This window comes from Neoarius graeffei, chromosome 9 (assembly GCF_027579695.1).
Source record: "Neoarius graeffei isolate fNeoGra1 chromosome 9, fNeoGra1.pri, whole genome shotgun sequence".
NCBI lineage: Eukaryota > Metazoa > Chordata > Actinopteri > Siluriformes > Ariidae > Neoarius > Neoarius graeffei.
The window spans coordinates 22,051,470-22,339,827 of record NC_083577.1 but is presented as its reverse complement, the minus strand read 5'-3'; the positions used below and the strand labels follow the sequence as shown (position 1 = coordinate 22,339,827).

At 41.7% G+C, this 288,358-nt stretch overlaps 1 protein-coding gene across 1 annotated transcript; it reads left to right on the top strand.

Moving 5' to 3' along the window:
* The first annotated feature begins 53,197 nt into the window (after positions 1–53,197).
* Positions 53,198–260,912, top strand: cntnap5a (contactin associated protein family member 5a). Its single transcript, XM_060929196.1, has 22 exons — positions 53,198–53,338; positions 110,501–110,648; positions 130,517–130,720; positions 134,950–135,134; positions 140,132–140,275; positions 146,034–146,307; positions 158,363–158,506; positions 173,866–174,037; positions 198,380–198,486; positions 200,016–200,135; positions 203,395–203,595; positions 220,873–221,029; positions 221,172–221,299; positions 221,440–221,610; positions 226,034–226,252; positions 228,430–228,669; positions 232,957–233,181; positions 250,506–250,639; positions 255,626–255,710; positions 256,284–256,487; positions 258,181–258,255; positions 260,637–260,912. Exons 1-22 carry the CDS (start codon positions 53,213–53,215, stop codon positions 260,831–260,833), a joined length of 3,660 nt encoding a protein of 1,219 aa, XP_060785179.1. The 5' UTR covers positions 53,198–53,212; the 3' UTR covers positions 260,834–260,912.
* Positions 260,913–288,358: the final 27,446 nt, after the last annotated feature.

The window sequence follows — 288,358 nt, the reverse complement described above, 5'->3', positions numbered from 1 at the left end:
CGCCCTTTAAAAGGAGAGGAGAGCAGAGAAAGGGAGCTCTCTCTCCCCAACCAGAACACGTGTGTGTGTGTGTGTGTGTGTGCGCGTGCGCACGGCTGAGAAGTGATAAAAGGCTGAAAAGCTAGCAATAAATAGTTCATTGAGAACTCAGTTCTGGCCTGCCGTGCTTCTGTGCTCCACCCACCTGGTCCAATACTACAAGTGATTACCGCGATATTCAACGAGATGTGTTATATGCATGCGCAGTAGTGAAAAAACCGACAGCCTGACTCGTACACAATATGATTCGGAATTCTTCAATATTTTCCGTTCTGCCGATAAACACATCGATTAACACAGACACGGCACGCGCTTAATATGTGGCGGCTTTAGTTGACGGTGTGTCTGGATCTTCGCTTCATATATATATTTTTTATTTTCAACTAGCCAGCCGGGCTGGCTAGTGACAGGAATTACCCGCCAAATGACAAATTAAGTCGCCTCGGGCGACCGGACCACCGCGAATTTCGAGCCCTGTATATATATAAATTTTCTTTTTTTTGACAGTGTCTTGCAAAAGTATTCATCCCCCTTGCTGTGTGTTTATCCTGTTTTGTCACATTTCAAGCTGGAATTATAATGGATTTTTGGGGGGTTAGCACCATTTGATTTGCACAACATGCCTACCGTTTTAAACAGACAATAATTAAACTGAAAAAACAGAAATCTGGAGTGTGCATAGGTATTCACCCCCCAAAATCAAAACTTTGTAGAGCCAACTTTTGCTGCAATTATAGCTGTAAGTCTCTTGGGGTATGTCTCTATTAGCTTAGCACATCTAGCCACTGGGATTTTTGCCCATTCCTCAAGGCAAAACTGCTCCAACTCCTTCAAGTTAGATGGGTTGCGTTGGTGTACAGCAATCTTCAAGTTAAGCCACAGATTCTCAACTGGATTGAGGTCTGGGCTTTGACTAGGCCATTCCAAGACATTTAAACGTTTCCCTTTAAACCACTCCAGTGTAGCTTTAGCAGTATGTTTAGGGTCATTGTCCTGCTGGGACATGAACCTTTATCCCAGTCTCAAACCTCTGGCCGACTCAAACAGGTTTTTCTCCAGAACTGCCCTGTATTTAGTGCCATCCATCTTTCCTTCAGTCCTGACCAGCTTTCCTGTCCCTGCAGATGAAAAACATCCCCACAGCATGATGCTGCCACCACCATGCTCCACTGTAGGAATGGTGTTCTCAGGGTGTTGGGTTTGTGCCACACATGGCATTTCCCATGCTGGCCAAAAAGATAAATTTTAGTTTCATTTGACCAGAGAATCTTCTTCCATGTGTTTGGGGAGTCTGCCACATGCTGTTGGGCAAACTCCAAATATGTTTTCTTAATCAATGACATTTTTCTGGCCAGTCTTCCATAAAGCCCCACTCTGTGGAGTGTACGGCTTAAAGTGGTCCTATGGACAGATACTCCCATCTCCACTGTGGATCTTTGCAGCTCCCTCTGCATTATCATTGGTGTCTTTGTTACATCTCTGATTAAAGCCCTCCTTGCCCAGTCTGTGAGTTTTGGTGGGTGGCCTTCTCTTGTCAGGTTTGTAGTGGTTCTTCCATATTCTTTCCATTTTGCTATAATGGATTTAGTGGTGCTCTGTGGGATATTCAAACTTTGGGATATGTTATAACCCAACCCTGATCTATAGTTCTCCACAACTTTGTCTCTGACCTGTTTGGAGTGCTCTTTGGTTTTCATGTTGGTTGCTTAGTAGTGTTGCAGAGTCAGGATCCTTCCAGAACAAGTTGATTTATACAGACATCATGTGACAGATCATGTGACACTTTGATTGCACCCAGGTGAATCTTAATCAACTAATTATGTGACTTATGAAGTAAATTGGTTGAACCAGCTCTTATTTAAGGGTTTCGTACGAAAGGGGGTGAATACCTATGCACACTCCAGATTTCTGTTTTTTTTCATCTTAATTATTGTTTGTGTCACAGTAAAACAGCAATTTGCACCTTTAAAGTGGTAGGCATGTTGTGTCAATTAAATGGTGCTAACCCTCCAAAATCCATTTTAATTCCAGCTTGTAATGCGACAAAACAGGACAAACACCAAGGGGGATGAATACTTTTGCAAGACGCTGTATGACAAATTAGACTGAGATGCATTTAAGGCTGATGTGGTGATTAGTAAACAAGGTGCAGGTGAGTGTGATTGGTCAGCTTGTGAAGATGAGTGTTTTGGCTGAGAAATGGGTGTTGTCGTCAGCAGGGGATTGGGGGAGATTGTTAAGGGTGCGTTCCAGATTCGGATCGGCGCTGGCGTGAGAGATTTGTAATCTCCGGCGTGGATGTCTGGAGCGGAGCATGACAGAGATGGAGTTCTTGGAGAATGTGATACAGAATCCATCAAGCAGATGTTCTAGGATCTCTAATGCTGTAAATGAGGGGTCTTCAATCTTATCCACAAAGGGCTGGTGTGGCTACAGGCTTTCATTCCAGCCAAATCGAAGACACACTTGATAGTCAATCGGAGACCAAGATGGCCTGATTAAACAACCAGGTGTGACTCCTGCTTGGTTGGAATGAAAGTCTGCAGCCACACCGGCTTTTTCTGGATAAGATTGATGACCCCTGCTGTAATCTGTGTAAAAAAAATAAAAAATAAAATAAATAGAACATCATAAGCATTGTGTTTTGCTGTAAACACACATTCTTCTTTACAGTCGAGTAAACTTTCTAACATTTAATCATAAATTGTTCTTTAGAACTTTAGTATTCATAGAAAGCTTGTTATTTCAGAAAATCATATCATCCTCGTGCACCTGAGTGTCTGGAAATTCAAGCACAAGGAGACGAACTAATGCAAAACTTGACTTATCAGCTTAAAATCATATCACTTGCATGCATTAATGCATTTTTATATCCAGATTATGCTGTCAAGTTTGCATTTGGATTACATACACAGATTTCATGAACATTTTTTGACGCCCAATCATTTTGCATTCATCACATTTATTAAATAAGTATTATATATATATATATATATATATATATATATATATATATATATATATATATATATATAATATAGCTAAATAAAGCCCAGTCATTTAAACAGGTACTGTAGACTTAAAGCTATACAGCCTTTCGATTTCATAAAATCGGTGAAATTTAGTTCTCTCTGAAATTTGGTCATTGTGATTTCTGTTTATTTCTGCAGTATCCCCCCCCAAAAAAAAAAAACAAAAAAAAAAAAACAGGCCATTCTGTGGCTGGGAAGTTATTTAATTTGAGGGGATTCCTGAGCAAATAATGTGCATGAAATCGCTCGCTTCGCGCAGTCAAGCAGACAGAGGAAGTTTGTGTGCACATGCGCAGGTTTACCACCTTCTTCTTTTGGGTTTTACAGCAGCTGGCATCCACAGTGTTGCATTACTGCCATCTACAGTATGCTCAAGGTAAAACCTTGAGCGTGCACTGACAGTTCCATCATTTTGTCGCTAAACAAACAACTGATCACGCCGAGGTGCTCGCTGACCGCCGATATTTATTAGTTTGGTCCTGTGCTTCCTTTCCTTCATAACATAATGTCTTTTCTTCTCACTTTTCGTTACTGTAGTCGGTCTTTCACGTTTCATTCGCACACTCATGTCCTCCATTTTTCTCTCCTGTTTCAAATTTGTATCCCACAATGCCTTGCACGAATGGGGAAAGCCCACTACGTCATGCATGATGTAGTATCTTGAATTGGGTCATGGTGAAGCAGGAAAAAATAGCGGAGAATTTCAGGCCACATGGCCCTAAATTCATTAATTGTTCTATTTTAAAAAAAATTATAAAAATAAAATTAGAAGTCTGTGATTTGAATTCAGTGGCTTTCAGTCCATTAAACAAAAATAATTGGGTGTTAGGGAAAATTATTTTTATGACCTACACTTGAAAAATCTGAAAGGCAGTCTACCTTTAAATGCGTTTCTGAGCTGCAAACTAAATGACATGACTGTACTTTGATGAAACACATCAGTGCTTGTGTTAATACTGAGAAAATTTGCAAAATTGCATATTTATAAAAATCACCATTTTTTTTTTTAACTATCCTGAACCTTGAAAGGTCGATGCTGATGTCGAGTCAACTGTTTGGCACTTCTCTCCATCATGAACTTCTCATCTCATCATCTCTAGCCGCTTTATCCTGTTCTACAGGGTTGCAGGCAAGCTGGAGCCTATCCCAGCTGACTACGGGCGAAAGGCGGGGTACACCCTGGACAAGTCGCCAGGTCATCACAGGGCTGACACATAGACACAGACAACCATTCACACTCACATTCACACCTACGGTCAATTTAGAGTCACCAGTTAACCTAACCTGCATGTCTTTGGACTGTGGGGGAAACCGGAGCACCCGGAGGAAACCCACACGGACACGGGGAGAACATGCAAACTCCGCACAGAAAGGCCCTCGCCGGCCACGGGGCTCGAACCCGGACCTTCTTGCTGTGAGGCAACAGCGCTAACTACTACACCACCGTGCCGCCTCCATCATGAACTTTGTATTAAAAAAAAAAAAGTTAACGCCCTCTAATCAGAGGTGGGTGACCCACCTCCTTCCCTTCGTCCCCGCCTTTGAGTGGGAGTCTATGAAACCGCTCTCATTTTCAAATATATGCTGATCAAGACTTCTTAGAGCCACCATTAAGTGATCAATAAGTGACCGATCTGATATCTGTGAAGATACTAATGCCACTTTTCCACTACCAACGCGGCTGAGTTGGGCTGAGCCATGCCGTGCTGAGTTGGGCTGAGTCGCATTTCGACTACAACCGCGCTGAACCGTGCTGGCTGGAAGTGGGTGGACACATTGGGTGGAGTTAGCGAAAGTGGGTGGACGTCAGGTGATGTCATTTGGCGGCGCAAACAGTGACATCAGTGAGCTTTTAAGCGGTAGTCTCACAACCCGGAGAGTAAACAATAAACATGGAGGACATGGAGTCGTTAGTGTTGCTGGTCTTGGTGCTGTGGCTTGTTGTCACCGACAACGCCAACAGATACTGGCAAGAGCGTATAGATGAGGCGAGGCGCATAAGGCTTCAGAAATTCTCGTAATTCGTAACTCTCCTTCTTCGGGGTTTACGGTGTTTACAGATCCCAGCGTGCTCGCGGGGCGTGTGTGGGCATGTGAGGACACTCCTCCTCACCAATCAGTGCACAGGGGAGTGTCTGCTCACGCCCCCAGCCTCACTCAGCTCGGTTTGGCTCGCTTCAGCCCCACTCCAAAACCGTGCGAGTTTTGGGGGCGAAGCAGGGCTGAAGCGAGCTGAGTCGTGCTGTTTTTGGATAGTCGAAACGCGAGCCGTGTCGGGCTGAATCATTAGTCATCCAGGTACATAGTAATCTGTGGTTGGTAGAAGAGAGCAACTGGACTTGCTTGAAAAGTCTTGAAGATGTTTCACTTCTCATCCGAAAGGCATCAGAGGTGGGTGTCTATGACATCTATCAGCCACCTTCAATGCAGCCATCAGCATTCTGATTCGGATTCTATGATGATCCATGAGAGGATAAATACTTGATACTCCCTATTAGACAGACAGAACTGAGGATGCCTTTCGGATGAGAGGCGAAACGTCTTCAAGACTTTTCAAGCAAGTCCAGTTGCTCTCTTCTACCAACCACAGATGACCGATCTGATCTGTCTCAAGCTGCAGTGCACCATATACACCCTAGTAGCTATAGTGCACGCTAACATCGGTCTTCCAGTGCCTTCCTGTTTATCCAGCATTTTGGAGGCACATTAGTTGATTTGGAAATCATCAACCTTGGACATCAACATGTAAAAATGATACATAAAGACTTTTTGAAATGTCTTTCCGCTCATCTGAATTTTATTTCTGCAAATACAAAATCCATATGACACTCAGACACTCATGTTTGCAGCGTTTGATTGATAACCAGAACTCACAGTTAATAAATTTCTCTTAATTTATGCATCTGCATGAATAAAACTCCCTGACTCATGTGTCATACATTATACATTATACAGTTGATAGGGTCTAACAGGGTTAATGAATTCATTATTATCACAGTTCTCCACTCAGAAGAGGTTTGAAAAATCCTTCACCTTGGCAGAACTAAGTTAAATTAAGTAAGTCGTCACCAAATGAAGGTTTCAGGTGCCATCTTTATTCATCTCAGTTTGTTTATCCATGGACAGGAAAAGTACATTAACATGCATTTGAATGGAAATTGCTTTAATAGAATGCGTCAATAGTAGGCTGGCTGTAAATATTGACATTCGTTTATCTCAGCGTGTCTTTTTCCTCAGTGTCAGGGCCACTGTTTTCAGTGAGATGTGATTCTCTTGCTGTAGAGACAGAGGAGACTGTGCAGGTAAACACGTCTGCAGTACTGCAGTACATGGGTACTTTACCTCCTTTCATGCCAAGTCTCGAGGGATTCTAATGAGATTTCGTATGAACAGTCAGAGGAAAAAGTGTAGCCATTACCCCTACCCTTGACCAGGGCTCGGTTTAAAATGTGGAAGTGAGGGAAGATGATCCCATTATATATCCCATTGTGCAATAGTGTTATTATCAATTTAATTTCATCCACATTTGACACTGAGCTCAATCTTCTGAGGACAAATTGGGATATTTTTATGTTACATAAATGAAGTTAGGATTGATCTAAAGCACCTGCAGAAATAATCCAGCTTGTTAGGCCCAGGTCAGACGGCAGAAAGACGCATGCTGCGACCTGCGATCGGTCAGGAGGCGACCGATCGCAGGTGGATCCAGGCGTTTTTGTGTCAAATCCTTTGTTGTGGTCTGACTCATTGCAAGACGCAGAATTTTTAAGCTGTGACGACAGGACGCAACCAGTCGGAAGCAGACGCAGCTAGACACAGGTTGACGCAGCGCACAGAAAACCTTTAAAAAATAAAAGACCATAAGATTGCTCGCAGGTTGTTGTAAACTATTTGCAGGTGCAGTCTGCGTCTACCTGCAATGCATCACAGCCATCTCTAAAGACTTGTCTTCCCCTGCATCAGCCTGCGTCTAGCTGCCACCACCTGCTTCAACCTGCGATTGGTTGCTCAAGCGTTGCACGACCGCCTGCCTCTACAGTCGTCAACCTGCTATTCGCACCGACTGGAAGCGAATCGCAGCTGAAATGCGAACAGATCGTGATCCACCTGCGTCAACCTGCCTCTGCTAAAGACCCTCTGAGACACTCTGCCTTTATCTGCATCGTTGTGCGTCGATGCAAGACCAGTTTTGCGTCTACCTGCGATTTTATTATCGCAGGTAGACGCAAGTAGTTGAAAACTACAACCCCGATTCCAAAAAAGTTGGGACAAAGTACAAATTGTAAATAAAAACGGAATGCAATGATGTGGAAGTTTCAAAATTCCATATTTTATTCAGAATAGAACATAGATGACATATCAAATGTTTAAACTGAGAAAATGTATCATTTAAAGAGAAACATTAGGTGATTTTTAAATTTCATGACAACAACACATCTCAAAAAAGTTGGGACAAGGCCATGTTTACCACTGTGAGACATCCCCTTTTCTCTTTACAACAGTCTGTAAACATCTGGGGACTGAGGAGACAAGTTGCTCAAGTTTAGGGATAGGAATGTTAACCCATTCTTGTCTAATGTAGGATTCTAGTTGCTCAACTGTCTTAGGTCTTTTTTGTTGTATCTTCCGTTTTATGATGCGCCAAATGTTTTCTATGGGTGAAAGATCTGGACTGCAGACTGGCCAGTTCAGTACCCGGACCCTTCTTCTACGCAGCCATGATGCTGTAATTGATGCAGTATGTGGTTTGGCATTGTCATGTTGGAAAATGCAAGGTCTTCCCTGAAAGAGACGTCGTCTGGATGGGAGCGTACGTTGCTCTAGAACCTGGATATACCTTTCAGCATTGATGGTGTCTTTCCAGATGTGTAAGCTGCCCATGCCACATGCACTAATGCAACCCCATACCATCAGAGATGCAGGCTTCTGAACTGAGCGCTGATAACAACTTGGGTCGTCCTTCCCCTCTTTAGTCCGAATGACACGGCGTCCCTGATTTCCATAAAGAACTTCAAATTTTGATTCGTCTGACCACAGAACAGTTTTCCACTTTGCCACAGTCCATTTTAAATGAGCCTTGGCCCAGAGAAGACTTCTGCGCTTCTGGATCATGTTTAGATACGGCTTCTTTTTTGAACTATAGAGTTTTAGCTGGCAACGGCGGATGGCACGGTGAATTGTGTTCACAGATAATGTTCTCTGGAAATATTCCTGAGCCCATTTTGTGATTTCCAATACAGAAGCATGCCTGTATGTGATGCAGTGCCGTTTAAGGGCCCGAAGATCACGGGCACCCAGCATGGTTTTCCGGCCTTGACCCTTACGCACAGAGATTCTTCCAGATTCTCTGAATCTTTTTGATGATATTATGCACTGTAGATGATGATATGTTCAAACTCTTTGCAATTTTACACTGTCGAACTCCTTTCTGATATTGCTCCACTATTTGTCAGCGCAGAATTAGGGGGATTGGTGATCCTCTTCCCATTTTTACTTCTGAGAGCCGCTGCCACTCCAAGATGCTCTTTTTATACCCAGTCATGTTAATGACCTATTGCCAATTGACCTAATGAGTTGCAATTTGGTCCTCCAGCTGTTCCTTTTTTGTACCTTTAACTTTTCCAGCCTCTTATTGCCCCTGTCCCAACTTTTTTGAGATGTGTTGCTGTCATGAAATTTCAAATGAGCCAATATTTGGCATGAAATTTCAAAATGTCTCACTTTCGACATTTGATATGTTGTCTATGTTCTATTGTGAATACAATATCAGTTTTTGAGATTTGTAAATTATTGCATTCCATTTTTATTTACAATTTGTACTTTGTCCCAACTTTTTTGGAATCGGGGTTGTAGTTGTAGCCTGCCGTCTGACCTTGGCATTAGGATAGGTTGCATTGATTGTTTGTGATCAAGTAAAAACCATTTACTAGTTGATTTCAACCTCTAGCCAAATTCGAAACTGGTTCTATTTCTACCAGGGCTGAGGTTCTACCAGATTGTGTCTCATGTGTTGGAATTGTTTAGCATCTTGTATGTAGTATCCTTGTAGAGAGCATGCTCCTTCCATCCATCCATCCATCCATCCATCCATCCATCCATCCATTATCTGTAGCCACTTATCCTGTACAGGGTTGCAGGCAAGCCTATCCCAGCTGACTATGGGCAAGAGGCAGGGTACACCCTGGACAAGTTGTCAGATCATGACAGGGCTGACACATCGAGACGAGACAAACTACCGTACCATTCACACTCACATTCACACGTATGATCAATTTCAAGCCACCAATTAACCTAACCTTCATGTATTTGGACTGTGGGGAAAACCAGAGCACCCGGAGGAAACCCACGCAGACATGGGGAGAACATGCAAACTCCACACAGAAAGGCCCCCATTGGCTACTGGGCTTAAACCCAGAACCTTCTTGCTATGAGGCAACAGTGCTCTACACCACCATGCTGCCCTATCCATTATCTGTACCTCTTATGGGTCTTGGGAGCCAATTCCAGGGTGACTCTGGGGTTCACCCTGGGTAGGTCGCTAATCTATCACAGGGCTAACACAGAGACGAACATTGAACACTGCCCCAACCCTAACCTTAAAAGATACTTTTCATATGATATAGCTTTTCAGAGACCATTCAGTAGTCATAATTTGCCCTAAAAGGGCAAAAATGTCTGTCCTGCAGCTGGCAAGCATGCTCACATACCAGTGGTGTCTCGTCCATCGGAGCAGTTGAGGCAGAGCACTACCGTATGAATCAGCTGTTCAATACGTTTTTGAAGAACCAACAAATGGGAGGGTGTTATTTGACAGATAAGCAGATACTCCATTGAATTGCTCACCCTTCTAGATGTTGTACAACCATGGGGCAGCATGCTCCCTGCCCCACTAAGATTCATAGAGTTATTAATACACCTGTGTGTACGCCATTTCAACCAACAGGGAATGGGTTCCATTTTTGTTCGTGTACCAAATTTTGAACCATTCAGAGCATTTGGAGCAAAAATTGGTCCAAATTGGTTCAGACCTTGAAAACTTGGTTCCCAGCTGGAATAGCTTTGGTTATCTGGGGGAAACCGTGATAACATCAGTGGGTGTGTCATTAGTTTGGAAAGGAAGTAGAACGCAGCAATGGAGAATGCAGCGCAAAAGGATACAACTTCATAAAAAATGGACTGAAAACAAATATCTGCTATAACAGAACAAAAGTTCACAAGTAATCAATGCACTCTGCCATCTTGTGACTACGGTTTACTCCCATTGGGAATTGTGCAATGCCCTCTATTCATGATGCCTCCTTGATTCCAATGGTTCTGTTCTAAACTGGTGAAAATGTGGGCCGGTTCGCTAGCTGGCACCAAGGTTCAAAGAATCCTGAATGGAACCGGTTCAAGAACCCATTCCTTTTTAGTCAAAATGGGGTTTCTGTGGTCAAAAATGGGAACACAACTACCTTGTTGTACTGCACAGACACTTGTGGTCAGAAGTTTACATACAGTGACATGAATGTCATCTTGGATATGAATGTCATGGTAATATTTGGGCTTTCAGTAATTTCTTTGAATTGTTCTTTTTCTGTGGCAGAATGATTGTACAGCATACATCTTTAATAAAAAAATACTAGAATTTGATGCACAAGTTTTAATTTTCTTTGGGTTTTCTGAAATCAACACAGGGTCAAACTTATACGTACAGGGTCAAAAATTTACATATTCTCACTTAGATTATTAATTGGCGGCACGGTGGTGTAGTGGTTAGCACTGTCGCCTCACAGCAAGAAGGTCCGGGTTCGGGCCCCGTGGCTGGCGAGGGCCTTTCTGTGCGGCGTTTGCATGTTCTCCCCGTGTCCGCGTGGGTTTCCTCCGGGTGCTCCGGTTTCCCCCACAGTCCAAAGACATGCAGGTTAGGTTAACTGGTGACTCTAAATTGACCGTAGGTGTGAATGTGAGTGTGAATGGTTGTCTGTGTCTATGTGTCAGCCCTGTGATGACCTGGCGACTTGTCCAGGGTGTACCCTAGTCTGGCTAACGCAACTTCAAAGCTCTGCGAGCATTGGTCTGGCAAAGATATTAAGCCCAACCGTTTCCCAAAGCGCGTGGTTGACCCGCCTCCCTGAAATGCCTCAGTTTGCTACTGGTCGAAGCCAGAAAAGGCTGTGACGAAGCTTAAACCAATCACATCACTCTTTCCTCTGACGTATGTGACGCGATGGAAACTGCTTGAGTAACAGGAAGAAGATAAATACCTCCAGGGCTGCTCTTTGCTCCGTTTTCAATGAGAACTTCCCGTTGAATGCTTTCAATACAGCATCTACCGCTGTGTCAAAGGCTTGCCGCTGCTCCATGTTCGTAATGTTTCTAGTGAATGAAGCGCTTCCGGCATAGATTCTATAAACAATCTATGGCTTCCGGTCGCAGTTCTACTACGCCACTGCCTTGAACACGCCTCTACCCAGGGCCGTTGGAGATGCTCAAAGTTGATTGGCTCCCGATTTTTCGGGAGCTTGGAAGAGCTGGAGATAGCTTGCCTTGCCAGACTAAGTTCGCAACAGGCCCCCGTGTTGTGTCACACTTAGGATTGGTGGGCCCAGGCTAGGTGTACCCCGCCTTTCGCCCGTAGTCAGCTGGGATAGGCTCCAGCTTGCCTGCGACCCTGTAGAACAGGATAAAGTGGCTAGAGATAATGAGATGAGATTATTAATTCAGAGGTACTGAAACTTCCAAAATGTCTCTTATCTTGCCAAGGCCGAGATCTCTTAACTTCCTGTTAGGGATCATGATTGACTACAGCTGGTAGCTTCTTTGTGCCTTCATAAAAAGGGTTTGCTTACAGCACTCATTGGATTGACCGACACACAATAAAACGGGAAAGTCCAAGGAGCTCAGTGCAGATCTGAGAAAGAGGATCGCAGATATACACAACTCCGGAATGTCTCTTGGATCCATTTCTAAACAACTGCAAATTCCAAGATCAGCTCAAACAATTGTATGCAAGTTATTGTGAGGTGTAATCACTTTGCCAAGCCACTTTGCTTCAAGAAAACCCAAACTGTCACCCTCAGCTGAAAGGAAATTGGTTCGAATGGTCAGGAACAACCTGGGAACCACCATGGCACAGCCCTGCCATGAACTGGAAGCTGATGGTTCACTGTCTACGGTTCAGATCACCATGGACTAAGAGGCTGCGTCAGTGTTGTTGTTGTTTTTTTTATTATTAAAGATGTATGCTGTACATTCTGCCACAGAAAAAGAACAGTTCAAAGAAATTACTGAAAGCCCAAATATTGCCATGACATTATCCAAAATGACATTCATGTCACTGTATGTAAACTTCTGACCACAACTGTAATTGTCGCAAAATCTAATACATTTCCAGAAAAATAAAGCCAAAAATATTATATTAGCTCTTCTTGGTGTGCTTCACACCATGAGAACAGTGATGGGAAACACATCTGTTGTATTGAACACAGTTGTTCGAGCTAAAGCCACTCAAAACACGCTGCTAGTCTGTATGCTCATGTTGTATGACTTTATTCTGATGTGGTTGACCTTTAACTAAATATTATGGGATTACTCTAAAAATTCATTTGATACTGGCCTGTAGCACAAGTCAAGTCTTATAGGGTTTCGACTTAATTTTGTTTGAGGCAGTGACATTTCTAATGTCATCCTGCTCCACCAATATCTATGGTCCTGAGCCACACACACATTGATGTCCACATGCTCATGCTTGTCTTCCTGTCCTTGTGAGGACCTTCCATTGACATCACTATTAATACAGATATGCAGTCCATCTAAATCCACATCCACAGTATCTGAACTCTCAAATATATATTTTTTTATCCTTGTATGGACATACAGTACGTTCCCTGCCAAAATATTAAAACACACACGAGAACGAGACATTTGAGTCAGAACAGGTGTGAGCCTTGATAATGCAGTGTTAGTGCCGAGGGTGGAAGCGAGACAGGAGTGAGGAAAACAGGACACAAACCGGATACTTCTGACAACAATGACGACACCGTCTGCTTTTTAACCCTAATTACTCCCCTGACTAAAGCACGCAGGCACACTTCCCATCATTTCTGCACCAGTATCCTTCTACATCCTTTTAGATAGCCTCTAGTGACCCAAAAACCCAATTTTGTGTACCGTGTCTGTCAGGATTTCTGTGAAGAAGAATGTTTTTGTTTCCTTCACACGATTTTTGATGTCTTAAGGTTAACCACCAGTCAAAGTGTTAGACATTTACTTTCAATTCATGTATAAATAAGTAGAAAATTGGAAGCAGTATTGCAATGACTTGCTTTTCCCTTTACAGATTTTTACTACTTTATTGGTTTATTGGCAGCACAAATAAAAGAGAAGTTATAAATTGAGCCATTAGTGTGAAGTTTTCTTGAATACTAATTATTCCATAATTCTACGGTTTTTAGTAAGACATTTATATTGGATGCTGGTTGAGTCTTCAATTCCATCCATTATCCATAACCGCTTATCCTGTGTCCCAACAGCCAGCCGCTGTGTCCGGGGATCAGGTCGTCGAGGCCCCTGCCTTCGACTGCCACCCAATCCACATTGCACCAAACCCCTACTGCTACCTCTGTGGGTGGTGAACCCACAGGAGGTCGGGCCCACGTCACCTCTTCGGGCTGAGCCCGGCCGGGCCCCATGGGCAAAGGCCCGGCCACCAAGCGCTCGCATACGAGCCCCAACCCCGGGCCTGGCTCCAGGGTGGGGCCCCGGCTGCGTCCTACTGGGCGACGTCACGGTCCTGGATTTTTTCTCCATAGGGGGTTTTTGGTGAACTGCTCTTGGTCTGGCCTGTCACCTAGGACCTGTCTGCCTTGGGAAACCCTACCAGGGGCATAATGCCCCCGACAACATAGCTCCTAGGATCATTCAAGCACACAAACCCCTCCACCACAATAAGGTGGCAGTTCTAGGAGGGGACATCTTGTTCACGAGTGAGGGAAGGATGGAGCGTGAGATCGACAGGCGGATCGGTGCAGCCTCCGCAGTGATGCGGTCGCTTTACCGGTCCGTCGTGGTGAAGAAGGAGCTGAGCCAAAAGGCGAAGCTCTCAATTTACCGGTCGATCTACGTTCCGACTCTCACCTATGGTCATGAGCTTTGGGTAATGACAGAAAGAACAAGATCGCGGATACAAGCGGCTGAAATGAGTTTCCTTCGCAGGGTGGCTGGGCGCTCCCTTAGAGATAGGGTGAGAAGCACAGTCACTCGGGAGGAGCTCGGAGTAGAGCCGCTGCTCCTCCACATCGAGAGGAACCAGCTGAGGTGGCTCGGGCATCTTTTTCGGATGCCTCCTGGACGCCTCCCTGGGGAGGTGTTCCAGGCATGTCCCCCCGGGAGGAGGCCCCGGGGAAGACCCAGGACACGCTGGAGGGACTATGTCTCTCGGCTGGCCTGGGAACGCCTCGGTGTTCTTCCCGAGGAGCTGGCCGAGGTGTCTGGGGAAAGGGAAGTTTGGGCTTCCATGCTTAGACTGCTGCCTCCGCGACCCGGTCCCGGATAAGCGGAAGAAGACGAGACGAGGCTTATCCTGTGCAGGGTCGCAGGCAAGCTGGAGCCTATCCCAGCTGACTATGGGCGAGAGGTGGAGTACACCCCGGACAAGTCGCCAGATCATCACAGGGCTGATACATAGAGACAAATAACCATTCACACTCAGTCAATTTAGAGCCACCAATTAGCCTAACCTGCATGTCTCTGAGGGAAACTGGAGCACCCAGAGGAAACCCACACAGACACGGGGAGAACATGCAGACTCCACATAGAAAGGCCCCTGTTGGCCACGGGGCTTGAACCCAGAACCTTCTTGCTGTGAGGTGACAGTGCTAACCACTACACCGCCATGCCGCCGTCTTCAATTCCTATACATAGGGAAACCTTTTATAGCATTTTATCCTCTTATTCACTGATCCAGAGAGAGAGAGAGAGAGAGAGAGAGAGAGAGAGGATTTGACAACAAAGGCAATTCTGACTTTGCTTAGCTTGGTATTAGTTGCTGCTGAAGTCATCAATCCTCAGTTATTCAGTTTGTCAGGGTTTATTTATTTATTTTATTTTATTTCATTTCATTTTTTTTAGACCTGCAGTACATCTTGAACAGTATCTGCTTTGAAAGGGTTGAGTCACTGCATAAACAAAGTTCTTCTGATGGATCACCTTCTCAGATAGCACACCTACATCAGCCCAACTATCAGAGGTCCATCAGGCAGGCCTTAGTCAGGCCGACGTTGGCAAGCCGATAAAGGGGGAAAAAAACCCAAGATCTCGTTACTCTCACGTGTCCTGCCACCTGCAAGCTGCTGGTGGTCCGATAACAGACCACCAGATGTGTTTGCCCCTCACTGTCGCTAGTGGGCTGCTGGATTCTGAAAATATTCTGCAGATTCTGAAAATAAAAAGTTACAATACTACCCTGCTGTTGTTATAATCGAATTATCTTTAGAATAATAAAAAAAAAATATATATATATATATATATATATATATATATATATATATATATATGAGAACAGCTGAAGTGAATATCTGCATCTTTTTTTTCCTTTATCGGCTTGCCGACATTGGCCCGACGAAGGCCTGCTGGTCATACCTCTGATGGACCTTCAGCACAGCCGACGGTGGACCAACATAGGTGTGCTATCTGGGTTTATCCGATGATAAAACTTTTCTACCCTGATGGCAGTGAGCTCTTCCTGGAATTACTCCACCCCCATCCCCAGGTCACGATACCTCAATGAAATGTTTCAAAAGTATGAAAAGAATGTAGATCATCATATGCTGTGGCCTTCACAGTCATCAGACTACCCCAGGCCAACTCATCACTTGTGGGAGATCACCATTGGAAGGCAAATCGCTGGTTAATGCACTTGCTGTAATATGTTATCATTGCTATAGTAACAGCTCATACACTGGGGCTCCAGATAACCTAAACCTAATAATAATTTTTAAAAAAATGGATTTGAAATCATTGTTTTTGAACAAAGAAGACTATAATGATTGATATGGTGAAGCTTTCTCTAAGCAGACATTAATTTACTGTCTTCAGGGTGGATATAGTCTTTGCTCACCGTTTCAGTCCAGTAAGTTTTAAAAGTTTATTGTCCCAATGAAAACCAGTGCGCAGATCTGTGGAAGTGCAGAGAGCCAATCAGATTGCAGTGTTCAAGATTCTAAAGCTTGTGACCTGAAATGTGTACAAAATACATCAGACCTTCTGTGGCCCATGAGCCTGAACTAACTCAAATTTGACCAAAATACTGTACTTTCTGACCTTGAGCTGGCCTAGTGGTTAGCGTGTCCGCCTCCCAACCGGGAGATCACAAGTTCTACTTGCGGTCAGGTTATACCAAAGACCATAAAAACGATACCTACTGCCATCTGGTGAGGCGCCTCAATACAGATGTGAGTAGGGACTCAAACTCTTTCGGTTATCAGAGGACCAGCCCCCCACTGTAACCCCAGCTATGTAATAGGCGTGAGGCTGAGTGCTAGGGAAATGGAGATCGGTGCTGCCCAATGTGCTAAGTGCCTGATTAGAGTGCCTGGGACAGGAGACTGAATGGGAAGATCAGGTCCTGGCATGGGACTACACTTTGCTATTTTACTGGACACCTGACCATCACCCTGGATTTGTGCTTTTTGAATATCCCCTTTTGCTTTTATAAAAACCTCCAGTCTTCCATAAAGACTTTCCATTCAATTTTGGAGCTAAAATGCATCCTGTGCTTTCGGGAAAGCCCAAATATGCATGTGATGGTTCAGCATGTACAAACTTTTGTCTTGATATGTATTATCAAGATCTGCAGAAGCACTTTGCTTGCACAGCAAAAAGAAGAGAAAGAGGTTTGTCTGGAACATCCTATTAATCTGGAAATATTTTTTTTGTCTCTGTGTCTAGCTGTACATATATTTATGGCATAAGATAAGAAGTGAGCTGAGGTCAGATCTCAGACAGACGCTCTAATCAGATGCTTATCCAATCTTCTCTATTAAAGGCAGATAGAGATCAAAACCAGTTTATAAAAGAAGCATAACTAGGAACTGGAAGCCACAGACCAACAAAGGTTATATTGACACACGGGATAATGAGATGTGCTGAGACAATTATTTAGGGATAAGTATGAATAATAAACAGTGCCAGTGACATAAATGATTACTGGAGTAGTACATAATCAGTGTGTCTGAAACAGCAAATGCCACAGTTTATTCAGAATAACAAAGGAAGAGCGGAACTAAAGCATCCAGCCATATCTGAATTGAATGTTCTGACAACACCATAGGCTTGCAGTGTGGGGACAAATAAAGTTAGGAAATGGGAATAATGTTGGGCGGCGTGGCGGTGCAGTGGTTAGCACTGTCATGTAATGGAGGGATGGATGGAACAAATATTCCTGTCTTCTGTTTGAAACATTCCTGAAGTTCCCATGTGCATTGATACACACCGATCAGCCATAACATCATGACAACTTACAGGTGTAGTGAAGAGCATTGATTATCTCATTACAATAGCACCTGTCGGGGTAGGATATATTAGGCAGCAAGAGACCAGTCAGTTCTTGAAGTTGATGTGTTGGAAGCAGGACAAATGGGCAAGCGTAAGGATCTGAGCAACTTTGACAAGGGCCAAATTGTGATGGCTAGATGACTGGGTCTGAGCATCTCCAAAATGGCACATCTTGTGGGGTGTTTGTGGTGTGCAGTGATTAGTACCTACCAAAAGTTGTCCAAGGATCCAAAGGACAATCAGTGACAGGGTCATGGGTGTCGAAGGCTCACTGATTCGCATCCAATCCCACAGAAGAGCTACTGTAGCACAAACTGCTGAAAAAGTGAATGCTGGCTAAAACAGAAAGGTGTCACCATTAACTTTTTTCAGCAGTTTGTGTGATGGTAGCTCTTCTGTGGGATTGGACCATATGGGCTAGCTTTCGTGCCCCATGCAAATGAATGAGCCTTCAACACCCATGACCCTGTCACCGGTTCACCGGTTGTCCTTTGAATCCTTGGACCACTTTTGGTAGGTACTAACCACTGCATACTGGGAACACCCCACATTATGTGCCATTTTGGAGATGCTCAGACCCAGCCATCTAGCCATCACAATTTGGCCCTTGTCAAAGGCACTCAGATCCTTGCCCATTTTTCCTGCTTCCAACACATCAACTTCAAGAACTGACTGGTCTCTTGCTACCTAATATATCCCACCTCTTGACAGGTGCCATTGTATTGAGATACTCAATGTTATTCACTTCACCTCTCAGTGGTCATTAATAACCAAGCTCTCAACAGTCCTAATGAATCCATAGTATTTAAGAGGAGGTGAAAAATTCAGACTGGAGATTTATCCAGTTGGGGCGGGATGGTGGTGTAGTGGTTAGCACTGTTGCCTCACAGCAAGAAGGTCCTGGGTTCGAGCCCAGTGGCTGATGAGGGCCTTTCTGTGTGGAGTTTGCATGTTCTCCCTGTGTCTGCATGGGTTTCCTCTGGGTGCCCGGGTTTCCCCCACAGTCCAAAGACATGCAGGTTAGGTTAATTGGTGGCTCTAAATTGACTGTAGGTGCAAATGGTTGTTTGTCTCTGTTTGCTTGATGGTCAGCCCTTTGATGACCTGGCGACTTGTCCAGGGTGTACCCTGCCTCTTGCCCATAGTCAGCTGGGATAGGCTCCAGCTTGTCTGTGACCCTGTACAGGATAAGCAGCTACAGATGATGGATGGATGGACTTATCCCGTTCTTATAGTCGTATTCCAGTGTTGCCAAATGCCACATCAATCATATAAATATAACAGTAATATCATAAAGATAATGTATTATAAATCTCATATCTTCACTTTGCAGACGTCACTCATTAATCATCTACGTTCATTGTACAGTGTTGTCTTTTTCCGAAGCAAGATATTGAGCTGGTAAACAAGTACTCCATCAATCTCTGGATCTGTCCGCATGATTTGCTAAATGTTAATTGGCACAACTCTCCCATATCTCCGTTGTTGTGTCAAGTAAATCAATAACTCAAGTAAGATGTTGAGGAAAGTGTGGAGCTGGAAGGAAACTCACTATTTATTCATTAGACACTTGAGATATTTCCTATAGCAGCCGTTTTGTAAACTAGATTATGCCATGGTGCTGTACAATTCCCAAATCTGATTGGTCAGAAGGTAACAGTAGTTCAGGCTGTAATACAAATGATTTAGGTTTTATGTCAGGTCATATCACATCATGCTACCTTGACGTGGATTATTTTTCTTTCACAGCACACGCTGCTGCGGTTTGTTCTTTAGTGACTGTATAGTAAATGCAACCATCTATCTGTTTTATATTGGAAGCTTTTTGGTTTCTCCAACAGTGATGGGTGACAAAGAAGTTTCACATGTGCCAGCCCCAGATATTTATATCACAAAGAAACCAGACAGTCAATCATGTTTCTGGAGATGGATAGAAATAATATCGAGTACTCGATCAAGTTTACGTTGAGTTATGATCAAAATGTCATGCCATTTTTGGATGTTTTGGTGAAAAAGGTTGACAATGTCTTGCATACTGAAATATATCGTAAAGATACTGATCGCAACACCTTTTTACATTATCAGAGTTACCATCCACCTTCTCTTAAACGTAGTTTACCTTATAGTCAACTGTTGAGAGTGCGCAGGATTTGTAACAACGAGGCAGTATTTGAGCAACAAGCAGGGGAACTGTGCGAAAGATTCCGCGACAGGGGATATGCGGGCCACTTGTTGGACAATTGCTTAGAGCGTGTGCGCAATATTCAGCGCTCAGATCTACTTACTAATAGCGCTAGACATAACAGTTCTAACATTATTCCTCCTGTCACTCTAGTATCCACGTATGGTCACATCTCAAATGATTTGAAAACTATTGTACAACGGCATTGGCATATTCTGCAGAGTGACCCAAATATTGGTAATTCTTTTCAGGATCTACCACGCAGTTGTTACAAAAGAGCGCCAAGTCTGCGTGATAAACTAGTGCGGTCGCACTTCCCTGCATTCACTCAACCGTTTTTATCTTTTCCTCCACGTGTTTCACAAGGTAATTTCAAATGTTTTAACTGTGCAGCATGTAACTTTATGCTTACAGAAAAAGAATTCACGCACTCCAAAACAGGAAAAACGTACAAAGTCAAGGGAAGAATTACTTGTTTGTCTACCTTTGTCGTTTATCTTTTGACTTGTCCTTGTGGAATACTTTATGTGGGTAAAACGAAGAGACAGTTAAAAACAAGAATTTTTTAACATAAATGCTCAATAAGAAAAAACAATGAAAAATCATCTGTGGCAAGGCATTTCCAGTCTGCTGGCCATGACGCTAGTATGTTGAAATTTATGGGATTAGAGATGGTTTATAGGTCTCCACGAGGGGGAAATAGAGAGAACCATCTCTTACAGCGAGAGGCGTGGTATATTTTTAATTTGAATACGTGTATACCGAATGGGATGAATGAAGAGCTATCCCTGACTTGTTTTTTATGAAGGTAATAATGTACTGATGGCTATACTGCATTGCATAATTGTAAATATGCACATAATGTCTGTAATGTTTTGTGAATGCATTTTTCCAATCGAAGGATTATTTTGACACATGGTCTAAATACTTCATTGTCATTGGTTTGTTGTAATGGGGTGTGGTAATGGGTGTGGGTATTTAAAAGTGTTTTTGTGGTTACATTGTTGCACACTGAGGAAGGCACACGCCGAAACGCGTTTGTGCAATAAAAGGTCATTATATGCAAGGTGCGGCCTTTTTCTTTGGAAATTGAGTTGCACATTTGGGTCAGCACCCTTACATTAGGAATTATTTAAGAGTGAAGCCTGCTCCAAGTAGAAAAAATACTTTGACAAAGAAGTTTCACATGTGCCAGCCCCAGATATTTATATCACAAAGAAACCAGACAGTCAATCATGTTTCTGGAGATGGATAGAAATAATATCGAGTACTCGCCAAAAGTTTGCACGCCCCTACTCATTCATAGGTTTTTCTGTATTTTGATTCTGTATTTCCTACATTATAGAATAAAACTGAAGACATCAAAACTCTGAAGCAACATATGGAGCATATATGGAATTATGTGGTAAACAAAAAAGTATTAAAACCCCCCCCCCCCCAAAAAAAAAAAAATGTTTCATATCTTAGATTTTTCAAAGTATCCATAATTTCCCTTGATGACACTTTGCACACTATTGGCATTATCTTAACCAGCTTCATGAGGTAGTCACCTGGAATGCTTTTCAATTAACAGGTGTGCCTCGTCAAAAGTTCATTAGTGGATTAATTTCCTGCTTTCTTAATGTGTTTAAGATCAAACAGTAAATTGTAAGCAATAAAAATAAAGTAAATAGCCCCATTGCTGCCAAACTGTTGTTATCCATGCTTATTATGTCAAGAACCGCTCAACTAAGTAAAGAGAAACGACATCTATCATTACTTTAAGACGTGAAGTGACTCCTAATTAATAAATATAAAGAGAATCCACTGAATTAGAAGGAGTGTCCAAACTTTTGATCAGTACTATATATACTATTTGGTTGTCAATACAGTCACAAGTAGTTTCTCCAGGGCTTTGAGTGTAAAATTCAGGCTTGTAGTACTCAAGTCTGACTCGTGCCCTAATTTTAAAGAGCATATTCTGGACCAATTTCGTTTTTTTTAATATGAAAGTGTCCCTTTGCACACTCATCCAGAAGGGTAATTTTGCACAAGGCCATCTGTCTACAGCAAAAAAAAATAAAATAACAAAACGCGTCTGGAAAAATCCCAAGGGAGTCTGGAGCCAGAATCGTGTCGTTACCTGCGGAAGCGCCAGCAGGCTGCGAGAGCTTTGCACGGTTTCAGTGCACAGCCTGTGTAGACCAAGTGCTCCCATTTCTCTCTCATTGTCTTTTGGGAAACGATGAGTACTAATCCCATCAAGATTGGTGTTGCTACACCCTCTTACGATACATCTGTTAACCATTTTAATAATTACGTGATAACGTTGAAGAAATTTGCAGAAAACCACCAGGTCGTTTTCTCATAAACAAACCAGCGCTGACGTAGGATTCAGAGGGAGGCGTCCCGCAGATGACGTCACGAAAATCAATGTTTGCCGGGAAATCCAAATGCCAAGTTTTTTCAGAGGCGGACCAATTCGCCTCAAATGGCTTGATTTCAACTGAATTTTTCTGGTATTGCACAAGGTAAAAAAAATTGCACAAAATGCAGAATGTTACAGATATTTGACCAAAGTTTAATATAAAATAGGAGAATTACATTGATCTTGCTCCTGAATTTACCCGTGATATGCCCTTTAAGGACTCGTGACTTGACTTGGACTTGAGCACTGATGACTCGGACTCGTGCGTTAACTGCATTCGGACTCGTAAATTGGAGATGAGGACTCGGATTTTTTCTTTATTTTTTTGAAACATGCCATAATAATTTGGCATAAGATATTTATATCTACATTAATTTTTATACTAATTTTGTGCAAGAGAATGCACATTAACCTGTTCATACATCATGTTCAGGAACAAACTAACGTTAATGGCGCTAAAATGCCTGGAGAGAACGCTCCAGGATTGTCCGCTTTGCTTATACAGACTTCTCGTGCAGTGGGGAAAAAAAAAAAAAACACACTGCTACCGTATGTGTTCCATATGTAGAAGAACTATCGAGGAGACGACGGGGACGACCTCGAACTTCAGTCGTCATTTGGAAAGACTCCACCCAGAGAAGGAAGTGACAAGCTATGTTCATAGCTGTGCTGATAGCGGGGCTTGCTTGCTGACCAATGAACTAGCTAGTGTTAACCCTCTCTCGTTATTTGCCCTGTTGATAGTGGGTGGGGCTTGCTGAGTGATGAACATGCTTTTTATCTGTAGCCTGTTAACTAAAATGAGGCAGTTGAGCAGGAACATTAGTCCGACACAGTTAGCAGAGACGGTTTCACATAAAGGCAGCAACAGCCACCGTCAAATGGTGCGGTTGGAGTCTTGTTCTCGGACTCGACTCGAAATTTTCTTTAATGACTTGGACTTGACTCGGACTTGAAACACTGGGGACTCGAGACTGGACTCGGACTCGAGGTTTAATGACTCGACTACAACACTGGTAAAATTTGAATTGATTGTGCGTAATCTTATACAATACAATAGAGAATTTTTCTTGAACAATGGACTGATTACTCCAAGTCTGGGTTTTATTGCAGCTCTGCTGAAATATCAGTACATAAGAATATTCAGTCCAAAAGTTGAAGTCAGAATATAATATGACATGCAGAGAGGCAGGTATGAACCGAAACAGTCAGCGTGGGCGAACTGAGCAATTCCCTTTGATGCAAGACCTCCCTGAATATCACTGCACCTCCATTACGAATCTGCTTCAATTTCGCATCAAAGGCTGAACAAACAGGAAGGTCCTGGATTGAGAGATATGTTATATAATGATATACAGTGTTTTCCTCCGAGCTCCTGATTTGGAAGCAATGATTTATCTGGTCACGTGAACCGGAGAACGAGAACTCAAGTGCTGCTTCAAGAAAATCCAGTTAAAGAGAAAGATGGAGCGAGTGTGAGAGAAATCCAAAGCGAGGAGTGAGAAGTGAACTGAGAGATCGATCTGGATCCCGAACAACACAAGCATGTCAGATAGACACACTGCTCGCTCATGCTGGAAATGATGCTCCGGACTCAGCTTTCACTGTTTGTTCTTGTTCTACCTTTGTCTATTTTCTCCTGAAGCCAAGTACTCACTGGGATGTTAATCGCAGAAAAACTGTCACAATTAATGAGAGGTAGCATTTCAACTCCATAGAACCTTGGCACCAGCAATGAAGGACATGAAAGAGAGGCTCGTTTTCCTCCAGATTTGACCCGATGACTTCATACCCTTCATTGTTGGGCATCTGGAGGTTTCTGGTGTTATTTTGTGTGTTTTCAAATCCAGGCTTTTCTTGTGAGGCCTTGATTTTCTCCCTGAAACAAATCTCACCACTCAGGTGATACATAGGGTACCAGTCAAAAGTTCAGACACCGCTTCTAATTCAATATTTTTTCTTTATTTTTATTAATTAAAAGGCATGTCATGTCTTAAAGTAATCTCATTATCTCTAGCCACTTTATCCTGTTCTACAGGGTCGCAGGCAAGCTGGAGCCTATCCCAGCTGACTACGGGCGAAAGGCGGGGTACACCCTGGACAAGTCGCCAGGTCATCACAGGGCTGACACATAGACACAGACAACCATTCACACTCACATTCACACCTACGGTCAATTTAGAGTCACCAGTTAACCTAACCTGCATGTCTTTGGACTGTGGGGGAAACCGGAGCACCCGGAGGAAACCCACGCGGACACGGGGAGAACATGCAAACTCCACACAGAAAGGCCCTCACCGGCCACGGGGCTCGAACCCAGACCTTCTTACTGTGAGGCGACAGCGCTAACCACTACACCACCGTGCCACCCTCCAGTAGAGCTGTTTATTTTTATTATTTACTATTCACAGTTTGAGCTCAAACATTAAGAAGGCAAGAAATTAATCCACTAATTAACTTTTGATGAGGCACATCTGTTAATTGAAAAGCATTCCAGGTGACTACCTCATGAAGCTGGTTAAGATAATGCCAATAGTGTGCAAAGTGTCATCAAGGGAGACACTGGATACTTTGAAGAATCTAATGGCCCTTTTCCACTACCCTTTTTCAGCTCACTTCAGCTCGCTTCAGCTCACTTCAGCCCGACACGGCTCGCGTTTCGACTACCAAAAAACAGCACGACTCAGCTCGCTTCAGCCCTGCTTAGCCCCTAAAACTCGCACCGTTTTGGAGTGGGGCTGAAGCGAGCCAAACCGTGCCGAGTGAGGCTGGGGGCGTGAGCAGACACTCCCCTGTGCACTGATTGGTGAGGAGGAGTGTCCTCACATGCCCACACACGCCCCGCGAGCACGCTGGGATCTGTAAACACCGTAAACCCGGAAGGAGAAGAATTACGAGAATTATGAAGCCTTATGCGCCTCGCCTCATCTATACGCTCTTGCCAGTATCTGTTGGCGTTGTCGGTGACAACAAGCCACAGCACCAAGACCAGCAACACTAACGACTCCATGTCCTCCATGTTTATTGTTTACTATTCGGGTCATGAGACTACCGCTTAAAAGCTCACTGATGTCACTGTTTGCGCTGCTTAACGACATCACGTGACGTCCACCCACTTTCGCTAACTCCACCCAATGTGTCCACCCACTTCCAGCCAGCACAGTTCAGCGCGCTTGTAGTCGAAATGCAACTCCAACAGCCCCGCTCAGCTCGACTCAGCACGGCACGGCTCAGCCCGACTCAGCCGCGTTTGTAGTGGAAAAGCGACATAAAATGTTCGGGCTGGTTTAGTCTCTATCCCCTTGGCAATGTTCTACTGGAGTAAGTTTGTCAACAATATAGACTGGAAAAAAATCTGGTCCTTACCCCAAAAGTTCTTTCTAAGAAATAAAACGAAAGAGGTCTCGTTCAAGTGCTCCATAGATTTTACCCCACAAAAAAAAGTGTTTTTTACATCGTTTTAAGTGTGACATTGATGTGAATGGTTCTTTTTGTGAACTACACCCTGAAACTGTCGCTCATTTATTTTGGCCTTGTGAATTTACGCATAAACTTTGGAAAAAGACTTAACACTGTTCCCTCTGACTTTATTCTTTACTATAGGAATGTTACGGTATATTTGGTTGTCATGATCACAGTAATAAGGACTAGAATACATTTTTCCTCATCAATCTGATCTTGCTTTTTGCCAAATTTCACATTCATAAATGCAAATTCCCAAACAGGAAGCTTCATTTCTTGGTGCTCTAGACAGAAATGGAGCAGTACATTGCAACAATTTCCCCTGTACAAAACAAAAACAGCTAAAACAATTAATATATGCGCTATGTTTGATGTCGTTACTTGATTTTTTTATCCTGTAACCTTGCGTTTTTTTGTATTATTAGCATATCCATCCATCCATCCATTATCTGTAGCCGCTTTATCCTGTACAGGGTCGCAGGCAAGCTGGAGCCTATCCCAGCTGACTACGGGCGAGAGGTGGGGTACACCCTGGACAAGTCACCAGGTCATCACAGGGTCGACACATAGTGTCACAATGCAGGTACTTACGGACGTATGCGCAGAAAAGGAGCGTCGAGCAAACAGTGAACGAGCCAAAACATGAGACGAGAATCAGAGTCGAGGGACGAGCAATGGTTGGGCGAACGGCAAACAGGGCAAGACAAAAGAGTAAACGTGAAAGAGGAACTCAAAGGTCAGAAAAATGAGACTCAGTCAGAAGAACCAAGGCTTGTTATGAACTGAGGATAGCAGAACGATACTTTGCAATGAAGTGGTGTGAGAGTGAGATTTAAATAGGCAGAGGGACTAATTAGAGCGATGAGTGACAGCTGTGGTTAATTGAGGTTTTTCACCTGACGTCACAGGATCACGTGACGCCCCGGTGTCCACCATTTTGGAGGTCAAGCTACATACTAACGCTGCAGACAGAGAGGGAGAACCAGCTTGGAAAAAAATGTGTTACAGACACCCAGAATAGATTAATTTGTCAGTAAGCACTCTATAAATAACCATGGTGTTTGCTTGTTGTGCTGTGGGCTGCCACAACAGACAGGGACAGCGTGCAGGACGCTCCTTTTACCGGTTTCCTGCTGACCCAGACAAGAGGGCCAAATGGATTTTTTATGACGAATGAGCCCCCTAAAATAAATCATTTAATTTTTCCTGTTTTCTCTGTTTACCCTGTTCGAACTATGCCGATATTTTCGGGGGGTCCCTTTTTTTTCCCTTGGGGGCAGGGGGTGCTTGCGCTTGTCTCGGAGCGCGGATCTCCAAACACATGAGAAGCCAATCTTACGCACATACCACGCGGACTCCACACCTCCACACACGCATCGCGTCTGAAGTCATAACTCATCAGGGGAAATCGTGTCCGCATTGGCATGTTCAAAAAACAACCTCGCGTCAACAATGATACCACACGCAAGAAAAAAAAAAAAAAAACAGTCAGGCTACTCAACAACCAACCTGGCAGCAGCAGTCGTTGTCATGTAAACACAACACTTCGGATATGCAAATGCTTCCCGTTACACACGATTGCTATGTCAATAAACATAATTTTGCCAATATTTTAGAGACCCCGCAACATTTCCCAAATCATGTTTTCAAGGGATCTCATGTCTGTATCAGGGGATCTCGGATCCCCCGAGTAACAAGACAGTGTTGTGAACATAGCCTACCTTGTACCGTTTCAAACTGCTGGGGTCATCCTTCATCAAATTGTTGACTTCTGTCGACAACCTTGGCTCCATACCAAGGCTGGGTACAGTGTTTGTGATAAAAGACAGATCCAATTTAACACGAATCACAGCTTACTTTCTTGTTAAAATGTGCAAAGGTCTCCACCATCTCATACCGCCTTGCACTGAAGGACTTAAGCGTGCCGTCCAAAATGGCTGCATCACATGTAGACCCTTCCCGCATGACGTCACCGCGCCGCAAGATTTCGGTAGTCGCCATATTGGAAGACCAAGTACACATCTATGCAAGTACATACATACATAAAACAAACTACACCTGAAATGTAGCCAGGGCCGGTTCTGCCCTAATCTGGACCCGGGTGCAACATCGCGCAACACCCCCCCCCAAAAAAAACCCCAAAAAACACCAGTCTAAATCAGGACAACCAGTGTTCGGACTACGGGGGTACTTGGGGGATCCGAGATCCCCTGAAACAGACATGAGATCCCTTGAAAACATGATTTGGGAAATGTTGGGGGGTCTCTAAAATATTGGCAAAATGATGTTTATTGACATAGCAATCGTGTGTAACGGGAAGCATTTGCATATCCGAAGTGTTGTGTTTACATCAAAGATAAAATAAACCGATATGACAACGACTGCTGCTGCCAGGTTGGTTGTTGAGTAGCCTGACTGTTTTTTTTTTTTTTCTTGCGTGTGGTATCATTGTTGACGCGAGGTTGTTTTTTGAACATGCCAATGCGGACACGATTTCCCCTGATGAGTTATGACTTCAGACGCGATGCGTGTGTGGAGGTGTGGAGTCCGCGTGATATGTGCGTAAGATAGGCTTCTCATGTGTTTGGAGATCCGCGCTCCGAGACAAGCGCAAGCACCCCCCAGGGAAAAAAAGGGACCCCCCGAAAATATCGGCATAGTTCGAACACTGAGGACAACCATCATATAACTATAAACATTTTATAATAAATAAGCCTGCAGGCAGCCGCGGCGGGCTGCCTCAGAAAAGTAACCATTTGTCCTACCTTAAAACTCGTTTTGCATTTTCTGCCTCCTTTTTTGTATTTTCGACCCTGCGTTTATTTTCTTTCCTTTTCTGAAAACCCGATTTGTGTCCAGACATTTTGTTCTGCTACCAGCGAACTAACTCGTCAGGTCTCGTCTCTCGAGTCCGCGATGAAGGGCAACAATTGATACATTTTTACAAACAGCCAATAAACAGCCAATAGGGAGGTTGCAACGTTCAGGCTCTCCTTTGCTCACAGACACTCAGTAATGCACTTATTCTCTGTCTCCTGGCAGAAAGCTCCTTAGTTTGCTCCCCTTGTGTCTCAATCACAGCTGGTATTCTGAAGAACGACTTCTTTTCACCTTTCCCATCAGCTTTGTTGGAACACCCTAACACAGCACAAAAGTTTACCATTGTAGGTTTATGATGAATCAAGTGCCTCGTGGGTTTAAATTCCGCGCGCTGCCGTTATTTCCCCCGATCACGAGTTTGTTGGTCTTCCAATATGGCGCAGGGTTTGTTTACTTCCGGGCACTGTGAGTTCTGGGAAGTGTAGTTCATAGAGTCCATGTTTGTAGTTTGGACAATATCAGCAGGTTTACTGACACATAGAGACAAACAACCATTCACACTCACACTCATGGTCAATTTAGAGCCACCAGTTAACCTAACCTGCATGTCTTTGGACTGTGGGGGAAACCGGAGCACCCGGAGGAAACCCACACGGACACGGGGAGAACATACAAACTCCTCCGCACAGAAAGGCCCTCGCCGGCCACGGGGCTCGAACCCGGACCTTCTTGCTGTGAGGCGACAGTGCTAACCACTGCACCACCCATTATTAGCATATGTGTTTATATATTTATTTTTATTATTATTATCTGTTTATTTATTTGATCTTTTTCTTCTTTTTCTTTAGTTCATTTAATCTGTCCATTTTGTCTCTTGTAAATGGTCACTGACTGTTTGAAATAAACAGTTTGTTTGGAGATCAAGCAGAATATATCTGTATGAGTAAAACACTTCTTTTTTTTTTTTTCATCTTGTGCCCTCAGACAGTTCTCATGTTCACTTGATAACACGCTGCTTTTGATTCCTGCCTGGCTGGTTGTTTGAACATTTCTTCCTTCTCATTCACAGATAGCTGCGATGGATCACTAGCATCCGGATTGCCCGCAGGTTCTTTCCAGAGTTCTTCACATTTCTCGGAAAGTCGGGCTGCTAATTTTGCCAAGCTGAACAGACGGGATGGTTAGTATGTTTAATTCACTGTTCTGTTCAAATCATGTTATTACTTGTTACTTAATCTCACTCACTCAAGACCCTCTCACTGGAAAAACAACAACAACAACAAAAAAAATAGAATATATAGTTGGTCAGATTTAAGAGAACATGTTATATCGAGTTTATGTAAAAATATTAAGTTTCTTAGCAAAGCGTCATTCCATTGCTTACGCTAAAGTTAATTTTAAGACATTTCTAATGACGAGATTGAGTTATGTACAGTCAGGGTGATCACTGAGTGAACTTGACAGAAACTCTAATTATAGTAATAAATGATCACAATTAAAACGTGTGGTGTGGTAGAGTAGTGCAGTAGTAATGTGGCTTATGTGGAACAGCAGTGACTTGGGTTCGATCCTGATTGATCAGTTTGGTTGAGAGTGTGGAGTTTGATTTTATTCCTGGCTTTGAAAATACATGATCAGATCATGTTGACTGGACAAAAACAAACTGTGTTCATATAACTTACAGTGGTGCTTGAAAGTTTGTGAACCCTTTATAATTTTCTATATTTCTGCATAAATATGACCTAAAACATCATCAGAGTTTCACACAAGCCCTAAAAGTAGATAAAGAGAACCCAGTTAAACAAATGAGACAAAAATATTATACTTGGTCATTTATTTATTGAGGAAAATGATCCAATATTACATATCTGTGAGTGGCAAAAGTATGTGAACCTTTGCTTTCAGTATCTGGTGTGACCCCCTTGTGCAGCAATAACTGCAACTAAACACTTCCGGTAACTGTTGATCAGTCCTGCACACCGGCTTGGAGGAATTTTAGCCCATTCCTCTGTACAGAACAACTTCAACTCTGGGATGTTGGTGGGTTTCCTCAGATGAACTGCTCACTTCAGGTCCTTCCACAACATTTCGATTGGATTAAGGTCAGGGCTTTGACTTGGCCATTCCAAAACATTAACTTTATTCTTCTTTAACCATTCTTTGGTAGAACGACTTGTGTGCTTAGGGTCATTGTCTTGCTGCATGACCCACTTTCTCTTGAGATTCAGTTCATGGACAGATGTCCTGACATTTTCCTTTAGAATTTGCTGGTATAATTCAGAATTCATTGTTCCATCAATGATGGCAAGCCATCCTGGCCCAGATGCAACAAAACAGGCCCAACCATGATACTACCACCACCATGTTTCACAGATGGGATAAGGTTCTTATGCTGGAATGCAGTGTTTTCCTTTCTCCAAACATAACACTTCTCATTTAAACCAAAAAGTTCTATTTTGGTCTCATCTGTCCACAAAACATTTTTCCAATACCCTTCTGGCTTGTCCATGTGATCTTTAGCAAACTGCAGATGATCAGCAATGTTCTTTTTGGAGAGCAGTGGCTTTCTCCTTGCAGCCCTGCCATGCACATCATTGTTGTTCAGTGTTTTCCTGATGGTGGACTCATGAACATTAACATTAGCCAATGTGCGAGAGGCCTTCAGTTGCTTAGAAGTTACGCTGGGGTCCTTTGTGACCTCGCCGACTATTGCACGCCTTGCTCTTGGAGTGATCTTTATTGATCGACCACTCCTGGGGAGGGTAACAATGGTCTCGAATTTCCTCCATTTGTACACAGTCTGTCTGACTGTGGATTGGTGGAGTCCAAACTCTTTAGAGATGGTTTTGTAACCTTTTCCAGCCTGATGAGCATCAACAACGCTTTTTCTGAGGTCCTCAGAAATCTCCTTTGTTCGTGCCATGATACACTTCCACAAACATGTGTTGTGAAGATCAGACTTTGATAGATCCCTGTTCTTTAAATAAAACAGGGGGCCCACTCACACCTAAATGCCATCCTGTTGATTGAAAACACCTGACACTAATTTCACCTTCAAATTAACTGCTAAACCTAGAGGTCCACGTACTTTTGCCACTCACAGATATGTAATATTGGATCATTTTCCTCAATACATAAATGACCAAGTGTAATATTTTTGTCTCATTTGTTTAACTGGGTTCTCTTTATCTACTTTTAGGACTTGTGTGAAAATCTGATGATGTTTTAGGTCATATTTATGCAGAAATATAGAAAATTCTAAAGGGTTCACAAACTTTCAAGCACCACTATAGGTCAGTCACATGGTCAAGCACCAATGTACAAATTTTAATGAAGTAAATTCAATGAGGTTTTTTTTTCCTTTTTTTTTTCCCCCAGTGTACGGTGCATGCCATTTTATACTAGGCTTTTCTTTCATTCCTGACTTGCATATGAAAGAAAAAAAAATGATGGAATCCTCAAGTAGTCGTAGAAAATATTACAGGGTGCACGGATATCACATGTGATGAATGTGTGATAATTCAAGACTCTTAACTCAATTAAAGGCTCTAAAATGACTAAACGCTAGAGATGGCACAATATCATATTCTCTTTTCTAATACAGATGCTGAAAGCCTGAGTATCAGCTGATAGCTAAACCGATCTGATATATTTTTTTTTTCTTTAAAGACTACTAAGCTTTATTTTTAATGAATTTTCCTTTTTTTTAAATACATAGCTAAAACCATGACTTAAACAAAATACAAAACAAAATTATTCAGTGAAATTCGTTCACACAAAAAGTATTTATTTTGAAAGTACAATAAATAGTGAAAAAAATTCCAAATCCAAAATGTTGGATATCCTGTCCACTATTTTTTGCTGGTTTCAGCTCGATACATTTCCTGTGTTTTGGATCGTTACCATCTCTACTAAACATCTACTGCTTGGACTGATACCTTGTCATGGTGTAGTAGCTTGTGTGCCTCCTATGACCCCAAGGGCTCATACTGGCGGGGGCCTTGCCATGGCGAAAACTTTCTACCCGCTACAGACTCTTCAACAACATCATACAGTCTGCGTCGGTCTGACGGGAAGCGACATCGCAAGCATGATGGATCAAGGGCAAAGCCTTTGGGACCCCCTGACCTGATTTTCCCAGAAGCCACCACAAATACATCTCCCAGATCAAGATTGCTTCATGGAATGTCCGAACCATGTCCGACACACCTACCAACAAGCGCCAAGCACCGCAACGTGGCTCTGCTGTAGTAGCATCTAAGCTCAAGAGGCTGAACATTGACATCGCCTGTCTCAGCGAGTGCCATATCCCTGGTGACGGAGAATTCTCAGATGGTGATTATATCTTTCTTCATTCAGGAAGACCCAGTGACAATCACTGGAAGGTGATTGCCATGAAGTCAAGCCTCAGACCACAAGTGCAGAAATGGAAGGGCATTAACTCACGAATCATGACCATGTGCATCAAACTTAACAGCAAGTGTCATACAACTATCATCAGCATGTACGCTCCTACCTTTAAGAGACCGCAGGAGGAGAAGCAGCTCTTCTATGACCAGCTTACATCAGTTCTTATAGAGGTACCACCTGGTGATAGACTATTCCTCCTTGGCAATTTTAATGCAAGAGTTGGTACTAACATCGAAGCTTGGCCCAATGTCATCGGGCCAAATGGACTAGGAGAGGAAAATGCTCAGGGAGTGATACTCTTAGACCTCTGCACCAGGTTTGGTCTGCTAATCTCCAATACAGTGTTTACACACCAAGACATCCACAAGGGGACCTGGAAAATCTCCATCCTTGCTCAGAGATGACAGGGACCATAAGAAGAAGAAACAGGCACATTAATACAATAATAATCAGTATACTGGATTGTCTTCTTTCTAGTTCTAAAATAATTGCGTACACTGCTTGAAAGTACTACTGTTATGTTTTCACCTCCATTCCTTTGCCTTTTTCAAACGTAACTCAGAAAGGAGTGGACAAATTTGGATGAAATTTGGTGAAAATGTGAGCCATGGGCCAAGGAACCATTGATTAGATTTTGATGCAAATGTGAATATGTTTTTGGATCCAGGACCCAGATATGTATCCGGATCCAGGATTTTTGGGCTGTTCCCAACGTAGCTCAAAAAGTAGTGAACAGATGTGGATGAAATTTGGTGGAAAGGTGAGCCATGGGCCAACTAACCATGGATTAGATTTTGATGCAACTGTAAATATGTATGCAGATCCAGGACCCAGATATGCATCCAGATCCAAGAGTGTTTTGCTGTTCCCAATGTAACTCAAAAAGTAGTGAACAGATTTGGATGAAATTTGGTGGAAAGGTGAGCCATGGGCCAACTAACCATGGATTCGATTTTGATGCAAATGTAAATATGTATGTAGATCCAGGACCCAGATATGTATCTGGATCAAGGATTTTTTGGCTATTCCCAACGTAACTCAAAAAGTAGTGAACAGATTTGGATGAAATTTGGAGGAAAGGTGAGCCATTGGCCAACGAACAATTGATTAGATTTTGATGCAAATTCAAATATGTGGCTTGGCAGAGGTATGCACTCAAACGAGTGCCCTTCTAGTTGTAATTATTATAATCATTGCAATTTGATGGACACGGCTCGCTTGTAAATTCACTTTGATAAAATTTTTGACATAAACCTCACAAAACAAGTCACATTTTTTTATATCCAGTAAAATCTGAAATATTTCAGATCACAATTTCTCAAATATCAGATCAATACATGCACTTGATTTTTTTTTTACTTGATCCATTTATTACTTAGTAGTTTGATTGCAAAGAACAAAGAGTAATAGCACTTCCACCACCAGCAGCAGCAGATTCAGCTCTGTGATTAAAATGTCTCCAACATGTTGGAGTACAGAATTTTCTCTGTCACTTGTCAGTAGTGACACAACAACAGAACAGATAAACAGCCTGTCCATGTTGCTCTACACTTGACATTCAACTTAAAATAATCAGGACAACTGTTTGGCTTGGCAAACATGATTCATCACCTAGAGCACTGGCTTGCTGGCTAACACTGTAAAGACTTCACACCCTTTCTCCAGAGACACACAGGTCGCGGACAATAGCTGAACCACAACATGTTGAAAAAGAAATACGGATCTCTGATCAAACATTTAGTAATTGAGGTAGTGATTTCTACTCGTTAATAGACAGAGATGGAGAACATGACAGAGAAAATGCTGTACTCCATGACGTGCCCTCCACAATTATAGAGATCTTGCAGTCATGTGACCGAAAAGTACACAGCCGCCATCTTGTCGGTAAAAAACACCGCTGAATACTGCTGCACTCGTGTACAAAATGGATAAATTTCAACCGGCGGACTACACGGCTCATTTTTCTAATGAACAGATAACTAGATATATGTCTAAAATAAACGACCTACAGATTAGTGACCCTTATGGCTTACCGGACGTAGTTTTCATGACCGTGTCAGTGGATATTCAACTGCCAGAGGTGGAATACCCAGACATGTATAATTACCTCATTAACTTTCCCTCGCTGTTCAGTGGTGAAGCACTGCGTGCTTATAAATCTCTGGACAGTTATCTTTACAGAAATTCAGGATTTGTCAGCCGCCCTCAGATGTGGCATCTTGTAAACAAGAAAATAACAATCCTCATTGGACGGGTAAGTCACTTAAGTATTACTAGTACTGATACTAGATATATCAGTAGTATCTAGTATAGCACTGACCAGCCGATTATAGAATAGAATAAGGTAATTCCAGCTGTAATTCCAAATCGTCTGTCTTGTTTACATGGATCTGGCGTTGGAGAGGTAGAGGCTTGGCAGTGGAGATTTAAGTGGCTGTTTTCTGAGCTTAGTCAACAGGCCGGCTCTGCAGCCTCGCTTTTGCTTCCTCTCCCGACGCCGCCTCCTTCGCCTGCCAGACCCGATAACAATCCACGGAGACCCCGCTGGTCTCGCTATCTCATCCGGAATGTTGTGCATGCGATGGAAATCGCTACAAACCGTAATTTTCTGCTGGAAACCAATGTCCAGTAAGTCCATACGGTTGTAGTGGATATTGAAGTCCGGTACAGACGAACAACACGCAAAAATACACACAAAAAAACATAAAAACCGTGCACAGGTAGGGAGAGCTTGTAGCCGCAGCCGTTGTAGTAGAATTGTATATAGTAGGGTTTTCCAGAAGAAAAGGTAGAAGTAGAACCAGAAGTAGAAGTAGAAGGCGGAAATATGGTGTTTGACTGACAAGATGGCGTCTGTTACAATCTGGATCGGCTGTGACGTCACATGCAAGATCTCTATTGGCCCCTCTTGTACAGATTAGTAAAAATGGTGAGAAAAAAAATCCACCTTTTGGTGAAGCTGCTTCATCTCACGCTGAAAAAATGAGAAAAATCCAACCTTTAATTAAAATAAATTTATGCCAAGAAAAAACAAGTCCCTTATCAAGAAATAATTATTTTCAACAAAAACACATTTTACTATTATTGGCACCCCTGGAAATGATAGTGAACACAATGTAACTGAAGCATGTTTCCCATTTAAATTGTACAGCATTTTTGAGTTGATTGGAGTGTGTAGGAACTTTCAAACTGTAATCCATGACTTCCTGATTAACTGGGGAACAAATATGAGGTGACACAGAGGCCGAATTCCCTCAACATCAACATGGGCAAAATAAGAGCGTACACAAGCCAAATGAGGGGGAAATGTGTTGACCTTCATAAGTCAGAGAATGGTTATAAAAGAAAAAAATAGCTACTTGCCTGAAAATGTCCATTTCTACTCTTCTACTGTTTTTACTTCACCGAAATGTGGATTTTTTAACCCCTTTTACTAATCTTTGGGAGATCGTGAGTTCTACTTGTGTCAGCTCATACCAAAACCATCATAAAAATGGTACCTACTTCCATCCAGTGAGGTATGCAGCAATACTGATGTGAGTAGGGAGTCAAATGCCCCCTCCACACTGTAACCCTAGCTATGTAATAGGCGAGAGGCTGAGGACTTCATCTTTGTCGGCTGTCTATCGCTAACGATGATGACTGCATCATTAGGATGCACAGAAACGCAGGTGGGCTGCAAGGCTTGCACCAGAGCGACAGAGTCACCCGCACGGGCGGCACAAATGGTCTGGCCAAGCCACCACGCAATGTCTGGCCTTGTGAGCTCTCATACACTATTCTCCTCTCCTCCCGAAGTGCCTTGCACAGCAAGGTGAGACAAATGATGTCATGTCCCCATCGTGTTGTCTCTCTGGACCTTCAGACCTGATGCCAAGCGGTGCACAAAAGTGCCACAGACCTGACGGGTATGGAAGTTGCCCCACAGTGACAACTGACTTGCCGGGTGATGCCATCTGTTGGCCATTTGAGTGGGTCTTCCGCATGCCATCTGGTGATGCACCATTGACCCTATTGGGTTCATCTGCCACATTGCACCGAAAAGCGCCCTGCTGCCAGCACCTTATTGGTGATGTACTATTTAATCCATAGCTGGAACCCAGGCAGGTGCTACCACTCTGTGTCAGAGCAGACCTGGGAGCAATGGTGATTAAGGAGTAATTCCATTTTCCCCAATACTCAAGTCCTCCCGGACCTGAGACTCACCACTGGTTGCAGTTTAAAGTCATACCCAGGACTAACTAGGGCTAGAGAAATGGAGGGCTAGAGAAGCTGAGATTGGTGCCACCTGGTGCACCTAAGGGCCTGGTTAGTACTAGGACAGGGGATTGCCTGGGAAGACCAGATCCTGGCATGGGAGCAGTGGCGGATTTAGCAAATTGGGGGCCCCAGGCGAAGGTATGTATGGGCCCCCCCCATCCGATCCGAAACAAAAACAAAACAAAACAATGTACCGACTGCATGGTGGATAGGCAGGTAAAGCTAATCTATAGGGAAGTAAAGGTTGGAGAGGAGAAAAAAACATTCCCCTTTAAACCCTGCATACACTTCTTTACTCCAAAATGAAGATGGAAAGCAGAGAACACACAAAGTGTAGCACTACACAAACTAATAGTCATGATGGAACCCAACAGAGAACAAGATTTCAGATAACATCTGTCTTTGCCAAAATGCCAGGAAAACCAGCACTGTTTTTTTTTTTTTTTAAGATCAGAACATTTCAAACATTCTATAAATAAAACTATGTACATGATTGTGTGTGTTTGTGTGTGAGTGTGAGTGAGTGAGTCAGTGAGTGTGTGTGTGTGTGTGTGTGTGTGAGTGAGTGAGGGGAGGTAAGAAGTGTGGACTGAGGAGAGATGAGGTGGCATTTGGCTCTAAGCAACTCCATATCCATGTGAGTGTATGTGTCAGTGAGTGAGTGAGAGAGAATGAGACGACAGTGTGAGAGAGAGAGAGTGTTGTGTGTGTGAGACAGAGAGGGTGAATGAGAGAGTCTATGAGAGAGAAAAGAGAGATTGTTCTCCACATCACAGAGTCCTACTTGTTGATGTCTTCTCACAGGTCTTCACACGTACATGATGCACAGCCAGATGTAGGAAAATGTAAAATAATAATAATAGGGGCGGCACGGTGGTGTAGTGGTTAGCGCTGTCGCCTCACAGCAAGAAGGTCCTGGGTTCGAGCCCCGGGGCCGACGAGGGCCTTTCTGTGTGGAGTTTGCATGTTCTCCCCGTGTCCGCGTGGGTTTCCTCCGGGTGCTCCGGTTTCCCCCACAGTCCAAAGACATGCAGGTTAGGTTAACTGGTGACTCTAAATTGACCATAGGTGTGAATGTGAGTGTGAATGGTTGTCTGTGTCTATGTGCCCTGTGATGACCTGGCGACTTGTCCAGGGTGTACCCCGCCTTTCGCCCGTAGTCAGCTGGGATAGGCTCCAGCTTGCCTGCGACCCTGTAGAACAGGATAAAGCGGCTAGAGATAATGAGATGAGATGAGATAATAACAAAAAAACATTGTCACCAACTAACAATATGGTCATCATCATCGGTGTCAAAATGACCATCACTGGATAACTCCTCCACCTCATTTGTGTCAACGTTGACACTGTCGGTGATGGAAGGTGGCAACAACGTGTCTTGCTTGATGTTATCCTCCTCAGCTAGTGCCACTTCACAGCAGCGAGCTGCCGCTGCTGCTCTACCGGCATCATGTTCAGCATTTTGAATGACGTTGACGTTGTTGTCGCGGTCTCTATTGCTAACAGTAATTGTAAAAAAGTTTCCCAACTTAGGCAGCATTGTCACATATTTCTCAGCGTCTTTTCGCTTTTTTTTGGATCCGCTTGGGTAACTCCTTTTCATTTTCACGTTGTTCAGACTCCAGTCACTATGTGTTTATCTTTCGCGCTGCGCTGCGCAGCGTTATGGACTAGTCCATTTCATTGTGAAAGTATGGGGTGTATGTGTAGGGACAGATAACCATGAACTGGACATTTTAACTACTACTTCAACGTATTTCTTAGGAATATTAGTAAAATGTACCACACTTTTGAAGTGTTCATGAATCATGATAAGGGGCTTTTTCTTTTTTTTTTTTTTGAGGTTGGTTGGGGGCCCCCCTACTACGACCGCTGGTGGGGGGCCCCAAGCAGCCGCCTACCTATGCCTCTATGGTAAGACCGCCCCTGCATGGGAGGGACTGCTTTTTTTTTTTCCTTTGTTTTTCAACTGATCTTTATAAGGGGTGCCAATAATTGTGGAGGGCACTGTACTTTTCTAAACATAATAGCCTGTGAGAGTCATGAAAATTGTTTTCTGTTGTGCGACCTCAAATAAGGCGACATTAGCAGCAAGATGCTTCATTTACAGCTGCAACACTTATAGCCACAGCTGTCATTGTCACCACAACACAGACACCCAGGATCCCTTCATCACGTGTTATCACAGCAGCTCTTATTCATCAAAGTTGTGAAATTCACACGTTCTGTATACCATGACAGTCACAACCATGCTGTTTCTGTCTCATTCTTCTCACTGTTATTCTCCGCCTACTGTATCTGTCACCTATTGGGCTATATTCCACACTATACTTACCGTACATCCCCTCCCCACACACACACTGTTTTATGCTTTCCTCTTTCAGCCTTATTTTTTCCCTGACAGGTTTTACCCATCACAGGCTTCTTTGTCATCAGTTCCTTTCATACTTTCATCATGTAGCTTTGCCCAGAGGTGGAAAAAGTACTGAAAAATTGTAATTAAGTAAAAGTATCTTTACTTTGCTTAAATTCTACTCAAGTAAAAGTACCCATCTAAAAATCTACTCGAGTAAAAGTAAAAAAAGTACTCAATTTAAAATGTACTTTGAGTAAAAGTTACTTAGGCTACGTTCACACTGCAGGCTGAAGTGACTCAAATCCGATCTTTTCGCCCATATGTGACCTGTAGCCGATCTTTTATTGACAATATGAACGACACAGATCCGATTTTTTCAAATCCGACCCAGGCCGTTTGGATATGTGGTCCTAATTCCGATTCCTATCCGCTCTTTTCATATGTGACTTCAGTCTGAACCGCCAGGTCGCATTCATCCGACTTACACGTCATCAACAAGCCACAAACGTCACTATTCTGCGCTGAAGTAGGCGGCGGGTCTCTCAAAAAAAGTTACAACAACATGGCGCATAATCACGGGCGCAGATGGGACTCGTCCCACCCAGATTTAAATTCACCTCGTTCGGTCCCCCCCACTTATAGGGAGGAAAAAACGTCTATGCTGTCTTTCTTTGTATAAGGCAAACCTCATGGAAAAATCAAAAGACTAATTACCATTCGGTTTATTGAGGTGCACAGCAGTGTATACATAGTTGCAATAATTCACATAAAACAAAACAAAGACTGATATTCGGTTGGTTGAGCTGCGCAGACTGCACAGGTTGCGAGCTCGAGCTTGGTTGCTATGGTAACCCACAACAAGTTTGACAGGCATATCGGGGTTGGGGTTGGTTTGCTGGCAGCTTTGTCCCCCCCAGTTTTTTGTCCCCCCCAGTTCAAAAAACGTATCTGCGCCCCTGCGCATGACATCAATGCGAGGGACGCTTCGGGCTGTGAAGGTTCTGAATCTTCTCAATGGAAGGACGCAGAGGTTAGGGAGCTGATTTCCATTTGGGGGGATACAGCTATTCAAGCTAGATTGGATGGGTCATACCGCAACCAGGCGGTTTTACTTCCGTAAACACTGGCCATGCTCACTGCGTGTGACATCGTCGTATCCTGCAATGCGCATGCGGAACACTTTTAGGTCGCTTTTCGTTCATACTGTGGATCACATACAAGTCGCATATATTTGTTAATGTGAACGACCTCACAAAAAAATCGGATTTCACAAAAAAATTGGAATTGAGCATTAAGCCTTGCAGTGTGAACGTAGCATTAGTTACTTTCAATTATTTGATGTAAAAAAAGAAAGGACAAGTCATAAATCAAATTGTTTTTAATGAACTAGTAGTCCACATAATAACCTTTCAGGCAGTATAATGTATAAAGCTTTGTTTGGACTACCCCATAAAACATTTTCAAGTACAAGTGGCATAACTTGTAAATTCTATCATCCATTTTTTTCTTTACTGACAAACGCCTGCTATTTTTATGCATATTTATATTCAGGGTACGATTTGTCAAAAAACCAGAAGGGGGGATTTTTTTTTTTTAATCATGAAACGTCACAAAATTAAGGTAACAATAGGCTAACAGCTCAATAACATCCTATGATATCAAATGAATAACACTAAATGAAAACGAACACTAAACCAGAGATAGTAAATTCATCTTCCTATCTCTCTGACTAAATACACGAACACTAACACACAACAAAGTTCGCATTGCTTGTCGCGTTGCTGTGATGTTTCTCTCCCTCTGGATTAAATGGACAGTGACTCGAAAATCACTAAAATACATGAATACTAAATGAACAGTTTGCTCTGATGGCGCAGTTCACATTGTGCGCAGCTTTCCGATTTAAACTGTTTTTTTTCTCATCCTTATACTTCCTGTTTCATGGACTGTAACGGATTTGCTTATTTAGTAATTTTAATACAGAATTTACTTTGAAATTATAATCAGACACTCCAACGCCCCCCCTAAAAAAAAAAAATCGGCTGTGAAAAAGGCGGCATCCGCCAAAAGACGCGCTGTTTGCATCCCTGCATAGAACGCAAAGATATTGTTATTATCTACAATGTATCTATTTGCTGGGGACGTTTGTGAACATCAAAGCTGCCACTTCAGGTCATTTTGAAAGTGAGTGCAATGTAGACCATAGAAAACTGTGTCACAACATGCCTGTCATGTCAACTTTTTTTTGGCTTGTTTGTTTTATTGACGAGGATTTTTTTTCAGCAGAGATAAAAACCAGAGGGGGGGATGATCCCCACCATCCCCCCCAGCAAATCGCACCCAGCTTATATTTATATTTATATATGAGTGATTCCACGCTTATGGGTACTGAAATGGGGACATGAACTTATTCACCTAAAACCATTTCTTTTTTTACCATCAGGTCACAAAACATGTAATCTTTAATGAATGATATGTTAAAAGATAACTTTAATTTTCTGAGATGTAATAAAAACATATTTATATGCCAAAGTCAAGCCTATGAGTTCCAAAATGATGTCTGTTCCATTACTTCTGTTACGATTGTCCATCTCGCGTCTGTTACAAATTAATTACAATCTAGCTATATACCATGTTAATCTTATTGAAAGAATGTGTATGTTTATTCTACTACACATGTTTATTAATTATATTTGCTAAAACATCACCTTCCTATGTTTCAAAAAGTAATTCTACATTGTTAAAATTGAGAATATATATGTCCACAACACTTCTGTTACGTTCTGACTTTGGCATATAAATATGTTTTTATTACATCTCAGGAAATTAAAGTTATCTTTTAACATATCATTCATTAAAGATTACATGTTTTGTGACCTGATGGTAAAAAAAGAAATGGTTTTAGGTGAATTTTTAAAAATAAGTTCATGTCCCCATTTCAGTACCCTTAAGCGTGGAATCACTTTTATATATATATATATATATATATATATATATATATATATAAATATTATTTATGTATATATGTGTGTATATATACACAGAGTCTACATGTAATGTGCAATTTTTCCGAGCCTCTCAATAAGGCAATTTTTCTATACTTTTTCACGGTAGATAATGCAAATAGCGCTCTGTATTTAATCCTTCGTTTGTCTAATTTTTATTTCAGTTTTATTTGTTATCTGTTTGACATTTTTTTGCTACTGTAACACGTGAATTTCCCCGATGTGGGATGAATAAAGTGAATCTAATCTAATCTAATCTAATCTAATCTAATCTAATCTAATCTAATCTAATCTAATCTAATCTAATCTAAAGACACTAAAGCAGACTTACTAAATGACACATATGAAACGTAAACCAACCAAACTCAAAGTGTCCAGGACTCTCACGATTTAAAGACAGCTAAGCGATTCCGTAACACTGTGCTCTTCATTATATAGAACATATAACTGACAAATTAACTGCATAATGTTTACAACCTGTCGAGAGGTAATGTGCAAACTATTTTGAGACCACCCCATAAAACATTTTTAAGCAAAGTGCCAAATTCTGAATTGTATGGTCCAACTCAAACACCACAATAAAAAAAGAAAATAAAACCAAAATCAAACAAAGTATCCACGACAGTAAAAATGTTTTGATGGCCTATCAGTGACCTCCCAAAGCGCTAGTCTAGGCTACAGCTAACAACCCAGGAGCTAGTCTATACATGAATTAGGATTTTTTCATAAGAGACGAATTGCAACTAAAACCATGCACTCGTATTATTTCTGACTGTCGTTCTGATAAAACAAATTTGTAAACGTGAGGTGATTCATTTCATTTAGGCTACTTCACTTGAAATGTTAGTGATCGGTATGGATGCTAGGCGGCCAAAAGAATTGATAATGAAGGCACATTTTACTCAACAGTGGAAGGTTTTAACCAAACAATAAATATAATGTTTGGGATACACAGGTAAATGCACATACTGTATCTACTTACCACCACATGCCTCCGCAGATTTGATGTGGAAGTTTTGTAGACTGATAGCTCTGTATGGCGGGGCAGGCACATTTTGCATTGCATTATTATGTTATTGCCTCGTTTGCGTTTGAATGCAAAGTACTGGCTGAGATAAAGCCAAGGATTTCCCTCGCTGTCCGGCGCATCTGTTCCACGGGAATTCTCTTCTTGGCAATCCTCAACCTCCTCCATGACCTCCTCTATCTCTTGCTCGGCTACCTCGGCACCAGCCATCATCCAACAATACATGTAGGCTAATATGGATATTCCGCGCGTGCGCCTGCACCAGTTTCCTTTCAGTTCAGGCCAATTTTTTTTTCCCCGCATTTAATTTTTTTACTCAGTAACGGGTGGTTTTCAAATGTAGCGAAGTAAAATACTTGGTTCAAAATGTACTTGAGTAAAAGTAAAATTACCCATTTCAAAAACTACTTAGGGGTGGCACGGTGGTGTAGTGGTTAGCGCTGTCGCCTCACAGCAAGAAGGTCCTGGGTTCAAGCCCCGGGGCCGGCGAGGGCCTTTTTGTGTGGAGTTTGCATGTTCTCCCCGTGTCCGCGTGGGTTTCCTCTGGGTGCTCCGGTTTCCCCCACAGTCCAAAGACATGCAGGTTAGGTTAACTGGTGACTCTAAATTGACTGTAGGTGTGAATGTGAGTGTGAATGGTTGTCTGTGTCTATGTGTCAGCCCTGTGATGACCTGGCAACTTGTCCAGGGTGTACCCTGCCTTTCGCCCGTAGTCAGCTGGGATAGGCTCCAGCTTGCCTGCGACCCTGTAGAAGGATAAAGTGGCTAGAGATAATGAGAATGAGATGAAAAACTACTTAAAAAATTACAAATTACACAAAAAATCTACTTAATTACAGTAACGTGAGTAAATATAATTTGTTACTTTCCACCTCTGGCTTTGCCTGATTTTTTTTCCCATATGTTCAGATTTTGGCCTTCCGAACCCATCTTGCTAGATATTGAGCCCGACTTGAGAAAAAAGGAAAATGCTTAATAATGTTCAGCATACACATTTGCATCCTTCTTCAAACCAGTGATCATTTTTGCAGCCATGATACCAGCCATCCATTATCTGTAGCCGCTTATCTTGTACAGGGTTGCAGGCAAGCTGGAGCCTCTCCCAGCTGACTGTGGGCGAAAGGCGGGGTACACCCTGGACAAGTCGCCAGGTCATCAGAGCATCCATGATACCATTACAGATATAGATATATATTTTTAAAGATATTTTTGGGCTTTTTTCACCTTTATTGGATAGGACAGTGTAGAGACAGGAAATGAGCAGGAGAGAGAGACGGGGAGGGATTGGGAAATGACTTCGGGCCGGAATTGAACCCGGGTCCCCGGATTTATGGTATGGCGCCTTATCCACCTGAGCCACGACACCCCCATTATGGATATATTAATCCATTTCTCTGTCATGGTAGAGCCAAAGCCTATTCCTGGGAATACTGGATATAAGGTGGGAATACACCCTGGATAGGATGCCAGTTTATCACTGGGCATCATGAACACACACACACATACACACATTCATACACTAATTTATACCTTGGGACAATTTAACATTAGGAGCCAGTTCACTAACTGGGATGTTATGGGAGGTGGGAGGAAACCAGAGAACTTGGAGGAAGCTCATGAGGACATGCAGAGAACATACTAAACTCCACATAGATGGTAACCCAAGCTCTGGATCAGATCTGGACCTCTGGAGTTGTGAAGCCACTGTAATACAGATCTATAATATAACATAGTATACCATGATTGTCTTAATAGACTTTGTTACCTCCGCCAACTTTGTTGGAGGAGGTGATGTTTTTGCCTCAGTTTGTTTGTTTGCCTATTTCCAATGTAACTCAAAAAGTAGTGAATGAATTTTGATTAACTTTGGTGGAAAGGTGGACCATGGGCCAAGGAACAATTGATTCGATTTTGATGCAAATCCAGATCCAGGATTGTTTTTTTTTTTGTCTTTTTCCAAAGTAACTCAAAAAGTAGTCAACGGATTTGGATAAAATTTGGTGGACAGCTTGAGTATCATCCTAGGTTCAAGTGATTTTGATTTTGATGGTGATAATAAGTGGCTTGGTTGAGGTTTGCACTCAACTGAGTTCCCTAGTTCTTTGTGTACAGTGTCTTGCAAAAGTATTCTTCCCCCTTGGTGTTTGTCCTGTTTTGTTGCATTACAAGCTGGAAGTAAAGTGGATTTTTGGAGGGTTAGCACCATTTGATTTACACAACATGCCTACCACTTTAAAGGTGCAAATTGTTTTTTATTGTGACACAAACAATAATTAAGATGAAAAAAAGAAAAAAACAGAAATCTGGAGTGTGCATAGGTATTCACCCCCTTTTGTATGATGGATAAATTATGGTCTTTTTCATGTTTTCATGTATGTAGTATTGACCCTTCCCACTCACGTGACCTTCGTAAACGCGACCGCCATTTTGGACATGAAGAAATAACAGTTTATGGCACAGACCTTTCGGTTCTCGCTCATCTAGCTGCTACAATGACTGCTTAGACTGCAACAATAATACCTAACGCACATTTAAGTATCCGTCGTAAAGACATGAAACTCGTCGAGTGACGAGTTTGTTCATTGATAAGCTAACACAATCTAAAAGTAGACATACCATCACACTGCCCTAGCGCTGTGTACAGTTTACCTTCTATGGTTTGTGCACTCACTATTTGCCATTACTTTCTCCAACCCAGTGTTCGAACTATGCCGATATTTTCGGGGGGTCCCTTTTTTTCCCTTGGGGGGGGGGGGGGGGGGGGGGTGCTTGCACTTGCGCTTGTCTCGGAGTGCGGATCTCCAAACACATGAGAAGCCTATCTTACGCACATATTACGCGGACTCCACACCTCCACACACGCATCGCGTCTGAAGTCATAACTCATCAGGGGAAATCGTGTCCGCATTGGCATGTTCAAAAAACAACCTCGCGTCAACAATGATACCACACGCAAGAAAAAAAAAAACAGTCAGGCTACTCAACACATCTGATCCACAGCAGCACCAAAGCATCACTGCAAATCATGTCAACAACCAATCTTCCATTTCAACACGCGTCAACAAACAAATGGCACCACAAACATGAACGAATCGGTCAGGCTACCGATTCCAAACCCACAGCAGACGAATAATTAAATGCATCTTACCTTAAAGCAGAATCGACCACAAAGGAAGTGTGTTGGCACTGTTGGCACACTTCCTTTCTACTAGTTTGTGTCCCCAACCTGGCAGCAGCAGTCGTTGTCATATCGGTTTATTTTATCTTTGATGTAAACACAACACTTCGGATATGCAAATGCTTCCCGTTACACACGATTGCTATGGCAATAAACATCATTTTGCCAATATTTTAGAGACCATCCATCTTCTCCGTCGGTCAGCATCTGTCGGGATCCGATAAAATGATAAATCTTGCCTTGTGTGTTGATGGTTACTACATCCAGGTGCACAGCAATATAATGGCATGATGGAAGTCTTGCTGAAAGTAAAAACTTTCTTTGATGGCTATATTCCTTTCGATGCTTCGCCATCGTTCCTCGTTGTTGGCTGTGGTAGACATGGTAGTTCATGTCCAAAATGGCAGCTGCATTTGTCGTGACGTCACATGGGATGGGTCAATAAGGACAGGTGGGTGTGCTCCTAATTCCACACTGCTGAAGCCGATTCATCCCTTGCACTTGAATCAATACTAATTTCATCTAACTGTTTTATTATTCATATGTAAAACAGAGCACAAGCCATTCCCGGTGTTCAAATCTTCACCCGTTTCATTGCACAACTTTAATGAATACTGCACAGATGTATAACGAGACCTTTGCAATGTTAAAAGACCATAAAAAGTTACATGGCTTGCCAACCCATCTGTCTCTCTTATAACAATCTGGCCTGTTTGACAACAATATTAAAATGAGCAAAGAAAAATGAATCAATGTAGTGTGCAAACCAAAAGAAGAAGTTTATTTTTATTATTATTATTATTATTATTATTAGTAATAGTAGTAGTAGTCATCGTAGTAGTAGTATTGGGGGTTTTATGCCCCTTTTTCTACCCAAGAAATTGATTAATAACAAGCCTTTCACCCACACCAGATAAAATAGATAAGAAGAAAAAAAAAGCAGCCCTGAAAATCACACCTTCTTTTTTCCCTGGTCCTCAACTGAGTAATTACTCTGGCTTCAGTGTCCAAGCTATTTTCAGCCTTCACCAGCCTCCGCTGTGTGTGAGCGCGTTGCAAACAGAACACTTTCCCTCCCCGAGGGAGGCGAGGAGGCTGTGTAAATGTTACTCCCTGCGTGCCGGAGATCTCCGGCGTGATATTCATCTCTCATCTCCTCCTATAGTATTGACTCTCCGCCTGCAGCAGCTAAGTAATGAACCATTCTGATATGTTCCTTCACACTCGAGAGGGCATGAGGGCATCGTTTTAGAAGATGTACGAACTGAACTTGGCACAGAGCGTATTGTGCACGATGGTGTCACAATGCCTATGTTTAAGCATTTAACCTAATTAAAGGATCTAAGCAGTGTTATTTATTTATTTATTTATCTAGTGAAATCCACGGACGTTTAGCCCAAAACTCAGAGAAAGAAACAGGAAGTGGAGGTGTACTGTACTGTTCGTTCATAGTGACTGTGTTTTTTTAAACACCTGTTCCTCATTTATGATGACTAATCTCCTCCAACAGTAACGTCTGTCCTGACTGTCCCCTGATGACGTAGTGCTATTCTCGGATAAACTGTGGAGGCCTGACCAATCAGCAGTCCCTGAGCGTCTCCTCCAAGAGTCCCTGACAACTTTCTGGTTACTGCAGTTCCTACTTTATTGCCACTATTGTTAAATCTCAGCAGTTCCCATCCACACAGTATTGAAAATATATATTTAAAAAAATAATACTGCCTACACAGGATGTATTTGGAGGCAGGAATTGCATGGTTGAATGTTTGAAGGCAGAAAACAACGGTGGTGGGAAAGCATGGCACAGTGGGAAGGAGAGAGCGCAGTTAGTGCATAAATAGAAATTATTACCTCTGGCAACTTTGCCGGAGGAGGTTATGTTTCCTTCTCTGTTTATTTGTTTGTTCCCCATTCAAAAAGTAGTGAATGGATTTGGATGAAATTTGGTGGAAAGGTGAACCATGGGCCAAGGAACAATTGATCAGATTTTGATGCAAATATGAATATGTTGGGGCGGCACGGTGGTGTAGTGGTTAGCACTGTCGCCTCACAGCAAGAAGGTCCGGGTTCGAGCCCCGTGGCCGGCGAGGGCCTTTCTGTGCGGAGCTTGCATGTTCTCCCCGTGTCCGCGTGGGTTTCCTCCAGGTGCTCCGGTTTCCCCCACAGTCCAAAGACATGCAGGTTAGGTTAACTGGTGACTCTAAATTGACCGTAGGTGTGAATGTGAGTGTGAATGGTTGTCTGTGTCTATGTGTCAGCCCTGTGATGACCTGGCGACTTGTCCAGGGTGTACCCGCCTTTCGCCCGTAGTCAGCTGGGATAGGCTCCAGCTTGCCTGCGACCCTGTAGGACAGGATAAAGTAGCTAGAGATAATGAGATGAGATGAGATGAATATGTGGCTTGGTCGAGGTATGCACTCTACTGACTGTCCTTCTAGTTTGTAATTGTTTTGAGTCAATAATTAACTTTCTTGCAAGAAACAGTGATGATTATTCATTATGTTAGCTTGATATAGACTATCAAGCACGGGCGATTGCTCTAAGACAACGAGGGAGGCTCAGCCTCCTCTAAAAATGACGAACATTGTGTAGGATGAATTGCGCTAGGCTTATGTTATAGCCGACCTTATAACATTGCTATTTCAGATCCAGAATCATAGAAATATATGTGCTCAACCCACTACAGTGCGAAATCATTCCGTTATAACTTTAATGTGTGCGTGAGTTTTTCCCCCTCATGACAGTGCGATGCAGCCCAGCCTCAGTGGACTTCAATGGCATTTGGGAGCTCTGCGCTTTTCAATCTCAAAATGCAAGACGGTTATTGGACAAATACTGCGAAAATGCCCACCTACGGACTCCGAGCCTCACATGGGAGGGACATGGCAGTTTCCGCGAGGAGACTGGTGATTGGTGAAAGCGGCCTGATATTTTCTTTGATTGACAGCTCATTTCAACTATAGACAGGCAGCGGTGAATCTCAGTTCAGTCCCATGCAGATTCGCAAGTGCTGTGGTGTATTGTAAGAGCTCAGCTTACATTTCGATTTCATTCATTACATACGGTTTCTACCAGCTTTTTTAGTTTGTATATATTTTCATTGTAAATAAAGTGTAAATATAGTGTTGTCAAGTTTGCTATCTTAGTTCCAGAAATGTCGTTTATTTGAGTGACTGAACTTGAACTTGAGGGGGCTAGTCAGCTAGCAAGAAAGCTGCGCACGGATGCCAAGCATCTCATCATCTCTAGCCGCTTTATCCTGTTCTACAGGGTCGCAGGCAAGCTGGAGCCTATCCCAGCTGACTACGGGCGAAAGGCAGGGTACACCCTGGACAAGTCGCCGGGTCATCACAGGGCTGACACATAGACACAGACAACCATTCACACTCACATTCACACCTACGGTCAATTTAGAGTCACCAGTTAACCTAACCTGCATGTCTTTGGACTGTGGGGGAAACCGGAGCACCCGGAGGAAACCCACACGGACACGGGGAGAACATGCAAACTCCACACAGAAAGGCCCTCGCCTGCCCCGGGGCTCGAACCCAGGACCTTCTTGCTGTGAGGCGACAGCGCTAACCACTACACCACCGTGCCGCCCCCGGATGCCAAGCATTGTTGATTTAATTTTGGCGAAGCCATTTGCCAGTCTTCCTTTCGAGGAAAAAATTAAAATTAAAGAGCAGGGTAGACCAATGCCTCAAATTGACTTGATGAAAAAGATAGGGAATAATACTCGTTCCTTTCAGCTCTCCTGGTACGAGAAAGTGAATTGGCTAACAGCAAGTGACCCACATCAACAACAGTAAATAGGCTACTTTAGTAATATGTCATGGATGGACCAAAAATATAGAATCTATTTAAAATGTTTATGCTGAGTATATTATATTGGAATATATATTTTTTCTGGATATGAATTAAACACAGCTACAATTTGGAAAACATTTTTAAACAAAAACACAGCTGAGAACATTTCACACTACAGACCTGGATTAAAAGTGAAGGGTTATCAAAATTGTCAATAAAACATTTCTCAGTCAAAATAAGTAAAATATAGGGAAAGTGTCATTGAATGAAATTTGTGGCACCCAGCTCTACTGCTGAGGTTCCTGACAAAGAGCTGCTTTCAATAATGATCAATTTTTAAACAACATGCCACAATTTTCAAATATAAAATGTTAAAATATACCCCCCCAACACCACCATCATGTATATTGGACAGTAGGCTAATGGGCCAAAAGAACCTGTTATTTCACAGTTTGTGACGCTGCCAACAATCAGCCAGATCAGAGGCAAGAGTATGGGCAAAATTGATGTGTTTTTTATTTTAAAATCTGGAAATATCGTAACCGACCAGCCTCCCCAGTTTGAAAGACTACCAGCCGCCACTGCTTTCAAGCTAACATAATGAATATTTCATCACTGTTTCTTGCAAGAAAGTTAATTCTTGAGTCAAAACAGTTACGAACTAGAACAGTTGAAAAGAAAAGTTGTGATGTATTGCTGCTTTAAAAGTCCATCTCAAACTGTTGATTCATAGAAACCTTTGTAGTTATTGGACAATTGCTTCCTTTGACACCGACTCGTGAGATAGTAGAGGCAGCAAGGCATGACCTTAGCTGTTGTCATTTTCAAACAAATCCTGAGTAGATTTGGTTGAAGGTCCTGCAGTGTCATCACTGGAATCACTCCAATAGATTTCCTACTTAAAGGTACAGTACTGGTAGATTACCTTTCAGACTTTTCAAGTGTAGGTCATAAAAATAATTTTCCCTGCCAACCAATTATTTTTGTTTAGTGGACCGAAAGCTACTGAATTCAAATCACAGACTTCCAATTTTATCACTTTTTTTTCCCTAAAAGAACAATTAATGAATTTAGATCCACGTGGCTCTAAATTCTCCGCCATTTTTTTCCTGCTTCACCATGACCCAATTCAAGATACTACGTCATGCATCACGTGGTGGGCTTTCCCTGTTCGCGCAAGGAATTATGGGATACAATTTTGAAACAGGAGAGAACAATGGAGGACGTGAGTGTGCGAATGAAACGTGAAAGACCGACTACAGTAACGGAAAGCGAGAAGAAAAGACTTTATGTTGCGAAGGAAAGGAAACACAGAACCAAACTAATAAATATCGGCGGTCAGCGAGCACCTCGGTGTGATCAGCTGTTGGTTTAACGACAGAATGATGGAACTGTGAGTGCACGCTCAAAGATAAACCTGTAAATGGCAGTAATACAACACTGGATGCCAGCTGCTGTAAAACCTGAAAGATGAAAAAGACAACGACAACTCAGGCAAACCTGCGCATGCGCACACGGACTTCCTCTGTCTGCTTGACTGCGCGAAGCGAGCGATTTTATGCACATTATTTGCTCGGGAATCCCCAAATTAAATAACTTCCCAGCCACAGAATGGCCTATAGCTAAAGTATTTTTCTTCTCATAACACTAAACATTTCTTTCTCTTACAATTTTCATTGGTTGATATGCTATGTATATCGTCAAAAGTTTATGAGCACTGGACCATCACCCTCACTTCTGTTGCTTCCACAAACAATTGTATAGAATGTCTTTGTATGCTGTAACATTACAAGTTCCATTTACTGGAACTAAGAAGGGCGGCACGGTGGTGTAGTGGTTAGCACTGTCGCCTCACAGCAAGAAGGTCCGGGTTCGAGCTCCGTGGCCGGCGAGGGCCTTTCTGTGTGGAGTTTGCATGTTCTCCCCGTGTCTGCGTGGGTTTCCTCTGGGTGCTCCGGTTTCCCCCACAGTCCAAAGACATGCAGGTTAGGCTAATCGGTGGCTCTAAATTGATCATAGGTGTGAATGTGAGTGCGAACTGGTGTTTGTCTCTATGTGTCAGCTCTGTGATGATCTGGTGACTTGTCCAGGGTGTACCCTACCTCTTGCCCATAGTCAGCTGGGATAGGCTCCAGCTTGGCTGTACAGAATAAGTGGTTATGGATGGAACTAAGATGCCCAAACCTGCTCCAGCATGACACGAAGTGAGCTCCATTAAGACATGGTTTGCCATGGTTGGAGTGGAAGGACTCAAGTGTCCTGACTTGCACAGAGCCCTGGAATGCTGACCTCACCCTAGACCTGCCTTTAACCTGATCTCACTAATGCTCTTGTAACTGAATGGACCCAAATCCCCACCAGCCACTCTCCAAAATCTAGTGGAAATCCTTTCCAGAAGAGTGGAAGTCTTTATAACTGCAACAAGGGACTAAATCTTGAATGAAATATTCAACAAGCACATATGGGTGTAATGGTGAGGTGTTCACAAACTTTTGGCTATAGAGTGTATGTGATTATTGTAAAAAATAGAGCAACAATATGACAATCAAGTGCACCCAGCACACACACAGTCACTGCTTCATGAACGTTGTCCGATAAATCTTTCCTATTCATTCTGTTAGGAGGAGGTGGGTGGAGCCCGCAATTGACAGACAGGTCGCCGTGGCTGCAGGTGGACCTCAGGGCGCGCATGGAGGTGACGGCTATAGCCACACAGGGCCGCCATGGCAGTCATGACTGGGTGACCAGCTACACACTTCTCTACAGCGACAGCGGGAGTGTGTGGAAGCAGTACAGGAACGAGGACAGAGTTGCGGTGAGTGTTCCAGAGCTTTCATTACATTAATTCATCGACATCTGGCAGCCAGAAATTTGTGGCCAGGCAGGACTTTGGTGATCCTCGTGGTTTTTGATTGTGAAATTGATCGTAATTAACTTCTCAGATGCTGTTGAAGAGTGAAGTTTTATTGGCCTCCTGACAATGTCATTTTAAAGATCTTCTTTTAGCTTACTCAGCCAATCAATTACACACATCCCATGCCAGAGTGGAAAATGGAGTCAGGCTTTGTTCTGTAATGCAGCTTAATATAGTCATGTATGATTACCGAAAATGAATCCAGTAAAAACAAATGAAGCCAGGAAAGGAGTCGGACTCATGCAAATTTTTCTGCATGATTTAGAGCCTATAGCGACGAACGAATAGTATAATATTCGGATTTCATTTAACTTAGTAATTAGGAAATGGAAAAAGCCACATTCTTTAGATCAAATTTATTCATCTGCTCACTGAATTTTAAAAATGATCCCTTCAAGGATGTAAATGCCCATGAAACCTATAATTAATTCCTGTGAAAATGCAAATGATTGAAAGCTTCATGATATCGCAATAATATTCTCCTGTTAATTCGAGCCATGGAGTGTTTTCTTTTCCAATTTTTCCTTTCTGATTTTCCACTCACACAATATGCTTTTATTTAACTTTTTTTTTTTTAATCACAGACCCTCTGATTACACTTCATGGACATTTTGAAAATTATGGATTAGCAAGACTAATGCTGTGTTCACATATATACCGGTACGAAAGTGGTATAACTGTATCGATACAAAGTATACCGGTACAGTTTAGCGCATCTGTCCACACTAGCGAGAAATGTTTGCGGTTTTCTTTCACGGTAGTTGAAATGCGCGTGCACAAAATGTTTCCGTGGTTACCGAGTAACTTCCTTCCGAGAATATGGCGGATGAAACAACGTGTGTGTGCTTTTTGTTGTCAATGTACAGTCTGTATTTCTGGTGGTCATTTATTCAGTCGAATCGTATAAAACGCACAAGGCAGTTGAGAAAGAAACAAACGAATCTCCGTTCTTCACTATTTTATTCAGCGAAGACATCGATTGAGGTGTGTGATTTTGCGCATGCGCATTATATTTGTATCGATACAGAGCAGCTTCATCTGTCCACACGACAGCGAAGTGCTACAGTACCGATACTGTCCCGGTACGAAACCCATACATTTGTGGGTTTCGTACCGATACAGTTCTACCGCTACAGTACCGGTATAATTGCTAGTGTGGACAGGTGTTGCGGTACAAAAGTAGTATCGTATCGGTACAAAATCCCTAGTGTGGACAGGGTATTAGACACCAAAGGAGTCCACTCCTTCATCCTCTATCTAAACGTCTGTCCAAGGCCCTATCTGCTTGTCGTACCATAATCCAGAAAGTGCCGTGTGAGTACAGGCTTTTGTTCTACTGAGCCACCTGTTTGCAAATTGCAAAAATTAAAAATGCCTGCACTGAATTAAACACTGCGAGTTGGTCTAGTAGTTAGCGTGTCCGCCTCTCAACCAGAAGGTTGTGAGTTCTACTCGTGATCAAGTCATACCAAAGACCATCATAAAAATGGTACCTACTACCAACTGGCAAGGCACGCTGCAATATAGATGCGAGTGGGGAAGTCAAACTGTCATGGTTACCAGAGGACTAGCACTGCACTGCACCCATATGCCTCAAAGAGTTGGTTAGTACTAGGACAGGAGACTGCTTGGGAAGACCAGATTCTGGTGTGAGAAGGACTTTGACACTGAATTAATTTGTAGAACAAGCTAAGAGCTGGGGGCGGTACGGTGGTGTAGTGGTTAGCGCTGTTGCCTCACAGCAAGAAGGTCCGGGTTCGAGCCCCGTGGCCGGCGAGGGCCTTTCTGTGCGGAGTTTGCATGTTCTCCCCGTGTCCGCGTGGGTTTCCTCCGGGTGCTCCGGTTTCCCCCACAGTCCAAAGACATGCAGGTTAGGTTAACTGGTGACTCTAAATTGACCGTAGGTGTGAATGTGAGTGTGAATGGTTGTCTGTGTCTATGTGTCAGCCCTGTGATGACCTGGCGACTTGTCCAGGGTGTACCCCGCCTTTCGCCCGTAGTCAGCTGGGATAGGCTCCAGCTTGCCTGCGACCCTGTAGAACAGGATAAAGCGGTTACAGATAATGAGATGAGAAGCTAAGAGCTAATTCTACTTGTAACTACCAGTTAACCAGCTCTCCAATATTAGCCAACACCACCTGGAAGCCCCGCCCCTTTAGCCTTTAGTCCCTGCTCTTGACTAAACATGCACAGGCACCCTCACGTTCTGTCACAGTAAATGGGCAATGCTTTAAGTTCACTAATCTAATAAGCAGCAAAGTTTGTTTCTTTGTTTGCCTGTTGGTCTTGAGCTAACATCGCCATTTTTCGATGGATTTTCACCAAATTTGGCAAGTAGGTCTGGGGATGACCCGGAATTTTGCAGATATAAACAAAATTCATGTACGGGCCCCATGGAGGTCCCTAGGGGGCACAACATCCACCCACCCCCTTGCTCAGTGCCTTTCACGTTACATTTATCAACACAAACTCTCGACAGATCTTCACTAAACTTCACACGTAGGTACAGGATATAGCCACAATTTGGTAGAACTTAGAAATTCCATATTTGGGCCCCAGGGGGTCCCTGGTGGGCCCCTGGGTGGTGGATGTTTGAATTTTTGTTTGTCTTGGGTTAACAATCACCATTTCTTGACGGATCTTCACCAAATTTGACATGGAAGTCTGGGAGCGACCCAGAATTTTGCAAACCCCAGGCAACACCCGGGTAACCAGCTAGTATGAAATAAAATCTATCAGTGTGTGTTTGACTTAACTAACATCACATTAGTATATATTTGTGGCAGCGGGGGTGTGGTTAAGCATCGGTCTATGAATGCAGGGCGGAGTCAGGGAAGGTAAGTGCACCTGATGTGAATTAACCTGTGTTTGTGTGTCCCCTCCAGTGACCGCGCCCTATAAAAGGAGAGAGAGAGCAGAGAAAGGGAGCTCTCTCCCGACCCAAAATGTGTGTGTGAGAGAGTGAGTGAGCTGAAAAGCTATATCTTTAAAAATAAAAAGTTTGTGAGAACTCAGTTCTGGCCTGCCGTGCTTCTGTGCTCCACCCACCTGCTCTGATTCTACAATATTTAACATCAGTTCACTAAATTTATTTGACAAAAGTTCCTCCCGTGCCAAGTCTTGATCTTCCCCAGGCAGTCTCCTGTCCCAGTACTAACCAGGCACTTAGTGCATTGGGCGGGACTGATCTCCATTTCGATAGCCCATGGCCTCTCACCTACAGTATTACATAGTTGGGGTTAGAGATGTGGGCAGGTCCTCTGGTAACCGTGAGAGTTTGACTCCCTACTCACATCTGTATTGTGGCCTGCCTCACCAGATGGCAGTAGGTAGCGTTTTGATAATGGTCTTTAGTATGACACGATTATACTCATGAACATAACTCATGCGCGTCCAGTTGAGAGGCGGACATGCTAACCACGAGGCCAACTCGCGGTGAAAAAAAATGCATTGGACATGTCATCAAAACATTTTGGCTGTAAATGAAAAAAAAAATCTACTTTTCCACAAGAGGGAAAAAAGGATGAAAATTTTGACCTAAAAATATTAAACAGGTCCACAAAGAGTGTCCAGTGTAACACTTTACAAATAATGTGAAGGTGAGAATGGTGGGGTTTTTTGGTTTATGTTTTTTTTTTCTTCACCTGGACATTAGACATCCAGGTGGCACGGCGGTGTAGTGGTTAGCCCTGTTACCTCACAGCAAGAAGGTTCTGGGTACGAGCCCAGTGGCTGACGGGGGCCTTTCTGTGTGGAGTTTGCATGTTCTCCCTGTGTCTGTGCAGGTTTCCCCCACAGTCCAAAGACATGCAGGTTAGGCTAATTGGTGGCTCTAAATTGACCGTAGGTGTGAATGGTTGTTTGTCTCCATGTGTCAGCCCTGTGATGATCTGGTGACTTGTCAAGGGTGTACCCCACCTCTCGCCCATAGTCGGCTGGGATAGGCTCCAGCTTGCCCATGACCCTGCACAGGATAAGCGGTTACAGATAATGGATGGATGGACATTAGACATCGTTTGCCAAGTTATGTTAAAAAGTATGATTCACTTAAAAACGAATCATCATCCAGCTGAGTTTTATCATACCGTATGCCTCTGCTGGCAAGCAGTTCCCGACTGCACAGCTGATAATACCATTCCATACTCCCCTACTCCAATCAATAGCAGAAATGCTGGTAGAATTTTCATGTCTCTTTTCAGGCTATCGGTTCTGGATTTTTAAACCCTTTATTACAATTTTTAGAAGTGCAAAATAACAAGCAGGGAAAAACCAATACAGCACAAATGGTAAGGCATTTTCAACAACAGTGGACCCAGAACTTCTAGTTAAACATGAGGCTTCTTTGTTATTGCTTCCAGAAGAATAACTTTGTCCTAAACCCAGGCTTTTTTACAAAGAAGTTTTCTGTTTATTTGGCTAGACTGCGTTTAAGCCCAAGACAAATGTTTTACCAGAACATTTAGTTGAATGATCTCGATAAGGATGTATTGACAGTTTAGCAGAAATTTTTGCTAAGACAAAATCAATGATGCTGTTATTTGAAATGCCTGTCAGTTCTCCATACAACAATGACTGAGATTTGTTTCTATATCCAACGCTATTTATTATCATCTTGTGTCCAATGGAAATATATAATTCATGTTAAAGTAGTATTTCTTCACCAGAACCAAACCCAGTCTGAGAGATTTAATTGGCTTGTTCAGTGGATCTACTGTTATTGCTGAGTGCCAGTCTCGTGCTGGGGTATGACTCTGTAGACCTGTAATGGATGGTTGTTTCATTGCATTTGCATGTGATATGACATTCTGACATTCCTCAGCCATTTTCTTCACATCCTTCCTCTTCCTTCCGCTCTGGTCACAGCGATCACTTCACAATCCGATCAGTGATCCTTGGAAGCTGCCTCTCAAGTAGTCAGCCACCACGTCATGTTGTTTCAGATATTGTTTTCAGACTTTGTCTTCCATGGATTTGTTACCATTCCCAGTGGAATGACAAGCTCAAATCTGATCTTCCAGATCTTGGAGCAAGCCGCTTGATCAGATTTTGGTAGCAGGTGTAGCTAAGACTTAGATGTAGATGATGAAACAACATTTCAAGACCTGCCGCTTTCTTGAGCTGAAATCATTTTAAGGAACATTAGCCTTCCAAGTGGAATGCAGTGATGAAATATAAAAGTCTCACTCTGGAGGCTAAGCCTTCATGCTAATGATATACATATTATGATGGAGGAGATTGTCTACCAGGAGATTCATTGTTCCATATTGTTGCAAAGCAATTGTGTTTTAAATTGTGATGCCTCTGTTATATAAAAGGTATAATGTCATTTCAAGATATTACAGTCTAAAAAGAGATCATTAAAATGTGGTGAAATATTGCATGTATTTTATATGTAGAGTTAATTAGTCATTTGGCAGTGCCAGAAGAGAAATCTGCACAAGTTTGTCTTGTCGACACAAGCTTTTTTCTCTGTCTGTTCATTATGATCCAATAAAAACATTAAACACTTATATAAACTTGGCTTGCAAGTTGATCGCAAAATAAAACTTGCGTGAATTACTCGATTAATTTTCATTTGTTTATGAAGGAAAAAAAACGCTGTTAAAAATCTTTTTTAATTAATTAGACAACTTTGGAAGAGATTCTGGGCATGAAGAAACTACGAAATAACAGTAAAGTACTTTATATTCTGACTTTTTGTTATCTTTCCGCAAAGCCTAGCAAATAAAACTTATAAAAGAGCTCCCACGCGTGAAGCACACAGAGCAGAGCTCCATACTTAAGAAATATTGTGATGCATCAACCTGCTTTTTGATGGCGTTTGTGACCATACGACATCTGCACAAATGACATACATACATACATACATACATACACTACCGTTCAAAAGTTTGGGGTCACCCAGACAATTTTGTGTTTTCCATGAAAAGTCACACTTTTATTTACCACCATAAGTTGTAAAATGAATAGAAGATATAGTCAAGACATTTTTCTGGCCATTTTGAGCATTTAGGTGGGGTTTACATTAGACCGTATCAGCGGATCATCAGATTAACGTTTTTAAAACGATTCACGTGCACACAGCAACGCCAATACACGGATACGCTAATCACATGACTAATTAGACGGCATGTCACATGATCCCAGTGCATATCGGGCATGCGCAAGTCACTCACCACTTGCAAGTGGAAGGATGGCAAGCGAACACCTTCTCCAGCAAATAAACACACCTGGCTGTGATGTTCATGTTCTCACTGAGTTTAAGCGCCAGAAGGAGGTAAATAAGTTGAAATGTGTGAATAAAACTCAGTGCGGCTCAGCGCTTCCTCCTGCGCTCCAAATCACTCCGCCCTGAACAGCGAGTGCCCTCTGGAGGGTGCGCACTCCGGCCCTGCGCAGCTCACAGAGTGCACGAGTGAAGCGCACGAGCAGTGATTCGGGACTGAGCCGCTGTGTGTGTGATCCCAACGCCAGTGAATCAGGAAGGTGGATGTCACAGTGACGTTGTCCAATGACGACGTCAGCTAGAGCTCAGCACTGCGTTTCCTCGTTCCTTAATGTTTACACAGCACCGGATCAGATACGAACTGGGTTGAATACGTGGGCCCTGGCGGATTCAAGTTGTTCTGCCTGTGGAGTCGTTTCCCGGCGTTTTAATGTGCACGGACAGTGCATCCGCGACGAAAATGAGACGGATACGGTCTAATGTAAACACCACCTTAATCGACCCCACAAATGTGATGCTTCAGAAACTCAATCTGCTCAAAGGAAGGTCAGTTTTATAGCTTCTCTAAAGAGCTAAACTGTTTTCAGCTGTGCTAACATGATTGTACAAGGGTTTTCTAATCATCCATTAGCCTTCTGAGGCAATGAGCAAACACATTGTACCATTAGAACACTGGAGTGAGAGTTGCTGGAAATGGGCCTCTATACACCTATGGAGATATTGCACCAAAAACCAGACATTTGCAGCTAGAATAGTCATTTACCACATTAGCAATGTATAGAGTGCATTTCTGATTAGTTTAAAGTGATCTTCATTGAAAAGAACAGTGCTTTTCTTTCAAAAATAAGGACATTTCAAAGTGACCCCAAACTTTTGAATGGTAGTGTACATACATACCACCACAGGGAACCTGATCGTACGGTAAGTTCAAGGCAACTTATCTCATGAACACTTGACCACCACTGGACAACAAAATTTGTATTTTTATTTCCATAAGATAGATGGGTTTTTATCCAGCATTTATTTTTAATTTGATTTTTTTTTTTAATATAACGACTCAATGTCTTGTACTAAACCACAGTTCAACCAATGCACCGAACACAAACAAAACACTCCATAAACAGCACACACAAATTTTACATTGTGCATAAATGACATATCAAGATGACAGACAGCAAGCTTTATAACATACCATGTTAAACCTCTGACGGAGGCACATGGGGAATATAAACACAGCAGCGAGCATCTGTAGCATAACAAATACAGCAGTGGTGGCATCGGGGGGGGGAGGGGGGGCAACTGCCCCCCCTCAAATTATGTTGGGGGAGCTGCCCCCCCAAGTTACGATAGGAGTCCTTTGACTATTTACAAGGAACAAAAGGAGAGAGTAGTGTGAATAAACAGCCCACTGCGCGTCTTTGTTTTCCCTTATTAAATCCCGCTGCATCCCTTCATCCTGGCGGCATCCCTTTGTACTGTAGGTTGGTAGCACCCATTTGCACCAAAACCGATGCAAATTAGCCTGGCCCTGATGTCACCGATTGCCTCCGCTTTCCGGGATTTTCCTTATTTGGCTTATGCAGAACTGCAAAACCCATCACTTTTAGTAGACAAGCTGATTTATGAATATTCTGTGGACTAATTAACCCGTTGCTCTGGCAACTGTCTAGACACGTCTGGTCTCCTTGGGTACTCACGCCAAAGCAAGGACCCTGTGACAGCAAGGCTATGACAGTGTCGCTACATTTGTATGTGACCGATAATTCGTGTCCTGTCCGGATGGCTAGATAATGTTCATGAGGCGTACAAGCAGTTTTGGGCGCCCAAAAACTTGATGCTGCTCTAGATCTACATGAATTTGCTTTCTGCCCTGACCACTCACTGAAAATCAGTATGAAGGGCAGTTTCAGACAAATATCCATTGCAGACTTTTTTGGGCTCGATGATAACGAAGTAAGTTTTAAGTATACATTTTTTTTTAGCATCCCAAGTCAAATTTCGCAAACCTATTGCTGCTGCCTTCTTGTCTTTCAATGACGAGAGAATGCGCTACTTTGGTTGCTTCAATTAAGCAAGGTACATTTGAACGTTGTATGTGTATTTGCTCACATGTAAACACGGTAGAAAGTACCAAACCTATGGTAAGAGGGTGTTATCTTCTCAACGAGAAGTGTGTGTATGTATGTGTATATGTATATATGCATATATATATATATATATATATATATATATATATATGTGTGTGTGTGTGTATATATATATATATATATATATATATATATATATATATATATATATATATATATATATGTGTGTGTGTGTGTGTGTATATATGTATGTGTATATGTATGTATGTATGTGTATATATATGTATATGTGTGTGTGTATATATATATATATATATATATATATATATATGTATATATGTGTGTATGTATGTATGTATGTATGTATGTATGCATATGTGTGTATGTAGATACTGTAATTGTAATGCCAATATACTTGAACTGTAATTATAATGTTACACATGGTTGCACACCACTGGATGCTGCTACTATCAGCCACTTTACTTGCCCTTAAGGTTTTATCTACTGTGCTTTGTCTTGGGTGTATTCTCCATGCAGGACCTATGTGTCTGTATATAGTAACTAGTAGTTCAATAGTAGTTTTTGTATTTTGTATATAACTTTTCTTTTTATTCTATGTGTGTGCACTTTATGGAGCAGCTCTGAATCTCATTATACTCTGTGTGATGACAATAAAGGCTTTCTATTCTATTCGATTCTATTCTATTCTAAGTAGGCATAATTACGTTATAATATAATTGGTTCTGTTTCATATAGAAAAAAAATACATGGACAAAATGTACTCTAATAGAGACATTAAACGTAGCTTTAATCCACCAAAATTTCCTCTCAAAATGCGGGAAATAGCGTTTTAGAGGGTTAAAAATTCCAAAATTTCCCAGGGGAGCATGCCCCTGGACCCCCCCGGGATTTGCCATGCCTTCAGCACGTGACATGTCTCACACACACACACACACACACACACACACACACACACACACACACACACACACACACCATCCAAAATTTCCTGCCACAGCCTCTGTACAGCTTCCTGGGCTGACAGCTCCGCTCGGAGCTTGAATAATGAATAATGAGGGACAACTCTGGCCACCATTTACAAACACATTTTACACTCATCGGGAGCTCCACTTTGAGGCAGTGACAAAAATATATATAATGACATGATTTAAAATGACTACATTTATTCAGTCTGTGCATAAGAACATGTTCCTTGTGCATATTGGGGAATATATTGTGTTCAAAGCACATTATTCAAATCCTGTATCATGTATCACCTCCAAACTGTCCATTGTTGACTATCTTTGTGTTAAAAAATGGTTTCTAGCAGGTAATTCATTTTTTTCTCCCTTTCATCATCGTACTCTTATGAAGAGCACAAGCAAAAAGAATTTCCTAAAACGAAAATCCCAAACAATAGGAAGAGAAATTACAGTCCTGATTCCGAGCTACCTGATTCTTCAATCAAAGGCATGACGAAACACATGCGCTCTTTTTCTGTTCATTTTACAAGCAAATGCCAAGCCTGCACATTCTCCCTGAGCCTTTTTTTTTTTTCATAATACGTTCAGGCAGCCATCTCATCTCTAGTTTTTGAGCTCCTGTCTCATCTCTACAGAGAACGAACCCATCTGTGTCATTAATTAATAGCCACAATCCAGTGTTTTCATTATGCTTTGATATTTGTGGGTTTAAATGTGGGCTTATGAGTAGGATGAATAGAAATGAAATGATACAGCTCACCACATCACATCTGCTTATCCATTTCGAATGTAATTACATTTCATGGTTGTTTATTTTCATTTCCTTAATATCATTAGATGCAGCTCGGATTTCAGTTGATGTTATAAAACTTTCTTAAGCAAGTGACTCAATACCAGTATGGTGTAAACAATAGATAATTAACTGTAAGGCAGATCTCTCAACCTTTTTTTCCCCCTCCATGTCATTTGTTCAAGTACATGAGGGTGCGCATATGATTAGAACTACTCTTGACCATGTTTATGCAGAAAGCCCTGGTAGAAAAGTGTTGGTTATGATGAGCTCCCAACCCAATTATTGTCAATTATGTCAACATAATTGACAGACTATTGAGCTGACAAGGTGCAGACAGATGGCATAGTCGAAATGTAAAATAAAATCATACTGTATATTCCCCCCCGGGCGGCACGGTGGTGTAGTGGTTAGCGCTGTCGCCTCACAGCAAGAAGGTCCGGGTTCGAGCCCCGTGGCCGGCGAGGGCCTTTCTGTGTGGAGTTTGCATGTTCTCACCGTGTCCGCGTGGGTTTCCTCCGGGTGCTCCGGTTTCCCCCACAGTCCAAAGACATGCAGGTTAGGTTAACTGGTGACTCTAAATTGACCGTAGGTGTGAATGTGAGTGTGAATGGTTGTCTGTGTCTATGTGTCAGGCCTGTGATGACCTGGCGACTTGTCCAGGGTGTACCCTGCCTTTCGCCCGTAGTCAGCTGGGATAGGCTCCAGCTTGCCTGCGACCCTGTAGAAGAATAAAGCGGCTAGAGATAATGAGATGAGACTTTTTTTTTTTTCAAATGTAATCGAGGCAATGGGGTGCACTCGGCATGAGACGATACACTAATGCTATGATACGATCCATATCCCAAGACAAGCTTCATGAGAAGATATGACATGAGACAATACTGATACACAGAAAATATTACACATTTATGTTATAATGACCACAAAACAAGTCACTGCAATATAATACCTTTCTAATTTTTATAAAGTATACATTATTATTATTCATCCATTATTCGTAACTGCTTTCCCTGTTCAGGGTCGCAGGCAAGCAGGAGTCTATCCCAGCTGACTATGGGTGAGAGGCGGGGTACACCCTGGACAAGTCGCCAGGTCATCACAGGGCTGATACATAGAGACAAACAACCATTCACACACAATTCCCACACCAATTAGCCTAACCTGCACATCTTCAGACTGCGGGGGAAACTGGAGCAACCAGAGGAAACCCATACAGACACAGGGAGAACATGCAAACTCTACACAGAAAGGCCCTTATCAGCCATGGGGTTCAACCCAAGAACCTTCTTGCTGTGAGACAACAGTGCTAACCACTACACCACCATGCCACCAAGTCTAAATAGTGTAAAAAAAAAAAAAATGTTGGGCAGTAGTGTACTCTGGGCCATTTCAGGTTTTTTTTTTCTTTTTTTTTTAACCCTAGGCAGGTCTTGTGTTTGATCCAAGGGCCATTAGCATAACTTTTCGGACTATTAAGTAAGCATGCTTTGAGACTCCATGCTCTGTATGCTACTATCTCCTGTGTGTCACCTAGTGTGTAAGCAAGTACAGCTCATAGTCAATCTCATCTCATCTCATCTCATCTCATCTCATTATCTCTAGCCGCTTTATCCTGTTCTACAGGGTCGCAGGCAAGCTGGAGCCTATCCCAGCTGACTACGGGCGAAAGGCGGGGTACACCCTGGACAAGTCGCCAGGTCATCACAGGGCTAACACATAGACACAGACAACCATTCACACTCACATTCACACCTACGGTCAATTTAGAGTCACCAGTTAACCTAACCTGCATGTCTTTGGACTGTGGGGGAAACCGGAGCACCCGGAGGAAACCCACGCGGACACGGGGAGAACATGCAAACTCCACACAGAAAGGCCCTCGCCGGCCACGGGGCTCGAACCCGGACCTTCTTGCTGTGAGGCAACAGCGCTAACCACTACACCGCCGTGCCGCCCTCTCATAGTCAATATTAAATGGAAATATTGTAAAACATGATATGATAAGCGAATGTGAACTAGAGGAAGCCATGGCCTAACGGTTAGAGAAGCAGCTTTGGGACCCATTGGTTCCATTCCCTGGACCAGCAGGAATAATTGAAGTGCTCTTGAGCAAGGCACTTGCTTCCCAGGTTGCTCAGGGTATGTTGTATGTCGCTCTGGATTAGTCTGCCTGCTAAATGCCATTAATGTAATGTAAATGTGTCTCCATGGTATTTTGTATCAGGATATCCGAAGCAAAGACATTCTGTCTCACTCTGAACCAAAAAAGAATGTAGGAAGAAATGCCATCCTTCACATCAAACTGGGAAAAGTGGTTCCGTTGGCTTTGACTATTACATGGTTGGTGGTGCCAGCTGGGCTGGTTAAATATTTCAGAAGCTGCTGATTTCCTGGTATTTTCATGTACAACAATCTTTAGAGTTTACAGAGAACAGTTCTACTGCCACCTTGTTGATGAGAGAGGTGAAAGGAGAGTGGGCAGACTGGTTCGAGTTGACAGGAAGGCTCCAGTAACTCAAATAACCACTCTTTACAACTGCGGTGGGCAGAAAATCATTTCTGAATGCACAATACATCCAAAATTGTAACTCAAAGCTGAGATCTGAGGTTGCAGTGGTCGCAGGCTGACCTAAACTGGACAGTAGAAGTCGGAAAAACCTTGCATGGTTTGATGAATCTTGATTTCTGCCATGACATGCAGATGGTCAGGTCAGAATTTGTTGACAACAGAATGGAGCCATGGAGCCAACCTGCCTTGTGTCAACAGTCCAGGCTGGTGGGGGTCGTGTAATGGTGTGGGGAATGTTTTCTTTATCTTAAACATGAATGTAACAATGAGTTCAGTGGGCTCACCAGTGACCAGATCTGAATCCAGTAGAACACCTTTGGGATATGGTAGTAAGGGAGATTCATGGAATAAGTGCACAGCCGATAAATTTGCACCAAATATGTAATGCAATGTAATGTCATCCTAACATTGACCAGAATTCCAAAGGATTGTTTCCAACACCGAGTGGAATACATGCTGTGAAGGATTAAAGCTGATCTGAGAACAAAGTTGGATCCTCAACATTATTACGGTACTAGGACGTTTCTAATAAAGTAGCCAGCGAGAATATTGGGTCACTGCAGATTTAATGCACTTTATCTTATGATGAAATGTTCATCTGATTGTTCTCTCTTTCTGTTTAACAGTAAGCCCTACAGGTGGACTGCTGGGACTCTAATTCAAATCCCAGTTGGGCCATATGGTGTCCTTGTTTGGGGTCCACTGAGGTTTAATTGTCCGTTTCTCTTCTTCTGTGCCAAGGATGGCAGGGATCCTCTGTCAGTGGTTATGGTGGAGCAATGACTCAATCCTCAAATCATGTAGATAGCATTTACATCCCACTGCGCTAAGCTACTCCAGTGGGATAAAGAAAAGCCCAAAATTGAGACAGGCAGGTGTAATGATTTCATCTGAAATCGTCCAAGGCAACAAGCTTATATTTCAAAAGCAGAAATAGCTGTTGAGACAAATGGAATGTGTTCAAGTTTTCCCTGCCGCTGGCAGCTGACAGCAACACATTTGACTCGACACATTCATTGGTCTCACATCTTGTATGGCTGTCACCTGAACAGGGATTACCTCGTTGGAAAATTGCTGAATGCAGAGGCTTGGCTAGTTCCTCCTTCAGGTCATTGCTTTCTTCTTACAAGCTGCCAAGGGGTTTTGAACTACATCAAGACATTCGTGTCAGTCACTGTTGATGACTGTGCAAGAGAGAGAGAGAGAGAGAAAAGAGGTATTCAGTGATTTCCAGTACAGTACTTATCCTGAGATTGTGACTAGCTTCAGGGAGCTGAGCAAAGATTTGATGAACTCCAACTGAACTGCTGATTGACCAAGTGTGGTAGATGGTAGAGCATTGGCATTTAAAAGCCAGGAGTAGGCTGTGATTTTTTTTTTTTTTAATAAAGTTGTCTTATCTAAAGATGATTTCATTTTGTACTCTATTTGGGTTGATTTCAAGTCATTTCCCTCCTTTTCTTCAGGAAGAGCGATTGCAAATAGCCAGTATGGTAAATATTCCTTGCAGAAGTATCTAAAACACCACACATTGGCTGTTGTGAAGGGTATCCAGTTATTTAGCACAAGTCTTTTAGCACAAGTTCTAAAGTCTGTGAGCACAACTCTGGATTATGGTCACAATAATTGAAATAAATACTCATCTTGATATAGGAAGGGGTTTATTATGATTGCTTAGGGACTGGAAGCCGGAGTTTCTGCTGCTGCGCATGTTAAGGATCAGTTGTTGATCCCTGAAACGTGGACTGAAAATCTGATTCTTTGGTGTCTTTGGATATTTGTAGTTAAGCCATAAATTCAAACCTTGAATTGTGAGCACCTTCATAGATAACTTCAGTCACTTCTGATCATATCACAAATTAAACTGACTGTCAATAATTAGGTGTTTGCCAAATTAATTAACCGGCGGATTATGTCTCTTGCCCTGCTTGACAACATGTGTTTTGCCGACTAAGAGCGGAATCTATTCCGAAAAACTTACTCAAATTATTGAAAGTCCATTTGATATCACAGATTACTGTTTTCCTACGGTATGTATTTGACTAATAATAGTTTTCCTTTCTTTCGACCTTTTTTCTTTCGTAAAAAATTAAAATAAAGAACAAACAAAAAGCTTTCTTTAAACTCTCATCTTGTAAATTTCGCTTGACTTTTCATTCTTTATCAAATTGGCAAAGTGTAAATAATAAATATGATATAATTTCAGCTTAGCACTTTAATAAAGACAAAGCAAACCTGGAAGTTGGCTGTAGCGGTGTACTGGGTCAGGGTACGTGCTGTGTTAAATAATTTGGAGGGAGGATTGGCGACTAACATACGGGCTACATCAAATATGGCGGTTTCAAGATGGCAGAGTGGGGAAATACAATCGCTCATTTTCGATCGGAATCCTGGCAACTTTCATCAAAAAAATCCATCAAACATCTTTAAACATGATCAGTGAGTATTCATAATAAAGATTAAGTGTTCTTGGATCTTGTGCTAAAGAACTTAGAGTTGTGCTAAGAGACTTTGTATTTGTGCTAAAAGACTTTGGTGCTAAATAACCGTAAAGCTTGTGAACCAATACTTATCTCATTTTCCATGAAGTTGATGTCTTCTTTTCTGTGATTTGCTTCAAATATGGCAAGCCCTGCCAAATACTTTATACAGTTTATACAGTGGTGCTTGAAAGTTTGTGAACCCTTTAGAATTTTCTATATTTCTGAATAAATATGATCTAAAACATCATCAGATTTTCACACAAGGCCTAAAAGTAGATAAAGAGAACCCAGTTAAACAAATGAGACAAAAATATTATACTTGGTCATTTATGTATTGAGGAAAATGATCCAATATTACATATCTGTGAGTGGCAAAAGTATGTGAACCTCTAGGATTAGCAGTTAATTTGAAGGTGAAATTAGAGTCAGGTGTTTTCAATCAATGGGATGACAATCAGGCGTGAGTGGGCACCCTGTTTTATTTAAAAAACCTGATCTTCACAACACATGTTTGTGGAAGTGCATCATGGCACGAACAAAGGAGGTTTCCGAGGACCTCAGAAAAAGCGTTGTTGATGCTCATCAGGCTGGAAAAGGTTACAAAACCATCTCTAAAGAGTTTGGACTCCACCAATCCACAGTCAGACAGATTGTGTACAAATGGAGGAAATTCAAGACCATTGTTACCCTCCCCAGGAGTGGCCGTCCAAAGATCACTCCAAGAGCAAGGCGTGTAATAGTCAGCGAGGTCACAAAGGACCCCAGGGTAAATTCTAAGCAACTGAAGGCCTCTCTCACATTGGCTAATGTTAATGTTCATGAGTCCACCATCAGGAGAACACTGAACAACAATGGTGTGCATGGCAGGGTTGCAAGGAGAAAGCCACTGCTCTCCAAAAAGAACATTGCTGCTCATCTGCAGTTTGCTAAAGATCATGTGGACAAGCCAGAAGGCTATTGGAAAAATGTTTTGTGGACGGATAAGACCAAAATAGAACTTTTTGGTTTAAATGAGATGCGTTATGTTTGGAGAAAGGAACACACTGCATTCCAGCATAAGAACCTTATCCCATCTGTGAAACATGGCAGTGGTAGTATCATGGTTTTGGCCTGTTTTGCTGCATCTGGGCCAGGACGGCTTGCCATCATTGATGGAACAATGAATTCTGAATTATACCAGCGAATTCTAAAGGAAAATGTCAGGACATCTGTCCATGAACTGAATCTCAAGAGAAGGTGGGTCATGCAGCAAGACAACGACCCTAAGCACACAAGTCATTCTACCAAAGAATGGTTAAAGAAGAATAAAGTTAATGTTTTGGAATGGCCAAGTCAAAGCCCTGACCTTAAAGGATATGGGACATGGATTTTTACCTGGGCATAATTATGTATAAAGGACATAAGAAATGCCATCTAAATCACTGCAGGGCGTCAAAAATGTGAAAATCATCATATTATTCAAGTTTTTTTATACATCAGCGTAAAACAAGGATTCGTTAATGAGCTAGGTGGTCACGTGACCCGTGACGTCACAAAAACTTTCCAAGGAGCCAGCGCTTGGGAATCTAATGTAAACAGATTACCGAAATAAATGGACACCATCGACAGTGATATTCCCGATGTTTCACAGAGATGTGAAGTTAGACCCTATCAATTCGAACCGATAGCTGGAAATTCACATGAACATAGATTTTGTCTTTACTCTGATGGGTCAGATGATTCTGAGAGTGAGGGTTCATTCAATCCCCATGAAACTGAAAGCGGTCGGCTGGATAACACTTCCTGGTAAGTTAAAAACAATTCTGCTCAAAGGCTAACGATCTGTTGAAAGAAGTATTATTTTTGTATCATACATTGAAAGTTCATCATAGATCTAGCTAAAGTCCGTTGCAAGCTAGTTTTTTTTTTTTTTGCTGATATTTTTTGAGATTGATTGAGATACAATGCTTCCAGAGTCCGAGATGAAAACATTCAAAATGGCAAAACGAGTCAGAATTATGATAATCAATAATTGATACGCCCAAAATTATAATACTAATCCTTACCTCGGCTTTCAGTCGCTTAGCGCAGAGGTCTTCAACAGGGGGGTCGCGAAATCGCACCGGATCACTCATATCAACAAAAATATTCCTGCCCTGTCCCCTGGCCTCCGTGCAGGGATGCAAACAGCGCGCCCTTCGGCGGATGCCGCCTTTTTCACGGCTGAATCGCGCAGATCCGATTAAAAAAAAAAAAAAAAGCAATGTTGGTTCATGGAGCATGAGGCATGAAGTGTAAGGATGAGAGAGAGGCGGTTTGGGTCGGGAAGCTGCGCGCATTTGTGCAGCCTGGCGCAGGTGTGCGCGGCTTCCCGATTTTAACTGTTTTTTTTTTTTTTCTCATCCTTATGCTTCCTGTTTCATGTTTCATGAATTAATATCGCTCAGTACCTGAGTATTAATGTTGAAAGAATCCTCAGTGAAATGGTCCGAATACAGTTTGTGGGAAACAGTAGGTGCAAAGTTTTTTTTTCAACAGGTGTTCTGTAAAGTTGTCCTACCAAGCCTACTGCGCATGCGCGAAGCCTACTGCGCATGCGCAGGTGAGCCCACACTTTCCTCAGCTTCGGGTCCTTGGGGAATGCAAAAAAACTTACTCCAGGGCATTTCCCATTGGAATTATTGCAACCATAAGCAGCACAATACACCATGATGTCCAATGTATGATGTCCAATGTACTTTAAAGACTATAAAAACAATTTTCTTGTCATCCACTTCTCCATTCATCTACTTGCTTGTGCTGTGCCCGAAAGTTTTTGTGACGTATGATCACGTGACAGCGGCTCTTCCGGTTGCAAAAAATGCATATCGGAAGTCGAACAGAAATGCCATATAATCATCACGAATATAACGATTTTGCTGAATTTAATAAATGAGTTTGTATTTGTTGATGCAATTAATTCATATTTTTAATGGAAAGAAACTGATATAGCGTGCTTTTATGTTTCATGTCCCATATCCTTTAATCCAATGGCAATGTTGTGGAAGGACCTGAAGCGAGCAGTTCACGTGAGGAAACCCACCAACATCCCAGAGTTGAAGCTGTTCTGTACGGAGGAATGGGCTAAAATTCCTCCAAGCTGGTGTGCAGGACTGATCAACAATTACCGCAAACGTTTAGTTGCAGTTATTGCTGCACAAGGGGGTCACACCAGATACTGAAAGCAAAGGTTCACATACTTTTGCCACTAACAGATATGTAATATTGGATCATTTTCCTCAATAAATAAATGAGCAAGTATAATATTTTTGTCTCATTTGTTTAACTGGGTTCTCTTTATCTACTTTTAGGACTTGTGTGAAAATCTGATGATGTTTTAGGTCATATTTATGCAGAAATATAGAAAATTCTAAAGGGTTCACAAACTTTCAAGCACCACTGTAGCCCTCAAGCAAAATAAAAGGAAAATATCACGAAACAAAAGAAAAGTTTTAAATATGCCTGACCTGTTTTCGGACCCTAGACTTTGAACTTCCCCCTTGGATTCATTTGATGCTTCAGGCAACAATTATCTTCCATTTCCTATAGTCCTCTAAATCACCCCCCAACCCAGTCCATCTTTCCTCGATCTCTCTATTCTCTCATTACACAGAGGCTTAAGCAGTGCACAGGTAATCGATATGAAAGACCCATCGTTTTGTTGGATTGCTTTGCTTGAAGCAGGAGCCTGCTGGCCCATTCCACTCCCATCAAGTCTAATGATGCTTGAGACTCATTTGGGCTCAAGAATAAGAAAATTCTTAACCAATATCCCCCAGAATGTGCTTGGCCTGCAACTGAATTTCCTCGAGGTTTCTCTAGTGCTTGGGAAGAAGTTCATGACCCCCTGTGTTTTTATAGACCTAGATATCCAATTCCATTCCACTGCTCTCTGGCCTCTTTGGTGAGCTTGATCATACATCAGGCCACTGGGGGAAATATCGTAGGTTTGCATTCTAAATATATTTTCCTTCAGCCTGGTTGCTGGGAAAAGAATACTACAAAGACAAATGATTGCAGAGAATAAGATTTTTTTTCCCTCTGCTTCATGTTATGATCTGCAGTAATTTTAATGAAGAACATCCTAGAAGAGACACTTAGTCTTAATGTATGACCATTTTCATTTCTTCTGGAGCCATTTTCTTCCTGGTTCTCAATCCTTTGACTAGCGTCAGGTAATTGGGTAGCTTCATTGAGTATCTTTAGCTGATAAACTGACTGAAAGTGATAAAGGATAAAAACCCAACCTGCAGTATGATGGAAATGGCAGCATGGCGCAAAAGCTACAAGAGTGCAAGTTTTGTAAGAATTTGTTCCAGAAACAAATTTGGTTATTTCGGAAAATTTTGTATGTACATAACTTTTCACCCTACATGACCATTCTCTGGAATATTCCATCCATCCATCATCCATAACCGCTTATCCTGTGCAGGCTCGCAGGCAAGCCTATCCCAACTGAGGCCAAGTTTACATTAGACCGTATCTGTCTCGTTTTCTTCACGGATGCACTGTCCGTTTACATTAAAATGCCTGGAAACACCGGGAAACGGGAATCCGCCAGGGTCCACGTATTCAATCCAGATCGTGTCTGGTCCGGTGCTGTGTAAACATTGAGAATACGCGGATACGCTGTGCTGAGCTCTAGCTGGCGTCGTCATTGGACAACGTCACTGTGACATCCACCTTCCTGATTCGCTGGCGTTGGTCATGTGACGCGACTGCTGAAAAACGGCGCGGACTTCCGCCTTGTATCACCTTTCATTAAAGAGTATAAAAGTATGAAAATACTGCAAATACTGATGCAAATACTGCCCATTGTGTAGTTATGATTGTCTTTAGGCTTGCCATCCTTCCACTTGCAAGTGGTAAGTGACGCGCATACCCGACATGCACTGAGATCACACACACAGCGGCTCAGTCCCGAATCACTGCTCGTGCGCTATACTCGCGCGCTCTGTGAGCTGCGCAGGGCCGGAGTGCACACCCTCCAGAGGGCACTCGCTGTTCAGGGCGGAGTGATTTGGAGCGCAGGATGCCTGCGGAGCCGAGCGTATCCGTGTATTGACGTTGCTGTGTGCACGCGAATCGTGTATTGGTGTTGCTGTGTGCACACTAATCGTTTTAAAAACGTTAATCTGATGATCCGCTGATAGGGTCTAATGTAAACCCCACCTGACTCTGGGTGAGAGGCAGGGTACACCCTGGACAAGTCGCCAAATCATCGCAGGGCTGACACATAGAGACAAACAGCCATTCACACTCACACCTATGGTCAATTTAGAGCTGCCAGTTAGCCTAACTAGCATATCTTTGGACTGTGGGGGAAAGCGGAGCACCCAGATGAAAACCCACGCAAACATGGGGAGAACATGAAAACTCCACAGAGAAAGGCCCCTGTCGGTCACTGAGCTTGAACCCAGAACCTTCTTGCTGTGAGGTGACAGTGCTAACCACTACACCACTGTGCCGCCCCTCTCTGGAACATTGTACCATAATAAATCTTTATTTGATGAAGATTGGTTTGGGACGAAAATATGGTCTTATAACTCACTTAATGGTTGCACCTTGTATTCACTGGAATCCAGAACAAAAATGATATCCAATATAAGTTTGATAAAAATTCAATCGATAGACTATAGTCTATCCCAAAATGAAGGAAACACACTGTAAATTTATGAATGACGTTTATCTTTCTAAAGAATTACTTTGATGATGATTGACGTTAACGTTAACCTTTATAATAGTCGATGCTCATTTTTGTGAAAATGATTTTGAAATTTCAGACCATGTATATTTTCTCATGTGGTGTAATACATACATACATACATACATACATACATACATACACTTGTATTCAAAATAATAGCAGTCCAACACGACTAACCAGATCAGTCACTGTTTTTGGTGGAAATTATATTACTACATGGCAAATAATTTACCAGTAGGTGTAGTAGAGTCATAGAAAACCAACAGACCCAACATTCATGATATGCATGCTCCTGAGTCTGTGTAATCGAATAATTAAGTGAAAGGGACGTGTTCAAAATAATAGCAGTGTGGAGTTTAATTAGTGAGGTCATTCATTCTGTGAAAAAACAGATGTCAGTCAGGTGGCCCTAATTTAAGGATGAAGCCAGCACATGTTGTACATCCATTTCTCTCTGAAAACCTGAGAAACATGGGTCGTTCCAGACATTGTTCAGAAGAACAGCGTGCTTTGATTAAAACGTCGATTGGAGAGGTAAAACGTATACTGTAAAGAAGTGCAGAAAATGATGGGCTGCTCAGCTAAAATGATCTCCAGTGCTTTAAAATGGACAGCAAAGCCAGAGAGACGTGGAAGAAAACAGAAGACTACCATTCGAATGGATCGAAGAATAGCCAGAATGGCAAAGACTCAGCCAATGATCAGCTCCAGGGTGATCAAAGACGGTCTGAAGTTACCTGTGAGTACTGTGACAATTAGAAGATGCCTGTGTGAAACTAATCTATCGGCAAGAAGCTCCCGCAAAGTTCCACTGTTAAAAAAAAGACGTGCTGAAGAGGATACAATTTGCCAAAGAACACATTGACTGGCCTAAAGAGAAATGGAAAAACATTTTGTGGACTGATGAAAGTAAAATTGTTCTTTTTGGGTCCAAGAGCCGCAGACAGTTTTTCAGACGACCCCCAAACACTGAATTCAAGCCACAGTACACTCTGAAGACAGTGAAGCATGGTGGTGCAAGCATCATGATATGGGGATGTTTCTCTTACTGTGGTGTTGGGCCCATTTATCGCATACCAGGGATCATGGATCAGTTTGCATATATCAAAATACTTGAGGTCATGTTGCCTTATGCTGAAGAGGAAATGCCCTTGAAATGGGTGTTTCAACAAGACAACGACCCCAAACACACCAATAAGCGAGCAGCATCAGGGTTCAAGACCAACAAAATGAAAGTTATGGAGTGGCCAGCCCAATCCCCGGACCTTAATCCGATAGAAAACTTGTGGGGTGACATCAAAAATGCTGTTTCTGAGGCAAAACCAAGAAATGCAGAGGAATTGTGGAATGTTGTCAAATCATCCTGGGCTGGAATACCTGTTCACAGGTGCCAGAAGTTCTCAGAAACTGTGGTTATACAACTAAATATTAGTTTAGTGATTCACAGGAATACTAAATCCTTAAGATTTTTTTCAGTTTATACAGTAAATATTTGGAATTTGTAATGAAAAATGCAGACACTGCTATTTTTTTGAACAGCCCAATGTTCATTTTTCTTCATTTTCTGTAAAGTAATTAAAATATTCATACATTTTTCTTCATGTTTTGATGTAGAATATAATGTGCAGTGTTCCCAATGCATGGAAATAAAAACTATTATAAGGATTTTGAGCTTTACTCACGTTTTTAAACACACTGCTATTATTTTGAACACAACTGTACATACATACATACATACATACATACATTCATTTTGGCTTAACATTCACAAATCGATAAAACAAAAATTCTCGTCATTTCCAGATTCTATTTCAACAGACAATATAACATTTGGTATGATCTTGCAAAACAAAAACAATGAACACCCTTGTCATGTAATTCGATGTCTGGCTATTTTTTATTTTTTTTTAATACACAAGAACAGAATCCTAAAATCATCCCACAAATTTGTTTCTTTCTTGAATGAATTTAAATTATACTTAAAATCCTTAACATTTGTAAAAGGAGCAAAAGCATCGTATGTAAGATTGTATGATGTTTTAAAACATTTTCCCACTGAATTAGATAATTGAAATAAAACTGTGTTTCATCTTGTATGTATATTTAAAAAAATAGCGATTCAGTGAACAGCCATTTTTGCAACTGTTTTTATCCCGTACTGGCCGAAAGGCCCAAAGGGGGATTATGTCGTGGTGATGTCCGTCTGTCTGTCCGTCCATCTCAGGAAGGGTGCTCACCTTCTGAAATCAACTCCTCTCACAATTTTTGGAGGAATTTCACGAAACTTGCCAGGATTCTTTCTTATATGTCAGTAATATGCATATTGCAATTTCGTTCAATTCGGTCACATTTTACCAGAGTTACAGCCCTTGATTCACAAAATTATACTTTGACGATTTCATGAGAGTGTGTTTTCCTTCTGAAATCAACTCCTCTCACAATTTTTGGAGGAATTTCACCAAAATTGGCAAAAGGTCTTGTTATATGTCATTAGTACGCATATTGTTATTTTGTTCAATTCGGTCACATTTTACCAGAGTTGTGGCCCTTGATTAACAACCTTGTACTTTCACAGTTCCATGAAGGTGCGCTCGCCTTCTGACATCAACTCCTCTCACAATTTTTGGACAAATTTCTCGAAGCTTGGCAAAAGGCCTTGTTATATGATGGTAATACGCATATTGCGATTTAATTTCGTTTGAGAAAATTTTACCAGAGTTTTGACCCTTGATGAAATAACTTGTACTCTGACAATTTCATGAGGGTGTACGTTCTTCTGAAATCAACTCATCTCACAATTTGTGGAGGAATTTCACCAAACTTGGCAAAAGGCTGTGTTATATGACAGTTATACGTATATTGAAATTTCGTTTAATTTGGGCAAATTTTCCCAGAGCTATGCCCTTGATTATTAACAAACTTGTACTTTGGAAATTTCATCAAGGTGCGTGTGCTTTCTGAAATCAGCTTCCTTCACAGTTTTTATTATCCCCCACTGGCCGAAAGGCCCGAAGGGGGATTATGTCTTGGCGATGTCCGTCTGTCCGTCCCGGGAAGAGTACTCACCTTCTGAAATCAACTCCTCTCACAATTTTTGGAGGAATTTCACCAAACTTGACAGGATTCTTTGGTATATGTCGGTAATTTGCACATTGCAATTTCAGTCAGTTGGGTTGCATTTAACCAGAGTTATGGCATAGTTCCCAGCGGGGGCTATTGTGCTCTCAGAGCACTCTTGTCTAACTAATCCAGGTGCAAAATGCTAACTAGCTAGATACTTTCTGCTAGCTTGCCAGCTTTTGCTTATTAACTTGATAATCCTGAAGCAGTGCTCACTATAGTCTAGACTCCTTCCTGTTTACTGGTGTCTTTGGCGTCTTTTGGTGTGTACAACTGGCCGTCCTGAAACGATTTCTCCATTCTGGTGCTTTAAAAATACCTGGCTCAGTTGATAAAACTTTTGCAAGAGGACTGCAAGAGGCTGTGGAATAAATAGAAAGGCACCCATTAGGATTTGGATCGAGAGCCTGCCTCATAACAGGCACAATTTGACATTCTTTAGAAAAACAAAGCAAAACAGTTTTTATATTCTGCACTTGATACCAGAAGTTCTTCTACACCTTCCTCTGTGGAATTGATAAGTATCCTAATAGTCCAGTTCTTTTGCTTCTCCACTATAAAACTTTGCAGTTTGACTGTTATATAGAAGGACATGCGTAGCTCAGGATGTGCGATAAATGTTAGTTATCTGTTTTGAATGGCATCTGTTTTTTTTTTAAACAGGGTGCGTATTTTTGCAGTAGGTATACGATTCAATCCAGTTCCTTTCCTTTCTACTGCCCTTTTAACAATAGACACTGTCACCAAGCAGCTTTACCGCAATCTGGATGTAGATTTATATTTAGATTTCTAATGAGCAAGCCAGAGGCGACAGCAGCAAGGAAACACTCTCCGAGACAACATGAAGAAGAAGCCTCGAGGGGATCCAGACTCAAAAACTGAACCTGCCTTCTTTTGCGTGACACCAGATAGTGCGATTTTAAATCATTAAAAATGATTTCCATTATAAAGCCAAACAGTACGAAGTAACTGAAAGCACACCGAAAACAAGACAACATATAACAATAATGACTTTGCCTCAAACAAAATGAAGTCGAGAACCGATCACACTTGATTCATGCTTTAGGCAACCGTTAAGTGAAAACATTTTTACACTAAGCCTATAATAGGCACTTGAGAATCAACAACATACAATCGAGCAGCTTGTTTTGACTTTTGTGTAAACCAGGGTTGCCAGGTTAAAAATTTTTCCCCCATTTCCTCAGCTTTTGTGTGGGTTACTGTAGTGTCTGTTGTATGGTCTATTATCATCTCCTTAATCCCGCTTCTCTTCTCCCAGGCTTTGCAATATCTCTCATCTCATCTCATTATCTCTAGCCGCTTTATCCTGTTCTACAGGGTCGCAGGCAAGCTGGAGCCTATCCCAGCTGACTACGGGCGAAAGGCGGGGTGCACCCTGGACAAGTCGCCAGGTCATCACAGGGCTGACACATAGACACAGACAACCATTCACACTCACATTCACACCTACGGTCAATTTAGAGTCACCAGTTAGACTAACCTGCATGTCTTTGGACTGTGGGGGAAACCGGAGCACCCGGAGGAAACCCACGCGGACACGGGGAGAACATGCAAACTCCGCACAGAAAGGCCCTCGCCGGCCACGGGGCTCGAACCCGGACCTTCTTGCTGTGAGGCGACAGCGCTAACCACTACACCACCATGCCGCCCTCTTTGCAATATATCGTACAATATAAGAAATGGTTCTGTGTATCAGAGACAGACTGTTGACACTTGTGGAAATGTAGTAGATTTAATTCTGATTATTTGTTGTTATAATAATAATAATAATAACACCACAAGATCATTTGTAAAATATCCCGGTTTGGCATAAAAACATGAAAAATCCCTGTCATTACATATCCAGTCTGCTGCTTATTCATAGAGCATACAGTGGTGCTTGAACGTCTGTGAACCCTTTAGAATTTTCTATATTTCTGCATAAATATGACCGAAAACATCATCAGATTTTCACACAAGTCCTAAAAGTAGATAAAGAGAACCCAGTTAAACAAATGAGACAAAAATATTATACTTGGTCATTTATTTATTGAGGAAAATGATCCAATATTACATATCTGTGAGTGGCAAAAGTATGTGAACCTCTAGGATTAGCAGTTAATTTGAAGGTGAAATTATAGTCAAGTGTTTTCAATCAAAGTCTGACCAAAGTCACGAAATACATCGCAGATCTGAGTGACATACAGTGCCTTGAAAAAGTATTCATACCCCTTGAACTTTTCACATTTTTCCACCTTACAACCACGAACTTAAAAGTTTTTTATTGAGATTTTATGTGATAGACCAACACAGAGTAGCACATAATTGTGAAGTGAAACGAAAATGATAAAATTGGGTCTTCAAAATTTGAAACAAATAAAAATCTGAAAAATGTGGTGTGCATTAGTATTCAGCCCCCCTGCACTCTGATACCTCTAAATACAATCCAGTGTAATCAATTGCCTTCAGAAGTCATCTAATTAGTTAATAGAGTCCTACTGTGTGTAATTTACTCTCAGCATAAATATACTTGTTCTGTGAAGGCCTCAGTGGTTTGTTAGAGAACACTGAAGAACAAACAGCATCATGAAGACCAAAGAACTCACCAGACAGGTCAGGGATAAAGTTCTGGAGAAGTTTAAAGCAGGGTTAGGTTATAAAAAAATATCCCAAGCTCTGAACATCTCAAGAAGCACTGTTCAATCGATCATTCAAATGGAAAAAGTATGGCACAACTGCAAACCTACCAAGACATGGCCGTCCACCTAAATTGACAGAGCGAGCAAGGAGAGCACTGGTCAGAGAAGCAGCCAAGAGGCCCATGATCACTCTGGAGGAGCTGCAGAAATCCACAGCTCAGGTGGGAGAATCTGTGCACAAGGCAACTATAAGTCGTACACTCCACAAATCTGGCCTTTTTGGAAGAGTGGCAAGAAGAAAGACATTGTTGAAAGACAGGCATAAGAAGCCATGTAGGGGACACAGCAAACATGTGGAAGAAGGTGCTTTGGTCAGATGAGACCAAAGTTGAACTTTTTGGCCTAAATGCAAAGCGCTATGTGTGGCGGAAAACTAACACTGCTCATCACCCTGCACACACCATCCCCACTGTGAAACATGGTGGTGGCAGCATCATGCTATGGGGATGCTTTTCTTTAGCAGGGACAGGGAAGCAGGTCAGAGTTGATGGGAAGATGGATGGAGCTAAATACAGGGCGATCCTGGAAGAAAACCTGTTGGAGGCTGCAAAAGACTTGAGACTGGGAAGGAGATTCACCTTCCAGCAAGACAATGACCCTAAACATACAGCCAGAGCTACAATGGAATGGTTTAGATCAAAGAATATTCATGTGTTAGAATGGCCCAGTCAAAGTCCAGACCTAAATCCCACTGAGCATCTGTGGCAAGACTTGAAAATTGCTGTTCACAGACGCTCTCCATCCAATCTGGCTGAGCTTGAGCTATTTTGTAAAGAAGAATGGGCAAAAATTTCAGTGTCTAGATGTGCAAAGCTGGTAGAGACATACCACTAAAGACTTGCAGCTGTAATTGCAGCAAAAGGTGGCTCTACAAAGTATTGACGCAGGGGGGCTGAATACTAATGCACACCACATTTTTCAGATTTTTATTTGTTTAAAATTTTGAAGACCATTTTCGTTTCACTTCACAATTATGTGCTACTCTGTGTTGGTCTATCTATCTGGTTGCATAAGTCTATCACATAAAATCTCAATAAAGTTTGTGGTTGTAAGGTGGAAAAATGTGAAAAAGTTCAAGGGGTATGAATACTTTTGCAAGGCACTGTATTTAAATAATATTGGCTGGTGTTGAGTCGTATATCAGATATATTCCATTCAGCTAGCATGAGACTGAACGACTCGAAGACGAGTTGCGTATTATTTTAACTTGCGTATTATTTTGCGTCTGTGTCCATATAATATAAAGAACATTACACAGTGGCACAAAGATATTAACTTTATCTTTTAGTGTTGAAAAATATTTTCACTCCTTCATTTCACTCAGTTATATAATATGTATGTGCGTGTGTGAGAGAGAGAGAGAGAGAGAGAGTTGGGCTCTGCTCCAGCTGCACCTATGTTCGATCCACCACTGGTTGAGTGGATTTTCAGCATGAGAGCATCATAGTCTTTATGATTATAGCAGCAGTTCTTCAGTACAAATATCCAGTGCCAGGAGATTATCCACTGAAGAGCAGGTGAGACCTGGGCATCAGCAATACTGTACATGCGGGACTATCGAAAGCAGCAGAGAGTGGGAAAAAATATGTGTATGAAATGGCGACAACTCCAAAATCATTGCCTCCCTTTATGAAAATGAGCAAAATATTTAACATACTGGAATTAAAATGAAGTGGAACTAAATATACAGTGGATATAAAAATTGTCCACACCCCGTTAAAATGATAGGTTTTTCTGATGTAAAAAAAATGAGACCACGATAAATAATTTCAATCCTTTTTCCACCTTTAATGTGACCAATAACCTGTACAATTCAATTAAAAAACAAACAAATCTGTTCAGGGGAAAAACATAAAAAATAAAAAAATGTACAATAAGCTGGTTGCATAAGTCAAGTCAAGTCAAGTTTATTTGTATCGCGCTTTTAACAATAACCATTGTCGCAAAGCAGCTTTACAGAATTTGAACGACTTAAAACATGAGCTAATTTTGTCCCTAATCAATCCCCAATGAGCAAGCCTGTGGCGACGGTGGCAAGGAAAAACTCCCTCAGACGACATGAGGAAGAAACCTCGAGAGGAACCAGACTCAAAAGGGAACCCATCCTCATTTGGGCAACAACAGACAGCATGACTATAACATTAACAGTTTTAACATGAAGACAGTTTCGTTGATGTTATAAACTCTTCATTGATGGAAACTTGAGTGCAAAACTGTTCATGACAACTGCAGTCCTAAAGTTAGCAAGTCAACTGTAGTCCTCAGCCATAAAAGCATTACTGTAAGAGTCCAGAGCATCCTCCAGGTGTAACCCTCAACTGTCCTCATGGGGCCGTCCTCCACAGGAGCGATGCGATAAAACTCCGACCAGACACAGGGCACCAGGATGGATCAAGCAAGTCCGAGGGGCAGAAGAGGCCAGCATCTCAATCCCAGGATCAACATGTAACTCAGAGGGACAGATGGGGGGGGGAGAAAGAAAACAGTAGGTATGCCCTAAAAATGACACAAGTATTAAATCTGTGTGGTAGGCTCGCAGAGACGAGTCTCTTGACATCAGGCATAACACACAACAATGGCATGTTAATATGGTTAAAAAAATATCATGACCTGCTCTGGCTGGATGCTTGACTGGGTGATGGGAGCACACTCCTCAGCAATGATGAGATGCAGATGGGACCCTTAGGGCGACAGAATGTCTGACGGCCAATTCCCTGCAGGCTACGAGAGCCAGTCGAGGTCTCCACCCTCTCCACCAAAAGATTTTCTGTTGACTCCATGTAACTCAGAGGGACAGCTTTTCTTTTTTTTGGGGGGGGGGGAGGAAAGAAAAAGCAGGCGGTTAGGTATGCCCAATGTCACCTGAATAAGTAGGAACAGCATACATATTGCACTGAGTACAAGCAGGGACTCCGGCAACTAACTATGACAGCATAACTAAAAGGGGAGAGCCAGAAGGTAACACAGGCATGAGGGAGCCCCGGGACATAAAGCAGCCAGCCACTACACCGTCAACAAACTCGAGTGAGCAAGCGAGTGGGGACTGACAGCATCCATACATCCCAGTTTACCACAACACTATGTCTGAGGACCCTCCAGATCTACACCTTTACCTCATAAACACCATTAACAAAAGGCTTGACTAAACAGATATGTTTTCAGCCTAGACTTAAACGCTGAGACTGTGTCTGATTCCCGAACATTACTTGGAAGGCTGTTCCATAACTGTGGGGCTTTGTAAGAAAAGTGTGCACACCCTTAAACTAATACTTTGTTGAAGCACCTTTTGATTTAATTACAGCATTCAGTCTTTTTGGGTTCACACCTACCATCAATTAAAACGACTCTGATTAACCCCAAATAAAGTTCAGACATTTACTCAGTTGCATCCTCCAGCAAAAGCCAGGGTTCACAGAGAGCTTACAAAGCATCAAAGGGATCTCACTGTTGAAAGGTATCAGTCAGGAGAAGTGTACAAAAACATTTCCACGGCATTAGATATACCATGGAGCACAGTGAAGACAGTCATCAAGAAGTGGAGAAAATATGGGACAACAGTGACATTACCGAGAACTGGACGTCCCTCCAAAATTGATGAAAAGACAAGACGAAAACTGGTCAGGGAGGCTGCTGAGAGGCCGACAGCAACACTGAAGGAGCTGCAGGAATTTCTGGCAAGTCCTGGTTGTGTACTACATGTGCAAACAATCTCCCGTATTCTCCATATGCCTGGACTATGAGGTAGGGCCAAAGAAAAACATCCAGGCCTGGCTAAATTTTGCAAAAAAAATACATCAACTCTCCCAAAAGCCTGTGGGAAAATGTGTTATGGTCTGATGAAACCAAGGTTGAACTTTTTGGCCACAATTCCAAAAGGTATGTTTGGTGCAAGAACAACACTGCGCATCACCAAAAGAACACCACACCCACGGTGAAGCATGGTGGTGGCAGCATCATATTTTGTCGTTGTTTTTCTTCAGCTGGAACAGAGGCTTTAGTCAAGGTGGAGGGAATTATGAACAGTTCTAAATACCAGTCAATTTTGGCCCCAAACCTTCAGGTGTCTGCTAGAAAGCTGAAGATGAAGAGGAATTTCATCTTTCAGCATGACAATGACCCCAAAAAAGTTTTGGAACGGCCCAGCCAGAGCCCAGACCTAAATCCAATTGAAAATCTGTGGGGTGACCTGAAGAGGGCTGTGCACAAGAGACGCCCTCGCAACCTGACAGATTTGGAGCGCTTTTACAAGGAAGAGATGTGGCAGGCTGATAGACTCCGACCCAAAAAGACTGAATGCTGTAATTAAATCAAAAGGTGCTTCAACAAAGTATTAGTTTAAGGGTGTGCACACTTATTTAACCAGCTTATTGTACATTTTTTTTTTATTTTTTATGTTTTCCCCCTAACAGATAGTTTTTCAATTGAATTGTACAGATTATAGGTCACATTAAAGGTGGGGAAAGTTTTGAAATTATTTATCGTGGTCTCATTTTTTTACATCAGAAAAACCTGTCATTTTAATGGGGTGTGTACACTTTTTATACCCACTGTATCAGTGATATTCGGATATTTTTAAACGTACAGGGATGTTGTATAGTTGTTATTTATTTTAACACCGGTGTTCACGTTGACATGAAATGTGTTATGCAGAGCAGTGGTTCAAAATGATCTGAATCTCTTTTAAACACATGGACACAGACACTTCTGTCTTTACAACAGGGCTTATGTTGGATTTGTTGTTGTTGTTACTGTTTTAATATCCAGATTGTCAAGATTTGTCATTTTGCTCGGATTAAACCTGCAGCTGTCAGCCCTGTGATGACCTGGCGACTTGTCCAGGGTGTACCCCGCCTTTCGCCCGTAGTCAGCTGGGATAGGCTCCAGCTTGCCTGCGACCCTGTAGAGCAGGATAAAGCGGCTAGAGATGATGAGATGAGATGAGATGAGATGAGATGAGATGAGATGAGATGAGATGAGAAACCTGCAGCTTCGTAGCTTTCTCTTATAGCCAAATCATTCTGTTAATTATGGGATACATAACAGCCTCACGATACAGGAGACAGTTACAGAGCAGACACATATAGAGCACATACTGAATCTTTCTCCACCATCCTTCAAGGTCAGTGGGCATCTGTCCCTTCGAAAGAGGTTTTATACATAATAAACCTCACATTTATACCTCAGGGAAACCCGGCCAAAGGCAACAGTAGATACTGAATGCTGTTTGAAAAAAAATTACTTTCATCATTTTGTCCATTCTCTTGAAGGGCACCAGTCAGTCAGGGGTAGACTGTATGTTTCACTCTTAGGCCCACTTTACACGGGGACGGTCTGAAACAAAAACGCAAAAGTCCGTTTTCGTTCTCACTTTTTTCCGCGTCTACACGACCGTTTTCAAGGAGGAAATCTGCGTCTATACGCTGACGCATAATTTATGAATTCCAATGAATTTATGCGGCATAAATGTGTGGAATTCAATTGGCTGTGCATGCCAGGCGGCTAGGTGGTGCTGTGAAAGACCTCCGCTATGTCTGCACGCATGCGCAACGTCTTCCGTCTTGTCTGATCTGCACATCTGCGCCGCGAAAACTTTGACTACTCTGGCTATGGTAAGTAAGAAAGTAAGTAAAAAAGTAAGAGCATACTATACCCGCCTCTGTTCATTAACGGTATATGTGCAGATTCGGTATAGATGTTCGAAGGACTCCTGGACGTTTATTAAAGCTGCCAGAGCAGCTTGAAGGTCCGTTGGATCGATGCAATCAGACATGCTCTTACTTTTTTACTTACTTTCTTACTTCCCGGGCTGGCATGTACAGTATATGACATATGTATGACGTAACTGCGTACTCGACGTGAGCAGATCCGAGCAGAGTTTTGCGTATTGGGTAGTTTAGACGGATATGCAGCGGGGGCTGTTTTTAACTTATCCACTCTGGAAGGCGTTTTCAATTTTTTCCGTTTTTCAGCCTCGGAAACGGCGTCCCCGTGTAGACGAAAGGCACTTCCGATAAAATCTCATCTCATCTCATTATCTCTAGCCGCTTTATCCTTCTACAGGGTCGCAGGCAAGCTGGAGCCTATCCCAGCTGACTACGGGCGAAAGGCGGGGTACACCCTGGACAAGTCGCCAGGTCATCACAGGGCTGACACATAGACACAGACAACCATTCACACTCACATTCACACCTACGGTCAATTTAGAGTCACCAGTTAACCTAACCTGCATGTCTTTGGACTTTGGGGGAAACCGGAGCACCCGGAGGAAACCCACGCGGACACGGGGAGAACATGCAAACTCCACACAGAAAGGCCCTCGCCGGCCCCGGGGCTCGAACCCAGACCTTCTTGCTGTGAGGCGACAGCGCTAACCACTACACCACCGTGCTGCCCCACTTCCGATAAAATATTTAGTCGTTTTTACCCGACAGTGTCCTCGTGTAAACGGGCCCTTATTCACTGAAAGGAGTAGCGTGGTTACATATCAGACACACATTAATTAAAGTCAGTATAAGTTGAGTATGTCCCGCTATTAGTCATTAAACCATGTACAGTCTATATGAACAGGATATACTGCAACCTGGAAGCATGATACACAACGAGGTTGCACTGAGGTGCTTTTTTTTCCTGTTACATCTAATCAAGGACCTCATCGTGATGTGTTTTTAAATTTTTCCGGTTGTCAACAAAGGCACAAATATGAAAAATGACAAGCAATTTAATGGAATTGTTTTCGCTCATACGTGTAAAAATAGCTTTGAGTAAAGAAAAATCACCTCGGGCGTTAATTTACCCACAACACCAACATCATGTGATGGAATCATCACCCACATCCCATGAGATATTTTCTCTCTCTCTCTCTCTCTCTCTCTCTCTCTCTCTCTCTCCTTTTTTTTTTTTTTTGTCTAGTCCATTGAGCAGCAGTAAATAAAACATGCCCTCTGATTGTTCTCAGGCTCAGGAGTGTGATGCCTATCAGGAGTGTGAGAAAGAAAAGTGAGGAAAAGAGCAAAGGTAGAGGGAGAAAAAGAGTGAGACAGGAGATAGGCCTGGTCGCATGTGAAATGAGTACACACATGCAGTACGCACGCATGCGCGGACACACACACACACACACACACACACACACACACACACAGACACACACACTAATATGACAACAACTGCTATTTGTTTGTTATTACAAATATATAATATCAGTGCAAATGAAAATTACAGTCAGAGATAGAAAAGGAAAAAATATGGAAAGGGGAGAGAAAGGAGGAGGAAAATAAGCCTGGAGATTGGTAGACTGTAGGAAATACACAGAGAGGGGGAGAGGAGAGAGAGAGAGAGAGAGAGAGAGAGAGGAGGACTTTAATCCCTTTGGGAAAGCTGTCTCAGCTCTGCTGTTAGTTGTGCTCTCTATTTCTGACACACGCTCAAGCCTTTTTCTCCCCAGTGAATAAGAGCAGTGCATTTAACCCCTCTTTTCACAATGCATTTAATTCAGTATATATATATATATATATATATATATATATATATATATATATATATATATATACACACTAGTGCATCTCAAAAAATTAGAATATTGTGAAAAAGTTCAATATTTTCCATCAGTTATTTAAGAAAGTGAAAATGTTATATATTATAGACTCATTACACATAAACTAAAATGTTTCAAGCATTTTTCTATTTTAATTTTAATCAGTATGGCATACAGTACAAAAACATCTCAAAATATTAGAATATTTCATTTCGAGTTTGAGTAAAACAGTATGAACACAGTGTATCTCTCGGTCTAGTTCAGTACACACAACCACAATCATGGGGAAGACGGCTGACTTGACTGTTGTCCAGAAGATGATCACTGATGCCCTCCACAAGGAGGGTAAGCCGCAAAAGGTCATTGCTGAAAAGGGTGGCTGGAAAAGGTGCACAAGCAACAGGGATGGCCGCAGTCTTGAGAGGATTGTCAAGAAAAGTTGATTCAAGAACTTGGGAGAGCTTCACAAGGAGTGGACTGAGGCTGGTGTCAGTGTATCAAGACCCATCACGAACAGACATCTTCAAGAAAGGGGATACAACTTTCGCATTCCTAATATCAAGCTACTCCTGAGCCAGAGACGATGTCAGAAGTGTCTTATCTGGGCTAAGGAGAGAAAGAAATGGACTGCTGCTCAGTGGTCCAAAGTCCTCTTTTCAGATGAAAGTACATTTTGCATTTAATTTGGAAATCACGGTTCTAGAGTCTGGAGGAAGAGTGGAGAGGCACAGAATCCAAGGTGTTTGAAGCCCAGTGTGAAGTTTCCACAGTCTGTGATGATTTGGGGTGCCATGTCATCTGCTGGTGTTGGTCCACTGTATTTTATCAAGTCCAAAGTCAACACAGCCATCTACCAGGAGATTTTAGAGCACTTCATGCTTCCATCTGCTGACGAGATTTTTGGAGATGCTGATTTCCTTTTCCAGCAGGACTTAGCACCTACCCACAGTGACAAAACTACGACCAAATGGTTTGCTGACCATGATATTACTGTGTTTGATTGGCCAGCCAACTTGCCTGACCTGAACCCCGTAGAGAATCTACAGTATGGGGTATTGTCAAGAGGAAGATGAGAAACACCCGACCCAAAAATACAGATATGCTGAAGGCCACTATCAAAGCAACCTGGGCTTCAATAACACCTCAGCAGTGCCACAGACTGATCACCTCCATGCCACACCGCATTGATACAGTAATTCATGGTAAAGGAGCCCCAACCAAGTATTGAGTGTATAAATGAATATACTTTTCAGAAGTTGGACATTTCTGTATTGTAAATCCTTTTTTTGATTGATCTTAGGGAATATTCTAATAATTTGAGATACTGGATTTCTGATTTTCATGAGCTATAAGCCATAATCATCAAAATTAAAACAAAAAAGGCTTTAAATATTTCACTTTACATGTAATGAATATAGAATATATGAAAGTTTACCTTTTTGAATTAATAATGAAAAAAAGGAACTTTTTCATGGTATTCAAATTTTTTGAGATGCACTAGTATAATATATATATATATATATATATATATATATATATACACACACACACACACACACACACACTCACTCACTCACCGGCCGCTGTAATAAGAACTTGTTCTTGATTCTAAGATTCCTGTTCTTGGCTGCAGGACTGGAACCCAGTGTGCTCTTCTGCTGTTGCGTGCTGAGATGCTTTTCTGATCACCATGGTTGTAAAGAGTGATTATATGAGTTACTATATCCTTCCTGGCAGCTCAAACCAATTTGGGGTGGGTTTCCCAAAAGCCTCTTTACGCTAAGAGTGTCTTAACTAGAAGAGAGAGAGACTTCATTGTGATGCTCGCACTACCATTTAACAATGATCTTTGTGCTACGATGCTTTTGGGAGGCCATTTTCCTCTGACCTCTCTTATCAACAAGCCATTTGTTTCCACCCACAGAACTGTCACTCACTCAGTCGGTGTTTTTTTGTTTTTCGCACCATTCTGTGTAAACTCTAGAGACTGTTGTGTGTGAAAACCCCAGGAGATCAGCAGTTTCTGAAATACTCAACCCAGTCCATCTGGATCAAACCAACACCCACGCCACAGTGAAAGGAAGTCACACTTTGAGATCACAATTTTTCCCATTCTGATGTTTGAAGTGAACATTAACTGATACTCTTGATTTTTATCTGGATGATTTGATGCACTGAGCTGCTGTCAAGGGATCGGCTGATATCAGACAGCAGGTGGATGTATGGGTGTTCCTAATAAAGTGGCCAGTGTGTGTGTGTGTGTATATATATATATATATATATATATATATATATATATATATATATATGGAGAGCACTAGACCAACTCAGATTGCAGGGATGAAGGATTTCTCAATGCTTTGTATGAATGTTGCACCAATTTCAAGCTATATTAGTTGCATTTGTTGTTTTGAGAATGCTATTATCTGGTTGAACTCGCAGCTTTTGCTTAAAAACAGTGAGGTAGTAAAGGAAACTATTAGCAAGCCCACAGGACCATATTAAAAAGTGCAGCTCTCCATAAAATCATTTGCATTTTGTTGACTCACCGGCGTCTGGGTTATGAGCACGTCTGTGTATCTTTCTCCCCAAAAATGATTATTAGTGGACTAATATAGAAAGGTCAATAATTTTACCATTTACATTTGCCAGTGAAGTCAAATACAATCGATGAGCTGTTAGAGCTGTAACACGAGTCACGTTCAAGTAAAAAAAAAAAATACAATACGATTGGTTATTTTGAGTTGAGGCTGTTTTTCCACTGTACTCTTCCTAGATTACACTTCCTGATCCTTGACGCAAACATCTTCCATCCCATCGCCCTCCTTCCCAATTACACCAAATTACCTTCATTTATCTTCCTTCTGCCCTCGTGGGGCACATTCACCTCATTCAGGGCTTTCGCAGCACAAGTAGGTTTAACAGTGGCGGCAAAATGACGCATGACCCAGAGGATCAGACGTAAACAGCTGATGAAACCTGTCTAGATGGAAAAGACAGGAAGGAAGATAATGAAGCGTTTAGGGGAAGCTGTTTACATGGGTATAGCATCTGAGCCTGGTCGTCGTCAGCCATTCTCAGGGGGCAAAGGTAAGTGGGAGGATGTATTGTTATGGTTTTATTCCCAGAGGTGGAAGAAGACAGGTAATTCTGGAAAAGGAACATGTTTCATCATACATGGGCATATCACAAAGGAGAGGATCGGAGTACGTGATGGAAGGAGTGACACAAACCGTGTCTCTTAGCAGTTCCCCAGTGTTTAGGAAGAAATATCAACAACATATGTGTGGCTGGTGGCCTGGGAAAGGTCAGATTTGAACATTTTCTACTAGTATAAACATTAAATACAGTGGTGCTTGAAAGTTTGTGAACCCTTTAGAATTTTCTATATTTATGCATAAATATGACCGAAAACATCATCAGATTTTCACACAAGTCCTAAAAGTAGATAAAGAGAACCCAGTTAAACAAATGAGACAAAAATATTATACTTGGTCATTTATTTATTGAGGAAAATGATCCAATATTACATATCTGTGAGTGGCAAAAGTATGTGAACCTCTAGGATTAGCAGTTAATTTGAAGGTGAAATTAGAGTCAGGTGTTTTCAATCAATGGGATGACAATCAGGTGTGACTGGGGACCCTATTTATTTAAAGAACAAGGATCTATCAACGTCTGATCTTCACAACACATGTTTGTGGAAGTGTATCACGGCACGAACAAAGGAGATTTCTCAGGACCTCAGAAAAAGCGTTGTTGATGCTCATCAGGCTGGAAAAGGTTACAAAACCATCTCTAAAGAGTTTGGACTCCACTAATCCACAGTCAGACAGATTGTGTACAAATGGAGGAAATTCAAGACCATTGTTACCCTCCTCAGGAGTGGTCAACAAACAAAGATCACTCCAAGAGCAAGGTGCATAATAGTCGGCGAGGTCACAAAGGACCCCAGGGTAATGTCTAAGCAACTGAAGGCCTCTCTCACATTGGCTAATGTTAATGTTCATGAGTCCACCATCAGGAGAACACTGAACAACAATGGTGTGCATGGCAGGGTTGCAAGGAGAAAGCCACTGCTCTCCAAAAAGAACATTGCTGCTCGTCTGCAGTTTGCTAAAGATCACGTGGACAAGCCAGAAGGCTATTGGAAAAATGTTTTGTAGACGGATGAGACCAAAATAGAACTTTTTGGTTTAAATGAGAAGCGTTATGTTTGGAGAAAGGAAAACACTGCATTCCAGCATAAGAACCTTATCCCGTCTGTGAAACATGGTGGTGGTAGTATCATGGTTTTGGCCTGTTTTGCTGCATCTGGGCCAGGATGGCTTGCCATCATTGATGGAACAATGAATTCTGAATTATACCAGTGAATTCTAAAGGAAAATTTCAGGACATCTGTCCATGAACTGAATCTCAAGAGAAGGTGGGTCATGCAGCAAGACAACGACCCTAAGCACACAAGTCGTTCTCCCAAAGAATGGTTAAAGAAGAATAAAGTTAATGTTTTGGAATGGCCAAGTCACCTTAATCCAATCGAAATGTTGCGGAAGCACCTGAAGTGAGCAGTTCATGTGAGGAAACCCACCAACATCCCAGAGTTGAAGCTGTTCTGTACGGAGGAACGGGCTAAAATTCCTCCAAGCCGGTGTGCAGGACTGATCAACAGTTACCGGAAACGTTTAGTTGCAGTTATTGCTGCACAAGGGGGTTACACCAGATACTGAAAGCAAATGTTCACATACTTTTGCCACTCACAGATATGTAATATTGGATCATTTTCCTCAATAAATAAATGACCAAGTATAATATTTTGTCTCATTTGTTTAACTGGGTTCTCTTTATCTACTTTTAGGACTTGTGTGAAAATCTGATGATGTTTTAGGTCATATTTATACAGAAATCTAGAAAATTCGAAAGGGTTCACAAACTTTCAAGCACCACTGTTTACATTATGAACTGAAAAGTGTTCCTGTTATGCATGTATGTATGTTAACAAGCATAAGTTCAGCATAAAGTCTGTTTAGTCCCAAAAGTATTAATGAGAAAATTGTATCCAATGATTATTTTCCAGTTTTGCTGAAGCTGGGGTGGGTTTCCCAAAAGCCTCTTAATGCTAAGAACATCTTAACTAGGAGAGAGAGTATTCATTATGCTGCTCGCTCTAGCATTTAGTGATCTTTGTACTACGATGCTTTTGGGAAACTCGGCACTGTACTTTTATAACCCCATCATTGAATGGAAAATTCAAAACGTTTCAGTTTTTCAAAATATTGCCAAATTTTTACTCAAGTTTACAACAGGAAATGAGTTCTCATGTTAATGATCAGCATGAGCCACATTAGAACAGCTACTTGCAGCATTTAAACCACCAGCAGACAAACACTTAAAAAATCCTGAGTAGAAATCTATGAGAAAAGTCCATAATGTTAAAGATGGTGGTTGTATGCACATATCCAGCTGCCTACAAAAATAAATAAGTAAATAAATATTTAAAAAAAGCGCCAAACTTAGATAGAACTTTATTGTCGTTGTTTTAGAAACAACGAAACAGTTTAGCAGCTCTCGGTACTTGCAGTGCAAAATGCAGGAAACGGAATAAAATAGACGCATAAGAACAAAATAACACAAAAAGAAACACAATAAATAGACATAAAAGCAATAAATAAGCATTCTCCTTGGGGGAGGGTGTTTGTTGCCCCTCACTGGTGAAGTTGGGGCAGTGGAAGTGGGGTTGCACATCTGATAGCTTGAGGGTAGAAGCTGTTTTTTACACTGCAAAAAATTGAAAACTGAATTTGAGGAGAAAATTACTTAATCCTCGTGAAATTATCTTGCTGCATGGACAGATATTTTTACTTGATAAGACATCTTAGGGGGCAGCACGGTGGTGTAGTGGTTAGCGCTGTCGCCTCACAGCAAGAAGGTCCAAGTTTGAGCCCCGTGGCCGGCGAGGGCCTTTCTGTGCGGAGTTTGCATGTTCTCCCCGTGTCCGCGTGGGTTTCCTCTGGGTGCTCCGGTTTCCCCCACAGTCCAAAGACATGCAGGTTAGGTTAACTGGTGACTCTAAATTGACCGTAGGTGTGAATGTGAGTGTGAATGGTTGTCTATGTCTATGTGTCAGCCCTGTGATGACCTGGCGACTTGTCCAGGGTGTACCCCGCCTCTCGCCCGTAGTCAGCTGGGATAGGCTCCAGCTTGCCTGCGACCCTGTAGAACAGGATAAAGCGGCTAGAGATAATGAGATGAGATGAGACATCATAGAATAAGTTGGTTGCAGTCTAGAACTCGGTTTAATAATCTCAGAATTGGTGTCTTGTATTCTTCTAATAGGAAATGCTAGATCGTTTCAACTATTTTCAAGATATTTTCACTTGCTAAGATAGCATTTTTTTGCAGTGTAGTCTGTTTGATGCAGCTCTGATGAGTCTGTATCTCCTTCCAGAGGGCAGTAGGAAGAACAGATGATGTCCAGGGTGGGTATGGTCCTTTAAAATGCAGCTGGCCTTCTTTTGTAGTTAGTCAGTGTAAATATCTTTGACGGGAGGTCGTGATGTATCAATTATGCGCTCTGCTACCCTCACCACTTGCTGCAGGTCCTTCCTGTCCTCTGTGGTGCAACTGGAAAATCACACCATACAGCAGTAGGTCAGGAGACTCTCTATTGCAGATCGATTAAAGTTGATCAGCAGGTGGCGAGGGAGCCAAGCAAACAGTTGCACCAGGCAAACAGTTGTGCATACGTCATCATCATCATCCTCATTTCTTCCCATGTGGCACGTCATTAGCCTTGGGGCGTGCCACTGGAAAGCAATGTTCTAATAGACACTCAAGGTTCTTGTTGTCCATCATTGTCTTCCACACAGGCGGCACGGTGGTGTAGTGGTTAGCACTGTCACCTCACAGCAAGAAGGTTCTGGGTTCAAGCCCAGTGGCCGATGGGGGCCTTTCTGTGTGGAGTTTGCATGTTCTCCACGTGTCTGTGTGGGTTTCCTCTGGTTTCCCCCACAGTCCAAAGGCATGTAGGTTAGGCTACTTGGTGACTCTAAATTGACCGTAGGTGTGAATGTGAGTGTGAATGGTTGTCTGTGTCTATGTGTCAGCCCTGCGATGATCTGGCGACTTGTCCAGGGTGTACCCCGCCTTTCACCCATAGTCAGCTGGGATAGGCACCAGCTTGCCTGTGACCCTGCACAGGATAAGTGGTTATGGATGATGGATGGATGGATGGATGGATGTCTTACACACCTGCTGCTGATCTACTCCCAATAGGTCTTCCACTTTTCTCTCTGTCTTGTTTGACATGTGTTTATCAAACAATGCTTGTTTCTGTCATGTGTCATTTTCCATTCAGTAAATGTGAGCCAAGTATTTCAGGAAATATAAAGAAATCTTGAATGTGCTGTGAGTTATTGATTTTATACAACTGTTGGTTTAATATCTTAAAAGCCCAGTTTAGCTGGCCTTTGACTTGAATTGCTGGGTTTATTCCTTTCTTCCTATCATTGCTTGGGGGGACATTTTTGCAAGCATAACCTCCAGACGCCATTTTCCTCAGGAAACTGTTGCATACTGTTTCTAATTTTTGCACTTCTTTTGTGGAAAGATCCCATGCCTGGGTACTATAGAGCAACCGAGAGTGGACACATGCATTTAAAATCTTCGTGCATGTGCACAGATGAATCTCACAATCAGTCAGAACTCATTTCAGCTCATTCCATTTCTGGAAGGCAGAAGACACTTGAAGGTGTAAGAATGCAGATGTGTTTTCAGTATTGGTAATTTCATATCCAAGGTATCCAAAGCCCTTGACGTTCTTGATAACATAGTTCTTCACAATTATTAACCCTTTGGTGCTGGACCCTTTAAATATCATTGCTCCAGGAGCGATGGTGTAATGGTTGCTATGACAAAATTAAAATATCTTGAAAACAACAAAAAAAAGATGTCTTACAATACTTATTGTATCATAGCCAATTATATTCTGGTAAGAATGAATCCTTTCTTTTGATTGGTTGCCTTTTACTGTCTTGTAATGCAATGACCTCAGTCAGATTCAAAATGGCATCTTGACCGCATCCATGATTTACAGTGGAACAAGTGGAGGAAATTCTTATGAATGATGGTATTGGTGACGAAAGTAGCATAGATAGTGAAACTGGCAATCTTTCAAGCGGAGAAGAGTTCAATGTGGACCAAGAATTACAAGGAGAAAGTGATGGAGAGTCAGAAGCATAGTGCAGTTGTTTAGCTTATTTATTAAGCTTTAAAAGGGTATACAGCATGATGGGTATCCTGAAGTCCAACCTCAAGCTATTTTTGTTTGAATAGGTATTGGTGAAAATCAGGGAATTTTAGGCCAGCACCAAAGGGTTAAGGACTTCTTGTCCTTAATGGATTTCTTCACAATGAGTGCCATAGTCTCAGTCTTGTAGACCAAATCTTCTGAAAGTATTGTCATATATCTCCAAGATCTGTTTAAGCTCTGTAATACTTTTTGAGAATATTGCCACATCATCAGCGTAGAGAAGCTCATTTACATGAGTTTTGCCATTTCCAGGGGCTCTACTGTAAAGCTCATGTGGTGGTGTAGTGGTCAGCACTGTCGCCTCATAGCAAGAAGGTTCTGGGTTCGAGCCCAGTGGCCGAAGGGGGCCTTTCTGTGTGGAGTTTGCATGTTCTCCCTGTGTCTGTGTGAGTTTCCTCTGGATTCCCCCACAGTCCAGAGATATTCAGTTAGGTTAACATGGGGCAGCCATGGCCTGAAGTGCCCTTGAGCAAGGGCACCTAACCCACAACTGCTCCCTGGGCACCGTAGTATAGCTGCCCACTGCTCTCGGTATGTGTGTGTTCTCATTGCTCACTTGTGTGTGTTCACTGCTTCAGATGGGTTAAATTTCACTTGCACCCTTTATATAAGAGAGTTTTAACTTCCCCACTCGATCTGTATTGCAGCATGCCTTGCCAGATGGTAGTAGGTACCATTTTTATGATGGTCTTTGGTATGAACCAACCGCAAGTGGAACTCGTGATCTCCCCATCAAGAGGCGTACACACTAACCACTAGGCCAACTCGCAGTTAAAAAACTCATGTGGTTACCAGAGGACTAGCCCCCCACTGTAACCCTAGCTGTATAGGCGAGAGGCTGAGGGCTATTAAAATGGAGATTGGCACTGCACCCATACACCTTAAAGAATTGGTTAGTACTGGGACAGGAGACTGCCTGGGAAGACCAGATTTTGGCGTGAGAGGGACTTTTTTTTTTTACCCTTGATATAAGTTTTCATCCCAGTGTAGAGGGCTCTGATGATTGAGATGAGCCTGGGGCAGAATTTCTAGAACACCAAACAACACTTCTTGAGGGATCCAATCATAGGCTGCTTTAAGATCGATGAAGGAGATAAAGAGTGGTTCTTGTTCTTTTTTATTATATGTCTAGTAACAAAGATGGCATCACATGTTGATCTATTGCCTCTAAATCCAAACTGTGTTGACTGCAGGATCTTCTCATATACTGGTCAAACCCTCTCCACTATAGTCATTGATGCAACTTTTGATAATGTTGAAATGATTGAGATACCCCGGTAGTAGAAGTATAGCGACCTTTTAGCAACCCTGTGCATGTGTAGTAGAAATATTACCTGTGGGAAAGCTGTGTAAATCTTATTTTGGGAAAAGTAACCAAATTTTTAAGTGTTTGTATTTTTTTAATCAGATTTGATGAGTGGGTGGCACAGTGGTGTAGTGGTTAGCACTGTTGCCTCACAGCAAGAAGGTTCTGGGTTCAAGCCCAGTGGCTGATGGGGGCCTTTCTATGTAGAGTTTGCATGTTCTCCCTGTGTACGTGTGGGTTTCCTCCGGGTGCTCCGGCTAATTGGTTGCTCTAAATTGACTGTAGGTGTGAGTGGTTGCCTCTCTGTGTTAGCCCTGTGATGATCTGGTGACTTGTCCAGGGTGTACCACCCTGCCTCTCGCCCATAGTCAGCTGGGAAAGGCTTCAGTTTGCCTGTGACCCTGCACAGGATAAGCAGTTATGGATGGATGGATGGATGGATGGATGGATGGATGGATGGATGTAGATTTGACTGGTGATTCTATACATGTAATTTTTATGTATTGAAAGTGCAGTTATGGCTCTCTCCACATTCATTTGCTGTGCAATAACTATGCAGGCACGTGACCAAGATGGCTGCCAAGTGGCAAGACTTGCCTGTAAGGCCTTTGACTTGAGCCTCAATGTCATTTCTTCACATGATAACAATATGTAGGTGCTGAAATACAAACATGTTACTGTATTTGGATTTAACAGATATGTTCTAAACAGATACAATTAGGAGGCACATTGTTAATTAAAAAAGACTGTGCAGGAAGGTTCAAAGGGCTAGAGGCATACACAAAAGGATTAGGGGCACACACACACACAAAACAAAAAGTTATGTAAGGGGGAAGTTTGTACTTTCATGTGGGTCATCATCGTTGGCAGCAGTAGTGCATGTCGGCACATCCAAATCCTCCTTAATTGGGCAATGCGCCTGGAGTGGTAGACAGTAAGTGGCACTTAAGATGACTGTTCTTGTTGTCCCAGATGAGATCAGAAGAGTCGAGTTCAACGTGGGCAAGGAATCCACGCAGGCTGCGGATTCTAAAGGTGCTCCTTCCTTCGTCGCCTCTCTCTTCATTGTTCCATCTTCGGTCTTCCTCCAGCTTATCAACTCTATTAATGATGAGGTCGGGTGGTATGAAACTGAATGTTCCCAGATCTTGTGGTTGATGCCGCAGACAGCCATGGTCTTTTTCAGTTGGTCATGGTAGCGACGTTTTGTTGCTCCTCTAGGCCTTGTTCCATGTTCCAATTCGCTAAGAAGAATGATCCTGGGGAGTTGGGTGTCCTCCATGCAACAGACATGTCCCGCCCATCGCAGTTGATGCTTGGTGACGGTTGCTTCGATGCTGGCGAATCCACTTCTTTGTAACACCTCATCACTGGCAACCCAATCCTCCCACTTGACTTTCAGGATGGTTTGCAGCATTCTTAATTTTTCATGTGGGTGAGCAGGCAGATATGAAGCTCATAGTTCAAAGAAGTCAAAGAAATTATCCTTCGGAAATGCCTGGTCAAGGTTGTGGTGGACTAAGCTAGGATACTAGTTTGTTGATATTTTTTGGAATTGGAACCAACTAAATTTGTTAGAAAATATTGCAGGCATGGCAATTAACAAATAACAAACATTAATAATTGCACAAACAGGCCCACTAGATCTTATTATAAACTTGAATGATGTAGCTGAGGTTGAGGAACTGTCAGAGCCAGAATTTACACACCAGTGTTGTCATTTCTGGCATTTTGGATTTAAGTTCAAATATAGAAGCAAATATGAATACTTGGAGCACTAAACAGATAATGATGGTGTCAGTGCATTGCACCCCAACTGTGCAGAGTGTGTAAGGGCATTACAGACATTTGCAGTGATATCTGATTGCAAACTGAACTGATTAGGATTATGTCCATTGTGCTACTGCAGTTTAATCAAGTGGCATTTATTACTTGAGAAAATTCCACTTTGCTAGAAACGTTTTAGACGTCATTAGGCAGACTGGCTGCATTTACTGTTGTTTGTTAAACTGGCTTTATGCCTTGGTCTCACATAGCCAGAATCACTTCACGGTAGATGCCGGGAGATGATTTTGGGGCTTCCAGGGTCAACCGGTGCACATTCTGGGCCCTTCCATTGGAATACATGAAAGCCAGGGAGCTACCTTGTCAACCACGAGGGTGTGGCTTCCATTCCTGGAAAGTTCCATCATGTTGAAAATTCCTATGGGTCAAGCCCTGGATAAATCCATCCATCACAACCATGAAGGCATCCATGACCATCCTTATGGCATACGTGAGGCTTCCATGGGCTACCGGGGGTTACTGTAGCATTCCTTCACAACCATTGAGGTCAAAATATTCACGAAACAACATTCTGCAGAGAGGGCAACATTCTAGGAGGTGTGGCTTATTTCGTCTTGCCTTGGCGATGCCGTACTGCACTCATGAAAACTGTACACACTGCCGTCATTGCCGTAAGACCATACGTCGCTATATGTCACTGCCGCCATTGGTTTTACCGGCATCTTCCATTGCTACTATCACAGCTACCATGGTTTCATTTGCATACTTACAACCCCGATTCCAAAAAAGTTGGGACAAAGTACAAATTGTAAATAAAAATGGAATGCAATAATTTACAAATCTCAAAAACTGATATTGTATTCACAATAGAACATATACAACATATCGAATGTCGAAAGTGAGACATTTTGAAATGTCATGTCAAATATTGGCTCATTTGAAATTTCATGACAGCAACACATCTCAAAAAAGTTGGGACAGGGGCAATAAGAGGCTGGAAAAGTTAAAGGTACAAAAAAGGAACAGCTGGAGGACCAAATTGCAACTCATTAGGTCAATTGGCAATAGGTCATTAACATGACTGGGTATAAAAAGAGCATCTTGGAGTGGCAGTGGCTCTCAGAAGTAAAGATGGGAAGAGGATCACCAATCCCCCTAATTCTGCGCCGACAAATAGTGGAGCAATATCAGAAAGGAGTTCGACAGTGTAAAATTGCAAAGAGTTTGAACATATCATCATCTACAGTGCATAATATCATCAAAAGATTCAGAGAATCTGGAAGAATCTCTGTGCGTAACGGTCAAGGCCGGAAAACCATACTGGGTGCCTGTGATCTTCGGGCCCTTAGACGGCACTGCATCACATACAGGCATGCTTCTGTATTGGAAATCACAAAATGGGCTCAGGAATATTTCCAGAGAACATTATCTGTGAACACAATTCACCGTGCCATCTGCCGTTGCCAGCTAAAACTCTATAGTTCAAAGAAGAAGCCGTATCTAAACACGATCCAGAAGCGCAGATGTCTTCTCTGGGCCAAGGCTCATTTAAAATGGACTGTGGCAAAGTGGAAAACTGTTCTGTGGTCAGACGAATCAAAATTTGAAGTTCTTTATGGAAGTCAGGGACGCCGTGTCATTCGGACTAAAGAGGAGAAGGACGACCCAAGTTGTTATCAGTGCTCAGTTCAGAAGCCTGCATCTCTGATGGTATGGGGTTGCATTAGTGCGTGTGGCATGGGCAGCTTACACATCTGGAAAGACACCATCAATGCTGAAAGGTATATCCAGGTTCTAGAGCAACATATGCTCCCATCCAGACGACGTCTCTTTCAGGGAAGACCTGGCATTTTCCACCATGACAATGCCAAACCACATACTGCATCAATTACAGCATCATGGCTGCGTAGAAGAACGGTCCGGGTACTGAACTGGCCAGCCTGCAGTCCAGATCTTTCAGCCACAAAATTGGCGCATCACAAAACGGAAGTGTGGCAGCGGGGGCGTGGCCAAGCACCGGTCTGTGACAGGAGGGCAGAGTCAGGGAAGGTAAGTGGCAGAATCACTACACCTGTTGTCAATTAACCTGTGTTTGTGTGTGTCTTCCCAGTGACCCCGCCCTATTTAAAGAGGGAGAGCAGAGAGCAGAGAGCTCATCCTGGAACCAGACGCTGGTTGTGTGTTGGTGTGTGTCTGGGTTCTAATTTGTTCACTGAAAAGTGTGGCAATAAAAATCGTAGTTTCAGACCTGATCTCTGTCCTGCCGTCCTCTGTGCTCCACCCCTTCGTGAGAACTGTTACAGGAAGATATGACAAAAAAGACCTAAGACAGCTGAGCAACTAGAAACCTATATTAGACAAGAATGGGTTAACATTCCTATCCCTAAACTTGAGCAACTTGTCTCCTCAGTCCCCAGACGTTTACAGACTGTTGTAAAGAGAAAAGGGGATGTCTCACAGTGGTAAACATGGCCTTGTCCCAACTTTTTTGAGATGTGTTGTTGTCATGAAATTTAAAATCACCTAATCTTTCTCTTTAAATGATACATTTTCTCAGTTTAAACATTTGATATGTCATCTATGTTCTATTCTGAATAAAATATGGAATTTTGAAACTTCCACATCATTGCATTCCGTTTTTATTTACAATTTGTACTTTGTCCCAACTTTTTTGGAATCGGGGTCGTATTCCACCCAAATTTATGTGACGGATCACCTCCAAAATCTGGCAGAATGGCCAAGGTAGCCCCAGCCATGGTTCTCACATCAGCCGGCTATGGGTCACATTAGCGTTACAGACACATACCAAGGCAGGGTTAGAAAGCAAATAACATCCTTTCCATGAAGTTTTAATGATATATACAGGGTGTCTTAAAAAATTTGATGAGCAAAAGCTAAAAAAACACCAAAAACAAACAAACAAACAAAAAAAAACATGATACATCGACTGAAAAGAAATCGAGTAGCGTGTAAGGGCAAACATGTAGCGTGTATCCGCCTGATGTATTCATGCTTTTTTTTTAAGTTGATGTATTCAATATATAAGTATGTTATTTTTATTTTTTCTTCTGTAATGCAACTTCACCAACATCCATCAGGTTGTCCCATATAGCTTAGAAACTGTCGCTGAAGGCACTTTTCTTAACAAGCTTTGAGTACACATTGTTCATAAAGCATAATGAACATACTGCTATACGGATATAGTAATGATGTAATAATGATAATGAGCTGGGCTATTTTCAATCTCAGAGGAGCAGTAGTCCTTCCTGGACATACACAAATCACATTTTGAATGATTTCTATAGGCGGGTGGACAATTATTACAGAAGAGGCGGTGACCTCAGACAATGAGGGTGGAAGGATTATGTCAGCTTGATTAAAATAATAATAAGTTGTAGAAATTGGAGAGTAAGGTTCTTGTTTTTGGTCTCTAGTGTCTCTGTGGGTTTTTTCTTCCTGTTGTACCATCCATAACCATTTATCCTGTGCAGGGTCACGGGCAAGCTGGAGCCTATCCCAGCTGACTACTGTATGGGTGAGAGGCAGGGTACACTCTGGACAAGTCACTAGGCTGATGCATTGAGACAAACAACCATTAATGGTCAATTTATGGCCCTTTTCCACTACCCTTTTTCAGCTCACTTCAGCTCGCTTCAGCTCACTTCAGCCCGACACGGCTCGCGTTTCGACTACCTCAGAGCAGCACGACTCAGCTCGCTTCAGCCCTGCTTAGCACCCAAAACTCGCACGGTTTTGGAGTGGGGCTGAAGCGAGCCAAACCGAGCCGAGTGGGGCTAGGGGCGTGAGGAGACACTCCCCTGTGCACTGATTGGTGAGGAGGAGTGTCCTAAAACACACCCACACACGCCCCGCGAGCACGCTGGGATCTGTAAACACCGTAAACCCGGAAGAAGAATAATGACGAGAATTTCTGAAGCCTTATGCGCCTCGCCTCATCTATACGCTCTTGCCAGTATCTGTTGGCGTTGTCGGTGACAACAAGCCACAGCAACAAGACCAGCAACACTAACGACTCCATGTCCTCCATGTTTATTGTTTACTATCCGGGTCGTGAGACTACCGCTTAAAAGATCACTGATGTCACTGTTTGTGCCACCTAACGACATCACGTGACGTCCACCCACTTTCGCTAACTCCACCCAATGTGTCCACCCACTTCCAGCCAGCACGGTTCAGCGCGGTTGTAGTCGAAATGCAACCCCAACAGCCCCACTCAGCTCGACTCAGCCCAACTCAGCACGGCACGGCTCAGCCCAACTCAGCCGCGTTGGTAGTGGAAAAGCGACATTAGAGTCACCAGTTAACCTAACCTGCATGTCTTTGAACTGTGGGAGAACCCAGAGGAAACCCACGTAGACTCCACACAGAAAAGCCCCTGTCAGTCACTGGGCTCGAACCCAGAACCTTCTTGCTGTGAGGCAACAGTGCTAACCACAACACCACCGTGCCACTCTTCCCGTTATACAAGAGAATGTTTATTCATTTATTCATTTGAAATACTGGCCTCGGTTAAATTGGCCTTTCTGTCGGAAAAGATCAAAGCCACATTTCACAAACAGAGCACATTTTAGCCTTTGACTGACTACATTAGATTTAAAAATTGTACCTTTTTCATGTCATTTTTTGCTGCTTTCCTTCTCTACCTGTTATCCTTCATTTAAAATGAATGTAAATCGGATATTATGGCATTTCTATTGATAAAACCTGTAAACCTGCGACGCAAATGTAACTGTTAATTTCAAAGCATTATAATTGTTTCCTTTTGTTGTGTTCAGTCTGGTGTCTGCGGCTCATCAGTACCGCTCACTAACGAACCCATTAAATCTTCCTTTATTCTTTGCATATGGTTGCGCAGTGACAAACTCCACAGCTTTTCTCCGACACTCTCTGTCTGACAGTCGCAGACAGGATTATTGTGTGAAAATCTGGCAACTGACAGCGTTAGATATGTATTGTGTGCATGCTCAGCCCACTCCAATATGGCGAGTTTGGCTCTGTGCTCAGTTTCTTCGCGAAATAAAGTGGTCTTCTGTCAACACAAAAAACATGATGTCAGTTATAGTGAACATAAAGCATAATATGCAGCATATACTGTACATAGAATATGTCGAAAGCAGATAAAATTTCATACACCTACAAGTAAACTCATTCAGTCACTAAGGGATGGATTTAGGTCCTTAATTTCTGCAGATTATTTCACCTTTATGTAGTTCATGCTTCATCCTAAGTGTCCTGGTTTATATATTAATTAATAGTGTCAGAGTTACACTCACCGGCCACTTTATTAGGAACACCCCTACGTACATCCACCTGCCGTTTGATGCAGTTCTTTAATCAGTCGATCCCTTGAGAGCAGCACGATGCATCAACTCATGCAGATACAAATCAAGAGCTTCAGTGAATGTTCACACATCAGAATGGGAAAAATTGTGATCTCAAAGTGTGACTTGCTTTCACTGTGGCATGGGTGTTGGTTTGAGCCAGATGGACTGGTTTGAGTGTTTCAGAAACCGCTGATCTCCTGGGGTTTTCACACACAACAGTATCTAGAGTTTACATAGAATGGTGCGAAAAAAAAATTTAGTCGAGGGAGCGACAGTTCTGTTGGTAAGAGAGGTCAGAGGAAATGCACAGATTGAGCAGTTTGATCTGCCAGGAAGGATATAGTAACTCATATAATCACTCTTTACAACCGTGGTGAGCAGAAAAGCATCTCAGCATGCAGCAGCAGAAGAACACATTGGATTCCAGTCCTGCAGCCAAGAACAGGAATCTTAGAGTCAAGAACAAGTTCCTATTAAAGTGTCCGGGAGTGTATGTATTTAATATCGAACTTTAATGGCAGTTTAAATATTTAGCTCTGTAACTACAGCCCAAAACATACATTTCAGTATGACATATTAACTGTCAGACAGTTGGACCACTGGACTTAAAGGGCAGCACTGGTATTTTTTAACCTGGGCCTTATTTTCCCATCTTTTTAGGTCCAGGTTTTTACTAATGGCAAAAACGATCAAAATCAGTCCAGTATAATCCTATGGGGCAATCATCTGCATCAAAGTAAACCACTTACACTACCGTTCAAAAGTTTGGGGTCACCCAGACAATTTTGTGTTTTCCATGAAAAGTCACACTTTTATTTCCCACCATAAGTTGTAGAATGAATAGAAAATATAGTCAAGACATTTTTCTGGCCATTTTGAGCATTTAATCGACCCCACAAATGTGATGCTCCAGAAACTCAATCTGCTCAAAGGAAGGTCAGTTTTATAGCTTCTCTAAAGAGCTCAACTGTTTTCAGCTGTGCTAACATGATTGTACAAGGGTTTTCTAATCATCCACTAGCCTTCTGAGGCAATGAGCAAACACATTGTACCATTAGAACACTGGAGTGATAGTTGCTGGAAATGGGCCTCTATACACCTATGGAGATATTGCACCAAAAACCAGACATTTGCAGCTAGAATAGTCATTTACCACATTAGCAATGTATAGAGTGGATTTCTGATTAGTTTAAAGTGATCTTCATTGAAAAGAACAGTGCTTTTCTTTCAAAAATAAGGACATTTCAAAGTGACCCCAAACTTTTGAACGGTAGTGTATTTTGGCCACTGACAAACTCATAATGTTATTATGAGGGTCTGACAAAGGGAAAAGGATCCCTACAGAGATGCATATGTGTCTTTTTACCTCAATAACTTTAAAGAAACTGTAGAAAACGATTGTTCCTACACTCATCGCTTTACCATTCAGTTCCTGTAGTCGATTATTACACAGGGGCTGTTTTCTGATATTTACAAAATGATAAGACAGGAAGAATTTGTGAAGAAGTCGATTTCCAAAGTAACATGAACATTTAGCTGATTACAGCGATATGGACGAGGCATTTGAATTTGATGGCCGTCAATATTTATTTGAGCCAGATTATACAGACCCTGTGCAATAATCGACTACAGTCATTTTTTACAGTTATTGAGTTAAACAGACACAGGTGTATCTCTGTAGGGATCCTTTCCGTGTTGTTAGACACTTATAATAGCCTTATGAGCCTGTCAGTGGTAGAAGCAAGTAGTTTACATCAGTGTTGTAGTCGAGTCACTAAACCTCAAGTCCAGTCTCAAGTCCCCAGTGTTCAAGTCCAAGACATTAAATAAAATTTCGAGTCGAGTCTGAGTCGAGTCCGAGAATAAGACTCCAACTGCGCCATTTGACGGTGGCTGTTTTAGCGCTTTTAACATTAACATTAGTTTGTTCCTGAACATGACATATGAACAGGTGAATGTGCATTCTCTTTGTCAGGGAGAGCAAAGTATTCTGTCAGAGATGGTTGGGAGATGGATGTAAGTGCAAAAGGTGTGTTTTCAATACAAGTGAAGACAGATAAACGATCCAGAACGACAGGCGAAATCATAAAACGTTGAAACAGGCAATGGGTCAAGCAAGGCACAAACAGGCTGTCGTAGACTCAGCAGGATCAAAGACAAGAAACAGGAAATCAGGGATCAGGAAACCAAACAAGGAAATAAGGCTCGGTAATGTGTCAGCAACACAATTCAATACTTCGCAAAGTAAGTGTGTTTTCACAGTTTTTATATAGGCGCGCTGATTGTGCCTTAATCCTGTGCAGGTGCGAGTCATTTACAGCACGCATGTGAGAATCTGCTTGATGTGCGCACTGTCCAGAGCGCGCCCGAGAGTCTATCTGATGCACGCGCCAAGGCATGCAGGTGTGACACTTTGACATGAGTACAAAAATTAATGTAGCTATAAATATCTTATAGCAATTTATTAAGGCATGTTACAAAAAATAAAGAGAAAAATCTGAGTCCGAGTCTCCATTTTACGAGTCTGAATGCAATTAATGCACAAGTCTGAGTCCAAGTCCGAGTCATCAGTGCTCAAGTCCAAGTCGAGTCACGAGTCCTTAAAATTAGGGCACGAGTCGGACTCGAGCACTACAAGCCTGGTTTACACTGACACAGATGATTGCCCCATAGGATTACATCGTATAGCCATTTTACAGTTGCCAGTTATAGCGTTTTAACTCAATACTGGACCAATTTCAATTTCAATTGTCCTGAGTAAATATTTGGATCCAAAGAGATGGAAAAATAGAGCCCAGGTTAAAACATCCCAGAGTTTCCCTTTAATGCTTATCCTCACATGAGCTGATCTCATCTCATTATCTCTAGACGCTTTATCCTGTTCTACAGGGTCGCACGCAAGCTGGAGCCTATCCCAGCTGACTACGGGTGAAAGGCGGGGTACACCCTGGACAAGTCACCAGGTCATCACAGGGCTGACACATAGACACAGACAACCATTCACACTCACATTCACACCTACGGTCAATTTAGAGCCACCAGTCAACCTAACCTGCATGTCTTTGGACTGTGGGGGAAACCGGAGCACCCGGAGGAAACCCACGCGGACACGGGGAGAACATGCAAACTCCACACAGAAAGGCCCTCGCCGGCCACGGGGCTCGAACCCGGACCTTCTTGCTGTGAGGCGACAGCGCTAACCACTACACCACCGTGCCGCCACATGAGCTGATATAAAGTTAAAAATTAGTGCTTAAATCCATGGTGAGGGTGGCGGATAAGTGAGACACGCCTCTGTTTTAAGCAAACTCGGCCCCTCATACGCACATCCCTGTCCGAGTACCACTTAAGTCTGCATCTAAGGTCTGAATACTGATTTGTGCCATTTCTTTAGTAGCTCCTCTCACTCTATAGCCCTTAGGATTGAGCTTAATTGTAGTTACAGCTTGTTGTAAAACTGACTTCAGCATTCAGAGTACAGCGTACTCGGTTTATAGTTGCTTCCGTATTTAAAACTAATACTGTGTCTGAGTGGGCGGCACGGTGGTGTAGTGGTTAGCGCTGTCGCCTCACAGCAAGAAGGTCCTGGGTTCGAGCCCCGTGGCCGGCGAGGGCCTTTCTGTGCGGAGTTTGCATGTTCTCCCCGTGTCCGCGTGGGTTTCCTCCGGGTGCTCCAGTTTCCCCCACAGTCCAAAGACATGCAGGTTAGGTTAACTGGTGACTCTAAATTGAGCGTAGGTGTGAATGTGAGTGTGAATGGTTGTCTGTGTCTATGTGTCAGCCCTGTGATGACCTGGCGACTTGTCCAGGGTGTACCCCGCCTTTCGCCCGTAGTCAGCTGGGATAGGCTCCAGCTTGCCTGCGACCCTGTAGAAGGATAAAGCGGCTAGAGATAATGAGATGAGATGAGATGAGACTGTGTCTGAGTTTCACTTTGTTTTGTGATCCTGTGTATTTAGTTCGAACACGAACACAAGCAGCTCCTAAAACACAGTGTTCATCGTCCAATATTGACTTGATTAATGTTCTTCACAAAATCTGACTTTTTTTTTTCTTTCATCAGTAGAAAAAAGGAATCTTGAGGAATCTTATCTGAATTAATTGGGAGTCTTCTGAAATGATAAATGTTTTGTCTGTGGAGTGCATACTTCACACTAACGCACAAGAAAAACTGGCTGGTACCAGAACAATGTAGGCGGCACAACAGATTTCTGAGGGAGTGTGCTTCACGATATTGTTCTCCTGTGTTATTACGCATGATTTATTTGTCACACTTTCTCATCGGGATGCATGTGGCATGCTCAGGGGGAAAAAAAAGTTGATATTTTCACAAGTTTTTCACAACACTCATGTGGGTTTCGCTTAATCTGTTCTCGCATTCCTGTAGAGTGAGTCAAGCACGAATCACTGGGCTTTAGAGGGATTAACAGATGAAATTATGTTGATATTTAAATAAACTCTTGAGGCATTTATTTTTAAAATATCTTCATTAAAGCTCATTTCTTTACACAAAGCCCAGTAGTGTTTGTGGCATGTGTTTTACTGTCATTGCATCTTCGGTACCTTTAGATTTCATTTGGTCAATGGTTTTATCCAAAGGCTACAGGTCGCAGTTGAGGGCATTGCTAAAGAAACCAACAGTGGCAGCTTTACACTTTTTGGGTTTGAACTCATAACCTTCTGATCAATCGCTCAGAGCCTTAATCTCTGAGCCGTCATTGCTCATTACCTTTAGTATGTATAAATAAATGAGCCGAGAGGAACACTGGAAAGGTACAAACACCATTCAAAGGTGCCAACCCACTGACACACACTGGTAAATTTAGTAATTTTTTTTGAGTGTATAAATATAACAAATACACCGATCAGCTATAAGATTATGACCACTGACGGGTGAAGAAGTGAATAACGTTGATTATCTCATTACAGTGGCACCTGTCAAGGGGTGGGATATATTAGGCAGCAAGAGAACAGTCAGTTCTTGAAGTTGATGTGTTGGAAGCAGGAAAAATGGGCAAGCGTGTAAGGATCTGAGCAACTTTGACAAGGGCCTAATTGTGATGGCTAGATGACTGGGTCTGAGCATCTCCAAAATGGTACATCTTGTGGGGTGTTCCTAGTATGCAGTGGTTAGTACCTACCAAAAGTGGTCCAAGGAAGGACAACCAGTGAACCGGCAACAGGGTCATGGGTGTCAAAGGCTCATTGTTTTGCATGGGGCACGAAGGTTAGCCCATATGGTCCAATCCCACAGAAGAGCACAAACTGCTGGAAAAGTTAATGCTGACACCTTTCTGTTTTAGCCAACATTAACCTTTTCAGCAGTTTGTGTTACAGTAGCTCTTCTGTGGGATTGGACCATATGGGCTAGCCTTCATGCTCCATGGGAAATCAATGAGCCTTCGACACCCATGACCCTGTCGCCGGTTCACTGGTTGCCCTTCCTTGGTTCTGTTTTCTATTGTCCTTCCAAGAAGTTGTGTTTTCAGTGCGGTTTGTTTGTCTGTAATCATGATTGTGTAAAACGTACCAACCGACCAACCATGAAACTTGGTGGAAGGGTGTAGCATGGTCCAAGAAAGAACCCGTTCCATTTTGGAGTGGATCCGAGTCACCAGGCAGATCCATGAATATAGTGTCACTTTTGCTAACGTTGCACAATACAGTATCTGCACTCAACAATGCCGTCCATCTTAAAATTGACTGGATGGCAGCAAAGTTCAATCATGACAAAACATAGCCAATGTAGAAATATGATGACTCCATATCACAATCCACATTTATGGGTACCAGTAATCCTCTGGGATACACATGTACATACATAATTGTAATAGGTTTGGAAATATATCCAGGCATATATCCACAAGTGCTGGTTGCAGATTGGCCTATCATTGAAGACTATTGTCCTTGATGGGGGTCTGTACTCTCTGAGTGCCCTTCTGGTTTTATATTGGATTTTCTTGGTTCTGTTTCTGAAAATTGAAAGAATGAGTAATTCAAACAAGAGCACAATACAAAAGCACAGTAAATAATGTGGCTTGTACAACCAAACCATATATAATCTGCTTATTTTTCCTTATTCTTTTCTCATTTTTCTTCCCAGAGATTGGTGGGGAACATGAATTCCGACAGTGCAGTCTATCACAAACTCAGTCAACCCATTCGAACCCGATTTCTGAAATTTATTCCTCTTGAATGGAACCCCAGTGGCAGAATTGGGCTCAGGATCGACATCTACGGCTGCGCATACAGTGAGTAACTGATGCAAGATTGCAAGACAGATAAGATTTTGTGCTATATACACCAACAGCACTTGGACTCATACACTTCACATTGGAATAGCTTTCATTTTAATCTGATTAGAGACTTGCCATCCTATCAGGCTTAGAGCAGCCTTGTTATTTAATTTGCAGTGTTTCTCTGTGAGAATGAGGAAGGTTTTGTCTGATGTACAAAGTTATTTGTTGTGAGTTGAATGGTAGTGTAAGAATAGTGGTAGCTCGCACTGCACCTTAAAATGTTATTGGCTGTACACCTACATGTATTATTTCCGCACGGTCACATTAGGAAGTCTGGACTCTAAAGTATTTTTGTATTTGCATGACAAAATGAAGAAGTGAACCAACAAATAAATAAATAAAAATCCACACATGCAAACTCCTCACCTTTCGGCGAAATTTGCCGTTTTGGTCCCAAAATAGGTCACTTGTGTGAATCATGTAGATCCGAAGAGTTTTTTTTTTTTTGGGGGGGGTAGGCAGGCTACAACGCTATTGTTGCCAAACATTTCACTTACAAGGTTACAGCCAATCAAGATAAACAGTTACTAACACGCTTCTTTTCCATTGGAGTTAAAAGAAAGCCTTGCCACCCCTGCTGCTACCCCAGTTGGCAGCGACGAATTCAAAGAAAAATTACGGCCAATTTGACATTTACGTGCGCGAATTTCCAATGTCCAACTGCGGCGAATGCAGCACGAGATAACGCCAGAGATTGGTTGTTTTGGAAAATTGAGAGGCGCGAAGCGAGGGAGCCAGGAGTCGCGAGGAAAGGAGACACGGGAGGAAAGGGGTAAAAGCTGATTAACTATCTATCAAAAAATGAAATTATAATTAATGAACAGTGCTAGTATAGTTGCGATGCTGATTTTGAGAGGATAAAAATCAGGTTGGAGAAGGTTATTTAGCTAACTATACATGTAAGGCAAAAAAAAAAAGTATGTTTCCGGTAACCCGACCGATCGAGAATTTCCGCGTGGAAATTGCCGACCGTAAAGTTTTTATTACAAATTTCCCTCGATATTTTAGTGTAAGCGACGTTAGTTTGTCATAATTTTTTGTTTCAATGCATTCAAGTTGTGAAAGAAACAATAAAAAGTAAAATGTTTTGCCACTTCTATCAGCCCTCCTGGCTGTAATGCAAATGGCTTCCTCTTCAGTATACAAGTGCACTTCCATGGCAGGGAAAAACACTACATTTTGCCGCCTATGTAGTCCCCTATTTATACAAATAGGAGTCATTCAGGATTCAGCCATGTTTTTGCTCCGTGTTTTTGCTCGACCCAAGTTCTACAGTAGGCTAGGCGAGGCCGTCTGCTTTTAATGGAAGTAGCCTAGCCTAGGACGTTAAACCATATTTTCACGTTATTTCTTGATAAGGTGTTTTCACATTATCACATGAAAATATCATGAAATAACGTGATAATTTCGTATCATGAAATTACGTGATATGTTATTACATGATAAATATATTGTAAAAACGTGATAACTTTAACAATATCTTTTCACGTAATTACTTGAGTCTAAGCCATTTTTTTTTTTGAGTGTGGCAGCAATACGCTTCCGTAGATCATAACTCGAACTCTTGCGATATTTTTTTTATTCGTTTAAAGATTTAAAACACTTATTTTATTATGATGTGTGGTATAAAGGATTCTGTGCCAAAATACTATTTTGTAAGATGTTTACTTGTGTTAATTTTTTCGAACAAAATAAAACAAATTAAGAAAAAAAATTTCCTACCTGCCGACCTTATTTTAGTATTTCATGTTACCTGAAACACTTTTTTTTTTTTTTTGGCCTAATGTTAGCTAGGTCTGACATTAGTTTTGTGTAAAGTCGGCCACAAAAGTTAATATTGATTCACCGTCTGTCAAGGAAAACATTGCTATTGGCTGAAGCTTATGATTCAAATATTGAGGATCTTAAACATGAGTTACATCAGACGAGGAGAGTACTAGACAGAAAAAAGGGGGAACAGGAGAGTCCTACCACTCTCATGGAGTTCACTGTTTTTGGACCCATACCAAGATGATGATGTTGTTTTTTTTTTAGTTGTTCAGGTTGTGTAAAATAGCGGTTGTCTTGCCTGTGAGCAGTGCATCCTGTGAACGAAGTTTTTCATCTCTCAGGCTCATAAAGACTTATTTGCGGTTGACTATGACAGAAAAGAGACTATCAAGTTTGGCTGTACTCAGCATTGAATCAAAGCGCACAAAAGCATTAGATCTTGATAAATTTGTGAAGCGTTTTGCTGAGCAACATGGAAATCGCCGCATTCAGCTGTTGTAGGCATGACAAGTTCATGTTATGCTCACTGGTGAGCCTTTACAAAGCATGAGGAAAAAAAACTATAAAATGTGGCACTGGTGTAAATGGTTTAAATCATGCTGAACTTGAAGCAGTGTTGTTATTGTTGTTTTTTAGTGTCTGTTCTTTTGCATATACAGTATAAAACTGTCCAGAAACGGTATAGACCTCATCTGAGAATGTGTGTTCTTCGTGAACAATAAAGGCATGAGATTAAGTTTATCTGTATGAGTTTGTAAATGGCAGCCCGTGCCCTTTTGTAGTGTGTACATACTATTTGTCGTCAAACTGTGACTAAATTCAGTATATATACATGTCTGTAATACGTTGCCACCCCTCAAAAATTCCTGCCCCCCTCTTGCCACCCCATAAATATTTTTCTAGATCCGCCCCTGATTTCACATAGGTGATGTCTTTAAGAAAATTGACAGACAGGGATTGGCCAGGTGTGTCCTCTGGGGTAGGTCTGTTAGATAGCACAGGCAGTAATATATACCTTTTTGTAAATAGCCCACTGTGTTGTACACAGGGGTGAAAATTAACTTCACAAAATATCAAACTTTACCGGCCACTGACAAATAAATGGTACAATTTACCGGCCACTCAACAGTAACTTATTAAGACATGTTTATGGAAAGTTATTTTGTACTGTATTAAATTCAAGATGTCACTGGTTGCAATTTTTTTTGTAACGTAGACTACGAAATGTACTTTTGCGCGCGTGCCCTGTCCCCGTGCATCCTTCTCACCTTTTTCACCCCTGACCAGTTTGCATGCCTGAAAATCCCACAGACTGATCTTCGCATCTCATCTCATTATCTCTAGCCGCTTTATCCTGTTCTACAGGGTTGCAGGCAAGCTGGAGCCTATCCCAGCTGACTACGGGCGAAAGGCGGGGTACACCCTGGACAAGTCGCCAGGTCATCACAAGGCTGACACATAGACACAGACAACCATTCACACCTACGGTCAATTTAGAGTCACCAGTTAACCTAACCTGCATGTCTTTGGACTGTGGGGGAAACCGGAGCACCCGGAGGAAACCCACGCGGACACGGAGAGAACATGCAAACTCCGCACAGAAAGGCCCTCGCCGGCCTCGGGGCTCGAACCCAGGACCTTCTTGCTGTGAGGCGACAGCGCTAACCACTACACCACCGTGCCGCCCCAGACTGATCTTGCCAAGCTTAAATAAATAAATAAACCACAAAAGGAAGTAAAAAAAATTAATTCAAGGGAAAGTAGGATCAGAACTAACATATTAAGTGACTCAGAAGAAAGGAGGTGTTGGCCATCCAGGCTGATGACACATCCAACATAAGCAGGCTCTAAGAAAACGGCATAAAATTCAGATGATAAATAAACGCAAAAGCTAATTAGTTTTCAAAACAGTGCTGATATCTGAAGAAATACACTCACCGGCCACTTTAATAGGAACTTGTTCTTGATTCTAAGATCCCTGTTCTTGGCTGCGGGACTGGAACTCAATGTGTTCTTCTGCTGTTGCATGCTGAGATGCTTTTCTGCTCACCACGGTTGTAAAGAGTGATTATATGAGTTAATATATCTTTCCTGGCAAAAAAAAAAACTTGAACCAGTTTCTCCATTTTCCTCTGACCTCTCTTCTCAACAAGGCATTTGTTTCTACCCACAGAACTGTCGCTCCCTCAACTCAATGTTTTTTTTTTTTTGCACCATTCTCTGTAAACTCTATAGACTGTCGTGTGTAAGAACCCCAGGAGATCAGGAGTTTCTGAAACACTCACACCAGTCCATCTGGCTCAAACCAATACCCACAGTGCCACAGTGAAAGAAAGTCACACTTTGAGATCACAATTTTTCCCATTCTGATGTGTGAACATTAACTCAAGCTCTTGATTTGTATCTGGATGATTTGATGCATCGTGCTGCTCTCAAGGGATCAGCTGATTAGAGAACGGCATCAAACAGACAGCAGGTGGATGTATGGGTGTTCCTAATAAAGTGGCCTGTGAGTGTATATCTATTTACATTTCAGCACACATTAATCCGTTTGAAACATAGATCATACCAGTTTTATGCTTTAATGTATACAGCACCGTTTGTACATTTTATGTTTGTAATAATCATAAACTTTATTTTGCAGCTGAATTACGTTTAAAGTATTGGGTCTGGTTTAATGATGAGCGTTTAAGCGAAGGATTAAAAGACAGAACTGACAGCAAATGTAATATTTAGTATTTATTAGCCTACTTACTAACTCCCTGCTGCCAAGAAAAACATCATAGAACTGCTTTATCATAAGAAGAAGAATAAAATCAGTTCTGTGCCCACACGCCTTTAAAATGAATGTCCATATTGAAGGCTGCAGAAAACAGCTGAAGGTCTGCACTGCTGAAAACAGGCCAAGTTTCAGAAGCACCAGTTCATTCCTATTATTCTGTTCTGTTATCTATGTCGTAAGCTGAATCGATGAAGGACGTACTGTATGGCTTTTTGGTTCGAGAACCATATTTCTCTGGTTTAGTAAATAAAATCCTACTCTATGAATTGAGATTACTGGAGTTTTTAACTTTACAAGTACTTAACGTGGGCGGCACGGTGGTGTAGTGGTTAGCGCTGTCGCCTCACAGCAAGAAGGTCCGGGTTCGAGCCCCGTGGCCGGCGAGGACCTTTCTGTGCGGAGTTTGCATATTCTCCCCGTGTCCGCGTGGGTTTCCTCCGGGTGCTCCGGTTTCCCCCACAGTCCAAAGACATGCAGGTTAGGTTAACTGGTGACTCTAAATTGACCGTAGGTGTGAATGTGAGTGTGAATGGTTGTCTGTGTCTATGTGTCAGCCCTGTGATGACCTGGCGACTTGTCCAGGGTGTACCCCGCCTCTCGCCCGTAGTCAGCTGGGATAGGCTCCAGCTTGCCTGCGACCCTGTAGAACAGGATAAAGCGGCTAGAGATAATGAGATGAGATGGGGAAGTACTTAACGTAAAGTATACAATATCAGTGACTTACTGTACTAATTGCAAAGTTATAGCAGTCAAAAATTACAAATGCGAAATAATAACACTGTAAATGCAACAAGAGGAAGTAAATGCAATAAATTAAGGTATGATGTAGCAAGCAAAGATATCTTCGCTCAATGGTCATAATAGCAATGCTGGCAATAGTGCACAGTTTCTAAAAACACCATATGTACTTCACTGATCCAACTCATTTCGGATGCATTACCACAACCATCTGTTCCACATGAGTCACAAACGAAATGCTAGTTATGCAAGTAGGCGTAGTTCTACAAACCCAGGGATGGCGAGAACCACTCCGAGACAGTACTTCCTTGCGCACGGCCACACAAATGCCGAGATCTTCCAACAGCGTCAGACAGTGATGTATGATGCAGGATTTGTAATAAACACCTCTCCATCCACCCCAAGCCACCAGGGACAGTGAAAATTACCTGGATAATATATATGCCAGCCCTGTAATGAGGAACAGGAAAGGAATCGCCACAGGACTACTCTGAAAGGTGCTCAGAGATGTCACGCTCAACACCCGGAGATGCTCTTTGGTGACAACAAAGTAGAAGCAGCACACCTGTAAATAAGACCCTTAAGGATGAGACAGTCCTTGTAGATTGGAATGACACAGTAGCAAAACTATATCCCATGGTGAAGATGGCCATTACCTAGTGCTCAAGGATGTGCTTAGAGGTTTTCTTCCATGGCACATGAACTAAGGATCAAATGGTCTGGTCTAAATACTACTTTTGAGTAAGGAAGGCTCTGCAGTCTCACCTTCATTGAGAACAGCATGGTCAATTCTCTGATTCACAAAGTTTGATTATATGACCTTGGGTAAGGTGTCACATTGGAGGTATCTGGCCACCAAAGCATGCAAGGCAAGCTTATTGCCAGAGTGTGCAAACTTTTTTTTTTTTTGCTATTAAAAAGGCAGTTTTCAGAGCTACACTATATAGCCAAAAGTATGTGAACACCTGACCATCACACTCGTATATCTTCTTTCCTTGTTGCAACAAAGGTGGAAGCATACAATCATCTCACATGTCTTTGTATACTATAGCTTGACATTTTCCCTTCAATGAACCTGTTCCAACATGACAATGCAGTTGCGCACAAAGCAAGCACCATCAAGACATGGTTTGCCAAGGTTGGACTGGAAGAACTCGAGTGTCCTGACCTGCACAGAGCCCTGACCTCAACCCCACTGAACACCTTTGGGATGAACTGGAACATCAACTGCACCCCAGAAATCCTCACCCAGCATCAGTACCTGATCTCATGAATGCTCTTGTGGCTGAATGAGCACAAATCCCAACAGACACACTCCAAAATCTAGTGGAAAGCCTTCCTGGAAGAGTGGAGGATATTATAACATTAAACAGATACTAAATCTGGAATTGGATGTTCAACACGTATGTATACTGTATATGTCGTTGTCGGCTGTCCATCTCTAGCGATGATGACTGCTTCATTAGGATGCGCAGAAACACAGATGGGCCGCAAGGCACGCGCCAGAGCGCACCAAACTTGTTCTCCTCTCCTAGCAAAGCACCTTGCACAGTAAGCTAAGACAAATGATGTTGTGCCCCCATCGTGTTGTTTCTCTGGACCTCCAGACCAAGTGGTGCACAAAAGTGCCACAGACCTGACGGGTATGGAAGTTGCCCTGCAGTGACAACTGACTTGCCGAGTGATGCCATCCATTGGCCATTTGAGTGGTGCGCCACTGACCCTGTTGGATTCATCTGCCACATTGTACCAAAAAGCACCCTACTGCCAGCACCTTATTGGTGATGTCCTATTTAACCCATAGCTGGAACCCAGGCAGGTGCTACCACTCCGGGTCTGAGCAGACCTGGGAGCAATGGTGATCAAGGGGTAACTCCACTTTCCCCAATATTCAAGTCCTCCTGGACCTGAGACTCACCACCGGTTGCAGTTTAAAGTCATACCCAGGACTATATTTTGCTTATGAGTGTGATGGTCAAGTGACCATAGTCATGTGGTCATATAGTGTAGAGAGGCAAGGCTCCTATGCCCCCTATGCCAGGCCCCTAAAAAAGTATGGTGGATGATGATGCATTGTCCCTTTCAGAAATAAGCTTATGAAATTTTAGAGAGATGTGATGTGATGGTGATGAGATGTGCTGTTATGTCTAATGTAGATCACATCACTGTCTAGCAGTCGCTGATGAAAGGCCATCCAGTTTTAACAATGTTCTGGTTTTAGCAACTGCACTGAATGCCATTCCCACAACAGCTCTCCCATAAGGGCTTGCAATGTGTGTCTTAGGGATTCTTGCCTATTTCAGGAACACTGGTTGTGAGGTTGATATGCACATTGGATAGAACACTGGTAAGAAAACCCACATAGACATGTGAGCAACATGTGTTAAGGCAATACTTTGTGCGATTCTTATTCACTTGCAGCTTTGTTTTGTTGTCAGAATCTGGATGATGTAATGGGTCATATTTAAGAAAATAAATTCTCATCATTACTGTTGTTTAAGTGACCATTTATGCTGGTAGGTGTGACCAGTTTTGCAAGTGATCTACTACTACAGATAAACAAACACGCTTGCTGAATGAACATATGGACAGCGCAGTATAAATCTGTAAGTGTCTTCCTGTCAGTGAAAATGAGACCCTTGGGTATTTTGCCACAGCTTCTGTTGTTATGGATTTTAACTGTGCCCATATTAAGCATACTTTTGGAAACTTTAGAATGCTAAACTCATATTGTGTTTTATTTCTTTCAATAAATTTTTAAAAATGGATGCTTGCAAAATTGTTTCATTGACCATCAGAAGCCTGGTAAAATAAAACATCGACCAAAAAGGTTGGTGCTCAATATTTTTCTTAGCATGTACGACACAGTTCGAACATCCATTCCATCCATCCATTATCCATAGCTGCTTATCCTGTGCATGGTCATGGGCAAGCTGGAGCCTATCCCAGCTGGCTATGGGCGAGAGGCGGGGTACACCCTGCACAAGTCGCCAGATCATCGCAGGGCTGACACATAGAGACAAACAACCATTCACACTCACATTCACACCTACGGTCAATTTAGAGCCACCAGTTAACCTAACCTGCATGTCTTTGGACTGTGGGAGAAACCGGAGCTCTCGGAGGAAACCCACGCAGACATGGGGAGAACATGCAAACTCCACACAGAAAGGCCCCCGTCAGCCACTCGGCTCAAACCCAGGACCTTCTCACTGTGAGGTGACAATGCTAACCACTACACCACTGTGCTGCCTTACAGTTCGAACAGTATTTTTATCCTGAAAATAAAATAAGTGATGTGTCGTGGAAGGTGGAAAGTGATGGTGTGATTGAACGCACAGCCACAGGATCAGTTTGGAAAATAATATGCTGCATATGAGGTTTAGGATTATCTCTTGGTAGGGTTTTCCATAATAAACTTGGATGAGAATTGATCCTGCTGAGTTCAGCTTAAAGGGAAACTTCAGGATTTTTTAACCTCATCTCATCTCATTATCTCTAGCCGCTTTATCCTGTTCTACAGGGTCGCAGGCAAGCTGGAGCCTATCCCAGCTGACTACGGGCAAAAGGCGGGGTACACCCTGGACAAGTCGCCAGGTCATCACAGGGCTGACACATAGACACAGACAACCATTCACACTCACATTCACACCTACGGTCAATTTAGAGTCACCAGTTAACCTAACCTGCATGTCTTTGGACTGTGGGGGAAACCGGAGCACCCGGAGGAAACCCACGCGGACATGGGGAGAACATGCAAACTCCGCACAGAAAGGCCCTCGCCGACCACGGGGCTCGAACCCGGACCTTCTTGCTGTGAGGCGACAGCGCTAACCACTACACCACCGTGCTGCCCGATTTTTTAACCTGTGCCATGTTTTCTTGTGTGAATGGTTGTCTGTGTCTATGTGTCAGCCCTGTGATGACCTGGCGACTTGTCCAGGGTGTACCCCGCCTTTCGCCCGTAGTCAGCTGGGATAGGCTCCAGCTTGCCTGCGACCCTGTAGAACAGAATAAAGTGGCTAGAGATAATGAGATGAGATGTTTTCCTGTCTTTGTGGGTCGAAATATTTACTATGGATGCTATATATACTAAGTAACTTTAAAAACGCACAATGGAATTCAACACGATATCACTTTAGATCCATGCATATATTTGAAATTTATGATATTGTATGTAATGCACACACATCTTGAAACATCGATAAAGGACATTTATTGTCAAACTCAAGAATTAATTCACAATAAATAAATTCAAAGTGACAGTTGGTCCATGTTCGGACCGTCATGCTGGAGATTCTGGGTCTGTGTCGTCCAGGGGTCTCAGCAGCAGTGACTGAGGGTGTCAGGAATCTGTCACGGAGGTGAGCTAGCCTGATGTGATGTGCTGATCCTGAACTGGCGTCGTGACTCGAGGCTGACCAGGGCGTGGACGGTCCCTGGTGCTCCCTGTCTGTCTGTAACGCTGACTCAAACGGGAAATGGTCGAATGATGAACACCGAAGTGCCGGGCGACCTCTGTCTGTGTACTTCCGGCACGCAACATCCCGATGGCCTGTTCACGTTGATTTTGGCTTAGGCGTGGCATCTTCAATAATGACAATTTTCCCATCATTTCCCCCGGGTATTTATAGGCAAGATTGTGTGTGTACAGTGTATGCAAAATTTGTTTGAAAATTAAAGTCTGTCCATGTCATTGACTACCCGAGTCATATTGTACGTTATTGAGTACAACTCCCTTAAATTCTGATTTGAGCACAGATTTGGAACTTATTCGGGCGGAACGAAGTTATTTTTCCATTGTGATATATTTCTTTTCTTCTTGAGATAAACTCAGCACGAATTCAGCAAGTTTTATCAATGTGTGTTTTTAAAGTTACTTAGTGTAGAATGCTATAACCAGCAACCACAAAAGGGCTGTGCAGTGTAAGCCAGTCAGGAAATCATCCACACCAAAGTAAAGTGCTTGTTTTCACCACCGACAGGCTCATAATGTTATTATAAGTGTCTGTTTACCTCAATAACTGTACAGAAACTGTAGAAAATAACTAGTTATTGTATTACCTTTGTCTTCTCATGGTCTCTGATGCAGCGCCCCATTCAGTGGTCTATTAGCATAGTCGATATTCAGGCATGACTTTGGAAATTGACTTCTTCACAAATTCTGCATAGCTTATCCTTTTATAAACATCAGAAAACAGCCCCTGTGTGATAATCAACTACAGGCACTGAATAGGGCACTGAGTCAGATATCAGAAGACGAGAAAAAGTAAAACATTACAGGCATTTAGCAGATGCTCTTATCCAGAGTGATGTACAACATACTGTATCCAGAGCAGCCTTGGGAGCAGTTGGGGGTTAGGTGCCTTGCTCAAGGTTACTTCAGCCAGGGACTCAAACCATCAACCTTTTGGCCCCAGAGCTGCTTCTCTAACCTTTAGGCCATAGCTTTCCCCACTACAGTCATTTTTTACAGTTTCTTTACAGTTATTGTGGTAAACAGACACAAGTGTGTCTCTGTAGGGATCCTTTCCACATTGTCAGACACATAATAATATCACGAGCCTGTCAGTAACCAGTACAAGCGGTTTATTCTGACGCGGATGAGTGCCCCATAGGGTTCCAGTGTATAGTCATTTTGCAGTTGTTGGTTATGGTGTTCTAATTTAAGCCTGAATTGATTTTGATTCTTTTTGTCCTTAGTAAAAATCTGGATCCCGAAAGATGAGAGAATAGGGCCCTGAGTTAAAATATCCAGAAGTTTCCCTTTAACATTAAAACATCAGTGTATGGGGCATTAAACAGAACATTGATAATAAGGTGTGGCATTAACCCTCAAGCGACCGAGTGGGGTCATTTATGACCCCGGGCATATAATTTTGTGTGCAGTTTTTATACATTTGATCCGAAAAATATTTCCTACCATGAATTTGTCAGTTAACTTGTCTTACAACTGTTCGTAGGTTTTTTCAGGGATCAGCCGAACGGTGTGGCAAGAGTAATGAAAAATTGTGCGGGGTCATTATGACCCCAGAAAGAAGCATAAGATTTCTTGCAGTAATTCCTTATCAAATTTTGCTTTTACCAACTACTTATCTGTATGTTGTAGTTTTGTTGTAGTGAGCCATGGCAAGTAGATCAAGAATAGCTAGATTTACAGCTGCAGAAGCATTGAGACAGATACTCGAGGCCCACAGTGATGATGAAAATAGCTCAGCTGATGGAGATGATTAATTTTAGTGTTAGCATATCCGCTAGAAATAGCATGTTAGCTAGTATTAACATATTAGTTAGTCACTAGTTTTGATGTTATAAAGATCCCATCAACACTGCAATGGATGCTTTTGCTCATACTTTTCTTTTCATGATACATTTTTAGTCATTGTTGCTGAATTAAGTACAGTGGTGCTTGAAAGTTTGTGAACCCTTTAGAATTTTCTATATTTCTGCATAAATATGACCGAAAACATCATCAGATTTTCACACAAGTCCTAAAAGTAGATAAAGAGAACCCAGTTAAACAAATGAGACAAAAATATTAGACTTGGTCATTTATTTATTGAGGAAAATGATCCAATATTACATATCTGTGCGTGGCAAAAGTATGTGAACCTTTGCTTTCAGTATCTGGTTTGACCCCCTTGTGCAGCAATAACTGCAACTAAACATTTCCGGTAACTGTTGATCAGTCCTGCACAGCGGCTTGGAGGAATTTTAGCCCATTCCTCCGTACAGAACAGCTTCAACTCTGGGATGTTGGTGGGTTTTCTCACATGAACTGCTCGCTTTAGGTTCTTCCACAGCATTTCGATTGGATTAAGGTCAGGACTTTGACTTGGCCATTCCAAAACATTAACTTTATTCTTCTTTAGCCATTTTTTGGGAGAACAACTTGTGTGCTTAGGGTCGTTGTCTTGCTGCATGACCCACCTTCTCTTGAGATTCAGTTCATGGACAGATGTCCTGACATTTTCCTTTAGAGTTCGCTGGTATAATTCAGAATTCATTGTTCCACTGATGATGGCAAGCTGTCCTGGCCCAGATGCAGCAAAACAGGCCCAAACCATGATACTACCACCACCATGTTTCACAGATGGGATAAGGTTCTTATGCTGGAATGCAGTGTTTTCCTTTCTCCAAACATAATGCTTCTCATTTAAACCAAAAAGTTCTATTTTGGTCTCATCCGTCCACAAAACATTTTTCCAATAGCCTTCTGGCTTGTCCACATGATCTTTAGCAAACTGCAGACGAGCAGCAATGTTCTTTTTGGAGAGCAGTGGCTTTCTCCTTGCAACCCTGCCATGCATACCATTGTTGTTCAATGTTCTCCTAATGGTGGACTCATGAACATTAACATTAGTCAATGTGAGAGAGGCCTTCAGTTGCTTAGATGTTACCCTGGGGTCCTTTGTGACCTTGCCGTGTATTACACGCCTTGTTCTTGGAGTTATATTTGTTGGTCAACCACTCCTGGGGAGGGTAACAATAGTCTTGAATTTCCTCCATTTGTACACAATCTGTCTGACTGTGGATTAGTGGAGTCCAAACTCTTTAGAGATGGTTTTGTAACCTTTTCCAGCCTGATGAGCATCAACAACGCTTTTTCTGAGGTCCTCAGAAATCTCGTTTGTTCGTGCCATGATACACTTCCACAAACATGTGTTGTGAAGATCAGACTTTGATAGATCCCTGTTCTTTAAAGAAAACAGGGTGCCCACTCACACCTGATTGTCATCCCATTGATTGAAAACACCTGACTCTAATTTCACCTTTAAATTAACTGTTAATCCTAAAGGTTCACATACTTTTGCCACTCACAGATATGTAATATTGGATCATTTTCCTCAATAAATAAATGACCAAGTATAATATTTTTGTCTCATTTGTTTAACTGGGTTCTCTTTATCTACTTTTAGGACTTGTGTGAAAATCTGATGACGTTTTAGCTCATCTTTATGCAGAAATATAGAAAATTCTAAAGGATTCACAAACTTTCAAGCACCACTGTAAATGTTCCAGTAAGACATAAAAACTGTCTAGATTACGTTATGGGTTGTTTTACAATCAGGGTACAAAGTTTGTGTCACAGGGGTCCAAAATTCAAATTGATTCAAACTGGTTCTTGTACCAGTTTTTAAGTGAAGGACAAGTTAAAGAACAGATTTCAGGTAATTTTTTGACATGTGTATGGTAGTTTTGTGTAATCTGCTATAAGATAAAGAAGATTAAGTGTAGCTTTAAGCAGGGCTGGGAGAAACAAATGAAGTGATTCCCGGAGAGGACATTTTTTTTGACAATTCAGAATCCACTACTTCCATAGTGCTTTTAAATATAAGGCTGTAAGCTTTGTGTTAGTTGTCTCTAATATTTATGTCCCAATATCTTGACCGCATTTTAGGATGAAAATAATCATTTTAGATATGTTATTTTATATTGAAAAGTTAGCTGTATCGGAGAGGACATTTTTTTGACACAATTACATACTAATTTGATCAAAATAGTCTGAAAACTTACTGGCATTCAACATTAAAACTTAACTATGTTTCCAATGATATGGAACCAAATATTTGTTTTATGGTATAAAGAATGATTTAAGTGCATCCCTTTTGGAGCTACCTGTGGTCAAAAAAGCACTTTTTCTAAATGACACAAGTAATTTTGCTAAATATGACATATATCGCCATACATTCACCAAAAATAACGTTATCACCAAATTTTTTTTTTTTTTGCACGGTAAATAGAGCTATCACAGGGCTACAATAAACAACCAAGTTTATTTAGTCAAGCCTTTTGATATTGAAGAAAATAAGTGTTAAATGTGATTTTTAGCTTGCGTACCCTGATTGTAAAACAACCCTTATATTCTTCTTATGCCGTGCCTCTTTACCTTCTTTCTGCATTAAAATTTGTTGTAAACCATACCTATCTACATTTAGATATATTTTATGGTATCTGTCTTGAACACGGGAAGTGGTATATGTACTTTTATAGTCAGAAGTTTACATACAGTGACATGAATGTCATCTTGGATATGAATGTCATGGCAATATTTGGGCTTTCAGTCATTTCTTTGAACTGTTCTTTTTCTGTGGCAGAATGTACAGCATACATCTTTAATAATAATAATAATAATAATAATAATAATAATAATAATAAACACTAGAATTTGCTGCACAAGTTTTAATTTTCTTTGGGTTTTCTGAAATCAAGACAGGGTCAAAATTAAACATACATTGTTAAAAATGTACATACAGCACACCTAATATTTGGGTAAAATGTCTCTTCGCAAGATTCACCTTGACCAAACATTTTTTGTTTACCATGAACAAGCTTCTGGCAGAATTCTGGTTGGATATTCCACGACTCTTCATGGTAGAATTGGTAGCGTTCAAATAAATTTGTTTTTTTTTTTCTTGGCATGGACTCGACTTATAAGCACGGTCCATATATTTTCAATAGGGTTGAAGTCAGGACTTGTTTTAAGCTTAATGTTAGCCTGCTTTATCCTCCACAACCAGCTCTGATGCGTGTTTGGGTTCATTGTCCTGTTGTAACTCCCAAGTTGTGTTCAAGTTTCTGATGGTTTATGCTGAAGAATTCTGAGGTAGTCCTCCTTCTTCATTATTCCATCCACTTTGTGCAATGAACCAGTTCCACTGGCAGCAAAACAGCCCCAGGGCATGATGACCCTATCACCACCACCAGCTGGTACAGTGTCCCTCTGTGCATGGTGGTCATTTTGGTCAAATAACTCAATCTTTGTCTCATCTGACCATACAGCTTTCCTCCAGAAGGCTTTTTTCTTTGCCCGTGTGGTCAGCTTCAAACTTTAGTTAAGCTTGAAGGTGTCAATTTTGGAGCAGAGGGTTATTTCTTGGATAGCAGCCTCTTAGTCCATGGTGAGCTGAACTGTAGACAGTGATCCATCAGCTTCCAGTTCATGGCAGGGCTGTGCCATGGTGGTTCCCAGGTTGTTCCTGACCATCCAAACCAATTTCCTTTCAGCTGAGGGTGACAGTTTGGGTTTTCTTGAAGCAAAGTGGCTTAGCAAAGTGATTACACCTCACAATAACTTGGATACAATTGTTTGAACTGATCTTGGAATTTGCAGTTGTTTAGAAATGGCTCCAAGAGACATTCAGGAGTTGTGTATATCTGCGATACTCTTTCTCAGATCTGCACTGAGCTCCTTGGACTTTCCCATTTTACTGTGTGTTGGTCAATCCAATGAATGCTGTAAACAAACCTTTTTTATGAAGGCACAGAGAAGCTACCAGCTGTAGTCAGTCATGATCATTAACAGGAAGTTAAGAGACCTCGGCCTTGGCAAGATGAGATGTTTTGGAAGTTTCAGCACCTCTGAATGAATAATCTAAGTGAGCGTATGTAAATTTTTGACCATGTATGTATAATGTTGACCCTGTGTTGATTTCAGAAAACCCAAAGAAAATTAAAACTTGTGCACCAAATTCTAGTGGTTTTTTTTCAATAAAGATGTATGCTGTACAATCATTCTGCCACAGAAAAAGAACAGTTCAAAGAAATGACTGAAAGCCCAAATATTGCCATTACATTCATATCCAAGATGACATTCATGTCACTGTATGTAAACTTCTGACCACAACTGTATGTAAAACCAAGAGAAAATAACTAGGTATACAGATTCATGTACTGAATATAGTGGGATCATAAATGACGCCACCCGGTCATATTAGTTGCTAAAATAGCTTGGTCGCTTGAAGGTTAAAATGAACATAATATCCAGGAACGATGAATATTAACATTATAACAACAGCGATATTAACTTGAAGTCATGATTTTATTTATTTGTTTGTTTGTTTGGCTTTTATTTAGCGCGAACTGAAAATGGTGGCTGAATGCTGGGAGTTGTGTAATCCTGACATCTCACATGGCAAAAACAGCCTGAAATCAGTGTGACTGGTGTCCCCTTAAGTTGCTCCCAAGAACTAGAAGAATGTCACTTCCTATCCCAGTGGTCTAAAATGCTTTGTTCACTTCTTTCTTTTGACAGCAACTTCCTCATTTGACTTAACTGGGGCTGTAGCTTGTTTGCAAAAATGCACATCTAATTTTTTCCCCTTTATTCCATGTGAGTATCCCATAGTCTTCTTTCTTTGTGTCCTTTTATTGAGTGTTACTCAGCAAAACAAGTGTCCTAGAATCAAGAAATAAGGTGCATGTATAATAATGATTAGGCCTTTTCCTCCTTCAGCTTTCTCCTCGCCGTAACCAAGCACTAAAAGTCCGCAAAAAGTCTCTGTGCACTTTCCACACTCCACCAGGGTCTTTGACAGGCCATGATGTTCACTAGGTTTGAACTTCAACATGTTCAAAGTTAGGACTTATGCTTCTTTTCAAAGTCTTTTTGTTTGGTTTGTTTTCCCGTCTGCCATTCAGGATGAAGGCGGGTACATGTCATAGTTTGCATTATTGATTCTAAAAGCATTTTCTTCCACATAAAATTGTAAAGCTAGGCTACATTATATACACTATAAGATCTGTTTTCGGTTCATACCGATGTGGGAAAATACAATGCTCATAGCAAAATAAGTGTTTTAGTATTGTTAGCAAGATTAGTCCCGCCTCTCACCCGTAGCAAACTGGGATTGGCCCTAGCTTCCCCTGCAACCCTGCCGGATAAGCGATAGATACAGATAATGGATGGAGGGATGGATGGATGGATGGATAGTAAAATTAGTATCTTCTTAAATCTGAGTTGGTGCAACCATGTGATAGTCATGAACTTGGACACTTAGAGCAATTAGCTAAACTTGAACTATAGGAACCTAAATGAACCCTGTCTAATAAAAAACAGATATTGATTGAATCCAGTCCAAAATTAACGCTTACTGTAAGTCTGAATTGAAATATTGTCTTACATACTGCTGAATAATGGCAAGTGGAGACTTGAAGATCCACAGCTTAGCAGGAAGTAATATAGAATATAAATGTTATTGTTTGGATTTGTTTACCTTATAAATCAGCAATCCGCCAAGGTGTTGTATATTTATATATTATATAGAAACAAGTGTTTTACTGGGAAATACAACACTCGTATTTTTCATACGAGCTCCATCTGGGACATGGAGAACCAAAACCGTGCACTGTAAAACCCGATAAGGTCACTGAGCTCAAAATTTTTATTGAAACCGGTTACGTAAAAATTTTTGCGGTAAGTAACTTAAATTTTTTAAGGTAAGATTTCTTAAAAATTACACTATAGTTACACTTAATTGTAATTTTTAAGAAATCTTACCTTAAAAAATGTAAGTTACTTACCTCAAAAATTTTTACGTAATCGGTTTCAATAAAATTTTTGAGCTCAGTGACCTTATCGGGTTTTGCAGTGTGGCATAAATCTCTATGTGTCACTCGTGAGGAACTTGATGAAATGTTTTGATAAATTTGGGTACTTTTTGTTTGTGAATGTGTCGATACAATAAAATGAAAATCACACATTGGCTTGAAGATATGAAGTTTATATTCTTGTGTTGAAAAACTTGTATTTTTCATTTGAAATGCATCACAGATCTGAGTGACATTTAAATAATATTGGCTGGTGTTGAGTGGTCTATCAGATATATTACATTCAATTAGCATGATACTGAACGAGTCGAAGACGAGTAGCTGAATGGAATATATCTGATAGACCACGAAAAAAAGCCAGCCAACATTATTATTATACATACGCACTCTTCATATCAGCATTCATGAAGGCCAACGCTAGCTTACCCGCGATTTGGTGTTGTCAGCGTGGCAGTGCAGTCACCTTCCAGCCAGTGTAGCATTCATCAGTAGTGTTAGCAAATGCTAATTCACGTGGTCAAGCCAGTGCTATCGAGGGCAAGTAGCACAGGCTAACGGCTGAAAAATTAAGATTTCTGTCTCCAGACTCTTCTTCCACGCATGCTTGCCACAGTATTTTTCACTCATATTTAAGTATTCATTTCCCTGTGTAATTTACTGAGTTACTTTTAAAATCTACATCGACAGTTACATACAACGGAGCGAACTGGCAGCCAAAATTCTCTCAAAATATTCTGTATTTAAAGAAGCAAGCCTGGCAGCCATGTTTGTTTACAAATTGTCACAGTCACTTGCTAGCACGGAAGTTTTACATCACCAACGTGTCTCTTTTCCAGTTTTTCAATGTCCGTTGGTATGTTTTTCTCTTGTAAATTGTTTTGGTAGCTTTTCAGGTGTTCAGTGCGTCTTTCTCTTTCCTGGCGAACAAAGAAATGCTACTTACGCGCATACGCATACGCAGTAGAAAGCTCTCATTGATTATTCATGTCAGCTCCGACATGTGATCTCATGTTGTCTTGAAAACAATACAATATCGTATGCCATATTCAATGCTTATTCTCCATTGGGTAGAGTGACGTAATACACGTAGGATAAGTGATATGATAACAATATTGCATGCTGTCAAAGCAAATAAATGAAGCCCGCTATAAGGGAATAGAATACATGTTTTTATTCCATCGAAAAAGTACCCTGTATGTATAATAATTCCCGATATTTCATTCTGATGACGTCACTCCCAGTGTTTTTCTGCTGACTAGGTGCACGTTGTCAAAATGGCAAACTGGTTCAAAATTAAAATTCTTTTGATTAACTTGTGTATTTATTTATTTTTTTTGGTGTGGGCGGCACGGTGGTGTAGTGGTTAGCGCTGTCGCCTCACAGCAAGAAGGTCCGGGTTCGAGCCCCGTGGCCGGCGAGGGCCTTTCTGTGCGGAGTTTGCATGTTCTCCCCGTGTCCGCGTGGGTTTCCTCCGGGTGCTCCGGTTTCCCCCACAGTCCAAAGACATGCAGGTTAGGTTAACTGGTGACTCTAAATTGACCGTAGGTGTGAATGTGAGTGTGAATGGTTGTCTATGTCTATGTGTCAGCCCTGTGATGACCTGGCGACTTGTCCAGGGTGTACCCCGCCTTTCGCCCGTAGTCAGCTGGGATAGGCTCCAGCTTGCCTGCGACCCTGTAGAAGAGGATAAAGCGGCTACAGATAATGAGATGAGAGATGAGATGAGATTTTTTTGTGTGATGTGTCAGTATAATATAAAGAACATTGCACGGTGGCACAAAGATATGAAGTTTACCTTCTCGTGTTGAAAATATATGCATTCGTCACTCGAAGATAAACTTCATATCTTTGTGCAATCATGTGATATTCCATATGTATTTGTTGTTTGATGAGAGGTGGAAGTGGATGGGAAGAACTACAAACAGCAGGCTTGTAGCTTACAAGCAAGACCTTTTGACCAATCGTACATTTTGTTACTCCGTCACTACACCAATCTAAATTCTGGCAGTTTGTGTACAATGGGGAAAAGTAAACCTAGGTATCAAAAATGAAACAAACCTTGCAAAGGTTTGCAAGGTTTCCGGATCAAAAAGCTAGTTTACATAATCAATGAAAGAAAGATTTACATACATTGTTTAAAAACACATCGCCTTTGACTGCAAACTTTAATTTTCCCTTTGTACTTTTCCTCTCTGCTAAGAATCGTATGTGGCAGATTTTGACGGCAGAAGCTCTCTGCTCTACCGGTTTAACCAGAAGTCCATGAGCACAGTGAAGGATGTGATCTCGCTGCGCTTTAAGAGCCGACAAACGGAGGGCGTTTTGCTGCATGGGGAGGGCCAGAGAGGAGATTACATCACACTGGAGCTACACCGAGGGAGACTAGCGTTACACCTCAACCTCGGTAAGGAGCAGCTCATCAACAACTACAGAAACCCAAAGAAATGATAATCATCACACAGCACACATCATCACCCTACAACAGGGTGCCAAACTATTTTGTCTGTTAACAACTTGCTATTATTTCATTAACATTACCAATTCATGATTCATCATGATTTTTTTTTTCTTTTTGTAAGATGGTAATCATTAAGAAATTAAGTTTTAGGAGTATATGTACATTCCTTACTGGTTGATCACAATCTGACAACCCATGAGCAAATCATGTACAAGCAGGACCTTCATATATATGTCTGTGAAGGCTCTCGGTCATCCAGGTCATCGTAACCCATAGGTGCTAAAGCAGGCAACTGGACTTGCTTGAAATTCTTGAAGACATTTCACCTCTCATCCGAAAGGCTTCTTCAGTTCTGTCTGACTAGTGGGGAGTTCCAGGTATTTATCCTCTAGTGGACCAAAAGCAACCCTAAGGAGAGTCGTTGTGAACAGTGTTAGCAGCCTAGAGGGTCATTAGGGTGATCTGTGGGTCGTTGGCACACTTCCCAGAAAACTGAATACACATCCACACCAAGATTCAGCTGACTTCAATCAGTGCGTTTACATGCACATCCAAATCGAGCTACTGTCGGTAATCGAGCTAAGGGTCCCAGCAGGGGTGACAGAGAAATCCAATCCTACATGCACACAAGGAAATCGAGCTATTGTGTGAGGTACATTACTGTGCACCCGAGCCACAGGTGGCGCTACACGCCCCATCGTGTTGGTACACTTCCGGTTGTCGTCATGAAGAAGAGCTATTCAAGAGTATAAGCAAAGTTATCAGTTCCGTGTTCACAAGAAGAACGACGACGTTCGTTCTCCTTGTTCCTCCTGACCTCTTCTGCTGCTCGCTACTACTACTGTTGTCATGCCGACCGAGGCTGTTGTGTTTCCCGCTTGTGGTCTCGTCACTCGTCACTTCCGGAAGGGGCAGTGCTGAAGTAAGTAGCTCGACTACGTAGCTCGATAGGGTTTACATGCACTACGGTAAGTAGCTCGGCTACTATCGCATAATCTAGGTCGCGTAGCTCGATTACGAGAAATCCAGTTCGGTTCGATTTCAGCCGAGCTAAGGTGTTTCCATGGCATTTAGAACTTCGATTTCAGTCGAGCTACGGCAGAAATTCAATTTTCTCTATGTGCATGTAAACGCACTGAATGACTCACATGATGCAAGAGAGAGCCAACGACCCACAGATCACCCTAATGACCCTGTAGGCTGCTAACACCATTCACAACGGCTCTCCTTTGGGTTGCTTTTGGTCCACTAGAGGATAAATACCTGGAACTCCCCACTAGTCAGACAGAACTGAAGAAGCCTTTCGGATGAGAGGTGAAACGTCTTCAAGGATTTCAAGTAAGTCCTGTTGCCTTATTTAGCACCTATGACTTTCCTATAGATTCCAGATTTCTGAAGGGAAATCTGATTGTTATAAAAAACATATTTTAGGTCAAAAACTCAATTTCTGGGCTGTTTTTGGTGTTTTCACAGTTTTCTTTTCTTTTTTTCTTTTTTCAATCCAATCAAGTCTCAGCTTTCACACTGTGTCAATATTGTTGTGAAATTTAGACAGCAAATATAGATTTACAGCTCTCGAACGAGATAATACATCTGCTATTTTTGAGGAAAAGCCGCAATTAGCCGTGGATTGACGGAAATGTGTGTCTCATTACTCTTGGCGGGGGAAATGTGTTAAAGTTACCTTATGTCTGAATAAATATTCTCATTTATTTAAATATTGTTGAAAGTGTTGCCTTTTAGGATGTATTTTTCTCTCCCCTTCTCAAAAACAAGGTTTGATGAAGTTCAATGAGCATCTTGTGTAATATTTGGGGAACAAGAATTATATTGGTCACAATGGAAATCTGAGACTTTCATCGATACAGCATTGTTAAAAGTCACATATACATTGGTCTTGTTTATTATTATTATTATTATTATTATTATTATTATTACCTCTGCCATCTTTGTTGGAGGAGGTTGTTTTCGCCTCTGCTTGTTTGACTTTTCCCAACATAACTCAAAAAGTGGTAAATAAATTTTGATGAAATTTGGTGGAAATTTGGGCCATGGGCCAAAGAACAATTATTTAGATTTTGATGCAAATCTGGATATGTATGTGGATTCAGGATCTGGATATATATATATATATATATATATATATATATATATATATATATATATATATATATGCGGATTCAGGACTTTTTTGTCTGTTCCCAATGTAACTCAAAAAGTAGTGAATGGATTTGGATGAAATTTGGTGGAAAGGTGGACCATGGGCCAAAGAACAATTATTAAGATTTTGATGCAAATCCGGGTATGAATATGGATTCAGGATCCAGATATATATGCAGATTCAGGACTTTTTTGTCTTTTCCCAATGTAACTCAAAAAGTAGTGAATGGATTTCGATGAAATTTGGAGGAAAGATGGGCCATGGGCCAAAGAACAATTGACTAGATTTTGATTCAAATCTGAATATGTGGCTTGTCATAGGTATGCACCCTACTGAGCGCCCTTCTAATTATTATTATTATTATTATTATTATTAGTAGTAGTAGTAGGAATAGTAGTTGCTGTTGTAGTCATAGTATTCCTTCCTGAATACTAAGTATTAACTGAGTATAATTTTCTATTTGCTTTTGATACAGTGGTGCTTGAAAGTTTGTGAACCCTTTAGAATTTTCTATATTTCTGCATAAATATGACCTAAAACATCATCAGATTTTCACACAAGTCCTAAAAGTAGATAACGAGAACCCAGTTAAACAAATGAGACAAAAATATTATACTTGGTCATTTATTTATTGAGGAAAATGATCCAATATTACATACCTGTCAGTGGAGGAGGAATTTTAGCCCATTCCTCCATACAGAACAGCTTCAACTCTGGGATGCTGGTGGGTTTCCTCACATGAACTGCTCGCTTCAGGTCCTTCCACAGCATTTCGATTGAATTAAGGTCAGGACTTTGACTTGACTTTGACTTACTACATGATCCACCTTCTCTTGAGATTCAGTTTATGGACAGATGTCCTGACATTTTCCTTTAGAATTTGCTGGTATAATTCAGAATTCATTGTTCCATCAATGATGGCAATGATCTCATTTAAACCAAAAAGTTCTATTTTGGTCTCATCCGTCCACAAAACATTTTTCCAATAGCCTTCTGGCTTGTCCGCATGATCTTTAGCAAACTGCAGACAAGCAGCAATGTTCTTTTTGGAGAGCAGTGGCTTTCTGCTTGCAACCTTGCCATGCACACCATTGTTGTTCAGTGTTCTCCTGATGGTAGACTCATGAACATTAACATTAGCCAATGTGAGAGAGGCCTTCAGTTGCTTAGAAGTTACCCTGGGGTCCTTTGTGACCTTGCCGACTATTACACACCTTGCTCTTGGAGTGATCTTTGTTGGTTGACCACTCCTGGGGAGGCTAACAATGGTCTGGAATTTCCTCCATTTGTACACAATCTGTCTGACTGTGGATTGGTGGAGTCCAAACTCTTTAGAGATGGTTTTGTAACCTTTTCCAGCCTGATGAGCATCAACAGCGCTTTTTCTGAGGTCCTCAGAAATCTCCTTTGTTCGTGCCATGATACACTTCCACAAACATGTGTTGTGAAGATCAGACTTTGATAGATCCCTGTTCTTTAAATAATACAGGGTGCCCACTCACACCTGATTGCCATCCCACTGATTGAAAACACCTGACTCTAATTTCACCTTCAAATTAACTGCTAATCCTAGAGGTTCACATACTTTTGCCACTCACAGATATGTAATATTGGATCATTTTCCTCAATAAATAAATGACCAAGTATAATATTTTTGTCTCATTTGTTTAACTGGGTTCTCTTTATCTACTTTTAGGACTTGTGTGAAAATCTGATGATTTAGGTCATATTTATGCAGAAATATAGAAAATTCTAAAGGGTTCACAAACTTTCAAGCACCACTGTAAATTATAAAAGTCATAGCAAAAGGAATGATTTGTTCAGTGACTTATTTGCTTTGTTTGTATTAGTATCTTCTACTCTTCATGTCCTGTGTGTCTAAATTCGACCGAATGCTAACTCGAGCTTGTTGACATTTATCCTCTCACTGTACCATCCACATATTTATTAACCCTGTTTGGGTAGATTTCTGACCCCATGGTGCCCTGTTTCTTATGCCATCTCTCTTTGCCAGATGATACCCGGGTCAGGTCAAGCAGCGGCCGTATGTTGGTCACACTGGGCAGTCTGCTCGATGACCAGCACTGGCACTCAGTGCTCATCGAGCGCTTTAACAAGCAGGTCAACTTCACCTTGGACCGACACACGCAGCACTTCAGGACCAAAGGGGACGGAGACTCTCTGGAGGTTGACTATGAGGTAGATTTCCTTGACCTTTTCCTTCTTTTCACTGCAGAGGTGAAGCCACTATTGATACCAAAATAGTGCAAATTGCTCTCTTGTTATTACAGCACTGTGTACTATCTAGAAGAGCTGAATACATATAGTTAAGTGCAAAAGTATGGCTATCCTTGTCAAAAGAAAGTCATGTCAACCAACGAACTATTTAGTGCTTCAGGTTTGAGAAATGCATTATCACAAGTAATAAAAATTATCAGACAATGTGTGTCGAGAGATTAAGAGCAAAAAATAATATAAAATTGTGCTATAAACTGTAATTGGGGTGGGGGATATGACAAAAATATCATATCACAATTCTCAAAGGCAATTTTATGATATATGAGTTGTATCATGATACATATAGCAGTATAGTGGTGTTGCATAAAAGAACTGCTCAATGATGTTGTATGTAATGTCTACAAAATTATATATATACATATATATACACATACACACACACACTAGTTCATCTCAAACAATTAGGATATCGTGAAAATGTTCATTTTTTCATAATTTAATTCAAAAAGGTAAACGTTCATATATAATATATTCATTACACAGCATATTTCAAGCCTTTTTGTTTTAATTTTGATGATTATGGCTTATAGCTAATGAAAATCAGAAATCCAGTATCTCAAATTATTAGAATATTTCATTTTGAGTTTGAGTAAAACAGTATAAATACCATGTATCTCTTGCTCTAGTTTAGTACACGCAACCACAATCATGGGGAAGACTGCTGACTTGACAGTCCAGAAGATAATCATTGACATCCTCCACAAGGAGGGTAAAGCCAGTATCTCACTGAGCTGCGACAGCTTGCGACAAATTGCGAACGTCATTCGCGAGAGAGTTTCAAAAGTGTCTTTAAACATTCACGGGGCTTCTCAATTTCCTCGCATGAGTCGCAGTGTCGTTCCTTCATCGCTGAAATTTTGAACATGTTCAGAAAATTTGTGCGACAAAATTTCTCTCAAAATAGCCACAAATGCATCGCTGGTGTCACAAAGCCGTCGCGAACCCTTCTCAAGTCAGTTTCCGTGAGGCTTCTCTACTTCCCTGCCTGCCAAGGGAAAGCCGGGCTGCGACAGCCTGCGACTAGTTGGAGACACAACAATTGCGGTAAAATATGGGAATATCAATTCAGTGTGATTCCAAGTGAAAATTGTCACTAATTCGCATATTTTATCGCAATTGTTGTGTCTCCAACTAGTCGCGGGCTGTCGCAGCCCAGTGAGATACTACCCTAAGCCACAGAAAGTCATTGTTGAAAAGGCTGGCTGGAAAAGGTGCACAAGCAACAGAGATTACTGCAGCCTTGAGAGGATTATCAAGAAAATTCGATTCAAGAACTTGAGATAGCTTCACAAGGAGTGGACTGAAGCTGGTGTCAGTGCATCAAGAGCCACCTCGCACAAACATCTTCAGGAAAGGGGCTACAACTGTCGTATTCGTAAAGCCACTCCTGAACCAGAGACAATGTCAGAAGCATCTTACTGGGGCTAAGGAGAGAAAGAACTGGAATGTTGCTCAGTGGTCCAAAGTCCTCTTTTCAGATGAAAGTAAATTTTGCATTTCATTTGGAAATCAAGATCCTTGAGTCTGGAAGAAGAGTGGAGAGGCACAGAATCCAAGGTGTTTGAAGTCCAGTGTGAAGTTTCTGCAGTTTGCGATGATTTGGGGTGCCAGGTCATCTGCTGGTGTTGGTCCACTGTATTTTATCAAGTCCAAAGTCAAGGCAGCTGTCTACCAGGAGATTTTAGAGCACTTCATGCTTCCATCTGCTAACAAGCATTATGGAGATGCTGATTTCCTTTTCCAGCAGGATTTAGCACCTGCTCACAGTGCCAAAACTACGACCAAATGGTTTGCTGATAATGATATTACTGTGCTTGATTGGCTAGCCAATTCGCCTGACCGGAACCCCAGAGAGAATCTATGGGCTACTGGCAGGAGGAAGATGAGAAACACCCGACCCAAAAATACAGATGAGCTGAAGGTCGCTATCAAAGCAACCCAGGCTTCAATAACACCACAGCAGTGCCACACCTCCACGCCACACCACATTGATGCAGTAATTCATGGTAAAGGAGCCCCAACCAAGTACTGACTGTATAAATGATCATACTTTTCAAAAGTCAGATATTTCTGTATTGTGAATCCTTTTTTGATTCATCTGAGGAAATATTCTAATAACTTGAGATACTGGATTTCTGATTTTCATAAGCCATAATCATCAAAAACAAAAAAAAGGCTTAAAATGCTTCACTTTATGTGTAATGAATATAGAATATATGAAAGTTTACATTTTTAAATTAAAATACAAAAAAATTAACTTTTTCATGATATTATAATTTTTTCAGATGCACTAGTGGGTGTTTATATCCTTCCATTATCTGTAGCCGCTTATCCTGTACAGGGTTGGAGGCATGCTGGAGCCTATCCCAGCTGACTATGGGCGAGAGGCGGGGTACACCCTGGACAAGTCGCCAGGTCATCGCAGGGCATGTACAGTGGTGCTTGAAAGTTTGTGAACCCTTCAGAATTTCCTATATTTCTGCATAAATATAACCTAAAACATCATCATATTTTCACACAAGTCCTAAAAGTAGATAAAGAGAACCCAGTTAAACAAATGAGACAAAAATATTATACTTGGTCATTTATTTATTGAGGAAAATGATCCAATATTACATATCTGTGAGTGGCAAAAGTATGTGAACCTCTAGGATTAGCAGTTAATTTGAAGGTAAAATTAGAGTCAGGTGTTTTCATTCAATGGGATGACAATCAGGTGTGAGTGGGCACCCTGTTTTATTTAAAGAACAGGGATCTATCAAAGTCTGATCTTCACAACACGTTTGTGGAAGTGTATCATGGCACGAACAAAGGAGATTTCTGAGGACCTCAGAAAAAGCGTTGTTGATGCTCATCAGGCTGGAAAAGATTACAAAACCATCTCTAAAGAGTTTGGACTCCACCAATCCACAGTCAGACAGACTGTGTACAAATGGAGGAAATTCAAGACCATTGTTACCCTCCCCAGGAGTGGTCAACCAACAAAGATCACTCCAAGAGCAAAGTGTGTAATAGTCGGCGAGGTCACAAAGGACCCCAGGGTAACTTCTAAGCAACTGAAGGCCTCTCTCACATTAACATTAGCCAATGTTCATGAGTCCACCATCAGGAGAACACTGAACAGCAATGGTGTGCATTGCAGGGTTGCAAGGAGAAAGCCACTGCTCTCCAAAAAGAACATTGCTGCTCATTTGCAGTTTGCTAAAGATCATGTGGACAAGCCAGAAGGCTATTGGAAAATGTTTTGTGGACAAGATGAGACCAAAATAGAACTTTTTGGTTTAAATGAGAAGCATTATGTTTGGAGAAAGGAAAGCACTGCATTCCAACATAAGAACCTTATCCCTTCTGTGAAACATGGTGGTGGTAGTATCATGGTTTGGGCCTGTTTTGCTGCATCTGGGCCAGGATGGTTTGCCATCATTGTTGGAACAAGGAATTCTGAATTATACCAGCAAATTCTAAAGGAAAACATCAGGATATCTGTCCATGAACTGAATCTTAAGAGAAGGTGAGTCATGCAGCAAGACAGCAACCCTAAGCATACAAGTCGTTCTACCAAAGAATGGTTAAAGAAGAATAAAGTTAATGTTTTGGAATGGCCAAGTCAAAGTCCTGACCTTAATCCAATCGAAATGTTGTGGAAGGACCTGAAGCGAGCAGTTCATGTGAGGAAACCCACCAACATCCCAGAGTTGAAGCTGTTCTGTACGGAGGAACGGGCTAAAATTCCTCCAAGCCGGTGTGCAGGACTGATCAACAGTTACCACAAATGTTTAGTTGTAGTTATTGCTGCACAAGGGGGTCACACCAGATACTGAAAGCAAAGGTTCACATACTTTTGCCACTCACAGATATGTAATATTGGATCATTTTCCTCAATAAATAAATGACCGAGTATAATATTTTTGTTTCATTTGTTTAACTGGGTTCTCTTTATCTACTTTTAGGACTTGTGTGAAAATCTGATGATGTTTTCGGTCATATTTATGCAGAAATATAGAAAATTCTAAAGGGTTCACAAACTTTCAAGCACCACTGTGTGTGTGTGTATATATATATATATATATATATATAAACTACTTTCGAAAACATTCAGCACCATTAACACTGAAAAAAGATTCGGATCTGTCATGATTTAATATGACAATCGATAACAATAGATATCAGAATTTCCACAATATCTGAGAGTGTAGTATGACAATTTATTGCGATATCATCATGATCATTTTATTGCCTAGAATTCAGTGAGAAACAAAACCTGTCAACGTGGAAAACTAAGGTGCAGACGTACCATACATTTATCCGTGATTAGATGACCATAAATAAATAAATAGGGATGGAGACAGGGCCAAAACAGAAAAAAAATACTCTTACCACCATGGGAACCACAGCCACAGTGCAAAGGGGGTATGTGTGAAATAAAATCTTTGTACGGTATCATAATTTGTTTCTGACTTCTTTTGCTTTAGTTGTAATACTCAGACTCCTGTAGCAAAACACACAGACGTTCTTGGCCTATCTATTTTAGCTGTGCTAAGGTTGTTTGGCAATTTGTCGTCTATTCTTCTCGATTATCTTTTGTAAACTCTATCAGATATCATACTTCAAATCTTTCTTCAAATCATATCAGGAGATTGAGAGAGTGAGTCACAGTATAACTTCTCCAAAAGGATTTTGTTTCATTTCAAGATCCCTTTATTTGTTTTCATTCTCTTTCTTTTTCCAATGCCACATGCAAGATTTTGCCCTTAGCTTTCAGTAAAGAGAAAAACATATTTTGTAATTGTGTTTATTTGCTGAATTGAGAACACACTGTTGTGAATATACAGTGAAACACAGAGAACTTCAAATAAAAATTGGGCTAATTTTAAATTGTTTTTGAACTGTCCTCAAAGCTCAGCTTTGGTGGGATCCCACTCCCGGGGAAGCCTGGAACGTTCCTCAGACGGAACTTTCACGGTTGCGTGGAGAATCTCTACTATAACGGAGTGAACATCATCGATCTGGCCAAGCGACGCAAGCCTCAGATATACACTGTGGTAAGGCTGCTTGTGATTATGATTATTATGATGTTGTAGGTGGGTCAAAGCAAAGAGCCGTGTTTAAGGACAGGGGGGATTTGAATATATGAATATGATGTGAACGAGTCCTTGTAGCTGAAGGTGGAAAACTATAAACAGCAGTATAATTATCTCCATGAAATGTCATTTTCACCATGGCAACTAACAGTTATGCAATTAGATTTGGTGCGAGTGCAAAGAGAGTGCAAAGGATTCTTCTTTTTACGTAAATCGTTCTCGTTTTCTGAGAAATTTCGGACATGTCTGAAACGGCTGCTTTTATATCGGTCGATCTTCCAGTTACGTCCCTTGGTGTAAATTTAACACTGACTATCACAATAACTTGTTCACCAGACAGTCGTATTCATACAGTAATTATATCCTGTCAATCAAGAAAACATGCCCCTAAACTGTCCTTCTAGTGTTAACAAGCGAGTTAAGTCATTTTCAAACAGAGAGAGAGAGAGAGAGTATAAAGGTGGCCCAATTGGCAGATCTTGTGAGCAAGCGGGTCCTTCGAGGTTGTAGTTCAATGATCTGGGATCAATGAGGTACGGGTAACCTTTTCACGCTTACGTGAGCATGTGTCTTGCAGATGTGCTCTCAGCAGAGCAGTGCCGCTGACATTTATCCAGACCACCTGCTCTCCTCTGTGGTTCCATTCTTCTTCTGACTCAACCCTTTCCTCTTGGCCCACCGTGGCTTTATTGTAGTAGCTTCATTCGCCGTACCAAATGGTTTCGATGTTTTAATTAGTACATTTGTGCCAAAGTCAGAAGTCATGAAATAATTTTCGACATGGAAAATATAAACAGTTTGCAAGAAAAAAGTAGACGTATCAAAAACCTGAGCACAGCAGTTCTCATCACCATTCAGAATGAAAAATGATATAAAATTACACATATTAAGAATTTTTTTTGAAAACTATTTTAATATTTTGTTTTTATAAGAAGCTGCTATTTTTTTTTTCAACAAGAGCATTTTCTGTCAAAAGCATAACATTGTTGACATCCATGAGGAATGTTTAAAACAGACACAAATTAGCTTCTTGGTAAGAAACTGTCATTGCTCACTTCACTTTGTCATCCATAACCATGACTGAAGAGCTTAAAGGAACAGTCCACCGTATTTCCATAATGAAATATGCTCTTATCTGAATTGAGACGAGCTGCTCCGTACCTATCCGAGCTTTGCGCGACCTCCCAGTCAGTCAGACGCAGTCCGACGTGCTGTCACTCCTGTTAGCAATGTAGCTAGGCTCAGTATGGTCAACGGTATTTTTTGGGGCTGTAGTTAGATGCGACCAAACTCTTCCACGTTTTTCCTGTTTACATAGGTTTATATGACCAGTGATATGAAACAAGTTCAGTTACACAAATTGAAACGTAGCGATTTTCTATGCTATGGAAAGTCCGCACTATAATGACAGGCGTACTAACAGCTTCTGCGTGCTTCGACAGCGCATTGATATCTGAGCTCCGTATCAACACGCTGCCGAAGCGCGCAGAAGGTGTTAGTACGCCTGTCATTATAGTGCGGACTTTCCATAGCATAGAAAATCGCTACGTTTCAATTTGTGTAACTGAACTTGTTTCATATCACTGGTCATATAAACCTATGTAAACAGGAAAAACGTGGAAGAGTTTGGTCACATCTAACTACAGCCCCAAAAAATACCATTGGCCATGCTGAGCCTAGCTACATTGCTAACAGGAGTGACAGCGCGTCGGACTGCGTCTGACTAACTGGGAGGTCGCGCAAAGCTCGGATAGGTACGGAGCAGCTCGTCTCAATTCAGGTAAGGGCATATTTCATTATGGAAATACGGTGGACTGTTCCTTTAAAACAAAATGAGGCACTTTCAAACCAAAGAGTACAAGGGACCCCCTGTGGAGATCCACCCAAGAACTACATACCTTCAAGGGTTTTTTTTCTGTTTGCGTTTATATCACCAGTAGGATACGAAGATTTTGCTAGTGAAGATTTTTATATTTTGCTCAGATGTGTCAAAATCGCGTTGTAGTTCCTTTGCCGCAAATACACTCAATAAAGCCTGGACTTCACTGTTGGTCCATTTGTCCATGATTTTTTCCCCATTTTTAGCTCATCTAGCCATAAGCCAGGCCGGATGAGCTTATGCGATCATGCGTTGTCCGTCCGTCGTCGTCAGTCGTCGTTGTCCGTCCACAATTTACAAGAAGCACTACTCCTCCTACAGGATCGATCATATTTCGATCAAACTCACATGCAATGTTCCGCAGGTGGCTGTGCATAAAAGTTGTCAAGATGGTGGCACTACCTGTCATATCTTTAATCTTATGGTCGTCTGAAATTTTTGGGTGGCTCGTCACATTAAACGCTACTCTTCGTAAACTGCTGGGACATTTTCACTGAAACTCACCTAGAAGACTCTAAAGACATAGTCTGGCTAACGCGACTTCAAAGCTCTGCGAGCATTTGGTCTGGCAAAGATATTAAGCCCAACTGTTTCCCAAAGGCGTGGTTGACCCGCCTCCCTGAAATGCCTCAGTTTGCTACTGGTCGAAGCCAGAAAAGGCTGTGACGAAGCTTAAACCAATCACATCACTCTTTCCTCTGACGTATGTGATGCGACGGAAACTGCTTGAGTAACAGGAAGAAGATAAATACCTCCAGGGCTGCTCTTTGCTCCGTTTTCAATGAGAACTTCCCGTTGAATGCTTTCAATACAGCATCTACTGCTGTGTCAAAGGCTTGCCGCTGCTCCATGTTCGTAATGTTTCTAGTGAATGAAGCGCTTCCGGCATAGATTCTGTAAACAATCTATGGCTTCCGGTCGCAGTTCTACTACATCACTGCCTTGAACACGCCTCTACCCAGGGCCGTTGGAGATGCTCAAAGTTGATTGGCTCCCGATTTTTCGGGAGCTTGGAAGAGCTGAAGATAGCTTGCCTTGCCAGACTAAGCTCGCAACAGGCCCTCGTGTTGCGTCACACTTAGGATGGGCGGGCCCAGGCTACTAAAGACATACCAACAAGAATTATTCACCAGGTGGCGCCACCTGCCATGGATGCGGCCACACAGGGGTCATATGCAATTTCACGTAAATCGCTACTCCTCCTACAGGATGGATCACATTTTGATCAAACTCGTATGGAATATTCCCCAGGTTGTTGTGTATAAAAGTTGTCAAGACAGTGGCGCCACCTGTCATATTTCACATTTTATGTCCATTTGAAAATTTTGCGTGACTCATCACACCAAACATTGACTGTTCGTAAACTGCTAGGATGTTTTCACTGAAACTCACCCAGAAGACTCTAAAGACATATTCCAACAAGAATTGTTAACCAAGTGGTGCCACCTGCCATGGATGCGGCCACTCAGGGATCATATGCAATTTCACAAAAATCACTACTCTTCCCACAGGATTGATGGGATTTCAAACTCACACACAACAACAGTGGCCGGTATGAGCTACAGCTTCATTGAGGCTATTTGTTTTTAATGCGAACATCAACAAATTTTATACAGTTTTTTTTTTTAAATGGCGGTTGTCAGTGCTGCATTGGCTCATGTTCAACTAATCAATGTACACTTACATCATTCATGGACACTCATGGATCCTGTTGTGCAGGGAGAATACCTACCCTGAAGTCAGAGCTAGGGGAACTTCCTCCAACAGTTTTAAGAAGTATGAAAACGTGTCTCTGGTATGAAAGTCTGAAAGTACCTCTAGTGATTTGGCTCCTGTCCTGCACAGTTAGAAATGCAAATACAGTTTCTAACTAGAAGGGAACTAGGTAGAGTGCATATTTCCGCCAAGCCACATGTTATCAACATCAGAATGAAATCATGTGAACCAAGGATAATACTAAAGCTGTACACCAAATTTCATCCAAATCCGTTCACTACTTTTTATCCCCTGCTGGCCGAAAGGCCCGAAGGGGGATTATGTCGTGGCGATGTCCGTCTGTCCATCCTGGGAAGGGTGCTCATCTTCTGAAATCAACTCCTTTCACAATTTTTGGAGGAATTTCACAAAACTTGGCAAGATTCTTTGTTATCTGTCGGTAATACGCATATTATAATTTCGTTAAATTGGGTCACATTTTACCAGAGTTGCAGCCCTTGATTAACAAAATTATACTTTGACAATTTCACGAGAGTGTTTTCCTTCTGAAATCAACTCCTCTCACAATTTTTGGACGAATTTCTCGAAGCTTGGCAAAAGGCCTTGTTATATGTCGGTAATACGCAGATTGTAATTTTGTTAAATTTGATTACATCTTACCAGAGTTGTGGCCCTTGATTAACAACCTTGTACTTTCACAATTCCATGAAGGTGTGCTTGCCTTCTGACATCAACTCCTCTCACAATTTTTGGACGAATTTCTCGAAGCTTGGCAAAAGGCCTTGTTATATGACGCTAATACGCATATTGCGATTTAATTTTGTTTGTGAAAATTTTACCAGAGTTTTGACCCTTGATTAAATAACTTGTACTTTGACAATTTCATGAGGGTATATGTTCTTATGAAATCAACTCCTCTCGCAACTTGTGGAGGAATTTCACCAAATTTGGCAAAAGGCTTTGTTATATGACACTTGTATGCATATTGAAGTTTTGTTCAATTTGGGCAAATTTTACCAGAGTTATGCCCTTGATTAGTAACAAACTTGTACTTTGGCAATTTAATCAAGGTGTGCTTGCTTTCTGAAATCAACTTACCTCAGAATTTTTATTATCCCCTGCTGACCGAAAGGCCTGAAGGGGGATTATGTCATGGCAATGTCCATCCGTCTGTCCATCCCGGGAAGGGTACTCACCTTCTGAAATCAACTCCTCTCACAATTTTTGGAGGAATTTCACAAAACTTGACAGGTTTCTTTGTCATATGTTGGTAATACGCATATTGCAATTTTGTTCAATTCGGTCATATTTTATCAGAGTTATGGCATAGTTGCCAGCAAGGGATATTGTGCTCTCAGAGCACTCTTGTTGAGTTACACTGGGGAAAAAAAAAACAAAGCAAAACAAACAAACCAAAAAAAAAACCACCCTGGATCCACATACTGTATATATCCGGATTTGCATCAAAATCAAGTCAGTCGTTCCTTGGTTCATGGCCCACCTTTCCACCAAATTCCATCCAAATCCATTCACTACTTTTTGGGAATAAACAAGCAAACAAATGGAGGTGAAAACAACGTTGGCGAAGGTAATTAATTGATTTAATTAATAACTTTTTATAAGGACCATTAAAAAAGTAACACTAGAAAAGTGCTTGTTGCTAGTTGTGAAGGGATTCCTGTGAATGTTTATACCGTAATTAATTCTGATAAGTACAAGGATATTTCATCACAAAGTCTGACTGCCTCTACAAGAAGACTTGGCCATAGATGGATGTTTTAAACAGTTAAACGCAATAAAATTTACAACAGTAAGAAATACAGTATTGTTCATTGTGCCATTCTGTTTGGAAAACTAATGTTTGGAAACTTAAAATGTTTTTTGTTCTGATGTGATAATGTAGAAGTCATAAAATTAAAAAAAAAATCTAAAACAAAGTTTGTACAAACTTAAAAAAAAAAAGTCTTAGACTTTTGCACACTATTGTACCTGAAAGCAGGTTTCAGTGAACCATTACTGAAATTATTTATGGACAAAAATATGGCTGCCTTTCGGCCCTGTGTCCTTTTGCATTCCCCGTTGGCGTGTAATCTGACATACGACTTGGCTCTCTTTGTGCTTCAGGGAAATGTGACCTTTTCATGCTCAGAGCCACAGCTGGTTGCTGTTACCTTCCTGAGCTCGAGCAGTAGCTTCCTGTCCTTTCCAGCTCCTGCTCCGTCTCCAGATGGGCTCTCGGTCCGCCTGCAGTTCCGAACCTGGAATCCCGACGGCCTGCTGCTGTCCAGTCGACTAGCATTGGACATGGAACAGCATTACCTGTTACTGCGCATCAGCAGCGGCCGTCTCCGCCTCACACACCACACCTCTGACCATAAAACACTGGAAGTGTCCATTGGTAAGCAGATCAGTTCATTGGTGTCACAGTGATTTAATTAATCTCTGACTTGTTTTTATTTTCAGATTTGGCTTGATGGGATTGGTTTGTGCAACGGCATTAAAAAATAAAAGCTGAGGGAAAGAGTAATATTCTGAGAAAAAACACTCTGAATTTTCTAGATCATTGTCAGATATTTACCAGAAAAAATTCAGATATTCTCTGAGATTATAAAGTCATAAATTTACGAGAAAAAAACTGAGGAAAATAACCGTAGAAATTATGAGATTAAAAAGTCGAAAGTTTATGAGATTTATGATAAATTTATGAGGAAAACAAACTGTTCTGCTTCCCCGCTTCCTGGCTGCAGTGCATTCTGGGAAATGTAGGAGAAGCTGTCTTAGCACTTTATACTTTTGTAATGACCAAGGAAAGATTACATTTGCTATAATGCTCTTTGCAAAGTGAAGTGATCTGGTTCCTTGACAAAAAAAAAAAACAACAACAACACTATTTTTCCAATTTATTTTTTCCTCAAAAATTTGAGACTTTTTAATCTCGGAATTTCTGATAGGGGCTTCTGTTTGTAAATTCATGAATTCTTAATCTTGGAATTTTTGACTTTTTAATCTGCGAAATTCAGAGTTTTCAGAATATTACCCCCTACCTCAGCACTTTTTTTCCTCTACAATGACCCAAATACATGACAGCATGGTGGTGTAGTGGTTAACACTGTCGCCTCACAGCAAGAAGGTCCGGGTTTGAGCCCAGCGGCCGACGGGGGCCTTTCTGTGTGGAGTTTGCATGTTCTCCCCGTGTCCGCGTGGGTTTCCTCCGGGTGCTCCGGTTTCCCCCACAGTCCAAAGACATGCAGGTTAGGTTAACTGGTGACTCTAAATTGACCGTAGGTGTGAATGTGAGTGTGAATGGTTGTCTGTGTGTCAGCCCTGTGATGACCTGGCGACTTGTCCAGGGTGTACCTCGCCTCTGGCCCATAGCCAGCTAGGATATGCTCCAGTTTACCCACAACCCTGCACAGTATAAGTGACTACGGATAATGGATGGATGGACTCTAATACACTCTCATAGTTTTCTATTGGGAATTAAAATGAGTGGATTTTATCTTAGCTCCTCTAGTATCCTCCATTAAAATTTATATTTCAGAGAATATTGGCCTGAAAGTGACAATATTAAAATATTGGTGTCAAAAATTACAAATCTATACATGAAAGAGAGAGAGAGAGAGGGGATATTACATGGTGACAGAATGAAGTTTATTTTTCGAATGGTGAACATGTTTCAAGAGTAAGCGAAGCGAACGTGACATCTACAAAAAAAAAATACAAGTTAATCAAAAGAATTTTAATTGTGAACCGGTTCACCATTTTGACAACGCACATCTAGTCAGTGGGAAAACACTGGGAGTGACATAATTGGAGTGAAATATTGTGGATTATTATACATACAGGACACTTTTTCCATGGAATAAAAACGTGTTCTATTCCCTTTGTAGCCGTTCGTAGGAGGGGGTGGAGCACAGAAAGACGGCAGGCCAGAATAAAGTTCCAAACTGTTTTATTTTGCTCTTTTCAGATGCAACAATCCACTCTCCCAGCCATGCACGCACACACACACACACACACACACACACACACACACACACACACACACACAAGTCGTCTGGTTGGGGAGAGAGCTCACTTCCTCTGCTCTCTCTCTCCTTATATAGGGTGTGGTCGCTGGGAAGACACACAAACAGGTTAATTGACATCAGGTGTAGTGATTCTGCCACTTACCTTCCCTGACTCTGCCCTCCGGTCACAGACCGACGCTTGACCACGCCCCCGCTGCCACATACCCCCACCACCCGACTCAGGCCAGGCAGCCGTCCGGCCTGCAGCCGACTCCCCCCCCCGACGGGAGAGGAAGTCTGCCACGACCATCTGCGCCCCCGGCCTGTGGACCACCTTGAAATTAAAGGGCTGGAATGCCAGATGTCAAAGGGTGATCCGCGCGTTGGCATCCTTCATGCGGTGGAGCCACTGGAGGGGCACGTGGTCGAGAACAGAGGGTGAACGAGCGCCCCAGGAGGGAGTAGCGGAGGGCAAGGACCGCCCACTTGATTGCCAGGCACTCCTTTTCAATGGTGCTGTAGCGCCCCTCACGCACCGACAGCTTCCTACTTATGTACAGCATGGGGCGGTCCTCCCCCTCCAGGGATAGAATGGCCCCCAGCCCTCTGTCTGACGCGTCCGTCTGCAACATAAAGGGGAGAGAAAAATCAGGGGAGTGTAACAGTGGCCCCCCTGCACAGTGCAGCCTTCACCCCAGAGAAAGCCCGCTGGCATTGCTCCGTCCACTTGCCCGGATCTGGTGCTCCCTTTTTAGTGAGATCAGTCAGCGGGCTGGTGACGTCTGAATAATTAGGTATAAACCTATGATAGTAGCCAACCAGCCCCAGGAACTGTCTCACCCCCTTTTTGGTCTTGGGCCTTGGGCAGGCCGCAATCGCTGCTGTCTTGTTAATTTGGGGACGCACCTGCCCATTGCCCAAGTGGAAGCCCAGATACCGTACTTCCACCCGCCCAATTACACACTTCTTCAGGTTGGCTGTGAGACCCGCCCGCCTCAGCGACCTAAGGACGGCCCTCAGGTGTTGTAGGTGCCACGGCCAGTCATTACTATAAATAACGATGTCGTTGAGGTACGTGGCTGCATAGGTGGCGTGGGGGCAGAGGACCCTATCCATCAGCCGCTGAAACATAGCGGGCGCCCCAAACAGCCCAAAAGGAAGTGTGACAAACTGGTGTACGCCGAACGGTGTGGAAAAGGCTGTTTTTTCTCAGGATAATGGAGTCAAGGGGATCTGCCAACAACCCTTTGTCAAATCCAGTGTCGAGTAAAAGCGAGCCGTGCCTAATCGATTGAGCAACTCATCAATACGAAGCATTGGGTATGCGTCGAATTTAGACACCGCGTTGACTTTTCTATAGTTTACACAGAACCGGACCGACCCATCGGCCTTTGGTACCAAGACCACCGGGCTGCTCCAGTCGCTGTGGGACTCCTCGACGATGCCCATTTCGAGCAGGGCCTTGAGTTCTTCCCGAACCACTTTTTTCTTGTGTTCGGGTAGCCTGTAAAGGCGGCTATGTACTACCACCCCCGGGGGCGTCTCAATGTGGTGCTCTGTGAGGTCGGTGCAGCCGGGCAGGGGCGAGAACACGTCCGAAAACTCGGTCTGCAACTGGGCAACCTCCGCGAGTTGGGTCGGGGAGAGGTGGTCTCCACAGGGGACCGGAGAGGTACGCGATGCCAATGCTCCCTTTTGAACCTCCGGCCCCAGCTCCGCCTTCTCTGGAACCACTGACACTAACGCCACGGGGACCTCCTCGTTCCAGAGTTTGAGCAGATTGAGGTGGTAAATCTGTAGTGCCCCACCCCTGTCCATTTGCCTCACCTCGTAGTCAACATCCCCGACTCGCTGTGTGACCTCAAAGGGTCCTTGCCACTTGGCGATCAATTTGGAGCTTGATGTGGGCAACAGTACAAGTACTTTATCTCCTGGTGCGAACTCCCTAAGGCACGTACCCCTGTCGTACAGGCGGGTTTGCCGTTCTTGGGCCTGCCACAAATTCTCCTGGGTTAGGTGTGTGAGTGTGTGGAGTTTTGCGCGCAGGTCAATAACGTATTGAATTTCATTTTTACTTGGTGAAGGTCCCTCCTCCCAATTTTCTCACAGCACATCTAGAATGCCGCGTGGCTTACGCCCATATAACAATTCAAATGGGGAGAACCCCGTGGAGGCTTGGGGGACCTCTTGCACTGCAAATAACAAGGGTTCAAGCCATTTATCCCAATTACATGCGTCCTCACTTACGAATTTTTTAATTATATTTTTGAGGGTGCGATTGAACCATTCAACTAAACCGTCCGTTTGTGGATGATAAACACTGGTGCGGATTGGCTTAATTCCTAATAACCCATACAGTTCGTTCTGTGTACGTGACATAAACGAGGTGCCTTGGTCAGTCAGAATCTCTTTCGGGATTCCAACTTGGGAGATGATGCGGAAGAGCGCTTCTGCAATACTGCGTGCTGAGATATTGCGAAGAGGCACTGCTTCCAGGTATTGCGTTGCATAGTCCACCAGAACTAAAATAAAGCAGTACCCTCGTGTTGACCGATCTAATGGCCCGACGAGATCCATCCCAATTCTTTCGAACAGGGTCTCGATTAATGGGAGAGGGCGCAAAGGCGCTTTTGGAATGGCCGCGGGATTTACTAACTGGCATTCGCGGCACGCCGTACACCACCTACGGACATCGCAGCGAATCCCTGGCCAATAGAACCGGGCCATTAGTCGGGCTAGTGTCTTATCCTGCCCTAAGTGTCCAGCCATGGGATTAAAGTGAGCCACCTGGAATAGCAATTCCCGGCGGTTCTTTGGAATCAAAAGCTGTGTGACTTGCTCTTTAGTCTGAGTGTCCTGCATCACTTGGTATAATCTATCCTTCATAATAGAAAAATAGGGGAAGGACGGGGTGGCGTTTGGCTGGAGCGTTTGACCAACGATTACTCTCACTTGGTCAAACGCATGTTGCAGAGTCTCGTCTCGCGATTGCTGTAACGGAAAATCTGCGAGGGATTCCCCGAGAGGGAGGAGGAGCCGGCGGCTCCTCACTCTGATGCGGAGATGACGTAGATGGCTCTGTGACAGCTGCTCCCGCCAATGCAACACCGGGACCTCCCCCTGCTGAACTACGGCAAGACCCACTCTTCACTAAATGGCTCATTAACTCCCCGAATCCCGGCCAGTCAGTCCCCAAAATAATCGAGTGGGTGAGGCGAGGATTAACCGCCGCCTTTACTCTAAATTTTTCCCCTTGGAAAAAAATGTGGACCGACACTAAAGGGTAGCTGTGAACATCCCCGTGCACACACAACACCTTCACCCCCTGTGCTTCCCCCAATGCCTCGTCTTGCACCAGGCTTTGGTGAATTGAGGTCTGATTACAGCCAGAGTCCACCAACGCCTGATATGTATCCTCTTGGATACTCACCGGTATGCGATACGCTCCGGCCCGATCGAGGGCGGCTACTGGCGCGTCGGGGATCCGAACTACCATGCCCACTTCCATTGCCGAGCACTGCTGTTGGAGGTGGCCCGGCTCCACGCAGCGCCAGCAGACCGGCCCGGGCTTACTCTCTGAACTGGTGCTCTGGGGCTCACTCACCTGGGAGGGGGAAGAGACAGACACAGAAGGGAGAAATGGGAGGGCACTGTGGGTGCGACGGGCCGGCTGGGGTGGGGCCGTCCCCCGCCTCCGTGGTGGGGGAACGGGGCGAGGACAAGACACAGGAGGGGAGAGAGAGAGAGAGGAGGGGAAGAAGAGGATGTCCGCTGTCCTGTAGTCGGAACAGCTGCCAAATGGTCCTCCGCCAACTCGATGGCCTGATCCAGCAACACCGGGCGGTGGTACTGGACCCACTCCGCGGTTCCCTTTGGTAGGCGGGCGATGAACTGCTCTAGTACCACCTGATCGATGATCCCCTCGACATCGCGGTTGTCGGCCCTCAACCACCGCCAGCAGGCATCCCGGAGCTGCTGACCAAACGCAAATGGCCGGCCGACTTCCTCCAGACGCAGAGCGCGGAAGCACTGTCGCTGTTGTTCAGGGGTGCACCCCACCCGCTGGAGGACGGCCCGGCGAAGGTCCGCGTAGACCAGCCGGCGATCGGCGGGGAGCTGTAGTGCGGCCAGCTGCGCCTCGCCCGTTAGCAGGGGGAGGAGGCGCGTCGCGCGCTGTTCCACCGGCCAGCCTGAGGCCTCTGCTGCCTGCTCGAAGAGCGTGAGGAAGGCCTCGGGGTCGTCATGCGGGCCCATCTTAGTGAGGGTGAGGGGAGAAGGGCCCGCGGCGGTGGAGGTGGTGGACCCCGCTGACGCGAGGAGGTGCCGGAACGCCTGTCGGTCTTCCTGCTGCGTCAGCACCAGGGCCTCGAACCGGTGCTCCTGCTCCTTTCGGAGGGTGACTAGCGCCTGGTGCTGGCTCTGCTGGGCCGTGGCGAGGGCGTGGACCAGGTCTGCAAAGGGGGAGGACTCCATTGGGGCTGTTCTTTTCGTGTGCTCGATCTCCCGGGTTTCAGCACCACTGTAGTCGTTCGTAGGAGGGGGTGGAGCACAGAAAGACGGCAGGCCAGAATAAAGTTCCAAACTGTTTTATTTTGCTCTTTTCAGATGCAACAATCCACTCTCCCAGCCATGCACGCACACACACACACACACACACACACACACACACACACACACACAAGTCGTCTGGTTGGGGAGAGAGCTCACTTCCTCTCCTCTCTCTCTCCTTATATAGGGCGTGGTCGCTGGGAAGACACACAAACACAGGTTAATTGACATCGGGTGTAGTGATTCTGCCACTTACCTTCCCTGACTCCGCCCTCCGGTCACAGACCGATGCTTGACCACGCCCCCGTTGCCACACCCTTCTTGTGGGTTTATTGATGGCATGCAATATTGTTATCATATCGCTTATCATCCACACCACTCTTCCCAATGGAGAATGCACATGCAATATTGTTATAATATTACACATTGTCAAGACAACACGACGTCACACATCAGAGCTCATGCGAAGATCCAATGACAAAACTTTTCTGCTGCGCATGCGCACAATCATTTCTTTGTCAGCCGGGAAAGAGAGAAGACGAGGCTAATCCAGTGCTAGTATTAAGCACTAAATAAATAAACTGAAAACTGAAATTAAAGATGCTCTGAGCACCTGAAAGGCTACCAAAACTTCATTATATATTCTCCACACATATTTACAAGAGAAAAACATACCAACGGACATCGAAAAACTGGAAAAGAGACACATCGGAGATGTAAAACTTCCGCATTATTGAGTGACTATGACAATTTGGAAACAAACATGGCTGCCAGGTTTGCTTCGTTAAAAGCGGAAGATTTTGAGATAATTTTGGCTGCCAGGTCGCTCCGTTGTGTGTAGCTGTCGATGTTGATTTTAAAAGTAACTCAGTAAATTACACAGGGAATTGAATACTTAAGTCTGACTGAAAAATCCTGTGGCGAGCGTGCAGCATGGAAGAAGAGTCTGGAGACAGAAATGTTAGTTTCTCAGTTGTTAGCCTGTGCTACTTGCTCTCAGTAGCACTGGCTTGACCACTTTAATTAGCATTCGCTAACACTACTGACGAACGCTACACCGGCTGGAAGGTGATTGCACTGCCACGCTGATGGCACTGAGTCGCGGGTAAGCTCATGTTGGCCTTCAAGAATGCTGATATGAAGTGCATGTATGTATAATAATAATACTATTGGCTGGCTCTTTTTTCATGGTATATCAGACATATTCGACTCGTTCAATATCATGCTAGCTGAATGGAATATATCTGATATATCACTCAAAGCCAGCCGATATTATTTAAACGTGTAACTTAGATCTGCGATGTATGGTCATGATTTTGGTTTTCCATGTCCCAGATGGAGCTTGTATGAAAAATACAAGTGGTGTATTTCCCAGTAAAACACTTGTGTCTACTGTATGTATATTATATAGACACAAGTGTTTTACTGGGAAATACACCACTTGTATTTTTCATATGTTCATCACTCAAAGATAAACTTCATATCTTCATGCAACCGTGTAATATTTAACAGTAATTCCACGAAATTGAGTTGTACATGAGCTGATAGCGGCTATAACCCATGTACGATGAGATTAAGTGGAATAACTGTTTTATTCTATCCACATTCACTAGATTTTGAGAAACAGAGCATTTTTATTTTTATTTTTTGCAAATTCAATAAATAAAAACTTGATACAAAATGTCCGACAAAATCATTTCAATGTAAACAAACCGGTGAAATGACAGTCGCAATTTGTGAAAAATGCGATAATAATAATTCTTGAAAAATAAAATAAAAATTACCATCAAATAATTTTATTCCATATTTTGTTGCTTTTTTGTGTATTTTTTGGGTTTTGTTTTCAAGTAGAATTTTTATGTTATCCTTGGTTGCTTCAGCAGCACATTCCGCAATTTTATTTTTCCTCTACTCACTGTATATGAGCTGATAGCCTAGTAGTAGAGGAGCCAATCAGAGCACATGATTGCTCATACCCAGTGAATGTGGATCAATACTGAAGGTCTTTTATTGATACTCTCATGTTTGCTCACACATCTTCCCCAAACAACATTCCTAAAAAACATGAGAAAAAGCATTTTCATTTCTATTTCCGTAAGCATGAATTATATTGTGAATAATTGATTGATGTGGATATAATGAGTAAATTTTAAACAGCTTATCATTAGTGTTACTGTGGAATTATATTCATTACTCAGCCCTAAACAAAACAGAAGAGTTAGGAAAATGCTTTCTGTTTGCGCAAAGGACGTTTTTCCCCTTTAAGGCAGAATAAAGAGCCTTAAATTACACGAAACAAGATCAAATTTAGTACTTGCTGCTCTGCTTATTAGAATAATGCAAATTGCTTATCACTTTGGTTGACATTGGCTTTGTGGAGGTTGAACACGTTCAAACATGGGGGGGATTTTAATATTCAACAATCTACAAACTGACATGGAAACCGTCACTGAGATTAAACAGAGCCGCTGCTCCTCTTAACCTCACATGTCCTAGCTCTGAGGCAGCCTAATTGAAAAAAAGCTCTCGGCCTTGCCAATCATACTTGCACAAGGATCAGGAGAATAAATAGCCTTTTTGAAATTCAGAACTTCTTCTCAAACAGTACTTAAATCTCTGAAAGTGCCATCTTGGCTGGACTTTATGACACGCAAAAAGAGCAAATCACGTGACTGACTTAAGGCTTATCGGTCAGTTCACAAAGCCAGGCAGCATCCCAGGTTTTTTTTATTTTATTTTATTTTTTATTTTTTTGCCACTTCCAAAAATTAATGTGCAAAATATGTGGTGGTCATGGCAGCCTAGCCAAACAGGATTATCCTGTCGCATGCACTCAGACAGACAGACAGCTGCATATTTCACCCTGCTGTGAAGCACAGAGCTTTCATTTTAAAAGAAAGAAAGAAAGAATAATAAAAAATCTCTCCATCTGTTGCCTTTTCCAGGGTCCATCAGATTTTCCAGTTATTTATTTATTTATTTATTTTTTTTTCCGTGTCATTCAAATTTTGACCAAAATGCAGAGCTCTGTAATTATGGTCAACAGGAAACTGTGTTTCGTTGAGCATGATCTTCGTAAAGGACCAAGCGAGTGATTAAATTTAAGCGCGAAGCAGATGGCTGGCACAGAGGGGATCATCGACACACAGAGGCCACACACAGCTTGTGCGCCCTTCATGTTTAATGGCTGGACTTAATTAAATCAAATTGCACATTTTTTTTTTCTTGTTAAAGGGGTTGGGATAGGTATGTTGTTGGCTTGTGGTGAGCTCTGCTTTGAAACCATTGTATAATTATTGAATTGTATTGTACACTTTATAATAATAATAATAAGTTCAATTTATATAGCGCCTTTCTCACACCCAGGGTCGCTTTACAATTGGGGGGGGGGGGGGGAGTCCACCAAAAGAGGGTCAAGATGTCGTTCCAGTGGCATAGCTACCCACAGTCCCACCAAAAGGTGCACGAAGATAAATCCCATACCGCCTGCATAGCTGCCACGATGCCGCCGGGCAACATCGCTCGGAACACCACGCCATGGATCCACAAAGCGAGCACATAAGCACCGTCTCACAGAGCGCTGGACAACCCTGATGTTAAAAGAGCAACAGGCTTACTGCTGTCCATAGCAAGGAGCACAGGTGTCATCCACGGCGAAGCAAGGCCTGAAGGAAACATGTCTATGAAGGTTCTCTAAGGCGACTGGACTTGGTTGAAATCCTTGAAGACATTTCACCTCTCATCTAAAAGACTTCTTCAGTTCTGTCTGACTAGTGCGAAGTTCCAGGTATTTATCCTCTAGTGGACCAAAAGCAACCCTAAGGAGAGTCATTGAGGTTACATGGGTCGTTGACCCTCTCAATCATCCTGTAGATGTTAGGGTCACTGAGGCCAGGTGTAAATGGTGTTGGAGGGTCGTTAGGGTAATCTGTGGGGCATTGGCTCTCTCTGCCATCATGTGAGTCAACAAAGGACACTCGTTTCAGGAGTAAAAGAAGCCATCTTCGGCTACATCCACATGACAACGGCAACGAGATGTTATTTAAAAATATATCACGTCCAAATGGGCAACGATCAGTAAAATATCAGGTCCATATGGCAACGCAACGCTTGCTGAAAACGATGCAATACACATGCCACACCTCTAGGGGCGCTGTAAGACGGTCCCTTCGGAGACACCAGAACAATAGAAGAAGTAAGGACGCATGCGCATAAACTATTATGGGCGAGACTTCATATTAGCCACAAAGTCAGAAAAATCTGTTCGTAAAATTACATTATAATGACCAAATACAATGAAAAGTATTTTTCCAGTCTCACCTGTGAAAGGTAATCCCATGTGATCTCGTTTGGACGGTAAACCTGTTGGTACAGTTAAACGCAGCTAATCTTTATTCTCCGCTTTGACCTATCCAATATGGCGGCGAGGATGACGTATGATTCTACGCGGAAGGCGGCGTCTTTAATGGTCCGGAATAAATTGAATGCTACACGTTGATGGATTAATTTGTTGTTTCTCACCTGTGAAAGGTAATCCCATGTGATCTCGTTTGGACGGTAAACCTGTTGGTACAGTTAAACACAGCACATGAATCTTTATTCTCCGCTTTGACCTATCCAATATGATGGCGAGGATGACGTATGATTCTACGTGGAAGGCGGCATCTTTAATGGTCCGGAATAAATTGAATGCTACACGTTGATGGATTAATTTGCTCTTCTACGCCCTTTTTGAGGAATGTATTGTAGGACTTAAACCAACATCTGAAGAGGTGAGATCGCTCCTTTTTTTCCCTATTTTTGCTGGCGGGATTGACTCTGCCCTAAGGGCAGAGTCTCTCTCTCTCTCTCTCTCTCTCTCTCTCTCTCTCTCTCTCACTTTGCACCATTACACAATAAATATTCACAGTGAAAATATTTTGTAAGCGCGTTTCATGAACCAAGTTATAGGATTTGTTGACAACTCGCATCAAGTTCGTTACACTTCTACCCGGCGTGAAGCACTCACAGTCATGTGGTTGTGACGTCATCGTAAACAAACCCGTTCTACTCATCCAGACGACTTTGCAACGGCAACGTTGCCAGATCTTTCCACTCTGGAACCCATTCTCAAAAGATTGCGTTTTGGGCACCCAAAACGCCGGTGCCGTGTGGACACCAGGCCTAAACGATAAGCAATTGTATCGGAGTCACCTGAATCCGTTGCCGTGTGGACAGGGCCTTCGTCAACCTGGAACAACCATCACTGAACAGAGGAGGTGGCCTGAAACACTACTTATCACCCACCTACAATACAGTCCTTGGCACACTTCCCAGAAAACTGAATACACATCCACACCAAGACTCAGCTGACTTCACATGATGGCAAAGAGAGCCAACCACCCACAGATCACCCTAACAACCCTGTAGGTTGCTAACATAATTCACACCCAGCCTCCAGTGACCCTAACACCTACAGGATGACTAAGATGACCCATGTGGCCTCAACAACTCTCCTTAGGGTTGCTTTTGGTCCACTAGAGGATAAATACTTGGAACTCCGCAGTAGTCAGACAGAACCGAAGAAACCTTTCAGATGAGAGGTGAAATGTCTTCAAGGATTTCAAGCAAGTCCAGTTGCCTTCTTTAGCACCTACGGCCTGAAAGAAACCAACGTCCAAAACTGGGAACTGGGATCACAAAAAAAGCAAACATCAAAAACAAAACAAAGGGAGAAAAAAAGAAAAGTCAAAAGCTCCAGTGAGAAGCGGAAGCCAAAATGTGCACAGTACTCTCAACTTTAGACTTGCAATGAAACAAAAAATCATCGGATTCCTCAATTTAGTTGCGTTCAGGATAAATGGACAAACGATGAATCACGAAGGCACTTAACAAGTACATATATTGTCTTTGCAGGGCAAAGGGTAAATGATGGTCTCTGGCACTCAGTGAGTCTCAGCACCAGGGGTCTGCAGATCATCATGACTCTGGATAACGAGCCAGCATCCACCATTCAGCTAGAGGACTACCTGGAACCAAAGGACAGCTACTACTTTGGGGGTAAGACAAAACACCTGACTCAGAAAGAAAAGAAATGGGTTGTTTTTTTTTGGATTGAGTTCCTAGAACTGATGAAAGCAGAAAAATGATCTGTGCCGAGTTTCCCAAAAACATCGTAGAACAAAGGTCATTGTTAAATAGTAGCGCGAGCAGCACAATGAACACTCTCTCTCCTAGTTAAGATGCTCTTAGCGTTAAGAGGCTTTTGGGAAACCCACCACTGCTTGTTAATGGACTCTGCAGTATCTAGTAGTCCTGACTATCTTTCATTTATTGATAGTGTTCCACATTTTAAATGCTCTTTTAAGGTCTATATAACGCATCATGAAAAAATTCTCAACTCGAAATAAAATATTTTCAATCGATACGTAAGAAATGCATGAGTTTATGATGAATGTTTGTGGTTGTGGGCTCTTTGCTTAGGCGATACGGTGCATTAATGTTTTGCACAATGATATTCAGGTGTTTATTTATTTATTTATTTATAATTGGGAAAAAAATATGACAATGCAGAAACCAAAGTAGGTGACACTTTACCATTAGGTCCACAATTAATATATAATTGAAGCTTTCGTGAGAATGAATTTTGATACATGTACATCAGGAAATAATAGTTAACGAACTATTAAGTTTTAACCTCATATTAACTCATTGTGTTAAATAAAATCATTTTACACACAGTATTAATGAACAATTATTCACCAAAGTCGAGGTTATTATTCACCGATATTCACTGAGCCTGAGGCGGATAATTGTTTTAGTATAAATACGCAGGTGATTATTTCAAAAAAAATTTTTTTAATTATTTCAAACTTCAAAAGCGCCATGCAAATGTAATAACGGTGCGGCACAGACTTATTTGGCTTATCTATGCCGACTCACATAAAATACTTTGTTTTGAAATCAGTAAAATAAATCCCAATCCCACCTTACCTTTGAATAGTTTTAGACCAAACTGCGTCGCATCTTTACTGCTTTTAGGAACAACGTTTTCTTCCTCGCTTACGGTGACAAAGCGATTGGCCGCCATTTTGCCGAGTCACTCGAGGTGATTATTGAGAAATAGTCCAAATTTCTCGACCAATCAGCATGCGCGATTTTCTATAATCACCTCCATATTTATACTAATGCAGATTAGTTACATTATGAATGATGTAGAACATAAACGATAGTTATGTAAATTTAGATACTTTTTTTACACCTCCAGTTATAAGCTAAACCCTAACACAGGATATGTTGTATTATTATTATTTGTATTTTTATTATTATTATAAGACATCATCACCAGTGATATGGAATATAAATTTGAAATTACTTTTGTTAGCTTAATGCTATAGCCTTTACTGTGTAAATGATCTTTATTAAAAAGGACGTATCATGAAAAACTCACTTGTTCAGTGCTTGTGCACATACATTTGGGTATCTCGAGTGTTAACCCTCTGGGATCTGAGGGCATTTTCTGGCACTCTAATGATTTTGGCATGTTCTGATTTTGTCGTCAGTTTCAACAAATCTAAGCAGTATTTCCAAAGTCATATGACTTTTTTGTATTCAGCACAAGTGACGCTGCTTTATCCAATAATATCTATGTAGTATGTATATCATTATTGTACAGTACTTAAAAAAAACAGATAAATGAAGATGCTGTAAAAAGCAGTTTTAGAACTGTGTTGGAATGTGTGAAAAAAACATGACACCCATTCTGATGAACCGTTTTGGTCACTTGAGGTGATTTTGTTCAGTCTTAAGGCCAATTTATGCTGACAACGCAGTCCTCTCAGATGGCGTCGCAGATGGCATCTGCGTAGCCCCCCCCCCCCCCCCCCCCCCTTCGCAGACGCTCTGCGCGCACCTCCCAAAAATTGTGACCACCGCAGAAGCCTCGCAGACAAGAGGGCTCTGATTGGTCCACTCTACATCCGCTGTACACGCACTTCCGCTTCCCTACTTTCCCGGTTTGGTTTGTTTTCACTACCGCCATTTTTAAAAACACGAGCGAAGATGGAGCAGCACGAAGAGCGGTTGATCGAGGAAGTGAGGAAGTACGTACATCTATACGACTCCAGTTCTAGTCATTATAAGTAACCGGAGGATAAACACTCCACTAACCACACCCACCAACTACTCCTAGCGATTTCGCGACTTCGCGTCCCCTTGCGTTGTGGCGGTGAATAACATCGCGCACCCCTATTACTCCCCGCTCAACAATAAATTACAACTGTCTGCGAAAAGCTATCTGCGAAAGCCTTGTCGCAAGAGCATGCAGAGGCCCTTAGGAATGGATCAAGCACAAAAACTTACATCTGCTCCATTGATTTGGACAATTAACTGGCCATCAAAAAAATTATGTCCTGTTGTTTTGGGATAAAGGTGGGAGGGGTATTCAATGAGAAGTGTAAAAAATGTCCATTCCATTCAATGAGAAGAGTGAAAACCCCTCCCACTGCCAACTCTTAATCCCATCAGGTCAAATCCCATGTTTTTTCACACATTCCAACACAGTTCTAAAACTGCTTTTTACATCTTCATTTATCTGGTATTTGACTTTATTTTGGTATTTGACTCTTTTCAGTGTGTCTTGAAATGAACTCTTGTACTGTTTTACTCAGTTCAGAGCCACAACCAACTCTGTTACACTCTTACACAATTACTGTCATTTTACTCCAACTCCAAATTTTACTCTCTAAACTCAAAATAGAGAAAATTTAACTATTTTTGAGGAAAATACTTTTAACTCTGGAAAACTTGCTCAGTCATTTTTTCCTGTGAATGAGCTACAGCGCACAAATATCAACTGATCTGCTCATAATAAATAGAAGAAATATTTACACTTACTCGAGTTGATCTTCAGCTGGATCGAGTCAAAGTAAAAAAAAAGAAAAAAGAAGCACCGCTCATCATCAGTGTGGCAATTCTCAAGATTGAATTGAATTGCTGTCTTGACGCATGAACTGAATCTTGAATTGAATCATGAATTGATTTGCTGTCCTGAAGTTATATCACTGTCCTGAATCATGAATTGATTTGCTGTCCTGAGATTGAATCTGTCATGAATCATGAACTGAATCGCTGTCCTGAATCATGAATCGATTTGCTGTCATGAAATTATATCACTGTCCTGAATCATGAATTGAATTGCTGTCCTGAGATTGAATCTCTGTCCTGAATCATGAACTGAATCGCTGTCCTGAATCATGAATTGATTTGCTGTCCTGAGATTGAATTGCTGTCCTGAATCATGAACTGAATCTTGAATTGAATCATGAATTGATTTGCTGTCCTGAAATTGAATCTCTGTCCTGAATCATGTACTGAATTGCTGTCCTGAATCATGAATTGATTTGCTGTCCTGAAATTAAATCACTGTCCTGAATCATGAATTGAATTGCTGTCCTGAGATTGAATCGCTGTCCTGAATCATGAATTGAATCTTGAATTGAATCAGGAATTGATTTGCTGTCCTGAAATTGAATCTCTGTCCTGAATCATGAATTGAATCGCTGTCCTGAATCAGGAATTGATTTGTGGTCCTGAAATTGAATCGCTGTCCTGAATCATGAACTGAATCTTGAATTGAATCATGAATTGATTTGCTGTCCTGAAATTGAATCTCTGTCCTGAATCAGGAATTGATGTGTGGTCCTTAAATTGAATCAGTCCTGAATCATGAATTGAATTGCTGTCCTGAATCATGAATTGAATCATGAATTGATTTGCTGTCCTGAAATTGAATCTCTGTCCTGAATTATGAATTGAATCACTGTCCTGAATCATGAATTGAATTGCTGTCCTGAAACTGAATCACTGTCCTGAATCATGAACTGAATCTTGAATTGATTCATGAATTGAATCGCTGTCCTGAAATTGAATCACTGTCCTGAATCATGATTTGAATCATGAATTGAATTGCTGTCCTGAAATTGAATCACTGTCCTGAATCATCTGAAGTGCATAAAATCCATGTGCCACCTCACAACAAGTTTTACCTCCAAATTGCCTTAACTATGACAGATTTTATCCTGTTTACGGTGGGTGTTCCCACCATGAAAGAGAAGCCAATCAAAACTGAAAGAGTGAAAGTGATTATCATGCCGTTACCATGTGAATAGTCTTTTATGCATGCATAAGTGTGCGTTCAGTGCTCTGACTCCAGTGTGACTGAGTAAGGGGACAAGTTTTATATTTCACCTAATTTAGGTAATTTTAAAACTATAACATTTGGCAGTAGGCACATAGGAAAGTGTAAAGTTTCTGTCAACATGTTTATCATGCTTGTGTAATAAAAACTTGAAGATATTTACAGTGGTGCTTGAAAGTTTGTGAACCCTTTAGAATTTTCTATATTTCTGCATAAATATGACCTAAAACATCATCAGATTTTCACACAAGTCCTAAAAGTAGATAAAGAGAACCCAGTTAAACAAATGAGACAAAAATATTATACTTGGTCATTTATTTATTGAGGAAAATGATCCAATATTACATATCTGTGAGTGGCAAAAGTATGTGGACCTCTAGGATTAGCAGTTAATTTGAAGGTGAAATTAGTGTCAGGTGTTTTCAATCAATGGGATGACAATCAGGTGTGAGTGGGCAACCTGTTTTATTTAAAGAACAGGGATCTATCAAAGTCTGATCTTCACAACACATGTTTGTGGAAGTGTATCATGGCACGAACAAAGGAGATTTCTGAGGACCTCAGAAAAAGCGTTGCTGATGCTCATCAGGCTGGAAAAGGTTATAAAACCATCTCTAAAGAGTTTGGACTCCACCAATCCACAGTCAGACGGATTGTGTACAAATGGAGGAAATTCAAGACCATTGTTACCCTCCCCAGGAGTGGTCAACCAACAAAGATCACTCCAAGAGCAAGGCGTGTAATAGTCGGTGAGGTCACAAAGGACCCCAGGGTAACTTCTAAGCAACTGAAGGCCTCTCTCACATTGGCTAATGTTAATGTTCATGAGTTCACCATCAGGAGAACACTGAACAACAATGGTGTGCATGGCAGGGTTGCAAGGAGAAAGCCACTGTTCTCCAAAAAGAACGTTGCTGCTTGTCTACAGTTTGCTAAAGATCATATGGACAAGCCAGAAGGCTATTGGAAAAATGTTTTGTGGACGGATGAGACCGAAATAGAACTTTTTGGTTTAAATGAGAAGCGTTATGTTTGGAGAAAGGAAAACACTGCATTCCAGCACAAGAACCTTATCCCATCTGTGAAACATGATGGTGGTAGTATGATGGTTTGGGCCTGTTTTGCTGCATCTGGGCCAGGACAGCTTGCCATCATTGATGGAACAATGAATTCTGAATTATACCAGCGAATTCTAAAGGAAAATGTCAGGACATCTGTCCATGAACTGAATCTCAAGAGAAGGTGGGTCATGCAGCAAGACAACGACCCTAAGCACACAAGTCGTTCTACCAAAGAATGGTTAAAGAAGAATAAAGTTAATGTTTTGGAATGGCCAAGTCAAACTCCTGACCTTAATCCAATCGAAATGTTGCGGAAGGACCTGAAGTGAGCAGTTCATGTGAGGAAACCCACCAACATCCCAGAGTTGAAGCTGTTCTGTATGGAGGAATGGGCTAAAATTCCTCCAAGCCAGCGTGCAGGACTGATCAACAGTTACCGGAAACGTTTAGTTGCAGTTATTGCTGCACAAGGGGGTCACACCAGATACTGAAAGCAAAGGTTCACATACTTTTGCCACTCACAGATATGTAATATTGGATCATTTCCCTCAATAAATAAATGACCAAGTATGATATTTTTGTCTCATTTGTTAAACTGGGTTCTCTTTATCTACTTTTAGGACTTGTGTGAAAATCTGATGATGTTTTAGGTCATATTTATGCAGAAATATAGAAAATTCTAAAGGGTTCACAAACTTTCAAGCACCACTGTATCTCAATACATGACCTCCTCATTCTAAACCTGCCGAGCCTCGCCGGCGAAGCTCTCAACCCCAGACGGTTAAACAATGCACAAACTCTGAAATAAGACACTCAGTCAGTTTCTTTTGTTCTGCCAATTTTATAAAACATGTGCTTCAACAAGCCGTTCAGATTCGGCGACACTTTCTATGTCACAAGAGGAACTCATTTGAATAGCCCTGCCCTTTCATCTGAATAGCTCCACCCATAGCCTGAGAACGGCTTTTTTGAATGAGTATTCATGAGAAACGTTCTACCTGATTGGCTTGCAGAAAAAAGGGGTGGGGTGAACAGTGTCTCATTATCATTTAAAGGAACAGGCATTCAAATGAGTCGTTTTGAACAGGGCTGTTTAGACGGGGTGAGAAGGGAGCTCTGATGTTTTCTCACATATGAAATGTCACAGACATTTCATTGAGACCTCAGGGAAGTGTGTCAACTTGTGTAAAAGGCGTATAATATGTCACCTTTAATACTTCATCATGATAATATTGAACAGAGTGAGTCAACAAGATGTGGATACTTTTATAATTGCTATTATTATATGACTCGGTTGTTAGTGAACAGATACAGGGACACAGAACAACCAGAATTCTGCAGTGCGTGATACTAAAGCTGCAGTACAGATACAGCACTAATGCGATAGTGGGGGCATTAAATATCACAGCTGCAGTGTTCTGTGAAAAACGACAGAAATCGAGGGAAAAATAGAGAGAAAGGTCAATGGAGCCATAAAGAATCTGAGAATAAGTGGCACAAGATATCATCATCTGGAACCCTTTTCAAGAAGTAGGGAATATTTTAGGTGTAAATGACATCAGTTAGTTCATTTTTTTCCCTTAGAAACATCATTCTTATCAAATATCAAATCTTGTCCCAAATGCTTTGCACTGAGTGGTGCTTTGCTCTGGGTGATAGAGCACAGGCACTTACGGATGCAATTGCAGGGGAGAGCGGGTGCGGCACAAACTCCAAGCAGAGCCAAATCATAGGGCAGGAATCGTAATCAGGAAACAGGCGGTGGTCGGTCGAATAGCAGGCAGAGTAGTACAGAGAAGACGTGAAGACGAGGTCGGGAATGAACGTAAACAGTGGTCTTAAACAGGAAGTCAGTCAGAAAACAAACGGCTTGGTAAAGTCAGCTACGGGACACAACAATACTTCACACTGAGTGAGTGTTTGAGCAGGGTTTAAGTAGACGGGGTAATCAGCAGGTGAACTGGTGGCAGGTGATGTAATGAGTATTCTGGTGACGAGGGGTGCTGTGGTTCTTGGGAAGTGTGCTGGGGTTTAGATTTTAAAAGGCACGTTTTGGAAATTAAAGATCAGACTCAGGGACAGAATATATAATTATGTAGCTGGAAAAAAAAACACATCTAAATGCCTGTTTTTGCACTGATAAAACACTGATCATTTCATCTTATCAGGAAGAAGGAAATGATTGGAAATAATAGGAATAGGAACGATGAATGAACAGTCAATGACTTGCATTTATTTTTCGTTAATAAACACTTTATAAGCAGGTCATGCGTCATTTGCTAATTGTAGGTTAATGATTAATTAATGATCAGTTAATTAATATTACATCAAGTTTACAGACACACAGTAGGGACCAAACGTCTGAGATGGGAGCGGGAGTGAAAATAATTCGATGTTGCATTATTTAATGATCTAATACAACAATTTTCATTACAAATGATATCATTGTTTGGGTTGAAATTAGAATCTTTGCAATATTTACATGAATTTCAGAGTTTCTTAGTATTTGGTACATCCTCTTTTTGGTTTCATGACAGTGTACACCTTACGATCCATTTTAAGATCAAATCCATCGTGAGCATTTCCTGTCTTTGTTTTAATATTTCAAAATTATTACGCCTTCTGTTGATTTCCCATTTGAACTCGGACACGTCAACCCCGTCACTTCATAACCCACTGCGCAGATTGTCCCAGATGAAGTATAATATCACACACTAGACTTTCCTAGAATCTAGACGTTACAAGACTTTCCATGAATCTAAAACTCAGAGACACAGGCACAAGATAAGCAGAGTCTATGGAAATGTCAGAGGTTAAAAAGCTGGCACAATATCCATCCATCCATTATCCATAACCACTTATCCTGTGCAGGGTCACGGGCAAGCTGGAGCCTATCCCAGCTGACTACGGGCGAAAGGCGGGGTACACCCTGGACAAGTCGCCAGGTCATCGCAGGGCTGACACATAGACACAGACAACCATTCACACTCACATTCACACCTACGGTCAATTTAGAGTCACCAGTTAACCTAACCTGCATGTCTTTGGACTGTGCGGGAAACCGGAGCACCCGGAGGAAACCCACACAGACACGGGGAGAACATGCAAACTCTACACAGAAAGGCTCTCATCGGCCGTTGGGCTTGAACCCAGAACCTTCTTGCTGTGAGGTGACAGTGCTAACCACTACACCACCGTGCTGCCCTGACACAATATAATACCTTCTATTCAGTCATTCTAAGTTCATGGTTTTCGGGTGTAATTACTTTCAGGCCCAGAGCATGAATTGGTGAAGGTGCTTTAAAAAAAAAAAAAGATATCGAATATATTATATTCAATATTGACGTGCAGAAATGCTTCAGAATTCTTAATGGGCAACATCATGAGAAAAAAAATGAAGAGCAAATCGGTTCGAAGGCATTCTTAAAAAATTGAGAAACTCATCATGTATGTTACACCTGCTATTATACAGTATGTGTAATATGTACATTTCCAGTCGTATGTTATGGATTGAAGCATCTACAAGTGTATTATAGGCTAGAAAGACAACAGTGTCAGCCTCTACATTAGCAAGTATACTTGCTAATCCTCAGAGAATGAAAAGTGGGAGATTAGATTGCACAATGTACTCACACCTTTCTAGGGGCATGGGGGGGGTAAAATGGTGCATTCTTGGGGCGGCACGATGGTGTAGTGGTTAGCACTGTCGCCTCACAGCAAGAAGGTTCTGGGTTCGAGCCCAGTGACCGACAGGGGCCTTTCTGTGTGGAGTTTGCATGTTCTCCCCGTGTCTGCGTGGGTTTCCTCCAGGTGCTCCGGTTTCCCCCACAGTCCAAAGACATGCAGGTTAGGCTAATTGGTGGCTCTAAATTGGCCGTAGGTGTGAATGTGAATGGCTGTTTGTCTCTATGTGTCAGTCCTGTGATGATCTGGTGACTTGTCCAGGGTGTACCCCACTTCTCGCCCATAGTCAGCTGGGATAGGCTCCAGCTTGCCCACAACCCTGCACAGGCTAAGAGGTTAAGGATAATAGATGGATGGATAGTGCATTCTCCCCCATATTTGAAGAGCACTGATCGAGAAATCAGACCAACGCACTTCACAAAATCCATGCTTCTCACCTCGCCTTGATGCTGGATGATCCGATGACCAAGTCACCTTGAAATTTTTCTTCAGAGTTTTTATTGCTTGTGATCACCAGAGCATGTTTGGTTTTTCCAAACAGTGATGCGATTTGTTGTACGATGTGAGCTCATTGCCAATTGGCTAGAACCATAATGAGAACCAGAAGAATGGTGCCATAGAGCGATACAATTTAGATTCAGCATTATTATTACACTGTTCCACTGACTCTCGGCTTCACTTACTATGACTGTTTGATGCTATAAAGTTATCTCCTCCTGTGCTGAAAATAGCTGAAGCGAGATCAGAAGAGCAAATCCAACAGTGTTGACTGATTATTTTGAAGTGCGGTAGTTTTCAGAACTAAAATTAGTAGGCGGTATTGACCTGTCAAAAACAGTAGACTACTGCATGAATCGCTCGAGGTGGCAAGTATGTCCAAGTCTATGTTTTTTTTTTTTACATATGATAATCCACTTTAAGCCATTTGTTCAACGCAAATGAGATGATGAGGGGTTCTTTGAGACTCATTTATATATTTTTCCCTTGAAAGAGATGGAGAACCTAGCCCTGGTAGTCCAGTTATACAGTGTCTTGCAAACGTATTCATCCCCCTTGGTGTTTGTCCTGTTTTGTCGCATTACAAGCTGGAATTAAAATGGATTTTTTGGGGGGAGCACCATTTGATTTACACAACATGCCTACCACTTTAAAGGTGCAATTTTTTTTATTTTTTATTTTGACACAAACAATAATTAAAAAGAAAAAAAAAACAGAAATCTGGAGTGTGCATAGGTATTCACCCCCTTTCGTATGAAATCCCTAAATAAGAGCTGGTCCAACCAATTCACTTCATAAGTCACGTAATTAGTTGATTAAGAGCCATCCATCAAAGTGTCACATGATCTGTCACATGATGTCTGGATAAATCAACCTGTTCTGGAAGGACCCTGACTCTGCAACACTATGAAGCAAACAACATGAAAACCAAGGAGCCTCCAAACAGGTCAGATACAAAGTTGTGGAGAAGTATAGATCAGGGTTGGGTTATAAAAAATATCCCAAACTTTGTATATCGGAGCACCATTAAATCCATTATAGCAAAATGGAAAGAATATGGCACCACTACAAACCTGACAAGAGAAGGCCGCCCACCAAAACTTACAGACCGGGCAAGGAGGGCATTAATCAGAGATGCAACAAAGACACCAAAGAGAACACTGAAGGAGCTGCAAAGATCCACAGTGGAGATGGGAGTCTCTGTCCATAGGATCACTTTAAGCCGTACACTCCACAGAGTGGGGCTTTATGGAAGAGTGGACAGAAAAAAGCCATTGCTTAAGAAAACACATTTGGAGTTTGCCCAACAGTTTGGAGTTGCAGACTCCCGAAACACATGGAAGAAGATTCTCTGGTCAAATGAGACTAAAATTGATCTTTTTGGCCATCATGGGAAATACCATGTGTGGCACAAACCCAACACCCTGACAACACCATTCCTACAGTGAAGCATGGTGGTGGCAGCATCATGCTGTAGAGATGTTTTTCATCTGCAGGGACAGGAAAGCTGGTCAGGACTGAAGGAAAAATGGATGATACTAAATACAGAGCAATTCTGGAGTAAAACCTGTTTGAGTCAGCCAGAGGTTTGAGACTAGGACGAAGGTTCACGTTCCAGCAGGACAATGACTCTAAACATACTGCTAAAGCTACATTGGAGTGGTTTAAAGGGAAACATTGAAATGTCTTGGAATGGCCTAATCAAAGCCCAGACCTCAATCCAGTTGAGAATCTGTGGCATAACTTGAAGATTGCTGTACACCAACGCAACCCATCTAACTTGAAGGAGTTGGAGCAGTTTTGCCTTGAGGAATGGACAAAAATCCCAGTGGCTAGATGTGCTAAGCTAATAGAGACATACCCCAAGAGACTTGCAGCTGTAATTGCAGCAAAAGGTGGCTCTACAAAGTATTGACCTATGCACACTCCATGTTTCTGTTTTTTTTTTCATCTTAATTATTATTTGTGTCACAATAAAACAACAATTTGCACCTTTAAAGTGGTAGGCATGCTGTGTAAATCAAATGGTGCTAACCCTCCAAAAATCAATTTTAATTCCAGCTTGTAATGTGACAAAACAGAACAAACACCAAGGGGGATGAACACTTTTGCAAGACACTGTATCATCGGGTGCTGCTTGGATCCCTACAGTGAATGACGGATGTGCTACTGTACATATCAGTCAGGGTTTAGACTTGACATCCCAGTGATACAGCCATTCTGAAAGATGTAAGTACTTGCTCATTAGAGAACCAAACCACAGTATAGGCTATGTTTGATAGAGCAAGCCTTTACTACAACCTTCTGTATTGACCTTCTTCCTTTATGTGAATCAAAATGGCACTGGAAAAGACAGCGAAATCCATCCTATAGCCTTTAAAAGCCTGAGACAGAGATAGACAGCCATTGCTGCTTTCTCCAGGGTTTATTTCAGGAATGGATTATCAGGTCACTTGCAAATATTAATGCAGAATGATGCTTGCTGCTGAATGTACAAGAAACTTGTGGTATCCGAGGCACCTGATACTGAGAAGGATGAATTGATTGATGGGCTGATGTATTGATGTATTGCTTCATGCAAAACTAATGATATAAAGGCTATAAGGCTATACCAGGACTTTTTTTATGGTCATCTTTATCAGTCCGACTGATGGTGCGAAAATTCCTTGGCATTTCTATCTCTATGTGTGATTCACACCCGTGACGTCATGACAGTCTAATCTGGACGTGCGAATTGGTGTGAAACTGCTGTCGGAGATGTGGTGAGACGGTGGCTTGTTTCAGCTTGACACAGATGACCTACTTTTGGCCCCTTTGAAACTATTTGTCTTCGTTGTTAAAAATGTGGACGCATTGTCCTTGAGAGAGTGTCCTTTGACGTCCCTTAGATGTAGGTAGTTTTGACTCGAGGAAATAACTGTACTCTGTGGGGTCGTGTGCTTATAGAGCAGGTGATTCGTCTCGAGTGGTTTTCCGTTTTCTTGGTGAGATTTTACGTACGGCCTGTTTGTGCATAGTCCAAGGTTTTTGTCTTGGGGCCCATCCATGTGTATCCAGCTTTTTGAAAACATATTTGTATCCTGTGTTTTTTTTTTTTTTTTCGGAATAATTATTTTTTTTCCCAGTTCACACAACAGGTGTAACACAATATCACTGTCTGTATCTGTATCTGTAGCTATTTATTGCTCTAAATATTCATATCTGTATTTATATTTGGATTTGGAACAGAAGTGGAATCTGCTATCAAGCTGGGATGCAGTGCTGCTGCTTTTCTGGAAAGATTTTCCCTTTTTAATAACTGTAGAGAATGACTGACATGCAAGGAGTATACAAGTAAATATTTTTGAAAATGCGGTAGATGCTTTTCTTGGAGACTGCAGTAAAGATATGGTTCCCTTTGCCCTTGTTTGTTTGTACAGAAATATGATTTTATTTTGGAGCTCATCAAGGCAAATACACTCACCGGCCACTTTATTAGGAACACCCTAATAACCCACCCTGCTGTTTGATGCAGTTCTCTAATCAGCCGATCCCTTGGCAGCAGCACGATGCATCAAATCTCGCAGATACAAATCAAGAGCTTCAGTTCATGTTCGCAATGTTCAAACATCAGAATGGGAAAAATTGTGATCTCAAAGTGTGACTTTCTTTCACTGGGGCATGGGTGTTGGTTTGAGCCAGATGGACTGGTCTGAGTATTTCAGAAACTGCTGCATACATGTCAACCTATACGGAATGTCCGTATTTTATACGGATTTGATTCAATAAACGTAGTATACGGGCGTATAAATAAAGTTATACGGATTCTTTAAAAAACTTCAATATTTATTTAGAGCTATAATTAATTCCCACGATGATAAAAGAGCGCATAACATTTACAAACGTCCTGTACACCACAGCCAGCCAGCAAAGAGTCTTATGAAATTGCGCGTTATCTTGTGGTAGCGAGACTTCGTTCCACTTTTGATCATGCGCACTCCGCATTGCAAGAATCCCGTCAACCGGGAAGTCATAGACATATAAACATAGACGCCGCATTCTGCGTAGAATCATACGTCATCCTTGCCGCCATATTGGATGTGGCAAAGTGGAGATTCTTCAACCGTCTCTGGTATAGCGTCTAGACAGTAGCCGAGAATAAAGATGCCTCATTCATGTGCTGCGTTTAACTGTACCAACAGGTTTACCGTCCAAACGAGATCACATGGGATTACCTTTCACAGGTGAGACTGGAAAAATACTTTTCATTGTATTTGGTCATTATAACGTAATTTTACGAACAGATTTTCCTGACTTTGTGGCTAATATGAAGTCTCGCGCATAATAGCTGCTCGGTGAAACCTGTCTCCAAACAACGAAGTATTTCCTTCGTAACTACGCTGATAACACTTTGTGTTTTTGTCAAACATTGGAGCTTTGTATTCATTCTGAAGGCTTATTGTTATTAATATTGAATAAAAAGTAACTGGGATATATCATTGTTAATTATCATTCAAATTTTAGGTAAATTATTTTAATTTGCATCTTATACGGATTTTATAAGGGAAATACGGATTTTGGAGGTTGGTTATACAGGTTTGATTGACCAAAGGTTGACATGTATGCTGCTGATCTCCTGGGGTTTTCACACACAAACAACAGTCTCTAGAGTTTACACAGAATGGTGCGAAAAACAAAAAACATTGAGTGAGCGACAGTTCTGTGGGTGGAAACAAATGTCTTATTGATAAGAGAGGTCAGAGGAAAATGGCCAGATTGGTTCGAGCTTTTTTTTTTTTTGCCAGGAAGGATATAGCAACTCATAACAACTCTTTACAACCGTGGTGAGCAGAAAAGCATCTCAGCATGCAACAGCAGAAGAACACATTGGGTTCCAGTCCTGCAGCCAAGAACAGAGATCTTAGAATCAAGAACAAGTTCCTATTAAAGTGGCCGGGGAGTGTAGTGTTCTTCCTATTCGTAGAGTGTTAATGACCAATGTATTTGTCCTACAAACAGGGTTGCCAGGGTCATGCCATTGTGTGAGTGAAAAAACAAGCCCAATATCCATAATAGCATAAACAAATGGAGGTAAAGTGTAAGTACAAATAATGTATCTATGATGTACAAACACTTTCTGTTTTAAGGTATATTGCAAAGATTAGGAGAGAGAAAGGGAGTTTATGGAGTGAGAAATGTTCAGATACAGGAAATCCAAAATGCATCAAACCTGTTTTGCATAGATGGAATAGCTGCAGTGGGATTTTGGCTGCAATCTGGCAACCCTGCCTGCTTTCCAGCTTCATATTCAGACCTTCAAGGTCTGCATGAAAGGAAAACAAAACCAAAACATTTTCCCATCCATATAAAAACAGTGAGTTTTGTCCACCTCGGAGGGCGTAGACGGAGGGCCAGAAGACAGAAAAAAAGCTATCTGTATTGAAAAAATATCTGTATTCACGTGGACACAACCTTAGTGTTTTGTTGAGTTTGAAATGTACCCAAAAAAAAAAAAAAATCACTGGTTGTTAAAAATCTTCCTGTGTTTCTCGGATACTCCAGCCAAATAGGTCATAATGATCCTGTCACGTCTGTTCCATTTCTTCCTTCTGCCCATCAGCCTGGTATTTCTCCCAGACTTTGTTACCATTTTGGAAATAGCCTTATCAGAGTGACCACACGTCTGCACTGAGTGGGATGTTTCTCAAACCAGGAACAAACCAGTCAAAACAGATGCAAATTAGGGCAGTTGAATATTTTTGGACGCGAAGAAGCGAAAAACCAGAAGTGCCTGATTGCCGAAAGCTGAGAGACCCACAGCCATGAATCAGAAACAGAAAACCATCCAAATGTTCATTTTAATCCACTTCACAGTGAAAAGTTACTCAGTATAATTACTGCCATAGAAATTTTGATGGAATTGCCATCTCCCCTCTCTCTCTCTCTCTCTCTCTCTCTCTCTCTCTCTCTCTCTCTCTCTCTCACACACATTCTCTCAGGTTGTCCGGCGTCTCAGAATGGCTCTGGCTGTATGAATACTGTAATGGCCTTCCAAGGCTGCATGCGCCTCATCCTCATCAACAACCAACCTATGGACCTCATGCACATCCAGCAAGGGATTGCAGGAAGCTGGAATCAAATAGAGTTTGACATTTGTGGCATTCAGGACAGGTATACAGTTACAGTTTCCTTCTTTAAAAAAAAAAAAGATTTAAATGCGTAGAGTGTATCTGTCTTAAGTCTGGGTCAAATTACCCAATTGTGGAACAAGTCATACAAAATGTGAAGGTTCATGTAAGCGTCATGGCGAAACAATTGTTAAAAATGTTTTTCAAGTGTTAAATGTTACATCCTTATTTTTTTTTTTCTAAACAGTCAAGACAAGTGGGTGTTTTACTGTCATTCATCAATCACAATAGTTCTCAAAATGGGACCCGGGGACCCCAGAGGCCTGTGAAGCATAGCCAGGGGGTGGAGGGGTAGAGGGGGATTACTTTTTACTTGACTTTTTTTGTTTGTTGTTAGAGTGGTCAAAATTGATATACAATGTCATATTATTATCAAAGTTATTATATTTAGGGTTCCAAGCATCCAAGTCAGCTCAGACATAATGTGTCCTGTACAGTAAGTGGAAATTTCAGGAATAGAAAGTTCCCTGGCTCCAAAAAATATCATTTAAAATTTTGTTAGAATTTTCATCAAATAAATCTATACTCTGGGTGTCCATGGAATTTATTTTTACAGTTTACGGGGTCCCTGGCTATTAAAAAAAAAAAGGTTGTTCGATATACCTGGTATCTGAGTAAAATAGCTATAAATAGCTAAACAGCTTACATTAGGGGTGTAACTTAGTGACGCTACCCGTACTTGTGTCTGTTTCTATTTGTCTGTCTTCTGCCATCCTCATAGTTGAGGGTCAGCGATCCAGGAAGCCATCAGCTAGCTTCCATGAACTCTCTTGGGTGACTATACCACACCAAAGGGACCCAAACCCTCATCTGGTGGTGGGGTATACATTTACACCTATTGGCAATTTAGAGTAACCAATAGAGGCTTTGCACCATCACATGACCCCATAGCAATGGTAACTACGCCGCCATGACAAGGGGGCACAGTTGTAGTGCTTCATTCAGCCGGGCTAGTTGTTATTCATCAGTATGGGAAGGTTTTGCTGTGTTTTTAGATGTGAAAATTGTTTTGAACGAAACAAAAACATCAGATTTTTTTTTTTTTTAATTTACCAAAAGTAATTCATCATCAGGGGAAAAAAACTCGATTTCTAAATGTAGAAGGGAAAAATGGGGAAAAAACATTCAACGGGACTTGGTGTCGAACGGGGAGGTCAAAAACCCAATGGTACGCTCACTTCATTTCCACAAAGGTAAGAATAAAAAAAAAAAAAAATTCACAACTGCAGCAAGGTGCTCATTCTTATAGAGTGACGTGAACATGAGCAACACAGCGGCTCGGCAGAGCCTAACCTTCACCCAGACTTAAAAAGTGCATTTAAATTCAGGGATCCTTCGGAGCGCTTTGTGTGAGTGCTTGGGACCCAGTCATTATGGGAAGCACCTGATGCTGATTTGAGTGCAATCAGCACGCACAGGTAAGGACGCTGTTTTCACAGAGACTTTGTGAAGTATTGTGTCAGGTATGCTGCGGTAGATGGATCTAAGTGCAGGAAGAGTGTTTATTAGCAGGAGTGATATTTACAAAAAGGAAACTGAAAGCAGAGTCATAAACATGGCTAGAAACAAATGTGACAGTGATAATGATAATACTTCGCAAAGCCTCGGTGTCCTTACCTGCGTGTGCTGATTGTGCTTAAATCAGTATCAGGTGTTTCCCATAATGACTGGGTCCCAAGTGCATGCACAACACTCTCTGAAGGATCCCCGAATGTAAATGCACTGCAAGTCTCGGTGAAGGCTAGGCTGTGCAGAGCCGCTGTGTTGCTCATGTTCACTTCACTGTATAAGAATGAGCACCATGCTGCGGTTGTGAAATTAGTATTAGCATTTTTTTTTTTGGAATTCTTACCTTCGTGTAAATGAAGTGAGCATACCATAGGGTTTTTGACCTCTCCATTCAATACCGAGTCCCACTGAATGTTTTCTCCCCATTTTTATGCCTCCGCCACCGTAAGGTGCAGGAGGCATTATGTTTTCGGGTTGTCCGTCTGTCCGTGCATGCGTCTGTCCCGAAACCTTGTGAACGTGATATCTCAAAGGCTACCGAAAGGAATTTCACCAAACTTTCACCATTTGTGCACTTTGGGATAAACATGAACTGATTAGATTTTCAGATCAAAAGGTCTAAGGTCAAGGTCACTGTGAGGTCAAATGTCTGTCTGAAAACCTTGTGAACACAATATCTCCAAGGCAAATCAAAGAAATTTCATCAAACTTTCACCCTTTGTGCATTTGGGGACAAAGATAAACTGATTAGATTTTCAGATCAAAAGGTCTAAGGTCAAGGTCACTGTGAGGTCAGATGTCTGTCCGAAAACCTTGTGAACACAATATCTCCAAGGCTAATACAAGTAATTTCACCAGGTCAAGATTACTGTGAGGTCAAATGTCCATCCCCAAATCACCACTTAATAAGGCGTGTAGTCGACCGGGCGGAGGCATCCCCATCGACGCCATTGGCGTCGAGTTCTATCTAGTTTCCTTCTACGTTTAGAAATTTCTCTAGTTTTATCCCCTGATGATGAATTACTTTTGGTAAATTTAAAAATCTGATGAATGACTTTGTTCCATTCAAAACGATTTGCACATCCAAAAATGCAGCAAAACCTTCCCATACTGATCTATACTCGGCTGAATGGAGCACTACAAGCATGCCCCCTGTCATGGTGGTGTAGTTACCGTTGCTATGGGGTCACGTGACAGTGCAAAGCCTCCATTGACCTCATCAGCATGCCTTTGAACAGTAGGAGGAAACCAGAGCACCCAGAGGAAACCCACGCAGGCATAAGGAGAACATGCAAACGCTACACAGATAGGTCCCCATCAGCCGCTGGGCTCAAACCCAGATGTGTCTGTTTAGCGCTCCAAAAATTTGCATCTGTATTTGGATTCACACCTGAAGTGGGCGAGGTCTACTCGCCATTCATCTCATTTTATTACTTTTTATGTGTGCATGACTTTTTTTTAAATTCCCTTTTCTCAGGTATTTTTATTTCTGACATTTTCTTGGTTCTATTCCCAAACTAATATCTGACTGTTCACCTGAATGAAAATAAAAATCTCCCACTAGCGTGCCAAAAAACAAACCCCATCTTCTATTTATGTCTGTATCTGTTTAGAACACATTATCTAGTCAATCTGAATAAGGTATATATCCCAGGCTGAAATACACAGATATGTTGAAAAGTTTGCGAGCCATTTGAAATAATCTTGGTTTCTATACTAATTACTAATTTAAAATCTGGTCTTATTTTAATCCCAGTAAAATGAATAGCTGTAAATGCTGGGGATGGGGGGAGGGGACAAAAAGATGTGAACCCTTATAGAACTGTTTGAACCTAATTTATCACTAATACCCCCATCAAACATGTTCTACAGCTGCTGATCAGGTTTGTGTGCCGCTGAGGAGGAAATTTAGCTCCTTCCTCTGTGTATATATCGCTGGCATTTCCTGCATGAACAGCCCTCTTCAGGTCATGACACAGCATCTCAGTAGGGTTAAGCTGGACGTCTTTAGTCTTATCCGCAAAGGGCTGATGTGGCTGCGGGTTTTCATTCCAGACAAGCTATAGTCACACCTGAGTCCACCTGCTTAATGAGTCTATCTTGATCTGAAATTGACCATTAGGTTTTCTTCCTGTTTGGTTGAAATGAAAGCCTGCAGCCGCACCAGCCTTTGTGGATAAGATTGAAGGGGTCTGCTTGAGGAAGTGAACCATTTCCCTGACATTGTCCCAAAAAAAAAATCTAGATAAATCATTTTTGCCTCATCGATAACAAACAAAGTAAAATAACCCCAAACTGTGATGCTACCACCACCATGCTTTGCATTTGGGATGATGTAGTTGTAGCTGTAAGTTCTTTTGTCTCATTCATCCACAGAGAACTGACCCAGAAATTTTGCTGAACCTCCAGATAGCCTTTTGCAAATTGAAATATGATGCAATGCTTTTTTTTTTCTCCAGAAGAACAGTGGTTTCATTCATAGTGTGTCTTCAGGAACACCATACCGATGCTGTTACTTGGGTTCTTGGGTTACGTCACCATTTCTGGCATTGCTTTCTATGCTATTGGTTTAATCTTTGGAAGATAATGACTCTCTATATGAGAGAAAAGCAGCAGTGGGTTCTCCGAAATGTGGCTTGATCGTGATCACAGCTCACGTGGTGAACATATCTTCCTTGAGAAAATCAAATTTCTGTCAGTAATCAGATAATCAGACTGCGTGGTATGCGCTAGTTTAATATGGTAAGGCAACTTGACCACTCACACCTCCAAGCTCATCTTATTCATTACAGCACCTGGCAATCAAATTTGCTTTGGAAAAAGGTTTTGGCTCAGAGGTAAACATTTTTCTTTTTAAGCCCTAGCCTGTGGGTGGCACGGTGGTGTAGTGGTTAGCGCTGTCGCCTCAGAGCAAGAAGGTCCTGGGTTCGAGCCCAGTGGCCGAAGGGGTCTTTCTGTGCGGAGTTTGCATGTTCTCTCCGTGTCCGCCTGGGTTTCCTCCGGGTGCTCCAGTTTCCCCAAAGACATGCAGGTTAGGCTAATTGGTGACTCTAAATTGACTGTAGGTGTGAATGTGAGTGTGAATGGCTGTTTGTCTCTATGTATCAGCCCTGTGATGACCTAGCGACTTGTCCAGGGTGTACCCCGCCTCTCACCCATAGTCAGCTGGGATAGGCTCCAGCTTGCCTGTGACCCAGCACAGGATAAGCGGTTATGGATAATGGATGGAATGGAAAACGTTATTATAAAATGGATAATTTCAGTTCTGATTGCTGTTCCGAACCATTGTGAAATCCTCGATATACACACACCTTTGACTGCATTACAATCATCAAAATCTATCCTAATGCAGCATGATTTTATTGATACATTCGTAAAACGTGACACTTAAGCCATTTTTCAGTCCATGGAACACCCAAATCTTTAAGACTTACTGTTATCAGACTACATTGCAATTGTTTGTTGTGAATTTTACTTGCGTATGAACATCTCGTCACGTCTAAGCCCACTATTTCCCATGACAGTCACTATAATGCAATCTGTCTCATATCTTATTGCTTTAATATGATGTTTCCAAGCCAATATAATTACTACATGATTAGTAACAGAATTAGAATGAACATTAAACCTAGGTGACCTTTCAATTTCATAAAATCGGTGAAATTTAGTTCCCTCTGAAATTTGGTCATTATGATAAAAAGGCCATTCTGTGGCTGGGAAGTTATTTAATTTGAGGGGATTCCCTAGCTAATAATGTGCATGAAATCGCTCGCTTTGCACACTTACCTGAGTCATCATTGTCGTCTTCTTCTTCTTTTGGGTTTTACAGCAGCTGGCATCCACAGTGTTGCATTACTGCCATCTACAGGTTTACTTTGACTGTGCACTGACAGTTCCATCATTCTGTCGCTTAACGAACAGCTGATCACACCGAGGTGCTTGCTGACCGCCGATATTTATTAGTTTGGTCCTGCGCTTCCTTTCCTTCGTATATAACGTCTTTTCTTCTCGCTTTCCGTTACTGTAGTCGATCTTTTACGTTTCATTCACACACTCACGTCCTCCATTTTTCTCTCCTGTTTCAAATTTGTATCCCACAATGCCTTACGCATACGGAGAAAGCCCACCATGTGATGCATGACGTAGTACAGTATCTTGAATTGGTCATGGTGAAGCAGGAAAAAATAGCGGAAAATTTAAGGCCACATGGCCCTAAATTCATTAATTGTTCTATCTACAACAAAAAAACAAACAAAAAAAGGAGTAAAATTGGAAGTCTGTGATTCGAATTCAGTAGCTTTTGGTCCACTAAACAAAAATTACTGGGTGTCAGGGAAAATTCTTTTTATGACCTATACTTGAAAAATCTGAAAGGCAGTATAACTTTAACGTGTTAAAATTCTATAGCAGTAGTTCTCATAGTGCAGTCCACAGACCCCCGGGGCCCATAATTTTTTTTTTCCCCATTTTGTTACAGTGATGGAAATTACAATTCGTGGAAGTCGCATTATCAAAGTTAGGGGTCCAAGTTTCAAACTCAATCAGACCTAATGTCTGAACTGTGAGTGGAAATTTCAGGAGTAGGAAGTTCTTTGGCACCAAAAGAATATCGTTTAAAGTGCTGTGAGAATTTTCATTAAATAAATCTATACTGTGGGGGTATTAAGGCTCCCTGGCCACAAAAAGTTTGAGAAACACTGCTCTATAATATCGGGCAGAACCTTGGATTTGCTCTGTATTAAAATACTCTTAAATGACTGGACCGGCACTGACTTTAACATCCATAGTGTCAGTGGAGCTGCTTGATTTTCATTCATCATATTGTTACTCCTCTACATTTAGAAACATGCTCACATTGTATTACAGGCATTTATCAGACGCTCTTGTCCAGAGCAACATACAACACACCCAGAGCAGCAGTTGGGGGTTAGATGCCTTGCTCAAGGGCACTTCAGCCATTCCTGCTGGTCCAGGGAATTAAACCGAAGACCTTTTGGTCCCAAAGCTGCTTCTCTAACCATTAGGCTACGGCTTCCCCCACATTTCCTCACATGGTTTCCCCTACTTTCGCATTGTTCCAGCACAATCAGCACTACGAAATATCATCCGAGACACCAAAGACTGATTAAAAAAAAAAAAAAACTTGTTCAAACAATACTTCCCTAAATTGGCCGAAGTTCTAACCAGTTTATAACATCTGATGCAGTTTTTGGTTGCGTCCTCACTTCCTGTTGCTGGGAAACATGTTGTACCTTATTAGTCTTGTTCCATGTTTGTCTTTGCAAGAGAAACATCATTTTGTTCTTGGTACAAAGTACAGAACACAAAACATCTCTTTCATATCTTCCCACATATCAACAACTGGTTGGTTGCTCAGACCTCCAGCAGAGCCAGACTAACTATTAGGGGCATATTTATAAACAGGAAGATGTTCATTTTGTTATGTTGCTCAGGTTAGTGGCTCTGCTAACGAGCTCAGTGCTACATCCTCTGGTGTCTCTCATTACCGGTTGCTGGAGTCAGGGGGCTTCAATCAACCTGCTGCTGCATGGTGGTGTGTATGACAGCAGTTTATAGGTCCTGGATAAAGGAAATGATTGAGAACTTGACTTTTTTTTATGCTTAATCACATTTTTTGAGCTTTTGGAAACACGGTGGGAAAAGATAGCTGACAGTCCTTTGTATTTATTTGGGGTGCGTTGGACTTAAGCAATATAACATGGCTATGATATTCAGTACAACCGCACCCCATATACACTGATCAGATACCATTATGACCACTGACAGGTGACATGAATAACATTGATTATCTCATTACAGTGACACCTGTTAAGGGGTGGGATATATTAGATAGCAAGAGAACAGTCAGTTCTTGAAGTTGATGTGTTGGAAGCAGGAAAAATGGGCAAGCGTAAGGATCTGAGTGACTTTGACAAGGGCCAAATTGTGATGGCTAGATGACTGGGTCTGAGCATCTCCAAAATGGCACATCTTGTGGGGTGTTCGTGGTATGCAGTGATAAGTACCTACCAAAAGTGGTCCAAGAAAGGACAACCGGTGAACCAGTGACAGGGTCACGGGTGTTGAAGGCTCATTGATTTGCATGGGACACGGAGGCTAGCCCATATGGTCCAATCCTATAGAAGAGCTACTGTAGCACAAATTGCTGAAAAAGTTCATGCTGGCTAAAACAGAAAGGCGTCTGTGGGATCAAATCAGTGAGACTTCGACATCCATGACCCTGTCTCTGGTTCACCAGTTGTCCTTCCTTGGACCACTTTTGGTAGGTACTAACCACTGCATACCACAAACACCCAACAAGATGCACCATTTTGGAGATGCTCAGACCCAGTCATCTAGCCATCACAATTTGGCCTTTGTAAAGTCACTCAAATCCTTACACTTGCCTATTTTCCTGCTTCCAACACATCAACTTCAAGAACTGACTGTTCTCTTGCTGCCTAATATATCCCACCCCTTGACAGGTGCCACTGTGATGAGATAATCAATGTTATTCACTTCTTCACCTGTAAGTGTTTTCGATGTTATGACTGATCAGTGTAAATGCAAAAGCCTTGCTGATATCCGAGTCACTGTCAATTTGGACACAACATAATGTGCAAATGAAATCAATACTGAAAGAACCACACTCATCGATAGCCCTTCGACTAGCTAACATTGATTTGTACATTCCCGTTTCTAAGGTGTATCCAGTAAAATTACTTCCCTTCTTCCTTTTCATCTTCATCTGAAGCGCACTCATATTTTAACTCAGAAGTTGTATTCAGGGCGGCACGGTGGTGTAGTGGTTAGCGCCGTTGCCTCACAGCAAGAAGGTCCGGGTTTGAGCCCCGTGGCCGGCGAGGGCTTTTCTGTGCGGAGTTTGCATGTTCTCCCCGTGTCCGCGTGGGTTTCCTCCAGGTGCTCCGGTTTCTCCCACAGTCCAAAGACATGCAGGTTAGGTTAACTGGTGACTCTAAATTGACTGTAGATGTGAGTGTGAATGGTTGTCTATGTGTCAGCCCTGTGATGACCTGGCGACTTGTCCAGGGTGTACCCCGCCTCTCGCCCGTAGTCAGCTGGGATAGGCTCCAGCTTGCCTGCGACCCTGTAGAACAGGATAAAGTGGCTAGAGATAATGAGATGAGATGAGAAGTTGTATTCATTAAAAAAAAAAAAATGCGTACTTCATCATGTCCACTGATGATCTCGCAAGTCATAGTGTAGTAGCCGTTTCAGCAATGGACTGTTTTTGGAACTGGAATTTTATCTGATGAACACAGACCGCAGACAGTGAAACGTCCCACTGTGGTTACACTAAATATGCATTAGCACTCTTGGAACACCAGTCAACCGATCAAATTAGTGGACCATAACTAACTTGTATTGTATAATCATTATGAACAATTCTTGGTAGATTTGCCATAACTGTGTCCAAAATAAAAAAAACCTGTCATGAATATTTGCACTGGCTTAGCTCTAGCTCAGGAATAGACATAATGCTCATCACGATACCAAAGACCTCTTTCACTCAATCCATACCAGAAATTGTTTTGAACAGATGGTTATCATGCTCAAATATGGAATACATTATTAAGGAGTTTGCTAGTCATACGGTATTTTAAAACACAAACTGTATCCTGGACAAAAAAAAGATGGTTTTACCATCTGTTACCTGGCAAAATCTGTTATGTTAGTGATGTAAATTGTTATCGAAGCCATGCTTATTATCTTTTGGAAGAAGTGCATGAGTCACTGTCCTGTACTCCGCTCATTTGACATCCAAACCTCCGCAAGACGGCAGCTAAATCGGATTACCATATTCCCTGAGAAATCTCTTGCCGCCTTCCCTGATGCATTGATATTTCGAGGCAGAGACATGTCCTGCCAGCTCGTCCATGGAGAGTGGTTTTTATTAATAGTGAACTTGTGTGAACATGATGAGACCCCTCCATCAACGGCGCTTCTAAATCATTCATGACCAGCTGTCATGGTGCACTGGGTGACGGTCTCAGAGCGTTTGGTGCCAGCTTGAGAGCTTGCCAGAAGGCAGAACTGCTGGAAACTGTTCGACAGGGCCGTTTCTCCTTTGGTGCTCTCTTTGTGAGCAGGCTTAGCCTGTGTATCATCTGCCTAAGTGCCAAAATAGCCAAATCCTACTGTGTTGTACCCTGTTTTATTTTCCAAGTAGCGTAGACATTACTGAAAGTTGGACTCTCGAGTTCATTTGAAATGGTCCTTTTATTGAGCAAGACGTTCTGTGCCCATGGTGTTATGTGTTGTCCCTGAGCAGCGCTGCATGTCTGTGCAACTTTGATGAATTCCTGGAATCCTCTTGGCAGGAAGTCGAAGGATGAGCCCAGTGTAAACAAGGGATAACCCAAGTAGCCATCAGTGCATTGGGAAGCATGACCTATTGCTTTCCTGCACAGGCTTTCCCAATATCACCAAGTGCTACAGATTAGGATGACATTTCATTCATTACAAGCAATCTGTAGCACAAATGGCTTGTTTATCCTGAATCTTTCCATGTTTTTGGGTTAGTTTTACCACCAGTGCACTCACACAGCTGGATGGATTGTTTAAAGCTAGATGGCCTTTCGATTTCAGAAAATCGATGAAATTTAGTTTGCTCTGAAATTTCGTCATCGTGATATATGTTTATTTCTGTAATATCTAAAAACCCCAGGCCATTCTGTGGCTGGGAAGTTATTTAATTTGAGGGGATTCCCGAGCAAATAATGTGCATCCACAGTGTTGCATTACTGCCATCTACAGGTTTACCTTTGAGCGTGCACTGACAGTTCCATCATTCTGTCGCGAAACGAACAGCTGATCACACTGAGGTGCTCGCTGACCGCCGATTTTTATTAGTTTGGTCCTGTGTTTCCTTTCCTTCGTATATACGTAACATAGCGTTTTTTCTTCTCACTTTCCGTTACTGTTTCATTCGTACACTTACGTCCTCCATTGTTCTCTCCTGTTTCAAATTTGTATCCCACAATGCCTTGCATGAACAGGGAAAGGCCACCATGTCATGCATGACGTAGTATCTTGAATTGGGTCATGGTGAAGCAGGAAAAAATACCAGAGAATTTAGGGCCATGTCGCCCTAAATTCATTAATTGTTCTGTTGCTGGGTTCCACGTGACGTCACATCCGCCTCATTAGTTATTCAGAACTTTAGCTGGTGGTCTACCAAAGCTCAGTTGACAAAGCGTTTGTACGGAGAAGGTGCATTGCTCGCATGAACAATGCCTTACGCTTGCGTTGTTTTAGCTTGTTCGAATCAATCAAACCTTGAAACTGATAAAAGTTTCTTCAGGGTTCCCTGTGAACTAATAAAAAAGGGTGAATGAACACAGGATTTCTCAAAAAGACGTTGAGAAAGGTGGCTTTTGAACCTCTCACTGAAATCGAAGCGAGCCGAGTCGAAGCACGCTGGAGTTTGCAGTGATCACTTGGTGAAAGGTTTGTATTTCCCTCTCAGCTATGTCCTTAGTGTTTTCCAAGTACTTTTCTTGCTATATGTCGTTATTTTATGGTACTTTTTCAGTCACTAAGCACTAAAGTCCCCAGCTGTTTCTTTGTTTACTCCTCACAAAGTCCATATGCATGAAGGTCGTGACAAAATTCTTCCCCAGTCGTACAGTTACAATGCGCCGTGATCACTTCTCCGTCTTGTTTAACTAAGATCCAGGTCTTTAAAGGGGTTTCTGATGATCTTTGTGAATGATTTACCTGAGAGATAAGAGCCAACACAAGTGAGAATCAAGCGAACAGTTGTTTGTTTACACTTCAACTTGCAGCACTTTGTTGTAAAGACGCGAACAAGAAGCTTAAAAAATAATATACTTACACGGGCAAAAACAATACAGGATTCATTCGGCAGCGACTTGATACCGAGGTCCTTTACCCAGCCACATACAAAAAGGTTGTAAGCCTCCATACTCTTCCACGCTTTCATCTGTTTTGTGGTGTAGAAGGACGTCTGCAACACCAGATAGTTCAAGATATCGAGGAACTCGACTGAAGGGTAGTTTTCGAGATCGTATGACAAATCCTTCTTTCCCAGACTGTAGGGGTCAATTCCATTGCACATAGCAATCTTCTGAATAGATCTAAAGTGAGCAGTGGCTTCTAGATTACGAGCGTACTCTGATAAGTTATCGCTAGTTGTTTGCACTACGGCAGCCGTTTAGACCGCCAGCTATTTCACTTCTGGTAAAACTGCTAAGAAAAGTCACACAACTGAAACCAGCAATTAAAAAAAAAATTGGAAGTCTGTGATTCAAATTCAATAGCTTTCAGTCCACTAAACAAAAATAAGTGGGTGTCTGGGAAAATTATTTTTATGACCTTCACTTGAAAAATCTGAAAGGCAGTCTAACTTTAAATCAGATACACAAACAGCATGGCAAAACACCACTCTTTGTTACTTTTACTACACCAGTATACAGAATGGAATATGGCCGATTACTGTACAATTTTATCGATTAACTGCACACCGAACTCAAACATTTATGCTAAATCTTTACATCCTAGATCTCGGAATTGACTCTAACATCAACGTCACAGATGAACCTTTCTGATGGACCTCTGATCAGAAAAACCTCTGATGGATCGGAGGTCTTTCTGATAACCTGATACATTTCGACTTACAACCCTGATTCCAAAAAAGTTGGGACAAAGTACAAATTGTAAATAAAAATGGAATGCAATAATTTACAAATCTCAAAAACTGATATTGTATTCACAATAGAACATAGACAACATATCAAATGTCGAAAGTGAGACATTTTGAAATTTCATGCCAAATATTGGCTCATTTGAAATTTCACGACAGCAACACATCTCAAAAAAGTTGAGACAGGGGCAATAAGAGGCTGGAAAAGTTAAAGGTACAAAAAAGGGACAGCTGGAGGACCAAATTGCAACTCATTAGGTCAGTTGGCAATAAGTCATTAACATGACTGGGTATAAAAAGAGCATCTTGGAATGGCAGCAGCTCTCAGAAGTAAAGATGGGAAGAGGATCACCAATCCCCCTAATTCTGCGCCGACAAATAGTGGAGCAATATCAGAAAGGAGTTCGACAGTGTAAAATTGCAAAGAGTTTGAACATATCATCATCTACAGTGCATAATATCATCAAAAGATTCAGAGAATCTGGAAGAATCTCTGTATGTAAGGGTCAAGGCCGGAAAACTATACTGGGTGCCCATGATCTTCGGGCCCTTAGACGGCACTGCATCACATACAGGCATGCTTCTGTATTGGAAATCACAAAATGGGTTCAGGAATATTTCCAGAGAACATTATCTGTGAACACAATTCACCGTGCCATCCGCCGTTGCCAGCTAAAACTCTATAGTTCAAAGAAGAAGCCGTATCTAAACATGATCCAGAAGCGCAGACGTCTTCTCTGGGCCAAGGCTCATTTAAAATGGACTGTGGCAAAGTGGAAAACTGTTCTGTGGTCAGACGAATCAAAATTTGAAGTTCTTTATGGAAATCAGGGACGCCGTGTCATTCGGACTAAAGAGGAGATGGACGACCCAAGTTGTTATCAGCGCTCAGTTCAGAAGCCTGCATCTCTGATGGTATGGGGTTGCATTAGTGCGTGTGGCATGGGCAGCTTACACATCTGGAAAGACACCATCAATGCTGAAAGGTATATCCAGGTTCTAGAGGAACATATGCTCCCATCCAGACGACGTCTCTTTCAGGGAAGACCTTGCATTTTCCAACATGACAATGCCAAACCACATACTGCATCAATTACAGCATCATGGCTGCGTAGAAGAAGGGTCCGGGTACTGAACTGGCCAGTCTGCAGTCCAGATCTTTCACCCATAGAAAACATTTGGCGCATCATAAAATGGAAGATACGACAAAAAAGACCTAAGACAGTTGAGCAACTAGAATCCTACATTAGACAAGAATGGGTTAACATTCCTATCCCTAAACTTGAGCAACTTGTCTCCTCAGTCCCCAGACGTTTACAGACTGTTGTAAAGAGAAAAGGGGATGTCTCACAGTGGTAAACATGGCCTTGTCCCAACTTTTTTGAGATGTGTTGTTATCATGAAATTTAAAATCACCTAATTTTTCTCTTTAAATGATACATTTTCTCAGTTTAAACATTTGATATGTCATCTATGTTCTATTCTGAATAAAATATGGAATTTTGAAACTCCCACATCATTGCATTCTGTTTTTATTTACAATTTGTACTTTGTCCCAACTTTTTTGGAATCAGGGTTGTACATAAAGGGACTTTAGAAATTATAGTAAAAGGAATAAAATATAACAGGGTGTGGTGTGAGAGGAAAATAATCAAGCCTCAGGGTGGGGTAATGCCATGTTACCACTCTCAAGAAAACAGAACATGTCCAAGAAACCGGAAAACCACCAAGACTGGAGACTCCTTCTATGAATGTTCCAGAAAATGTCTCCATGTCAGTGTTTATATATACTTTTTTCAATCTGTTTCATATTATCCTTAGATTCTGGAGAGCTATTATGGAAATGATCATGAGAACAAGTGTATTAATACATATAAACCTGTGTAAAGAAAACTAATCAACACCTTATGACGACATTTGAGAATTTAACAGCACTGTGGTATAATAGCGGAGCTCCATATTTAAGAGAATATGGATCTGATTTTTGATGGCTTGACCATACAACGTCCATACGTACGTACGACATCCGTGTACCACCACAGGGAACCTGATCATAAGTGTAAGGCAGTGTATCTCATAAACACTTGACCACCAGACAACAACATTTGTATCTTTATTTCCATAAGATAGATGGGTTTCTATTCACTGCTTATTTTTAATTTGCTTTTTTTTTAAATAATGTGGAATTATTTACTAACACATTTTACGGAAAATGTTCATGACAGTTTCATATGAAACTAGCTAAAACAGTTTTATTAGTCCACTAGCTTGTTGGACAGTTGACAGTTTCTGCCATGTAAGAGCGATTAGACCAGTGTTTCATAACCATCTAGTGGGCCGCAAATTTTTTTCAAGTTTGAAGCCAAATACTAAATAGTTCAGGACGTCGTAGTGTCCCAAATCCGGTCATTGGTTTGACGTACACCTTTCAAGTGGAATAAATACATTTGTGGGTAAATTAAGAAGAACAAGCCTTTATTATTGTCACGTTCCTCCTTTGCATTTAACCCCCCCCCCCCCCCCCCCACACACACACACACACACACACAAACAGAGGGTGCACGCACAGTGGGCAGAATAAATAAATACCTTTGTGGGTAAATTATATGGATCTGTGATGCCTGCTGGAAGAGAAGAGCAGGGAGGATTGAGAATCAAACAGCTGTGGTTTGTTTACACCCGATACTAAAACTTGTAGCATCCTAGCAACCATCGCAAAGACGTGTACAAAAAGCCCAGAAATGGCTCCTCTCCTGGGCAAAAACAATACAGGATTTATCTTGTAGTGTTCTGATCCCCAGATCTTTAACCCAGCTACATATAAAAAGTTGTACCCCTCAATGCTCTTCTAGGTTTTCATTTGTGCGTCCATGTAGAACAATGTCTGCAGCACCAGGTAGTTTGAGATGTCGGGGAACTCAACGGATGGATAATTTTCCAACTCATAATGAATGAATAACTTTATTTAAATGCAATAAGTTGATCAGCAGAGCTGGTGGGGTTGTGCATGTACAGATGCAAATAATTACAAATAAAAAAGACTAAAAATAAACACAAGCTTTAAAAAAACCCTTAAAATCTGTTGGTTATCTGTTAATTATCTTCATATTAAGTTAATTAATAGCATGCATAACTATTGTATTTGTATTTAGTTCTGGCTACAATAAGATCTAATTTTATTCTACTAATGTCAAATTTAGGTGGTAAATTTTTCTTTAATAGGAAAAATCCATCTTTGTTAGCGTGTAAGGATCGAATCCCATTGAGTGGTTTGTATATCCATTTCTTCTGAGTGTACTTCTTGGTTTTAATAATTAGCTTGTTTGCTGAACACAAACATGGCAATAAGTTCTTGTGTTAATGGACCAGAATCCACTTTTGGATCATTAATCCCTTTTGAGTGAGAATGCCCTGAGTACGGTACATAGTTTGGCTTCTGGCACATCCATACAGTTTTAAATACAATACCTACAATTAAAAAAAATTGTTTTTATTGCGTGTACTTAATTCCTGGGCTCCCATCTGTAACAGGGAGTGATGTTGCATTCCATTAATACACTACACAGTAGATTATTAGATTCTAATAGAATAGATGAGCCAAAATAATTGGGGATCTTTTTTAATGGGCCCTGACTTGTTACAAGTATGAATAGGTGGGCTTTAAAGTAGAAAAGGTTGAGGACCCCTGCGATAGATGGATGTACACTACCATTCAAAAGTTTGGGGTCACCCAGACAATTTTGTGTTTTCCATGAAAAGTCACACTTTTATTTACCACCATAAGTTGTAAAATGAATAGAAAATATAGTCAAGACATTTTTCTGGCCATTTTGAGCATTTAATCGACCCCACAAATGCACTCAAAAAAATAAAACATTGGATTTACTTAACCGAGTTATGGCGACCGGTCCCATGAAACTGTGTTAATTTAGATGTATTGAATACAGTTGTGTTGAATAACTCAACATAACTGTATTCAATACATCTAAATTAACACAGTTTCGTGGGACCGGTTGCCATAACTCGGTTAAGTAAATCCAATGTTTTATTTTTTTGAGTGTGTGATGCTCCAGGAACTCAATCTGCTCAAAGGAAGGTCAGTTTTATAGCTTTTCTAAAGAGCTAAACTGTTTTCAGCTGTGCTAACATGATTGTACAAGGGTTTTCTAATCATCCATTAGCCTTCTGAGGCAATGAGCAAACACATTGTACCATTAGAACACTGGAGTGAGAGTTGCTGGAAATGGGCCTCTATACACCTATGTAGATATTGCACCAAAAACCAGACATTTGCAGCTAGAATAGTCATTTACCACATTAGCAATGTATAGAGTGTATTTCTGATTAGTTTAAAGTGATCTTCATTGAAAAGAACAGTGCTTTTCTTTCAAAAATAAGGAAATTTCAAAGTGACCCCAAACTTTTGAACGGTAGTGTAAGTGCAGGAAGAGTTTTATTGAAAGCGCAGTTTTTATTGAAAGACAGGGTATCAGAGGTACTACAAAACTCACAGTCCAAAAACACAAACAGGGTCAAAACCAGAAAAGCGATACAAAATACAAGGCTTGGTAATGTTAGATGCAGGGTATAGTGTGTATACTTAAAGTCTGTGTTACTGAGGGTCCTTATATGTCTGTGCTGTGATTGTGCTCTAATCAGGAACAGGCACATGGTACTAAGTAATAATGGCCCTGTGACAGATGTAACCAGACAAATGTTTGATATATCGAGTTTGATATTGGATGGTAACTATATAGTAATGATGTAAAGTGAAGGCGATGGTTCACTGCTGTCCACCAGGCACCCAGCAGAGTCACACCATAATAAATGTCATGATGTTGTTTCTGGCGCATGGCATGTGGTGTCAAAGAAAGGAATAAATATGTATCATAACTGCGAAGTGTATCTCATTATTGGTATCACAATAGTGTCACAAGACGGTGCAGCGATTTATTGACGTGAAATACACAACACTACACAATTCTATGGTTCATTCATGGTGCTACAATATTATTATTCTCTTCAGGTTGATTTTGTGCCCTTACAAATATTTTGCTTATACACTCATCAGGAGCTTTGCTTTTAGGCAGGGACTAAATATCTATATTATACTATGATCAATAACTATGTACATTGATATATGCTTGGATATATTTCATTTCCTATCGTCCTCCGTTTGATTCAGCGTACCACGGGGAAAGCACATGATTAATCTTGAAATAGCAAAGCTTACTCATCCCAATGCCCATTAAGAGACATTACAGGCAGTTATAAAGAGGAAGTAACATAATTACTTAATTAAATTAAGCATGGCAGGACATGGGCAGGAAATATGGGAGCTGAAAACTACAGTTCTGTGCCATTTTCTGAACCTCTGTGTTTTATTCCCACACGAATTTCCCACCATCCATCGTTTTTACTGCCATTCTTTTCGCATTCCCCTTTTTGAGGTATTGCTGGAGTTACCTACAGTTGTGGTCAGAAGTTTACATACAGTGACATGAATGTCATCTTGGATATGAATGTGATGGCAATATTTGGGCTTTCAGTCATTTCTTTGCATTGTTCTTTTTCTGTGGCAGAATGTACAGCATATGTCTTTAATTAAAAAAACACACTAGAATTTGATGCACAAGTTTTAATTTTCTTTGGGTTTTCTGAAATCAACACAGGGTCAAAATTATACATACAGGGTCAAAAATATACATACAGCACACCTAATATTTGGGTAAAATGTCTCTTCGCAAGATTCACCTTGACCAAACATTTTTGTTTACCATGAACAAGCTTCTGGCAGAATTCTGGTTGGATATTTCACAACTCTTCATGGTACAATTGGTAGAGTTCAGTTTTTTTTTTTTCTTGGCATGGACTCAACTCATAAGCACGGTCCATATATTTTCAATAGGGTTGATGTCAGGACTTGTTTTAAGCTTAATGTTAGCCTGCTTTATCCTCCACAACCAGCTCTGATGCGTGTTTGGGTTCATTGTCCTGTTGTAACTCCTAAGTCGTGTTCAAGTTTCTGATGGTTTATGCTGAAGAATTCTGAGGTAGTCCTCCTTCTTCATTATTCCATCCACTTTGTGCAATGAACCAGTTCCACTGGCAGCAAAACAGCCCCAGAGCATGATGATCCTACCACCACCACCAGCTGGTACTGTGTCCCTCTGTACATGGTGGTCATTGTGGCCAAACAACTGAATCCTTCTCATCTGACCATACAGCTTTCCTTCAGAAGGCTTTTTTTTTTTTTTGTCCGTGTGGTCAGCTTCAAACTTTAGTTAAGCTTGAAGGTGTCAATTTTGGAGCAGGGGGTTATTTCTTGGAAAGCAGCCTCTTAGTCCATGGTGATATAAAACTCACTGAACTGTAGACAGTGATCCATCAGCTTCCAGTTCATGGCAGGGTTGTGCCATGGTGGTTCCTGGGTTGTTCCTGACCATCCAAACCAATTTCCTTTCAGCTGAGGGTGACAGTTTGGGTTTTCTTGAAGCAAAGTGGCTTGGCAAAGTGAATACACCTCACAATAACTTGGATACAATTGTTTGAACTGATCTTGGAATTTGCAGTTGTTTATGAGTGGCTCCAAGAGACATTCCGGAGTTGTGCATATCTGCTATCCTCTTTCTCAGATCTGCACTGAGCTCCTTGGACTTTCCCATTTTACTGTGTGTTGGTCAATTCAGTGAGTGCTGTAAACAAACCCTTTTTATGAAGGCACAGAAAAGCTACCAGCTGTAGTCAGTCATGATCACTAACAGGAAGTTAAGAGACCTCGGCCTTGGCAAGATAAGAGACATTTTAGAAGTTTCAGCACCTCTGAATGAATAATCTAAGTTAGCGGATACAAATTTTTGACCCTGTATGTATAATTTTGACCCTGTGTTGATTTCAGAAAACCCAAAGAAAAATAAAATTTGTGCATCAAATTGTAGTGTTTTTTTTTATATTTAAGATGTATGCTGTACATTCTGCCATAGAAAAAGAGCAGTTCAAAGAAATTATTGAAAGCCCAAATACTGCCATTACATTTATATCCAAGATGACATTCATGTCACTGTATGTAAACTTCTGACCCCAACTGTATATCCACAAACTGTCAATGTACATTATCAGGTCAAGCCCATGCAGGATCACTGAATGCAACCCTAACACTCCTACACAAGCACGATTGGAATGATGCGCGCTTGAGCAGTCATTAGCAATTGACAGTGTTCTGTCAAGTTCAGGTGAAGCGCATTTTAATGCAGCTCTAGTGTCCAATAAGAAATCAGTGTTTTATTGACCCACTTGTATGTTGGCGTAAAATCTATTGGCCTCGTGTTAGAATGGGGCCAGCAGGGCCTGTATTGGAGGGATGGTTTGGTTAGTTATTTTTTTGGCACGATAGCTCGGAGCTGCGTCTGCTGCTCTGGAAGACATTTGCTTAACTCACTCTTAACGTTCCTCCTCAGCTGTCTGCTCATTTGGCTCAGTGGCCTTTCAGTCCAATATCTGGTAGTGTAATACAGTCTGAATCCACTGGCAGCATGTTTTAGCAAAAAAAAAAAAATCCAGTGAAACACTCGCTAATGCACATTATCCCGTTGTTCATCATCCGCTTCAGGTGGTACACTACGTCCTGGGTTTCACGTTGCTGGCGCTACTGCTTTTAGCCATCCTGAAAATAATGGAAGGTACACTTCCCAATTGGATTTCACACATCTCTGAGAAACGGCGGATTGCTGGATCGAATGTATTTATAGTGCACTTTGAAAAAATTGCTCTTAATAATGGAATGTATGCTCAGAAATCCTTTTCTGTGTGTACTTGTAAAAAGGTGGATCATATGATTGAACTAATCAGCTTCAAGAAAGAGTCGATTTGTGAATTTTTTCAAGGTTACCTGAATGTACTGAATGTGCTCAACGTAACTGGATTCCTCCAAGCGGATTGTCTGAGATTTTCCGAAGATAAAGAACACTGTGTGAACGTTCTCCAAGGCATACCTTCTTCAGAACGAGGCTGTCTGTGAGGTGATCCGATGTTGGATTTCAGACTCCGAATATCTCGTACTTTGTAAACTTTATTGCTTTAAATATGTGAAAAATACAAGCTCATACTCATGCAGAGTTTCATTTGTTCTCAACATGCCTGTGTGGGATTTTGTTGTTGCTGTTTGTTGCCGAATTGCTCTTAAAGCTAGACTGCCTTTCAGATTTTTCAAGTGTAGGTCATAAAAAGAATTTCCCCCGACACCCAATTATGTTTGTTTAGTGGACCGAAAGCTACTGAATTCGACTCACGGACTTCCAATTTTATCCGTTTTTTAAATAGAACAATTAATGAATTTAAGGCCACATGGCCCTAAATTCTCCACTATTTTTTTCCTGCTTCACCATGACCCAATTCAAGATACTACATCATGCATGACGTGATGGGCTTTCCCCGTTCGCACAAGGCATTTTGGGATACGAATTTGAAACAGGAGAGAACAATGGAGGACGTGAACGAAACGCGAAAGACTGACTACAGTAACGGAAAGCGAGAAGAAAAGACATTATGTTATATACGAAGGAAAGGAAATGCAGGCCCAAACTAACAAATATCGGTGGTCAGCGAGCACCTCGGTGTGATCAGCTGTTCGTTTAGTGACAGAATGATGGAACTGTCAGTGCACGCTCAAAGGTAAACCTGTACTGTAGATGCACACATGGACTTCCTCTGTCTGCTTGACTGTGCGACGCGAGCAATTTCATGCGCATTATTTGCTAAGGAATCTCTTCAAATTAAATAACTTCCCAGCCACAGACTGGCCTTTTTATTTTTATTTTTTGAGATATTGCCGAAATAAACATATATCACCATGACCAAATTTCAGAGGGAACTAAATTTCACCGATTTTCCGAAATCAAAAGGCCGTTTCGCTTTAAGTGTGAATGATTTTGCGACTGTGTGTGGGGGGGTGTGCTGCAATGGACTGGCATTGCTTCCAGAGTGTATTCCTACATGGTGCACAGTTTTCCAAGGATCCACCAAGACCCTGACCAAGCTGAAGCACTTACTAAAGATGAATCAGGAACAAATAATATATGAAGCCCAAAATACATAAGAAAAACCCCAACAACAACACTACCTGGTTAGCGCTGTCGCCTCACAGCAAGAAGGTCCGGGTTCGAGCCCCGTGGCCGGCGAGGGCCTTTCTGTGCAGAGTTTGCATGTTCTCCCCGTGTCCGCGTGGGTTTCCTCCGGGTGCTCCGGTTTCCCCCACAGTCCAAAGACATGCAGGTTAGGTTAACTGGTGACTCTAAATTGAGCGTAGGTGTGAATGTGAGTGTGAATGGTTGTCTGTGTCTATGTGTCAGCCCTGCGATGACCTGGCGACTTGTCCAGGGTGTACCCCGCCTTTTGCCCGTAGTCAGCTGGGATAGGCTCCAGCTTGCCTGCGACCCTGTAGAACAGGATAAAGCGGCTAGAGATAATGAGATGAGATGAGAACAACACTACCATGTTATCCCATGCACTATTTGTCACTTTAGTCTGTGCTTCCTCATTAGGCCCAACATTGATGTCAGTTCCTCTTCTGCAAGCATTTGGATGTCAGAAAGAAAAAAAAAAAAAAACAACGGCAGCTCATGAACCTTGTGTCGAGACTTTGATCTCCGCCCATCACCCGGATCTCTAAAGCTTCATTGACTATGTTATCACTGGAGTGCAACTACTGAATAATTTTACAGCCCACCAAAGACCTTCTTTCCTGAGCCTGACTAGAAATAACACAGCAGTAATTAAACCATCACCTGAAACATTATCTGGCACACGGTTGACTCCCGCTATAGCAGCTAATGGCTTCGGGAACGTGTCGCATTGTACAGCGAGGCCTCATAAAGCAGCGCCCTCACGGGAGTCGATGGCAGAAAGCTGTGCTTCGCGAAATAATATATGCAGCACTAAAAGGCTGGTAATTGTGAAATTTAAGCAGCCGACGACGAACGAGCTATTAATCAAAATGTCTCGGGGAAGCTCATACATTGAAGCGCTAGCCAATTTTTATTTTTTTTTAGAGCACATGACAAGATTTATTTTCCTATTCAAAATTTCGTACAGTCTCCACCGAAATGTCAGGAGGTCAAAAGCATTAAATCTTATCTACAGCTTCTCAGAATGCAAATCAGTACATGGCAGATGATTGAGAGGTCAGATCCTGATTGCTTATTTTCCTTCCTATATCTGATGGAATAAACTGAATTGAGAAAGAAGCTCATTGTTTTAATGCTGATTTGACCGACATGGATTTTTTTTTTTTTCACTGAGAAAGCTTGAGTCGTGGATTCATAGACTACAGATTGAACAGTTTATATCCACAGTCTCATTCTGAACATAAACTAGTCCTTCAGATGAAGAAAGGAATTTTAATTACTGCCTGTTTTTCTTTTCCATGGTAGAGCGGCGGCTACAATTATCAACAGTCCGTAATTATCGACGCCTTTCCAGATTTACCATTAAAAAATTTTACAAAGGTGACTTTCAGCTACAACAGTTATTATTGGGTAATTAATCAACCGGAAGACCCGCCTCACCCTTTGATCTTGCCGTCTGATGACACAGCTCGTTACCTGAGATGGAATTTTTTTTAGCACGATCTGTAATTTGAGGAAAACCCAGACATTATCATCGCAGGTAAGCATGGTGGAAAGATCATGGACATGTTTTTACTTATCAGATTCACCGATATTTCATGATCAACTTGTTGAAACCTACTTTGTTTCTTACTCTTTCATTTGACAGACGCCATTTTGTATCTAAACGCGCGTTTGAGAAGTCACGTGAGGTGTCCACCATTATCGACACGCTGTGGAATTAAGGGACGTTTACGACTGTTACGGATCGATCTTTGTGTAACATTGTTGAAGTAGATGAAGCACTTTAAAAATAATAAAAGTGCTGTGATTTATGATATTTTTTTTTTCTGATTCATAACAGAATGGAATGTTTATAGAGTGTTTGGAATCCGATTGCAATGAATAGAATTAGAGCAGAATTAAATTCCGAGCATATAAACAATTACATGCTAGAAATATTCAGATTTTTCTATTCCATTCAGAAAAATATATATATTTTGCAGTTTGTTGTAAATATCTACCACATATTACAATATCAGTCACCATTTTATATTTTGATTCGAGGAAGGACATGTGACCTTTGACTTGGATGTTCATGCGGTTACGATATCAATTGCCTGTTGATATTTATTGGTAAATTACAAAACTAGAAATTAATACAAACAACAACGAATGATTAACAAAATGTGGTCGACGAAAATACTTAGAAAGTGGAACAAAAAGATTTTCTGACGCAGGTTAAACATTATCAATTCATTTGTTTACAAACATTAGAATTACTTCCTCATTTACATAAACACCGACATTGATATATTTATATCAAATATATTTTGTACTAAATATAAGTCTACGTAAAACAAATATTAAATAAAAACTGTGTTTTGTTAACTTAATACCACATACCGATTATTTTTTAAATAAATAATCATCTGGGTGTCGATAATTGTGGAACGGTGTCGATAACTTTAGACAAAGGTGTCGATAATTGTGGAACGGTGTCACGTGATCTGATACGCTAAGTAATCGGGAATCAACTCGTTTTTTCCAGTGGAAGTTTAAGTAATTCTTCATGCACAATTTACATATTGAAAGTCTTTTCTACTTTTGCAATGGCCAAAATATCGTTAAGGTGACGATAATTGTAGCCACCACTCTATATTTCACTCAGTGAATGTAGATTTTTTTCTTTCACTTTTTTTTAAAATATAAGACACGGCTTGCCATTCTGTGTCTTGGCACTTCAGAGTAAGGCCAGCTGTGATGCACATATTCAAGGCGAAGTCGAGTTAATGGAACGCCACTATCTTCTTTCCGTCTCACGAAATTGCACTTTTTTTAACTCAGAGGCTGTAACGGTAAACAGAGGCTCTCTTTTCCTCCCCGTAACATTTTATTAAAATGTTGATTGAGTTTCAGAGGTAAATACTGCCTGGTTCAGATTAGTGGTCCACCATAAGTGATAAACCGTCATAACTTGATTACGGTCGCATGTTTTGTTTAGCCTTTGTGTTTGTCTTCTTTTCAGATGTCTGCCTAATTTCTGTGAAAACGGCGGCCGCTGCTCTCAGACGTGGTCCTCTTTCTCCTGTGATTGCGCAGGGACAGGATACAGTGGTGCTACGTGCCATAACTGTGGGTACTTCTTCGAGTACCTCCTTGATTACAAAAGCCAATTTGTTGAGCACTTTACACATTCGAAAGGAGTCTGGTAAACGTGTAAAGCATGTTTTATATATATATATATATATATATATATATATATATATATATATTAGTGCTGTCAAAAATATCGCGTTATTAACGCGTTAACTTGACTCAATTTTAACAGCGATAATTTTTTTATCGCGAGATTAACGCTCTGTGACATGATGTAGGTTTTTCATAAGCTTTTGAAACTGCCAGGAACTTGGAACAGAGACTTTGCTTAGAAAACCGATAGTAGCTAGACTGTAATGCCACACCCCACACAGCCAGAGTCCTCTGCCCTCCCCCCAAAGAACCAGCGCGGGCAGGGCGCGCTAGTAGAGATGGGATTTATGGCTCTTTGATGGGATCTGCATCTTTGTGATCCGTTCTTTGAAAAGAGCCGTTCAAAAGACTGGCTCATTTGGCTCTTTTTAAATATTTATTCAGTTTTAAGAAGACAGCGCCTAAAGAAGCCAGATCCCTCTGAACTGTAAACTCAATGCTATCCCAGAAATCCTTCCTGTAATATGCAAATTTGGCCGCCTCTGATTGGACAGCGCGACGCATCAACAGGCAGAAAGTGTAAAAGTACAAAATGTGTTAAGTGAGCTGAAACAGTAAAGATCAGATTCAATGCAATATTTATCAACGAACAACTTAAACTTAATATAATAGTGTACTTTATATTATAATCAAGCATGTCAAGCCTACCGTCACTGTGTAACCTATCTCTCTTTAGTTGTAGACTAACTCAAACAGTAGATCATTTCACTCATGGTTCTCTTGCTAGCCCCGCACCGGTGCTCGGCTTAGGTTTCACTTTGCAGTGGCTGTGTCAAGACGTGTTATGCTTTGCAATTAAAAAAAGCATTGGTACAAAGCAAGCCCATTCACTTTTTTATGCTGATAAGAGAATTACAATGGTTTTTTATGTGACAAAAATGTGCGATTAAATTGCGATTAATCGCGAGTTAACTATGACTGTCGCGACATTAATCGCGATTAAATATTTTAATCGCTTGACAGCACTAATATATATATGAATCAATCAGACAAGACTATACAAAGGCAGTTTTGCACTATTTGAGATTTATTTGAGACAGCAGGGCTCCGCTGTACAAGCTCCTGACTATTTGTTGTGTTTTCTTCTCTATTTGTACTTAATTTGAAGAAATGTCATGAAACATAATCGTGTAAAAGGCATCGTGTGAAGGTCATCCTGGTTTAATTACTGGAAAGACATTGCTGAGCTAACTGGGGTATGGATCACCTCCTGTGTATGTTTTTGTCTTCAAACAAAAAAACAAAAAAGAAAGGAGTATAGACTTACGCAGGCGACGCTGACCTTCTTGTCCCGTCAGTGACAAAATGATCTGATGTGAATATAAGATTCCACCAACGACTTTGTTCTCAACCTGAAATATCTTAGGTGCTTCCTTGAAAACCAGTTTTCCTTTTTTGCTCCTTTTCCTCAGCGATCTATGAAGCCTCGTGCGAGGCCTACAGGCTTTCAGGAAGCACCTCAGGCTACTTCTCTGTCGATCCTGATGGCAGCGGCCCTCTGGGTCCCATTCAGGTCTACTGCAATATGACAGGTGAGATGTTTCCAACATGCTAAACACTTGGAAAAGCCAAATGGATCATAGTACATTGTGATTAATTAAATTCATCCCATGTCCCTGAATATAATACAGGATATTTGACACTGAGAATTTTATTCCATGGTGCTGCTTGAGTTTGATCAGAGATAATCTTGCACCGATGAGAGATTTAGTCTTAATTTACAACAGCAAATCTTATATCATATAAACAGTATTGTGCAAAAGTCTTAGGCACCCTGTTTTTTTTTTTTCATCCAAACTTTGTTATAGATTTCTATTTGATGACTTCTATGTTATCGAGTCAGTCCAAAAACGTTTTAGAGTTCCAGGCGTTCTTTTTTTTTTTCCCCAGCACAAAATAAATGTTACAGGGAAAAAAAAAGTTTGTATCTGAGCAGCATATTCCATAACAGAGCACTTTTCCGATTAAAAAAGAAAACATAATGAAGGCTGCTGGGTTTTGGTGCAAAATGAAGAAGCGAGTGTGACAGTCAAAGTGTCCAGAAGAACTGTGGCTGGTTCTGGAAGATGCTCAGTAAAACCTACAGCTCATTTCCGCATAAAACTGGACTGATTGTACCTGAGACTACTTTTTTTTTAAGTAAAGGGTCATCTCACACCAAATATTGACTTTGTTTCATTTATTATGGCTTACTGATTACTGTTTATACAGTGGGGCAAAAAAGTATTTAGTCAGCCACCAATTGTGCAAGTTCTCCCACTTAAAAAGGTGAGAGAGGCCTGTAATTTTCATCATAGGTACACTTCAACTATGAGAGACAAAATGAGAAAAAAAAAATCCAGAAAATCACATTGTCTGATTTTTAAAGAATTTATTTGCAAATTATGGTGGAAAATAAGTATTTGGTCAATAACAAAAGTTCATCTCAATACTTTGTTATATACCCTTTGTTGGCAATGACAGAGGTCAAACGTTTTCTGTAAGTCTTCACAAGGTTTTCACACACTGTTGCTGGTATTTTGGCCCATTCCTCCATGCAGATCTCCTCTAGAGCAGTGATGTTTTGGGGCTGTCGCTGGGCAACACGGACTTTCAACTCCCTCCAAAGATTTTCTATGGGGTTGAGATCTGGAGACTGGCTAGGCCACTCCAGGTCCTTGAAATGCTTCTTACGAAGCCACTCCTTCGTTGCCCCAGGCGGTGTGTTTGGGATCATTGTCATGCTGAAAGACTCAGCCACGTTTCATCTTCAATGCCCTTGCTGATGGAAGGAGGTTTTCACTCAAAATCTCACGATACATGGCCCCATTCATTCTTTCCTTTACACGGATCAGTCGTCCTGGTCCCTTTGCAGAAAAACAGCCCCAAAGCATAATGTTTCCACCCCCATGCTTCACAGTAGGTATGGTGTTCTTTGGATGCAACTCAGCATTCTTTCTCCTCCAAACACGACAAGTTGAGTTTTTACCAAAAAGTTCTATTTTGGTTTCATCTGACCATATGACATTCTCCCAATCCTCTTCTGGATCATCCAAATGCTCTCTAGCAAACTTCAGACGGGCCTGGACATGTACTGGCTTAAGCAGGGGGACACGTCTGGCACTGCAGGATTTGAGTCCCTGGCGGCGTAGTGTGCTACTGATGGTAGCCTTTGTTACTTTGGTCCCAGCTCTCTGCAGGTCATTCACTAGGTCCCCCTGTGTGGTTCTGGGATTTTTGCTCACCATTATTGTGATCATTTTGACCCCACGGGGTGAGATCTTGCGTGGAGCCCCAGATCGAGGGAGATTATCGGTGGTCTTGTATGTCTTCCATTTTCTAATAATTGCTCCCACAGTTGATTTCTTCACACCAAGCTGCTTACCTATTGCAGATTCAGTCTTCCCAGCCTGGTGCAGGTCTACAATTTTGTTTCTGGTGTCCTTTGACAGCTCTTTGGTCTTGGCCATAGTGGAGTTTGGAGTGTGACTGTTTGAGGTTGTGGACAGGTGTCTTTTATACTGATAACGAGTTCAAACAGGTGCCATTAATACAGGTAACGAGTGGAGGACAGAGGAGCCTCTTAAAGAAGTTGTTACAGGTCTGTGAGAGCCAGAAATCTTGCTTGTTTGTAGGTGACCAAATCCTTATTTTACCGAGGAATTTACCAATTAATTCATTAAAAATCCTACAATGTGATTTCCTGGATTCTTTCCCCCCATTCTGTCTCTCATAGTTGAAGTGTACCTATGATGAAAATTACAGGCCTCTCTCATCTTTTTAAGTGGGAGAACTTGCACAAATGGTGGCTGACTAAATACTTTTTTGCCCAACTGTAGTATTTTTTTTAATATTTGAACATTTAATTTCATTATTATGTAAGCCATTTCTGGTCTACAGTATTTATTTACATGTGCCTAAGACTTTTGCACAGTACTATGTATATATAGGGCGTGGCTTCCATCCCCAGAAAGTTTCGTCATGTTGAAAATTGCCATGATTCAAGCACCGGATCAATTCATCTATCACAACCACGAAGGCATCCGCAAGCATCCTTGAAGCATACATGAGGTTTACGTGGGCTACCAGGGGATACCGTAGCATTCCGTTACAACCATTGAGCTCAAAATGTTCATGGAACAACATTCTGAAGAAAGTGAAAAGTTTGCTTTGAAGGCATGGTTTATTTCGTCTTGCCGTAGCTATACCCTACTGCTCATTGCCGCATGACTATACATCACTATACCGGTACGTCATTGCCACTGTTGGTTTACTGGCGTCTTCCATCACTACCATCGCAGCTACCATGGCTTCATTTGTATATTTGCTACACCCAAATTTATGCAACGGCTCACCTCCAAAATCTGCTGGAATGGCCACGGTAGCCACAGTTCTCACGGATCAAGCAGCTATGTGCGACCTTAGCATAATTATGTAATTGCTTACTGATAACTAACCAACTAAACTTCAACAGTAATTGTTGCTTTGCATACTTCTAGATAAAAATTTAGATCATTCACATATTAGGGCAAAATTATCCTCCAATAGAGGAGGAATAGTGCTCCCCAAGTTGTCCAGCAGACCATACTGCACCTTCATTCCCACACTTTCACTCAGTCAGTTGACGGGAACTGCAGTTTTTCACACTGATCTTGTCATACACTATCGCCTTATTTCTGCTCTCAGCCCCAACAGCACCTTGTTTATTGCACTGTGGTCCTAGAACGATCAATATTTCCTCCCAGTCCACGTGTACTGTATATGCAGATGGGATGACGATAAAAATTGACTTGCCTGGTGTTCATTTAACAGAGGACAAAGTATGGACCGTGGTCCACCACAACAGCACTGATGCAGTCCGAGTCCATGGATCGACACCAGAGAAACCCTATGAAGCTCACTTTGACTACGGCGCCTCTCCAGATCAACTCCGAGCCCTGGTTTTACAATCGGAATACTGCCAGCAGACGCTGATCTATCAGTGCAGGAGAGCTCGACTCTTCAACACATGGGGTGAGTTCAGTTTGTTGGTTCAACCTACAACTAGATTGGCTTTAGTTAAAGACTAATGAGCTGATTAACCAATGAATCCAGCATCCCTGTGTACCAGCTTAATTACCTCCAACAACTTTGTTGGAGGAGGGTATGTTTTCACCTCTGTTTGTTTGTTTGTTTGTTGTCTGTTTGTCTGTTCCCAACGTAACTCAAAAAGTAGTAAACAGATTTTGATGAAATTTTAGGAAAGGTGAGCCATAGGCCAAGGAACAATTGATTAGATTTTGATGCAAATCTGAATATGCTTGCGGATCCAGGATGTTTTTTTTTTCTTTTCCCAACTTATCTCAAAAAGTAGTGAATGGATTTGGATAAAATTTGGTGGAAAGGTTGGCCATGGGGCAAGGAACAATTGACTAAATTTTGATGCAAATCTGGATATGTATGTGGATCCAGGATCCAAATATGTATTCATATTCAGGATTTTTTTGTCTCGAAAAATCGTGAACATATTTTGATGAAATTTGGTGGACAGCTTTAATATTATCCTGGGTTCAAGTGGTTTGATTTTGATGTTGGTAATATGTGGCTTGGCCGGGATGTGCACTCTACTGAGTACCCTTCTACTTCAGGGTTTTATCACCCCTAGTCACGGAGGGCTAAACTATTTGCTTTTGCCAAGCAGAAAATCGTCATGAAGGTATTATTTCCCAGAAGCGCCATAGTATACAGATCATCTTAACTCTTAGAGAGCATGTCGAAAGTGCTACTCGCTCAACCGTTTTACGTCGATCTTTGTGTTTATGATGCTTTGGGGAAATTCACTCTGGTTGGTCAGCTAACCATAAAACCCCCGATTAGTTGTTACTAAAGCAAAGAGTGTGCACATCTGTGAGTCCCCAGGACCAGAGCAGATGTAGATTACACTTTTTTTTCCTATTATTGAGCAAATACTTTAATATAACATGCTAATATTGCTGGTACTAAATGGAAAATAGTAGCGTATAAAACCCACTCGTCCAAATCAGCTAATTCTCATCAGACTAATGACTGGTGTGTTTCCAGGAAATGGACCAGGGATATTGCTCGAGCTGGGAACGTACTACTGCAACCCAGGCAACCAGATGTAAATCCTGTATGGAAAGTGATGATGATGATGATATATTGCATGCTAATCAAACCCTGTCGTATTGCGACTAGCTGACTGTTAGTTCTCTTCAGCCTTTCATCCGTCTTGTGCTTTAAACAAAGTTTGCACACGCTTCCCCCAGGACGAAAACATGCCTGTTGAAAAACTCTTTACTCCCAGGCTGCATTATGGGAGAAATATGCATATAGTTGTGATTTATTTAAAAAAAGCACGATGTGGCTCAGTTCCTCCGAGGCAGGTATAGTGTCAGGACAGATAATAAGATTGTTATTCTGCTGCCATTAAAGGGAATGTTCTCTTTTTGTTGTCTTCTGGTTCAGTGAGCTTGAAAACAAACATAATTAGTCACATTGTTCTGTAACACCACATAAACAATCCGTCATTCTCTCTCTCCATTTATCACTCTCTTACACAGTCTCTGCCCATGTTGTGTAATGGTGATTTCTTTGTTGTTGTTGTTGTCGTTGTTGTTGTTGCTGATGATGAGAAGAAAGTCTTCAATGTACAGAACTTGCACAACAAACGTATTTTGAGAGAAGATCTCTTCATTTTATTCTGGGGTTCTGTCGTGAATATAATTTATATCAGTACAGATGTAACTTAGTGTCTTGCAAAAGTATTCACCCACCTTGGTGTTTGTCCTGTTTTGTTGCATTACAAACTGGAATTAAAATGATTTTTGGAGGGTTAGCACCATTTGATTTACACAACATGCCTACCACTTTAAAGGTGAAAATTGTTGTTCTATTGCGACACAAACAATAATTAAGATGAAAAAACAGAAATCTGGAGTGTGCATACAGTAGGTATTCACCCCCTAAATAAGGGGGTCCAAACCAATTCACTTCATAAGTCACATAATTAGTTGATTAAGATCCACCTGTGTGCAATCAAAGTGTCACATGATCGGTCACATGATGTCTGTACTGTATAAATCAGCCTGTTCTGGAAGGATCCTGACTCTGCAACACTACTAAACAAGCAACATGAAAACCGAGGAGCCTCCAAACAGGTCAGAGACAAAGTTGTGGAGAAGTATAGATCAGGGTTGGGTTATAAAAATATCCCAAACTTTGAATATCCCAGGGAGCGCCATTAAATCCATTATAGCAAAATGGAAATAATATGTCACCACTACAAACCTGAAAAGAGAAGGCCACCCACCAAAACTCACAGACCGGGCAAGGAGGGCATTAATCAGAGATGAAACAAAGGCACCAAAGAGAACACTGAAGGAGCTGCAAAGATCTACAGCGGAGATGGGAGTATCTGTCCATAGGATCACTTTAAGCCATACACGCCATAGAGCGGGGCTTTATGGAAGAGTGGACAGAAAAAAGTCATTGCTTAAGAAAACACATTTGGAGTTTGCCCAACAGCATGTGGCAGACTCCCCAAACACATGGAAGAAGATTCTCTGGTCAAATGAGACCATTGATCTTTTTGGCCGTCATGGGAAATGCCATGTGTGGTGCAAACCCAACACTCTGAGAACACCATTCCTACAGTGAAGCATGGTGGTGGCAGCAGCATGCTGTGGGGATGTTTTTCATCTGCAGGGACAGGAAAGCTGGTCAGAACTGAAGGAAAGATGGATGGCACTAAATACAGGGCAATTCTGGAGGAAAATTCATTTGAGTCAGCCAGAGGTTTGAAACTGGGACGAAGGTTCATGGTCCAGCAGGACAATGACCCTAAACATACTACTAAAGCTACACTGCAGTGAATGAATGAATGAACCCTTTATTGTCACTGTTATCAGTGAAATGTTTCATGTCTCATATTGTTCAGTGGTTTAAAGGGAAACATTTAAATGTCTTGGAATGGCCTAGTCAAAGCCCAGACTTCAATCCAGTTGAGAATCTGTGGCATAACTTGAAGATTGCTGTACACCAATGCAACCCATCTAACTTGAAGGAGTTGGAGCACTTTTGCCTTGAGGAATGGGCAAAAATCCCAGTGGCTAGATGTGCTAAGGTAATAGAGACAAACCCCAAGAGACTTGCAGCTGTAATTGCAGCTAAAGGTGGCTCTACAAAGTATTGACTTTGGGAGGTGAATACCTATGCACACTCCAGATTTCTGTTTTTTTTTTTCATTTTAATTATTGTTTGCATCACAATAAAAAAAATCCACCTTTAAAGTTGTAGGCATGTTGTGTAAATCAAATGGTGCTAACCCCCCCCCAAAAAAAAATCCATTTTAATTCCAGCTTGTAATGCAGCAAAACAGGACAAACACCAAGGGGGATGAATACTTTTGCAAGACTGTTTCTGCGATGTGATGAACAAGTGATGAGACGCATCATGAGTAGAATGCGTTAATGGATATACAGTATCAGTGGATATATCCATTAACATATTCTACTCATAAAAGTGTGGGCTCATGTGCTATTTCCCTGCAAAAAAAAAAAAAAAATATATATATATATATATATATATATATATATATATATACACACACACTACCGTTCAAAAGTTTGGGGTCACCCAGACAATTTTGTGTTTTCCATGAAAAGTCACACTTTTATTTACCACCATAAGTTGTAAAATGAATAGAAAATATAGTCAAGACATTTTTCTGCCCATTTTGAGCATTTAATCGACCCCACAAATGTGATGCTCCAGAAACTCAATCTGCTCAAAGGAAGGTCAGTTTTATAGCTTCTCTAAAGAGCTAAACTGTTTTCAGCTGTGCTAACATGATTGTACAAGGGTTTCTAATCATCCATTAGCCTTCTGAGGCAATGAGCAAACACATTGTACCATTAGAACACTGGTGTCACTACGTTTACATGCACGTCCAAATCGAGCTGCTGTTGGTAATCGAGCAAAGGGTCCCAGCAGGGGTGCCAGAGAAATCCAATCCTACATGCACAAGTGAAATCGGGCTATTGTGCAAGGTGCATTGTGCACCCGAGCCACACGTGGCGCTACACGCCCCATCGTGTTGGTACACTTCCGGTTGTCGTCATGAAGAAGAGCTATAGTGTTGCCAGATACTGCTGACGTTTTCCAGCCCAAAACATGTTCAAATCCGCTAAAATGCATTTAAAACCCCCAATCTGGCAACACTAGCAGTTCCGTGTTCAAGCTGTTAGGCTTGCTCTAACAGACTGTATGGCTACAAACTGTCCGGCGCAGACCACTGTTTTGTAAGACAGCTTATTTTGCACAATAATATTTTTCTAAAGTCCATTTTTTGCTTCCAAAAAAATATTTTTTTTTGCTTACAATTTAACTTATGTCTTAATAAACACACAAAAAGTTCAATTGTTTTGTTTTTATTGACATTCTTCAGATGTTGGACATATATATATATATATATATATATATATATATATATATATATATATATACACACACACACAAATACAATGACTTGTTTATGTACACAATTCACAGCTATGCAACAGCTGTACAGATGTATTTGGTGATACAGTAAGTGAGCTAAATTTTAACAGTGCAAACAATGCCACAAAAAGAAAAGATTCATGCCGTTGTCATGATTTGTTGTCATGCCGACCGAGGCTGTTGTGTTTCCCGCTTGTGGTCTCGTCACTCGTCACTTCCGGAAGTAGCTCGACAACTAGCTCGATAGGGTATACATGCACAAAGTAGCTCAGCAGAAATCGCATAAACTAGGTCGTGTAGCTCGATTCCGAGAAATCAAGTTCGGTTCAATTTCAGCCGAATTAAGGTGTATACATGGCATTTTGAACTTCGATTTCAGTCGAGCAACGGCAGAAATTCGATTCTCTCTATGTGCATGTAAACGTAGTACCATTGTACCATTAGAACACTGGAGTGATAGTTGCTGGAAATGGGCCTCTATACACCTATGGAGATATTGCACCAAAAACCAGACATTTGCAGCTAGAATAGTCATTTACCACATTAGCAATGTATAGAGTGTATTTCTGATTAGTTTAAAGTGATCTTCATTGAAAAGAACAGTGCTTTTCTTTCAAAAATAAGGACATTTCAAAGTGACCCCAAACTTTTGAATGGTAATATATATATATTTGAGCGATTTTCACTTTTTTTTTTTGCAGTGTTGACCTGCTGAGATCACTGAGTATTTAACACCAGCTGGAACTTCTTCCCTGAAGGCTTTTCTTCAGACTTTTGTTTTAACCATGGATTATTTTGTTTTCTTTGACAGCCTAAAATCTTTTATAGCAATTCCAGTTTGACTTAGAAATACTCAGATTAAAATCTTGTTGCTTTATATTTCAGGACACATCTACACATTCATAGGTTTTTCTGTATTTTGTCTATTTTCTACATTGTCGAACAATACTGAAGACATCAGAACTATGAAATAACATATATATCACACGGTGGCGTGAAGATATGAAGTTTTGAAGTTTATCTTAGAGTGGTGAATGTATGTACCACGAGTGAGTGGTACATACATTCATATCTTCCTGCCAATGTGTCACCTTTTTTTTATATTATACGGATACATCCACAGGAAAACACTGGGAGTGACATCAGACTGAAATATCGGGAATTATTATCCATACAGGACACTTTTTCAATGGAATAAAAACGTGTTCTATTCCCTTCTAGCGGGTTTCATTCATTTGGTTTGATAGCATGCAATATTGTTAGCATATCGCTTATCCTACATGTATTACGTCACTCTACCCAGTGGAGAATGAGCGTTGAATATGGTTTACGATATTGCATGGTTGTCAAGACAACATGACGTCTCACACACACGTATGCTCAGAAGCATTTCTTTGTTTGCCAGGAAAGAGAAAGATGCACGGAACACCCAAAAGGCAACCAAAATTTTATGAGATATTCTTCACGCATGTTTAAAAGAGAAAAACATACCAACGGACATCAAAAAACTGGAAAAGAGACACGTCAGAGATGTAAAACTTCCATGCTAACGAGTGACTGTGACAATTTGTAAACAAACATGGCTGCCAGGTTTGCTTTGTTAAATATGGAAGATTTTGAGAGAATTTTGGCTGCCAGGTCGCTCCGTTGTGTGTAGCTGTCGATGTTGATTTTAAAAGTAACTCAGTAAATTACACAAGGAAATTAATACTTAAGTCTGAGTGAAAAATCCTGTGGCGAGCGTGCAGCGTGGAAGAAGAGTCTGGAGACAGAAATCTTAGTTTCTCAGTTGTTAGCCTGTGCTACTTGCTCTCGATAGCACTGGTTTGACGACTTTATTAACATTCACTAACACTATTGATGAATGCTAACAACAAACGAGTCAAAGACAAGTTCAGTGTCATGCTAGCTAAATGGAATATATCTCATATACCACTCAACGCCAGGCAATATTATTTAAATGTGTCACTCAGATCTGTGATGTATTTCGCTTGAAAAATGCGAGTTTTTCAACATGACAAGATAAACTTCATATCTTCAAGCCAATGTGTGATTTTATTTTTATTATAGAGACACATTCACGAACAAAAAGGACCCAAATTTATTAAAACAGTTAATGGATTTCCTCACGAGTGACATATAGAGATTTATGCCACGGTTTTGGTTCTCCATGTCCCAGATGGAGTTCGTATGAAAAATACCAGTGGTGTATGTCCCAGTAATACACTCGTTTTTATATAATATATAGTTAGGTGGTAAACATAGCTCTTTATATTATATATAGAGTATATCTCATCTCATTATCTCTAGCCGCTTTATCCTGTTCTACAGGGTCGCAGGCGAGCTGGAGCCTATCCCAGCTGACTATGGGCGAAAGGCGGGGTACACCCTGGACAAGTCGCCAGGTCATCACAGGGCTGACACATAGACACAGACAACCATTCACACTCACATTCACACCTACGGTCAATTTAGAGTCACCAGTTAACCTAACCTGCATGTCTTTGGACTGTGGGGGAAACCGGAGCACCTGGAGGAAACCCACGCGGACAACATGCAAACTCCGCACAGAAAGGCCCTCGTCGGCCACGGGGCTCTTACCCGGACCTTCTTGCTGTGAGGTGACAGCGCTAACCACTACACCACCGTGCCGCCCTATATAGAGTATATATTCCATAAAATCAGTGAAATTTAGTTCCCTTTGAAATTTGGTCATTGTGATATATGTTTATTTCTGTAATATCTCAAAAATCAGACCATTCTGTGGCTGGGAAGTTATTTAATCTGAGGGGATTCCCGAGCAAATAATGTGCATGAAATTGCTCGTTTCACGTGGTCAAGCAGACAAAGGAAGCCCGTTTGTGCATGTGCAGGATTACCGTCTTCTTCTTTTGGGTTTTACGGCAGCTGGCATCCAGTGTTGCATTACTACCATCTACAGGTTTACCTTGAGCGTGCACTGACAGTTCCATCATTCTGTCACTAAACGAACAGCTGATCACACCGAGGTGCTCTCTGACCGCCGATATTTATTAGTTTGGTCCTGTGTTTCCTTTCCTTCGTATATAACATAACGTCTTTTCTTCTTGCTTTCCGTTACTGTAGTCGGTCTTTCACGTTTTGTTCGCGTCCTCCATTCTTCTCTCCTGTTTCAAATTTGTATCCCACAATGCCTTGTGTGAACGGGGAAACCCCACCACGCCATGCATGATGTAGTATCTTGAATTGGGTCATGGTGAAGCAGGAAAAAATAGCGGAGAATTTCGGGCCACGTGGCTTTAAATTCATTAATTGTTCTATTTTTAAAAGAACTAATAAAATTGGAAGTCCATGATTCGAAGTCAGTAGATTTCGGTCCAATAAACAAAAATAACTGGGTGTTGGGGAAAATTCTTTTTATGACCTAAACTTGAAAAATCTGAAAGGTAGTATAGGTTTCACTGGTGTGCCTCGCCAAAAGTTAATTCGCGGATTAGTTTCTTGCCTTCTTAATGCGTTTGAGATCTCATCGCATGTCATTATCTCTAGCCGCTTTATCCTGTTCTACAGGGTCGCAGGCAAGCTGGAGCCTATCCCAGCTGACTACGGGCGAAAGGCGGGGTACACCCTGGACAAGTCACCAGGTCATCACAGGGCTGACACATAGACACAGACAACCATTCACACTCACATTCACACCTACGGTCAATTTAGAGTCACCAGTTAACCTAACCTGCATGTCTTTGGACTGTGGGGGAAACCGGAGCACCCGGAGGAAACCCATGCGGACACGGGGAGAACATGCAAACTCCGCACAGAAAGGCCCTCGCCGGCCACAGGGCTCGAACCCAGGACCTTCTTGCTGTGAGGCGACAGCGCTAACCACTACACCACCGTGCCGCCCTGCGTTTGAGATCAAACAGTAAATAGTAAATAATAAAAATACAGTAAATCGCCCTATTGTAGCTTAACTGTAGTAATCTATATATATTATGTCAAGAACCGCTCAAGTAATTACTTCAAGACATGAAGCGACTTTTATTTAACAAAAATACAGAAGAGCCATTGAATTAGAAGGTGTGTCCAAACTTTTGCCTTTTACTGGATATGAGATAATGTGAATGAAGCAGACGTCAGCTTTTTATTTCCATCTGATCCCTTTGCTGATGTTAACTCTATCCGTTTGCCCGAGCTGACTTCTTTTTAATTCCAGCAGAAACAATGCCCAAACGAATAAAACCGTTCATCCGCATTCATTCGGAATTCCGTCTGAAACAAGAGCACAACCATCTCGGAGCTCCTCCATGACAGAATATTCATAGAGCTGCATCCTACTTTGATTTCTAATCTGGCTTTTGTCCCAGACACCCAATAATTACAGCCCTGATGAAATTCCACTCGACACTAATGAAGCTTACGCCAGTGATTTATTGGAGCATGTCACGATTACTGCACTTTATTACATACATTTGGATATGGAGCCTTAAAGTATCCCATTATTATAGACATCAATCACTGTTGCCTGGTTACTGCATGTCTACAGCCTGCAAACTTTATCCTCAAATAAGAAATTAAGCATTTATCGTGTTTAAGGCATATTGTGAAAGCTGAACTCGTCAGTGTTTTCTCTACAGACTTACTTTGCATCTCTTTTTCTTATCTTCAATAAAATATTGTTTCGAGTCATGAAATTTTAAATGTGAGAGAGAGAGAGCGAGAGAGAGATAACTGTGTTTGGTGGTAAAGGGTTCATCATTCATCTAGAGTTGCGTAGCTTGTGTGTGAAATGCATTATTCAGTCATTTAAAAGATAAAAGAAACATTAATTCTTCTATAGTAGTTGAGAAGAGAGTAGAACATTTTACAGAGATTTGAAGAAGGAAAAAAAAAAAACACCCCAGACACTCTGGATGAGTGTTTCAGAACAGGCACAGGCCGTCATTGAGGAGACGTAGAGGAAGAGCCAGAAACGACTCGCTTTGATCTCCATCTCAGCCAAAGATGACCTGGTTTCAGTCGTGAAGAATTCAAAACCCCTTCCATGTTACAGGTGATAGGAATGGGCTGAGATTTATTCCAGGACGTCTTTAGTGCAAGGAATTAAGATTTGCATTCATCATTTGAAACATTTCCAGCCTCTAAATTAGACTGCATCATTTATCTATCAAAGCACAAGGTATTTTTTTTTTCCTTCGCAGATTTCTACTCCATTTCTACTCAATTTTATTGTGGCTACTGCCTCATAGAAGCGAAGCGAGACATTGTAAGTATGTAGGAAAGAGTGGAACAATAGCGCACTGCAGATGCGCTTACGCATAAGCATTACAATCACCACAATGGCAAATCGTGATCTCGTGACACGAACAGTTGATCTCACGTTATCAGAGGGTTTTTTTTTTTTTTTTCAAAAAACTTTATTTAGAACATATATACTAAGTGGGCGGCACGGTGGTGTAGTGGTTAGCGCTGTCGCCTCACAGCAAGAAGGTCCTGGGTTCGAGCCCCGGGGCCGGCGAGGGCCTTTCTGTGCGGAGTTTGCATGTTCTCCCCGTGTCCGCGTGGGTTTCCTCCGGGTGCTCCGGTTTCCCCCACAGTCCAAAGACATGCAGGTTAGGTTAACTGGTGACTCTAAATTGACCGTAGGTGTGAATGTGAGTGTGAATGGTTGTCTGTGTCTATGTGTCAGCCCTGTGATGACCTGGCGACTTGTCCAGGGTGTACCCCGCCTTTCGCCCGTAGTCAGCTGGGATAGGCTCCAGCTTGCCTGCGACCCTGTAGAACAGGATAAAGCGGCTAGAGATAATGAGATGAGATGAGATATATACTAAGTAACTTTAAAAACGCACAATGGAATTCAACACGATATCACTTTAGATCCATGCATATATTTGAAATTTATGATATTGTATGTAATGCACACACATCTTGAAACATCGATAAAGGACATTTATTGTCAAACTCAAGAATTAATTCACAATAAAAAAATTCAAAGTGACAGTTGGTCCATGTTCGGACCGTCATGCTGGAGATTCTGGGTCTGTGTCGTCCAGGGGTCTCAGCGGCAGTGACTGAGGGTGTCAGGAATCTGTCACGGAGGTGAGCTAGCCTGATGTGCTGATCCTGAACTGGCGTCGTGACTCGAGGCTGACCAGGGCGTGGACGATCCCTGGTGCTCCCTGTCTGTCTGTAACGCTGACTCAAACGGGAAATGGTCGAATGATGAACACCGAAGTGCCGGGCGACCTCTGTCTGTGTACTTCCGGCACACAACATCCCGATGGCCTGTTCACGTTGATTTTGGCTTAGGCGTGGCATCTTCAATAATGACAATTTTCCCATCATTTCCCCCGGGTATTTATAGGCAAGATTGTGTGTGTACAGTGTATGCAAAATTTGTTTGAAAATTAAAGCCTGTCCATGTCATTGACTCCCCGAGTCATATTGTACGTTATTGAGTACAACTCCCTTAAATTCTGATTTGAGCACAGATTTGGAACTTATTCGGGCGGAACGAAGTTATTTTTCCATTGTGATATATTTCTTTTCTTCTTGAGATAAACTCAGCACGAATTCAGCAAGTTTTATCAATGTGCGTTTTTAAAGTTACTTAGTGTAGGTACAAACAAGCAAGGCACTTCAAAGTCACATACAGTACTGTTCCTTCTTTTGGTTGAGCAAAATAAAAATCTCATCTCATTATCTCTAGCCGCTTTATCCTTCTACAGGGTCGCAGGCAAGCTGGAGCCTATCCCAGCTGACTATGGGTGAAAGGCGGGGTACACCCTGGACAAGTCGCCAGGTCATCACAGGGCTGACACATAGACACAGACAACCATTCACACTCACATTCACACCTACGGTCAATTTAGAGTCACCAGTTAACCTAACCTGCATGTCTTTGGACTGTGGGGGAAACCGGAGCACCCGGAGGAAACCCACGCGGACACGGGGAGAACATGCAAACTCCACACAGAAAGGCCCTCGCCGGCCAAGTCAGAAAAAGCTAGGACGGTATGTTGAAATTGAAATTAAAGCTGAAAACAAGTATTTGTAAATAATATTTAACCTGTATTCCACTCAGCAGCACATTATTTGATGCTTGACCTTGTGAATTTTATTTTTCAAAAATAAACATATTTCAGTTTTGATTCTTGCAAAGAGCTCCACTTTATTTTCAAGTGATTATCTTCTTTTCATTTTTCAACCCATTGTTTACAGTTGTGTTTTCTATTCATAGTTTGTTCCTCTTCATTTTCTCATGCATCCTTTATATGCCTAGGTACAGGTCTACAGTGTCTTGCAAAAGTATTCATCCCCCTTGGTGTTTGTCCTGTTTTGTCGCATTACAAGCGGGAATTAAAATGGATTTTTGGGAGGTTAGCACCATTTGATTTAACAATATGCCTACAACTTTAAAGGTGAAAAGTGTTTTTTTTTCCGTTTTTTTATTGTGACACAAACAATAATTAAGATGAAAAAAAACGAAATCTGGAGTGTGCATAGGTATTCACCCCCCAAATTCAATACTTTGTAGAGCCACCTTTTGCTGCAATTACAGCTGCAAGTCTCTTGGGGTTTGTGCCTATTAGCTTAGCACATCTAGCCACTGGGATTTTTGCCCATTCCTCAAGGCAAAACTGCTCCAACTCCTTCAAGTTAGATGGGTTGGGTTGGTGTACAGCAATCTTCAAGTTATGCCACAGTTTCTCAATTGGATTGAGGTCTGGGCTTTGATTAGGCCATTTCAAGGCATTTAAATGTTTCCCTTTAAACCACTCCAGTGTAGCTTTAGCAGTATGTTTAGGGTCATTGTCCTGCTGGAACGTGAACCTTCATCCCAGTCTCAAACCTCTGGCTGACTCAAACAGGTTTTCCTCTAGAATTGCCCTGTGTTTAGTGCCATCCATCTTTCCTTCAGTCCTGACCAGCTTTTCTGTCCCTGCAGATGAAAAACATCCCCACAGCATGATGCTGCCACCACCATGCTTCACTGTAGGAATGGTGTTCTCAGGGTGTTGGGTTTGCACCACACATGGCATTTCCCATGCTGGCCAAAAATATTAATTTTAGTTTCATTTGACCAGAGAATCTTCTTCCATGTGTTTGGGGGGGTCTGCCACATGCTGTTGGGAAAACTCTAAACATGTTTTTTTTTTTCTTTAAGCAGTGGCTTTTTTCTGTCCACTCTTCCATTAAGCCCCACTCTGTGGAGTGTACGGCTTAAAGTGGACCTATGGACAGATACTCCCATCTCTCTGCTGTAGATCTTTGCAGCTCCTTCAGTGTTCTCTTTGGTGTCTTTGTTGCATCTCTGATTAATGCCCTCCTTGCCTGGTCTGTGAGTTTTGGTGGGTGGCCTTCTCTTGTCAGGTTTGTAGTGGTGCCATATTCTTTCCATTTTGCTATAATGGATTTAATGGTGCTCTGTGGGATATTCAAAGTTTGGGATATTTTTTTATAACCCAGCCCTGATCTATACTTCTCCACAACTTTGTCTCTGACCTGTTTGGAGGCTCCTTGGTTTTCATGTTGCTTGCTTAGTAGTGTTGCAGAGTCAGGGTCCTTCCAGAACAGGTTGATTTATACAGACATCATGTGACAGATCATGTGACACTTTGATTGCACACAGGTGGATCTTAATCAACTAATTATGTGACTTATGAAGTGAATTGGTTGGACCAGCTCTTATTTAGGGGTTTCATATGAAAGGGGGTGAATACCTATGCACACTCCAGATTTCTGTTTTTTTTTTTCATCTTAATTATTGTTTGTGTCACAATAAAAAAAACAATTTTCACTTTTAAAGTTGTAGGCATGTTGTGTAAATCAAATGGTGCTAACCCTCCAAAAACCCATTTTAATTCCAGCTTGTAATGAGACAAAACAGGACAAACACCAAGGGGGATGAATACTGTACATTTGCAAAACACTGTATATGATAGGTTGGTATCCCAGAGATGCCATCATCAAGAGTGAAAAAAGTACTGGAAAAGGTTATATTTCTGTTAAGATTTTAGATATTATTTGAAAACTCAGTCATTGATGTTGCAAGTCAGAATTATAATTGCATATTGTCAACCCGCAGAGAATAAAAAGCACTAGATCAGATTGTGTGACACAGTCACGCCCTTCTATGGGGGTGGGAGTCCAGGGGCATGCCCCCCCGGAAAATTCAAGTCACCAAGTGATGAAGCGTTTCAGGTCTTATTTTGTCCCATTCTTCTTGCAAACAGGTCTTAAGGTGTGTAACATTACGGGGTCGTCATTGTCATATTTTTCATTTCTAAATTCTCCACACATTCTCTCTTGGGGACAGAGGGGACACACCCTCTTCTTCCACAGCCACGCCTTTATAATGTGTGCAGAATGTGGTTTTGCATTGTCTTGTTGAAATCTCCCTGGAAAAGATGTCGTCTTGTTGACCGGACAAAAACATGAAAGGTCATGGGCTCATTCTGTCTGCAATGAAATCCAAGTCAAAGTAAATTTACAAACCGCTGCTGTCTTTTTCACTTGGATTTTCTATGCCATCCCACCTCTTTTCTGAGTTGGGCTTGTACTTGAGTAGCCTACTTGTGACAAGATTTCCAGCTCATTTCAGGCTCAACAATAAGAGACAATTCTTTTGACTCGCAAACAGCCCATTGCCTTTCCTCTCAACTGAACACGGTTGATATTATTAACCGGACAAAGAGATATTACAGCCAGTGATTTATTCTTCTTTCCGTAATTATGGCTGAAATTGTTTCATGAAAGCTTCTTCCAGCTTATAAATGACAAAATAATCCTCCCTCTCATGCTGCCTCATACACACAGCAGAGTCAAACACATGCCTCATGATTTATGCTAATGAACAGCCCAGATGTTGAAAAGAGCATTTATTGGAAGCGTTTTAATTAAATTGCACTGCAAGAGCAACAGTATTGCTTACATCTGTCAAAAAAGACTAATGAGCTCTCAACATTCTCCTAAAAGATCTGATTCAAAGCGTCGACTCATTTGCAAATATAGCTATATTCGCATCACCGTAGCTGACTCTTTCAGTCAATCTAAGAATGAATTACACTACCGTTCAAAAGTTTGGGGTCACCCAGACAATTTTGTGTTTTCCATGAAAAAAATGAATAGAAACTATAGTCAAGACATTTTTCTGGCCATTTTGAGCATTTAATCGACCCCACAAATGTGATGCTCCAGAAACTCAATCTGCTCAAAGGAAGGTCAGTTTTATAGCTTCTCTAAAGAGCTCAACTGTTTTCAGCTGTGCTAACATGATTGTACAAGGGTTTTCTAATCATCCATTAGCCTTCTGAGGCAATGAGCAAACACATTGTACCATTAGAACACTGGAGTGAGAGTTGCTGGAAATGGGCCTCTATACACCTATGGAGATATTGCACCAAAAACCAGACATTAAGGCCCTGTCCACACGGCAACGGATTCAGGTGAATCTGATAAAATTGTTTATCATTTCGGCCTGGCGTCCACACGGCACCGGCGTTTTGGGTGCCCCAAAACGAAATCTTTTGAAAACGGGTTCCAGAGTGAAAAAATCTGGCAACGGCGCCATTGCGAAGTCGTCTGGATGGAGTAGAACAGATTTGTTTACGATGACGTCACAACCACATGACTGTCAGTGCTTCACGCCGGGTAGAAGTGTAACGAACTCGATGCAAGTTGTCAACAAAGCCTATAACTTGGTTCATGAAACGCGCTTACAAAATATTTTCACTGTGAATATTTATTGTGTAATGGTGCAAAGTGAGAGAGCGAGAGAGAGAGAGAGAATAGCCCTTAGGGCAGAGTCTTTAGTCCAAACACTGCGGAAGCAGTACCAAACCGTGCACCGCCCGTGCGCTTTCCAAAAACAAAAACAATCCCGCCAGCAAACATAGGAAAAAAAAAAGGAGCGATCTCACCTCTTCAGATGTTGGTTTAAGTCCGACAATACATTCCTCAAAAAGGGCGTAGAAGAACAAAGTAATCCATCAACGTGTAGCATTCAATTTATTCCGGACCATTAAAGAATTCTGGAGGATATCAGAATGTTGGCATACCGGCTTCCATCTACCCCCATTCATTCCTCTTTCCGCGTCTTTCATTTTACGCTACTGATTAATAATCAAAACTTTATGTGGCTGATGCTACAGAAGAAGGGGTTTATGCACATGCGTCTACTTCTTCTATTGTTCTGGTGTCTCCGATGGGACCGTCTTACAGCGCACGTAGAGGTGTGGCATGTGTATTGCATCGTTTTCAGCAAGCATTGCGTTGCCATATGAACCTGAAATTTTACTGATCCGTTGCCCATGTGGACGCGATATTTAAAAAAAAAAAATCTCGTTGCTGTTGTCGTGTGGATGTAGCCTTAGTAGAATTTAGCTAGAATAGTCATTTACCACATTATCAATGTATAGAGTGGATTTCTGATTAGTTTAAAGTGATCTTCATTGAAAAGAACAGTGCTTTTCTTTCAAAAATAAGGACATTTCAAAGTGACCCCAAACTTTTGAACGGTAGTGTATATTGAAACACGATGGTGTTTAAATGTGAAATTGAGGTAGAATTGGGGCATCAAGAAACCTTGGACTTGATGTTGGAAGGAAAATAATTTTATTTCATTTATTTATCATATTTTGACAAGATAAACAGCAGGAACAGTAACTAGTGCTCATGAGGCGTCACAGGGAAAATGCTCTCTGCCATCTTCAACATACAGTGTCTTGCAAAAGTATTCATCACACCAAAGAGAACACATATGCAACAAAGACACCAATGATAACACTGAAGGAGCTGCAAAGATCCACAACGGAGATGGGAGTATCTGTCCATAGGACCACTTTAAGCCGTACACTCCACAGAGCGGGGCTTTATGGAAGAGTGGCCAGAAAAAAGTCATTGCTTAAGAAAACATGTTTGGAGTTTGCCCAACAGCATGTGGCAGACTCCCCAAACACATGGAAGAAGATTCTCTGGTCAAATGAGACTAAAATTGATCTTTTTGGCCATCATGGGAAATACCATGTGTGGCGCAAACCCAACACCCTGAGACACCATTCCTACAGTGAAGCATGGTGGTGGCAGCATCATGCTGTGGGGATATTTTTCATCTGCAGGGACAGGAAAGCTGGTCAGGACTGAAGGAAAGATGGATGGCACTAAATACAGGACAATTCTGGAGGAAAACCTGTTTGAGTCAGCCAGAGATTTGAGACTGGGACGAAGTTTCACATTCCAGCAGGACAATGACCCTAAACATACTGCGAAAGCTACACTGGAGTGGTTTAAAGGGAAACATTTAAATGTCTTGGAATGGCCTAGTCAAAGCCCAGACCTCAATCCTATTGAGAATCTGTGGCATAACTTGAAGATTGCTGTACACCAATGCAACCCATCTAACTTGAAGGAGTTGGAGCAGTTTTGCCTTGAGGAATGGGCAAAAATCCCAGTGGCTAGATGTGCTAAGGCATGCTGTGTAAATCAAATGGTGCTAACCCCCCAAAAATCCATTTTAATTCCAGCTTGTAATGCGACAAAACAGGACAAACACCAAGGGGGATGAATAGTTTTGCAAGACACTGTACATAAGCTCAACTGGTCTTGGGACAGGCCACAAATCAAATAATAAAATAAAAAGAACAATGAGCGATAAGGAATTACGCATCGTTATAATTACAGTTGCAATATGATGTTAGAACGCCTGAGTGTGTCAGATCATTCAAGGAATCGATTCTTTTGGCACCCAAACAGTTCACTGCCATTTTTTTGAGGATTAATGTATGAATTTGTGTGTGTGTGTGTGTGTGTGTGTAGATGGCGCTCCTTTGTCCTGGTGGCTGGCGCGTGGTGGTGAAAGAAGGACGTATTGGGGAGGTTTACTTCCTGGTGTTCAGCATTGTGCCTGCAGTCTGGAGGAAAACTGCATCGACATGAACTTCTTCTGTAATTGCGACGCTGACCGATACTCATGGTAACCAAGCAAATAGTGCATGATAATGTGCGATAATGTTGTTCTAACAGTACATTTGCTTATGTAGTTGTTTCTGAAGCAATTGGGGCCTTAAAGAAAGCATAGTTTAACCCATTACTGTCATTACTGTCACTGCTCACAGGGAAAACGATACCGGGCTCCTGTCCTATAAAGACGACTTACCAGTGAGCGGAATCGTAATAGGAGACACACACCGAGCGAGATCTGAGGCAGTCTTCAGTGTTGGACCCCTACAATGCTCTGGTGACAGTAGGTGATCTTCTTTCCCCATTTTTTTTTTTTTTCTAAACGTAAGCCTGTGGATTAGACATTGAATCTTTTGCACCTAATTAAATCCAGCTGTGCCTCAAAGACCCAAATCTTCTGAGAGTCCTCATCCTTTCTGTCAGGGTCTCTTTGGAATGCAGCATCTTTTTATGACGAGGCTTCGTACCTGCTCTTCCCTGCTTCACAAATGGAGCTGTCCTTCGACATCTCCTTCTACTTCAAGACCGGCTCGCCCTCAGGAGTCTTTGTTGAAAACGTCGGCTCACGAGACTTCATCAGAGTCGAGCTGAGCTGTGAGTGTCTGATCAATCTGCCTTTTTAATCCGCTCGGCGCATGTTCATCAGTAATGCAAAATGCACTTAATCATGCAGCGCGACAGTATAATACTTCTCAAGGATGCATACATATCAGTCGGGATGGGGATTAGCGTGTCTCTCGGTCTATAAGACACCTGATTCAACTTGATAATCAGCCGAGGAAATGATTTGGGGTTTGATAAAGCAGAGAAAACACAAAACGTGCAGTAAACACAGAGCCATACGGAGTGGAATGATATCAAGACAAACAGGAGTGTTGTATTATCAGTGCGACGATGCACTTCAGCATGCCCTCTAATTTCGAGAGCTGTGGTATCAGTTTTCCCAGCACTTGGGTAGATATCATGCCCAGATCTACAGATCTATGAACATTCTCGTCAAGGTTTGGATTTTAGAAAGTCAATCAATATGCAATAAAAGACAATGAAAGTATGTGTTATAAACTCCAACTCCAGCTTGGTGCTAGAAGGATATCTTTCTCTAAAACATCTGTCTACAGACTGTCCAGTTTATAGTGCAAAGCCATCACCACTAGGTGTGTAACAAGTCACTCAAATCATGGTTCAATTCACGATATTGGGTTCACAATTCAATTTTCCTATGATTTTTTTAATATTTGAAATTAATAAAATTGTATGATGAAAAAAGTAATAATTATTCTAATTAATAATGAAAGCTAGACTGCCTTTCATATTTTTCAAGTTTGGGTCATAAAAATAATTTTCCCAACACCCAATTATTTTTGTTTAATGGAACAAAAGCTACCGAATTCGAATCACAGACTTCAATTTTATTTTTTTAATAGAACAATTCATGAATTTAGATTCACGTGGTGCTAAATTCTCCGCTATTTTTTCCTGCTTCACCATGACCCAATTCAAGATACTACATCATGCATCACATGGTGGGTTTTCCCCGTTCGCGCAAGGCATTGTGGGATACAAATTTGAAACAGGAGAGAAAAATGGAGGACGTGAGTGTGCAAATGAAACGCAAAAGACCGACTACAGTAACGGAAAGCGAGAAGAAAAGACGTTCTGTTATATACGAAGGAAAGGAAACGCAGGACCAAACTAATAAATATCGGTGGTCAGCGAGCACCTCGGTGTGATCAGCTGTTCGTTTAGCGACAGAATGATGGAACTGTCAGTGCATGGTCAAGTTCAACCTGCGTATGCGCATACGGACTTCCTCTCTCTGCTTGACTGGGCGAAGCCACAGAATGACCTGTTCTTGTTTTTTTTTTTTGGAGATATTACGGAAATAAACATATATCACAATGACCAAATTTCAGAGGGAACTAACTTTTATAAAATCGAAAGGCCATCTATCTTTAATTTAATAAATAACAATGATTTTCCGATTCTTTATCGATATAAATTGTAATTAAAAATTGTAACTTAACATTTTTCTAATCTAAAAAAACAACAACTTTTGTTTCATGTTCTTTATAACCAACAATAATTATTCACCCATATATGTAAAGGTTGGAGTAAAATATAATAGTCTATGAACTAAAATATTCCTTTTATTAAAAATGAAAAGGAAAATCACATATAGTCTTGTTTTAATAAACAGTTATAAAGGTTTGTACTACCTCCGTTTGCTTCTCTTTTCTTTATCTTTCAGCAGTGTGTAAAAACAGAGCTCCGATTTCTTGTCGAATCTATTTGTAGTCAATCACACAACAGCTCTTTCCCATTTTAGTTCTATTTTTTTGTGTGTGTGTGTGTGTGTTTTCACTGCATTAGAGTGGCATTACTTCCACCTAGGGTGAAGTCACATGCACTCCTGTTATTGTACATTATTCCTCTTCTGTCTAAACAATTACAGCGAGGAAAAACGAAGAGATGACACAGCCTGATAATAATCGCAATTCATTTTTTTTATTCTATCAATTCTAATCATCATAGATTTGTACTGCAATTTATCATCTCACAGTATATTGTTACATGCCTCGTCAGCAGAGTTATCCTGTCCAACATGACCTACTATTCCGTATCTGGTTTTGGGTTTCAGGTCTAAACTAGGTACAGTATGTCATTTTTTTTTTATTAAATATAAAACCTAATATGAAGTCAGCCCCTGGAAACACTGAAAGAAATACACAGAGGTAGAAATGTCAGCATTGTCAGCATAGTATGTGAATTATGCCTCTGGTAGTTCCTCAACCTCAGCGACATTACTCTCCATCAGCATGAAGATAATGGTTTCTTTTGAGGGTTTAGTTGATTGCACGGTATTTCCCAAAATAGAAACCAACTCGTAGCCCGATTTAACAGGCAGTTACTAAGGATGAATGAATGTGTGTGGTGACTCATGTTCACATTAATGAATGTGGTCTTTCTTTTTTTCCCACGAGCTTCTCGCATGAGTTATTTGTTGTGTCCCACAGGATCCCAATCTAAGGCAGAAAGCCGCCTCTAATCTCAAGCATTTCTGGCAAGCTTTCTTAAAATAAAATAAGAAAAATAACATTGTACCTCCTATGTATATTTGTATTTATTTAGAATAGCTATATTATTAGTTGTACATAATCTAAATAATGTATCCAGTTACATCCTGATTACTTCTACTACATCGATGGTGTTAGTGTCTTGCAAAAGTATTCATCCCCCATTGGTGTTTGTCCTGTTTTGTCGCGTTATAAGTTGGAATTAAAATGGATATTTGGAGGGTTAGCACTGTTTGATTTACACAACATGCCTACAACTTTAAAGGTGCAATTATTATTTTTTTTTATTTTTAATTTTTAATTGTGACACAAACCTATGCACACTCCAGAGTCCGTGTACTTTTTCGTTCATTCATTATTCTATTTTGGAATGAAAGATGAAATTTAAAAAAGGGTGCAGCTTGGTGTTTTATTTAAAACAATACAAGCAGAAATGGCTCTGTTTTGTTTTCGAAATGTATTGCCATCATCAAATAGTAGTATTAGAAAAGTGGACAACATTTCTGATCGTTTTCTTATTTTGTAATATTCATTTATTCCTTTATTGAATTTCATTTGACTGATCCTATATTTCACCCGGAAGTAAATTACACCGCCTGGCTCGCGATCACTCATGTCTCACTTACAACACACGACGATGACAATAGATCGACCTCCAGCGAGTTCATGGATCATGGATGCTATGCAGTACATGCTCTTCAAAGGCCCTAAACGGGTGAATCTACGTGAAGAAGACATGTCAACACACAAAATTAGTCGGAATATGCCTCCAAAGACGCCATGTCATGCGGATGAGAATAAACAAACCATAACGCTCTCAACCCGCCCACAAGCTTAGGCTTCCAGGTCACCCAAAACCTAAGTTCTAAATAAACTAAAACGCAATTCAGAACGGCATTTTTCAAAATTGCTTTTTCCCTTTTTCTGCTGTTCAGTGACTCATTTTCAATAACTAAAAATACATCAAAACATGGCTCTGGATTCCATTTCACAAGTCATACACAAGTGTAAAAATTCATAAACGAGTCCTTTTTCATTTCTCATGTGACTTCCAAAATAGAATAATGAATGAACGAAAAAGTACACGGACCCTCCAGGTTTCTGTTTTTTCATCTTAATTATTGTTTGCGGGCGGCACGGTGGTGTAGTGGTTAGCGCTGTTGCCTCACAGCAAGAAAGTCCGGGTTCGAGCCCTGTGGCCGGTGAGGGCCTTTCTGTGTGGAGTTTGCATGTTCTCCCCGTGTCCGCGTGGGTTTCCTCCGGGTGCTCCGGTTTCCCCCACAGTCCAAAGACATGCAGGTTAGGTTAACTGGTGACTCTAAATTGACCGTAGGTGTGAATGTGAGTGTGAATGGTTGTCTGTGTCTATGTGTCAGCCCTGTGATGACCTGGCGACTTGTCCAGGGTGTACCCCGCCTTTCGCCCGTAGTCAGCTGGGATAGGCTCCAGCTTGCCTGCGACCCTGTAGAAGGATAAAGCGGCTAGAGATAATGAGATGAGATTATTGTTTGTGTCACAATAAAAAACAATTTTCACCTTTAAAGTAGTAGACATGTTGTATAAATCAAATGGTGCTAACCCTCCAAAAATCCATTTTAATTCCAGCTTGTAATGCGACAAAACAGGACAAACACCAAGGGGGATGAATATTTTTGCAAGACACTGTATTTGTACTAAACAAGCTGATGTCAATGTCTCAGTAATGACTTAGAAGTTGATTCTAGTCACATTTCCTGTTTATCCTCCTGCCTCTTGTGCAGACTTGCACCATTTGCAAGATCCCAAGCATGTGATTTTTTTCTGTCTATTTTCTTTCACACTGTTTATTTTACAAATAATGGAGATCTCAGTCCATCTAAATCTCAGTCTGTCACCATGTGCTGAAGCATTTTTGTTCGAAATTTTGCTGGATCTTCTGTATGAATCGATGTTTTCTTCCTCAGCTCCTTCAGTCGCTACCTTCTCGTTTGATGCGGGCTACGGGCCGACCGTGCTAAACGTTAAATCTCCGGTGCCGTTGAACGATCGCCAGTGGCACTGGGTCCGAGCTGAGAGGAATGTAAAGGAGGCATCGCTGCAGGTGGACCAGCTGCCGCTGCGCTTCCTGGAGCCTCCAGCACACACACACATACGCCTGCAACTCAACAACCAGCTCTTCGTGGGTAAGACAGCTAGAGATTTAAAACGGATCAGAGAGACATGGTGTATTTTTTCAGGAGCTGGATACTTTTGTTGTTCAACATGAAGCACTATTAGTCATATAACAGACAGTGCCTTTCATGATTATTGACCCCCCGTAAAGATGAATAAAAAGGGTTTGAAAAAATCCACCTTTCGGTGAAGTCGCTTCATCTCACACTGAAAAAATGAGAAAATTCCAACCCTTAATTGAAATAAATTTATTCCGAGAAAGACAAATCCCTGCATTTAATACTTTGTATAATCTCCTTTGCTAATAAAACAGCCCTGAGTCTCTCGTGTAGCATTTTATAAGGTTGGAGATACAGAGCAGGGCATCTGAGACCATTCCTCTTTACACAATCTCTCCAGATCATCCAGGGTCTTCGGCCCCCTCTTGTGCTCTCTTCTTCAGCTCACCCACAGGTTTTCATTGGGGTTCAGGTCAGGGGACTGAGATGGTCAGGGCAGAAGCTTGATTCTGTGCTCAGTGAACCATTTTTATGTTGATTTGGACTTATGCTTCGGATTATTGTCCTGCTGGAAGATCCAATGACGACCCAGTTTTAGTTTCCTGGCAGAGGCAGCCAGATTCTGATTTAAAATGTTCTGGTATTTCCTGGAGTCAATGATGCCATGGACCCTAATAAGGTTTCCAGGCTCTTTGGAGGAAAAACAGCCCCAAAACATCACAGAACTTCCACCATATTGTACAGTTAGGATCAGGTTCTTTTCATTATAGCCATCCTTTTTACACCAAACCCACCTTGAGTGTTTATTGCCAAAAAGCTCCATTTTTGTAACATCAGACCACTGAATACAGTTGCAGTCAAAGTTGGAGTAGCATTTCACAAACTTCAGGTGCTTAAAGTGCCATTCCACCATTGGATGTTTTTTTTTTGGCATAAAATACAATATATTTTATGACAACATGACTAGACACAGAAATCTTTTAGCTTCAAAATGATATATCAAACATAATTTTTTGACAACGACAAGTATATTAATTTTGCGACCAAAGTCACCTACCCTTTTAATTTCCGCGCGGTAGTGAAACGTCAGCTATAAAACTGACCTTCCTTTGAGCAGATTGAGTTTCTGGAGCATCACATTTGTGGGGTCGATTAAATGCTCAAAATGGCCAGAAAAATGTCTTGACTATATTTTCTATTCATTTTACAACTTATGGTGGTAAATAAAAGTGTGACTTTTCATGGAAAACACAAAATTGTCTGGGTGACCCCAAACTTTTGAACGGTAGTGTACATGCACGCATTTTTGTGATAAATCCATATTCTACTGAGCGCATTTCCCACATTAATCAATACAAAGTGTCTGCATCTTTCAGTTCTTTTAAATCAAGGCTGAATACTTTCTTCTTTGCCGCTGCCTTTTATTCAATAAAATTTGAGGCTTTTGATTTGATTTCTTTCAGTGCGACCGCAATGCATGATGGGATATATTGCTTTGGTTAGTGACCATCGGTTGTACGCTACTTTTCGTGATGCATTGTGGGATACTTTGAGTGCACTATATAGGGTGTAAATAATCCTCACTAGGGTTTCGGACAACACTACAAAATGGCTTCCTCACTATATAGTGCCCTGTGTTAGTGAGTAGGGAGCGATTTCGGACACAGGGAGGGTAAGGGAATTTGACCTGTGTGTCAGCTCATATTTGTTCCCCGGTTAATCAGGAAGTCATGGATTACAGTGTGAAAGTTCCTACCCACTCCAATCAACTCAAACATGTACAATTTAAATGGGAAACATGCTTCAGTTGCATTGTGTTCACTATCATTTCCAGGGGTGCCAGTGTTTTGACTGAAAATATATTTCTTGATGAGGGATTTGTTTTTTTTCTCGGAATAAATTTATTTCAATTAAAGGTTGGATTTTTCTCATTTTTTCCGTGTGAGATGATGCGACTTTACCAAAAGGTGGATTTTTTTTCTCACCGTTCTTACTAATCTGTATGAGGCGCCTTGTGTGATGCATTTCGTAAAGCGACGTGTTTCTCATTCTTCAGTCTGTATTGTCTTTGCTCTCACAGACCTAGTGGTCATAAAGGTCATTGGGAAAAAAAAAAGAGATAACAGTGCATGTCTTCTACAGTATTGGAAATACTTAGCGTTAATACCAGGTCGTTTGCTTTGTTATAGGAAGAACAGCTTCCAGACAGAGAGGCTTTCTGGGCTGCATGCGAGCGCTTAATGTAAACGGCGTGAACTTTGACCTGGACGAGCGAGCCAAGGCAACCCCGGGTGTGAGCTCGGGCTGTGCGGGTCACTGCAGCAGCTCTGCAGGTGTTTGCCACAACCGGGGCAGGTGTGTGGAGAAGAGCACCGGCTACGTGTGTGACTGCACACACTCCGCATATGGAGGGCCATCCTGCAAGGAAGGTATCGCAACAGTATTTATCAAAACAGACAAGAGGCTGTGATCTGAGAAAGGGAAAAATGAAAAAAATAAATACTTAGGTACAAAAGTATTTTGTTAGGAGCTTATTAGGCTAAAACACTTGCACACTTGTCCAATTATCTACTATTTAGTGTCAGTGAGTGGATTCCCAGTTCTAAGTGCTTCCTCCTTAATGAACATTGCAGGAATAATCTGATGAAAAATTCAGAGCTCTACTTTTACAAGACTGTAAACACTAAAATATGGTAATTAACGTTGCCCATTAATGAGCAACACATGCCGCTACATTCATCTCTCAGACGTGATGAAACGACGGTGCAACATCGCTCCGTCAGGTGTTCATTGTCATTTATATAAGCAATTTGTGTAATATTTAATGCCTTGGATAACGCTAGGGTATAAATTGCACCCTGAACTGCAGAATTGGCTCTTGCGAGGTTTTCTGATGTCATATCGGATTGCATTGATGCTTCAAAATATGCAGGGAAAAGCTGTCGTGGTCTGCTGAGTGAGAATTTTCCCCTGCGATTATTTGAAATTCAAAACAAAACACTTTCCTTTCACATCTTTCAAGTCAATAAAGGCCTGGCCTCCCATCACAATAATGCAATTAGGCAATATTGACTCGTCTTAACCTCGTTACACATCTGGAGTTGATGGTCCTTGTTCCTCGCGGCTGGGCTCGTGTGGGTGGAAAAGTCTTCCGCTGGTCTTTAAACAGAGCTTATTTCAATTATTATGAAATGGGTATGGAACATGGAACATAAAATATTCATAGATACCAGACGTCGATGCAAATTCAGAAGAAATTCAAGTGGAAAAGGCGTGCTTATATTTAAAAAAAAAAAAAAAGTCCTTTCACCCTGGCCTTGCACAACTCTGCCGTGATCTGCATGCAAATCAAGCGCTCTGAGAGTTGATCAAAACCTGAGACGATAAGACATGAAAGCAAAGCTCCTATTCTTTGGCTCGTCTTTGTGCAAGTCCATTACTCATCTTGCGAGCTATTATAATCATGCACACTATTCTGTGCTTGGGAGGAAGATGGAAGAAAAAAAAAATCAATCCAGCCAAGATATCCTACATAAATATATGCCACTGCTGGTTGATCCAGACTTCTCCTATATAACACACTATGCATGGCATAATTTCCCAGTTAAATAAAAGGACACGGGTTCCATCAGAGACAATGCAGCTTGAGTGCTTTTCATATAAATGCTCATCTTGATGTGTGCTGAAGAACTGTCATGTTTCTGTCGCTGCAGCCATCAGTAATCCAACACTCATCTATTTCTGACTGACTGGGAATATGCTGGACAGTGTGAAATCATAGACGCGATTTATAACTGACAGTTGTGTAAATAGATCACAGAATGTCAGAAATACCCATTTGAGGAGATCTGTAAAAAGTAGCATCGTCTTTTTTTATTTTTTTCGCCCTCCTCATTTTGTTGCATTACAGCTTCACGTTCAGTGGGTTCAATTCATTCTTATTGTTAAGCTCACTGGGAAAAAAAAATAAAGTAGTCCATCATGGAAACGCATAAGCAAGTTCACGTCTTGCTCGACACAATTTATACAAACATTCAAACTCTTTACTCTGTGCTTTTTATTTTTGTTTTGATAAAGAAAATATCCAGACTGGGCGGCACGATGGTGTAGTGGTTAGCGCTGTCGCCTCACAGCAAGAAGGTTCTGAGTTCAAGCCCCATGGCCGGCGAGGGCCTTTCTGTGTGGAGTTTGCATGTTCTCCCCGTGTCCGTGTGGGTTTCCTCCGGGTGCTCCGGTTTCCCCCACAGTCCAAAGACATGCAGGTTAGGTTAACTGGTGACTCTAAATTGACCGTAGATGTGAATGGTTGTTTGTCTCTATGTGTCAGCCCTGTGATGACTTGTCCAGGGTGTACCCCACCTCTTGGCCATAGTCAGCTGGGATAGGCTCCAGCTTGCCCGCTACCCTGCACAGGATAAGTGGTTATGGATAATGGATGGAGTATCCAGACTTCCGGCACATTGAGATTTGTGGATATTCTCTAGTGTCTCTTTGGAGAACCTCTCAAGCCTGATCAGTTTGTTTGAGGATCATTGCAGGGAGGGCTGTTCTCTATTTTCAGGTCTCTCTAGAGCAGAGATGTCGACAATCGCCAGCGACCGGTGGTTTTCTCCGCCTACACAGACGATCTGCACCGGCTACTCGATCCCAGAACTTGCCTTTCAATGTTCAAGCGATTTATATCATCTCCGCTGCCCATAATTTGCTGCAAATCCAATTATTCTATCATGAAATTGTCTTCGATTTGGGTTGAGCATGACCGGAAGCGACGCCATATTTGTTTATCTATTCTCGCACTCTGATTGGCTGAGCCGGACCACGTGACCATACCGTAGCAGACGACGGGAAAGATGCAGTTGGTTCTTGCAGACGATTTCACTCAGTTTTCACAAAATATTTTAGAAAATGTAATGTAATAATGTCATGCACCAAATAAGCTCACCATGTAGTTATGTTGCAGAGCCAGGCAGTGTACAACAGAGGGGAACTGAGAAACCCAAGCACACGTACATCTGGAGGGAAATTTCACACATATTTTGCAAGTATTTTACAGGGAAATGTTTAATAACTTGTTAGCTGAGAATGCACCAGAAAATATGTAAATTTCTAAATTTTCACGGGGGGCATGCCCCCAGAGTCCCCTAGCATTACCGCGCAAATTCCAGAGCTTCCTACTGCTTTTTTTTTTTTTTTTAGCCAGCTACTAAAGATTTTCTGGAGAACCCTGCTCTAGAGATATTCAATCAGGTTCAGATCCATGCCAGCCCTGCCTTATTTTGTGTTTGAGATCCTTGTGATGTTAGAGGGTGAACCTTCGCACCAGTCTGAGGTCCTGAGAGCTCTTCAGCAGGTTTTCCTCAAGGATGTCACTGTACTTTGATTCATTGATCTTTCTTGCCCTTTTCTCAATTCTGGCATGCCTTCCAGTCCTGCTACTAAAAAAAAAAAAATAGTGGTGCTTGGTTTTCCCCAGTTGTAATTCTTGGTATTCAGTTCATTGTGGCCAAACAATCTTGGTGCTTTTTGCCAAACGTTCACCCAAGTGAGATATTGGTGTGCTTTTGAGTCAGGAGAGGCTTCTACATGGTCAGTCGGCCACAAAAAAACTTGATTATGTTCTTCTCATGATTGGGTTCTTCCATCTTGAGTTCCATTTGGAGTTCTTGGTCACTTCCATGGTTCTCAGCCCTTTGACTGAGCTCCAGTTCTAGGACGGGTTTAAAAGTCTTTCATTAAATAAACTAGAAGGGCAGTTGATATAGAGCATACCTCCACCAAGCCACATATACGGATTTGCATCAGAATTTAATCAGTTGTTCCTTGACCCATGGTCCACCTTTCCACCAAATTTCATCCAAATCTGTTCACTACTTTTTGAGTAACGTTGGGAACAGACAAAAAGATCTTGGATCTGAATACATATCTGGATCCTGGATCCACATACATATGCAGATTTGTATCAACATTTAATCAATTGTTCCTTGACCCCTGACCCATCTTTCTTTCAAATTTAATCAAAATCCGTTCACTACTTTTTGAGTTACATTGAGAACAGACAAAAAAAAAAAAAAAACACTCCAGGATCCGCGTACATATCTGGATCCTGGATCCACATACATATCCGGATTTACACCAAAATCTAAAGAATTGTTTCTTGACCCATGGCCCACCTTTCCACCAAATTACATCAAAATCCATTTATTACTTTTTGAGTTATGTTGGGAACAGGCAAACAAACAGAGACAAAAACATAACCTCCTTCAATAAAGTTGGTCGAAGTAACAAAGCTGGTGGAGGTAATGATGGAAGGCATGTTGTTTCTGTCGGAGCTTAGGACACAGTCTTGTCTCTCAGGTCTGTGGTCAATGGCTATTGTTTTTCTAATCAAGGTTTTGACAATGATTAAAGAAAACAGGATGCACCTGAGTGCACCTCAATTTCAAGTCTCAGAGTAAAAGTTCTGAATGCTTCTGTAAAAGTGCTATTTCAGTTCTACTGTATCTCTCCTGCAACCCACACTTATTTCCACTGCTGCTCCAGCTAGTCTTTGTTTTAGGAGCTGTGGCTTGACAGTAAATGCCACTAAATGCCCAGGTCTTAGAGAAGAAAAAAAAAATCCCATAAAGTGGACAGATTTCCAAACCTGAGATATGGTTCTCCATTTGAATACAAATCTATCTGCTAAGAAATCTGCTTTTTTTTCTCTCCCCCTCTAGAGGTATCGGTGTCCTTCGAGAAGGGTTCCTCAGTGACATACACATTCCAAGAGCCTTTCTCCGTCATACAAAACAGAACGGCGCAGGTTTCCTCCTCGTCCTCTGCATACAGCAAGTCCAGAGACAACATGGCGCTCAGCTTCCTCACCACACAGAGTCCTGCTATGCTCCTCACCGTCAACACCTTCACCCAGCAGTACGTAGCGGTTATCCTCGCCCGCAACGGTAAGTGGAATAAACGTTAGTGGTCGAAGAGAAACGTTGTCGCTCTAGAATAGTATCTAACATTTTAAGAAGCTCAACAATTTAGCACCGGCTCTGTCACACAATAACCGTGAGACAATGCTAATGAAAGAAAGATCGCATGTCATCACCTATAGTGTGTTGGACATTCGGCTCAGGGTTGAGAACAATTAGCCCATGAAAGGTTTATAACTTTCATATTGATATTGTCTTTCACTAATTAGACAGGTGCCATGAGGCCATTGACTTCTTGAGTGTGCACTGTAATCATGAGCTATTCAAAATGTCAGCTCAGGCAGCCTTGCGGTTAAAACAGTCTCTTTGTAAACGAGTGCAGCCTCACAGCTGAACCCATTAAATGTGATTTACGTTGCGTTCAAGTGCCCCACTGAAGCTTAAATTTCCCATTTGCCTAAACGCCATGACAAGGTGACTGTTGATTCGCGTTGCTGGAGGACAGCGTTTTGATGTGCTTTCCTGTCATGAACTCTCCCTACTGGTGCTAACATCCATGACACATATGGTAACAGACACTGGTATGAAGACATTTTTAAGGGCACGCATTTTGAAGCTGGATTTGAAGCTTTCACATAGCCGAGATACAGCCAGTTGATCCTCACTGGTCCTTTTTTTTCTTCTTTTGTCTCAGCGTTATTTATATTCCCTGGGTAGCACAAGAAATGCTCCATTAGTCATCGCGATATGAAAAAGAGATAGGAGATTGTGAGATGATATCAGTAGGCCTACTGCAGCTAATAGCCTGTATCGTTGTATGAAGTTGGATGGAACTGGATGTAAATATTCCTGAGAGAAGCAAAAGTTTGAGAACATGCATGTAGTCACAGGAATGGAAAATGGAAGGATGGACTCAAAACAAGGGTCTTCAAGTCAGCAGAGCCTCATATACTCATATACATACTCATATATTAGTGCACAGAAAGCAAGGAATGGGAGAGGTCCAGAAAGAAAACCTGGCAAAAACTAGTCACTGTTTTATTTAGACTGGCATTAAAGCTAGACGGCCTTTCGGTTTCATAAAATCGGTGAAATTTAATTCCGTCTGAAATTTGCTCATTGTGATATACAGTGGTGCTTGAAAGTTTGTGAACCCTTTAGAATTTTCTATGTTTCTGCATAAATATGACCTAAAACATCATCAGATTTTCACACAAGTCCTAAAAGTAGATAAAGAGAACCCAGTTAAACAAATGAGACAAAAATATTGAACTTAATAATTTATTTATTGAGGAAAATGATCCAATATTACATATCTATGAGTGGCAAAAGTATGTGAACCTCTAGGATTAGCAGTTAATTTGAAGGTGAAATTCGTCAGGTGTTTTCAATCAATGGGATGACAATCAGGTGTGAGTGGGCACCCTGTTTTATTTAAAGAACAGGGATCTATCAAAGTCTGATCTTCACAACACATGTTTGTGGAAGTGTATCATGGCATGAACAAAGGAGATTTCTGAGGACCTCAGAAAAAGTGTTGTTGATGCTCATCAGGCTGGAAAAGGTTACAAAACCATCTCTAAAGAGTTTGGACTCCACCAATCCACAGTCAGACAGATTGTGTACAAATGGAGGAAATTCAAGACCATTGTTACCCTCCCCAGGAGTGATCGACCAACAAAAATCATTCCAAGAACAAGGCGTGTAATAGTCGGCGAGGCCACAAAGGACCCCCGGGTAACTTCTAAGCAACTGAAGGCCTCTCTCACATTGGCTAATGTTAATGTTCATGAGTCCACCATCAGGAAAACACTGAACAACAATGGTGTGCATGGCAGGGTTGCAAAGAGAAAGCCACTGCTCTCCAAAAAGAACATTGCTGTCCATCTGTAGTTTGCTAAAAATCATGTGGACAAGCCAGAAGGCTATTGGAAAAATGTTTTGTGGACAGATGAGACCAAAATATAACTTTCTGGTTTAAATGAGAAGCGTTATGTTTGGAGAAAGGAAAACACTGCATTCTAGCATAAGAACCTTATCCCATCTGTGAAACATGGTGGTGGTAGTATCATGGTTTGGGCCTGTTTTGCTGCATCTGGGCCAGGACAGCTTGCCATCACAGCTTGCCACGTCTTTTCTTCTCGTTTTCCATTACTGTAGTCGGTTTTTCACGTTTCATTCACACACTCACATCCTCCGTCTTTCTCTCCTGTTTCAAATTTGTATCCCACAATGCCTTGCACGAACGGGGAAAGCCCACCGTGTGATTGCAGAAGCGGAGCCAAGGGGTGGCCAGTGGTGGCCAAGGCCACCCTAAATTAACCTCTGGCCACCCCTCCGGCAACATTTTTGCGGAACTATGTCTGTATGCAGTGATTCCCATACGGAAGCAGCGCATTCTTAAACCAGTAGTTCTCCACCCAAACAGTAGGTGGCGGTAATACACTCAACTTGAATATCAACCACCACCAACACAACTACAGAAGAAGAACAAGTAGCTGTCTATAGATGACTTGCAACCCCGCGATCAAAACGTGCTGCGTCATGAGCGTCCGCCATGATGGTGGATATCCAAAGCAACTAGGATGGCAGCTGCTGAAAACATGTCTGTAAACAATGCTGAATTTTCTCTGTATTACCACGATTTGAACGATCGAGCGAAGATAGATATGTGTGGTTTTGACCCATATTATTTAAAAAAGTCAGGCTTTTCTGAAGATACCGTAAGACGCTTCTACCGACCATCGAGTACGAATACAGGTCATTTCGTCCAAAGCCTTTTTCATACGCACTATCAGTTATTTTATATTTCAGGTATTTGTTTGTTCGAAAAAAGGAGGAATTCTCAATGGGATTTGACCAAAGCAAAACACATTTTTGTAAAGCAAATGAGTGCCATAGTATGGATCATATTAAATCTTTAGGTGCCGAGCAGCACTCTTGGGGGAGGCTTCATTTGCGAATCCCGGGCCGAGGCGTGGTCCTACCGACCTGAGATCGTGCTCTTTCCAAGGGGGAGGCTTAGTGGGAGGTGCCTGTAAAGTTTGGGTCACTGTGAGCGCCGTTGGCTGAGTTATTCATTTTTAAAGCCGTCTGGATCATGTTAAATCTTTAGGCGCAGATCAGCGCTCTCGCGGTGGCTTTGTTTGCGAATCCCAGGCCGAGGTGCGGTCCTACCTACCCGAGACTATGCTCTTTCCAAGTGGGAGGTGCCTGTAAAATTTGGCTTTGCTGTGAGCTCCGTTGGCCGAGTTATTCATTTTTAAAGCTGTCTGGATCATATTAAATCTTTAGGCACGGAGCAGCGCTCTCAAGGGGCTTTCATTTGTGAACACAGGAAGACTTGAAATAATTGATAGTGCATCTAAAAAAGGCTTTGGACGAAATGGTCATTGGACACAGTGTCCTGATCCCCTTGTCTCCTCTCCGTACTAAGCCTCAGAGTTTCCTCTTTCCGAATCACGGACGGAATTCTAAAAAATGCCACGGTCACAAGTATAAGTACCTATAAGTACCTTCTCTTAGCGTCATCACCAATTAAAAAGGTACAATTTTCACAACTGTTTAAGTGTTTTTTATTTTTGTTTTTTTATCAGCTTAGTAATACATTAAAAAACTTATTATGCAGGTCTTCATGATGTAATTCTGCATGGCAGTCACTGCCTGCCCAAATTAATGAATGAGTGACCAAGAAACACCACTAGACCTACAGCGACTTGCCACACAGAAAAATAACAAGAAGATATCAGTTTCTGTGCCACCCTGTGTGAACAATGGTCTCAGTCTGGCCACCCCTAGAAAATTGTATGGCTCCACCACTGTGTGATGCATGACGTACAGTGGTGCTTGAAAGTTTGTGAACCTTTTAGAATTTTCTATATTTCTGTATAAATATGACCTAAAACATCATCAGATTTTCACACAAGTCCTAAAAGTAGATAAAGAGAACCCAGTTAAACAAATGAGACAAAAATATTGAACTTAATTTATTTATTGAGGAAAATGATCCAATATTACATATCTGTGAGTGGCAAAAGTATGTGAACCTCTAGGATTAGCAGTTAATTTGAAGCTGAAATTAGAGTCAGGCGTTTTCAATCAATGGGATGACAATCAGGTGTGAGTGGGCAGCCTGTTTTATTTAAAGAACAGGGATCTATCAAAATCTGATCTTCACAACACATGTTTGTGGAAGTGTATCATGGCATGAACAAAGGAGGTTTCTGAGGACCTCAGAAAAAGCATTGTTGATGCTCATCAGGCTGGAAAAGGTTACAAAACCATCTCTAAAGAGTTTGGACTCCACCAATCCACAGTCAGACAGATTGTGTACAAATGGAGGAAATTCAAGACCATTGTTACCCTCCCCAGGAGTGGTCGACCAACAAAGATCACTCCAAGAGCAAGGCGTGTAATAGTTGGTCACAAAGGACCCCAGGGTAATGTCTAAGCAACTGAAGGCCTCTCTCACATTGGCTAATGTTAATGTTCATGAGTCCACCATCAGGTGAACACTGAACAACAATGGTGTGTCTGACAGGGTTGCAAGGAGAAAGCCACTGCTCTCCAAAAAGAACATTGCTGCTCATCTGCAGTTTGCTAAAGATCATGTGGACAAGCCAGAAGGCTATTGGAAAAATGTTTTGTGGATGGATGAGACCAAAATATAACTTTCTGGTTTAAATGAGAAGCGTTATGTTTGGAGAAAGGAAAACACTGCATTCCAGCATAAGAACCTTATCCCATCTGTGAAACATGGTGGTGGTAGTATCATGGTTTGGGCCCGTTTTGCTGCATCTGGGCCAGGACGGCTTGCCATCATTGATGGAGCAATGAATTCTGAATTATACCAGCGAATTCTAAAGGAAAATGTCAGGACGTCTGTCCATGAACCGAATCTCAAGAGAAGGTGGATCATGCAGCAAGACAACGACCCTAAGCACACAAGTCGTTCTACCAAAGAATGGTTAAAGAAGAATAAAATTCATGTTTTGGAATGGCCAAGTCAAAGTTCTGACCTTAATCCAATCGAAATGTTGTGGAAGGACCTGAAGCGAACAGTTCATGTGAGGAAACCCACCAACATCCCAGAGTTGAAGCTGTTCTGTATGGAGGAATGGGCTAAAATTCCTCCAAGCCGGTGTGCAGGACTGATCAACAGTTACCGGAAACATTTAGTTGCAGTTATTGCTGCACAAGAGGGTCACACCAGATCCTGAAAACAAAGGTTCACATACTTTTGCCACTCACAGATATGTAATATTGGATTATTTCCCTCAATAAATGGCCAAGTATAATATTTTTGTCTCATTTGTTTAACTGGGTTCTCTTTATCTACTTTTAGGGCTTGTGTGAAAATCTGATGATGTTTTAGGTCATATTTATGCAGAAATATAGAAAATCCTAAAGGGTTCACAAACTTTCAAGCACCACTGTAGTATCTTGTATTGCGGCATGGTGAAGCAGGAAAAAATAGCGGAGAATTTAGGGCCACGTGGCCCTAAATTCATTAATTATTCTATTTTTAAAAAACTAATAAAATTGGAAGTCTGTGATTCGGATTCAGTAGCTTTCAGTCCACTAAACAAAAATAAAAACTGGGTGTCAGGGAAAATTCTTTTTATGACCTGCACTTGAAAAATCTGAAAGGCAGTCTACCTTTAAGACCATATCATATATCATATACCTGAATAAGCACCCATTGACTTTCTATAGACTTCCCCAACATTTTAGGCTTATTCAGCTTATTCAGATTTCCATCCTGCCCATAATATACAGTCCAAGCAGCAGGGGTTCCAGAAAAGTTCACTCTCACAAACTTCCAGGAAGTTCGTTTGAAGCTACAAGCCTGAAGATCGATATTAAGTTCTGTGACTATAGTGGAGTGGGAATGGGTTCAGCAGAATCTCATCAAGAGTAGCTTAAAGGGGGTAGAGGTGGCACAACAGGTTAAGACTTTGGCTTTACAATCACCAAGCTGCCACTGTTGGGCCCCTGGGTAAGGCCCTGAACCTTATCTGCTCAACCTACCACAGTGACATCACATATTAGTGGAAGGAGTACAGCAATTTTCAAGCTCAAAACTCAAACAAGAAAGCTCTGGGAGGAAGGAAGGTGTTTGGTGAGTTGGTTTTAACAGCATCAATGAGTGTTGTATCGAGGCTGGATTACTGATTGTAGAAATATCATCAGTTCTTTGTCAGAGGACTTGTGCTTGCGTTCAACATGGAACTTGTGCCGCTGTTAACATGTTTAACTTTTGTTAAAAAAGAAAATTGCTAGGTCACATAATGTGATCTTTTTTTTTTTTCTTTTACCTCCTGACCAATCAGGGCACAGCTCATGGAGTAAGCGAGAAAAGAGAAAAACAAACGCATAAGCAAATATTTAACAGTTATTCTATGAAACCGAGTCGTACATGAGCTGATAGCTATAAGCCGTGTACGACGAGACTGAATGGAATAACTGTTTTCTTCTATCCACATTCACTGGATTTTGAGAAACAAAGCATTTTTATTTTTATTCTTTGCAAATTCGATAAATAAGAAACTGGATACGAAACGTCCGACAAAATCATTTCCATTTAGAATGTAAACAAACCGGCGAGGCAGCACGGTGGTGTAGTGGTTAGTGCTGTCGCCTCACAGCAAGAAGGTCCGGGTTCGAGCCCCGTGGCCAGCGAGGGCCTTTCTGTGTGGAGTTTGCATGTTCTCCCCGTGTCCGCGTGGGTTTCCTCCGGGTGCTCTGGTTTCCCTCACAGTCCAAAGACATGCAGGTTAGGTTAACTGGTGACTCTAAATTGACCGTAGGTGTGAATGTGAGTGTGAATGGTTGTCTGTGTCTATGTGTCAGCCCTGTGATGACCTGGCGACTTGTCCAGGGTGTACCCCGCCTTTCGCCCGTAGTCAGCTGGGATAGGCTCCAGCTTGCCTGCGACCCTGTAGAACAGGATAAAGCGGCTAGAGATAATGAGATGAGATGAGAATGAGACAAACCGGCGAAATGACAGTAGCAAGTTGTGAAAAATGCTCTAATAATAATAATTCTTGAAAAATAAAAAATATATATGGGTCCGTCTCAGAAACTGGTCTCTCATTTGGGACATTATGGTCAAAAAATAAATTTTCTAATTTTACTTTTTTTTTTTTTTTGCATTTGCCTAACACTCAATGTTTCTTTTGTCATGTTTAATAAGAATAAAGATAGTATCTTGCTTTATCTGGCCTCCACTGTGGAAATTTTTTTTTTATTCCAATTCAAATGCTTTTGTAAAATTGATTTCCATATAAAATAACTCCATCATGAAGAATTAAAGCCCCTCCTTCACAGAGGAGTGAAAATATTGAATAAATTTCCTCTTTTTGATTGCTTGGGTTAAAAATGCCAAGTTATGATGACTGAATTGATTATTCACTTAAATATGAATAATATGATACATTTTGGGTATTTGATATGGCGAAATAGGACACAATGGAAAAATCAAGAACACACCGGAAAGATGAGAATAACGGCGGTGGTAAAAGAACAGCGACTGTACCGGCTGAAGGTCGCGCGGGTCTCTGCTGCGGCGCGCGAGCAACGGGACATCACTACCGCACCGGACGGAGTGCGAGGCGGGGGCGGGGCAAAATGACTGGCCGTAGATTCTATCAAAAGTTCGATCTGAATTGACCATGGTTGCAGAATATTGGCCAAAAATACGCAAACACTACGAAATATGAAAGTAAGATGAAAAAGAAACATTCTATTGCCTTATACTGCAAGACTAAAGCAAAATAAAACTGTCAAAACTCACCTTTTCAGTGATAACGTCCGAACAGATCACCCGCGTAACAGAGAGACCGCAAATGGAAGCACGATCAACTTCTAACTGTCGGAGTGGAAAATTCCATTCTACACATGCAAATTGTTAATGTGTGTCCTTCCCCGCACACAAATAACACGCTACGGTAAAAAATAGACCACAACTCATTTTATAGCTCAGAAATTCATACAAGACCAGCTACCATCATAACATATTCTGTAAGAAACATATTCTGTACCTAACTTTCAGCTTTCGTTTTAAAAAACAAAATCGCAGATTTATAACTAAATTTGTATATGGCGTAGTGATTTTAAGTTACTGCTTTTGGTGAGGTCGTGACCTCGACCCTGAGGCTTTCCGTTTAGATCAAAACACACGATCGTATTGGTTTTGGCTATGCGGAAAATGGAGTTACAACGGTGATGAAATATTTTGCATGATGTTTTATTACGGTTATGATTATTCTGTGAGCACACCAATCCTTAGGTGTGTAAAGTTACAATCAGTGATACAATCAGTGATAACTGTAGACTTTTCAGTGGACTACAACCTTTTTAAGGGAATGCGATGTAGTCGACCATTTATCATGTCCCAGATCAAGCCGCCATTTTTCCACAAATTTGCAGAATTTTTGCCAAATTCTGAATACGGTATTCACATCAAAGATTTAGTTTTATCTGGATTATTTCTTTCATCATTTTATTTCAAATTAAAACCAACATCACCATTCAAAACCGTATAGTTTATTGACTGTGAGTATATTTAGTGGGGGACCCCCACAGTACCCAGTTTCGGAGACAGACCCATATACGTTCTTACTATGAAATACTTTCATTCCATATTTTGTTGCTTTTTTTGTGTGTGTATTTTTGGGGTTTTGTTCTCGAGTAGAGTTTTTATTTCATCTTCGGTTGATTCAGCAACACGCTCCGCTATTTTCTTCTTCTTTAGGGTTTTTTGGTGTTTGGTAAACCATCTTAAAGGTGCATTACTGCCACCGACTGGGCTGGAGTGTGGAACAGGAGATACTGGGGGAAAAATATATATTTTTATTTACCTTTTTTTTTTAATACTTGATAACAAAGTGATATATCTGACTTGATACGCGGCACCATTTTTTTTCTCTACTCATGGTATATGAGCTGATATCCTAGTAGTCGAGTAGCCAATCAGAGAGTGTGATTGCTCATATCCAGTGAATGTGGAAAGAATAGAAGATTTACGTTATATGGTGAACTGAATACCGGTATATTTTGCTGCAATATAATGAAAAATAATAACTTGGCTATTTTTTGGTTTATTCAGCAAAACATGATATGACGGTTCCACTTTTAGTGTGGCTGCTTATAGTGAAGTTGCGCAAGCAGCAGCTCTGTTTTTTTTTTTTTTTTTATAAATCTGCATAAAAGGCACTCTGACTGGCACTATATCTGGAGAAAACAAAGCCTCCGGCTTGCCTACAACCCTGCACAGGATAAATGGTTACGGATAATGGATGGATGTATTAATTTATACTGTATCATCTAAAGGCGGCACGATGGTATAGTGGTTAGTGCTGTCGCCTCACAGCAAGAAGGTTCTGGGTTCTGGCCGGCGAGGGCCTTTCTGTGTGGAGTTTGCATGTTCTCCCCGTGTCCGCGTGGGTTTCCTCCGGGTGCTCCGGTTTCCCCCACAGTCCAAAGACATGCAGGTTAGGTTAACTGGTGACTCTAAATTGACCGTAGGTGTGAATGTGAGTGTGAATGGTTGTCTGTGTCTATGTGTCAGCCCTGTGATGACCTGGCGACTTGTCCAGGGTGTACCCCGCCTTTCGCCCGTAGTCAGCTGGGATAGGCTCCAGCTTGCCTGCGACCCTGTACAGGATAAGCAGTTATGGATGATGGATGGATGGAATCATTTATACTGTAACATCTAAAGGTAGACCTTCCTAGCTGTAAGCTGTATTCCATGCATTACGTAAGGAAAAAAAAAGGAATCGTGAAATGCTCACACAGCACTAGACTTTTAAAGTTATTGTTATTTTGTTCCCATCAAAGCACATGAACCAATTTGGCGAGCTGTTTGAACACGCATGCAGGGTTGATGAATGCCCTGAAGCTCCTCTGCAGTCAAATCATTATTGTGCGGAGCCCATACACTTGCTCAATTCACGCCTTTGTAAATAGTGAAGGATAAAGCAGAACGTTATCCTCTGTAATCCTCAACGTACAAGCGTAGTCCGACAGCCTCTCGAATACATAGTAATGCACCGTTTTTAAGGCTAAGAGCAAAACTCGAAAGTGACCCCGCTCCACTTGATCAGACAAAACCCTTTTTGTCTCTCGGCTGCTGCACGTCATGCATGTGGGCGAGGTACTAGTGCGTATTGACACATTCAGCATCGAGCAAAGAGCGAGAGGCAGAGAGGAAATTAATATTTATAAATATTTTAGGTAGACTACCATATATATATATGCAGTATAAGTCAAAAGTTTGTACACCCTGATGCATGCATTCATGGGTGATTCTGTATTTTCGACATTGTAGAACAATACTGAAGACAGCAGAACGATGAAATAACAAATGGGACATATATGGAATTATGTGGTAAACAAAAAAGTGTTAAAAAACAAAATGTGTTTCATATTTTAGATCCTTCAAAGTATCCAATGTTTACCTTGATGACGCTTTGCACACTATTGGCATTATCTTAGCCAGCTTCATGAGGTAGTCACCTGGAATACTTTCCAATTAATAGATGTGCCTCATCAAAAGTTAATTAGTGGATTAATTTCTCACCTTCTTAATGCGTCTGAGATCTCATCTCATCTCATCTCATTATCTCTAGCCGCTTTATCCTTCTACAGGGTCGCGGGCAAGTTGGAGCCTATCCCAGCTGACTACGGGCGAAAGGCGGGGTACACCCTGGACAAGTCGCCAGGTCATCACAGGGCTGACACATAGACACAGACAACCATTCACACTCACATTCACACCTACGGCCAATTTAGAGTCACCAGTTAACCTAACCTGCATGTCTTTGGACTGTGGGGGAAACCGGAGCACCCGGAGGAAACCCACGCGGGCACGGGGAGAACATGCAAACTCCGCACAGAAAGGCCCTCGCCGGCCACGGGGCTCGAACCCGGACCTTCTTGCTGTGAGGCAACAGCGCTAACCACTACACCACCGTGCCGCCCCGCGTCTGAGAGTAAATAGTAAATAATATTATTATATTATAAGCACATCCAAGAAGGACACATCCAGGCTGGACAAACTGATCAGGCGGGCTGGCTCTGTGGTCGGCATGAAGCTGGACTCTCTGGTGATGGTGGCAGAGAAGACGACTATGGACAAACTACTGAACTTCATGGACGATGCCAGTCACCCTCTGCACACCGTCATCAGCAACCAGAGGAGCCTGTTCAGTGACAGAATGCTCCTTCCCAAGTGCAGGATGAACAGACTTAAAAACTCCTTTGTCCCTCACGCCATCAGACTGTACAACTCCTCTCTGGGGGGGAGGAGGGGGAACAGGAGCACAGAGGACGGGAATGTCATTTTGTGAAGTAATTTCTGTGGACATTTTTGTCGACAATCAGCGGTTTCCCGGGGTGTGCCCGGTGCGCGTGCTTTCCATATATGGAAGTTAAATCAAGAAAATCAAATTTACCACCAAAAATGTAGCATTCTTATTGGTCAGACTTCGAAACAAGGCTTGAATGGAAGCAAAATACTACGAGTTTTGAGAGCTTCGCCGGCGAAGCTCGGAAGGTTTAGAATGAGTAAGGGCCTCTGCATGCTCTTGCGACAAGGCTTTCGCAGATAGCTTTTCACAGACAGTTGTAATTTATCATTGAGCGGGGAGTAATAGGCGTGCGCGATGTTATTCACCGCCACAACGCAAGGGGGCGCGAAGTCGCGAAATCACTAGGAGTAGTTGGTGGGTGTGGTTAGTGGAGTGTTTATCCTCCGGTTACTTATAATGACTAGAACTAGAGTCGTATAGATGTACGTACTTCCTCACTTCCTCAATCAATCGCTCTTCGTGCTGCTCCATCTTCGCTCGTGTTTTTAATGGCAGTCGTGAAAACAAAACAAACCGGGAAAGTAGGGAAGCGGAAGTGCGTGTACAGCGGATGTAGAGTGGACCAATCAGAGCCCTCTTGTCTGCGAGGCTTCTGCGGTGGTCACAATTTTTGGGAGGTGCGCGCAGAGCGTCTGCGAAGGTGGGGGGGCTATGCAGACGCCATCTGCGACGCCATCTGCGAGGACTGCGTTGTCAGCATAAATTGGCCTTAAGTCATGTATTTAGATAAATATCTTTGTGAGTTTTTTATCATGACTGACTGACTGCGGTCCACATCACGTCTGATGAGTGGGGACCCGGTTGTGACATCATTGGTGTCGTGTCTCAGCTCACTGTGCCTAGTGAGCTTCAATCAGAAACTTGCAATGTCTTGTCTTGGGGTGCCATGTATCATGGTCAGCTGTTAGACGGTGCCAATTGTTGTCAAAACCACACATCTTCAAGTCTGCCTCTGCACAGTCCTTCCATCTTTTCTTAGGATGGCCCCTTGGTCTTTTCCCGTGGGCTAGTTCTCCAAACAGCAGTTTCTTGGGAATACGTTCATCGTCCATTCTGCAAACATGACCTAACCATTGGGGACGATTGGGTCGTATAATTGTCTCAATGGTGGTGCAATTGGCTCTCCTGAGGACCTTAGTATTTGTTATACGTATGATGCCACCACTTGATGTTGAGTAGACGGCGTAGAGAGCATTGGTGGAACATTTCCAGCATATGCAGGTGTTGTGCTCGTATAGGCCAGGTTTCACTTCCATATAGCAAGGTAGGAAGGACAATTGCTTTGTAAACAGTCAATTTGGTGTTGATTGATAGGCTTTTCCTGTCCCAGCATCTAGTGCTTAGGGAGCTGAATGTGAAAGCGGCTCTGCTGACTCTTCTTTATCTCAGGCTCCGGGTCACCATCATCTGACGTATCACCACCAAGATACGTGAATTTGTGCACTTTATTTAACTAGAAGTCATCGATAATGATTGCTGGTGGATCAGGGCACTGTATGTGCATGACTTCTGTTTTGGGCTTGCTGATAGTTAGCCCCCAATCCTTACACGTATCATACAAGCACGATAAACATATTGACAGAAACGTTATACTTTACACTTTCCTATGCCCCTGCTGCCAAATAACATCTCATCCTCATCTCATTATCTCTAGCTGCTTTATCCTGTTCTACAGGGTCGCAGGCAAGCTGGAGCCTATCCCAGGAGCCTATCCCAGGGTACACCCTGGACAAGTCGCCAGGTCATCACAGGGCTGACACATAGACACAGACAACCATTCACACTCACATTCACACCTACGGTCAATTTAGAGCCACCAGTTAACCTAACCTGCATGTCTTTGGACTGCGGGGGAAACCGGAGCACCCGGAGAACGTGCAAACTCCGCACAGAAAGGCCCTCGCCAGCCACGGGGCTCGAACCTGGACCTTCTTGCTGTGAGGCGACAGTGCTAACCACTACACCACCGTGCCGCTCATAGTCAGCCATAGTTTAGGCTATTTGGAGGTAAAACTTTTTTTTTTTTATGTGACCACTAAGTACCTATGTACTGCAATATATAGGTTATATATAGGTTTTTGTGACATCTATATTTGTTGCGTTATAATTTAGATGAAATATTGGGTCGTGAGAAACACTAATCCTTTGATCAAAAAGAAACATAACTAAATTTCAAAGTAACAAGTGAGTATTCTGTCTGTGAAAGATGCACTGTGTTGCTTTTGATTAATATTCAAATACAGCAAGGTATTGTCCATGCAGAAGGTACAGGGTTTGATGAAGACTTTCAAATTTTCGAGTCCCTGGACTCCATGGTCTTTCAAAAATGGAGTCCTTTATGATTTTGTAGCGTATTTTCCGAGTGGGGACTGCTTTGAGTCCAATCCTGCATTACTAAGAAATGTTTTTATACATGTTTTCATCGAAAAAACCATTGGGACAGCAAAGTTCTGCCAAGAGACCAAGGTAGACTGATGATGAAGACCCTCAACCTCCTGCAAAGAAAAAAAATGGTATTAAAAGCCTTATAAAATATAATTCAGACTTAAAATTAATGCTTTCTCTCATTTCTTTTTAAGGCTCAATTGCAGCTTCATGAGTCGCCAGGTTGCACCAAAAAACATGAAATTTTCACAATGTACCCTCCCCCACCCAAGTTACGCTCCCTACTTTCAGGCCAAGTTTACATTAGACCGTATCTGTCTCGTTTTCTTCGCGGATGCACTGTCCGTTTACATTAAAACGCCTGGAAACGCCGGGAAACGGGAATCCGCCAGGGTCCACGTATTCAATCCAGATCGTGTCTGGTCCGGTGCTGTGTAAACATTGAGAATACGCGGATATGCTGTGCTGAGCTCTAGCTGGCGTCGTCATTGGACAACGTCACTGTGACATCCACCTTCCTGATTCGCTGGCGTTGGTCATGTGACGCGACTGCTGAAAAACGGCGCGGACTTCCGCCTTGTATCACCTTTCATTAAAGAGTATAAAAGTATGAAAATACTGCAAATACTGATGCAAATACTGCCCATTGTGTAGTTATGATTGTCTTTAGGCTTGCCATCCTTCCACTTGCAAGTGGTAAGTGACGCGCATGCCCGACATGCACTGAGATCACACACACAGTGGCTCAGTCCCGAATCACTGCTCGTGTGCTTCACTCGCGCGCTCTGTGAGCTGTGCAGGGCCGGAGTGCACACCCTCCAGAGGGCACTCGCTGTTCAGGGCGGAGTGATTTGGAGCGCAGGATGCCTGCGGAGCCGGGCGTATCCGTGTATTGGCGTTGCTGTGTGCACGCGAATCGTGTATTGGCGTTGCTGTGTGCACGCTAATCATTTTAAAAACGTTAATCTGATGATCCGCTGATACGGTCTAATGTAAACCCCACCTCAGAAAAACATCCCAACCTTCTGAATCCTGGCTAAGCCTCTGGATATGTTATGATAATGACACAGACTTTTAAAGTTTGTATTCTGTGATTTTAGCCTTGAGGCTTAGCTTTAGGACAAAAAAAAATTACCTGTGATAATAGTGTCACAAAAAAGTACATCATTCATCGTTATTAAAGATGCATTACAGCAGTTACTGTTGGGATAGTTTAGAAAAACAAACAAACAAATGAAGAAACAAAGACTCCTGTGAACATGGCGAACATTAAATGAAAACAATAGCACATGAAGCCCAGCACTGGGATCATAACTGTTCACATCTACACTACCGTTCAAAAGTTTGGGGTCACTTTGAAATTTCCTTATTTTTGAAAGAAAAGCACTGTTCTTTTCAATGAAGATCACTTTAAACTAATCAGAAATCCACTCTATACATTGCTAATGTGGTAAATGACTATTCTAGCTAAATTCTACTAAATGTCTGGGTTTTGGTGCAATATCTACATACTGTAGGTGTATAGAGGCCCATTTCCAGCAACTATCACTCCAGTGTTCTAATGGTACAACCCCGATTCCAAAAAAGTTGGGACAAAGTACAAATTGTAAATAAAAACAGAATGCAATAATTTACAAATCTCAAAAACTGATATTGTATTCACAATAGAACATAGACAACATATCAAATGTCAAAAGTGAGACATTTTGAAATTTCATGCCAAATATTGGCTCATTTGAAATTTCATGACAGCAACACATCTCAAAAAAGTTGGGACAGGGGCAATAAGAGGCTGGAAAAGTTAAAGGTACAAAAAAGGAACAGCTGGAGGACCAAACTGCAACTCATTAGGTCAATTGGCAATAGGTCATTAACATGACCGGACCGGGTATAAAAAGAGCATCTTGGAGTGGCAGCGGCTCTCAGAAGTAAAGATGGGAAGAGGATCACCAATCCCCCTAATTCTGCGCCGACAAATAGTGGAGCAATATCAGAAAGGAGTTCGACAGTGTAAAATTGCAAAGAGTTTGAACATATCATCATCTACAGTACATAATATCATCAAAAGATTCAGAGAATCTGGAAGAATCTCTGTGCGTAAGGGTCAAGGCTGGAAAACCATACTGGGTGCCCGTGATCTTCGGGCCCTTAGACGGCACTGCATCACATACAGGCATGCTTCTGTATTGGAAATCACAAAATGGGCTCAGGAATATTTCCAGAGAACATTATCTGTGAACACAATTCACCGTGCCATCCGCTGTTGCTAGCTAAAACTCTATAGTTCAAAGAAGAAGCCGTATCTAAACATGATCCAGAAGCGCAGACGTCTTCTCTGGGCCAAGGCTCATTTAAAATGGACTGTGGCAAAGTGGAAAACTGTTCTGTGGTCAGACAAATCAAAATTTTAAGTTCTTTATGGAAATCAGGGATGCCGTGTCATTCGGACTAAAGAGGAGAAGGACGACCCAAGTTGTTATCAGCGCTCAGTTCAGAAGCCTGCATCTCTGATGGTATGGGGTTGCATTAGTGCGTGTGGCATGAGCAGCTTACACATCTGGAAAGACACCATCAGTGCTGAAAGGTATATCCAGGTTCTAGAACAACATATGCTCCCATCCAGACGACGTCTCTTTCAGGGAAGACCTTGCATTTTCCAACATGACAATGCCAAACCACATACTGCATCAATTACAGCATCATGGCTGCGTAGAAGAAGGGTCCGGGTACTGAACTGGCCAGCCTGCAGTCCAGATCTTTTACCCACAGAAAACATTTGGTGCACCATAAAACGGAAGATACGACAAAAAAGACCTAAGACAGTTGAGCAACTAGAATCCTACATTAGACAAGAATGGGTTAACATTCCTATCCCTAAACTTGAGCAACTTGTCTCCTCAGTCCCCAGACGTTTACAGACTGTTGTAAAGAGAAAAGGGGATGTCTCACAGTGGTAAACATGGCCTTGTCCCAACTTTTTTGAGATGTGTTGTTGTCATGAAATTTAAATTCACCTAATTTTTCTCTTTAAATGATACATTTTCTCAGTTTAAACATTTGATATGTCATCTATGTTCTATTCTGAATAAAATATGGAATTTTGAAACTTCCACATCATTGCATTCCGTTTTTATTTACAATTTGTACTTTGTCCCAACTTTTTTGGAATCGGGATTGTACAATGTGTTTGCTCATTGCCTCAGAAGGCTAATGGATGATTAGAAAACCCTTGTACAATCATGTTAGCACAGCTGAAAACAGTTTAGCTCTTTAGAGAAGCTATAAAACTGACCTTCCTTTGAGCAGATTGAGTTTCTGGAGCATCACATTTGTGGGGTCGATTAAATGCTCAAAATGGCCAGAAAAATGTCTCGACTATATTTTCTATTCATTTTACAACTTATGGTGGTAAATAAAAGTGTGACTTTTCATGGAAAATACAAAATTGTCTGGGTGACCCCAAACTTTTGAACGGTAGTGTATCTGTAGCTTCCATTCATTGTTATTTATGCGACGTTATTTCCTCAGGGGACAAGCTCTCATTTTGAAGTGAATTCCAGTTGCATGAAGTGTCTTGTTTATTTCATGCTTTAGGGAGTCTGCAGATTTGGTATCAGCTTCATAAGGAGCGAAGGCCCAGTGTGTTCAGCCCCGTGCTCACGAGTCTGGCAGATGGGAAGCTTCATCGACTCCGACTTCACAGAGAAGGAAAAGATGTCTATGTGCAGGTTAGTAAACACTACAGCTTCATTGAGCAGTACACAAAATCTCCATCAAACTGAACACTGGAGCAATAGACAGTAGAGTTGACTCAGGTCACTAATGAAAGGGGAACTGAAGTCATTTTTAAACTTGCTTTATTTCTTAATTAACGTGTTATTCAATTACGTTTTCGGTTTTAGTAACTTCATATCGTGACTTGTATTGGCAACTAATTGCAATTAAATATTATACTTACTGTATAGGCCTATTCAGTTTTTAGCCGTGTTGAATTTAGTTCGTTTGGTCCATGTCAGGCGTCGCTTATCCGCGCGATCTTCACGAGACTTGTGCGAGACTTCGAAACGTGAAGTGTCAGCCAGGTGTCAGGGCCGCCATTTTGAAAACTGTTTTCCAAATGAAATATTGCACAAAAACGAGTTTAAATGACGATTACTGCCTACTTTTTTCAAACTTTCCTGATTGCTATCGAAACAAACAAAACTTCCGGCTTGATTACATCAGCATTCGAAAGAGGGTGTGCGTGTCTTTTGACAGTGTTGGCAGATGTCGGTCACTTTGATTTCCGCTGTATGTTTTACTTCGTCCTACGATGTCTCGCACAGGTCTCAACGAATCTCGTTTACGGCCATTGCTTTGACATGTGGACTGATATATTACATAGCGTATTTCAAACACTCATAACTTGCTATAGCAGTGACAAAATAGCGATCAAAAATGCATTCCTATATTTAATAAAATGAGAGAAATTGAGTTTTGATAATAAAAAAATTTGCCTTTGCATGTTCTCCCCGTGTCCGCGTGGGTTTCCTCCGGGTGCTCCGGTTTCCCCCACAGTCCAAAGACATGCAGGTTAGGTTAACTGGTGACTCTAAATTGGCCGTAGGTGTGAATGTGAGTGTGAATGGTTGTCTGTGTCTATGTGTCAGCCCTGTGATGACCTGGCGACTTGTCCAGGGTGTACCCCGCCTTTCGCCCGTAGTCAGCTGGGATAGGCTCCAGCTTGCCTGCGACCCTGTAGGACAGGATAAAGCGGCTAGAGATAATGAGATGAGATGGAAGAAGAAGAACAACAACAACTTTATCCATCACACACTTGTGAAATTTGTCTCTGCATTTAACCCATCTGAAGCAGTGAACACACACATGAGTAATGAGCACACACACACACATACCCAGACCAATGGGCAGCCATGCTAACAGCGCCTGGGGAGCAGTTGGGAGTTAGGTGCCTCGCTCAAGGTCTTCCCATATGAACCTAACCGCAGGTCTTTGAACTGTGGGGGAAACCCACACAGACACAGGGAGAACATGCAAACTTCACACAGAAAGGCCCCCGCCAGCAGCTGGGCTCAAACCCAGAACCTTCTTGCTGTGAGGCGACCATGCTAACCACTTTCACCACCATGCCACATTATATATATATATATATATATATATATATATATATATATACACACACACACACACACACACACACTACTGTTCAATAGTTTGGGGTCACTTTGAAATGTCCTTATTTTTGAAAGAAAAGCACTGTTCTTTTCAATGAAGATCACTTTAAACTAATCAGAAATCCACTCTATACATTGCTAATGTGGTAAATGACTATTCTAGCTGCAAATGTCTGGTTTTTGGTGCAATATCTCCATAGGTGTATAGAGGCCCATTTCCAGCAACTATCACTCCAGTGTTCTAATGGTACAATGTGTTTGCTCATTGCCTCAGAAGGCTAATGGATGATTAGAAAACCCTTGTACAATCATGTTAGCACAGCTGAAAACAGTTTAGCTCTTTAGAGAAGCTATAAAACTGGCCTTCCTTTGAGCAGATTGAGTTTCTGGAGCATCACATTTGTGGTGTTGATTAAATGCTCAAAATGGCCAGAAAAATGTCTTGACTATATTTTCTATTCATTTTACAACTTATGGCGGTAAATAAAAGTGTGACTTTTCATGGAAAACACAAAATTGTCTGGGTGACCCCAAACTTTTGACATATGCCCGTTCTGTGCCCTCCCCCATAGCTTGGGAAATCAGGAAGTGACGTAGCACGAGTGAGTGAGTGATGAAGCAAGTAGCTGGTCGGCGTAAGTCATGATAAAGTGCACTTATGTACAGAATCAAGTTATATTGTTGCATTCTGACTATTTACATAAAATGTGTGTATTTTTATATGCTTTTGATGGTCCAGAGGGGAGACAAGAAGACGTGTTAAGGTTCCAAATGTGTGTGTGTGTAAGCATGCAGGCTGCACACTGGAGTGAGAGAGATTGATTTCTTTTGAGAAATGTGTGATTGACGTAAAAGTGTGCATAAATGCAGTTTTTGCTCCTGAATGTGCTGTAGATTTACCAGTGAGTTTTTCCATTTCACTGGAAAACATCTTGAGCTGTGTGCCTTAACAAATGGATTTATTTGGGTTTTGTATTTTTATTTTCTTTATTTAAAGATAGCCGCTACTGTGGTCCAGAGTCCACATCACCGAGTTTGTTTAGTTTATTTTATTGCATAGTTTGAGGCTGGAAGTTCAGGACAGAACGAGAGGAAAATACTGTATTCATATCTGTGAAGATATGAAGTTTATCTTCTCGCGTTGAAAAAACTCGTATTTTTCATACAAAATACATCACGGATCTGAGTGACATATTTAAATAATATTGGCTGCCATTGATTGGTCTATCAAATATATTCCATTCAGCTAGCATGATACTGAACGAGTCGAAGACAAGTAGCTGAATGGAATATATCTGATAGACCACAAAAAAGCTATTATTATTATTATTATTTTTATTTTTATTTTTTTTAATACATGCACATTTGATGGAAGTTAAGAACAGGGGGGTAACTTACCAATACTGAATGCTGACTCTGATCGAATGTAATTCAGTGTTCTGTCAATCCAATGTACAAGGTCAAAGTTCTAGCACTAAAAATGGTCCAAATCCAAAAAGCCTGAACAACAACCCAACTTGTATACAATCTATATCCAGGTTGACAGTTCAAATTCAAAGTTGCTTTTGGTCGTAGTTAATTGTTGCATTGCAGTTGTTCAAAACAAAAGGGCTTTGCTGAGTGAAGTCCACAAGTGAAGTCCTCTTGTAAAAGTCTCCATAACTTTCCCTCACCTCCAAGTATAACTTTGACAATATTTCCGCTATTGTTCTCTTTTCCAGTTTTTTGATGTCCGTTGGTCTGTTTTTCTCTTGTAAATATGCGTGAAGAATATCCAGTGAAGTTTTTGTAGCCTTTCGGATGTTCAGCGCGTCTGTCTCTTTCAAAATTCTCTCAAAATCTTCCACTTTTCACGAAGCAAACCTCACAGCCATGTTTGTTTACAAACTGTCAGTCACTCACTAGCACGGAAGTTTTACATCTCCGACGTGTCTCTTTTCCAGTTTTTCGATGTCCGTTGGTATGTTTTTCTCTTGTAACTATGCATGAAGAATATCTAATGAAGTTTTGGTAGCCTTTCGGGTGTTCAGCGCGTCTTTAGTTTCAGTTTTCAGTTTATTTATTTAGTGCTTAAACCTAGCACTGAATTAGCCTCGTCTTCTCTCTCTCCCGGCCAACAAAGAAATGATTGTGCGCATGCACAACAGAAAAGTTTTGTCATTGGATCTTCGCATGAGCTCTGATGTGTGACATCGTGTTGTCTTGACAATGTGCAATATTATAACAATATTGCACGCTCATTCTCCATTGGAGAGAGTGGTGTAATACATGGAGGATAAATGATATGATAACAATATTGCATGCTATCAATAAACCTGGCGGCACGGTGGTGTAGTGGTTAGCGCTGTCGCCTCACAGCAAGAAGGTCCTGGGTTCGAGCCCCGGGGCCAGCGAGGGCCTTTCTGTGTGGAGTTTGCATGTTCTCCCCGTATCCGCATGGGTTTCCTCCGGGTGCTCCGGTTTCCCCCACAGTCCAAAGACATGCAGGTTAGGTTAACTGGTGACTCTAAATTGACCGTAGGTGTGAATGTGAGTGTGAATGGTTGTCTGTGTCTATGTGTCAGCCCTGTGATGACCTGGCGACTTGTCCAGGGTGTACCCCGCCTTTCACCCGTAGTCAGCTGGGATAGGCTCCAGCTTGCCTGCGACCCTGTAGAAGGATAAAGCGGCTTGAGATAATGAGATGAGATCAATAAACCCACTAGAAGGGAATAGAACACATGTTTTTATTCCATGGAGAAAGTTTTCTGTATTTATAATAATTCCTGATATTTCACTCCGATGACATCACTCTCAGTGTTTTCCCAAATATTTTGATTAACTTGCATATTTTTTATGGATGCGTCCATATAATATAAAGAACATTACATGATGGCATGAAGATATGGAGTTTATCTTCTCGTGCTGAACATATTTCACTCATTCGCTTCGTTCACTCATGAATATGTTCACTACTCGAAGATAAACTTCATATCTTCACGCAGCTGTGTAATATCATCTATATATAATATACATCGATCAGCCATAATATTAAAAACTATTGACAGGTGACTTGACAAACATTGATGATCTCATTGTAAATGTCAAGGGGTGGGATATATTAGGCAGCAAGAGAACTCAGTTCTCGAAGTTGATGTGTTGGAAGCAGGAAAAATGGGCAAGCGTAAGGATCTGAATGACTCTGACAAGAGCCAAATTGTGATGGCTAGATGACTGGGTCTGCGTATCGAACAAAATGGCGCATCTTGTAGGGTGTTCGTGGTATGCAGTGGTTAGTACCAAACAAAAGTGGTACAAGGATCCAAAGGACAACTGGTGAACCGGCGACAGGGTCATGTCCTCCCAAGTCCTGTGCTCATCTTATTACCCAGTAGAGCTTGTGTTCCATTTTTACTCTGAAGGTTTCTTCTTCAAGTCATCCAGATTTCTGTAAAACGTCATTGTTGTTCAAAGCACAATACAAACAAAATTAAATTTGAAAGGAATTGTTCAGAAATCCTGTCTCGCTCTGAGTTTTTGTCTACCTTTTTTTTTTGATAGGTTGATCAAGACAATAAAAAGTACACCCTCTCACAGGACACTGACTTTAACTCGATGCGATCACTAACCCTCGGAAAGATTACAGGTAAGCCCGTGATGGCATTCTATAGAAAATATGTTTGACTCAGTGCATCATTTCCTTTCTTTGTGTAAACATGGCATGGTGACTCAACGAATGCATCTTTTATTATTAAAAAAACAGACTGTGCTAAAATTTGTCCCTCTGCTTATCACGTCTCTCTCCAGACAGACTTATATCCATGAAAATTTGCACTTTTGTCATTAAGCGAAGGCCAAATGGATTTTTAAGTACACCCTGCACTTTTTATCCCCCCACAGAGACGTTAATCTTTTGTTCAGAAACTCAAAGTGTCAGACTTGTATTCGGGAGATGAAATAATAATTCATATGAAAAAACAAAAAAACAACACAGTTACTGCAGTGGCTTGGAAAAGAGTTAACAGAAGGCTTTGAAAGTCCAACTCGAATGTTGTCACCCTTCTATACTCTTAGCCATGTCGTGAGTGCTTCTATAATAGTCTTCAATCGCCATGCAGCCTGTTTTTCAGTCATTTTGGCTTAAAATGATTGGCACCCCCAGTACAAGTGCGAGTAATAAGTACAATTACCACTTTAATAATACCATTTTTCTTAGCAGGAGCTGATGCACTGGACGAGGAAGTAGCACAAGCAGGATCCAAAGGTTTCATTGGCTGCTTCTCATCTGTTCAGTACAATCACGTAGCTCCATTAAAGGCAGCGCTGCTGAACCGTGGGAGCTCTTTGGTCAGCATACGAGGCCATTTGCTTGAGTCTAATTGTGGAGCGCTGGCAGATTTATCAACCTCTAAATCCCGTTTAGGTATTTTCTTTTGCTTCAAACAGCTGCTGTTTTTAGATGCTGTAAAAACACAAAACTTCTTGATTAATCATGTATGTGTGTGTGTGTGTGTGTGTGTGTATTATATATATGAGTTATTCCACAAAATCAAGCTGTACATGAGCTGATAGCTGACGAGGCACGTAGCACCAAGTTGGCTATAACCCATGTACGATGAGATTGAGTGGAATAACTGTTTTATTCTATCCACATTCACTGGATTTTCAGAAACAGAGCATTTTTATTTTTATTCTTTGCAAATTCGATAAATAAAAACTTTATACAAAACATCCGACAGAATCATTTCCGCTTAGAATGTAAACAAACCGGCAAAATGACAGTAGCAATTTATGAAAAATGCTATTATAATAATTCTTGGAAAAAAAAAGATACGTTCTTACCATCAAATACTTTCGTTCCATATTTTGTTGCTTTTTTTGTATTTTTGGGGGGGTTTTGTTTTCGAGTAGAGTTTTTATTTTGTCCTCGGTTGGTTCAGCAACACGCTCTACCATTTTGTTTCTCTCTCCTCACAGTATATGAGCTGATAGCCTAGTATTAGAGTAGCCAATCAGAGCACGTGATTGCTCATATCCAGTGAATGTGGATAGAATATATATATATATATATATATATATATATATATATATATATATATATATATATAATTTTTTTTTTTTTTTTACAGTACTGTGCAAAAATAGTCTTAGTCACTTGTAAAGGAATGCTGGCGAGAAAAGAAAAAGAAATGTTTCACCATTTTAAAAAAATACTATAAACAGTAATCAGTAAGCCATAATAAATGAAACAAAGTCAATATTTGGTGTGAGACGACCCTTTGCTTTAAAAAAAAATAGTAGTCTCAGGTACAATGAGTGCAGTTTTATAAGGAAATGAGCTGTAGGTTTTACTGAGCATCTTACAGAACCAGCCACAGTTCTTCTGGACGCTTCGACTGTCACACTCGCTTCTTCATTTTGCACTAAAACCCAGTCAAAAGTCAAAGTCCTTTCCACGCCAGAATCTGGTCTTCCCAGGCAGTCTCCTCTCCCAGTCCTACCCAATTCCTTAAAGCATAGGGGTGCAGCACCGATCTCCATTTCTGTAGCCCTCAGCCTCTCACCTATACAGCTAGGGTTACAATGGGGGGCTAGTCCTCTGTTAACCGCAAGAGTTTGATTTCCTCACATCTGTATTGCAGCATGCCTTGCCAGATGGCAGTAGGTACCATTTTCATGATGGTCTTTGATATAACCCAACCGTGAGTAGAACTCATGATCTCTCAGTCGACAGGCGGATACTCTAACCACGAGGCCAACTCGAAGTACCAAAATCCAGTAGCCTTCATTATGTTTTCTTTTTTAATCTGAAAAGTGGTCTCTTATGGAATACGCTGCTCAGATACAAACATTTTTTTCTCTGTAACATTTAATTTTATGCTGGAAAATGAACATTCGGAACGCTGAAATATTTTTGTACTGACTCGATAATGTAGAAGACAAAATAGAAATCTATAACAATGTTTGCATGGAAGAAATTATATATGGTGCCAAGACTTTTGCACAGTACTGTATGTAAATATATATACATATTTACATACACACACACACACACACACACACACGCATGAAAAAGCAAGTTTGTAGATTGTCTTGTGTGTATATATGACTTTCAGACCACGTGGAAGAGGTGGGTCCAGATAACAAGCATGGCAAAGAAGACACCCAAAGAGATTCAGCGGTAATTGGAGGTGCGGTATATTACCACAATCTGCTTTATTGCGCCATTTGTAAGAGTCACTGGAGTGTGTAATTAGCACAGGCGATCCTACAGGTTCTGTGTGTTCATCTTTTCTTTTACTGGATTCCATTTCTGAAATGTCTAATGACTGTATTGATTATGTTGCGTGTGCTGTGTGGACTAATAAAAGCAACGTGGTCATAAAATATCCCCCAGAAAACATCATGAGAGAGTCTCAGGTGCTTTATTGTTGATTTTTCAAATATTATCAAGCTCATTGTAGCAAAGGCTAACAAATAAAGATCGGGCACAAAGATATAGTATTTCCTTTTTGGTCAAACGATTGCTGAAAGCAGGATTAGCAGGATGAATTGAAAACAAAACCTATGCTTTGATGAATCAAATAGGACACAGTTGTACAGTAGATATAAAAAGTGTGCACACCCCATTAAAATGACTGGTTTTTCTGATGTAAAAAAAAATCAGACCACGATAAATAATTTCAAAACTTTTCCCACCTTTAATTTGACCAATAACCTGTACAATTCAATTGAAAAACAAACAAATCTCTTCAGGGGAAAAATGTACAATGAACTGGTTGCATGTGTGTGCACACCCTTAAACTAAAACTTTGTTGAAGCACCTTTTGATTTAATTACAGCATTCAGTCTTTTTGGGTCGGAGTCTATCAGCCTGCCACATCTAGACTTGGCAATATTTGCCCACTCTTCCTTGCAAACGCGCTCCAAATCTGTCAGATTCTGAGGGCGTCTCTTGTGCACAGCCCTCTTCAGGTCACCCCACAGATTTTCAATTGGATTTAGGTCTGGGCTCTGGCTGGGCCGTTCCAAAACTTTTTTGGGGTCATTGTCGTGCTGAAACATGAAATTCCTCTTCATCTTCAGCTTTCTAGCAGACACCTGAAGGTTTGGGGCCAAAATTGACTGGTATTTAGAACTGTTCATAATTCCCTCCACCTTGACTAAAGCCTCTGTTCCAGCTGAAGAAAAACAAGCCCAAAACATGACGCTGCCACCACCATGCTTCACCGTGGGTGTGGTGTTCTTTTGGTGATGCGCAGTGTTGTTTTTGCACCAAACATCTCATCTCATCTCATTATCTCTAGCCGCTTTATCCTGTTCGACAGGGTCGCAGGCAAGCTGGAGCCTATCCCAGCTGACTACGGGCGAAAGGTGGGGTACACCCTGGACAAGTCGCCAGGTCATCACAGGGCTGACACATAGACACAGACAACCATTCACACTCACATTCACACCTACGGTCAATTTAGAGTCACCAGTTAATCTAACCTGCATGTCTTTGGACTGTGGGGGAAACCGGAGCACCCGGAGGAAACCCACGCGGACACGGGGAGAACATGCAAACTCCGCACAGACAGGCCCTCGCCGGCCACGGGGCTCGAACCCGGACCTTCTTGCTGTGAGGCGACAGCGCTAACCACTACTGCACCAAACATACCTTTTGGAATTGTGGACAAAAAGTTAACCTTGGTTTCATCAGACCATAACACATTTTCCCACATGCTTTTGGGAGAGTTGATGTATTTTTTTGCAAAATTTAGCCAGGCCTGGATGTTTTTCTTTGACCCGACCTCATAGTTCAGACATATGGAGAATACGGGAGATTGTTTGCACATGTAGTACACAACCAGGACTTGCCAGAAATTCCTGCAGCTCCTTCAGTGTTGCTGTAGGCCTCTTGGCAGCCTCCCTGACCAGTTTTCGTCTTGTCTTTTCATCAATTTTGGAGGGACGTCCAGTTCTCGGTAATGTCACTGTTGTCCCATATTTTCTCCACTTCTTGATGACTGTCTTCACTGTGCTCCATGGTATACCTAATGCCGTGGAAATGTTTTTGTACACTTCTCCTGACTGATACCTTTCAACAATGAGATCCCTTTGATGCTTTGTAAGTTCTCTGCGAACCCTGGCTTTTGCTGGAGGAGCAACTGAGTAAATATCTGAACTTTATTTGGGGTTAATCAGAGTCATTTTAATTGATGGTAGGTGTGAACCCAAAAGACTGAATGCTGTAATTAAATCAAAAGGTGCTTCAACAAAGTATTAGTTTAAGGGTGTGCACACTTATGCAACCAGCTTATTGTATGTTTTTTATTTTTTTCCCCCTAACAGATTTGTTTTTCAATTGAATTGTACAGGTTATAGGTCACATTAGAGGTGGGAAAAGTTTTGAAATTATTTATCGTGGTCTCATTTTTTTACATCGGAAAAACCTATAATTTTAACAGGGTGTGTACACTTTTTATATCCACTGTATAATAGTGTATCCTCTAGTGTTAACAGTGAACAGGGCCTGGATTATGAACACACAGTGATCTGGTAATAAGCGAAACCTCTCCTCTGGCTGCAGGCGTGGTCACAGCTGTGGTGTTCGTAACACTGTGCTTGCTGGCTGTGATGGCACGGTTCCTGTACCAACACCGGCAGATCCGGAGGACCACCAGCATCCAGGAGAAGGAGCATAGGCGCAGTCTTGAAGCTGCCTACAGGGCAGAACTTCACCTGAACCAGTCTATAAGGGACAGTATGAAGGAATACTACATCTGATGGACATTAAGAGCCTTTTAGCCACTGATTATCCCTCCTCGAGTTTAGTCCTTCTGCACGCTCATGGTGCGGACTTTATCTAGCACAAATTGCGTGGAGAAGATCCTTCACTAATGGCGCTTTGGAGACTGTAGATCTAGATCTTTGGATCTAGGTAGGTAGTAGCTAGTAGATGCCCAACCTGTTGGCCAGGAGAAGCGGGTCTGGGTTGTGCCGTCTGGTGATGGTGTTATCAAGAAAGTCCCTGCATTTCTTGGACAATATTTCTCTGAGAAAATCCTGAAAAAACAAAATCAAAAACAAGAAGACGACGCAGTATCTGGTTATTTTTGAGACTTTTGGACTTAAAGTGTAATGCTATTATCTACAAACTCACCAACGTCCTCACTACCCCCAACCTCCCACCCCGCCCCACCCCGCCCCCCAGTCCCTGATTGGTTGGAAATTTCGTTTGTTTATTTATTTATTCATTCATTCTTCATTGCACTTCTTAATTTGCTTTTCTGAAAATTATTATTTGAACGTGTCCATTAATGTAGAGAAGGCTAAATATTATCCATGAATGTAGGCACAAATCAAGAACGTCTTCAGATTTTCAGATTTGTGTAGAACCAGAGTATTGGACTCAGGGCCTGGAGGGATGTCTAGAACTCGAGTCTGACGACCCTGGTGTTGAAGTTCAAACGGAAAATGGGTCCAAAACTTTTCCCCATTATGTTGGTAAGATGTAAATTTGAATATAAGGTAATGTGAATCATGATGTTTCTGTAAGTATTATAATAAAATAATAATAATAATAATAACAATAAAGTAATAATAAGTTGTCAATGTTATGATGTGAAATGTCATGTCGTCTTTCCAATGACTGAAAGTGGACACGGCATTTTCTCTCTCTCGGCAAAGTCTAGTCATCTGGAAACCTTCCTGCATGTTCAAGTTAACGTTGGTGTTCTCACAGTAATCGAACGTATTGACAGCCGACAATGTGATTTGACAAAACGTAGGTTGTTAAAGTCAACAACTCAACAAATGAATCCAGCCTTGAAATAATTCCTTGTCATCCTTTGCTTTAAAGCTCATAGGCAACGGTTTTCAATTTATGCACATTTGAAACTTTATATGTTAAAAAACCCTCTGTAATTTTCTTCTGGTCCCAAGAAGTATTGTTAATAAGTAATAATTGAAATAAATTAGCGCGGATCGCGGTGAATTTCTGTTCGACGATTTTCATGACCACTCAGTGCGTGACGTCATTCAAGACAAACAAACTGCTTGAATTGAGTCCACTTCCGTTTACTTACATTGCCGTTTGGCTTGAGTGCAGACGTGCGTTTGGGAATTTCCAAAGAAAAAAACATGCCTTATTGTTGTGCAGTGAACTGTAACAACGGGACCGGTTCAGGAAGAAGTTTTTATCTTTTTCCGAGAGAGAAGAAGAGGCAGAGAGAGTGGATTGGCTTTTTCCAGAAGAGGAGAAGAGGCGGAGCGAGAGGATTGGCTTTTTCCGAAAAAGGAGAAGAGGCTGAGCGAGTGGGTTGGCTTTTTCCAAAAAAGGAGAAGAGGCGTAGCAAGAGGGTTGGCTTTTTCTGAAAAAGGAGAAGAGGCGGAGCGAGAGGGTTGGCTTTTTCCAAAAAAGGAGAAGAGGCGGAGCGAGAGGGTTGGCTTTTTCCGAAAGAGGAGACGAAGCGGAGAGAGTGGATTGTGCGCGTGAAGCCAGAGGGTTGGCTTTTTCTGGAAGAGGAGAAGAGGCGGAGCATGAGGGTTGGCTTTTTCCGAAAAAGGAGAAGAAGAGGAGCGAGAGGGTTGGCTTTTTCTGAAAAAGGAGAAGAGGCGGAGCGAGAGGGTTGGCTTTTTCCAAAAGAGGAGATGAAGCGGAGAGAGTGGATTGTGCGCGTGAAGCCAGAGGGTTGGCTTTTTCCGGAAGAGGAGAAGAGGCGGAGCAAGAGGGTTGGCTTTTTCCGAAAAAGGAGAAGAGGCGGAGCGAGAGGCTTGGCTTTTTCTGAAAAAGGAGAAGAGGCGGAGTGAGAGGGTTGGCTTTTTCTGAAAGAGGAGACGAAGCGGAGAGAGTGGATTGTGCGCGTGAAGCCAGAGGGTTGGCTTTTTCCGGAAGAGGAGAAGAGGCGGAGAGAGTGGATTGTGCGTGTGAAGCCAGATGGTTGTTTTTTTTCCGGAAGAGGAGAAGAGGCGGAGAGAGTGGATTGTGAGCGTGAAACAAAATCAAGCAGCCAAAGAAGAAACAGACCAGCAATGCTCAAGCAAAAAGGAGAAGATTGGAGGTAAACATTTTTACCTTTGCTTGCAATTGACAAGTCAAGAATCCTGAGGGATCCTGTACAATCCTTGTGGAAATGAGACAAAGGGATATTTTCTGACTTAGAGTCGGCTATAAATAGTATAATGCCGCGGACAGCAGGCTAATGTGGCCTACCGGTGCACTGTCCAATAATCGTTAGCTATATCCACTAGGGAAGGCGGTTTAACTATTCTTCAAAAGGCCTCTTATTTAGTATTACGACGAAAGTAAGAATTTATCATAATCACCAGGATAAATCGTTTGGGCGCGAGTCTTGTTGAGGTCCGGGGTCACTGCGATCAGAGTCGGCCGGTCGCTGTCCGATTCCGAGGCTGCACGGTCAAACCAGTGAGCCACATTCACCGATTGCTTCGCAACGGCCATAGGTTCATACATATATGGTTTCACCTCTCGATATTCAACTTGGAGACTTCCTACTTCAAAATCGCTATCGCTTTCAGACATTTTACACAGCCTCTCACAACTAAAGTCCATACACGTGTGCTCGGTTCGTAAGTAAACACAGAACTGCTCCCAGTCTGTTTGGCTTGAATGGCGTCACAACGACGGCCCCCTGGCGGTGAAAGTGCACATAAATGAGATGTAAACAAACCTTCGGAAATTGGGCAAAACAGTATATTTTAACCGTTTTATTCAATTTTAGGGTGCAAATTAGACACTAGGAAGATTGAATTCTCTTTTGGGGTCGTTCTTCTAATCTAGACAATAAAGTTGATATTCTACGTTTCACCTCTGACCCTTGCCTATGACCTTTAAATCATATTACCGTTACTCAGTCTTCTTAATACAGTGTTTCAGTCAATCCATGCATTTTCCCCCCACGCTTTTAGCTTTTATTTCAAACATGAAAAGCAAAGTTAGTCATCAGAAACAATAGTAGCGTAGTCAGGAATGAAAACTGTAGATGCGCAGACGTAAGGTGCTGCTAAGCAGTGCTTTAACCGCTGTGCTCTTCTCAAATAAGCAGGTAAACGACATGCATGACATACATTTATTCCCATCATCTCTTCAGACAGTTCATCTTTCACGATTTGCCTAATTTATGATCACAAAAATACTCAGTGTTTTTCTTTTCTTTTTTTAATGAAAGTGTCCTTTAATATGTTACTCCCTCTATTTTCTATCTACCCAATATGGATTATTTTAGATGGCCTGTTTTGTATAATTGTACAGCTACACTGTATATAAATATATGTTTAATAAAAAAGAGGTTTTTTTTCCCAGCATTTTGCCAGTTGTGTTAATTGAACCAAAAAAAATTTAAAAATATTACCGTCTTGAGATATGTCTGTGAAGGTTCTCAGTCATTCAGGTTATAGTTAAACCGTAGGTGCTAAAGAAGGCAGCTGGATTTGCTCGAAATCCCTGAAGACTTTTCACCTCTCATCCGAAAGACTTCTTCAGTTCTGTCTGACTAGTGGGGAGTTCCAGGTATTTATCCTCTAGTGGACCAAAGGCAACCCTAAGAAGAGTCGTTGAGGTCACATGGGTCGTCTCAGTCATCCTGTAGGTTGTTAGGGTCACTGGAGGCCAGGTGTGAACGGTGTGGGTCATTGGGCCATCCTTAAAAAAAAATCTGCTTCCTGTCCACCGGGTGAGCAAAAAAATTTTCAGTCGGGAGGGAGGGATTTTATATATATATATATATATATATATATATATATGGATGGATAAGAAATCGCAATGCTGTGTTTGCTTTTTCTTTCAGTACTTTTTTTATTACAAAAGCAGACACATTTAATAAAATGACAGTTTAATCAACTGAAACTTGTACAAAAACTTGAAGTTAGCATTTTAAATGCTGACTGCAACATTTGCAAAACTTTTACAAAGGTACTTAAAATGTCCGACACACGGACTTTTTGTAGTTCTAAATCGACCGTTAGGCCTAGTTCGGATGAAATTACACTATTAAAATGATCACTGAATGATTTGTTTTTCTGAATCTTTACTATTTTGTTGTTCGCTAGAATACCATTTTGCGATTTCACATTTAAGCAAATGTTTGAAAACTCTGGATCTCCTTCCTTCATGGTGGCTGCCATTTTTTTTTTGTGCCGCACGGCGCATATGCAGAGCTGATTCAATTCAGAGTGCGCGCGCACTCAGCGGAGGCAGTAGTGTGTCGGGGCCATCGGAGGGAACAGAAGCAGAGATGACGCTTATTTTGTCTCCGGTAAACCAGTCTTCTCTCGTTCAATTACGTGCTGGCATCAAAAGACACCGTTGGTTGTAAATGAACCCAAACTGAGTGGTTGGAGTGTATTTTCATACACAAATGGAGAAATGTTCACTGAGTGTTTAATTGTGTAGCCCCACTGCAGACCGTTGTCGTTGTTAATTCATAGCATGCTCAGCTGCGTGAATGTGTCATGCACCGAAAATAAGAGATTTACAAGCCAGGAACACCTCATGATGCAATACGCAAGAAAAGAAAGAAGATTTACTGCCATTTTACTTTGCATTTGAGTAAAGTGAATAAATAAATGGTCTGTGGAAAATACACTTAATCCTGGGAACTGCGTGCACAGGAGTTTATTTTGTGTTTACTCCCCCCGCTGGCTACTTAGTTGTCATGGCTGGCTAGTATGAGCCTTAGTGGAAAGCCCTGGGAATGCGCAAATGTCAAGTTCGATTTTAGATTTACGAACCCGAAAAAAATGTTGAAAAACCTGGGGGCGTCGTGGCTCAGGAGCCACACCATAAATCCGGGGACCCGGGTTCGATTCCGACCTGAGATCATTTCCCGATCCCTCCCCGTCTCTCTCTCTCCTGCTCATTTCCTGTCTCTACACTGTCCTATCCAATAAAGGTGAAAAAAGCCCCAAAAATATCTTTTTAAAAAAATGTCGAAAAGCCGGCGTTAAAAAAAAAAAATTCAACCGCACAAACGGCACTCACCCGGCCGGTGGACCGGAAACAGAACATTTTTTAAAAATGGCCTTGGCTCTCTCTGCCATCATGTGAGTCATTGAAGTCAGCTGAGTCTTGGTGTGGATGTGTATTCAGGGAAGTGTGCCAAGGACTGTGTCTGAAATAGATAACTTTAACACAATGTCAGAATTTTGTTTAATTGATTATGAGACTCTTGAAAAAACTGTACAAAATCTCAGTTCTTCAACATCTGAATTGGACATTCTGCCCACCAACTTTTTTAAGTCTGTTCTTCATCTTATAATTACAGATGTGCTTCAAATTATAAATACATCCTTGGAGACTGGCGTTGTTCCTGTGTCCCTAAAAAAAAAGCTGTTGTAAAGCCCCTTCTTAAAAAAAATAATCTGGATTCTTCAGTGTTAAATAACTACAGGCCAATATCAAATCTACCATTCATCGGGAAAATCCTGGAAAAAATTGTCTTCAATCAATTAACTGCCTTCTTGATATCAAACAGCCGTTTTGATAATTTTCAGTCAGGATTTCGTGCCAATCATAGCACTGAAACAGCGCTGATTAAAGTTATAAATGACATATGTCTTAATGCTGATGCAGGCAAAACATCGGTCCTGGTATTACTGGACCTCAGTGTAGCTTTTGATACTGTTGATCACAACATACTGCTATATCGACTTGAACACTGGGTTGGGTTGACTGGTAAAGTTATCAATTGGTTAAAATCATACTTAAAAGATAGAAGCTTCTTTGTTACCCTGGGAAATTGTTCCTCAACGTCAATGCCCTTGACCTGTGGTGTCCCCCAGGGGTCGATTCTTGGACCATTACTTTTCAACCTTTATATGCTCCCACTTGGGCAAATTATCAATAAAAATTCAATTTTGTATCACTGCTATGCAGATGATACCCAAATTTATTTTGCTCTATCACCAAATGACTATGCCCCCCTTGAATGTCTCTACCAGTGCATCGATCAAATCAATAGCTGGATGTCACAAAATTTTCTTCAGTTGAACACAGATAAAACAGAAGTAATTATATTTGGAAAAAAAGATGAAAGACTCAGGATTACCACTATTCTTGACACAAAAGGGATTAAAACTAAAGAAATGGTTAAAAATCTTGGTGTTTTCATTGACAGCGAGCTAAACTTTGACAGTCACATGAAAGCAATCACTAAAACGGCATTTTATCACCTAAAAAACATTTCCAAACTAAGAGGACTTGTGTCAAAAAATGATCTGGACTTATGACTTATGTCAAAAAATGATCTGGAAAAACTAATACATGCCTTCATCTCTAGTAGGGTTGATTACTACAATGGCCTTTTCACAGGCCTGCCAAAAAAGACCATCAAACGACTTCAGCTGGTTCAAAATGCAGCGGCGAGGGTTCTCACACGAACAAAAAGAACAGAGCACATTACTCCAATTCTAAGGTCCCTTCACTGGCTTCCAGTAAGCTACAGAATTGACTTTAAAGCATTGCTGCTGGTGTACAAATCTCTAAATGGTACAGGGCCCAATTATCTCTCTGATATGTTGCAGCAGCCTAACCCAATCAGATCTACCAGATCGCAACAGAATAATTTACTATTAAAAACCAGTTGTTAAAACAAAGTGTGGTGAAGCAGCTTTTAGCTACTATGCAGTACAGCTATGGAACCAACTGCCAGAGGACATTAAAAATGCTCCTGCTGTTGGCAGCTTCAAATCTAGGTTAAAGACCAAGCTGTTTTCAGATGCTTTCTGTTAAATAATTAATATTTTTACATTTTTTATAATCTTTACTTTCTCTGCATGTTTTAAACTTACTTTAATTTTATTCTATTTTATTCCGCTGGTTTCTTTTTCTTTTTCTCCTTTTTTCTTTTTGGCATTTTATCATTTTATTATTTTAGTTCTACTGTTGTTTAATTCTTATTATTTTCTTTTAATTCTTTTAATTAATTGTTTTAGATTAAAAATAAAATTATTTTATGTAATTTTATTTTTCTATTGTTTACTGTTTTTGTTTTTGCTTCTGTAAAGCACATTGAACTGCCATTGTGTATGAAATGTGCTATATAAATAAACTTGCCTTGCCTTGCCTTGCCTTGAAATCACTCACTATTCACCATATAGTGAACTACAGTACCGGTATATAGCGAGTTCGCCATTTTGTAGTGCTGTCCGAATGTAGAGTGAGAATTATGACACCTTACATAGTGGACTCATAGTATTCCACAATGCATCGTGAAAAATAGTGTACAACTGATGGTCACTAACCAAACAATATCATCATGGATTGCGTTCGCACTGAAAAAAAAAAGTGTGTTCGGGTGAACGGACGGAGGAAGAAACACATTATAAACAGACATTCAAGTACAATGAAAGAGGAACTGAAGTCATTTTTAAACTTGCTTTATTTCTTAATTAATGTGTTATTCAATTACGTTTTCAGTTTTAGTAACCTTATATCGTGACTCGTATTGGCAACTAATTGCAATTAAATATTATACTTATCGGCCTATTTGGTTTTTAGCCATGTTGAATTTAGTTTGTTTGGTCCACGGCAGGCGTCGCTTATCCGCATGATCTTCACGAGACTTGTGCGAGACTGAAACGTGAAGAAGTGTCAGCCAGGTGTCAGTGCCGCCGTTTTGAAAACTGCTTTCCAAACGAAATATTGCACAAAAACGCATTTAAATGACGATTACTGCCTAGCCTGGCTAACGCAACTTCAAAGCTCTCCGAGCTATTGGTCTGGCCAAGATATTAAGCCCAACCGTTTCCCAGAGCCCGTGGTTGACCCGCCTCCCTGAAATGCCTCAGTTTGCTACTGGTCGAAGCCAGAAAAGGCTGTGACGAAGCTTAAACCAATCACATCACTCTTTCCTCTGACGTATGCGACGCGACGGGGCTAACTGATAGATTAAACTCTTACCGAAGCCGGTCGGGAGCAAGGCGAAAACGTCCTTCCTTTCAATAAATACCTCCAGGGCTGCTCTTTGCTCCGTTTTCAATGAGAACTTCCCGTTGAATGCTTTCAATACAGCATCTATGCGTAATAGATGCGGAAGCGTGAATGAAGCGCTTCCGGCATAGATTGTGTAAACAATCTATGGCTTCCGGTCGCAGTTCTACTACGTCAGTGCCTTGAACACGCCTCTACCCAGGGCTGTTGGAGATGCTCAAAGTTGATTGGTTCCCGATTTTTCGGGAGCTTGGAAGAGCTGTAGATAGCTTGCCTGGCCAGACTAAGCTCGCAACAGGCCCTCGTGTTGCGTCACGCTTAGGATGGGCGGGCCCAGGCTAATTACTGCCTATGTTTTTCAAACTTTCCTGATTGCTATCAAAACAAACAAAACTTCCACATAGCATTTGAAAGAGGGCGCGCACGTCTTTTGACAACGTTGGCAGATGTCGGTCACTTTGATTTCCGCTGTATGTTTTATTTCCGTCCTACGATGCCTCGCACAGGTCTCAACGAATCTCGTTTACGGCCATTGCTTTGACATATGGACTGATATATTACAGAGTATATTTCAAACACTCATAACCTGCTATAGCAGTGACAAAATAGCGGTCAGAAATTCCTATATTTAACAAAATGAGAAATATAATTTTGATAATAAAAAATGTGCCTTCATTCTCCTTTAAAAATAGTAAAAGAATAGAAAATAAGCTAAAATAGAATAAGACAGATAAAATACAAGAATAAAAGTTAGAGTGCAGAGCGAGGAATTAATCAAAAGCCTCAAGTTTGATTTTATAAAAGGCAGCGGCAAAGAAGAAAGAGTATTCAGCCTTGATTTAAAAGAACTGAAAGATGCAGCAGACACAAAGTGATTTGTATTGATTAATGTGGGAAATACGCTCAGTATAATATGGATTTATCACAAAAATGCATGCATTTGTTATTTTGAAAACCCACCAGCCCACTGATCTGGCACATTTTAATTGTGTGACAGTAACAACGCAAATAATGGCGTGGCGGACTAATGTCCGAAAGTGTTTGTTCATTTTACCAATGAGCTCACCATATTGAGGTATTTCACCTGACGTCACAGGGTCACGTGACGCCCCGGTGTCCACCATTTTGGACGGCAAGCTAGCTAATGTCAACAACATAGTAGCTAGTATGTTACTGTAGCAATATTTACGTTCAGTCATTTGGATGACTGTTAAAACCTTTCAGTCTCAAGTTTTTCCTTTACTGGATTTACTAGTTTACTGAGCTAGCGCGCGATGGCTCCGGGCTCGGCCGGAGAGCGCGCGATGGCTCCGGGCTCGGCCGGAGAGCGCGCGATGGCTCCGGGCTCGGCCGGAGAGCGCGCGATGGCTCCGGGCTCGGCCGGAGAGCGCGCGATGGCTCCCGGCTCGGCCGGCGAGCGCGCGATGGCTCCGGGCTCGGCCGGAGAGCGCGCGATGGCTCCGGGCTCGGCCGGAGAGCGCGCGATGGCTCCGGGCTCGGCCGGAGAGCGCGCGATGGCTCCGGGCTCGGCCGGAGAGCGCGCGATGGCTCCCGGCTCGGGCGGAGAGCGCGCGATGGCTCCGGGCTCGGCCGGAGAGCGCGCGATGGCTCCCGGCTCGGGCGGAGAGCGCACGATGGCTCAGTAAACTAGTAAATCCAGTAAAGGGAAAACTTGAGACTGAAAGGTTTTAACAGTCATCCAAATGACTGAACGTAAATATTGCTACAGTAACATACTAGCTACGATGTTGTTGACATTAGCTAGTGCTAACAGCTAGCTGCTAATACACTGCTACAACTACACCGACCCTAATAATACAGTTCTTGGTCATTGCCTGGTAACAGCAAATTTATAACGGGCCATGTCTCAACAGACTAAGAAGTTATTTCAATGACATTTAATAACATTTTGTTTATCCTGAGGACCGAAAGTAAATGAAAATGTGAACAAACCTTAGCTGTAATCAGATGGCGACCACCGGCTCCAGGGACGACCCGCTGATGTAGGCATGTTACCCAGCCTGACACAAAATATTTGTAGGCATCCAAACTCGTATACGCTTTCAGATCAATACCTGTGTATGGCGATGGGTTTTTAACGACATAGGTATACAGATCATGTGGGCCGAAGTCAGGTAAAGACGAGGGCTTCGTGTACTTCCGTACGTCAGTGAACAATCCTGGTGGAAGCAGGTAAACGTCGTTCTCTAAGCCTGCTAACCTCAATTTTTGCAAATACCTCTCCCTCTGCTCGCCCTATAAATGCCCTACGTCGCTGGATAGTGAAGGTGTTTTCTGCATCTCGCTCCTTTTTCTTTTATGTTTTTCGTTTGTCGCCTTCCTCGCATTCAAACTGATTCGAGCCGTGCCGTCCAAAATGGCAGCGTCACATGACTTGGTCACGTGAGTGAAATACCTCAATAGTCCTCTAGTAGGGAGTAGTGAACGAGTGAGTGATTTCGGACACAGGGAAGGACTGCATTGGAGGTGGCTAATAAGTGGTGTCTCAGGCTACATCCACACGACAACGGCAACGAGATGTTATTTAAAAATATATCGCGTCCAAATGGGCAACGATCAGTAAAATATCAGGTCCATATAGCAACGCAACGCTTGCTGAAAACGATGCAATACACATGCCACACCTCTAGGGGTGCTGTAAGACGGTCCCTTCGGAGACACCAGAACAATAGAAGAAGTAAGGACGCATGCGCATAAACTATTATGCGCGAGACTTCATATTAGCCACAAAGTCAGGAAAATCTGTTCGTAAAATTACGTTATAATGACCAAATACAATGAAAAGTATTTTTCCAGTCTCACCTGTGAAAGGTAATCCCATGTGATCTCGTTTGGACGGCAAACCTGTTGGTACAGTTAAACGCAGCTAATCTTTATTCTCCGCTTTGACCTATCCAATATGGCGGCGAGGATGACGTATGATTCTACACGGAAGGCGGCGTCTTTAATGGTCCGGAATAAATTGAATACTACACGTTGATGGATTAATTTGTTGTTTCTCACCTGTGAAAGGTAATCCCATGTGATCTCGTTTGGACGGTAAACCTGTTGGTACAGTTAAACGCAGCACATGAATCTTTATTCTCCGCTTTGACCTATCCAATATGGCGGCGAGGATGACGTATGATTCTACGCGGAAGGCGGCGTCTTTAATGGTCCGGAATAAATTGAATGCTACACGTTGATGGATTAATTTGCTCTTCTACGCCCTTTTTGAGGAATGTATTGTAGGACTTAAACCAACATCTGAAGAGGTGAGATCGCTCCTTTTTTTCCCTATTTTTGCTGGCGGGATTGACTCTGCCCTAAGGGCAGAGTCTCTCTCTCTCTCTCTCTCTCTCTCTCTCTCTCTCACTTTGCACCATTACACAATAAATATTCACAGTGAAAATATTTTGTAAGCATGTTTCATGAACCAAGTTATAGGATTTGTTGACAACTCGCATCAAGTTCGTTACACTTCTACCCGGCGTGAAGCACTCACAGTCATGTCGTTGTGACGTCATCGTAAACAAATCCGTTCTACTCATCCAGACGACTTCGCAACGGCAACGTTGCCAGATCTTTCCACTCTGGAACCCGTTCTCAAAAAGATTGCATTTTGGGCACCCAAAACGCCGGTGCCATGTGGACGCCAGGCCTAAACGATAAGCAATTGCATCGGAGTCACCTGAATCCGTTGCCGTGTGGACAGGGCCTCAGACCACCTCCTCTGTTCAGTGGTGGTCGTTCTAGGTTGATGAAGATGGCTTCTTTTACTCCTCTTTCAAACCACCGGTCTTCTCTGGTTAAAATGTGTACATTGCAGTCCTGAAACGAGTGTCCACAGATCACCCTAACGACTCTCTAGGCTGCTAACACCATTCACCCCTGGCCTCCAGTGACCCTAACACCGACAGGATGACTGAGACAGTCAATGACCCATGTGACCTCAACGACTTTCCTTAGGATTACTTTTGGTCCATCTCATCTCATTCTCATCTCATTATCTGTAGCCACTTTATCCTGTTCTACAGGGTCGCAGGCAAGCTGGAGCCTATCCCAGCTGACTACGGGCGAAAGGCGGGGTACACCCTGGACAAGTCGCCAGGTCATCACAGGGCTGACACATAGACACAGACAACCATTCACACTCACATTCACACCTACGGTCAATTTAGAGTCACCAGTTAACCTAACCTGCATGTCTTTGGACTGTGGGGGAAACCGGAGCACCCGGAGGAAACCCATGTGGACACGGGGAGAACATGCAAACTCCACACAGAAAGGCCCTCGCCGGCCACGGGGCTCGAACCCAGGACCTTCTTGCTGTGAGGTGACAGCGCCAACCACTACACCACCGTGCCTCCCCGTGCTTTTGGTCCACTAGAGGATAAATACCTAGAACTCCCCACTAGTCAGACAGAACTGAAGAAGCCTTTTGAATGAGAGGTAAAACCTCTTCAAGGATTTCAAGCAAGTCCAGTTGCTTTCTTTAGTACCTATGGTTTCACCATCGTGAGAGCATCCTGAAACGTTTTACGATACAACTCCATGAAAAACGCATTCCTGTACTGCTATAAATGTAAACATTGAAACGAAGCACTCAGAAATGGTGTTCATCACCCATTATGGAACACACTGGACAATCCGAGCAGTGAGCAGCATCAAAACTTTCCAATTACTCAAACATGCAAATTGACCTTGATAATACTTTCCATAGATGCTGAAAAATGAAGGTCCATTGCAAATATTTGACAAAATTATACATCAACCTTGGAACATTACACATGCAAATATGATATAGTGAGTGTCTGATGACAAGCATTACTCCAGACAGATGTATTTAGTCAGTTTGTGTGTGTGTGTGTGTGTGTTCCACCCCCCAGTTCATTTTCTTTTTCATCTGGTAGATATGTGGTGTAAGCCATGCTGCTTATCCAGAACAGCATCCTACAAACACAAGGAAATCATTTTCATTGAGCTGTTTATTTAGATCCTTTAATGCCACAGAACAGCTGCATTTCTTATCGGTAAATGGAATCAAATGGTTACATGTTGCGTAGTTAAGCTCAGAGAAGTATAATCCCTACACGATATTATACACTTCACCAGGGCATTGAAAGAAGCCAATATCAGCTGTTTACTCTCATTATGTGCATGTTACCAGCCCAGTCGATAACTTTTGGAGTAGGGGGCATCTGGAATAGAGCAGGGGTTCTCAACCTTTTCTACTTTAAAGACCACCTATTCATACTTATAACAAGTCGGGGCCTATTAAAAAAGATCCCTAATTATTTTGGCTCATCTATTCCATTAGAATCTACAACGCCGATTACAAAAAAGTTGGGACAAAGTACAAATTGTAAATAAAAACGTAATGCAATAATTTACAAATCTCAAAAACTGATATTGTATTCACAATAGAACATAGACAACATATCAAATGTCGAAAGTGAGACATTTTGAAATTTCATGCCAAATATTGGCTCATTTGAAATTTCATGACAGCAACACATCTCAAAAAAATTGGGACAGGGGCAATAAGAGGCTGGAAAAGTTAAAGGTACAAAAAAGGAACAGCTGGAGGACCAAATTGCAACTCATTAGGTCAATTGGCAATAGGTCATTAACATGACTGGGTATAAAAAGAGCATCTTGGAGTGGCAGCAGCTCTCAGAAGTAAAGATGGGAAGAGGATCACCAATCCCCCTAATTCTGCGCCGACAAATAGTGGAGCAATATCAGAAAGGAGTTTGACAGTGTAAAACTGCAAAGAGTTTGAACATATCATCATCTACAGTGCATAATATCATCAAAAGATTCAGAGAATCTGGAAGAATCTCTGTGCGTAAGGGTCAAGGCCGGAAAACCATACTGGGTGCCCGTGATCTTCGGGCCCTTAGACGGCACTGCATCACATACAGGCATGCTTCTGTATTGGAAATCACAAAATGGGCTCAGGAATATTTCCAGAGAACATTATCTGTGAACACAATTCACCGTGCCATCCGCCATTGCCAGCTAAAACTCTATAGTTCAAAGAAGAAGCCGTATCTAAACATGATCCAGAAGCGCAGACATCTTCTCTGGGCCAAGGCTCATTTAAAATGGACTGTGGCAAAGTGGAAAACTGTTCTGTGGTCAGACGAATCAAAATTTGATGTTCTTTATGGAAATCAGGGACGCCATGTCATTCGGACTAAAGAGGAGAAGGACGACCCAAGTTGTTATCAGCGCTCAGTTCAGAAGCCTGCATCTCTGATGGTATGGGGTTGCATGAGTGCATGTGGCATGGGCAGCTTACACATCTGGAAAGACACCATCAATGCTGAAAGGTATATCCAGGTTCTAGAGCAACATATGCTCCCATCCAGACGACGTCTCTTTCAGGGAAGACCTTGCATTTTCCAACATGACGATGCCAAACCACATACTGCATCAATTACAGCATCATGGCTGCGTAGAAGAAGGGTCCGGGTACTGAACTGGCCAGCCTGCAGTCCAGATCTTTCACCCATAGAAAACATTTGGCGCATCATAAAACGGAAGATATGACAAAAAAGACCTAAGACAGTTGAGCAACTAGAATCCTACATTAGACAAGAATGGGTTAACATTCCTATCCCTAAACTTGAGCAACTTGTCTCCTCAGTCCCCAGACGTTTACAGACTGTTGTAAAGAGAAAAGGGGATGTCTCACAGTGGTAAACATGGCCTTGTCCCAACTTTTTTGAGATGTTTTGTTGTCATGAAATTTAAAATCACCTAATTTTTCTCTTTAAATGATACATTTTCTCAGTTTAAACATTTGATATGTCATCTATGTTCTATTCTGAATAAAATATGGAATTTTGAAACTTCCACATCATTGCATTCTGTTTTTATTTACAATTTGTATTTTGTCCCAACTTTTTTGGAATCGGGGTTGTAATAATCTACTGTAAAGTGTATTAATGGGATCCAACATCACTCCCTGTTACAGCCGGGAGCCCAGGAATTAAATAAATGCAATAAAAAAACTGTTTTTAATTGTAGGTATTGTATTTAAAACTGTATGGATGTGCCAGAAGCCAACATACAGCCATGCGTGCAGAGCATTCTCAGTCAAAAGGGATTAATGATCCAAAAGTGGAGTCTGGTCCATTAATACAAGAACTTATTGCCATGTTTGTATTCAGCAAACAAGCAAGTTATAAAAACCAAGAAGTACACTCAAAAGAAGTGGATATAGAAACCACTCCAAGGGATTAAATCCTTACACACTAACAAAGAAGGATTTTTTCCTACGAGTTGGAATATCATCCATCCGTTAAGTTCCCCGACATCTCAAACTACCTGGTACTGCAGACATCATTCTACACGGACACACAGATGAAAACCTGGAAGATCATGGAGGCGTGCGACTTTTTATACGTGGTTGGGTTAAAGATCTGTGGATCAGGACGCTACTAGATAGACGCCGGTAGACGGATCTAAGTGCAGGAAGAGTGTTTATTAGCAGGCGTAATATTTACAAAAACAAAACACAAAGCAGAGTATTTAAACAGCATTATAAACATGGATAGAAACAAACGTGACAGTGATAATGATGATACTTCGCAAAGCCTTTATGAAAATAGCATCCGTATCTGTGCGTGCTGATTTCACGCAAATCAGTATCAGGTGTTTCCCATAACGACCAGGTCCCAAGCACGCGCACAACGCGCTCTGTGAGCGCGTGCAGCCGCTCAAGCTGCACCAGACTCAAGCGCCCAAAGGCGTGACAGTTAAGTGTTCACCTGTTGTGTGGCCACAACTTTTAGCTCACATGTATATCACCACCAAAATGGCTGATTTTCATCGATAACCCATTGCAAAGCATCACGAGTTGTAGTGTGATCATAGGTTAATGAGGCGGATGTGATGTTGAATGCAACCTAGCAACTGTACCCTACTACAAGTAAAAATTGCCTTCAACTTGGAAAAAAAATGTGTGGCCCAGGACCCGTGGTTGAGAAACATTGGAATAGAGGAGTAGTCAGACCCAAAGCCACCACGACGTGGAAAAAAGGCAGGGGGTCTGGGGGTCCTCATCGGGACAGTTCTTAAAACATAGATGTAAAATATTGCATTCTGAGTGATCCATGATGCAATATTTTGCATCTCAGAGTCAATAACATATTCTTCTTGAGCTCATGATTTACAGTGGTGCTTGAAAGTTTGTGAACCCTTTAGAATTTTCTATATTTCTGCATAAATATGACCTAAAACATCATCAGATTTTCACACAAGTCCTAAAAGTAGATAAAGAGAACCCAGTTAAACAAATGAGACAAAAATATTATACTTGGTCATTTATTTATTGAGGAAAATGATCCAATATTACATATCTATGAGTGGCGAAAGTATGTGAACCTTTGCTTTCAGTATCTGGTGTGACCCCCTTGTGCAGCAATAACTGCAACTAAATGTTTCCGGTAACTGTTGATCAGTCCTGCACACTGGCTTGGAGGACTTTTAGCCCATTCCTCCGTACAGAATGGCTTCAGCTCTGGGATGTTGGTGGGTTTCCTCACATGAACTGTTCATTCAGGCCCTTCCACAACATTTCAATTGGATTAAGGTCAGGACTTTGACTTGGCCATTCCAAAACATTAACTTTATTCTTCTTTAACCATTCTTTGGTAGAACGACTTGTGTGCTTAGGGTCGTTGTCTTGCTGCATGACCCACCTTCTCTTGAGATTCAGTTCATGGACAGATGTCCTGACATTTTCCTTTAGAATTCGCTGGCATAATTCAGAATTCATTGTTCCACCATGATGGCAAGCCGTCCTGGCCCAGGTGCAGCAAACCAGGCCCAAGCTATGATACTACCACCACCATGTTTCACAGATGGGATAAGGTTCTTATGCTGGAATGCAGTGTTTTCCTTTCTCCAAACATAACGCTTCTCATTTAAACCAAAAAGTTCTATTTTGGTCTCATCCATCCACAAAACATTTTTCCAATAGCCTTCTGGCTTGTCCATGTGATTTTTAGCAAACTGCAGATGAGCAGCAATGTTCTTTTTGGAGAGCAGTGGCTTTCTCCTTGCAACCCTGTCAGATACACCATTGTCGTTCAGTGTTCTCCTGATGGTGGACTCAGGAACATTAACATTAGCCAATGTGAGAGAAGCCTTCAGTTGCTTAGAAGTTACCCTGGGGTCCTTTGTGAACTTGCCGACTATTACATGCCTTGCTCTTGGAGTGATCTTTGTTGGTCGACCACTCCTGGGGAGGGTAACAATGGTCTTGAATTTCCTCCATTTGTACACAATCTGTCTGACTGTGGATTGGTGGAGTTCAAACTCTTTAGAGATGGTTTTGTAACCTTTTCCAGCCTGATGAGCATCAACAACGCTTTTTCTGAGGTCCTCAGAAATCTCCTTTGTTCGTGCCATGATACACTTCCACAAACATGTGTTGTGAAGATCAGACTTTGATAGATCCCTGTTCTTTAAATAAAACAGGGTGCTCAATCACACCTGATTGTCATCCCATTGATTGAAAACACCTGACTCTAATTTCACCTTCAAATTAACTGCTAATCCTAGAGGTTCACATACTTTTGCCACTCACAGATATGTAATATTGGATCATTTTCCTCAATAAATAAATGACCAAGTATAATATTTTTGTCTCATTTGTTTAACTGGGTTCTCTTTATCTACTTTTAGGACTTGTGCGAAAATCTGATGATGTTTTAGGTCATATTTATGCAGAAATTTAGAAGATTCTAAAGGGTTCACAAACTTTCAAGCACCGCTGTAGGTGGGTAAAATGTGAAAAAATAAAATGAATGAAACTGAAAGTAAAGCTTCTGATAATGTCATGCCATTTTGACCTATTTTCACATTTTATAGCTCAATCATGAATCAGCTTATATGTCGTAAATTCTTGAATAGTCAATTATTATTGTGAAGGTTGAGACTGTCTTCAGAATTCTGCAGAGGATTCAGTAGGAAAATGGCAATCCTCAGAAGAGCGCTTCAAGTTTAGAACAAGAACAAAGAAAATAAAGAGCTTCTGAAACTGAAATATTTCGCAATCTTACATACTATAGCTATACAGCAAACACCATCAGAACTAAACTATTTTAAATGAGGAACCTGAGTTCAAACTTAATGTAAATTATTCATAATATGATTTATGATAAATAGAGGATATCCCACGGGTGCGCAAAGATATGAAGTTTATCTTCGAGTGGTGAATGTATATATTCATGAGTGAATGAAGTGAAATATTTTCAACATGAGAAGATAAACTTAATATCTTTGCACCACCGTGTAATGTTCTTTATATTATATGGACACATCCACAAAAAAATACACAAGTTAATGAAAAGAATTTTTATTTTGAACTCGTTTGCCATTTTGACAATGCTCGTCTTGTCATCAGGAAAACACTGGGAGTGACATATCGGGAATTATTATACATATAGGACACTTTCTCCATGGAATAAAAACATGTATTCTTTTCCTTTCTAGTGGGTTTATTGATGGCATGCAATATTGTTATTATATTGCTTGTCCTCCATGTATTACACCACTCTCCCCAATGGAGAATGAGCGTGCAATATTGTTATAATATTGCACACTGTCAAGACAACACGATGTCACACATCGGAGCTCATGCGAAGATCCAATGACAAAACTTTTCTGCTGCGCGTGCGCACAATCATAGACTGGTACCAAAATTCAAAAAAGTGCTTATTTAAGGAGTTAAAGGCATTTTTGAGACAAAGTCGGCAAACAGTCTTATTTTGTCAATTTGGGTGTGCCGAATTCAAATCTGCAATATGCCGAGCTCTATCTGACCTCTGTTGACCTCTAGAGGTCATTGAACTTTGGGCCTGTAAACGTCTCAGCTGAACCCAGTTTCTCAGCTTTCTAAGGAATGAAATGTACTAAAATGATTAATGAAGTTAGCAAATGGCCTTGTTTGTCAAATGTTTGGGTGCTGAATTCATTTGTCATTTGTAAAACGACATATGACCTCTGATAACCTCAAGGTCATTAAACTTGGCCTATAGGCCTATGCATTTAACGGCATTTTTAAACTGACTTTACTCCCCCAAAAAGAATATGAACAGACAAAAAACAAATAGAAAGGAACAAATACAACATTAAATGCCAGTCCATGTACATGTGACTTACTTTTCACAATGAGAATGCCTAGGCGATCACCTTACATAACATTGCATTACATTTAGCGGTTATTGTTTATACAAAGCTACTGAAAAAAGGACCGATTCAGCAGCATACAAAATGTGGGGGCATACAGGGTATACAGGTTAATCAGGGTTAGTATATATGAGAGTTTTTTTCTTTGTTGTTTGTTTTTTGTAAAGGCTTTACCCCGTTTAAAACAAAACAAACAACAAAGAAAAAAACTCATATATACTAACCCTGATTAACCTGTCTAGATCTGAAAAATATGAGCTTTTCAACACGAGAAGATAAACTTCATATCTTCAAGCCAATGTGCGAGTTTCTTTTTATTTTATCAACACATTCACAAACAAAAAGTTCCCAAATTTATCAAAACAATTCACTGATTTTCTCATGAGTGACATATAGAGATTTATTTCACAGTTTTGGTTCTCCATGTCCTGGATGGAGCTCATATGAAAAATACGAGTGGTTATTTCCCAGTAAAACACTCGTGTCTGTATCACATATATATGTTATTTACCAGCTGGGAGGTCCGGATCGTGAAATACCGTGACCAAAGTCTTGAAAGTACTGAGCGAGGCCCTCTGGGCCGAGGTCAGTATTTAAGGCCGAGGTCACAGTATTTCACCATACGGACCGATCTTAAGCTGATAAATAATATATTAATTTTTTTCTTTACCAAATTCTAACAGGGGTGGCACGGTGGTGTAGTGTTTAGCGCTGTCGCCTCACAGCAAGAAGGTCCGGGTTCGAGCCCCGTGGCCAGCGAGGGCCTTTCTGTGCGGAGTTTGCATGTTCTCCCCGTGTCCGCGTGGGTTTCCTCCGGGTGCTCCGGTTTCCCCCACAGTCCAAAGACATGCAGGTTAGGTTAACTGGTGACTCTAAATTGACCGTAGGTGTGAATGTGAGTGTGAATGGTTGTCTGTGTCTATGTGTCAGCCCTGTGATGACCTGGCGACTTGTCCAGGGTGTACCCCGCCTTTCGCCCGTAGTCAGCTGGGATAGGCTCCAGCTTGCCTGTGACGCTATAGGACAGGATAAAGCGGCTACAGATAATTAGATGAGAAATTCTAACAGAAAATGAGAGCGCCCGAAAGGGAAAACCGAGGCGAGCCACCATTCTGAATCCTCATTCACGGCTGTAATGCAAATTGCTTCCTCCTCGGTATACAAGTGCACTTCCATGCCACCTATTTAGTCCCCTATTTACAACCTCGATTCCAAAAAAGTTGGGACAAAGTACAAATTGTAAATAAAAACGGAATGCAATGATGTGGAAGTTTCAAAATTCCATATTTTATTCAGAATAGAACATAGATGACATATCAAATGTTTAAACTGAGAAAATGTATCATTTAAAGAGAAAAATTAGGTGATTTTAAATTTCATGACAACAACACATCTCAAAAAAGTTGGGACAAGGCCATGTTTACCACTGTGAGACATCCCCTTTTCTCTTTACAACAGTCTGTAAACGTCTGGGGACTGAGGAGACAAGTTGCTCAAGTTTAGGGATAGGAATGTTAACCCATTCTTGTCTAATGTAGGATTCTAGTTGCTCAACTGTCTTAGGTCTTTTTTCTCGTGTCTTCCGTTTTATGATGCGCCAAATGTTTTCTATGCGTGAAAGATCTGGACTGCAGGCTGGCCAGTTCAGTACCCGGACCCTTCTTCTACGCAGCCATGATGCTGTAATTGATGCAGTATGTGGTTTGGCATTGTCATGTTGGAAAATGCAAGGTCTTCCCTGAAAGAGACGTTGTCTGGATGGGAGCATATGTTGCTCTAGAACCTGGATATACCTTTCAGCATTGATGGTGTCTTTCCAGATGTGTAAGCTGCCCATGCCACACGCACTATTGCAACCCCATACCATCAGAGATGCAGGCTTCTGAACTGAGCGCTGATAACAACCTGGGTCGTCCTTCTTCTCTTTAGTCCGAATGACACGGCGTCCCTGATTTCCATAAAGAACTTCAAATTTTGATTCATCTGACCACAGAACAGTTTTCCACTTTGCCACAGTCCATTTTAAATGAGCCTTGGCCCAGAGAAGACGTCTGCGCTTCTGGATCGTGTTTAGATACGGCTTCTTCTTTGAACTATAGAGTTTTAGCTGGCAACGGCGGATGGCACGGTGAATTGTGTTCACAGATAATGTTCTCTGGAAATATTCCTGAGCCCATTTTGTGATTTCCAATACAGAAGCATGCCTGTATGTGATGCAGTGCCATCTAAGGGCCCAAAGATCACGTGCCACCCACTATGGTTTTCCGGCCTTGACCCTTACGCACAGAGATTCTTCCAGAGTCTCTGAATCTTTTGATGATATTATGCACTCTAGATGATGATATGTTCAAACACTTTGCAATTTTACACTGTCGAACTCCTTTCTGATATTGTTCCACTATTTGTCGGCGCAGAATTAGGGGGATTGGTGATCCTCTTCCCATCTTTACTTCTGAGAGCCGCTGCCACTCCAAGATGCTCTTTTTATACCCAGTCATGTTAATGACCTATTGCCAATTGACCTAATGAGTTGCAATTTGGTCCTCCAGCTGTTCCTTTTTTGTACCTTTAACTTTTCCAGCCTCTTATTGCCCCTGTCCCAACTTTTTTGAGATGTGTTGCTGTCATGAAATTTCAAATGAGCCAATATTTGGCATGAAATTTCAAAATGTCTCACTTTCGACATTTGATATGTTGTCTATGTTCTATTGTGAATACAATATCAGTTTTTGAGATTTGTAAATTATTGCATTCCGTTTTTATTTACAATTTGTACTTTGTCCCAACTTTTTTGGAATCGGGGTTGTATACAAAATTGAGTCATTCAGGATTCAGCCATGTTTTTGCTCTGCGTTAGCAACAGTTACAGGTTTTAAGCTTTCTCCTGAAATGTTTTCTTTTATTTCTTTTTCCTCAGGGTAGTAAAACTCGCTTTCGCTGTGAAAACTGTCGTTATCGCTATCCATGATGTAAAATTAATGCTATTCTCCTGAGAAATGCGAAAATAAATGTTGACAAAAATTGCTCCTATGTTTGTTGTTGCTGTGAACGAGCGAGTCGCCAGAGGTCCGTATCCGGGGTCCATATCATAGGATACAGACCCACTCACCAGCCAATCAGAGCGCAGGATTTGATGGAAACCGGACCGCGAAAAAAATAAATTAATGTATTTATACTACTATTAAACACTTAATGCAAAAATATTCCTGAAACTTCTTTTTAATCGTAATTCTATTAATCTCAACAAAAGCTAACACAAATTGCACTTTTTACTTGTCTGCTAACTTTGTACTTCATTAATGACAATAAAGCTCTCAATCAAACCATGCGATTTTTACCAGCAACAAAGTACACGAATGAACAGACTTCACTTTTATGAAGTTTAAATCTCACTCGGCTAGATAACGCATACAGAGTACTGACACAGATACGAGTAAACAAGGGTTGTTGTCATAGCGCAAATGCCAATGATTTTTGCCATCTAAAAAAAAAGATTTCTTTACTCAGTGAATAAAAACAAACAAAGCAGGTCACAAAAATACAAGGAAAAGCAAGAAGCCAGCGATGGAGCATTTATAGGCGGTCAAATAGCTGGCTGTTATTGACAGGGCTGTGTTACACCAGTTTGTACCAACATCCATTCATCCATCTGTCCATCCGTCCATTATCTATCTACCATAGCGCTTATCCGTCAGGGGTCCAGGGGAAGCTAAAGCCAATCCCAGCTGACTTCAGGCGAGAGCTAGGGTTCACCCTTGGCAGGTCGCTAATCTATCGCAGGGCTAACACAGAGACAAACAACCATTCACACTCACATTCACACCTTTAGAGTAGCCGGTTGACCTGATCTTCATATCTTTGGACCCAGAGGAAACCCACACAGGCACGATGACAACATGCAACCTCCACACAGAAAGACCCCATTTGGCTGCCAAATTCAAACTCAGAACCTTCTTGCTGTGAGGTGACAGTGCAAACCAGTGCACCACTGTGCCACCTGCTTGTACCAACATAACAGGAAGTCCCAAGTCTCACTGGCCAAACAATACCAATAATATAACAAGTGTTGCCAGACAAAACAAATCTCGCCCGGTAGCACTTATGATGAATATGAAGGAAGATATCGCGAAAAAATGATTTTGACCTTTTTGGTGACCTTGACCTTGATTTTGACCTTGTGTGTGAAAATACTTGGCCAATAAACATGGTTCTGATTCTTATTCTTATTTGCATACCATACTGCTCTCAGCCAATCAGGACACACCGTACTGCTCTCAGCCAATCAGAACACATCTGAATGAATATGAAGGAAGATATTGTGAAAAAAATATTTTGACCTTTTTAGTGACCTTGACCTTGGCCGGGTGACCCTCAAAATGTTGGAGGTTCTATTTGAAACCAGTGCCCATCTATTCTGAAAGTTTCATGAAGATTGGTCCAGCTGTGGCGGCACGGTGGTGTAGTGGTTAGCACTGTCGCCTCACAGCAAGAAGGTCCGGGTTCGAGCCCCGTGGCCGGCGAGGGCCTTTCTGTGCGGAGTTTGCATGTTCTCCCCGTGTCTGCGTGGGTTTCCTCCGGGTGCTCCGGTTTCCCCTACAGTCCAAAGAGATGCAGGTTAGGTTAACTGGTGACTCTAAATTGACCGTAGGTGTGAATGTGAGTGTGAATGGTTGTCTATGTGTCAGCCCTGTGATGACCTGGCGACTTGTCCAGGGTGTACCCCGCCTTTCGCCCGTAGTCAGCTGGGATAGGCTCCAGCTTGCCTGCGACCCTGTAGAAGGATAAAGCGGCTACAGATAATGAGATGAGATGGTCCAGCTGTTTTCCTGTAATATCATTAACAAAACAAACAAGTGTTGTCAGGCAAAACAAACCTTGCCTGGTAGCACTTATGATGAATATGAAGCAAGATATCGCGAAAAAAACGATTTTGAACTTTTTGGTGACCTTGACCAAGATTTTGACCTTGTGTGTGAACATACTTGGTCAATAAACATGATTCTGATTCTCATTCACACACTCAGCCAATCAGAACACACCATACTGCTCTCAATCAATCAGAACACATCTGAATGAACATGAAGGAAGATATCGCGAAAAAAAAAACGATTTTGACCTTTTTGGTGACCTTGACCTTGAGTGTGAACATACTTGGCCAATAAACATGGTTCTGCTTCTGATTCTCATTTGCACACTGTACTGCTCTCAGCCAATCAGAACACACCATACTGCTCTCAGCCAATCAGAACACACCATACTGCTCTCAGCCAATCAGAGCACATCTGAATGAATATGAAGGAAGATATCGTGGAAAAGGGGGCGGCACGGTGGTGTAGTGGTTAGCGCTGTCGACTCACAGCAAGAAGGTCCGGGTTCGAGCCCCGTGGCTGGCGAGGGCCTTTCTGTGCGAAGTTTGCATGTTCTCCCCGTGTCCGCGTGGGTTTCCTCCGGGTGCTCCGGTTTCCCCCACAGTCCAAAGACATGCAGGTTAGGTTAACTGGTGACTCTAAATTGACCGTAGGTGTGAATGTGAGTGTGAATGGTTGTCTGTGTCTATGTGTCAGCCCTGTGATGACCTGGCGACTTGTCCAGGGTGTACCCCGCCTTTCGCCCGTAGTCAGCTGGGATAGGCTCCAGCTTGCCTGCGACCCTGTAGAACAGGATACAGCGGCTAGAGATAATGAGATGAGATGAGATGAGATGAGATATCGCGGAAAAGTGATTTTGACCTTTTTAGTGACCTTGACCTTGACCAGATGACCTTCAAAACGTTGGAGGTTCTATATGAAACCAATGCCCATCTATCCTGAAAGTTTCATGAAGATTGGTCCAGCCGTATTCCTGTAGTATCATTAACAAAAAAGGAAACAAACACAAACAAACAAACAAACAAACAAACAAACAAAGAAACCCCACTGAAAACAATACCTCACCCCCTGGTGGACTCCGTCCCGTGTGAGGTAATATCACTCTTACATCTGGATGAATAACTGCCGTTTGTCACACCATATCTGTATGCTTTGAGCTACACATTCCTTCACACAGAGGCAAAAAAATAAATAAATAAAAAAATCCACAGATAACGCGTGCTACAAATGAGTCCCCTGATCCTGAATTTTCTCTCCACTGCACATTTTAGCATTTCTCTGTTCCAAAAAGCAAATTCCGGTAATTAGCTGATGAGCTGACTCAGGTGTGTTGGGTGTCTCGAACAGATGGCTTTCAATCATCCTGATTAGAGCGGTTTGTGCAAAATAATGCACTTTGTTCCTGGCAGCAGGTGGAGAAAGCACCAGATTGTGAGAATTAGTGTAAGAGTGTGATCAAGATAAGAAATAAGTCGATACTCAGAGCATGTACTCAACAGATTTTCACTGAATGCAATCTGTACGTTAAAGGATTTGCATGATTATCCTAGGCTGATAGGTGTGTAACTCTTCCTCCCATCCTTCTCCGTCCAATCCTTATCAATCATTTTAGGTTTTTAGACTACACTCAGCGGCCACTTTATTAGGAATACATATCCATTCACCTGCTGTTTGATGCAGTTCTCTGATCAGCCGATCCCTTGATGCAGCAAATCATGCAGATACAAATCAAGAGCTTCAGTTCATGTTCACAATGTTCAAACATCAGAATGGGATAAATTGTGATCTCAAAGTGTGACTTTCTTTCACTGTGGCATGGGTGTTGGTTTGAGCCAGATGGACTGGTTTGAGTATTTCAGAAACTGCTGATCTCCTGGGGTTTTCACACACAACAGTCTCTAGAGTTTACCAGAGGTGGACAGTAACGAAGTACATTTACTTGAGTACTGTACTTACAGTGGTGCTTGAAAGTTTGTGAACCCTTTTGAATTTTCTACATTTCTGCATAAATATGACCTAAAAGATCATCAGATTTTCACACAAGTCCTAAAAGTAGATAAAGAGAACCCAGTTAAACAAATGAGACAAAAATATTATACTTGGTCATTTATTTATTTATTGAGGAAAATGATCCAATATTACATGTCTGTAAGTGGCAAAAGTATGTGAACCTCTAGGATTAGCAGTTATAATTAGAAGGTGAAATTCAAGTCAGGTGTTTTCAATCAATGGGATGACAATCAGGTGTGAGTGGGCACTCTGTTTTATTTAAAGAACAGGGATCTATCAAAGTCTGATCTTCACAACACATGTTTGTGGAAGTGGATCATGGCACGAACAAAGGAGATTTCTGAGGACCTCAGAAAAAGCGTTGTTGATGCTCATCAGGCTGGAAAAGGTTACAACACCATCTCTAAAGAGTTTGGACTCCACTAATCCACAGTCAGACAGATTGTGGACAAATGGAGGAATTTCAAGACCATTGTTACCCTCCCCAGGAGTGCTCGACCAACAGAGATCACTCCAAGAGCAAGGCATGTAATAGTCGGCGACGTCACAAAGGACCCCAGGGTAACGTCTAAGCAACTGAAGGTCTCTCTCACATTGGCTAATGTTAATGTTCATGAGTCCACCATCAGGAGAACACTGAACAACAATGGTGTGCATGGCAGGGTTGCAAGGAGAAAGCCGCTGCTCTCCAAAAAGAACATTGCTGCTCGTCTGCAGTTTGCTAAAGATCACGTGGACAAGCCAGAAGACTATTGGAAAAATGTTTTGTGAATGGATGAGACCAAAATAGAACTTTTTGGTTTAAATGAGAAGTGTTATGTTTGGAGAAAGGAAAACACTGCATTCCAGCATAAGAACCTTATCCCATCTGTGAAACATGGTGGTGGTAGTATCATGGTTTGGGCCTGTTTTGCTGCATCTGGGCCAGGACGGCTTGCCATCATTGATGGAACAATGAATTCTGAATTATACCAGTGAATTCTAAAGGAAAATGTCAGGACATCTGTCCATGAACTGAATCTCAAGAGAAGGTGGGTCATGCAGCAAGACAACGACCCTAAGCACACAACGAGTTCTACCAAAGAATGGTTAAAGAAGAATAAAATTAATGTTTTGGAATTGCCAAGTCAAAGTCCTGACCTTAATCCAATCGAAATGTTGTGGGAGGACCTGAAGTGAGCAGTTCATGTGAGGAAACCCACCAACATCCCAGAGTTGAAGCTGTCCTGTACGGAGGAACGGGCTAAAATTCCTCCAAGCCGGTGTGCAGGACTG

What these genes read in the sequence shown, in the direction of transcription:
- cntnap5a (XM_060929196.1), top strand. Translation starts at nt 53,213, where the DNA reads ATGGAGGTGACGGCTATAGCCACACAGGGCCGCCATGGCAGTCATGAC. An exon ending in GGAACGAGGACAGAGTTGCG is followed by an intron (nt 53,339 to 110,500) that starts GTGAGTGTTCCA and finishes TTTTCTTCCCAG; the next exon opens with AGATTGGTGGGGAACATGAA. An exon ending in AGCCTCAGATATACACTGTG is followed by an intron (nt 140,276 to 146,033) that starts GTAAGGCTGCTT and finishes TTTGTGCTTCAG; the next exon opens with GGAAATGTGACCTTTTCATG.